The following is a 254,202-nucleotide window of genomic DNA, read 5'->3' as shown; positions in this document are numbered from 1 at the left end:
CTGTAATGTCTTTCAGCTGGATTATAAACTCCATCACCCATGTTAGGATAAGATCACATCCTAATTCCAACAGTATGTTCGGTATCTTCAATTACCATCTGCCCCCATCAATAACAAATATCTTCATAAAAACAAACAAACAAACAAACAAAAAAACCCACCCGAGTGACTTTATAATTATATTCCATATAGTGTCTGTAGAGGTGTCTTTTATCCAAATTATTAATTCCAACCACCGTAATAGGGTAACAACCAGATCTTCTGCGTGCCCAATCCCATAACTCTCTTGCCTTGTAACTCAGCATAAACGTAGTATATTTATCAAAGAATCCAAAAAAAAAAAGATAGTTCCAATCCATTCAGTTTAAGGCCCTTTTCACATCCCAGAAATACAGCACTGCAGAGGTCTGTCACTCTCCTCAGGATAATATAAACCAATACTTTGCCAATTATCTTTTCATATATTCAATCATCTCTTAAATAACTGGCATTACACTGTTGTTTAGTTTAAAAATTTTTGCTTTTGTGAGACCTACTTCTTCTTTTCTTGATTTTTTGGATCTCCATCCTGAATTCCTTTCTGTAAATTGTATATCAACTATTTGGTTTTCATGCTGATCTATAACTTGATCTTGTTGGTTTTGGTTTTGTGGCTTACATCTCCATTCTGGTTCTATAAATTGTATATCAACTGATTAATTTCCATGCTGGTTTGTAACTTGATAAGTCGTTACATTAGAATCCGGAGCCGCCTCTCTTGTATTAAATAATCCAGCTGAGACCTCTGAAAGAGAATCCGAAAGCGGCTCATCTTTAGAGACTTCTGTAACTTGTTGTTCCTTCATTACTTCCACCTCCTTCTGCTTTTCTTGAATTTCTATCTCTTGTTGATTTTGCTTTTTGAGAACCTTGTAGTAAAACTCTTCCGCTTTTTCAACAGTATTTAGCTGATATCTTTCTCCTTGATATCTCAATATTATACCAACTGGAACATCCCACCTGAATGAAATATATTTTTTTTTAGCTCAGTCACCAATAGTCCAAATTTCTTTCTATCTTTTTAACATCTTAGGCGGCAATTCTTTATATATCCAAATCTTTCTTCCATACAATTGTGGAGTAGAATTAAAGGATTTTTGCACAATATCATTTCTTATTTCTTTATCTGTGAAGTAGATCACCACATCTCTAGGCAATTGCCTTTGCTTTGCAATCCAAGAATTTACTCTATAGGCCTTGTCAATCTTACAAGATACCTCCTCAGGGTGAACCTTTAAAATCCCAGCCAGAACTTGAGCAGATATTTTTCTTAGATCATCACTATTATTTTCCTGTAATCCTCTCATTCTGACCGCAAATTCTGTGAGCCTGTATTGCATCATTACAACTTCTTTTTCAATCCCTTGCTTTATATCTTCTGCATTGTAAGTCTCGTGACCAGCTTCCTTTTTAGGTTTTACTTCTAAACTATTATTTTGAATATTTATCAAATCCTTTTCAATTCTTTGTATTTTATTGTCCAAATTATAAATCTTATCATCAACTTCCTCCATTTTAGACTCTAATAATTTGATATTTGTATCCATCTTTATAACAACCTCTGAGAAAGCATTAGTCACTGTTACAATCTTTCGTTGCAGATTATCATACTTTAGTTGTATCATTTCTTTAATTTCTTGCCTTAATTTTTCAAATTTCTGGTTCACAGTCTCATGATATTTTGCCATTTCCTCCTGAAGAAATTCTTTTAAATTAAAACCATTCTGCAAAGTCTGCAGGCTCAAAGCTTGTTCAGATAATTGTGGATGGGGGCGCACCCTCCCCACTGCTTGTTTATCAGGCTTTATTAGCTTCAACGCCATCCTGCCACACAAAAGAGCTCTCTTTTTTCTTTATTAAAGAAAACTTTTCCCCAAACAAGATCAAATACAGATCTCCAAGAAAAGAGAAAATTAAAATGGATATTTTCCTTCTGGTCTAGCTGGCACTATATATTTCGCTACTATGTAGCTTGTTACGGAAGGACTTTCACTTTCGGCTTTCTTCTCATGCCTCAGCAGTCGCCATTTTAAATTTATTTTTTCCATTCAGTTAGAAGCACTTGTAAAGTCATTAAAAATACTTGTGGTTTAGGGTCCCAGGTACAAATCTCGCTCTCTTTAACTAAGCCATCTGTTGTTTTATTAGTTGGACCAGTCCCAGCACCTAGCTCTGCAAAAAGGCAGAGTGCTCCCGAAGCCCGGAGCAGCGGCGAGCGAAAATAGGGAGCCCTACTCTGCTCGTCCCCAAGAGTAAAAAAAAAACTCTGGGGACTTTGCAGAGGCTCTACCTGCCCTCGCCTGCTCTGGCTCACATTTCCGTCAGGAAATGGAGTTTTTCAAGCCGCCTTTCAGGTATAAAGGCGGCTCCTTACAGGCAACGGGGCTGGTGGTCACGGAGGACCGTCTGGTGGCGACGGAAGCCAGACCAGAAGTCCCCTCTACTACCTTTTTGATACATTAGTTTTTCTAATCATAACCCTTATTATAACAGACTATTTAGCATTTGATGTGAATCATTCAAGTTTCAACTAACAACTCAGCATCATTTACATACATTCAACCAATGTATTCAGACATCACTATCAGTATAGTACATTTATCCATAAATAAGTTAAATTAAATGAACATCACATATCCTTTCCTTACTTCCTGCTCAGTGCTGCTGAACCACTGGAAGAATGTCTATGGAGATTCTTAGTCATTCAGGTCATAAATTGTCCTTTTTCAAGAGGTAACTGGGCTTTTTTGTTTTTATTTGAAGAAGTTTTGTTTCTCATTCAAAAAGCTTCTTGAGCTCTTGAAGAAGCTTTTTGGATGAGAAGCGAAAAAGTCCATTGCCTCTTGAAAAAGCACCTTTAGGATACTAAAAGAATGATATTTGTTCTCATAAATGTTTTATTTCCAACATATATTTTCTCCTCGTGCATAACTCCATACTCACTTTATCTGTGCTTTCTTTAAATCCTAGGAGACTCTGGAGGCTGGGTACAGCAAAAAACGCCACTTCCTGTCCCACTGGAAGTTGGGAAATGGGCCCTTTCAGGCCTCTGGAGGGCCTCCGAGGGAGTGGGAAAGGCTGTTTTCACCCTCCACAGATACAGAGAGAGGATCTGGAGCCAGGTAAGAAAGAAAAACGGGACTTCCCCACCCCCACCCCCAGGCCCTCTGGAGGCAAGAAACAGCCTGTTTCTCTACTTCTGGTGGGCCCAGAAGGCCTGAAAATCAGCTGGCCAGCACACGCATGTGCGCCAGAGCTGAGCTAGCATGTCTGCTGATATGGCTATGTATGCCACCTGTGGCACGCATGCCATAGGTTCGCCATCACTGCTCTAGAACAAGAAAAATGGCATAGGGCCCAGGTACCTTCGAGACCGTCTTCTGCCACCAATAGCCTCCCACCGACCAGTTCGCTCCCACAGAGAGGGTCTCCTCCAGGTGCCATCGGCCAAGTTATGTCGGCTGGCGACACCCAGGGGGAGGGCCTTCTCTGTGGGAGCCCCAGCCCTGTGGAACGAACTCCCCCCGGAAATACGTAAGATCTCTGACCTCCGGGTGTTTCGCTGTGCACTGAAGACCCTGTTGTTCCGCCAGGCCGGGCTATCAACATAATAGTTTTAAATTGGGGTATTTAAATTTCTGGGGTTTTAAATTTGAGCCAAATCTATTTAATTATTTTAAATTTTAATCGCTGTTTTGTCTTGTGTTTTTTAAATAGGCTGTACACCGCCCTGAGTCCTTTGGGAGAAGGGCGGTATAGAAATAAAATTATTATTATTATTATTATTATTATTATTATTATTATTATTGTTGTTGTTGTTGTTGTTGTTGTTGTTGTTGTTATTGTTATTATTAAAAAACAGCTCTTGATCTTCTTCTGAGTTATAATTTTTAAATGTATTTACAGAATGCTTTAATAAATACCCTTAATTCTCTCTGTCCTATGAAAAAAAGATTCCTGCATAGAATTTAGTTTTCAATCTCCTGATTATCCATGTTGCCTTTTGTTGTGGTCCGCCAGCAGCCTGTGGAGCTGGTGGCAGAGTCGGACAGTGAGGAGGCTGGGGAGGAACATGGGCCAGTCCTGGAGTCTGGGGAAGGCTCGGACGATGGCTCTACGTCAGAGGCAGAGAAAGGGCCATCTGGGAAGTACGTGCTGCCTCCAGAGCCTCCAGAGTTGAACCTCAGCGAGCAGAGGAATAGGGGGAGCCTGTTCCCAGTGCGTGCATGTGCAGAGCTGCCAGAAGGCAAGAACAGTTAAAACAAAAGTGACAACTCGGGAGTAGAGCTTGGAGATGATTGACCCCTCCTATAGGACTTCAAAGAGGAGCAAAGGCACGTGGGCCTTTGCAGGAAGCAACGTTGTTAATTCTATGCAATTTAAAATCTGAAGTTTTGTTTGATTCTAGACTCCGTATAGATTTGCCAATTAGATCTTTGGCAGCGTGTCAAGGGAGATAAAGGTGGGTGATTATCAGCCTTATCCCGAAGGACTCTTTACAACTATTTGGGACTCATCTGTGAATGAACAGAATTCATAGCTGTTAAAATAAAACAGGTTTTTGGGACTACTCATGTGTTTTACTGACTCAGGAAGCCTTGGTCAGAACACGTCCAATCATTGCAGAATAAAGAACTACTGCTTTCCATAGTTTGAAAACTCTTTTGAAATTGCATTTTCCTTTTTTGCAACCATGTTGAATTGCTGACTCATATTCCCTTTGCAATCAACAACTGTTCTTTCTTATAAATAAAAATTACCACATCACATATCCTCCCACATATTTGATTTCTATTTTCTACTTGAAGAACTTTGCATTTGTTTTTACTAAATTCCACCGTTAACTTCACCTCATGAAATTAACCTCATGAAAAAGATCAAAGGATCCTTTTAAATTTTATTTCTCTTCCAGAATATATGCTTCCTCCAATGTTTGCATCAACTGGTATTTGATAAGTTTTCCTTTATTAGATCCTTAACATATTTTAATACATTGCTGTAAAGTACAGGACACAACACAGCACTGAACCTTGTGACTCCCCACTTAGTGATACACTTTGATTTGATTTGGAATAATTAACACCTTGTGTATGATTTTTTTATCAGCTGTGTGGACTTCAACAACATTCTCATGCCCACACTTAACTACTTTGTAATTAGAATTTTATTTTTAGATCCAGATAGCTCTGTGCTAGTTTTCCTGATACCATGCTGGGTTATTTGTATATTCTGTTCCTTGATGACCTAATCTCCTAATGTTAGATCACCCAGAGCAGCCAGGCTGGGAAATTTAGGGAGTTGAAGTTTATTCATCTTCAAGATGCCAAGGCTGAGAAATGAGGTTCCATAGTGAAAAGCGCACTTAGGATTCTGCCTTCATGTGATGTGGGGAGATATGGATGAGAAGGCAGCTCTTTTCAGTTGGGCCCTATACTGGGGGACGTTCTGCTCTTGGAGAAACATTTGACTCCTGATGATTATGGATGATAAGTTTAGGAAGAAGATGTAAGCTCTGGTTTACAAGTGCAGGCAGTTACATCCAAACCCTAGAGAGAAAAATTCCTTGTTTTCTGAAAGTAAAGCTAATAGATGCTGGGAAAAGCAGTCTCAAAATTATCTGACACAATCTCTGATGGATTATCTGGAGGAAGGATCCAGAATTAGCTAAGGCAGAGGGAAATATGTTTCAGCAACAATTACCTCAAGAAGGATAAGTAAAATTGTCAAGCTAGTTATATTGAATATTGCAAGATAGTTTTTCATTTTTTTCTGTTGACATTAATTCCAATTTTACAAAATGACCACTTCCAATCCTGCTGGCATTTTATGAAGAAGCTCTAGCTGTTTTGATCTAACCCAAAGAATAGATTAATTTATTTGTTTGTTTACACTGAGTTTTTACTTTTCTTTTTGTCTATTGCACTTGACTTTGTTATCCCTATTTAGGGTCCACTTTGAATGACTGAATGATAATGAATGAGTCTTAATTATTGCATGTGAAATTAATTTCTCAGAATTTAGGAAAGAGAAAGTTTGCAAAATATTATAGAGCTGTAATATAGTATTCTTACATTCCTCCTAGATCAGAAAAACAAATAATAACTTTCCCACTGCTTCAAAGATGGTCAATAAGAGGATCAAAGAATTCTTGCCCTAAGAAATTTACTTGTAAATTTTGGGGAACACCCCTCTGTTAAGGGACACAAATCTGTTGACAGTTTTCCAGATTATCTAACCTAATCTCTTTTCTCCTTTCAGTTATTTGGTTAATAAGTCTGTAAGAATCTAGGTTTCTTGGCTGTAAATGACAATGGTTTGATCACCTTGCAGTCCAAGGGACTCACAGGAGTCTTCTCCAGCCCCATAGTTCAAAGGTCTCAATTCTTTGGCGCTCAGCCTTTCTTATGGTCCAACTTTGGACCATATATTGCCATACATTGCAACTGGAAAAACCATACTGTTGACTATACGGACTTTTGTTGGCAGGGTGATGTCTCTGCTTTTTAGTCTCTGCTGTCATAGATTTGCCATAGCTTTCCTCCCCAGGAGCAAGCGTCTTTTAATTTCTTGGCTACAGTCCCCATTTGTGGTGATCTTAGAGCCCAGGAAAATAAAATCTGTCACTACCTCCATTTCTTTCCCATCTATTTGCCAGGAACTGAGAGGGCTGGATGCCACGATCTTAGTTTTCTTAATGTTGAGTTTCAAGCCAACTTTTGCACTCTCTTTTTTCACCCACATCAAGAGGCTCTTTAGTTCCTCTTTGCTTTCTGCCATTAGAGTGGTATCATTTGCATATCTGAGGTTGTTGATATTTCTTCCGGCAATCTTAATTCAAACTTTTGATTCATCTAGCCCCGCCTTTCTCATGATGTGCTCTGCATATAAGTTAAATAGGCAGGGTGACAGTATACAGCCTTGCCGGACTCCTTTCCCAATTTTGAACCAATCAGTGGTTCTGTGTCCAGTTCTCACTGTTGCTTCTTGACCCGCATATAGGTTTCTCAAGAGACAAATAAGATGGTCTGGTACTCCCATCTCTTTAAGAACTTGCCACAATTTGTTATGATCCACACAATCAAAGGCTTTAGCATAGTCAATGAAGCAGAAGTAGATGTTTTTCTGGAACTCCCTAGCTTTCTCCATGATCCAGTGTATGTTGGCAATTTGATCTCTAGTTCCTCTGCGTCTTCGAAATCTTGCCTGTACTTCTGGTAGTTCTCGATCCACATACTGCTGGAGCCTATCTTGTAGGATTTTAAGCATAACCTTACTAGCATGTGAAATGATGGTGCGATAGTTTGAACATTCTTTGGCATTGCCTTTCTTTGGAATTGGAATGTAAGGTGACCTTTTCCAATCCTGTGGCCACTGTTGAGTTTTCCAGATTTGCTGGCAAATTGAGTGTGGCACTTTTACTGCATTGTCTTTTAAGATTTTGAATAGCTCAGCTGGAATACTGTCTCCTCCACTAGCTTTGTTGTTGCTCAGACTTCCTAAGGCCCATTTGACTTCACATTCTAGTATGTCTGGCTCAAGATCAGTGACCATCCCATCGTGGTTATCAGGAATGTTAAGCTCATTGTTGTATAGTTCTTCTGTATAATTTTGCCACCTCTTCTTAATCTCTTCTGCCTCTGTTAGGTCCCTGCCATTTTGGTCCTTTATAATGCCCATTTTTGCATGAAACATTCCCTTCATATCTCCAATTTTCTTGAAGAGATCTCTGGTCCTCCTATTCTATTGTGTTCTTCTATTTCTTTGCACTGTTCATTTAAGAATGCATTCTTATCTCTTCTAGCTATTCTCTGGAATTCTGCATTCAACTGGGTGTATCTTTCTCTTTCTCACTTGCCTTTCGCTTCCCTTCTTTCCTCAGCTATTTGCAAAGCTTCCTCAGACAACCATTTTGATTTTTTGCCTTTCTTTTTTCTTTGGGATGGTTTTAGTTGCTACATCTTGTACAATATTGCGAACCTCTGTCCATAGTTCTTCAGGTACTCTATCTATCAGATCTAATTCCTTAAATTTATTTGTCACCTCTACTGTATATTCATCAGGGATATGATTTAGTTCATACCTGAGTGGCCTACTGCTTTTCCCTACTTTCTTCAATTTAAGTCTAAATTTTTCAACGAGCAGCTCATTAGCTTCTCATGAGCTTCTGATCTTGTTTTTGTACAGTCAGCTCCTGATCTTGTTTTTACTGACTGTATAGAGCTTCTCCATCTTTGGCTGCAGAGCATATAGTCAATCTGATTTCTGTGTTGACCGTCTGGTGATGTCCATGTGTAGAGTCGTCTGTTGGGTTGTTTGAAAAGAGTGTTTGCTATGACTGTCGTATCATCTTGACAGAATTCTATCAGCCTGTGCCCTGCTGCATTTTGTACTCCAATGCCAAACTTGCCTGTTATTCCAGTTATCTTTTGCCTTCCTACATTAGCATGCCAATCCCCCATGATGATAAGGAAATCATTTTTTGGTGTTAATTCTATAAGGTCCTATAGGGCTTCATAGAACTGGTCAACTTCATCCTCTTCAGCACCAGTGGTTGGGACATAGACTTGGATAACTGTGATATTGAATGGTTTACCTTGGATTCGAACTGAGATAATTCTCTCATTTTGGGGATTTATCCCAGTATTGCTTTTCCTACTTTTTTATTGATTATGAAGGCTACTCCATTTCTTCTGAGGGATTCTTGCCTGCAGTAGTATACTTGATGGTCATCTAAATTAAATTCACCCATTCCTGTCCATTTTAGTTCGCTGATTCCTAAAATGTCGATGTTCAGTCTTGTCATCTCTTGTTTGACTACATCCAGCTTGCCTTGATTCATGAATCTTACATTCCAGGTTCCTATGGAGAAAAAATCTTTACAGTATCAGACTTTCCTTTCACCACCAGATGCATCCATAGCTGAGTGTCCTTTCAGCTTTGGTCCAGTCGCTTCACTCTTTCTGGCGCTACTAGTACTAGCCCTCTGCTCTTCCCCAGTAGCATATTGGACACCTTCCGATATGAGGGGCTCATCTTCTGGTGTCATATCTTTTTTTCTTTTGGTACTGTCCATGGTGTTTTCATGACAAAGATACTGGAGTGGGTTGTCATTTCCTTCTCCAGTGGATCATGTTTTGTCAGAACTCTCTGCTATGACCTGTCAGTCGGGTATCCCTGCACAGCATAGCTCATAGCTTCATTGCCTTTGCCATGACAGTAATCCATGAAGGGGAAACATTACTATTATTATTTTTGTAAAAAAAAAAACCATATTATTTTTACATTACTCCTTTTTTCCTTTTCTTAATAATGTTGTTTTTAAATTATACTCTGTGATATTTTTCTGGCTTCCAAAGGAAGGCATGTTTGAAAGTCACAAAGATCAGGATGTCATACAAATTATTTCTCTTTTTCTTATATTTACCAGCAAGGCACACAGGATTTTTGGAGGTCCTATCTTACACACCATGAAAAGGCAGGAGATTTCCATTTAAAGATATTTTTTGGAAAGATAGATGATACTAGCAATAACAACTACACATCTACACTAAGGCAGGAATGTAAACCATGGTGTACAAAAACAAAGAATTCCTAGTAAAAAGAGACTTCCAACTAGTCTAGAGTACTGCACTACAATTATGATCATTTTATTCATACCATTAATTTATAAGTAAATATAATTATATTTTTTTCAAATGCAATAATGTAGAATTCCACCCTGTTCAAGGATGTCTATGGCATATTCTTAATTCATATTCTTTTTTTTTTTGTAAATTTTGTTTTATTTTTTACACAAACACACATACAAACATACAATGTATTTTTGCTGAACAGAGTATTCAGCCGGTTAACAAATTTAAACAATTTTTAGTCTTTTCAACTAAAATTACAATTTCTATACCTCCTTTTTTGCCATAACATTTATTTTCATCTATTTTGTACCAACATTACCCTTCATTTTCATCTCTTAATTCATATTCTTTGATCACAGGCGATACTAGCTGCAAATGATGCAGCTGAGCTAACCAGATAATTCTACTTATAATTTGTTTCTGGCTATATATAAAATGGGAACTATTTCTTTTCAAACAAGATAATCAGTGATGGGTTTTTTCTTTCTATTTACTAGTGTATATGCATGATGTCAGGTGTATTTAATATTAAATAGGTAGCTTTCCATGGGAAATTTATTTAAGACATTATCTGCTATGTTTGCAGCATTGTAAGTTTAATTCCTCTAGTACTGATTGTTGACTATTTAAACCAATAAAAATATATTTAGTTATCATTGTTCTTTTTTAATAAATCAATTTATTAGGTATTTATGAAAGAATGAGCTACCTTTAAAGAGGAGGGAGCTGATTTCGCTAATCACATATCGTACACTATTGGCCTTGGAATATAGAAATTATTTCATTTTAAAAAACTTTTTTGTTTCCCTGATATGTACCTACACTATGGGAAGCCTAGCCACTAGAGCCAATACATTTGTATGTATGTATGTATGTATGTATGTATGTATGTATGTATGTATGTATATATGAATGAATGAATGAATGAATGAATGAATGAATGAATGAAAGAAACAATCTAGCCCACTCATTGGTAAATCATTTTAAAAAATAAGAAGAAAAAAAGGGTTATTGAACCTTTGTAGATTTAGTGAAAATATATAATAATGTGAATAGGCTTGAGTTGTAGAATGTCACGCACCAATGCAGAGTTAAAAGTTGGTTGCTGGATATGATAATATAATATCAGTTATTTTACCCTCTTTTAAAATTGGGTAAATAACTTCACAAATATCTTGCTTAACATAACAAAAATGTTGGGCTCAATTGCAGTCCTGAGTCAATTGTAGGAAGGCCCTCCTCTCCCCAGAATAAAATATTCCACAGAATAACAAAAGAAGCAGAATAGAATATTTTCCCTAAGAAAAATCTCCTTAACAAAGGCAAAAAGGAGCTCCAGCCTTTCCTCCACTAAAACAGCCTGCAGCAAAGCTTAAGGAAACTAAGTTTCATTAATTAAAACAATGTATACACTGTAAAACCAAACTTGGCCAAAGACATCTCCAAATAGATGGCAGAATAGACCAGGAGCTGAAATTTACTATGCAAAAGAGATTAAGTTATGAGGGAAGGGGAAGTAAGATTTAAATTTTTCCTTTGCCCTTAAGGTGAGTCATGACCCCACATGCCACAATAGACAATTAAACTTAATTGCAAGGACAATTAAAGTATTATATCCAGTCTAAAGAACATAACAGAACATAAAAAAAAATATTTTCATACATATATCAACACACCAATAACAAAGAACTCAGAGACATATAAAAACTTATTATACAACCCCAATTTGCTAGCTGCCCCAGAAATGCTTGCTGTTGTCACTGCTGTTACTGGGCCAATAAACTTCCTTTCCAATTGCAGCCTGCCTCCAACTTATTTTTTCCTTTGCCTGCATCTCTATCCTGGCTTGAAATAAGACATGGACCAGATTTAACTTCCAATACAATGATTACCTATATGCAATGTATGCAATATTTTAAATTCATTCAATAATAGCAGTATTATTGTATAATTATTTTACATGTTTTAAAATAAGAAAAAAATGTGCCAGTAGTATAGCTCTCTAGAAATCACATATGATACTATTATTCTGTTTTATGTCGAGTAAGGTAAAGGTAAAGGTTCTTTTGCACATATGTCCTAGTTGTTCCTGACTCTAGGGGGCGGTGCTCATCTCCGTTTCTAAGCCGAAGAGCCAGCGCTGTCCGAAGATGTCTCCATGGCCATGTGGCCGGCATGACTAAATGCCAAAGGCGCACAGAATGCTGTTACCTTCCCACCAAAGGTAGTCCCTATTTTTCTACTTGCATTTTTACGTGCTTTCGAACTGCTAAGTTGGCAGAAGCTGGCACAAGTAATGGGAGCTCACCCCGTTATTTGACACTAGGGATTCAAATCGCTGAACTGCTGACCTTTCGATCGACAAGCTCAGTGTCTTAGCAAATGAGCCACCGCATCCCTATAACTCTCTAGAGATCACATATGATGCTATTATTCTGTCTTATATAGAGTACTCTACAATATTTTCATAAATGACACTAAGCTGGCAGGAGTAACCAACACCCCAGAAGACAAGTTCAGGATCCAAAAGGATCTTGACAGATTTGAACAATGGGCCCTACCCGATAACATGAAATTTAATGTGGAAAAAAGCAAGATTTTACATTTAGGCAAAAAAAAATCAAAGGGACAAATACAGATTAGGTGAAAGAGTAACTGTGAGGAGACCTTGGAGTTCTAGTGGATGATCATTTAAATATGAGGCAGCAGTGTCTTGCTGCAGCCAAAAAAGCTAATACAATCCTTGATTGCATAAACGGAGGCATAGAATCAAAAACACGTGAAGTATTAGTACCGCTTTATATAAAACCTTAGTAAGACCACACCTGGAATACTGCATCCGATTTTGGTCACTTTTGGTAAAAAAAGATGTTGAGTCTTTGGAAAAAGGGCAGAGAAGAGGAACTAAGCTGATTAAAGGCCAAGAGACTAAAACATACGAAGAGGTTGCAGGAATTAGGTATGACTAGTCTAGAGAAAAGAAAGACTAGGGATGACATGATAGCAGTATTCCAGTATTTGAGGGGCTGCCACAAAGAAGACGGGGGATCAACTTATTTTCTAAACCACCAGAAGGCAAGCAAAAAACAGTGGATGGAAACTAATCAAGGAGAGAAGCAACCTAGAATTAAGGAGAAACTTCTTAACAGTGAGGACAATTAACCAGTGGAACAGGTTGTCTTCAGAAGTTGTGAGTGCTTCAACATTGAAAACTTTTAAGAAGAGACTGGACAGCCACTTGTATGAAATGGTATAGGGCCACAGGTGGCATATGTGCCACAGGTGGCATACGGAGCCATACTGGTGGGCACACGAGCGTTGCCCTAGCTCAGCTCCGGCCGGCATGCGCATGCCAGCCAGCTGATTTTCGGGCCTTCCTGGCCCATCGGAGGTCGGGAAACAGGCTGTTTCCAGCCTCTGGAGGGCCTCCAGGGGAGGAAAGACCTGTTTTTTGCTCTCCCCAGGCTCCAGAGGCTTTCTAGGTCCCACCGGAAATCAGCAAACAGACTGTTTCTGGCCTCCAGAGGGCCTCCGGGGGGGGGGAGAGGCCGTTTTCGCCCTCCCTAGGCTCCAAGAAAGCCTCGAGCCTGGGGAGGGCGAAAAATGGGCCTACTGGGCCCACTATGCCATCGCATGCCAAAAGTGGGGAAGCTCGGTGGGGTCATGTGGGCATGCGCAGGGGGACGGGGTGCATTGAATTATGGGTGTGGGCACACGCACATGTGAGCCCCCCCTCCCAACTTTTGGCACACGGCGGCAAAAAGGTTAGCCATCACTGGTATAGGATCTCTTGCTTGAGCAGGGGTTCGGCTAGAAGACCTCCAAGGTCCCTTCTAGCTCTATTCTGGTTAATAATTCTGACTTGATTCTGTAGAGATCTGCAGCTGGGCCAAATAGGGTGGGGGACCTTTCCTGTGTCTCTCAGAAATCTCAGCAGAATTTAGTAGCATCAATCATAATCATAATCATGCTTATTTTGTCAATATATAATACAATATATAATAATATAATATACCAAGACAAATTCCTTGTGTGTCCAATCACACTTGGCCAATAAAAAAAAAAATTCTATATTGTCATATATAAGATAACAGGTAAAAGTATAAACATAATTTGAATACATGAAAAGAGTAAGTAAAAAGGAATATTAGGACAGGGACGGTAGGCTTACTTTAAAATCTTACTTTTCAATTTAAAAAATTAAAAAAGCTTTGAGTTTAAAATCTTACTTTGGTAAGATTTTGGACCACCTGCAAGGGGCCCAGGAACAGGGGATCAAGAGCACCCTTTGATTCTTTCTGTTCCTTTTTGGGTGGGCAATTCTAGTTGGCATTGATGGGGAAGGGGAGATCAAGCCCTTAAGCACTGTGACACGAAGCGCCCTGTAGTTGCTGAGATAGTTTGCTGAGATTGGGAAACACTGTTCCAGAGCATCTGTAAAATTCTCAAATAAAGAAACATCCAAATAAATCTCCGGCTGAGCCTCTTCTGAACTGTTAGTCAAGACTTGTTTAATTTATCTTGGGGCTTCCCCTGCGTCTTCCCTCCCGGGCAACTCAGATCCTGAATGCAGATTAACCAGTGCATGGCTGAAACTGCTGTCCTTTAAGAGACCACGTGTGGCCTTACTTGGGACAGCAGAAACGTTACGTTTTTCTGCCCGTTTTAAAGAGTGGGACACGCTGTTGGCCGAGGGAGCCAAGGAAAACGGCAGAATCGGCGCCACCCGAAAAGGAACTCGGAAGCGCTCAAAAGGTGCTACTCTTTAAAGAGGTGGACAGTCTATAAGGCGTCCCGTGACAGGGAAGGATAGAGCCGCCGAGTGCCCAGGCGGAAGAGCGGCCGGTAGTCGCTTCCGCAAGAGGCGGGGCCGAGTTGAGCGCTCTTCGGAGTCCTACTTCCGTGAAGGATTTGATTGCCATGGCGGAGGATCAGCCTGTTTGTAGCTTCCTCTTCAAAAAGCGTCGCTCCGCGCCCGGAAGGGCTCAACGTAAAAGGCCGAGCAGCGACCAGGATGCCGGTGAGAAGCCACAGCCCGTCGCTGCATTCATTAACCAATTTCGTTGTATATACCAGGGTCTCCAACCCTGGCCACTTTAAGCTTGGCGGACTTCAACTCCCAGAATTCCCGAGCAAAGCAAAGCTGGCTGGGGAATTCTGGGAGTTGAAGTCCGCCAGCCTTAAAGTGACCAGGGTTGGAGACCCCTGGTATATATGATGTACAATGACAATAAAGGCTATACTACTAACAGTCTTCAAATATATTTGCCGCGGGATGGTGACACTGCGGGTGGACCGCTCTCAGCTTGTGCCCTGAAATCTCATACGAAAGCCACGGATCCTGAACAAATGGACTGGGAGTTTATGTCCTCTTTTCCATGACAACCCGGAACGCATGTCTCTTTCATAGAAAAAGAAGCAGCTTCCCCGCTGGATCTTCTTGCCAAGGATGTAGCTCGTCCTACAATGTGCAAAGCAAACATGTAGTTTTCTTTCATCCCTGCCATTGCGCTTTTATTAGTTGGTGCTTCGAGTAAGAGTGGATTCTGTGGCGAATATTGTTAGGATTAGAGATCCCAAGCCTTAGCAGTTACTTTTAAACTACTTTTAAAAGTTAAACTACTTAAACTTTTAAAATTTGAGTAAATTAGTAAAAGATACCATAGCTCCATATGGAGATGTGCATTTTATTGTTCTCATTTGCCTTAAATTTCTCTAAAGAAAGTGAACAATTATTATTTGAAGGAGAGGTAACGTTAGTTGTCTTTCATGAGAACAGAGCAAAAGTACAGTCTCAGGTATTGGAAAAAAATTGTTTGGCTTTGTTTATATGAATTTGAATTTGTTATAACTGAATATAAGGATTTTTTGGCTAAGAGGCAGCTGTATTCCCTGCTCAATGTATTGTTTTCCAATGCTGTATGATTTCCATCTGCTTAAAGGTAGCAGCAGTGATGAAGGCAGCACTGTAGTCAGGAAGGAGAGACGAAAGGAAGTTTCCAACCCCATGATTCAGAAGGTGATGTATACTGCGCATCAATTCTCTCAAGTATATATAGATTGCCTCTTGTATATTTATTGATTTGATAGTCTCATTGACTCTCATCTTCCAGACGAAGAAAAGTATGAAAACAAAGACTTCCTATGGGTCAAGCAGTAGTGATGATGATAACAAACCTGAAGGAATTGGAATTGCATATAAATCAACACGATCTGCGGTATGAATATTCTTAAATCAGTGTCCGCTATAGTATATTAGATGATTTCTGATAGATTGGTAAGGGATTTGTTTCTCAGCAATTAAACAATTACAAGAAAACTTGGGTTAGTGTTAATGGGGTTTCACAAGATCTTTGCCAATATCTGGTAGCCATTTTTAAAATTTTGTAACATAACTTGGATGATACATACTTGTACAAAATGAGATTGCTGTTTGGTTTCATCGCCTGAATCAAAGGCATCTCATTTTTCTCTTAACTGCTATTAGAATTTTATTAAAAAGAGCTAAATTATGAAACCCTGAAATTTAGCCATTCATCTGCTAGAATTTATTTATTTATTATTTATTTATTTATTGAATTTGTATACCGCCCTACTCCCGAAGGACTCAGGGCGGTGAACAGCCAAATAAAATACATATAATACAAATGTTAAAAACATTAAAATACAATTAAATAATTGGCCCGGAAAACGAAATTTAAAACACCCCAAATTCATAAGACAAATTTAAAATTTAAAAATTTTAAAAAACAGAAAAGAGAGGTTAGGCCAGGCCGGCCTGCTGGAAAAGAGATGTTTTGATGGCAGGGCGGAAAGCGCGCAGGTCCAGGATCCTCCGTATCTCCGGGGGGAGTTCGTTCCATATGGCTTTCAGCTTTTTGGTAATAAATGTAATTATGTTAATAAAAACTGAGGTTCATTTTCCTTTCAGCAGTACTAAGTTTTCATATTACAGAAACCTGTGGGTCCAGAGGACATGGGTGCAACAGCTGTATATGAATTGGACACAGAGAAGGACAAAGATGCCCAAGCCATTTTTGAACGCAGCCAGCAAATCCAGAAGGTAGGTATCTAGACAATTGTCTCCATTTTTTTTTTAAGTCTTTATGTAATATTGACAAGAAAGCAAAGGGTAGAAATGTCATACTGGTTATCTATGTTGATGTTTAATATTTCTTCTTCTTCTGCTTCAAAGTCTACTACCAGGATTTTCAAATGATTTGTATCATGTCTAGCATCTCTTTAATCTTATTTGTACTTTTATTTTTGTTTCCATTTCTCACGATGTTTCTGCTGCTGTTCCAATTTTATCTGGTATCTGTTTTCAGTCTCGTGTGGAGGCCTGAAAGAGATTAGTTTCCTTTAATGAGCAGCATAGCAGAGAGATCTCTGGACTTGCAGAAAATAGACTGCTGCTTCTTAAGCATTTTGAAGCATGCACAGTTCATTTATTTATGATTGATTTAATTTGTATGGCCACTCATCTCACCTATAAGATTTTGAGTCGCTCACAACACTTAGTACAGTGATGGCGAACCTTTTTGCTGTCGCGTGCCAAAAGTGGGGGGGCACAAGGGGGTCGGGCATGTGCGTGCCCAGACCCATAATGCAATGCTACCCCGCACACTCCGTCCCTGCACGTGACCTCCGCACACTCCCCTTGCCCCCATGCATGCATGCGTGACCCTACTCCCACCATGCATGCACGCATGACCCACCGTGCATGTGCACCACACTCCCCGCTGCCCGTTTTGGAGGCCTGGCAAGCCTCCCTGAAGCCTCCTGCGACCAAAAATGGGCTGCGGGGATGGTATCACTGGAGCCCGGAAGTATCAATGAAGTCCCCCCTCAGCCCGCCACCAAGAACAAACCAGCGCAGCCCCCCACCCCTTCTACCAAGAGAGCGTGCCCACTTCCGAGCTGGCGTGTCTCTTACCCTGGCACTGGACAAATGTTCCTTCGGCACGGACTCCGCTCCTGTGGCAGGGTGAGAACCGCTGCGTAGCCCCAGGAAAGTAGCAGGCGCATCACTGTTTGTTCTCTGTGGCTGGGAGGGGGGGGCAGTTGTCCTCCAGAATCCTGGGCGAAAGCGGCAGGATGAGAACCGCTGCACTGCCCCAGGAATGTAGCAGGGGCATCACTGCTTGTTCTTGGTAGCTGGCAAGGGGTGTGTGGCGGTTCTCACTCTGCCACTTATGGCCAGGATTCTGGAGAACTGCCGCGCCCACCATGCCTGCCACCAAGAACAAGCAGCGTTGCTGCTGCTGCTCTTCTGGGGCGCCCGAGCTGTCCGGGTGCTCCGTACTGCGGATGCACATCACCGTGGGCTGGAGCCACACAAGAAGCCCGCTTGGCCAGGGAGGGAGGGGAGCCCTGGCCCGTCCTGGCCGACAGCTCTCTCCCCTAGGAAGTGACTGCCAGGATCTCGTCTCCGTGTCTTTGGCATGCGCAAGCCACCAGAAACCAAAAGACCAGGTGGCCAGCGCACATGCGCACACCAGAAACTGGAAGATCATCTTCCCGGCAGGAACAGGTGCACTGGGCGACTGTTCTTTCGGTTTCTGCCACTCCTGGGTACGTGAAGACCTGGTGGCTGGCGTGCCGGAACCCAGTAGAGCAATAGGAGATGGCTTCACGTGCCCGGACAGATGGCACTGTGTGCCACTTGTGGCACACGTGCCATAGGCTCGTCATCACAGACTTAATAGATGATCATATGGGAGCATGAATTGCCTTGCCACTGATTTTTTTTTTCTGTTCAGGAACTTCAAGGAAAGGAAGACGATAAGATTTATCGAGGAATTAATAATTATCAAAAGTACGTAAAACCAAAAGATACATCCATGGGAAATGCTTCTTCAGGCATGGTAAGGTAAGGAGAAAATGCAATGTTCGTTCCAAGAAAAAGTATATGTAGTTAGCTACCTGAGGATGCATTTTATGGTATGGGAAAATTTGTCAGTTTAATTCATTTTTCTACCTAATTATTCTGTTTTCAGTTTAAAATAGACCATGGTATCTTATGAAGTCCTTTATTAACTTGATAGTTTACTTTTAACAGTTTTGTAATATTTGTAAAGAATGACCTTTACATTCTAAGAAGAAACTAGATATTTCCCGTTTTAAACACAAATGAGAATGTAAATCTCATTTGTAAAGATGAAACCAATGATTTCCTGAAAATGTTGCAGAAGGAGCAACCAACGTGACTTTCTAGTATGTTGACTCTGTTGTAAGATAGGAATTCTCATTTTTGTATGTGATGACCCTGCTATTCAAAAGTCAGTGTATCCCTTTGATAGAAAAAGTGAATCTAAGACCAATTATCCATCAAATCATTGTGGTCTTCCTCAAATCTTATTACTTTGGTGGCATTTGTGTATTGCTATAGGTGCAACCTTTTAGCATTTACAGTCATTTAATCTTTTCTTAAGTTTTTGTTGTTTATTTCAGGAAGGGACCAATCCGAGCCCCAGAACATCTCAGGGCCACTGTGAGGTGGGATTACCAGCCTGATATATGTAAAGACTACAAGGAAACTGGATTTTGTGGCTTTGGAGGTGAATGAATTATTTATATACTTTCTGATTGATTTGGAGTAGTTGACAGCAGAACAGAAATCGCTGACACCATTGTTAAGTGTCCTTTTTTCTTCCCTACAGATAGCTGCAAATTTCTGCATGACCGATCAGATTATAAACATGGGTGGCAAATTGAGCGGGAACTGGATGAGGGACGCTATGGACTTAATGGTATGAGCAATCCCCTTTCTTCCAGTATTCAGCAAATGTAACTGGTTGTAATGAAAATAATGTCTTTCAATTTCATATAGGATATGACAAATAGCAGGTGCAAGGTTGGGTGGAGTTGAATTGATCAAATATATATAGGAATGATCACGTTCTTGAAGAAAATTTTTTTTCCTTCTATTGAACACTGGTGTGTGTGTGTGTATGTAATTGTAGAGTTTGGATATGTGTGCAATGAGGACTGAAAGTTATATGTATGCATTCATATTAACACAGATTGAAAATGAAAACATTTGGAAGAATCTATGTAGGAAAGATATACATTTCTCTTGATTTAATAGGAACTTTAATAAAGATTTTAGGTTTTCAAACTAGTAATTAAATATAAATTTTGTAGCACAACTGCATAGCCATATTAGTATTTTCTGGCGTCTTGATGGATTATATGATGTTTTCAGACTATCCATTTTCAGATAATTTCAAGAGCTAGGGCCAGTTGTGAACTGTCTTTTTTTGCACATATGGGCTGCCTTGCCTTAGAACAGTTGGCTTACATGTGTATCTTGATAGCCTGTGATGGCAATAAAAAGTAAGTACATTCTCAGCAGAGGACAAATATGTATGTGCCTTCCTTCTTCATCTGAGAACTGTGGGAGGGAATAGAAGCAACTGTCTTGAGTGATTATTTTAGTAAAATTATTTTTATCCGACTTTTTAATGTTACCCCTTTTGGCAAGAACAACTTCCTACATGGAGTTGGTAGAAGATAAAACATATGTCATTGTTCTTAGCAGCACAATTTAGCAGGTACTTTTTCTTTTACATAGATGATGAAAATTATGAAGTAAGTAGTGATGAAGATGAACTGCCTTTCAAGTGTTTTATTTGCAGAAGCTCCTTCAAGAATCCTGTGGTAACCAAGTAAGATTATCTTTTTGTTAATGTTGACGTTTTTAAAGTGATCTATGATCTTTAATACTGCAGTTTTGAGACTGACAGGTTGTCAAATATCTATACAAACACATGTAAAAAATATCCTAGTATTTATAATTTACTGCTAATTTATAATATTGATGGCCCTAAAGAGATACTGATGCTGTTCTTAAGAAATGTCCATTTGAAGTGACTAAAATGTAAGATTTTATTGAAAATGAAGAAAAAAATAAAAATGCTAATTCTCTACTAGAAATTTGCAGCAATTGTCTTATGTTGTTTTAGGTGTAAACATTACTTTTGTGAAAACTGTGCCCTACAACATTATCGCAAGTCTCAGCGATGTTATGTTTGTGACAAACAGACTAATGGTGTCTTCAATCCAGCCAAAGGTATTTGGCCCATATTTCATTTTTAACTGGAGCCAATGGGGAGTGACTGAACTTGGTTGTATGACCTTTTTTATGTCAATTAAGAGAATGTACAGTCGTTAAGTGAACCTGTCAGAGAATTGCACAGCTAGTGTCCAAATGGAGTCAGACATGCTGAAATGAATCAGCTTTATGTAAATAAATATATTTACAGTAAATAAGAGGCAAACAGGAGCCTCAGGTAAAAATCAACACAGCAAGAACATAATGAGGTAAATCACACAGAGCACACACAGAAGAAAAAGGTGGGAAACAAAGAAATCCTCCCTTTTCATTCACAGCAACCAATCACAGCTCAGATTCCCTCATTCAGTGTCCAGCTGTCTTCAATCACTTAGCCATAACTGTATGTTCTTAGTCATTATCCAATTATTCACTGCTCCAGCGATTAAATTTTAAATATCTCAACAGAACCCATAGTTTTTGCCAAAACCTGGAAGTGGACACTGGTTTCTGTGGGGGGTGGTGGTGGTGTAAATCAGTCATGTGACTGCAGACACTGCAAAGAGCTGTAAATGTGGATGCCAAGCACCCAAAACACAATAACGTAACTGCAGGAGTGGCCAATGCTGGAAATTTGAAACTAGATCATTAGTATCTTTGGGGAGAGAAGTCTGTCATAACTTTGTACAGTGAGTAAGTGACAAGTTGTCAATGAAGAGGAACCTATACAAACAAAATATTCTCTAATGATAGACCTCAGATTGCATATTTTATGTATTTATATTTAACTTTTAAAAATGTATATGTGCTATATGAAAAACGTATTGACAAATATCTTTGGAAAAAACCTTCAGATTTCTCTATTTTTCAAAACATTTGTCCTTAATCATGACTAGAAATAAGTTTAGGAGCAGAAGGTTTGCATGTTGACATTTGCATGAGCACAAGGGATAGATCAGCAGGAGAGACCATCTGCATATTCCTTAAAATACCTCTGGTCACTGACTGTAATAAACGATTTGATATGATTTATCTCAGTCAAGACATGTATTAAAGATAACAGAGATATGCTATTTTCCATACTAGGATACAAGACAGTAAATAGTGGAATTAATTTTGACTCTTAAGTCATGGGTGTCCAGCCTATTGGTTTGCCTGGACAATATTGAGTGAAGAATTCTCTTGGGTTGCATATAAAATATATAGTTAATGCATATAAATCACATAATGTTAAAGGTTTATGATCTTATGAGGCCTTTACTAGCTGCATGCATCCCACAGGACAAACAGGCCTGGTCTAAGTAAAAAGTAGTGTATTTAGATGCGGTTCCAAATAATTGTTAAGTGAGGTAAATCAGCACTTTGGATTGCTATGTAGGGCCATCTCAATTTTCATAATATATTTTTGTTTTATAAGGAATATTTGCTTGAAAAGATCTTTAAAACATTTCCCCTCTTCTAGGGGAAGATTCATGATTAGTAAATGTATTTGAAAAAGGGGATTGGAAAATAGATAAGCTAGTCTTACTTAAATATCACCCATACTATTTTAAATGCACATTGTTCCTGAGCTTAAGAGAACTATAATTCAATATAACTCTAAGAAGATTAGAATTACATCTCCAAACCTATGGAAAGTCTGTCTAACTCATTCAGTCACTTATTTTCTCTGAGTAGGGAATTGTGTCACATACATAGAATTCAGTATGTTCCTCAGAATATAGAGGAAGGGTCTTGAATAATTTGTATGCATCATGTTATGAAGTATTCTTTTTTTGTCTTGGATTTTGTTTTACAGAATTGTTAACAAAACTGGAAAAGCATAAGGCTGAAGAAAGTCCCCTTGAAGATGCTGGAGAGCAAGATTAGCATTTTTTAATCATTTTCATGCCTTACATCGTCCAGAGAAATAATTTGATTGCAGAATAAATAATTTATAGAAAAACACCTTATTTTTCAGACTATAAGATGCTCCGAACTATAAGACGCACCTAGCTTTTGAGGAGGAAAACAAGAAAAAAAATCTGCCTCTGCCTCCCAGCAATTTGCCTCCTTGCAGCAAACAGCCTGGTCAGCTTCAGCACAGCCTGATTTAGCACGAGCAGCTGATTGGTGGTTGGATCTGACTCCTGGAATGCCCCCTATCAGCTGTTCCAGGCTATGGGGATTGCCACTGCCCATCGCTGCCGCCGCCTATCCCCGCCACCTGGAATGGGCCAAAAACGGGGCACACAGGCTGAAAATGGGGTGCATGGAGGTGGAGATAGGCGGCAGTGGTGATGGGCGGTGGCGATCCCCATAGCCTGGAACAACTGATAGGCAGTATTCTGGAAGGCAGAGCCAACCACAAATCAGCTGCTCATGCTAAATCAAGCTGTGCTGAAGCTGACCAGGCTGTTTGCTGCAAGGAGGCAAATTGCTGGGAGGCAGAGCACAGCAGGTGGGGGCTGGCAGGTGGATAGGGCTTCGGCAACATTCGTTGTATATGACACACATTTCCACCCACTTTTTTGGGGGGGAGGGGAGTGCATATTATACATCAAAAAAGATGGTAAATTGATCCATTGTGCTTCAACATACATTCCAAACAACTTTACAGACTAAGACATATTACAGATAGTAAAGAATATTATGAAAACAAAGCAATTCATTATTTTTTATTGCTTTAATGTATTGAAAAAGGGAAAAAACAAAAAATCAACAAGGAAAACAAAAAACTGTACAAAAACAACAGCTCAAAAACTTTATATTTCTGAAAGTTAAAGGAAATAGTTCTTCCTGTGTTCAAACAACTTCTATATTCTAAAAGAAAATAACTAGCAGAAATTAAATCAGCTGAACATCTCATCCAATTGGTCTTTTTAGGCATGGTATAAGAGTTCAAGACATTTCAGACAGTCCAAAGTATTTATCTTGTGATTGTAGTTTTGTTTTAAATCTGTTTTTTACTTGTTGGGCACTGTACTAATTTCAAACCCTGTAATAAATATTTCTACTATGTTACCTTTCAGGTTTCAATAGCAAAGATATTAATTGGGCTTGCTAGCCTGATTTAGAGGCTTTTTTTAATTAGAGGGAGTTCATAAAGGACAGCATTACTGAAGAACATTGTGAAAATGCAGAAATATTTTATTGGCAAGAAATACAGTTTAAGACAGTACTTACAATCTGCAAATGCTACAGCTTGCCAGAAAAGTTTTGGCTCAATGTTTGATTGAACAACAATGATTAAGCATATAGAAGAAGAATGAAAGATTACTACACAAGTTGGGACAATTCACTATAAGAAGGAATTCCAAATTACCTTGTTAGATACAAATTAAAGGTATCTTCATATTCTAACCCTATGTCAATAGGGTTACTTCCTGCTACTAAGCAATTCTAAGTAGATTTTTATTGGGTTTTTTTTTTAAAGTACATGGCACTCAGTTCCTTGGAACCACTGGCAAACCTACAAAAAGATTTTGGTTTCGTTAAAAAGCAATTGAGCATATATATTTTATGTCTTAGAACCAAAGTTCAATACAATATTGTTAATTTTTTCCTCTCAAAGCCCAGGCTTTATTTTAATGCAAATGTCAGGTAGAACAACTTCCCAAGAAAGAAACTGCAGTGTAATGAGCAGATTGCTTTGTAAAAAATATTTCACAATGTTCTTCTAATGGTTACCTAGAATTCCCAATCATCCATCTCAAGCTGCTCCATATTGGAAGCCAATCCAAATATATGGCTAGGATCTTGTGTCTGCATCCCTTCAAAACTTGTAATTGGCATGACAGGATATAGCAGTTCAGGAAGTGCTTCAGATGCCCGATGTTTGATCTGAAAAATGGGGAAGTAAAAAACATACTTAAGTACTAGAATTAAAAAATGTGATTAGATGCAATTTGACTCAGTCCAAGATTATATATAACTCCACCACACAGTGTCACTTTTTATATATAGGTAGTCCTTGACTTGTAAATGTACAATTGAGCCCAGAAACTTGGTTAAGCAAAAAACATTAAGCTGGACATCACATGAGTGCCTACATGATTGCTTTGCTCAACAACTACAATCCTGTCATTCCTGGTTAATGGTCATTAAGCAATCCTACAGCTTGTGAATTGGACGGAGTCCCAGGTACGGAACATGGGATGCCTTGGATGGGTGAGACCCTGAGAAGTGCTAACCAGGAGCTGAAAATCCCCCCCCCCCGAAATCCAAACTTTTCAGCCCCTGAGCAAAGAGCCATTTGTGCATAGTCTGCACTGAGGTTCCCCCACCTGCCCAAGGCACCTTTACCACACCATCTTTCCACTGCTTGTATTTCAGCTGACGTTTATCAGAGCTGGCTACCAAAGGATGCACGGAAGGAAATGTCTAGTGGAATGCAGGAACAGAACTTGGATCCTGAAGATCTGATCTCTCACCAAAGGAGGTCAGTTCCTCTTGGGTGTGGAAGTAAGTCCTTCAGTGTGGTAGAGAAACTTCAGATCATCAGGATTTCAGCTCTATTTCTCAGAAGGCATTCAACTCCTCTTGGCAGACAGCTCTTTCAGCCAACCCCAACAGGTGAGAAGGAATTTTCTTGGCAAGCAGCAACAGTTTGCAATCTTCCCTGCCAGCTGCTTCTCCATTGATTTAAGGTTGTAAGTGCAAACAAACTGACAAGCACCCTCATTGCAATCACATAAACTCTGGAGGGGGGAGAGCTGTGACATTTTATACAAAATATCTTACTTCTTGATAGAGACTACATTCGAATATTATATGCGCCGTGTCCTCCACGACGTTTACCCCACATATGCATATTCTTTTGTCATACGGGATTTTCCGATAACGGCCGAATCTAACATTGGTATCTAGAAGTTCGAATCTAAACTTAACAAATAACTGTCTCTCCACTGATGGCATTTCTAAATGTAAATACTTTTCCAGAGTGAAAGTTGTTTTAACTGCTGTCAGCAGTTCAAGGGAATGATTAGTTGAAAGGGTTGCCATGTCCATTTGCCCATGTATATCTTTAATCCGTTGTTTAACTTGGTTCAGTGTGTCACACAACGGGAACCCTACGCCATATCGGTTCAATATTTCTGACAGCCGGGTTAGCCAGGAATACCTTTGAGGATTTGGAATCTGCTGTTCCTCTAGACATATTTTAGGGAGTCTGCTGGCATCCAGAAGTAAGAAAACAATATCTGTCCCCAATTATAAATAAATTTCCCCACTGGAATATAAGCCAAAAATTAGCATTTCTGTTGAGGGCTGACTCTCCTCCCCTGGTAAGAGCGATCACTCGATACCTTAAAAGAATGACGGCAATACGAGCCAGTTATATCAAAAAAATTTTTATCGATTGTAAGGAAGATGAGCTCAGTTAGAGAGGAGCTATCTTATTTGGGTTATCTAGTCTTGGCAACTTAACTATTGACATTTGATATTGTAAAATTTTAATGTCATCTATCATATATTTTTAGATTGCTATTTTTGTAACTGTTTTATCTTTTTCCCTTTTTCTTTTCTGTTTGTTTGCAAAGGCCTTTGGGCTATTCAATAAACTATACTATATAAAATATCCTTTCCAAGACCATCAAGGATTGTATCTGGGTGTTTTTTGCACATACAGGAATAGGAAATAATTTAGCATCCTAATTATGTTGATAATCATTGAATAAATTACACAGAATTTTATCTCATCCTCTCATAACTACTGAAAAAAATAGAGCAGAGTTCTTGGTTTCATCTTTTCTTGATGAATTCTTTTGGTAGCATACTCTTGCTGAAAATGCTGGATTACATCAGAGGTTCGTACTAAACAACAGGTTGCTGAACCCCAAAGGCACTTTAGCTCTTGTAAATTCTGCAAAACTTTTGTGGATTGTGTACAGTCAGATAGAATGAAACCTTTTTGATTGTTGGGAGCTTGGGTTGAGAAGAAAATCTGCAAAGACTTTGGGAAGGGATGAAAGGATGGCATACTACTTTTTACTCTTCTGTACACCCTGCCATTCTTCCCAGTGCTTTCTTTACCTCCCCTTGTGAAGTCAAGGACTTCACTGGTGGTCGCTAAGGGGAAACACTATTCCTGAAAGAGCAGAGAGAAATGGGCCAATTGGATATGTTACACCTGAAACCAAGGACATGAGTAACAGTAACTATCCAACCAGCCTATCCTCTTGCTTAGACCTTTCCTAACACCTTCTTCCTGTTAGTCTTTCCTCAAAACCATTTCTGAGAGGAAGAGGCATGACTGGTCCTTGTCTCAAGTAGAACATAAATATTTCAATCCAGATACAGGTCATTAGAAACCAGCTTTTCTGTATTGGAATGTAAAATTTTAAAAGACTAAACTTAGCTACTATCTCCATCCCCTACAGAAAGTCAGCAGACAATAAGGACTTGATGATGGAAATTCCAAAATTCTGGATCTCCAAAATATTTGCATTTTTACAAATGTGATTCTGCAAGAACATAATTCTTATTTTAAAATTCTCTTATCTGGATCTTTCTGCCTATTGCCCCAAATCAGCAAAAGCTGACTTCCAACAACAGATATCTGTCCCATAACACACCTGACATCACAACATCATGATTGAATTGCCAAAATCATACTGGAAGCTTTGCCAGAGGTTTAGGTTCAAATACAGCAAAAATTACTGGGAACACCAAACTGACAAAATTCTTGAAAATGAACAGATCGAGATCTTGTAGGAATCCAAACAGACAAGACATTTGACCCACAACATGCCTGACATTACTATTGTGGAAAAGAAAAAAGTCTGGTTCATTGATATTGCAATATCAGGTGATGCACAAATTGAAGAGAAACAACTACTGGTAGAGAAAATAACGAAATACCATAATCTGTAAATTGAAGTTGACCGATTGTGGAGGAAGAAATCAATGGTTGTACCAATAGTAATAGGACCCCTTGGAGCAATACCCAAAAGTCTGCCTAGATACATGGAAATGTTGAATTTATCAGACCTGAATATTCTGGCTGCAAAAAACCCACACCTTACTCAGAATTGCCTATATACTCAGACGTTATCAGCTCTAAGGTTCTTGGTTAGGACTTGAACTGTTAAGTTTTTACCAGTCCCAGACTGTGAATCAAATTGAAGATTAAATCAATAATAACAATAACAATTCCCAGAATGTGAATCAAATTGAAGATTAACCATAATAATGCAAATTAAATTCAAAATTTCAAAACAGCTTCATACTGTTTTGTTTACATATTCACAGAAATGGTTCCAAAGCAGCAGTACATTCTTGTCTCTCTTACTTACTCTCCACCAATACAAGAGTGAGAAAAGGATAAAATATGTCAAGGCAAGTGGTTGAAACTTACCTGTTTGAAAAAAGAATGGTTCAGCAATGCATTTGCACTTGGCCTGTATATGAAAAAAAAAGCAATTGTACATCAGCATATAGGAAAAACATGGCTGAGAAAGAGAACAATATCAGCATCAAAAGCCAGGATATAATTCTGCAATGGAGTTTTCTATGGCAGGTATGCCTACTACTACTACTACTACTACTACTACTACTTTTTTGCATGAATGTATTTGAGCTTTTCCAGGAAGAAAAAAAGTTGTCTCAGGAAGCAGCAGTAAATACTCTGCTCTGACTCTCTGAACAAGCCAGAGAAAAGCAAAATAAGAGACTTCCTTCAGTTTTGGAAAGCCAATGTTATGTTAGCAGTTGTTGCCTGCAGTATGTTATTTGCCCTCAATCGATAGAATCAATAAAAGGGTATTCTCTACGGCAAATGATATCATGAGAGCCCTTCATTCAAGCTCATATGCTGATTGAATAAGCAACTTTTTCCTAAACATAGTGCTTACAAATCATTCTTGTCCAGACCCTGGAGGAAGAGTGAGATTTAGCCTCATCTTCTGCTGATAGCAACCTGACCAAGGTTTACCATTCAGATTAGACATTGGATATTTTGTTAAAATTATCCATGAAGGAAATCAGACTTTATTGGCATAGGGCCTGGATATATGAGAGATAACTATCCTCAAGTGTTTCTCCCAATCTGATGGGAAGCGTCCAGAATAGTGGATGCTTTCCAGGTTCCCTCTAGTAAATATTGTCATCTTGTGGGAACAAGGAAGCTTGTCTTCTCTCTTGTGATCCCTACCCAGAAATTATCCCAGAAATGCAGCCAGTGCAATCCCTTATGGGGTTCTGAAAAGCTCTGAAAACCTATGGTTAATGTGTTTCTGGGGCCCTATTGTGGCTTTTGCCATTGTTATGACTGCTTCAGTCTGGGCTGCCTAAATTGGTGCAGGTTTTCAAGTGATGTTTTTATTCTTGGATTTTGCAAGCTGTCGCATAACTACATAAATGAGGGGAAACCCTATATTCATGCCAATTTGATTGTTTTGGTGTATGCATACACATTGTTAGTGTAGTTATACACTGATGTACTTGTTAATGCTCTTTGTTGCAAAATTGATTTAACGATTTACTGCAATTCTTGATCCTTTAATTGTAAAAGTTATCCTTTTTTTCAATTCATGGTGATGGTTTTTATTACTGTTGGTGCTGTTGAACATTAATGAGTTTTTAAAGATGAGTGCAGCCAGTTCAGACCTTAAAGTTTTTTGGATGGGCCCTTCTGAATTCCAACCAAACAACACATTGTCTTTCTTTTTGCTAATGCAGCAAGATTTTATTTTTTTAAAAAAAAGAAATAGTAATTTTTTTAAAGGAGGAAGTAATTTTAAAAATATTGTTGAAGTAATTTCTATCTGAATGAACTGTTCAGCCCATTTTCTGCCAAGCTGGTTATTATTGTATAGCTTGCCTTAGAGGAGCCGAAAGAAATGTGGGAAATTAACATATTCTTTTAAAAAGAACATAAATTCTAACCCTTTTAAAAATCTTTTCGATAAATATACTCCAAGGGAAATTATACTTTCAAAGTTCTTCAAGGTAACAATAAACTGCATCCATTTTTTCTAAAGGAAATATATTAAAGCTTCAAAAAAATGTCTTTGGTTGATTTTTTTCTAAAAGTTAGTTAGTTGGCAGCAGCATGGACTACAATGTCATGTAGACTTGCCATTGTATGAAAAGAAGGAGCCAAAGGACTTATTTTGCATTTCCACTTTTTTACCATTGCTGAAACAATCATAAAAAAGGTGTTCTCTTTATCTGCATCACTAATCTGAACCTACATCTTTTTCATTTTTCAAATTATCTGACAAATTTATATTTCCATTGATATTTTCATCATTGATTCCAAGAGCAACCAATTCCACAAACATACCGTATTTTTCGGAGTATAAGACACACCGGAGTATAAGATGCAGTTTAGTTTTTGGGAAGGAAAATAGGGGGGGGGAAATCTGCCTACCAGGTATTCATCTGGCTAGCGTCCTTAGTCTGGTCAGCTTCAGCACATTAGTTTGCTGGTTTTTTATCCCCTGCTTGGGAATAAAAAACAGCTTCTAAGGCACAGCTGAGAGGAAGCAGCATGAGAAAAGCAGGCAAAGCATGGGGAGATCGTTTCACTCTGCTAGCACCTAGTTAGGTCTGAAAAAAAGCTTCTAAAAACAGCTGAGAGTCGGAGCAAAGCATGGAGATCGCTTCACTTGCTAGCCTCGTTAAAGCACAGCGGAGAGTCAAGGGAGGAGGCAAAGCTGTGAAGATTGCTTCACTTGCTAGTGCCTCATTAGGGCTGAAAAAAAGCTTTGGAGTATAAGACGCACCCAAATTTCAGCCTCTTTGAGAGGAAAAAGGTGCGTCTTATACTCCGAAAAATACGCTATAACATGTTTAATCATCCCAAACCATTCAAAACTTGCTCATTTGGCATGGAGAAACTGATTCAACAGGGATATAATATTTAGGGACTTCTGGCTGGCGTTGCGGCGACCCAGGCGGTGGAATAGCGGGGCTTTTAGGAGCCCCACGAAAACCCAGTCTGTTATGCTGCTGCCGGCAGGTCTATGGACCTACCCTGTCCTGGAGGGACAGGGGGAAAGAAAGGGACCCCTCGGTCAGCCGAGAGGAACGGGCAGGTTCCTTGGGGCCGGAGGATTACCCTCTGCATCGGCAGTGGCTCAGCAGCAGCCATGGCGGCTGCCTCGAGGCTGTGGCAACTGGGAAAAGTGATGTGCAGGAGGAAGAAGCGAAGAAATAGAGCAAACTGTTTGGAAGCCGGGTAAGTGATTTAACCCAGGCAGGAACAGCACTTAAAAATGGATTTCAAGAAGAGAGCCCCTAGCCTTAAACAGCGGCTACAGACTGTGGGGGCAAGAAGATTTAAAAAGTTATTTGCTGGAGAAGAGACCCATCTATGAATTACCCTTATTATTGAATGCTGTGGAATGGCTGTTAGTTGGAAATTGTAAACTTTGAAACTTTTTGTCATTGAAATGGATTACTTTTGGAGAGATAAAGAGGGAAGAGGTGGTAAGCAGAAATTTTTTGAAGCAACCGGGAAAGCTCAGCAGAGAATTACAGCTAAAATGGAGTCATGCCATGGAGAAGTGAAAGTTTAAACCTGTGGATTGCTTTTGAATTAACTCAGACACAATGTATCTTGTTATCTAAATTGGTTTATTATGAAAACAAGGAGCTCTAACTTTGGGCATTTTTAACTTGTTTACTGGTGATATTAAGGAAAGAAATAAGAAACAAGACGGAACAATTTAAACTATCTAAGAAGACGTGGCAGAGGAAGCTAAAATGGTTGCCTGTTAAGAAGTGAAAGTGAAAATTGTGGACTGCTTGCTATTTAAAGGAGAAACTTTGACTCTTGCTTTCTCAATTGGATTATTCTGAAGGAAAACTAAAAAAGTTTGATTTTAGATGTACTTATTTCGTTTTTAGATTACCTATGGATAGTTGGAAAGAAGGAATTAACTGGTCAATTAAAACTGTTGATTAAAGGCGAGGCAACAAAAGGAAAGGGTGTAGAAACGGAAGAGGACATGACAATATCACATAGGGAACAAAAAAGAACTAAACTCTTTAGTCTTTATAACTTTACTGATATTGGAACTGAAAAGAAGGGGGAAAAAATATGGGTAGCAAGATGGAAAATATTACAGTCTGTTTAAAATGGATATAAATGTTTTTTATGTAATTGATGTTTAAATAATATAAGGAGGAGATGTCCTCTTCCTTCTTTTACTCTTTTTTACTTTTTCTCTTTCTTTTTATTCATTTATTTTATTATTCTTTCATTTTATTCCTCTCTTCCTTTTTTCTGTTCCTTTGTGGAATTCTTTTTTTTTTTATCCTTTTCGCCATACCTTTATCATTTTATTTTATTTTATTTTATTTTATTTTATTTTATTTTATTTTATTTTTTATTATTCCCTTTTCCCTTTCTCTTTCCTTTTTTACTTTTCATTACTGTTATTAAGAGAAGTGATTTTTAAGGTGGGAAAAATCTGATTTTAGAAAAACTATAAGAAACATAAAGAGTATGAATGAATTTTTGATTACTAACAAGAATTATTGACAGATTTAATGATTACAGAAATTTGCTTTTTTAAAGGGTCTAAAATATTGTTTTTTACAGAAAATAAGAAAATGTTAATGAAGCCTTTATTAACAAGAATTGTTTATAGATTTTAATTATTTTCAAAGCGAGAAATGTTATTATAGAAAAACTACAAGAAATTTGAAGACTATGAAAGAACCTTTTAAGTATTAATAAGACCTTTAATGGTTATAGAAAATTGATTTTAAAGTGGATTACAATGTTGTTGTTGGTTTTTTTTTTCTCTTTAAAGTAAATAAGAGAATGGGAACCAATTTTTTGAATATTAATAAGATTTGCTTATAGATTTTACAATTATGGTAAATTGTTATTGATCAGATGATTAAAGTTAAATTGTGAATTAGTTACATATAAGGTTAGGAGGGGCGGAAAGCATCCCTGGAGAATAGATGATTAGGCTGTGAACCAGCCCAAAATAAACTTAGGAGGAGCGGAGGAGATAAATGCTGGAGAGCAGTTAGAGCCAAACTGTGAACCAGTTAAATATAAGGTAAGGAGTGGAGGAAAGCACCACTGGAAAACAGCTAACTAAGCTGTGAACCAGCCAAAAATAAACCTAGGAGGAGTGGAGGAGACAATGCTGGGGACCAGTTAAAATCAACTGTAACCAGTTATAAATATGAGGTAAGGAGTGGAGGAAAGCACCACTGGAAAACAGCTAACTAAGCTGTGAACCAGCCAAAAATAAACCTAGGAGGAGTGGAGGAGACAATGCTGGGGACCAGTTAAAATAAACTGTGAACCAGTTAAATATAAGGTAAGGAGTGGAGGAAAGCACCACTGGAAAACAGCTGAAAAGCCATTATCCAGATAAAAATAAACCTAGGAGGAGTGAAGGAGAAAATGTTGGAAAGCAGTTAAAACAAAACTGTGATCCAGCCAACAAATAAGGTTAGGAGTGGAGGAACACCCCTGGAAACCAGTTAATTAAGCTGCAATCTAGCCAAAATAAAATTAGGAGGAGTGAAAGAGATATCTTTGAAGAATAGTTACTGATTTTGAAATGTTTTTTAAGAGAGGAATAAAATATTATATGTTGATTATTAGATGTGATTTAAAAGAAACTGACTTGATTTGGGTCTTTGAAGTAAGGAGAATATATGAAATACTGATTGTTAAAATGATAAATGAATATTATAAAGAGCTGTTTAGATTGGAAGTTTAAGATTTAGGGTGATTACATAATAGAATGTTAAATGTTAGAATAAGATGTTAGATTGAATGACAAAAGTTGGGTTTAGATATATATATATATATATATATATTTAAAGATGTTAATTGATGAAATTTGGAATTTATACTTATTTTACACTGAACCAAACCTTTGCTCTAAAAAGATGTTGTTTTATGTTTTATGTGAAAAATAAATAATTTTTTTTTCAAAAAACAAAAACAAAAACAGGGATATAATATTTACATCTTTTGCAACACTTATATTATGCTTCCAACTAAATGCTGTTGAATATTTTAGCTCTGATTTTAGCTCCACCACTTCACAGATTACCATATCCCCTGAACTTCACTCTTTTCACTATACCTCAAGTCTGGGTTCCTTTGCAAGCACTGCTCTACAAAGTTGTGAAAATATGATGAGAAAGTACGGTGGTAAGGATGCAGTGCTGCTTCACCATTAGAGGCTCTAGCATTGCTGGCTGCCATGCCTTCTCCAAGACTACTGCTAGCCCCAGAGCGTGATGGCTTCATAGTCAGCTCCTCTGGAGGAATAGTGGTTGTGTCTAGTAGACAAGGAACAGTTCCATTGAGTTTCTCCAAAAGCATCTGAAGCATGAGAACAAAATGTTTGGTGAAAAATATCACATTACTGTAGAGCAGTTAGTGTTATCATAATTCTAGTTGCTTTGCTGTCATATATACAGTCAGGGACTGAAGTGAAAGGGAAACAGAAAAATCTCCTACTTGTGTTGCAGGCATATCTTTGAATGGAACATGGCCATTTGCTAGCTCACAGGCTGTTATTCCTACACTATAGATATCAGATTTTGCATCATAGCCTTGCAGGTTCTAAAATCAGAAAAGCAAAACAGTATTGAATTATAAATGTTATTCAATGAAATTTAAATTGAAAAATACACAAGCTAAGCATATCATAATTACCCCCAAATCAATCCATTCATCAATCAGACATTTTTATTGCAGCATCAATGTCAGACAAAAAGTTTTCTTAAGAATGAATAAAAGATATTGAAACTTCTATAGTCAGAATACCAAGTAATTTTAAAAAGACATTATCTGAAGCTGTTCAGAAATAAATTGTAAAATAGATGGTGAAAATGTATGCCATACACACTTAAAGGTTGAGAAACATAATACCAAGAAAATTAACATACCTGCTGCAAGACCTCTGGACTAAGCCATGGTAGAACTTTGATGCTAAATTTGGGGAAATCATGAACTACTTTGAGACGCTGACCATGGCTGATCATACTAAGGTTACTGCGCAAGCCAGAAAGATATACTTTTCCATCTGCAGATATCAGGATATGACTGGCTTTCACACTCCTGCATGCAAAAAGGACAGAGAGAAAACAGGCACAAACCCCCATCCATCCATCCAAACCAAATCCATTTTATACCGAGAAACAAAACCTCTGGAATTTGAGACAGAAAGTTTTGTTTAGAAGTTCAGCAAATATTTGCGCTGTAGCAATACTAATCTGAACAAAAAGCCAAAGCTGGAAATGATTATTTTACTAATTAACATTTACAATTATCTTTCTTACCTATGAACATAACCCATATGGTGTATATAATCAAGAGCTTTCAATACCCCTTGAAGGATGTAAGCCATAGCTAATTCACTCATACCATCCATAAAATGTGTACGTATTAAATCTTTAGCAGAACCTTTAAAAAGAGAATACAATATTATGATTTGATACAGTCCAGAAAATTTTAATACACATATCTTCTATTATCTATAAAAATCAGAAAGATGAGAAGCCATTAAATGTGAATTTGTAATTCTACTTCACAAAAGACTCTAAGATTTCTCATTCTTTATGAAGGCCATTTTCTACATCAGCATTGGTGAGAATGAGAGAAACCAGAGACTTTCAGAAAGATCAAGAACCAATGGGATATAAAATCTACTGCTGGACTAAGTTTAGGAAGACTTAGGTTCAGATTATTACTTAGTTATGAAGCTAAGCTTTGTGAATTTGGACTCGTCACTATTACACTAACATTGCTGTTCAGAGTAATTTTTCGAATTAAAAGAAGGAAAGAACTATGTAGATTGAAATGAGGTACTTAGAAAACATGTAACATTTATATTTAATCATTTGGTATGATAGTTAGAATATATTTTCCCTGGAAAGTTCATGCGCATAATTCTCCCAAGTATAGATGAAAACGGAGGACCTGCGGTTGTCCTTAATGGATCTTCCTTCTCCATACTGACAACAGAATAACTCTTCTTGTTTCCCTCAATCTAACCTATTCCACTCTCCTACTGACATCATGATTCATAACCAGGACCTTCTTACTTTGGATTACCAAAAAGAGACTTGGTATTTCTGGTAATACAGGGCATTTTGTTTTTGCTTGCACTGCTTTAGAAATATCTGTATTTTAAAATACTTGGTCTTTCAACAAAAAAATAATCTGCTATCAATGTACATTAATTTGAATTTACTTAGTTAATAATTAGTTCAATACAATAAAACACAAATTAACATAAAATCAATATAACTGTCTATGTTTAGGCAATTAATACACAATCTAATATATGGAATAGAAACATAGCTTTATGGGTCCTTAATTTTATGTTAATGCTGCCATTAATTACTATCAATGCCTGTATATGTTTTCATTACATTATAAAAAAAATTATGTGTGAAAGAGCAGGAAGATTCTTTCTATTCTTACTTACCATATGCCATGAATGATGTAACAACCCATAGTTCATTGTCAGCTATGAAGGCTGCTTTATATGGCACTAAATTGGGGTGGCTGAAGAATTTTGAGACATGAAGCTCACCCTGAAATCCAAAGTGTAACAAGATATTATTGGCAAATCAGACCTGAGATATGGAATATGACAATCCAGAGGGAATTAAATAATAATTAGCAATAAAATATAGTATTCTGTTAATAATGTAATTTATTCATTCAGATTTTTAGCTGGCAATCACAGTTCATGGAGACTTTAGTGACTAACAGCAGAGGCAGGAAGAATAAAATATTATTATACTTTTTTCCAGTAATATTAAATTGGCCCCTGTGGGAACAGAATACAGGACCAAATGGGCTTTATTCATAATAATTCTTATGTTGTACTGTACAATTGTCATATATTAAACTGGGTAAGAACTAAGAACACTTCTAAGAGGGACCAATCAAACAAATTTGGCATGATTGCTAGCTTTACCTGCAAAAATGCTACCATCTCATTGGTGCAGGCTTCTAAGTTGACTCTCCGGACAGTGACAAATTCCCCACTTGGTTTATATTGTGCCAGATTCACAGTCATTAATTCCTCAAAACCTTTTCCTGAAAAAAATATGTAGCACCTTTACAATTTCAGTCAAAATGAGACACGTAACATCTCAAACATTTTTTTGCACTTATCCATTTTGAAGGTTTTAGTTATGGTAGAATTCAGGGAAGTCATCTCCTTAATAGAATAAGAGTTGGAAGGGACCATGGAGGTCTTCTAGTCCAACGCCCTGCTTAGGCAGGAAACCCTACACAGGGTTCAGACAAATGGTTATTCAATCTCTTCTGAAAAACTTCCAGCGTTGAAGCATTCACAACCTCTGGAGGCAAGTTGTTCCACTGATTAATTGTTCTGTCAGGAAATTTCTCCTTAGTTCTAAGCTGCTTCTCTCCTTGATTAGTCTTCATCCATTGCTTCTTGTCCTGCCCTTAGGTGCTTTGGAGAATCCCTCTTCTTTGTGGCAGCCCCTGAGATATTGGAACACTGGTGTCATGTCACCCCTAATCCTTCTTTTCATTAGACTGGACATATACAGTTCCAGCAACCATTCTTTATGTTTTAGCCTCCAATTCCCTAATCACCTTTTTTTTTACTCTTCTCTGCACTCTTTCTAGAGTCCCAATATCTTTTTTATATCGTGGCAATACCTGGCCACACTTGGAATACTAGATGCAGTATTCCAAGTGTGGCCTTAACAAGGTATTATGAAGTGGTATTAACACTTTATGTAATCTTGATTCTATCCCTCTGTTTATACAGCCTAGAACTGTGTTGGCTTTTTTGGCAGCTGCTGCACACTGCTGGCTCATATTTAAATGATTGTCCACTAGGACTCCAAGATCCCTCTCAGTTACTACTATTGAGCGAAGTGCCACATATACTGTACCTGTGCATTTTGTTTCTCTTGCCTAAATGTAGAATCTTACTTTTTTCACCATTGAATTTCATTTTGTTAGATAGTGCCCAATGTTCAAGTCTGTCAAGATCCTTCTGTACCTTAAGCCTATCTTCTAGAGCCGTGATGGCGAACCTATGACATGCATGCCACAGGTGGCACACGTAGCCATATTGGTGGGCCCGCGAGCTCAGCTCCGGTGCGCATGCACGTGTGGTCAGTTGATTTTCAGGCCTTCTGGGCCCACCAAAAGTAGGGAAACAAGCTATTTCCTGCCTCCAGAGGGCCTGGGGGTGGAGGTGGGGAAGGCCCATTTTTCTTTCTTACCTGGCTCCAGATCCTCTCTGTGTATCTTGTGGAGGGTGAAAATAGCCTTTCCTTTGGGGGGTGGGTGGGGAAGGCCCATCTTTCTCTCTCCCCAGCCTCCAGAGCCTTTCTAGGAGTCTGGGGAGGGCAAAAATGGCCTTCCCCACCAGCCCCCGGAGGCCAGAAACAGCACGTTTGCCAACTTCTGGTGGGACCATCATGTGCCAGGAGCAGGGGGAGCGTGGGGGAGTCGCGTGCGCAGGGCACATAGAATTATGAGTGTGGGCACACCACTCCTGGCACGCGATGGCAAAAAGGTTAGCCATCATTGTTCTAGAGTATTGGCTATTCCTGCTAGCTTGATATCATCTGCAAATTTGCAAAGTTCCCCATCTATCCCCTTGTCCAAATCATTTATGAAGATGTTGAAGAGTACTGAGCCTAAAACAGAGCTTGGGCACCCCAGTGCATACTTCCATGCAGATGTAGTTCCCTTGAGGACTACACGTTGAGTGCGGTTGGTCAGCCAGTTACAAATCAATATGGTGGTGATAATGTCTAACTCACAGTAGTAGGTTATGGTCTACTTTATCAAATGCCTTACTGAAATCCAAGTAAATTATATCGACAGCATTCCTCTGCACCACTAATTTTGTCACTTTGTCAAAGAATGCAATAAGATTAGTGTGGCATGATCTGTTTTTGACAAACCAATGTTGGCTTTTGGTTATTACTTTGTTTGGTTCGTTGCTTGATTATCTTTTCCAGAATCTTCCCTGGTATTGAGATCAGGCTGATAGGTCTGTAGTTTCCTAGATCCATTTTTTTTCCTTTTTTGAAGATGGGAACTATATCAGCTCTTTTCCAGTCTTCTGGCAGTTCCCCGGTGCTCCACGATCTTTGAAAGACATAGTTCGGTGATTGTGAGATCACGTCTGCCAGTTCGTTTATAACTTTGGGGTGTAATGTTTCTGGTCCTGGCGATTTGAATTCATCTAGGATAGACAGGTGCTCACTTACCATTTTCTTCCCTATTTTAATTTGTGTTCCTACTCTGGTTTTTGTGGTGCTGTTTTTGATAGGTTGGACAGTTTTTTCCCTTTGTGTAAAGACAGATGCAAAAAATGAATTAAATAATACTGCTTTCTACCTATTGCTTGTCACCTTCTTGCCACTTTCTCCCAGCAATGGATCAATTGTTTCCTTGACTTTTTTCTTGTTTTTAACATGTTGGAAGAAACTTTTTTTTATTATTTTTTATTTTTATCACAAGTCTTAGTTCATTGTGAGTCTTAACTTTCCTTACTTCATCTTTGCAGCCTCAGGCTATTTGCTGATATTCTCTTAGTTATGTGCCCCTCTTTCCACTTTTAATACTTGTCATTTTTGTCTTTCTATTTGTCACAGAGTTCTTTATGCAACCATGCTGGTTTCTTTTGAGAGCTGTTATTTTTCTTCTTCATTCATAATGTGCTAGACTGGGCTTTTATAATCTCACTTTCCAAATTTCCCAAGCTTCTTGAATTGTTTCCCCCTTGAGGATTCTCATTCATAGAATCTTTCCCAAGTTCTTTCTAAATTTATTGAAATTAGCTCTCTTCAAATCCAAGGCTCTAGTTTGACTTTGTTCTATTGCTTGTGCTTGCATAATGTTGAATTCCAATACTGCATGATCACTATAGCTTCAACACCTTCTATCATTTAATCTCTGTTAGTGAGAATTAAGTCCAATATTGCTGATTCCCCTTGTTCCCTTCTCTACTTCATGGGAAACAAAGTTGTCTGCTAGGTTTGTCAGGAACCTGTTGGATTTTCCACTTGGTGCAAAATTTCCGTAATGGCAACAATATGATATTTGCCCTCATTTACTTGAATTTCTAATTCACCCTGTTTATTCTTCATTTATTTATTCCTAATTTATATATTAAAACTCATTTCTTCAATCACTTTTTTGCTAATGTTGTCATTCATTTATATATTTTTCATTACTTTAATTTGTTGATTTTAGTTAAGGTAAATCAATAATTGGAGAATAAAAATTCTCAATACTCGCCTAGTTGTCCACATTTCCACCCCTATTCATTTCTTCTTCCAGCTTGGGGTCACTCATTCTTCAGTATTCTTAATTTTCTTTTTTTGGGTAACAATTTAATTTTATTCAAAAGATTGGAATCCAAGATAAAAAAAAATGAATGGAGACAAAAGAAAATCTGGGTTGTCAGCTTTATAGCTGACAAGTTCAGTATTTTTAACCGCTGAGTCATTGTGCTCTCTATGTATTCAAAGTAAGAGATTATTAAAAGATGATGGTGTGGCACTTGGTAGCTCATAATCGCAACACAGTTTTTCTCTCATTTTTTTTCTTTTTCCTTGTCAACTAATGTAGGGATAGGGGGCATTAGAGTACTATCTTGATAGTCTTGATTACAATTACTAAATAATTTCATGTTATTACCATGCATCTTAATTTAGTGGGATTAATTTAAAATATCTGAGGGGAAAATAAGTTACCTAACCTTGTATTTAGATTTATAACAAGTTTGCGATTACAGTGGCCAGCATTACCTATTATGGTCAGTAACTCATAACAACTGATGTCAGGCAGGTAACTGCTCATGGTGTCCCTCTTTGGGGAAGATGTTATTGACTCTGAACTTGCCTCATTGGTCTAGAAGATAAAAAGTAAGTTATGGAAAATATTATAAAATCTGTAAAACAGTATAGCATATATTTGGCACTATTTATATCATTAGAGAGAAATAGAAAACATATCATTTGCTGAAGGTGGTATCATCTCTAAAACATAATTTTTGGAAAATTAGCTGTAAAATTCTATCCAAGTCTTTATACAATATTTGACTGTATTTCTTGCTGAATCTGTCACAAGAAGCATTTGTTCTTCAAAATTATTACTTCTAAATAGACATACACATATTTATTAATGCTCAAAACATGCAATTCAATATTTCTAGGTATATATTTGTAACCCCGGGGTGATATATTATATAGCTTTCAAAAGTACCAGAACAATTTTTCTGCTCAGTTCTGCAGAATATTTCAAGTTCAAACTTTAGCATATCAAGATAAAATTATTCAAAACCAGGATATAGAAGTTTCTCAGTGTAATGTAGGAAGATCACTAACTTCAAAGCTGACCACTCTCAGCTAGATGGATCAACCGATTAGGAGATTCTATCATTACCTCCAAAACGCTATATTCATTATATTGTCTTTGCAATGCAACAGAAAAAATTTAACTGTCTTCTCCTTTTAGTATCTTTCCCTTTTTTGAAAAGCACAACATATTTTGAGTGCACTTAAGAAACATATAATAGCAATACTTTATTTAAAAAAGAAAGGATATAGAAAATTATTCAAAACCAGGATATAGAAGTTTCTCAGTGTAATGTAGGAAGATCACTAACTTCAAAGCTGACCACTCTCAGCTAGATGGATCAACAGATTAGGAGATTCTATCACTACCTCCAAAACGCTATATTCATTATATTGTCTTTGCAATGCAACAGAAAAAATTTAACTGTCTTCTCCTTTTAGTATCTTTCCCTTTTTTGAAAAGCACAACATATTTTGAGTGCACTTAAGAAACATATAATAGCAATACTTTATTTAAAAAAGAAAGGAAAATACTAGAAAGGAAAAGTTGCAAGCAGAACAGGAACTCAGGTTTTGGAGCAGAATAGATATTGTCTAAAAGCTCAATTTAATAAGTTTACTCAAACTTTACTGAGTCCAATAAGGCTTAATCTGGTAAATATATTTATGTTCAATGCCAGCCTAAAACTCTTTTAAAATGTAGTATTCACACTAAATAAATGTAATTCAACTTTTGTGCTGCACAAAATAATAAAAATAGCACATTGTTATTTACAGAGAAATATACTTTCCAGCAAATCTGTTAGCCCTTACAAAACATCATAAACTAATTTCTAAATTGCTACGTGAAAAAAAATAACTGCTTGAAAAATTGTATTCATGCAGAAGAAAACTACTAAGCCGGATGTTTTACAAACATATTAAAAAGTTTGAAATTAAAATTTTACTTGTGATATAACTCCTCCAAATAAATCAAATTATGTTGTTCCCCAAGGATTTCAACACTGGATCATTTTTGGTGTAAAATGGCAAACAATAAGCAAAGGAATTTTTCATTTCAAAAGTGTCAGCTTTTTATAGAATAAATTTGGTTGAATTTGTTTTGATAAAACTTGTTTGGAAAATGTGATGTAGTACAAGCAACTACCAGATCAAAAGCTAGGGAAAAAATGACACATTTGCAATTTTTAGGATTGGCTGAATCTTCAGCATCATCTCTCAATTCTCTCCCCACTTCCCCTTTGTCTTCCTATAGTTATGTTATAATTCCCTCACCTAGATTTTTCTAGCAGCTCCATTATTTCTTACAGCAAGATATTTGTAGTCTTGGCACATTAAAATGCTCTTTGTTCAAACAATTCCACTTATTGTTACTGTATCATGGAAGATTTCTCTTAAAAAATGTCTTTTAGAAACTGAAGTTATCATGATTGAACATGCTTTACCTTGAACACTTTGCATTTTTATTGATGATGCAGCTATTCCTGATGAAGGAATAATAATGGCTGAAAATAAGGCAGCTAATGGCTTTATGATATTATAAACATATCTATTCACATTTACTGTAAATTATACTGAACTGAGTGCAGATTTCTCACATATAGTTCTATATCACTTATTTGGGAAGAAACCTAACTGAAATCAATGAAATTTCTAAGAAGACAAATCTGAAATTGTGCCATAAATTCTTATTCTATGTAATTATTCATAAATACACAAATACTATTCCTAACCATTAACAAAGGAGTTTTTCTGAATCTGACCAGAATTATGAAAAGTTACAGCAATGTTAATTTGTCTGGTCATACCTTACTTGTATTTGTGTTTTTATTATTTTTTAAAGAGCAGATTAACTATTTCCCTTTTATATTTTACTTTTTAAATAATATTTACTTCTTAACTATACCAATTATCAGTATAAATGAGATCTCGTCAGATTAGCCATTTGTGAGTCCAAGATTCTTGACCAAAATAAAATAGATATGCCAATCACCACAACTTTATTTCCAGGGTGAAATCTTGTGTCCACACATATAAAGCTAAAACATTTGATGTTTAAATAAGATAAATTAAAGAAAATAAATTTAAAATGTCTACAAGGAATAGAATAAATTTCCATGCAATAGGCCACAACACTACAGCCTATGAAAGGCACTTACTTTTCTCCGAGAATCACCCGGAGGCTGTTCTGAAGTAAAGAAATTTATAATTCGAGTTTGTTTTTAAAACAGATACTCATTAAAAATAAATCTGAATTCATTGATAAATAAGAAAAAAATAACCTCAAAATATCTGGTTCAAATTAACATCTCTGATCAAAAACAGTAAATTCTTGAAAAATATGTAACTCTTATTTGTATATATATATATATATATCTATATATAGAGACCCGTGTTTTCCTGAAAATAAGACCCTGTCTTATATTTTTTTGAACCCTGAAATAAGCGCTTGGCCTTATTTTCAGGGAGGTCTTATTATTTTGGGGCGCATGGAGCAAGATGGGGCTCCTTTTGCCGTCCTACCTGATTTCCACCTCTGTCTCTCTAACCCTAACCAGAGGAAATGGCGGGGACCAGCTGCGCTTGCGGTTAAATATTTTCGGGGATGACTTATTTTTGGGGGGAGGGGCTTATTTTAGCTCATGTGCTCAAAAGACCGATTGGGCTTATTATCAGGGATGTCTTTTTTTTTTGAAAACACTGTGTGTGGGTGGGTGTGTAGGAAATTTTGGTGTTTGTTTGCCTCCTAATCCAACCTTCTGGAATGCTTAAGTGTCTGTTTACTGTCTTGTATATATCAAAAGCAATAACATCACACCATAGCCTAGGGAAGAAGTTGCAGGTGAGCTACCAAGCAGTCTATCTCTTGAAATCCAGTTGTCTCTGACCTCTTTACATGATTGGAAAGAGGAGAGACTGTCTATAGAAAATACTTGCTTTTTCTTCCCACCTCACCCAATTCACAGAATGTAGTTTAAAGAGAAAGAGATTTCAAGAGAGTAAGCTGTTTGCTCTACTACAGATTGAGAACAATGTGATTGTGCCAGTAGCCGGAAAGAGTCAGGCAAAGACATATTGTCTGCAGAATTTCTTTGCTTCCCCTGACACACCCCTCAATGGCAGAGAGATTGAAGAAAAAGAGATTTCAAAAGAATACTGTCGGCTTGTGCATAGTGCACCCATAGTTCCAACCTCAAATTGCCAGCACGATTACATTACTTTTGATGTGCAGAAGTGCAAAAAACTTACAGTACTTTCTTGAAACCTTTTGTCTCCAATCTCTTTGTTCTGTGGGAGTAAGCATTAAATCAGGCAAAGGAGATATTGCCTAAAGGAGTCACTTGCTTTTGTTCTACATTCACCTCCACCCCAGAGCACTGCATTCAATGTGTTGAAGAGCAAATTGCTTGTTTTCTTACAATCCCTTTCTCTCCAATCTCTCTACTCTGCAAAAGAGAAAAAAGAAGAAAAAACCCATAGATCAGATGCAAAACTACATGTTCAGGCTGTAATGGTGATCACGTCACTGAGGATGCTATCAAGTTCTTGAATAGGCTATAAAATTCTTTTTCCAATACCATCGTAACTTTGAATGATTGCAAACAAATAGTCAGTAAATGATAATACACTCCTCACATTTTATCTCCCCTCCATTAAACACGCACATTTTCAAAGTTGCATTTTTTCTTTGAGAGAGAAAGAAGGTTTCTGTTTGCAGACTTCAAACACCAAAAAGTAATCCTCATCCTCAACTGAGGAAGAAAGAAAGCTGTACAGAGTAAACATGATGAGAATCCCAAGTTTCTGTCACAGACTTATTAGACACAAGCATGTCCTTTATCCACATTTTATGCATATGTGACTTAGGCTAGGTAGTTGAAAGGAAGTTATAAGACGCTCTAAACCTAATAAGGAAAAGTTATTTTGGAAGCTTAGCCCGTTCTTCAAATAATAGTAACATTAGGTAGGTTGAGAAGTCCAAAATTAATTACATGAAACATCTGCTTCATAACAGACTCTATCTTGGTATTAAAAGTTATTAATCTATAAAAAAACAAGGGAAAGAAAAAACAAAAAGCATCAGTTGTTCCCCAGAACTTAAGTTCAGTAGTTACAACTTCCAAACCTGGAGATTCAACACTGCTCTCATAGTAGCCGCTGGTGGATATATACTTCAAAATCTTGATCTCAATTAGAAAATATAAATTAGTGACTTTGTACCAATTTGTGGCACTGAAATCCACAATTAAAATATATACTTGGAAACTGCTTTATGAAAGTTATTTTTGTTTGGTCATCTGATTATTTTAATTGAAGCTATTCAAGCAGAGTTATTTTCAAACTTTTGGATAGAAAATGTTAGAAAGCATGGCCAGTGCTGTTATCATCACTGATAATGAGAAATATCAATTTAGTTCTATTCTCTTCTATAATTTAAACAACATTAATTTATTTAATTGGTTTATAAGGCCACTCATCTCAGTACATGATTCTGTGAGGTTCATAACACTAAAATATATATACAAATACAAAATTAATTAACCCAACTCATTCTCTCTTATCATATTAAAAGTACTCAAAAACTATTGCTGTCAGGTACATTAATATCTCCCAACAATACCCAAAACAAATGCCTATTACCACTTTTAGAATTCTAAAGATTATTGGAAGATACTGATTATCAGGCAGATGTTCTATGATCTACTTGGTAATTTCATTTTTAATTAAGTTTTAGGAACAGCTTTTTAATTTTATTTAAAGACTGTAAAATTTATAGATGTGACCTATTTGACAAAGTTTGATATATGGTGTTAATGTGAATTATAAACTAACACAGATAACAAAAGAGTATAGCAATCCTCAATTTAACAATCATCATTTGTTTAGCAACCATTCAAAGTTATAATATCACTGAAAAATAACTTTTGATTTCACTTATGACCATCATAGCATCACTATGGTCATGTGATCATAATTTGGGTGCTTGGCAATCACCATGTATTTACAATGTGATTGCCATTTGCAACCTTCTGATAAAAGTCAATGGGGGATGCTGGAGTTGCTTAACAACTGCAGTGATTGAACTGCAAAACTGTTACAAAATCAGGTGCGATACCTTTAAAAACCTCCTTTCTTAACAACGGAAATTCTGATCCCAACTGTGGTTGTAAATCAAGGAGTACCTATAAGATACTGCTGTTGATCTAATAGTTGGGGGGAATAATACATAATCCACAGGTGCTGAAATAGGGTAAGATTGGAGTCCAAGGACTGTATGGGTTGATGGACTGGAGATGGAAGGTGAGGCATCTGTTTTCTGGTTTTTAGTTTCATTACAATTGTGAGCTGCCCAGACTTGGGTTTTTTAACAAGTGATATAAATAAAGCTTAAGAAGGGCATAAATAATTTAATATTAGGGTTTTCTGATCTTCAACAGTTTCAAGTACTCATGAACAAATATTTCCCTTTTCCCCATAATGCCCCCTCAGGAAAGACTGTTAGGAGAAATTTCTTTTTTTAATGAATACAGGTAATCCTCGAATTACGAATGTAATAGAGCCTGCCAATTACATTCGTAACCCGAAGATTCGTTTGATTGAATCACATTAAATAAAGGTGATCACTCACTGGCTTCTGAATAAAAAACTTCGGCTAATCTGCCATGTGGGTCAGTCTCTTCTAGAGCTCTTCGAAAAGTAAGTACAGCAAAGCCATGGGAAATCGGTTGGGGAGGAGTAAGTGGAATCCGGGATGCTAGCAAAGCGGGCCCAGTCTGTGGAGACCCGGCAGGATGGGGTGGGGGGAAATAGGCAGGGAACATGTTGCAGCATCTCTATGGTTGGTCGTAAGGGTGAATGACCACTGTGGTGCTGAAACATGTGTAACTTCAGGACTGAGTGGTAAATACTTTTTTGGAGGGAGTCGTAATTTTGAACTGTCACTAACTGAACTGTTATAACTGGAGGAATACCTGTATCTCTCTTTTCTATACTTATGTTGACCTTGTTTGAAGACATGATTTCTTCCTACATATTAGACTACAGGTGAAATTCGAAAAATTAGAATATCATGCAAAAGTTCATTTATTTCAGTAATGCAACTTAAAAGGTGAAACTAATGTGAGATAAGACTCATTACATGCAAAGTGAGATAGTTCAAGCCTTGATTTGTCATACTTTTGATGATTATGGCTTACAGCTCATGAAAACCCCAAATTCACAATCTCAGAAAATTAGAATATTGTGAAAAGGTTCAATATTCTAGGCTCAAAATGTCCCACTCTAATCAGCTAATTAAGCCATAACACCTGCAAAGGGTTCCTGAGCCTTTAAATCAGTGGTTCTCAACCTTCCTAATGCCGCGACCCATTAATACAGTTCCTCATGTTGAGGTGACCCCCAACCAGGGGTGGGTTCTAAATATTTTTACTATCAGTTCTGTGGGCGTGGCTTATTTTGTGGGCGTGGCTTGGAGGTCATGTGACCGGGTGATCATGGCTATGTGTATAGGGACTAGCCAGAGGGCTGAAAAGTCATTTCTGACAGATCCTTGCACTTTTGACTGGTCCTCACACTTATGACCATCCTCACATTTATGCCCGTGCAGCATTCTTAACAACCATGTCACTCATTTCACAACTGTTTCTCTTCACCATGGTGATAAGATAGGGCAAAAAACATAAAATGTGAGGACAGTCGTAAATTCGAGGACTGGTCAAAAGTGCGAGGACCAGTCAAAAATAACTTTTTCAGCCCTCTGAGTAGTCCATATGCATAAAAGCAATAGAGAGGGATGAAGGAAGGGAAGGGAAATTAGAGTAGGAGTGAGGGTAAGAGAGGGAGGAAGAGAGGAGGAGAAGGAGAAAGGAAGAGGAAGTAGGAAGGAGAAGAAGGGGGGGGGGGTAAAGAGAAAGTAAGAAGGAAAGAAAAGAGAGAGGTGGTAGGTTTGAGGAGAAAGATTGCTGTACAATAAAAAAGATGAAAGGGAAGAAAACCAACCCCAAACAAATATAAAGATATTAAGATAAAGAATAAATTGTTAAACTTTAAAGAGTAAAAGAGAACAAATATGAATAAATAGCAATAATTAGAAACACACATACAAACATACAATGTATTTTCTTTGAACAGAGTATTTGGCCGGTTCACAAATTTAACCAGTGTTTAGTCATTTCAATTATTTATTTATTTGTTCCTATTTCTATACCGCCCTTCTCCAAATAGGACTCAGGGCGGTGAACAGCCAAAGTAAAAAACAGAACATATAAAATTTAAAAGCAGTTTAAAATAATTAAATATTTTGGCCGTAAATTAAAACAACCCAATTTAAAATCAATTTAAAATTTAACTCAAGCCAGCCCAGCTAGTTGAAATAAATGGGTTTTCAGGGCCCGACGAAAAATCCGGAGGTCTGTTATTGTACGTATCTCTGGGGGGAGGTTGTTCCAGAGGGTGGGCGCCGCCACAGAGAAGGCTCTCCCCCTGGGAGTCGCCAGCCGACATTGTCTGGCGGACGGCACCCTGAGGAGGCCTACTCTGTGCAAGCGCACTGGCTGGTGGGAGGCTATTGGTGGCAGAAGGCGGTCTCGTAAGTACCCCGGCCCTAAGCCATGGAGCGCTTTAAAGGTGGTCACCAACACCATGAAGCGCACCCGGAAGACCACCGGGAGCCAGTGCAGCTCACGCAGGAGAGGTGTCACATGGGAGCACCTCGTCGCCCACATAATCTCCCGCGCGGCCGCGTTTTGGACCAGCTGGAGCCTCCGGGTGCACCCCAGGGGGAGCCCCATGTAGAGAGCGTTGCAGTAGTCCAGGCGGGAAGTGACGAGTGCCTGAGTGACTGTGCGTAGGGAGTCCCGATCTAGAAATTAAATTTACAATTTCTATATTTTCTTTTTGCCATATTTATTCCTCATCTATTTTTTTAAAAAACCAATATTACCCTTCATCCTCATCTGTAATCTTAATCAAATTCAATTTTTCCCTTCTATTCTATATTATACCCCTTCCCATTGTCATCTTTTTTTTTTTTTTTTTAATTTGATTTCTATGCCGCCCTTCTACGGAGACTCAGGGTGGCTTACAATGCGTTAAGCAATAGCCTTCATACTTTTGTATATTTATACAAAGTCAGCTTATTGCCCCCACAAACTGGGTCCTATTTTTATATCCATCCTCACATTGGTTAATTATGTAATTATGTAATACAGTTGTTTAATACAAATTCAACATTTTAATATAAATCAATTAGTTATATAACTATCTTTTTTGTATATCAATCAATATGAACATAAATATTCCAATTATTTCCATGCAATCCAATTTCTTACAAATCAATTAATTATATTTACCAATAATAATAAACCAAATAATTTCCCCATATTCCTCCAAACCACAACTTAACCATTTCTGCTTTCAACACAATATACAATTAATAGTATCTCAATTATTACAATTCCCTAGTTAAATAGAGCTTTTTTTCTTTTGTGTTTTAAAATCTTGAACCTCCTCTTTTGCCCTAAATTTCCCATTGTTTGCAGTTTTGCACCTACCTTTTTTGGTGGGGAAAAAGAAAAAGAAATCTCTCTCTGCCTCATTTTGTCACGTTGCAACAAAGACCCAGCTTTACTTTCAGTTTCGTTTTTTCAGCATAGCTAGGGGGAAAAAAATCTGCTCCTCTCTTTGCAGCTAGCAACAGAGCCCTCTGCAAAACAGCTGAGAGCAAATCAGCTGAGAGTCCGGAGGCTGATCAAATCAACTTATGGTAATTAACCTATGCTGAAGCTGAAAGGGGTTGTTTTTTTTCTATTTTTGCAGGCACCGGTCTTCTCATTTGTTTTCTTTTAACACTGATCGGCTGTAGGGCGGCCCTTTGAAGCCCTGCGGAAAGAATTTAAATGGTTTGTTTCCCTCTAGCCATCAGCTGGGACTCAGGAGGCAGCAATAGATTGGGAGTGGGCGGGTTAAGCGACCGGCGACCAGTGATCCAACAGAGGCAGAGGGTGAGGATGAGGGAAGGCGTGGGGGGGGCGAGAGAGGGCTTTGGAGACCCCTGTGAAATGGCCATTTGACCCCCAAAGGGGTCGCGACCCCCAGGTTGGGAACCGCTGCTTTAAATGGTCTCTCAGTCTGGTTCAGTAGGAATCACAATCATGGGAAAGATTGCTGACCTGACAGTTGTGCAGAAAACCATCATTGACACCCTCCATAAGGAGGGAAAGCCACAAAAGAAGTTGGATGTTCCCAAAGTGCTGTATCAAAGCACATTAATAGAAAGTTATAAGGAAGGGAAAAGTGTGAAAGAAAAAGGTGCACAAGCAGCAGGGATGACCGCAGCCTGGAGAGGATTGTCAGGAAAAGGTCATTCAAAAGTGCTGGGGACTTTCACAAGGAGTGGCTGGAGTCAGTGCATCAAGAGCCACCACACACAGACGGATCCTGGACATGGCTTCAAATGTCGTATTCTTCGTCAAGCCACTCCTGAACAACAAACAACGTCAGAAGCGTCTTACCTGGGCTAAAGAAAAAAAGAACTGGTCTGTTGCTCAGTGGTCCAAAGTCCTCTTTTCTGATGAGAGCAACTTTTGCATCTCATTTGGAAACCAAAGACCCAGAGTCTGGAGGAAGAATGGAGAGGCACACACTGCAAGATGCTTGAAGTCTAGTGTGAAGTTTCCACAGTCTGTGTTGATTTGGGGAGCCATGTCATCTGCTGGTGTTGGTCCACTGTGCTTCATTAAGTCCAGGGTCAATGCAGCTGTCTACCAGGAGATTTTGGAGCACTTCATGCTTCCTTCCGCAGACAAGCTTTATGGGAATGCTGACTTCATTTTCCAGCAGGACTTGCCACACTGCCAAAAGTACCAAAACCTGGTTCAATGACCATGAGATTACTGTGCTTGATTGGCCAGCAAACTCGCCTGACCTGAACCCCATAGAGAATCTATGGGGCATTGCCAAGAGAAAGATGAGAGACATGAGACAGAACAATGCAGAAGAGCAGAAGGCCATTATTGAAGGATCCTGGTCTTCCATAACACCTCAGCAGTGCCACAGGCTGATAGCATCCATGCCACGCCGCTTTGAGGCAGTAATTGATGCAAAAGGGGCCCAAACCAAGTACTGAGTACATATGCATGCTTATACTTTTCAGAGGTCCAATATTGTTCTATGTACAATCCTTGTTTTATTGATTTCATGTAATATTCTAATTTTCTGAGATTGTGAATTTGGGTTTTTCATGAGCTGTAAGTCATAATCATCAAAATTATGACAAATCAAGGCTTGAACTATTTCGCTTTGCATGTAATGAGTCTATCTCATATATTAGTTTCACCTTTTAAGTTGCATTACTGAAATAAATGAACTTTCGCACGATATTCTAATTTTTCGAGTTTCACCTGTAAATGTATACATTACAACTTGTATAGATACAAAATGTATAGATTAGCATTTTCCCTATGCACCTTTAGATGATCAATCCAAGACTTATACCATCCTGCAAACTTCTAAATTATTTTAGAGAAATTCATTAGAAATCAATGGGTAACTATTAAGGGATTCCCAGTGAATGCTGCAATTCATAAGAGATTAATGTGAGAAACCTTGAATTACATATGCAGATTCTGTAAAACAGATACTCATAGGAGGCCAATCCAATTTTGTAACTTTTACAAAAAGAATTCAGGATGGCAGCTTGTCTGTTGCAAATACCCAATTTATCTTCATTATACTGAAAAATATGAAGCAGGAAAAAAATGAATATCATTTAAGCACTTACCTCCAAAGAGTTCCAATTCCCTTAAGCCCTCAAGAATAAATTTTTCAGACATCCACCGCTGTGAAAGAAAAACCCCCAAAAGATGTGACATAATTATCGTATTTCTAGAAGTAAAAGGAAAAAAAACCCAGTATGATCCCTAAACTTATAATATAACAGCAGACAAATGCTTAGAGATAACATAAGTCATAATTTGTTTGGCTTTTTTTACAAGTCCATTGGATAAATGATCCTTCATGGTATTCATTTACAAGACAAATTTGAAGTACTTTTATAAATTCTACACACTTTTTCTACAATTATATTCCACTAATTTTATACAAATTTATATGCATTCTCTTTTAAATTATAACATATTGTAAATTTCAATCTTTTTAACCAGATATTTTCCCACTATTCCATTGGTATATTATGTCCAACGTTCTTAGCCTACTTTATTATACAGCCTTCTGTTTCAAATTTCAATAAAAATTTATATATTTTAATAATTATATTTCATTCTTTGGCAATAGTTTAAGTTAGAATTCTGTCTTCCGCTACTCAATTCCAAATGTTCATTTATTCATTAAAAGGCCAACTATTTATTTATTTATTAAATAAATTTATACAGCTGCTCAACTCATACATAGTGTCTTTTGGTGGATTACAACATTAAAAAAAATGCATGGAAAAAATCCCATACAATCCCATCTTCTCTCCCTCCCTCCCTCCTTCCCATCCCTGTTGCAACCAATTAAACGATACCAATTATTTATTTTAAAAATGTCATATTATCTACCTTAAACCTCTCTCTTAATTGTGTAGATGGAAAATACTGAAAACTAAATCCTTCTGTAGTCAATTGCTTTCTTGATTTCATCTTACAGCCACCATGTTCCTCTTATAACAACTCTAGATAAATTAACCATTGTTTACATACTGTTTCTTTTCTACAAAATGCTTTTTGTGCTGAGATCTATAAAGGCATTTTCAGGCTTATGGAACAGACTTTATATCTGTTCCATAGTCTCAATGTGGCATTTCTGACTCTTAAGATGACTCTTAAAATGTATATTAAGCTTAACTTTATCATATCACAGAAACCATGCCATTCGAATCTCAGATTGTGCTCTTCTAATTCTAAAATTATCCAGTTTCTCAGATGAACCCTCAGCTGAACTTTTTCATCCAGGCTAGCAGTCTGCAAAATACAATTCCGAATCAGGAAGTCTCAATCCTCCTCATTCATTTATATCTTGCAATGTTTTATATTTAAACTTATATGTGTGTGTGTGTGTGTGTCTGTGTCTGTGTATACACATATACACATATATACATACATACATACATATATATATATACACACACACACACACACATATACATATACACACACAGACACATATACACACACACACACACACACTCACACACATATATATATATATACATATACATATATATATATTTATCAATCAACCGATCAATCGATCTAGGATACTGCCAATCTCCCTCATAGAGCAACTCTGCATGAAATATTTTTATCATAGAAATTCTCCCCAACAATGTCAATTGTAATTTCTCCTATCTTAACATGTCCTTCTTGATTTTATTCCATGTTTTAAGATAATTATTCTGATATAACTACAATTTATGTTAGCCATACTCATATCCAAGCATTTCATTTTCTTCCCAATCTTAAAATTAGTTGCTTCTACCTATTCCATTTGTTTTCCATTTTCATAGTCTTTGTTAACATCGTCTTTGCTATTTTTAAAGCAACACCCCAAAATTCTTAATTTTTCCTTTAATATTTCTATTCCTTCCAGACCACCTTCCAAAATTGATTTTTGATTGCTCAAAATAATACATCTACACAGTATGTTGAGTTAGTAGCTCAATCCTATCATTACCAGAACAGACTGAAATATATCTATAGAAGTATAAATAACAAGAATTACATTATTTGTGATTGTGTGAATCCCCCAAAAAAAGAAAAAAAGAAAAAAAGAGAAGAAGACACTTTCTTCTTATGTGTTCGTTAAATTTTGTTGAAAGTGATTGACACTCACCCTAATTCGTTCTGGTTTACTTACAAGGAAAGACATGGAATCCACACGTGACAATGCTACTCTTCAGGCATGAAATTTTTAAAGTATCCTAACAGAAAGGAAAAAAAGCAAGGGAGGTATCTCAAAAAACTGAAAACAAACATTCTACCAAACTTCTTACTGTTTGCTTCATTTAGCTAAGTTAATTAGCTGTATTAAGTGAATTGGATATTTTTTATTCTAAAAGTTAAAACAAAAATTACCCAAATAGAACCTATTATGGAAAGATACCATTCTCTTGAATTGTACAGTTCATTTAACATATTGCAGGAAAAAACAAAACAAAATAAAACCCAGACATGGCGACTTTCATTACATCAGTATTATTAACATTATTGCCTATAATGGTAGAAGGCAGACATACTTGCATTATTCCTAAATCAACTTATTGAAAGGAAAGATGGAGTTAAAGCACAGTATATTCAAAAACATGACTTATAAATAATGGCTGAAGAGAGTTTAAGACTATGATGGAAGTCTCATTATAGACTGTATAGTTCAAGACATACTGATGCACTATCAGCCATCTGTTTATTAATCACCATTATAGATTCATCACTATCAGAACTGAATTTAACATAAGATTTGAATGGTATTTTTTCTTTTCTCAAATACTGTTCTCATAGGGTTCATACACAGGCTACAGACAAATGGTTATCTAATCTCTTCTTAAAAATTTTGAGTGTTGGAGCATTCACATCTTCTGGAGGCAAGTTGTTCCACTGATTAATTGATCTATCTCTCAGAAAATTTCTTCTTAGTTTTAGGTTGCCTCTCTTCATTATTATTATTATTATTATTATTATTATTATTATTATTATTATTTAATCTTTAGTGAGATTCACAGCCTTTGAGGCTGGTTAATAGCTCAGCAGCTCGAGTCCTAACCAAGGACCTAGGAACAGTTAAGGTATCGTCGGAGGATGTAAGCTGTTCTGAGTGAGGTGGTTTTTTGTAGAGTCAAAATGTTCAAGTCCGGCAAATTTAGAATTTCTAAATAGCAGGGTAGCCCTTTGGGTATTGCTCCAAGGGCTCCAATTACAATCGGGACAACACACGATTTCTTTTTCCACAGTCGCTCAACTTCAATTTGCAAATCCCGGTACTTTGTGATTTTTTCTTGCTGCTTATCTTCAATCCGTGCATCACCAGGTATTGCAATGTCAATGAACCATACTTTTTTCTTTTCAACTATTGTTATGTCAGGTGTGTTGTGGACCAAGTGCTTGTCAGTCTGAATCCTAAAGTCCCACAAGATCTTGAGTTTCTCATTCTTTAAAACTGTCTCAACCTGATGTTCCCAGTGGTTTTTGCTGTTATTATTATTATTATTAATTAAATTTTTATACTGCCCTTCTCCCGAAGGACTCAGGACGGTGAACAGCCAAGATTAAAATACATACAATATGAAAATATGTATGATTAGTTTCCATCCATTGCTTCTTTGTCCTGCCCTCAGGTGCTTTGAATAACTTGACTTCCTCTTCTTTGTGGCAACCTTGAGATACTGAAACACTACTATCATGTCACCACTAGTCCTTCTTTTCATTAAACTAGACATACCCAATTCCAGCAACTGTTCTTTGTCCCCTAATCATCTTTGTTGCTCTTTTCTGCAGTTCTAGAGTCTCAATATTTTTTATATCATGGCGACCAAAACTGGATGCAGTATTCCAAGTGTGGTCTTACCAAGGCATTATAAAGTAGTATTAACACTTTATATGATCTTGATTCTATCCTTCTGTTAAGGCAGCCTAGAACTGTGTTGGCTTTTTGGCAGCTGCAGCACACTGCTGGCTCATATTTAAGTGATTGCTGACTATTGGGGGAGAGATCCTGACCCCCACAGAGAGGGCTCGCAATTTGGGTGTTCTCCTGGATGCACGGCTGTCTTTAGAAGACCATATGACTGCTGTGGCCAGGGGAGCTTTCTATCAGGTTCGCCTGATTTACCAGTTGCGTCCATTTCTGGACTGGGACGCCTTACTCACGGTCACTCACACCCTCGTCCCGTCTGGACTACTGTAATGCTCTCTACATGGGGCTCCCCTTGAAGAACACCCGGAGGCTCCAACTGGTCCAGAATGCGGCCGCGCGGGTAATAATGGGTGCGACACGGCGCACCCATGTAATACCTCTCCTGCGCGAGCTGCACTGGCTCCCGGTGGTTTTCCAGGTGCGATTCAAAGTGCTGGTTACCACCTTTAAAGCGCTCCATGGCTTAGGACCTGGGTAGGTACGAGATCGCCTTCTGCTACCGGTAGCCTCCCACCGGCCAATACGCTCCCACAGGGAGGGACTCCTCAGGGTTCCGTCGGCCAAACAATGCCACTGGTGACACTCAGGGGGAGACCCTTTTCTGTGCGGGCACCTGCCCTCTGGAATGACCTGCCCCTGGAGGTTTGTATGATCCCCGACCTTCGTACCTTTCGCCATTCCCTTAAGACCCTTTTGTTCCAACAGGCTGGGCTGGCTTAGAATATGAATTTTAAATTGGGTTGTTTGTCAAGTTTTAACTTTGTGGGCCAAATTTTATATATTCGTTTTAAATTGTTTTTAAATTTTGTGAGTTTATGTGTGTTTTAACATGGCTGTATACCGCCCTGAGTCCTTTGGGAGAAGGGCGGTATAGAAGTTTAATAAACTAACTAATTAACTAACTAGTACTCCAAGATCCCTCTCTCGAGGTATAGGTGGTACCTCACTACTATTGAGCTATGTACCACCTATACTGTACCTGTGCATTTTGTTTTTCATACCTAAATGTAGAACCTTTTTTCACTACTGAATTTCATTTTGTTAGATAGTGCCCAATGTTCAAGTCTGTCAAGATCCTTCTGTATCTTAAGCCTATCTTCTGGAGTGTTGGCTGTTCCTGCCAGCTTGGTGTCATTTGCAAATTTGATGAATTCCCCATCTATGCCCTCGTCCAAATCATTGATCAAGATGTTGAAGAGTACTGGGTCTAAAACAGAGCCTTGGGGTATCCCACCCTATTCTTCACTCCATGTAGATGCAGTTCCATTGAGAACTAAACGCTGAATGCAGCTGGTCAGCCAGTTACAAATTCATCTGGTGGTGATGCTATCTAAACTACATTTTTCTGTCTTATCAGTAGTAGGTTGTGATCTACTTTATCAAATGCCTTACTGAAGTCCAAGTAAATTATATCCACAGCATTCCTCTGTACCACTAATTTTGTCACTTTGTCAAATAATGCAATAAGATTTGTCTGGCACGATCTGTTTTTGAGAAACCTATGTAGGCTTTTATTTATGACTTTGTTTGCCTCTAGCTATTCGCTGATTCATTGCTTGATTATCTTTCCCAGAATCTTCCCAAGTATTGAGGTCAGATTGATAGGTCTGTAGTTTCCTGGATCCATCCCCCCCCCACTTTTTTTTTTTTTTTTTTTTTTGAAGATGGGAACTACATCAGCTCTTTTCCAGTCCTCTGGTAGTTCCCTGTGCTCCAGGATCTTTGAAAGACAAAGTACAGTGGTTCCGAGATCATGTCTGCAGTTCCTTCAGAACCTTGGGATGTAATCCATCTGGTCCTAGTGATCTGAACTTGTCTAGGATGGACAGGTGCTCTCTTATCATTTTCTTCCCTATTTTAACTTGTGTTCCTAATCTTTTTTTTACGGTGCTATTTTTGATAGGTTGGACTGTTTTTTCCCTTTGTGTAAAAACGAAGATAAAAAATGAGTTAAATAGTTCTGCTTTCTCCTTGTTACTTGTCACCTTCTTGCCACTTTCTCTCACTAATGAACAAATCGTTTCCTTGACTTTTTTCTTATTTTTTAACATGTTGAAAGAAGCTTTTTTTTTTTTTTTGTATTTTTGACTTTTGTCACAAGTCTAAGGTCATTGTGAGTCTTAACTTTCTTCACTTCATCTTTGCAGGCTTGGGCTATTTGCTGATATTCTGATTGAGTTATGTGCCCCTCTTTCCACTTTTAATAGTTCTTTTTGTCTTTCGCTTTATCAGAGAGTTCTTTATGCAGCTATGCTGGTTTCTTTTGAGAGCTGTTATTTTTCTTTTTCATTGGTACTGTGCTAGACTGGGTTTTTATAATCTCACTTTTCAAAATTTCTTTAATTATTTTCCGCTTGAGGATTCTTATCCTTGTAATCCTTCCCAAGCTCTCTCTAAGTTTATTGAAATTAGCTCTCTTAAAATCCAAGTCTAGTTTCTTTGTTCTATTGCTTGATCACTCCCCCCATCCCCAAAGGTTCCTACTGAATGTTGAAACTACATTCAACACCTTCTAACATTTAATCTCTGTTAGTGAGAATTAATTCCAATATGGCTAATCTCCTAGTTTTTGGGAAACAAAGTTGTCTGCTAGATTTGTCAGGAACCTGTTTGATCTTCCACTTGGTACAGAGTTTGTCTCCCAGTTGATGTCAGGGTAGTTACCATTACTATTGTGATATGCTTCCTACATACCTTAGGTAACTAACTAGCAAAAAAGTTTATCTATTTCCTATTTGGTTGGTCGATCTATATCCGTGATGGTGAATATATGGCACGCGTGGCCAAAATGGCACACAAAGCCATATTGCCCGGCACGTGCAGCCTTTCCTTCCCGTTTGTCTTCCAGGTTTCTGGAGCGTATGCACATGTGATGATCAGCTGTTCTTTGCATGTGCGGCAGTGCTGAAAAACAGTGTGCACATGTGAGCCGGCCAGCTGATCATCCGGCACGCATGTGCGTTAAAACCCGGACGTTCAGCTTTTCTGGAGTGTGGCCCTGGCAAATGCGATGTTCCTGTGCGTGCCGAAAAGGTTCGCCATCACTGGTCTATATTATACATCTATGGCAATGTCATCCCCTCCCCCTTTTATATTGACCCAAATGCATTCAAACAGTTTTCATCATTGTTGTACTCCATTTCTGTAGAGATGTAGTTATTTCTTATATATAGTGCAACACCACCTCCTCTTTTATTTGGTCTGTTTCTTTTAAATACTTTAAATCCCTCTAGCTGTATGTTCTATTTGTGGGTTTTATCCCACTAAGTTTCCGTAATGACAGCAATATCATGTCTGCCTTCATTTATTTGAATTTCTAATTCACCCTGTTTATTCCTCATACTCTCTGTGTTGGTGTATAGTTCTTTTTGACTGACCCTATGTTTACTTTCTACATAACCTGTGTTGTGCCTGACTTCCCCTACTTCCTTACCATCTGTTTGATTAGTGCACATGGTATGGCACTCACTATTAAATGCTTGATTTTGTCTGACAGCAAGATTGATATTCTTACAGGGGTGAAATACTCCCAGTTCGGACCGGATCGCCTGATCCGGTAGCAATGGACGGGTGGTTTGGAGAACCGGTAGCAAAAATCCCTGCCCCACCCCTTCTACAACCTCTTTGGCCAAAAAAATGCTTTTAAAAGTAAAAAAAAAAAAAAAGCCCCTGATGATTGTGCGGCTCAGCTGGGATCTTCAAATGCTTTTAAAAGCTTCTGACGATCCAAGCTGAGTTGCCTTTTTTTCTTTTAAATGCCTCTGATGATCCAAGCTGAGTTGCCTGATCGGCACAGGCTTTTTTTCTTTTAAATACCTCTGATGATCCAAGCTGAGTTTCTTTTTTTTAAAGAAAAAAAAGCCTCTGCCGATCAGGCAACTCAGCTGGGATCATCAGAGCCTTTTGAAAGCATTTTTTTTACAACCTCTTCCCCAAAGAGGTTGTAGAAAAAATGGTTTTAAAAGTTAAAAAAAAAAAAATGGCCACGCCCACCCAGTCACATTAACCCCCGCCCCCCACCAAGTCATGCCCACAGAACCGGTAGTAACAAATTTTAGATTTCACCACTGTATTCTTACTTGCACAAACATCTATGTTACACGCACTGATAACTATTAATTTTAGATTGCTGGGGACAGAAATGTTCTATATCAATTAATTCTGTGTCCCTGTTTAAATGTTTCTCCAGAAAATCTGTGAATTTAATGTCAAATAACTCAGTCCCTTTCTTTGATGAATGCAAACCATTTCTTCTGGACAGTTTTTGATTGGATCAGCTGCAGACATTGTGAATCATATAACCAAACCTTCCCTTTTATACCATTGAAATCCGCTATATGCTGGCCTTTCCCTTTTTGTTCCTTATGTACTGATAAAACCTCTAAAAAATTAAGCCTACAGCCCAACATACTAACTTCCTGCCCCAAGCTCTGGAAATCATTCTGCACAGAGTGTACATCTTTTTGGGACACATCATTTTTAACTTGTGTTTGCCGCCCTGAGTCCTTCTGGAGAAGGGCGGCATATAAATATATGAAATAATAATAATAATTTGTGCCAAGATGTACAATAGTGTCAACATCACAGTCTTTACTGGCATTCTTGATTACCTTAAAAATACACCTCTTGTCTCTGCTGGCAGTAACAGCTGGCAGATATCTGACCTATTTAAAAACTTCCATATCCTTTCCTAAATTTACATCCCTTACAATTGAATCATCAACCAGAATGTTGCTTCTCTTTTTGGCTACTGCTCTTCTTGCATGACTGTTGTGTAATACCTCACACTTTCCCCTATCCAAAACAATTTCTTCGTCTCAGACCATGATCTCCTGCTCATTTGAGTTATTGTCATCACCTTGACCTGCCACCTTAGTATCCCTAGTAAGGTCAGGAAGGGTACTGTATCTGTTATGCAGGGACACAGTGAAAGCTTTTTGTTTGTGATTCACAGCTCTCACCCTGCCAGATCATACTGCCCTTCTCCTGCAGCATCTTTGTGGTAGAGAGGGCTTATAGGGGGCAGTTCAATAGAACAGAATGGCTGAGCTGGACACCTAATTTCTGTCTGAAGAGCAAAGACTCTAGGTAAGTGATCTGTCTATGTAGACTCATAATTTATTTACAAATAAGACAGCATCCAAATTTGAAAAGAGTCCTGTGTAAGACAGCTGCAACACAAGTATTGCACTGAATTAAGCCAGACATTCTAAAATAAAATAGAATTGCAATCACAGATGCATTTACCAAGAATGTACTGCTACTGTTTTAGTTTTTTAGCCGCTTCCAGGTGCTTACCTTGCTCCACTGGACTTCTTCTCAGTCCCCCTGAACTCACAACTTCCCAGCAGCCTCTGGGAAATTCAAATGCAACGCAGATGCAACCAGCAGTTCCTTATGTTTTCCTTATGTTACAAATAGAAAAAAGGTATGGTTACAAACTACACCCATTAATAGTGTATGTATGTATGTATGTATGTATGTATGTGTGTGTGTGTGTGTGTATATATATATATATATATACATATATATATGTATATATATACTCTCTCCATATATATATGTACAAGGAGATAATGTGATAAATTTTATATCCAAATATATTTTATTCTTTATAGTGTTTCCATCTTCCCTTAAAATATTAACAGAATCCTCAATGGTCTGAGAAGCCACTAGATAACTGACAGTCAAGCTGAAACTAAGTTAATCAACTAAAATTAGCAAACTTCCTCAAATAAATTACCCGGATCTAATCCACATATCAAAGGATAAGGTCTGCAAACACAAACAGTGTTAATTAAATTAGGTCTCCCTAGCCATGATATATCCCAACGTCTTAGACTGGAACAAGGAGTATTAAAATCTAATCAAGAGTTAAAATCCCAAGGACTAGAAATAGATTGGTGGCCATATTTACAAATTCAAACAAGATATAAAAAAGATTTAGAAAATTACAGCTTTCAAAGAGAACAACAAGAACTGGATTAAATATTATTAAGGACAGAGGAAAAAATGATTTCTAAAACTTACAATTGTCTTTTAAGAGTCAAGGTGGAGGAGGAAACTGTAAAAGAAACAATGATATCCTGGGCCAAAAATTTTGGATATAATATAGATTTGGAATATTGGGAAAAAATATGTGAGAAAAAATATAAATTAATGATGTTGGCATCATATAAAGAGAATATTTATAAAATGTTTTATCGTTGGCATCTACCACCGGCAAGGTTAGCCAAAATGTACCCCAATAGATCGCTAAAGTGTTGGCGATGTAACCACCAAAAAGGTACATACTATCACATGTGGTGGACCTACCCGAAAGCCCAGAAATATTGGATGAAAATTAAAAAATGGTTAGAAGAAATCACAGAACAAAAAATTGAGATGAACCCAGAGTTGTTCTTATTGAGTATTATAAAAGGAAATGGAAAGGGCTTAATATATTATACTTCATATTACAATAGTAACAAGAATCTTATTTGGCCAGAATTGGAAACAAGAAAACATGCCAACAAACGCAATGATAATAAAAAAAAGTCCTCGATTGTGCGGAAATGGATAAATTAACCATGGAGCTTAAAGACAGAGAGGAATCAGAGTATTACACGAGTTGGAATATGTGGTATCAATGGCTTGAAATGAGATGTACAATTGATGCATAAAGATATAGAAAGTATGTTAAATTGAAAATTATATATATTAATAAATACGATAAAGCTTGTTAAAGGATAAAAGGAATATGTAAATACATATAGCTATACAACATATATGAAAAATAGATTAAATTGATGTTAATGAAGAACAAAAATAGAATATAGTAAAAGATACTAAAGATGTACATAATGTATGAAATAATACGCCATTGATTGGAATTATGAAATTTGAATTGTTACCGATAGTTGAAAGCTGTAAAAATGGAAATGTGCTTTTAAAATTAAAAAAGGTTGAATAAAGACTATTAAAAAAATAATTAATTAGGTCTCCCAGAGGAACTGCAGGTTCACAAGAAGAAACATATCTGCACACATACACACCCCTCAAGTGTCACCCTCAAATCAGCACGTGACACCTGGGACAAGCTCCCCTTGTACAAATCTGATGCTGTACCCCAATTCTCTGCAGCCGGCCCCTAAATGCAAACCTTTTTGCTTTGAGGAATCAATATTTCTTCACAGCTGTCTGGATGTCGTTTTTATTTATCCTTGCGCAGCCCCGGCTCGAGCTGGAACTCCAAATTATTCTTCTGACAGAATTCAATCATTACTTTTATTATTTTTTTCAATAAGCCAAATATAATAACAAACAAAAAATTAACGCAGGATTACAGGATTGTTTCTATAATCCTGGAAGGGCTGTTTTGTTCTTAAGGAGAATAACAAAATAACATCTGCGGCGTCCTCGGGTGTTTTTTAAGAACAGAGGGTGATCCACTGACAGCTAACAGCCACAGGGACCAATGGGAGAAGAAACGGCCACCGCCACGCCGGCCGCCAATGCCGCGTCTGGAGGGGGTCGTTGTTGGGATGCGAGATACACTTGCCCCAACCAGGCAAATGGATGAATTCTCGATTCAGCAGCGGCTTCGGAGATGCTTCTAGCATCCATTCCAGGGTGGTTTGCCGGCGCGCTGTTTTATGACTCGGACAAGCATACAAACGCGTGCAAGGACGACTCTATTAGTGTAATATGAGATACCTCACTCGGACGGACGGCCTCCTCTGGAGAGCTCCGGAATCCACAAAAGATCAACTCAGAACACGGACAGAAATACGTTTGAAAAGAAAATCGCGCGAGACTGGGAAAATCGCGAGGCCTCACCTCCCCTCCTCCCCCCACCCCCGTCTCTTTTAACTCAGCCTCCGCAGTGCCCGCGAGGCTCCACTCATTTCGTCTCCGCAAATTCCCGAGGCAAACCTGGAGAGACGTGAGTCACCTGCGCGCGCCATCTCTCTTGGAGAGGAGCAGGTCGCGGTTCTTTGAAGTCAACTCCGCTTCCAGGTTCCGCTTCGTCCCCCTTTTGGCCAATTGTCGCAGCCCAAGGCTTGAAGGCGGGAAGAGAATCGGAAATTCGACAAATCCCGAGGCGGGCTGACGGCGCCAAAGAGAGAGGAAAGTGTAGAGCCAATATCTTACAGCTTGATGTTAAGGACTTTCGGTTCTGAGAAATCTTCGGAAAATAGCAAAATATATTTTGGCCTCTAATGTTGGTTTCTATCAAACGATAGAAATGTAGCAAGAAAAATGAAGTCTTTGTTTCTTAATGGGAACATTTTTAACTCATTATCTTCCAAAATTTGAACAATTGATCTGTCTGAGCTTATCTACTTAGCTTTTGATCAAGCAAGACGTTTGTAAAATACAGCAAAAGTTAAACCACGAACTCAGCGCAATGCCTGTCCAAAATAATATAAGGTTGATTGGAAATAAATAAATAAAATGCGGTGATTAAATGGAAAACTGTGACTGTTGGTACTAGGTATTGCTGCATCATTTTTCTCTATCATCCCCTCCTGCAATATGCTTTCATTCTGTCCAAAACAAAGAAGAAAACTTCCACAGGTCTTTTTGCTGCATCTCAAAAACGAATCCTGCATAGTTGTTGCAGTTATATGAACTGCAGGAGGAACTGCCCTGCAGTAGTGTGTGCTGAAGGGGACTTCTCCACCTTCCCAAACGGTAAACTAATTGCTGCCCTTATCACACTTGCTGGGATGGAAAGAAGTTAAGGCAGTTGAGAAGACTATCGACCTCAGGGAATATTTTTCAGGATTCAATATTCTACTGGATTCACATTAGAAAAAAAAGTTTGGCTCTTCTCCATTAGACAAATGGCACTGGATGGGGAATTCCTGCAAGACTGCTGTACCTCTGCAGGTTGCCAGTCACTTTCCTATTATCCTGCATGTGAACCAACTTGTACAGAAGTCTATTTTATTTTCCATTGGCTGTTACCTTCCCACCAATTTATCTACTGGCATTTACATGCTTTCAAACCACTAGGTGGGCTGCAGCTGGGGCAAAAATGAGAGCTTACACTGCCACGCAGCACTCGGGTATCAAACTCAGACTGTTAACTTTTCAGCTGACAAACACAATGTCTTTAACTGCTGAGCCACCGTGCCCCCTTGGTTTATATCATAGGAATAATATAAACTTCATTCAGATAACTGAACAGCATATGGTCAAACTAGCATCTCCTTGCCACTTCTTGTGAGAATCAGAAGATCTCTTATCTTTTCCATTAACAAAATAGCAACCCATTCTGCTTTTGGTAACCGCGCAATCAGTTTCCCATATTTTGCTGGACAAATGGGAATTATCCTCATTCCCATATGGCTACCCCCTTCCAGCACATCTGATTTTACTGATGTAAGACATATATTCATGTCTTGACTTATTATTCCAGTGCTCCTTCCCAGTAATACTGGTAGAAGGGATCTTGGGACTACAAACATGCTTCTTAAAAAATCCTTAAGTACCCAACTTCAACCATGATACATGATCTCTCCCACCAATGTCTGTCACAGATCATGGGAGAATCTTTCCCACATGAATATATCGGATTTATCAATAAAGCTCTATATAGTGTATTCATTCTGGCAACTGTTACTTATTCTTCAGGATCCTGCTTCAGGCAGCTATAGCCAGTATCAAAGGTATGTCCCAATATAATTTATGTAATAGAGTACTAATTTGTTTTCTGATTACAGGCAGCAAGCAAAAACAGAAGGTTTTCAAAAACATGTCAAAAACGCAATATTTTAGGGACATTTAAGTGCATATTCAGTTTATGTTGTTTCATTTAAGATTTGGTGAATGTAATAAGAGAAGCTGCTACCACAAAGATACTTTTTATACTAGATGATCCAGAAAAATATTTTAAAACTAAATTATATAGACTGTTCAATAAACTCACTTGCCAAAATTAAAGGATGAACATATCATGATATTTATTATTAAATATAATCCCTGAAAATCCAAAGATGCAGGTAATTATTAAATTAGAAAGATTAATTGATGATGCTTTCAGACAGCAAACACTAAAAAAATAAAATATAAAATGCATAGCAGCAAATTTATTCTTTACAGTAAAATCAAGTTAAAGGTTTTTTTGTAAAAACACATCTATTTTAGTGGTTGCTTAAGCTCAAATAAGCCAGTTCCTCCCTTGACGACTTTTCCTACTACCAGGCAAGCAGAAGGAGACAGAAGTTCATCATGGGATCCTAGAAGAAAAGAAAGCAGAATTATATTTTGGGATAAAAAGTTTCTCTCTTTTGCAAAAAGTGTACTTTGAAAGGGATTATATTCAAATTTAGTTCAATAGTATTTTTGGATGTAGACATATATGCACAATTTCACATCAGTGTTATGGAAGGATGAAAAGTTTTCTCTTGCCATTCCTACTGAACAGTTCTTAAAATACAACTTGTTGAAAAATATTTTCAGATGTTTAACTGTCCCTATATATCTTGCTTCCATAATGATCACAACTGCATAAAGCTTTTGACTGTAGAATTTTTTCTTTTCTTTGGTGAAACCTGCTATTTATTAAATTTGTTTGCTGCCCATCTTGCCATAAGGCAACTCTTAGTGGCTTAGAAAGACAAAAACTAGAAAACTATATATATACACACACGTAGACAATAAAATTTAAGTTATGGTGAAAATTATGGTGAAAAGGTGAGGGAGGGATTAGGGTGTACAGGTGGTGAAGTTGGACCTGCTTTTAGTCTATTAACCCCCTTTTCATTATAGAAGATCAGGAGGCTGGGAAATCTCACCCAGGATGGGGTAAAATGTTCCAAATAGCAGGAGCCCGTCTTTAACTAGTATTCAATGCTTGGAACTATTTTTTAAATCCCATCTTTCTTTTTAGTTAATTGAATATAGTCTTTCCTCTCCGGTAATGCTTTCCTCTCTGTTTTTCCTACATGTATAACCCTATGAAGTCAGTTGGACTAAGACTGGACCAAAATTCCCAACTAGCTTTCACATCTAAGAGTGGACTAGAGCTCAAAGTCACCTGGTTTCTATTACAGCACCCTTGGTACTATATCAAGCTGGCTTTCAAATAAATAAATTTATTACTGAGACTTGAATAATACTTTATCATAATGCATGATAAAGTCCAGTATGGGAATTCATGCTGCTGTATGTTATGTCATATAGTGTATGTTATGTGAGCCTTAGCATCAGTGTTAACTAACACAAATGCCCCTGCTTCCAACAAAGAGTTCAATAAAGAGTACTGCCGCAGGTGAAATTTTGGCAATAATTTTAATATGAATAGTGAATCACTACCTATTCTAAAAGTGACAGGCCATTTTGATAGTGGTATGAAGAAGGGTCCACCCTCTGTCATGATTTCTGGATCTGAGAAACATGTGACTTAAAAACATGCAGACTATCTCCCTAAGATTCCATTTTGCATACCAATGTTTTTAGTAAATATGCTTTCTTCAAGAAAATTAATCCTTGGGTAGTGATAGTAATTTGTATTGGGAACTCTGTCACAGTCATAAAAAATGACATTACTGCAATAGTAATTTCAACTGCAGTTGGAACTCCTGTGCAACTGTTAGGAGCAATGCCATATGGTTACTATTTGCAATCTCCTGTCAGCTTCTCCATTGACTGCTTGTTGGAAGCTGACAATGAACGTTGCAAATGGTAATCAGATCAACACGAGATGCTGTAAAGGTGACTCACTTGCCAAAGGCCCAAATCACAAACACGTAACCGCAGGGATGCTGAGACAGACACAACTGTGAGGACCAACTGTAAGTCTCCTCATTCAGTGCCATTGTAACTTTGAACAGTCACTGAATAAATGATCATTAATCAGGAAGTACCTATATGTGAAACTTCCATCACTTTTCTTTTTAAGAACAATGTTCATACATTGTTAATTTATGCAATTGTGGCTGCCTGGAACTGGATGTTTTTAATTTCAGACAAATAAAGCAAAATATGAGTATGGAAAAATAATTTTTCATCAATTAAGAATTCAAAGGTTTATCTTACTATATAAGCTACTATTTTCATAATAATTGGGAGGTATTTACCCAACATAGTTGCTTCTTTCAAAAACTTGTAGCTTGTTTCAAAAGTCATTTGTTGCAAGGGGGATGAATTGGACTGCATTCCATACCGATTCAAAGGTTTGTAAACACCTTCAAAGCACATGTAGTCTGACACCAAGGAGAGATGTCGAGGATCAACCACAATTCCTGTCAATAGAAATATCAATGCTTCTTGAAAGTGGTTTACAAAGAAATGCACAAGGTACTTCAATGAACTTATCTTCCATATCTGGCTTGAAACTTTATTAAATAGTTTATTAAATAACACTGTAAAGTTCATACTGCTGACTCAATGACATAATCTGAAAGGGTTTAATCTTTAAGACAAGTGAATGAAGGCTACATTGATAAGCTCTTATGTCACCTGTTCTATACAACATCCTAAATATCATGCATAATGGAGAACATGGACAATTGAGAGATTTCTAGATCCGATAATGTACTGTCTTTTGATCAATATAAAATACTGTTCTGATAATAGATGGAATTTAATATGCCACTATACTGAACATTAGTGAAATAAATATGGATTGCACATTCATCATCTGTGCTGTAAAAACATTCTCTGAATGGAAAGCTTAATATAGGCCAATAGTTCCCAATTTATGGTCTGTGAAGTTACTACAAAATATTTTTTGAATGGGCATCAAAATGTTGCAATTTTCAAATCTTTTGATAGTGATATAATACCAAAATTAAAGAAATATTTAATAACTTAGTCAAGGCAGAATGAATTGCTTTCAAGCCTGAAATTACAAACAATGCTTTATATATATAGATTCAGCTGATATTATATAAAATGGTGTACCATATGCAGCAAACACATCTTTAATCTCTTTCTCAAGGATTTTCAAAGCAGCTTCAATCCCATAGGTGTTAGCCATTGCATGGATATCATTGCAATAAAGTTTATTCATATCAAAAATCTAAAAGAGACAAAGATGACAAGTGTGGGAAGTCATAGTGAAACAAACTAAATCATCCACCCCAACTATGAATACCTAGGGAAAGACAGAATTGAACATTAGCAAACAAAAATTATAGCTGAAGAAGTACAATATGCAACCAGACACGTTTCTGTAATGAATTCTAGCAAAGATTGCTAAAATTCACACACATATTTTTCTTGTTCTCTTGCTCCTAATTGTAAACACTAATATCCCTCAATTATATAGTGTATTCCCAAAAAAGCTGTGCAAATTATTTGCTTTAATTCACCCTTTTCTTGAATTAAACTTTAATTATGCACAGCAAAAATACATGGAAAGTAATTGTAACAATTAGATAGGAAAAAACCCTCAGAAAATGTGTTTAATGCGTATTGGTTTTTCTTTTGTAAACCGATATTCTCTATTCAATTATCAAAATCTTCCATTTATAAACAGTTTAAAGTTCTGAAATCAAATATCAAAATATATAGACAATTTTATACCAGTTACAGCTCAAAGCCAAAAGCAAACACTTTGTCAAAATTTAAAATATTTAGCATTTATCCATAATTTCTATTATATTAGTAGCAATTTTGATTGATTTCACTGAAAATGTTCTTCAGTTTTTTCTGTGAAATCAATAAAAATACTATCAATATCAGTATAACAAAAATTGTGGACACATGCCAATTATCTTTCAACTTTGCCAAAGTATTTTAAATATGTGAAAAACATTACATGGTTGAGATTTAGATTAGCAATAATGGTCATACATAGTGGATTTCTCTGTTATTTTTCCCACTCTATGACCCTATGGAAATACAGAAAGCTTCCTCATTACATACATCAGAATAGTGGAAGAGCTCAGGAAGATTTATCCCTTCTGTTTGCAAAGTGAGCACCACTTCTCCATTCTTGTTGTTGGTTTCATTTAAGAGACATCGTGTTATTCCCTTTGTTTCCTGGATGACAGCGCTATTTGCCAGAGATGTCACAAGTGATGCAAGATCAAAGTACTCCTTTGTCAGTGAAAGCTTTAGTGAAACCTACAAGACAATACTTTCTGGTTATGAAAAGCTTTCTATCCATTGTGATAAAGCTGTTCAACTCCTAACCATCACAAAATCTCATCTTAAACTGATTTGAAAAATCCAAGTATAAATTTTCTTGTATGAACAAATACAGAAACAATGATCAATTCCTTTAGCTCATAAATCATCTGGAGTTTTCTCCTTTGGATCAAATTTATTAAAATAAAGATCTGTTGATATCCAAGGACATTTCACTATTATTTTGCTCCATAGTTACATAGGTGCTGTATGCCATAATACATAGGTGCTGTATTGCACAAAGCAAGTAAATTTGCAAATCAGTAATATTTGTATTTGGAAACAAGGGTTCAACAGCTTAGACAAAACTGAAATAGTGAAATCTCTGTACTTGAGATATAATCAATGTTTCCCCTAGGGTGTCTATGTGCACACTACTCACCAAACCCCCACACATGGTATAAAGTTGAATGCACCAAAAACTGGAATAATACTAATAGAGTTAGACACCATAAAACTTCAGGATTGTAACTCACAAGAGGTCCTGCACAAACTTGTCACTTCAACTTAACTGCAGTAATAAGGATCATCTCCACTGTGCAGAGTGAACAGGAATTCCAAGGAGAGACATTTTTGGTCAAAATAGCAGACAGGCAGACTTGAAGTTCTAGTCATCAGGCTGTGGATGAGGCCCAGCTAGAGATATGCCACTTATAACCCCAGACTTTCTTGCATCTAAAGGAATGTCTCCTCCCTCCAAAAATGGTTTAACTAATATTTATTGAGTTTCAGGCCATAGAAACTCCATGATCCTTGTTACCTTTATAAAGATTTCAATTTCCAAATTAATGATGATTATAGTTTAAATGTTCAGAATATATCCAGAGAAGAAGAAGGAAAAAAAAAAATGAAGAGAGAAAAAAATGCTCTTTCTTTCTTTTTCCTTTGTAATTATCAGTTATCAATCACCAGCAAATTTATGTTATAATCTAAAAGCATGGATACTAATGTAGATGAAATGTTAATATGTTAGTTGATGTATGATATGCCAAATAAATAAGCATGGATATAAAAATTCAATTTTCTCCTTAGAAACTAGGAGACTGATTTCTAGTCCAGTTTTATATATAAAACCTGATGATTACTTTGGACCAGTCACTCCTTTTCAGACCTAGGAAGAAGGAACTAGCAAAGAACTTCTGCAAAATGCTGCCAAGAAACCTATAGGGGGCAGTTCCCAGAGTAAAAAATGTCTTGAAAGAACAACTTTATAGCATCTGCGGCATATGACATATAAGTGACATATTATTATACTATACTAATTTATATGTATTTACAATTTACATGCATACTTGCATTGTGGCACATAAATTTATATTTTTTTTCTATACATGGCTTGTCAAAAATTGAAAACAGGAATAATAGACAATAGGAATTTTCAGGTGGATTGTGTCCAATTAGGGTAGTGTGCTGGTGTGCTACACTACAAATGAGAGTGTATTGTCCAAAACTGTTTTCATCAGATGAGTATCCCAATTTGCACTTCTGACATGGGAAATACCAAATTGCTAAATAGTGTCATATTAGGATATTTAACAGATTCTACAGACAGCCTAGTCTGGAAAGTCAGCAGACCAAATTTAATGGGTGCCTGATTTTATAGCTGATGTACATGCAATGCAATTGAATAAATACTTACTAAGGAAAAAGAAACAGTTACATGCACATTCAAAAATATTGAACCAAATGTGGAACCCAACACTCTTCTTCTTCCCTGTTTCAATAACTTTACCTCACACCACAGTTCATTATCAATGTCATATGTGTATTTTTCTATAGCATCATGGCCTTCCAGTACAGTGTTAATTCTATGCTGTGCCATTTCATTCCATCCCTTTCTCTTGCTTCGAGCTCTTTGACTAGAGGAAGGAGAATAAAGCTCATCCTGAGTTTCCAGTGCCTCAAGATTTTTTTCATCTGGTGCAGTCATTTCCTGATCTGGAATATCGTCATCATCACCCATTTCATGATCATCCTCACTCTCATAATCAACCTGAAAAGAAACATACTTGAATCACATTCAGTTTCACTAAACAGGAAAAGCAAACAGTATCACTGGTACTTTTAAAACCATTCAGAACTTTTTGACTGTTTTTATTTAAACCTCCCCTCCACCTCCAAAATGCAATAAGACTAATACAAAAAAAAGGGTAATGTCACATATGTATGTATGTATGTATGTATGTATGTGTGTGTGTGTGTGTATGTATGTATGTATGTATGTATGTATGTATGTATGTATGTATATATATATATACTTAGCTGGATATCCGTGCTTCGCTACGAAACTATGTGATGGGGCTTGATAAATTGACACTTTACAGCTTGACAATTAATGAGTAGTTATGATCAGCCTCTCCTCTTCCCTTCTCTCCCTCAGCCTTGCCCCACAGAACCCTATCCTATCCTATCCCCCTTCTGTCCCTCAGCCTTGTCCCACAGAAATGTCTCCTATCCTATCCCCTTCTCTCCTTCAGGCTTGCCGCACAGAGGCCTCTCCTATCCTATCCCTCAGCCTTGCCCCACAGAAGGCTCCCCTATCCTATCCACTTTTATCCCTCAGCCTTGCCCCACAGAACCATATTCTATCCTATCCCCCTTCTCTCCCTTAGCCTTGCCCCATAGAAATGTCTCCTATCCTATCCCCTTCTCTGCCTCAGGCTTGCCCCACAGAAGGCTCCCCTAGCCTATCCCCTTCTCTCTCTCAGGCTTGCCCACAGAAGCCTATCCTATCCTATCCTATCCTATCCTATCCTATCCTATCCTATCCTATCCTATCCTATCCTATCCTATCCTATCCTATCCTATCCTATCCTATCCTATCCTATCCTATCCTATCCATACTGTGAAAGTAAAACTGAAAGTGAAATTCCTCTCCTCTGCTTGTTTTTTCACACACACACACACACACACACAAACAATTTATATTTCTCTGATAAAGAAATAAAGGGAGACTTGTATAGATCTATTTCAATTATATATATGTGTGTGTGTGTGTGTATTTCTCTTTAGCCAGGTTCTACCTACGTAAACCAAGATATTATGCAGCCCTACTTCAGTGAAATCACAATTCACTTGTTTCTGGGCTTTTTTCCTTCTGGCAGCCAGCAGACCCTTTGCTGCCCATTGAGAGACTAAGATAGATCTATTTTGGCCTTATAAGGCCTCATCAGTTAGTCACACCCTCATCTCATGTATCCATGTCTAAAGAGAAATACACATAAAACCTATGAAAAAGAAACACACACACACACACACACACACACACACGTTTTCTGAGGTTTTCACGGGTGTTTGTATGTAGGTCTTTGGTTATTCGGGTTTTCTCCCGCATAAAATTGGAAGCGTCTTGATGACGTTTCGACGAAAGTCTCATTTGTCATCTTCAGGTTGGTGTTTTCGGCTTCGTGCTTCTAGGAGCAACGTGTGATCGCTGCGATCACACATTACTCCTAGAAGCACGAAGCCGAAAACACCAGCCTGAAGATGACAAATGAGACTTCGTCGAAACGTCGCCAAGACACTTCCAATTTTATGCGGGAAAAAACCCGAATAACCAAAGACAGACAGACAGACATACAGACATACATACATACATACATATGATTTTCTTTAAAATATATGTAAAGAAAAAATCCAGGTGTTTTGATTTCACCAATCTTTTGCTTAAAATAAGGGGAAAGAAAATTATGCTAGAGTAACATTACGAGGGAATATAGTTATATTACTGTACAGAAAATAGGACTGAATTAGAAATCATCTAGACAGACTGACAATAAGCAAACTTTGCACTGCCAATGCGCCATTTATAGATATACTAAGTTTTATGGATAGACTATTATGTTCTGGCACAACAATGTTATTAATATAATTATAGATCATGATTTGGGATGTGGCCTCCTATGTTTTCGGAGTTGATGCCTTCAAACAACATTTGCAGAAGCTTGCATACTCTTTTAGTCAATAATTTGTACCACTTTCTTTGGTAGAAATAACAGTTCCAAACATTTCCTATAGCTGCCTACAGTCTTTCTCTGGTTTGCTTTTGGATTGTTTTTCCACCTTCCCTTGCAAAAATTTTCTAGTTCAGAAATAGTTTAAGATTCCCTTGCATACAGCACAAATTGTATGATTTTTCCACAAACCGAATGTTAGTTATGGGAACTATGAAGACCATTTGAAAAGTTTTATCTTTCTTTTCTATAAGTATTTCCATTTATTTACTGTCGGTGGAATGTTAGATTCTAGAACAATGGTGGTGTTCAGTTGAATCTTTCTATGTACGGATTGTTATTGTATTCTAATGTACAAGTATCAAGATCATGTGAAGTGTTAGTACCACTGGATATTACACTGGTAAGATGACACTTGGAATACTGTGTCCAATTCTGGTAATATGATACAAAAATGATGTTAAGATTCTAGAAAAGTGCAGAAAAGAGTAACAAAAATAATTAGTGGGCTGGAAGCTAAATCATATACTGAACAGATTCAGGAGCTGGGTATATTTAAACTAATAAAGAGAAAGACTGGGAGTGGAAAGCTAGCAGTCTTCCAATATTTAAGAGGCTGTCAAAGGGAAGAGGGGGTCAATATATTTTCCAAAGCACCTGAAGGCAAGACAAGAAATTAAGCGTGGAAGCTTAACAAAGAGAGATCCAACCTAGAATTAGGAAGAAATTTCCTGTCAGTGAGAACAATTAATTAGTGGAACAGTTTGCCTCCAGAAATTGTGAGTGCTCCGTCGCTGGAGGTTTTAAGAAGAGACTAGACAGTCATTTGTCTGAAATGGTATAGGGTCTCCTCCTTTAGCAGGTGGTTGGACTAGATTATCTCCAAGATCCCTTCCAGCTCTGTTATTCTGTTATACTGTGGACAACAATGCCAATGTCATTTAAACTTACACAGCCAAATATCTGTAGTAATCTGTGAGTTTTAATGTGCAAATCTGATCAATTTTCAGGTAGTTTTAACGAAGATTTCTAGATCTTGCCTTAACTCCCACAGTTTTATGTAAATGGCTAGCTGTAACTATTTCAAGATTTCTTTATAAAGTTTTTTTTATTTCTAAAGTGAATTACCTTCCTTTTCAAATTCTCAGACAGTTGCCTTAGAAAAACGTGTCATTGAAAGTGGACAAAATAACAATAATAATCTATGAAAACAATCAGAATATTAGTTTTTACCTAGCTACCGGTACACTAGACCTAAAAAGCTAATAATATCTGGAATTTATCAATAACTGTGTATATATTTTAAAATAGCACTGAATCAACTGAAAGGTTGTTCAAACGTCTGCATCTGGCATATTCACAATTTTTCATTTTGAATCTGTAAGCAGTTGCACATAAATTGTTTTCATCCAAATTTGCAGAAATGTGTTCTATGTGTGCCAACTCTATTATGCAGAAGTTGCGTCAAGTTCAGTTAAATTTCATCAAGCGTGCCTAAACTTTTGCATTAATAGAGATATTGGGCTTAGCTTTCTGTAGCTTATTAAATCCATCATAAATCCTCATCTGACTTATAGTATTAAGATCTCCATTACTTTGTACATATCATTATTCTAAAAAAATAATAAGAAATATGAAGTATCTGATTAGGCTACATGCACAGAGAAGACTATTGTTTACTTTGTATATCTTCCTATATCCCCAAGTTCCTTATAATTAAGGTTCAAGTATATGAGATTAACATTTTTTTTAATATGGAGATAATTTCTGACTTTTTTTTTTTTGTTTGAACAGCCTATCTACTCTTTTTCACTTACTCAATTAAATTTATATCCCATATTTTCCCCAGAAGCATATGCACTTTAAATAGCATGACCTCTTCACTTTTCTATAAGAACCCTGAGTGTGAAATAGGTTGGGCTCAGGCAAGTTTTCACAGTTTAGGGTAGATTTGAACATGGAATTTACCAATCCTAGTCAAATAACTTTATCACTACATGTTACTAGCTATCTACTAAAATCAAGTATTGATTGTTTGATATTGTTTGACTCAAATTCAATATACAGTACATTAATTCCAAGTTTCTGTGATGGACAGATTTTCTAATTTTAAAAAAAAAATCTATCATTACCTCATCTTCTTGATTTTCTTTTCTTTTTGTATCTGTAGCATCAGCATCACCTTCAGTCATTCCATTATCAGGAAATCTGTCTTCTTCAGTTTCAGCTTCATTGTCATCCTATGTTGGTAGAAATAGGAATCCTTTTACTACATAATATATTTTCTTTCCTAACAGATTTAAAAGAAACCCTAATTAACTGAAATATCACAGATCATCATTAATTATGGAAGTTTCTCTTAAGACTCCAACTTCCTCAGCAAGCATCAAATTTCTCCTCAACCTATACTAGTGACTACAGAAATGTGATAGGTAATAGGACCCCAACTCTGGCTTGAATTGTTTGATAATTTAATTAGTTGTTTACACAAAATTAATATAGCCATTTGAGCATATGTAACACATTTTCTGGTAGAGTAAATTCTGCCCTTTTAAATCATCAGATTATTTGAAAGGCCTGAATAGACAGAATTTATCCTTTTATTTCCAAAGGCTTTGGGGGGGGGGAATTACCCAAAATTTTACTTTTTGTACAGGAGCATAATTGGTGAAAACTACTGTTTTAATCAGTTAAGTTAAAAGCTAAGAAAGAGAATTTAGTCACTAGGTTATTTTCTGGTTTCCACAATTTCAGAGGAATCTTTTGACTGAATCTGCAACACAATCATATATCTCTAAACAGAGGCTGACTTTAACTTCTCCACGTTTTATAAAATTGAAAAATCAGGAAACAGAAGAAACTCCTGCCTAATCTCCAGCCAAGAATCTTCAGTGAATACTGTTTATATTCTATATTATATGTACACTCAAATAATATGTGATTAGTTTAGTAAAGTTAAGTGTATTCATCTGTTTTGGGAAATGTATTGTAGGAAATTGTTGCCTTATTATCATGTATTCCCTTTTTCCTAATTAATTTGTTTATCATTTACAATCATGTGAAAAAGAAAATACAACCTCTGAGTTCTATGGATTTACATTATCAGGACATAGTAAAAGTCACCTGGTACTTAAAAGTAAGTAAACACAACTTCAGACGAACAACAATACATGACATATTACACCATGACATCATTTACCAAAATGGAGAAGCCAGGTGTGGCTTCTTTACACTCTTCTTTACAACATTATTTCAATTCATAGACATTTGTGAGCATTGTTTATGTATACTCTTTGAGTTCTATTACAACATTTCAACTGGGTTGAGGCTTTGATCAGGCTATTGCAATACCTTCATTTTCTTTTTCAGCCAATCTGTTATAGAGTTATAGAGCTGGTGTGCTTGAGATCAATGTTCTGTTGTTTGACCCAATGTTGACCAAGCTTTAGCTGTTGGACAGATGGCCCACTGTCTCTCAGCTGCCCGTGGCCACAATGGAGCAGAAGACTGTGCAGTGTGTTGGGATCGCCTGCCTTCCCGCCCATGCCTTTGCCTGCTGCCACCATGCATTGGAATTGCCTGCCTCCATTAAATCGGGTGTCAATCCATCCCACCATCTCTTGGCTTGCCCTCGTTGCCCATTCCCCCCGAAAATAAGCCCTAATGTATCTTTTGGCCACCTCCCCAAAATATAAGACTGGGTCTTATTTTTGGGGAAACATAGTAGAGACAAACAAACTTCTAAAACTTCACCTTTTAAAGAGATGGTCACACATACTGATGATCAATTGATCAAGGGCACCTGATTAGTAGCACCTGCCTACTTAGCCTCATTCTACATATTGAAGCAGTAAGGGTGTATTTACTTTTTCATGGCTTCTCCATTTTGGCTTTTTTTTAAAAAAATAAATAATAACATGATGTAATATATCATGTGTTGTTGTTCATCTGAGGTTATTATTTATCTGCTTTTGAGAACTGCCAAGAACAGATGATTTTTATATGTCCTGATATGTAATATCATAGAATCATAGAAAATCACAGAACACAGCTTGCCCGCATTGCCTGTTTTCCCAAAAATAAACCCTAATGCGTCTTTTGGGGCCCCCCAAAATATAAGACTGGGTCTTATTTTGGAGAAAACATGGTATCAAATGTCATATACTGTTGATGTTTTAGCAATGTTTTAGACTTTAAGGCATTTTTATTGTTCTTTCTAGATAATGTTTATCTAGGTAAGACACATTTTCTATATTATTATACAATGGTCTGAAAACTTCCTTCTCTTCCTGTATTTGAGTAAGAATATTGCCATTGAAAGTCCCACCTAGAGGACCAGAAATATGGACTACATATATCAATTTATATGCTTGATTAATATGTAAATATAGTATGTAATGAAACTGTATAGCATGATATGAAACATTTTCCAAAAAAAAGGCAACTGAAAAATGAGCTTGATCTTTAGACAAAGAGCATGTATACTATTTCAAGAGAAACCAGCTAAAGTACTCTTGAAGAATGCACATATGTAAATATTGTTATATATTTACCATAGCCCTATAGAGTACATAGAGTACAAACAACACCGATATATTTTAAACATGCATTTATATCAATGTAATTTTTTCATTCAGCTTACTAAAGTTTTAAAATGCTAGTTCAGCTAAGGGGTCTACATCTTTACCTGATCTTGTGAAGCACCAATTTCTTCCTCAGCTTCTAAATCTTTCTGAATTGCTTTTCGAGTGCTGACAGTGTTATAAGATGCCAACTTTAAACTCTTCCTTTTAATTGTTTCCAGCAACATTTTAAAGAATCTGGGTGGGATGGATAAGAGAAATAGAACACAGCTTCTGGATTCTGGACTATAGAATGTTATAACATACCTTCCATCAGTTCAGACGATAAATATAAAGGGAATTTCAAATCATTTTGCAACAACATTATTCATTATTTATAACACTATTCATTTTTTAAACAAAATTAGATATTTTTCTCCTGATTCTGAAGTCTAAATTTTTTCTGTATCCTAAGAGAAAAGTATTTTAATAATATTGAAAAAAATTATTCCAGTAATAATGATATCGTTTTAAAAAGTTAATGTTATAAGAGCAAAACTGTACTTAAAGTACAGCTATAGCTCCCAATCTTAAATAAATGAGTGAGATAGGAGGTAGAGTGCAGCCTAACTATTCATTTTATCAGGGAATGACAGCATTCATTCTCTCAGAGTGAAGCAAAGACAGAAACAAAACAGATTATAAAGTTGCCACCTAAGCCCACAAACATACTGATGAATTTCAAATTCTTTTTCAGCAACACAATGGAAGGTAACCATCTTGGTGGGGGCAATATGAGGGCCTCTTCTAGTTTTCTGTGGTACCCAAGAATGGCCATCTGAATGAGGTGAAAAAGGGAAAATTGGCAGTGATAAGAAGTAAAAAAAGTCAGAGTAGAAATATTCTTCCTCTGGTCTGGACTTCTGTTTTCTTTGTTCTCTTGGCATCTGAGCAGATTTTGGAAACCCTGTGCATTGCACTTCCATACAAATTTCATTATACAGGCAGTCCTGAATGCATCACGTAAAAAGAATGGCAAAGTCTTGCTATTATTATTAAAATTATTTATGGCAGAGTTTCCCAAAATTTGTGATTCTGTATCTCTGCAAACTAATACATTAATTTGCGTGGAATCTCCTTCCCCAAAATGAATAATGATATTGATGATGAAATAACTGAGAGAGATGCCTAAGAAAGCAGTGGTTACCTAAGATAATGAACTCAGTGCCGTATTTTCTTCCTGGCGCCAAGGAGCTGCTCCTACCCAGGATTGTACTTTTCACTCTCATCAGCCATGCATCATATGCAACTCCTTTCCTGGCGCCCTAGGAGTGAGAGTTCAGCAAACTCCTGTCTTCAATGCTTCTGGGCTCCCAGGAATTTGTGGGGACCCTCATGACCCCCAATTTCCTCCTCACTGGTGATATCTTCCACTGTTTAACAATTGTCAGGAGAAGATACTGACCTTGTCTCCATAAAATGTAAGATGTCCCTTGGCTTCACACATTTTTCTTCTTGATAGCATTCATAAGGCAGAAAACTAAATCTGATGGTGTAGACACGATGCTTGCTCAACGTCCCTTCCAAACACAAAGTTTCTTCAATATTCACTTTGTGTAACACCTGAAACAATTAAAAAAAGTATCTATGAATGCTAACAATTTGTAACATCATGCTTTTTCACTCTCTAAATCAGGGGTATCACGCTCGATTTTATTGAGGGCTGCATCAGGGTTGTGTTTGACCTGGGGAGCATGGCCTGGGTGGGCATGGCCAGCTCGATGTCACTTGTGTTGAGGGCATCTGTGGTGGCCTGAGCGCTCTGCCAGCGAAAACAGGCTTCTGAATTCTGTTTTCAGCTGCAACGGCCTCCTGCAATCCTCTGCCAGCAAAATGGAGCTAGCGAGAGCTGTATGCGGCCATCCCAAGCTCCGTTTTCGCTTGCAGAGGCACTACTGGCCAGTCCTTCACTTCCAGGGTGGCCCCGCAGGCCAGATCTAAGCACCCCGTGGGCTGGATCCGGCCTCTGGGCCTTGAGTTTGACACCCTACTCTAAATCATCTGTCGACATCACAAATTTAAAACTGGAGGAGGAATATGGACTTTTTTTTTTTTTAAAAAAAAAGATAAACGTATTGTCCACAGAAAATTTACAATTTCAAGATGATATAGTGAAAAAGGCACTAAGGCTTTTGCACTCTCCTGCAATCTTCCTACCCATGAGCTAAATATTAAGATTCAATTGAGTAAGGAACCTCAAATTCAAGTGCTTTACAGCATAGCAAAAATGGGATTTATAAGTTTTCCCTTCCCCATTTGCTTCAATTAATTCCTTATTAGTGGAAATTCACTCTTATGTGGTTTAAAAAAAAAAATTAACTAACAAACAGAAATTATTCTAAATAGCATTTTTGTTTAATACCCACTAACTATACTTTCTTTGTACAAGCTTCAATGCTGGGAATTTATAATCAGCCTCTGCAAAATTAGGCAAAACAAAGCTAGAATATTACTATAAAAATGTGCACATGTAATAGGGAAATGAAAACCAGTTAAAGCGCATTAGTCCAAATCCTAGAAAATAAAAGAAAGGCTGACTGGCACATCAAAGTGAATAAAAATAGATGATTAAAAAAAATAAATTAAAAAGTCGGATTTTTTTTATTTAAATTGGATTTTTTTTATTTTTATCAAATTTATTTTAATAATGTTTTTGGAGAAAAACTCTATCTAAAGATAGTTTTCTATTTAAGATACATTAATAATTTAGTTTATTTAGCATCAAATGGAGCTTACATGTAGCATTCTGCAATATTTACATTTTTGGTAAACTCATTCAATGAATCCAAGCTCTGTAAGATGAAATAACATGCACTGCATTGATGCATTCACGCAATTTCACAGTAACCATGAGATAAATCATAAAACAAAGTTCAAGAATATTCCTTTATTCCATTGTTTTCCAAATCTACATACACTACCAACGATATGATTCTTTGAAGAGAAATGCATCTGTACCAGCAGGCTCTAAGTGTGAGGACGAAGGGCAAGCAGTAAAAATGAAAGTGAAACCTTCTAAGCAACTTATAAATATAATATTAAAGAGCACGTGTCATTTCAAATCCATCATGGCAGTGCCTGTTAGCGGGCATCCATTCACCTGCTGCCTGCCACGTCCCTCATCTTGTTGTATCACTGCTGCATCACCAGCCGTCCCATTAAAGTAAAATGGGACTATCGGTGAGTCAACAGCGGGTCAGAGGAAGAGCCGCTGCGAGACCGAAATGACAGTTGCTCTTTAAAAATTATGATTTAAACCGAGTTGATTTAAATCAAGCCTTTTTACTAATTTAAATCATTTAAATCATGTTTTAAATTGTGATTTAAATCAACTTGATTTAAACCAAATCCACTCCTTGGCACATCTTGAGGAAACTGCAACCATTCTGCAGAAAGTAATATGAAAGAGTCCTATTTACTTTAAAAAAAAAAATTCCTTCAGAGCTGATATGATGATTTTTCCACTTATACAGAACTTACCTCACCTAGGCACACTCTGCTAAGCTTCTTCTTGAGCCTTTTCACCCTTTTGTGAGCTTTCTTGATATTAAGGACAGGAATGCTCATCATGGGAGTTTTGATATTAGCACTAGCTACCATCAGAATCTCCCGCAACCTTTAATAAAGAAGTATTGCACATTTAGTCACAAAGACAGTTAATACTCAGCAAGATAAGTGACTAGGTTCTTACCTGGTCAGCTTTATTCTCCGTATAACTAACTAAGATAAACATTCAAAGTCTGACTTTGTCTGCTGCCTTCAGTATTATTAAATAGAGCTAAAAACACTCTCCCTAGAAGGCAGAAACTCATTTATCTAAGCAAGAGAACAATCAAAATCTGAAGTAGCAAAATAATAGCAGCAGAAAGTAAGGCGGTATTCTACTTTTCTACTAAATAAATCAAAGCAACATGCAGTGATAATAAACCTGAATCAAATAAACTTTTTAATAGAGTTCTTCTTCAATGTTCTATGCTAAGAATCAACTGTAATCAAACCAATTTAAGTGACTTAATTTAAATGGGTGTTGGGCACTATCAAGTTTAATAAATTGTTATTGTTATTATTATTGTTGTTCTTGTTATTGAAAGCTTGAGACAAGATATATTTCCCTCAATTACCTCAGGATTGAACAAGATATGTAATTTTGGGTACTGTTAGATAGCAATTACTCACCATTAGTCTTATTGGCTAGGATTCATAAAAGCTATAATTTATCAATATCTAGAGAACTTTATTTTGCACATTCCAACACTAGTCTATCATTAAACAGTAAAACCATTTTGTTATGGTAAATAATGGAGACACTCACTTGTTTGTGGGTTAGCTGTTAAAAAGGAGTGTTTAGAATAAACAGACTCCTGGGTCTCATGTCTTCTACCGTGTTTCTCCAAAAAGACAACCCACCTTGAAAAGAAGCCCTATCACGTTTTTGAGCACTTGCGATCAAATTAAGCCCCACCCACAAAATTAGCCCTAATTAAGACCCCGCCCACCCAAGGGTGCAAGGGGTGGGGCGAGGCACACAGGTAAAAAATAAACTAAGGTGGAGATAGGTGGGGGTGGAGCTGTCCTACTTTCCAGGCCTCACCCCCCCAACACCTACCTCGCCTTCTTCTGCAGCCGCTTGCCACCACTCACATGCATGCCCTGGCCTCCGTTTCGTCTTCAGATGCCTGCTGGAAGGCTGCAGAGAGCTTTCTGGCAGGCATCTGCAGCCGATAACAGAGCTTCAGATAGATCCAGAGCTCTGTTATCGGCTGCAAATGCCTGCCAGCAGGCATCTGAAGGCGAAACAGAGGCCAGGGTGATGCGTGCGAGTGGTGGCAAGCGGCCACAGAAGTAGTGGGCCAGCAGTGGGCTCCTGCTGGGCGGGACTGTCTGTGCCACCGCCGTGACGTGAGTCAATAATTAGAAACCTACAAAAAGAAGGCCTAGCCATTTTTTCGGGAGTCAAAAGAAAATAAGACCTGGCCTTCTTTTTGGAGAAACACGGTACTTTTCTCCCCATGTTATACTAATTGATAATAAAGCATGGGAAGAGAATGGGATGTATGCATTTTAGAACAGTAAAGCCATTAAAAAAAGGTGAGATGCTATCTTACCTTGGGATACCAAGAGTAACATTCATTTCACCCCTTCCAGCAAAGTGAAAGGTATTCAGGGTCATCTGGGTGGAGGGTTCCCCAATACTCTGAGCAGCCAGAAGTCCTACAGCTTCTCCAGGGTCACAGAGTGATTGTTGCCATTTTAAATAGAGCAGCTCCTGTAATCTAAAGACACAGAATTATCATCATCTGTTTGTGTGAAATAAGCCATAACCTGGTGTTGCAATTTTACTTTCTAATATAGAGTCCAAATTGCATCCACCCACAAAGGACAAGATCTTAACACTTTTTCCCTCATTTATACATCAAATCATGCTTTATCTAATTAATTTATTTCTCATTCTTTAACCTAATCCTGACCTAAGAGCAAGCCCACTGAAATTGGTTTGGCTTACATTCAAAAAGATTTGCATTTGTTTGCTTTATTAAAAAAATGGATAAACACACACTTCATCTTTATATTTTCTCTCTCAAAATTTAATACATCATCATCTCTTTTTAATTTCCAACTTAGAAAAGTGATTAACAACAATCTCAGCCTCTTCATTACAACAGTTATTCCTTAAAAAGGCAATTGTATGGAAAGAAAGAAGCAAAGATGAAATTCATTACTTAATTTTTGATTGACAAAATTTTAAGAAAAAAAGTACTTGCTTGTTAAGAAAGCTTATACCCTGAATCTTTTAGATTTGAGCAATCTGTTTAGAGACTAAAATAATTTCTTACCGGATGAAAAAGCTGTCCTAATAATAAATGGATTGATACAAACTGAAAACCTCAACAGGTTTTGTGCTATTATTCTATGATAGAAATCCAATGTTTCTTAGAAGAGAGATAAAACATAGCTGTGACATGCTAGACTCTAAACAAGGTTAACAGATCAACAAACGAAATTACTACCTCTGTGAAGAAAGTTCAGATTTGCTATAGTTAAGCCTATTCCGAGCATCCCACTCTCCAAGGAAAGTCTTAACTTCATTTTCAAATGTTTCAGACACTGATGCAAAATAAATATCTGGCCGCCAGACTGAAAGGCTAGGATCAGGACACCTTGCTGCCCTCTTCTGATACTTTCTGCGAGTTTTTTCATTCAGTTCATACCACATATTTAACAGCTGTAATGGAGGCCAGAATTAAAAAAGGAAGTAAACATTTGAGACAGGTGAATTATTTATTTGAATATTACAATATAACTCAATAAGTAATGAAAGATATATTTATCAATTATGGAATAACCTTAAGAGCTGCAGGATCTCGGCCATATGCAGGTATTCCTTCTGTAGAGATCTCAGCTTTCATATCAGCCAACATTTCTTGGGAAAACAGCAAAAAGCCTCCTTTCCTTCTCAAAGAATGTTGATGCTTTGCTTGCCATCTTTTGACTAATTTAAACTGCTTAGATGCTTGTTGAGGATTCATTTTTGGCATAACTTCATCTAAATGCTTAGATTTCTGTATCACCTATAACAAATGCACAAAATCAAATTTTTTGAAGGTTGAGTATTCTCCCATCTTTCAAAGTATAAATACATTTCCCACCAGTATCAGTTAAAATTGTTCAGCCATAAAGCAATGGTATCACTGTATAAAAGAATGCCTTCAACCTACAGTGATGATACAAAAGTACTCACTAAAAACCTATATAGCCTATACTTTAACCAGACCATCATATCCAGTTGTTCACCACCACAATGGAGCTAATTATTCTTATAGTGACCAGAAAATGATCTGACCATAAAAAATGGAAATCATAATTATGACCTCTACCTTGAGATCACATTCCAACTACCTTGAAGTAAAGAGTAGATTTTATGAACTTGAAATACGCACATGGTATCCCGAAGGCCATGAAATTCCAAGTCAACTCCAACTCCAGATTTCAGAAATCCCAAAGCAGCAAAAGGTGCACAGAATTAACCACAATCCTAGCAGTGAAGTCAGCTGGCTGTGTGGTATACCAGGAGCATCTCCTGGTTAACTATGAAGCTGAACTTCAAAACAGGGCCTCAGATCCAGCCATCTCCAGAGGGTGGTCACAGTCAAGTTCCCCAGAGAATCACTGCCATCTCATGCCTTAGTTTTAAAATTAAGATTGTGGAAGCATTTAAAACCCGTTAGGCACCTTTTGGACCTTCTGACCTTATCCAACCAAGTCTCAATGATGCAAGTCAGATTAAACAATTTCAGCTTGCGGCCAACAACTTGAACAATCCAGTATGTAGGATTGCAGGGTGAAGCTAATGAGCCAAAAGGGAGAACTGGTTTATAAGTACTATTGTGACAGGATTATGCCAGAAATGAAGCTTCTGAAAAAAGTAATACATCTTTCCTTCCTCATTTCTTTCATATCCCATAAAGAAAAATTCTGATTCTTTTAAAATAGTCTTATATTTCTTACTTTCATAACAGCCTAACATAATATACTTTCGTATTATATCCAAACTTACCTTGTGATTATCTGCAATGAAAGGAAATTGCTTGGGTTGCAAGTACTGTGTCTTAGGGATATCCAGTCCATCTTCTCCATACAGAAACTGAACCACACTGCCATCACTATCTCGTACAGACATGTCATAATGAACAATCAGCCCTTCTAAATGTTTTATGATACACCTATTTGAGAATAGCCACACATGAAGGAAGAGCCATTTAGAATTATACAACTGCACACAATCCTATATCTTATTTTTGTTAGTTTTTTTATCCTAAAGCTACTTAAACTAGGCAGAAATTACATAATAATCTAAAGGACTTCAAAAGACATTTTTACCTTTGAAGGTATCCTGATCGGCTGGTTTTAACTGCAGTATCCACCAGACCTTCCCTACCAGCCATACAATGGAAGAAGAATTCCTAAAAAACATAGATTCTCTGTGAGTAAAATACATTTTCCCCTTATGAGCAGATAATAGCATACTAGCCTTTTAAAAAGCAAATGGAACAGGAACTAAAATTATGACTATGAATATTGCATATTTTTTGATAAACAGATTGTATGACAGAAACAAATTTCAGGGAAGCGGAATCAGTATGTATTACTTACTGAAGGCTTGATGCCAGTAAGAAATCTACTAGCTACAAATCCTCCTGATTTGGGGGAAAAGTCGTAAGGCTGGAAACATGGCAATGATTTTCCAGATGCCATCAAAGGAGGCCTTCGACCTTCTAATTCAATCTGGCCCAACAAGCAAGAAATCTTCAAGGCAAGAGAAATAACAAAGACATAAATATTAATGTAAAAACACCACAGCTATAATTAGATAAACCTCTTCTAGACACAATAAATGATTTTCTAATATAACAGCATCAGCCAGTTAGAAATGGACCCAATATACTGTTTTAATGGCTTTATACACTGATAAATAAATATATACCTGCATAGTATTCACAGTAGAGCCTTTGGCTCCTGATTGTACCATCAACTGCAAATTATTATCTGGGAAACTTCGGTGAAGCCCAAGAGGCATGCACACCTAGAGTTTTTAGCAAAAATAAAAGTTAGTTTAAGCCATGATAAATCTATCCAGAGAACATGGAAGAGCAGAGAGAGATGTTCTAATCAGGTATCACAGAAACAAATAGTCACAGAGCAATAATTATCCATATATCTGAACTACAGCCAGAACTATTTCAATTTTTTACAATATAATTTTAATTTATTTAAAGTTTTAAAAAACAATAGTAAAGATTAATACAAATTAAAACAAAGGTAAGAAGAAAAAAGAAAAAGAATAAAAAGAGAACACTAAATTACAAAAAAGAGAAATTATAAGAAAAACGCAAAACAAAAAAGGATATAAAGAACTGACTTTCAATCTTCTTTATGGAAGTTATAAGTACAGTTGTAGATTTACCTTTTTTTCTAAAGTTACATAAGTCTCTTCCTTCTATAATCTATTTTATCTAATCATCAAACCTGTTCAGTTCTTTGTTTTACACAAAAATCTATAAGGGGTTTTCAGTCAGTGATAAATGTAAATTCTGTGTTTTCTCTGATCAAATAGATCAACTTGCTATCTTATCAAGTTCTATCATTGTCATCAAGTACAGTATTTCTCCAGTGTAGGGTCAAATTGTATTGTCAAATCTTTCCATCTTTGTCCATAAAACTTAACTGTGTTTATTTTATATAAAAACAAAGTCCTATGACTTTTTTCCAACTATCATCAGTCCACAGAGAGAAAATTCTGGTTTCAGTTATATATTAATCTTTAAAATCCTCTAAATCAGTGTACGCATCTAAACTTTTTTGCACATTCATAGAGCATAGAGCAGATGTTATGTTACTGTTTGAGTCCCCTACAAGATACATAGCTCACAGAAATATACATATTTTCCACAAAGAAATAAGCACACACACTTTCTATTAAAAATATTTTCAAAATCTAAAATTCATGTTAAAAATAAAATATGAGGTTTCTCAAATTTGTAAAACAAACCTTGTTGATCTCATTGTTGCAACAGTTGACTTCTTCTTTGAACTTTAAATCAATCATGTTAAAATCTCTCTGATCTTTCTGAAGATGGGCATCCTGCCATTTACTTCGAAGTTCTTCACAGGATGAGGTTTGGGATAGATTAAATGCAGCTCTAATGGCCTGAAAAGTTCAATTTTTTTTTAGAGAATATAACACTACTTTCTTGATGAAGACAGATCATTCACCCACCATACTCCAAAGCATGAGCTTACCTTTATACCACAGTTGGTACTTTCCTTAATGATGTTGCACCTCTTCTGATCTGCCTTATATTTGACCAAAATATCCTCAACTCCTAGAATAGAAAGATAAAGAATCCTTTAATTTGAGATTTTAGAAAAGTAATGTATTTTGTTTTTATTATTGTTAATGTTGTAAATAAACCACATGATACAATCTGCATTACATCAGGAGGGATATAAATATTTGCAATAATTGATGCTATGATGATAAGAAAATTCATGTAATAATGCCTCTCAGAGCCAATCTGGAGAGAGCAGCACAAAAACTTAGTAATAAATAAAAATAAATACTAGAACATATTCTCAGACTTTCTTTTATTAATATTGTTTTAAATGTTTTATTGCATAAGCTTTGACAAATTATTTAAACAGAAATGACACATTTTTCCATGTTTTGTTATTTCTCATTATTGTATTATTTTCCAATTTTAAAATATATTTTCTGTTATAATTCCTTTGCTGAATTACATAGAAAGATTTTTTTATGGAAAATATTCTTCCTCTTCCCATAATATTAATATAATTGCTAGAAGTAGCTGCAAGCAAGGTTATGCCACTGGCTTATAGTTCCTCAGTGGGGAAAAATTCCATCAGTCATATCTATCAGAATTGTTTCCCCAGTTGTTGTATAACATGTATAAACTTAGAATCTCCTAGTTCTTTAAGAGAGGATCCTGCAATATTTAGCATCAGGATGCATCTATCTGTTGGCTCTATATTTGTCACAAAAGTTTAGAATCACATATACATACCTTAGACACACAAACAAATGACTGGATAAAATACATACAGAATGTCTGTGGTGACATCAGAGCTCTATTGGTCTGGGATATGAATGTGCATGTACAGGAGGCAATGTCATTACCAAGACAACAGTCACATAAGTGGGGCTTAAGTCCATTCCAATAACTAATTTGAGAAAATGCCTTAGGCAGGACCCTCTGTCATTCACAAACTTAAAGTGAAGGAGAGGGAAGCATATTTAAACTTGTGATGCAATGATAAAGTACCATGTCCCATGACTACATTGCTTAGTGACCGCAATCCTATTGTTGTTGTTAAGTGATGATTATAGGTTGTTAAGTGATGACCTCCACACAATCTCCTGCAGGCTTCCAACAAACACAGTCAGAAAATTGCGAGTTTCAGATGGCTGACAAACAGGCCAACAGGCAGGCAAGTATCATTTACCAGGCAAAGAAGGCTGTGTAGATAGCAGGTGCGATGCAAGAGAATATGGGTGGTTGCCAGGCTTCAGCAGGTGTGCAAGACTGCATCAGTGGCTGGCAGGGTGATGGGGCTGAAACTGGCTGTCAGGTATAGGAGGGTGCAAACATGCCCAGTATGGCGTAGCACAAGGAGGCTGGGAGTGACTGTTACCAGTTGGGTTAGACTTACCTAGCAACTTGTGACCTTCCCATTTGACTTACTTTTGGGAAATTGGCAGAAATGATAACAAATGGCAATCACATGACATGAGACGCTTTAACCGTCCTAAGCACAATGGTTGCTAAGCACCTAGATCACAATCATCTGTGTGCAGAGAACTGATAGTACAGCTTATTCAAGCACAATTCTGAATTGTCACTAAATGAGAGGTTGTTAACTGAGTACAGTCTGTATATGGTTGTTTAGTCTGATCTACCTTGTAAGTCCTAAAGTTATGACAGTAATTGGGACTGGGATTGCTCTCATTAAGCAATGTGGCCATAACATATGACATGATATGACCACATTGCTTAGTGATGACAATCCAGGCAATCGTCTTGTCATCATAATGCCAAAACACAGGGATCATAAAGTGGGAAGTCAAGGTAAGGAATGTGGGATGCCTTAGGGGGATGAAAGAGATCATGGAAGACATGTTGCAGGCCACGTGTAAGTTGGTGGGTGCTGCAATGTGGCCCAAGCTCAGGAATAGCAGGAAAAGAAGGTATGGGATATGTGCATGTATGAGAGAGAAGAGCACATCGTGCATGTGCAGAGAGCTGGGGAAGGAAGGGACTGAGATTGATGGTTTCAAGAACAGGGAGGTTGAGGAAGGAGGTGCAAGTGAGGGAAGTGGTAAGGAGGGTGTGGTGAATACAAGCAAAGAAAGACTGGGTTGGAGGGGAGGCTTACCAGAGCAACTTGGGCCCCTCCCTGCCACCTTCCCCATTGACTCTGTGGGAAGTTAGCAGAGACGGTTCTGCTTCATTTTTTAAAACCTTTTTTTACTTTTTACTCTTTTCTCTTTTGCCTAATGTTGCTTAACCCAGTGTCAAGGACAAGAAGGGTTAGTTTTACTCACCCATTGTAAAACCCCTGTAGAACTGTAGGTAAGCAGTGAAGATTCGAGCCAGAGCAGTTAGCAACTTTCCACTAGTCTCACCCCCATAAGCCTCATGGCAACAGTGGACTAAACCATAGGCAGAGCTCCCATACTGAGCTTTATCCAAGACCCCGCAGAGCAATTCTCCATTTCTAATAAGAACCTGTCAGATGAAAAAGAAATTAACATTAAATCTTGCCTACATCTAGACTGTTCAGATCCATTCGTGCAAATTTGTATACCTATTTCCATTTTGCATAAACAAACAAATAAATGCTCCAGTTTAAAAAAAAGTCTGAAAAACTAAACAAATAACTGCAAAATAAAGATTAATGAAACAATTACATTTTAATCATGGAACAGATTTTTCGCCCAGCTGGCTGGTAAGCAATTAAATTAAAAGGACAATGCCGTCCTCCAAATTCTGTCAAAGTTCCATGTTATGGCAGACAAGATCCAAAGCACCCTCAGGATAGATTTCAGTAGCCATGAAGTCCATTTGGCTAGCGCCAATAGCTTACGTCTTTTCCATAGTTGATTCCTACCTGAGATTCACACATAGAGTCAAGATCCGATCTACGAATTCTACGGGCAGATGCCGTTGTCCAGGCTTTTTCGCTGATCTTAGCTTTCCCAGATAGATTTAGTGGAATGTGATCTTCTGGAATTACGTTTAATAACAAAGTAGAAACAACCTAAAGAATAACACAGGACACAAATATAGCTTAAACATGGAAGACATACTTCTATATTTATATGCATATTTTTCATCTGTGAAGAAACAGCAGAGCAAAACACTTATCAGAGTACATAAATAAATCATACAAGGGCAACAGTGCTTTTTCAACATCGAAAGTCATTACAAAACATCTAATATGAGAATGAAAACTACAAAACAGAAAATGTGAAATCTACTCAAAAAGCCACAATTGGAAGAAAAATAAGGGGAACATTATGAAACAGACATGATGGGGAATAGGAGAAGGAAAAGCAGGAGAATATGTGAATAAGAGGGTGGTAATATCAGTAAAGAATGAAAAAACAGATAATATGAGAGTTATTCAAAAGTTAAAGAAACCAGGTTCAAGATAACAAATAGTAGATTTAATTTTAAAAAGAGAAGCAAACATGAAAAGTAACCAATGAAATGAAATTCCAAATGAAATAAAAAACATATAAAGAAGCAAAATTAGTTTTAGCTATTAAGTTTCCAAGCACAATCAAGAAAGTGTTTAAAAATCTAAAACAAAGCGCCAAGGTTGACTCAGCCTTCCATCCTTTCGAGGTAGGCAAAATGAGGATCCGGTTTGTGGGGGCAATAAGCTGACTTTGTATAAAATAGAACACCGCTCGAGGGGGGGGGGCAAAAAAGCCCTACTAAACAGGTATATACAAAAGTATGAAGGCTATTGCTTCATGCATTGTAAGCCATCCTGAGTCTCCGGAGAAGGGCGGCATATAAATCGAACTAATAAATAAATAAATAAATAAATAAATAAATAAATAAATAAATAAATAAATAAATAAATAAGATAATGGAAGAGAGTAACATTTTGTCTGATTTGATTCATAACTGGAGCAGATTTCACTGTTAGGGAGAAAAAATGATGGAAACTCTCCAGACTGCTATCCGTATATTATTATATTCATAAATATTAAATTATACCAGAAAACATGGGTAATTTGGGTAATCTTTCAAGCTGCCTAGTTCTGTTTTTCAACTAACAACATTGCTGTTACATTTTTTCATAAAATTAAGTCAGAACAATGTAAGAAATATACCCAAGAGTCAAGATTGAGTGTAAACATACCAATACAAAACAAATAAAGAATGAACTCTTTTGAATTTGGAAATAAAGAGTTCACTAAATACTAGACTTTGTTGATTGGGTAAGCAGCATTCCATTTATATTAAAACAAATCAAGATATTTTTAACCTACCTGCTTTCCTGTCCATAAGCATCGTGGCTTTATAACAGCTGGAGGTAGCAGTTTTACTTTTCCTTTTTTGTCCATCAGTCCTTGATACACCAGCTCAACATACTGCTCTCGAGTGAAGAAACAGCCTCGAGTGGTCATGCTAGTACCAGACACCATATGGTCTTGAATCAATCCTGCCAAGGGTTTCCCATCCTGAGGAATCAAGTAAATACATTAGTAGGTTCAGTGGTGGCTCCTAAAAACCAAGAGAATATTGTCTGTGAATGGTTACTCAATATGTTGATTTACTGTTGTATGCTAATAAATCTTGAGTATGTACAAAGTATGGAGCTTATTCAATTTCTTTCTTGGGACAAGCTATGTACTGAGTATTATGGATAACTTCAGATTACTCAAGGGACTGTTATTTATCTAAGTTTTTGATTTCTTTCTAGCACAAAGAAAGTTGCTACTTTTTGCAAGGTAGCTGCTACCCCTCACCTAAAGCCAGCTGCATTCCAGAATGGTCTGATTGTCAAGTACTTATTGAAGGCTACCCAAGGAAGAACTCTGACTTTTTGGCTATCAATACAAATACTCATGACAAAAAGGGTGAAGATAGAAGCTGCTATTACAAATTGTTTGATTGTGGTGTTTTTGTTTTGGTTTGGTTTTTTCTTTGGTTTTGTTAAGCAAATTGGAGAGTGCAAGAATTTTCATACTACCAAATATAGCAACTGCTTTTTCTTTCTCCAACTATATGGACGTTTTTATAATCTACTAGTTTTTATTTTTCAGGACCTTCTATACACGTATTTGCATGCCCCACAAGATTCTGTTTTATGCCCAACTTGTTTTCAAGGACTCTCATAAAAAGTCTGATACATTCAGCCTGTTTTTTACAAAGAAGAAAAAAACTAATGTAGGATTTTAAAGGTTTTAATGATTTTAATTTAATACCCAGGTTTAATGTGGACTTTAAATTTTACTGTGATATTAATTTCATCACAGAAAGGGGAGAGTGTAAATGCAAGACAAGATATGCAGTCCCCATAGAGAAGAATACTCTCCAAATAGAAGAACTACCTGACCAAGGTTATGCAGGAACAGAAGCACTAGCCCAGAGGTTTATATACGGCAACTGTGTAGTTTGTTTGGAGCGCTGTGCAGGAAGAAGACAAAGGCCATGTCTCTCCTGACTATCTAGAGCAGGGATCACCAACCTTTTGGACCTCAGGGACCACTAAATCCATAATTTTAAATCTCACGGACCACTAATGTGATCTGTCTAATGACCAGCTGGGTGGGCGTGGCAAGGTAGTCATGTGACTGGGTAGGCGTGGCAAACTTGATGTCAGTCACGTTGAGGGGCCCCTTGCCAGTCTCTACTTGCTACTCCTCACCTGCCTGCCCGGGCTCCTTAGGACCCCAACAGGAAGCAGTTACTGGAGCTAAGCAGCCACCACGAGAAAGAGTTGGCAAAACAGCTCAGTTCAAATTGGAATCTGGCCGAGAAGGAGGCTCAGCAGAAGCACCTCACTGAGGACTACGAGCATAGGCTTTCCAAGCAAGACCTGCAGGAGTGCAAGGCCAAGTACCGGCTCCTGGAGGCTCAGAGGGCTGAGATGGTCAGCCAGTTCCAGGACATGATGCTGTCCCACTGGAACGAGGCCCTCTGGCTCCTTGCCACCAGTCGTGCTTTCCCTCCAGCCTTCGCCCAAAGCCCCACATCAGGAGGCTGAAGCAGACCCCAAGTCAGAATTTCTTCCCCCCTCCGACCCACACAAAAAGACCCCAAAGGGGGAGACTCTCTGCAGCAACCCAAACGTTCATTGCACATATCCAGCCCAGGGGCTGTAGTTTGAGGACCCCTGATTTAGTGCAATATAAAAAATGCAAATAATTTTTCTGGGGACCACCAAAATTTTCTCATGGACCACCAGTGGTTCACAGACCACCAGTTGACTGGTGATCTAGAGTGTGATACCTTTTCCAGATGATACCAACTGACATTGACCCCATATGTCCCATGGTACTCCTGGTTATCCAAAGCCAGAAACATTTAAAATATGTCTCCTCCAATAAAATTGTATATGGGCAACCAATATTTTTAGGCTTTGAATTTATTTCTATCCCACAAGATGTCTCACTTGCTACATAATCTTTTCAACAGGAGCAGTGCCAAAAAGCTAAGGGCAAATCAGACTACATTGTGACCAGACCAGAATGGGCTACATTAGACTACATCATATAACCAGTTGCAAGCAGGAGATTGAGTGTATTGCAAAGTATATGCATCAGCGAAAAGATTCTGTGCAAAGGCACTGCATGCAAAGCTTGAAGGTCTGACTTAGGTTCACCTAAATCATCTGAGGCGAGTTCTAGCTCCAAAAACCCCAGAAGTTCTACTAAAGCATTTGTTCCAGGTTCCCAGGAAACATGCAGAAGAATAAAGATGAATTCTGACTACAAAATCTGAAGAGTTGCAAAGATAAGTTTTAATGGATTTTGAGGCAATAGTCCTCATAGCAATTTAATTTTCATATTTAGGCTCCTGTACTTATTATTTAGCTCAATTTATTATATTCTTATTCTTTACTTTCTGCCTCACAGCAAAATGATGCTTCTCCTAAAATCTGTGTTCCTGTTAGTAACTGTGGTCTATTTACAATTGCTAAGGTGGAGGATGCAACAGTCACAGAGTTGGCTTTCTATCAATAACTTTTATTTAACTTTAGATTACTTCATAATTCTATCTGGAGAGTCTTTCTCTGCTACAGAGAGAATAAATTGGAGTCTGTGTTTAAAACAAGCTTCATAGGAAGTACTCTATAAACCACCACAATACATAAATCAATCAGAAAGGGCAACTATTCTTGTATATTAAGGCTACACCCACCAAACTTTATACAGGGTGCAAACAAAGGGCAATTTTGCTGGGACACAATTGTGTACGAGTATTTTGTTGTTGTAACAACAATACATGCTTTTTCCTACCATGAAATGAAAATGGTACACAAGTAATAAAGCTCAATGATGTACAAACTCCACTGTACTTACTAAAGGGATGGTATTTGTTGTATGGAAATAACTCCACACGTTCCAGCACATGCCTCACAAGCTCCTGCGCAGTTGCTTGTTTAACCTCATTTCATGAAGTACCAGTTATCCAAAATCACAGTCATCACAAGCCCAAGCGAATACACAGAAGCTGGTACCTCATTGAGGGCTCCTCACTATCACTGTAATTGACACATCAATTGTTGCAGTCGATGCCTACCTTAAGATCAAAAAACCTGTCTTGTATAGTTACAAAATATATAAATAAGACTTCAAGCACTATAGCTCTCCTAAATGAGAAGCAGAAATAGCTAATAACAGCAATCTTGCAAAATAGGCCGGCCACTGATTTTATGCTATTCAAAATGGCCCATGGCTGAGAGGAATTTCTAAATTTGTATTGCTTTAACCTGACAATTCCTTGAAAGTAAAAGTACCGTGAAAGATATAAGGGAACTGCCAAAATAAGCTGCATAACAAGCCTCAGTACTCCATGAAATTGGTTTACCTTGTGATTACCTGGAACAGGCTAGCTGCAAAATCTGGCTCTAGATTGACTAACTCTTCTAGCTGACATTTTATCTTTTCAGAAATTATTTCCAGCTGAGTGTAAGGCTAAATTGTCTTTTCAGACATATATTTTGCCCTCCAAGAGATCAAAAGGAGAGGAAAGCAAGTTCCTGGAGAAGTGGGAGTCTTAGCAAGATAGAAACAGAAGGAATGTGCAGTAATTAAGGCCTTAAAGGTCTCTCTTCTCAGTATCTTATGGAAACTTTTATGGCTACACAACTGATTTTTTAAATTAAGACAATAACTCCTTTTAGAGGATATCAACAGTAGAAGGGCAAGAAAGTAACTTGAGCCTTTCTAATTATGAAATGTTTATTCTTATGTCATCTATTATTTATGTATATGTATGACCATAATTTTTTCTTCCTTTCCTAAAACGTACAAATATAAGTGTGCACTTTTGTCTATAGTGTACACAGAATAAATAATTACTGCAGTGAACCTTGATTATTGGATTTTGGATCCTGCACTTTATTCCACAGTAGGAATATGATTTATTATTATTTATTTATTAGTCCAATTTATATGCCACCCTTCTCCGTAGACCCAGGGTGGCTTACAATGCATTATAGCAATAGCCTGCATACTTTTTTGTATATACCTGCTTATTAGGGCTTTCGGCTCCCCCTAAGCAGTGTTGTTCTATACAAAGTTGGCTTATTGCCCCACAATCCGGGTCCTCAATTTACCTACCTCAAAAGGATGGAAGGCTGAGTCAACCTTGAGCCTGGTGAGATTCGAACTTGCACTAACTGCAGGTAGCTGGCAGCTAAGTGCTAGCACTTAACAGCACTTTAGTCCGCTGCACCACCGAGGCTCATGATGGTGATGATGATGATGATGAGGTTAGAGGCAACAAATTAGTTCTTTGCCAAGATCTAATGCATCCTGACACTGACAAGCTATCAAAACCACCATTAATTAAATTCAAATCACTAAATTAAATTAAATAAATTAAATTCAAATTCAAAATCACTAAGTGGCTGAAAAATAAATATGGAAAATGGCATATATCATAAATGACGATTTATACCATATTTAACAATTTACCTTAGGAACCAGATACTGCTCATCTGTACAGGCCAATACATAGGCTTCGGCTCGGCCCAGCTCATTCTGAGGGAAATGAGCATTCATCTCATCACCATCAAAATCAGCATTATAGGCTTTGCAGTTGGCATAGTGAAGCCTCAGAACTTTCTCTCCAGGCAGGATTCTTGCTCGATGGGCTTGGATAGAGGGTCTATGAAGAGTGGGTTGTCGGTTCAGCAAAAGAATATCACCATTCTTAATATGGCGGCACACCTAACAAAAACAAAGTTCAATTATATAAATATTTCCTTTAAAAAATAATTAGAAATTGCAGTGGACTAAAGGGAAAACCACACCAAGGAAAAAGCAACAAAGACAAACAGATTATTAGACAAACAGTCTCCCAGTTATACTGGTATTACAAATCCCAGAACTCCTAAGCAATGTAAGGAAACATAGAGTTAACACATGGGAGTCATCAGACCGGTGAAGGGCTGAAATGGACAAACCTAACTGTTAAGAGTAATTCAAGGCAGTGTTACTTATCTAGGCATCCTTACTCCAAGATCTTTGAGAAAACTCTTTACGGCCTTATTATTCCAGCATAAAACCAAGATAAAAGCTTGTAATGTAAGTTTTCAATTCATAAGGTAAAATATAAACTCTCTTTTCTACAAACAAATCTAGAGTGCCTGTTCAGTCAACTGATTATGACATTTTTAATGGTGGGATATAAGACAGGACTTCTTCCTCATTCTACTTTTTGAAAGAATAAACTGACTTTCTTGTGGCTGGATCTGATTTCCCCTAATTCTGCTTCAATGCTAAGAAACCTAGAGCAAGCAATAAGCTGAATACAAATTCTTTAGCACGACTTTATTTCAGCTTGTCCTGAAAACAATGACAAGCTTTGCTCATCATGAATTGGAAAGCTTATGAAATTAAATTAAAGCCTGGACAAAAATATCAAAAATCAAAAAAACAAAAATGGAGGAAATACACGGCAAGAATTGCCCAAGTGATATTCTCTGCCTTTCCTCCTACAAAGAATCTCCTTCCTGGTAGACCCTCCCAAAATCAAAAGATTAGTAGTGGCATGTGAAGGGAAAAAAACACATTTGAGGAGGACAGAAAATATGGAAGTGACTACATCCCATTTTCATATCAGCAAGATAATGCTTTAAGTCCTCAGAGTATCTGAGAATTTATTCTGGCCCAATCTTTTCAAAGTAAAAATGTGAATTAGAGAACACACACTATTTTCAATGTTTCTTTTATATGTAACAATGGAAATTTCAATGGAAGAAAATATTAAATTTTCAATGAAAATCACTTACTGATATATAACATTCTATCATATTATTACTCAGATATTGCTAAAACTTGTAATTCATTTCCTAAAAACTACTAAAAATGTAAAATGAAAAATGTATAATTTTTCCATGTTTGATAGCAATATAGTGAAACTTAATAATTATAATAGAATGAAACATTCTAAAAGTTGAATTTTCTTCCTAAATTGCCATTTTCTATTCAATATTACTAATTTTTACATTCCTATAAAGCAGAGGTGAATTCCAGCTGGTTCTATCTGGCTCGGGTAAACCGGTAGCGGCGGATGCAGGAGGCTCCGCCCACCTACGTGGACATCATGATGTCGCTTTTATGCAACATTTTAAACCTCTGCGCATGCACACAAGGCTTTGCGCATGCGCAGATGACGGCATGTGCACACTGGCGAACTGGTAGGGAAGGTAAGTAAATTTCAGCCCTACTGTAAAGTATATTAAACTTGCTTTAATTATAAAATTCTTTATAGTTGTCGCTGAAAGCATTATATCATTGTTTCTTAGTTGTGCTGCACAAATGAAAACTACATCTGATACAGAATTTAACATGGAAACAATTATTTGGGCTTGCAACACAATGAAAATGTGAGTTTTTCTTCCTACAAAGTTTTAATATTTAAATCTTGGATGATCTGATTTAGATAGAATTTGTTGTCACTGTTCTACTTTATGATTCATATTGTGTGATTTCTATTATTTAAATTTAAAGATTAATTGGATTTTACTTTTTATTACTTTTTTGTTTTGTTACTTTTCTGTTTCTTTTTTTTCCAAAAAAAAGTTTAATAATTTTAAAGCAAACCATTTTCAGTGTTTTTTCATAAAGGATTTTTATCGGAAATGTGAAGACCATCAGTTAATTTTTTTGCAGGCATTTTGAGAGCTTTCTCTTTTTAATCTCTATTTAACTATGTCTTTCACCTATATATTATATATTTGATTGGGTTTGAAGATAATGTTATGCCAATAGTTATGCCAACATAACTATACATTATGTTCTTCAGTTGATTCAAATTATGGGCCCAAAGAAGATGGCCAACGTTCTCAACACTTGAGAACTCTACCGCCAAGTCAGCTACAGCATCAAGTTGCTCATGAGATAAAGCAAATATGGAGGCTAGTACAATAGCAACAGTACCAATTGATCCCTAAGGCCCAATTTCGGAAATAGATTCTCAGATCCAGAAATGGGAGAATGGCCTTGGATGAAAATATCAAACTCTACTATACTGATCCAGCATTATGGATAATACTCTACACAAAAAACAGATGGGCACACTTCTGTGAGGTGAGCTCTCACTTCACACTCAAACAAGTTTGGGTTGTGCACATTAGGTTGGCCTTCTTAATAAGATAACAGGCAAGACAAATCTTAAAATATTAAAAAAGATACTTAGCGTATCTTATTGCTGCAAGACAGACTCATGAATCTACCAGTCCGTGAAGCAAACTCTACCATCCAGCCTGCAATGAACCATTAGTTGGGATTTGGGAATTCAAAACCTCTTATGCATAAACATTTTATATGGCTTTACAGTAATGTTGTCCTATCAGAGATAGATATTTTTCGGCGTATAAGACGCAGCTTAGTTTTTGGGGAGGAAAATAGGGGGGGGAAAATCTGCCTACCAGGTATTCATCTGGCTAGCGTCCTCAGTCTGGTCAGCTTCAGCACATTAGTTTGCTGGTTTTTATCCCCTGCTTGGGGATAAAAAATAGTTTCTAAAGCACAACTGATCTTTGGAGAGAGAAGCAATGAGAAAAGCAGGCAAACCACAGAGATCGCTTCACTCGCTAGCGCCTCGTTAGGACTGGAAAAAAAAAACTTCACAGCTGAGAGTGGGAGGGAGCAGGCAAAGGCTTCACTGCCAGCACCTCATTAGGGCTGGGATTGCTTCACTCACTAGCGCCTCGTTATGGCTGAAAAAAAAGCTTTGAAAAATCTACATTCAGAGTATAAGACACATTCAAATTTTCAGCCTCTTTTAGAAGGGAAAAAAGTGTGTCTTATACTCCAAAAAATACGGTAAGCTCGGTGGATCCCCAGATGCCCAAACCTCATAATTAGACAGTCAAGCCTACAGATATGCTAAGCATATCCTATCCGGTACAATTAGCTTTGCTGAAGGTATAGCACAATGAGGGAGAAGCAAGGGAGAACCCAAGAAACGCCAAAATACCTCCCTCCCCTGCTTTTACATCACCAGATGCTATAAAACAGCCTGAACCAGTGACATCTCCAATGATACTAAGATACTAAGTACAATAATCAAAATATCTAAAGCAAACATCTAAGCGAATATGCAGGTAGTCCTCGACTTATGACCACAATTGAGCCCAACATTTTTGTTGCTAAGTGAGACAATTGTTAAGTGAATGTTGCCCTATTTTATGACTTTTCTTGCCATGGTTGTTTAGTGAATCCCTGCAGTTGTTAAGTTAGTAACAGTTGTTAACTGAATCTGGCTTCCCCATTGACTTTGCTTGTAAGGTCACACAAGGTGATTGATTACATGACTCTGGGATACTGCAACTGTCAGAAATGTGAGTCAGGTGCCAGGTGTCTTAATTTGGATCAGGTGACCATGGGGATGCTGCAATGGTCATATGAAGAATGGTCTTAAGCCACTTTTTTCAGTGCCATTATAACTTTGAATGGTCACTATATGAACTGTTGTAAGTTAAGAACTACCTGTAATCTCAATAGTGGATTGGATTGTCAGTATCTCTACCATACACATGCCCTGTATATCTCGATATAAATAATATAGATGACTAGATTTGAACACCACTCACAATTTTTATCCCTGGTTTTGGTGCTCCAGTGGAAGGGGTTAAGAGTTGCTTAGCTATGGCTTCCCTCTGAGTCTGACTAGTTGTACTCAATATTGTGCGAGACCCATCTTCATTGATAATCATGGAAGCCCCAGGGTGCTCATTTGGCCCATTTATGACTGCTTGCCTCAATTCTTGGACATTCCAGGGAGTGACAGGTTGAGGATAGGTCAATTTGGTAGCAAATACCTGCAAGAGAAGAAAAGACGCAAAAAAGAAATGTAAAAAAAAAGTGTTTATTTTCATCACTCTAAGAAAAATACAGTCATCTTTCTCTTGTAGGAATCACTTCCATTGTCTAGATTCCATATTACTAGTGAGGATTATTAACTCTCATAAAACTGATTTTCATGCATAACCAACATAACATCTAATATGGTAACTGCACCCAGCTGTACTCATTTCTGGCTATGGCCATCCACCTTCCCATATTTCCTTCTTTTGCCTGCATTTCTCTCAACATTTTATCATTTTTTAAATATTTCTGGCAAGTTTGCAAATAGGGGAGACAAATTTTTTGGGAGACAAGGAACAGGCAGCCTTAAGATAAAATAATTGTTTTCTTAATAATAAGAATATATCAGAATAGGAAATAATAAAAAAAAATGTTTCCTTACCATAGGAATGCCAATTTCATTTGTCTGAATGTACATGTCAGGGCAAATGACTGACCGGGCAGCATAATCCACTCTCTTTCCCATCATATGTTTACGAAACAGGCCATTCTTTTTTTCAAGAATCTTTCAATATAAATTTAGCAGCAAGGACAGCAAGAAAGATACAAACATAGATAGATTCATATCACTTTGAAGATTCTGAAAAATTATCTTTCTAGTAGAAAGATCCAGAGAAATGCTTTTAACTTTACTTTCAAGTACATGAAACTGCAGGAGATTATCAGATTTGAGGGTAAAATAAAAATTAGTTATCAATGTTATTAACGTGTGCTTTGTGGAAATTCTATAAGAGATAGGACTAATGAAAGCTAACACAATTCGGATTGTCAGAAATTCTGTGGCTATTCAGTGTGCTCTATTTGGAATGTCTTTTCATGAGAAAATTGACATGTCTTTTGGATGCCAAAGATTGGGTTTATTATCAGGGAATGTCTTATTTTCGGGGAAACAAGGTAACAAATGTGACCCTTGGGCCAAAAGGTTCATCCATTCCTTCTCTAGACTCCAATCTTACCACTAGAAATCCTGATGTAAGTTATCTGTCATAGGTTGCTTTATGTGATATTTGGGTGGTGTAATAATAATAGTTGTTTTCAGTTAGAAAAAAGCTTGGTAATAGGAACCTATATTTCAGAACCATTCCAAATCAACTACTGTAACGTACTGCATTTGGAAACATTTTTGAAGAAAGTCTGTAACTCATAATGAATTGAGAATATAGATACTAGTTCATTTTAACCGGGGTTAGATACTAAAACTATATCACTAGGTTTAGATTCAATTTCTAACTTCAAAGCACTTGATAATTAAATTGAATGGCTTGGATTTGGATATCTGAAACAAGACTAGATCCCAAATCAATCTATTCATCTCATCTCAGTACAAAAGGCAATACTTCAGATACTTTTATATGATTATGATTAGAGACTAGTTGATTATGATTACTAAGAGAACATTTTCCAGTGCTACACTACTTACAAAAATTCTGCAGGTTGAACCTTCTGATAATTATTCAATTCCATAATATCTTTGTCATATAAAAGTTCTACGTTAATTTAACTGCTCTTTTTTATTTCCTAACAAAAATATTTCTATATTTGTATATTTCTAAACTTATATGAACAACCTTGGAAGTATTTTTCTAAAGGATAATATACAAATACAAATAATATACTGTATAGATTTGTTTAAAATACTTCATATTCTTCCTTCATCAATAATTTTAAACATCTTCAGAAATCTCACCTGTCTTACACCAGGGTATTTTTCAGATATTAGTTTATCCATGTCACTGTCAAACAAAATATTAACATGGCTTTGAAGACGAATCCAACTGTTATAAAGCTTATCTGCAGTAGTCTGCCCAGGAATTGTTGCCAAGACAGAATGGTCTAGAGGTTCCAAGGGCTGGTCTATCATCTATAGAACAAAACATTAAAATTTTAACAAGAAAAAATCCAGTTTAAAAATACTTTACACAGAGAGGGAGGGGGAAGAGAGAAAGCCTAGTTAAAAAAAGAGGGAGAAAGATTCGTAACCTTGACTTTACAAAAAGAACAATGGCCGAAGAATTTCAGCAAGATCTTTTTGCTTAAAGATGAAAAAGTAAAGACCAAGCTTTGTTGTCAGTGTTTGGAATAAATTATTACTTTTTTAAATACTCAGAAGGCTGGCTAATGTCTAAAGATTTTACAAGATTACTTCAATTAAATAGCTTTATTTTTTTCATTATGAGGCACTAAAGCAATCTTACTGTCTTGAGATCTCCATTTTCTGTCTGTAATGAATGACTTTGTTCTTGAGCAATGAAAGCCAGAAGCTTCCGAATGAGGAGGGCATCCTTCATAACAGCTTGTAAATTCACTGTTTGGCCATTTGCAAACATCTGATCTCCAACACAATTCACAGGACGATATCTATAGATCAGATTGCACTGGTTATCCTTAGAAAATATTCTCATTAAATTGGGCATCATAAATATAACTGTTATAATAAAAATGCAAAATAATAGTATTACCTGGAAGGTGGTACAACAAGTTTATTTAGGAAAAACATTTCAGGATTGAAAGTTGAATCACCAGTGACTGCCATCCCAGAGAAAAGTTTGCAAAGGAAAAACCCTGAAAATGGAAAGAACTGAAATAACCAAAATGTAGCATATCACTGCTGTATTTCTCTAGAAACTTTTTATTTTATTTACACGTCAGAAGCCAAATGTTACTATACATACTTATTTGGGTGTATCTATTTAGATTCTCTTTTCTCTTTTTTATTTCTGTTTTATTTGCTGGCTAAAGTTTGAATACATTTCATAAAATGAAATGGAAGTCAAACATTAGTACAAAACTCAAATATAACATTTCAGGATGCAGAGGTAGTTCTCGGCTTATAAGAGTTCATTTAGTGACCTTTCAAAGTTACAACGGCACTGAAAAGTGTCTTATGATCATTTTTCACACTCATGACCACTGCAGCATCCCCAAGGCCATATCATCAATATTCCAGAGCTTGGCAACTGACTCATATTTCTGACAGTTGCAGAATTCCGGGGTCATATTATCATGTGAAATTCTGACCAGCAAAGTCAAAGAGGAAGCCAGATTTACTTAACAATCGTGTTACTAACTGCAGTGATTCACTTAACAACTGTGGCAAGAAAGGTCATAAAATGGGGCAAAATTCACTTAACAAAGGTTTTGTTTAGTCTCAGAAATTTTGGGCTCAATTGTGGACATAAGTCAAGGACTATCTAGTTTCTTAAATATTCATATGTCACTGCCTGCGAAACTAAGATCATTAATTTCATTAATCTTTTAGTAAGACTTCTAAATATAGTCCAGTTCTGAACCAGAGAGAAATTTGTGTGTTCTTAGGTGATAATGTATAGAATTTTTGCAAGAATTGTACTTAACATGTTTGCACAGCTCTCATTTCAATGATCTCAGCTGAAAAAAAATCCTCTAAATTGTAGTGATAATTAAGAGTTCAGTTTTGTATTTTAAGCATCAATATGTACACTAACATGCATAGATTTGCATAGGCCCAATTACAGAGTTCATAGATGTATTCTACCTGTAGAATAACTCAGTGCTGGTTGTTATTTGTAAAACACTTCATGGTTCAGGATCTAAATATTGCTGGGGTTCCTTTTCTCAGCAGTATCTGTCCATCTATTGGAATAAGGGAAGTTTCCCTCTAGGGTTCTGTCCCTTAAGAAATGTCATTTGCAGAGATTACAGTTCATTATTTCCGAATCACTATCCCATTTTCTAAAATAGCATTCTCCTAATATCAGACATGCTCTGATCCTGTCAGCTTTCTAAGCCATTAAGACCTGATATTTTCAGTGGGCACTTAGGGCTGACTGAGTCATTTCAGATTCTCCTAATGTGGGCGTTGCTATGATTATTCCTAAGGAATGGGATGTTGCTGGTTATAAAGTTATTTTATTGTCATTTTATGTTTATACTGTTATCGTTTTAATTTTATTATTACTTGATGAGATCTATAAGCCACTCAGAATTATGCATACAATAGTTACAGCAGCATGTAAAGTTACTAAAGTAAAATAGATCAGCCACACTATAGCTTTCAGCATTTTTTTATTTTTTTATTTTGAAAATTGAAAAGAGGTATTAATTCTTAAGAGCAGCAAGCAGTTTTATTCACTTACCCTCATTCTTCCACAAAACTTCAATGTGTTGTTTGGCAGTCAAAGGTGTCATGTAGCCTCGTTTTCCCAGCTGAGTTTCATCTAAAGCTAAGAAATTTGAATTATTGTATGTTTTGACATCTATCACAAGGTACTTGAAACAATTTCTGCATTTACTTTTCTCCAGGTATTTTCAATCAGTAGACAATTGCTATCTTATATTACACCACATTTTCAATTTATTGTGATTTATTTATTGTGAATAAACGACAGTTTTGTAGATTTGAGCATCGAGAGTACGGTTCATATACTGTGTCAAATAAAAACTGAAGAATTCATCTTTTGGGTTCACATGATTTGCAAAGACAGTTAAATGTACTTTCCTTATATATGGAAAAGCTTCTAAATTCATGAATAATTGTTGGATGGATTAAGATTTGGCTATTTCAGACATTACGCTGCTTAGGGTGCTTGCTTTGGTCGTGAAATATGACAGCAGCCATTGTGGTTTGTGAAACCACAAGTTAGTACTTATCCTGTTTGGTTGCTATACCAAACTAGACAGTTTCTACCTGTCTGGTTTGGTACAGCAACCGAACAGGTCAGGTACACATTCCAATGGATAATTAAGAGTGCAAAGAACAACTGCAACCAGGCTGCCTTTTATAGAAGATCTTATATTGCACAGGTCAGGGAGGCTGAGAAGATATTTGCAGACCCCTCACATACTGCACATAAACTCTTTCAGTTCCTCCCCTCGGATGCCGCTGTTGTCTATATGTATTTATCATAGAGTATGGCTGTAGTGTTATTATTTATCATTCTTATTATATTCTTTATTTCCCCCTCTGAATAGAATAGAATAAAAAGAATAGAAGAGAAGAGAAGAGAAGAGAAGAGAATATAATAGAATTCTTTATTGGTTGGACACACAAGGAATTTGTCTTGGTGCATACACTCTCAGTGTACATAAAAGAAAAGATACATTCATCAAGAATCATGGTATTATTATTATTTTGATTATCATTATTCTGTTGCCTTGCATGTACACTGAGAGTTTCTGCACCAGAGACAAATTCCTTGTGTCTATAATCACACTTGGCCAAATAAAGAATTCAATTCAATTCAAATATGGCTTATAAGTGAGAAAACCCACACAAGCTAATTTTAATGAAGACTGGAAATCCATGGGATTTGGGACTAGCTTTAATTCCACTGAAGTTAATGTGTCCTCTCACTCTTAAATTTGAGAAAGCCCAGATAAACTGTGTCTTGAAATAATTTATAAATTCACCTTTTATTAAAGTGTTTATACCTTTCAATTAATTTTTAACCTAGACACAGAAAGCAGTCTAAAAGTTGTACCTACATCTACATGGCATATTCTATAACTGTTCTGGTGTGACAAAAATATTTCTCAATAAGAACTTTCGTGATCTATGTGTGTGTAATATACAACAAAATACACATACTTGCTACTTCCTCCACTATTGTCTGTTTGCCTGACTTCTGAGATACGACAGTGGGATAAGTTACAGTGAGCTTGCTGTTATGTTCTTTGCGAACAAGTGATCTTCCTGCTCTTGAAGATGGAGGGGAGGAAAAACAGAAACATTAACCCAACATGAGGACAAATCCTAAGGGTGTTTAAACTTGGGAGGAAGGCAGGAGGAATAAAAATGCCTAGAAAAAGAAAAAAACTTACTTGCAGTTTGGACATTTCTTTGAAGTCATGTGTAATTTCCAAAACTGAGAGATAAGTTTACTTCTACATTCACATACATTTTTTACCTACACCAAGAATGAAAAGCAAAGTTCTAGAAATTATTGTGTAAATGAAACACAAATTTAAATATAGTGGATTGTGAGCATTAACAAGAACAAACTTAATTTAAAATTTCATTCTGTAGTGAGTTAAGAAACCTCCAATATCATCACAAGCATTTGTTATATTTATCCGTGAATACATTAAAGAGAACAGCAGGCCTTCATCACTTACTTTCTATTCAGTGTTGAAGCATTCACAAAGCTTTCCATTTAGTCTCACATAGGCTTTATCTCCTTTAAATTCTTCATAGCCAGGAAAATTCTGGATTAATTCTTCCTATTAACTAGGACTTCTAGCCTAAATATTATCTAGCAAACCAACATATGCCCCTGCATCCATTAACTAGGCAATGACCCTCACAAATGTTAAAGAGATAATAAAGAAACCATTAGAGAGCATGATTGTTTCCTAGTATGATTTGATTGCTTATTTGTACCCTATGACTATCATTAAGTGTTGTACCTTATGATTCTTGATGAATGTATCTTGTCTTTTTATGTACACTGAGAGCCTATGCACCAAAGACAAATTCCTTGTCTGTCCAATCATATTTGGCCAATACATTATTCTATTCTATTCTATTCTATTCTATTCTATTCTATTCTATTCTATTCCATTCCATTCCATTCCATTCCATTCCATTCCATTCCATTCCACTCCACTCCACTCCACTCCACTCCACTCCACTCCACTCCTTTATTCCTATTCCTATTCCTATTCCTATTCTATTCATAGGAAGAATGAATTCAGGATTTCCCTGCCTGAAGACAAAAACCCTGTTTCCTTTTCTGAGCAGCCCGGAATTATACTGCATTACTTTTGCAATAGATGAAATTAGGGAATAACAGTTTGGTCTCAAACTATGAAATAAAAATGTCACACACTAAGGCAAAATAAATGACATTTCCACAAAGAACCACTGATTTACAAATTAATGGGAAATGAGAGAAAGCTGTTCTTTAAAAGCAGTGTAAATAATTGCATTACATATTGATTCTTCTTACTTACATGTGCACTGTAGTCTCTAAGCTGATTACTTTGGAGCATAACCTTTGTGTGGCAACTTAACACTTCTTCAATTTCGTCACCAATTGCATCTGCGCTTTCATCTAAAAACTGAGAGAATTATGACATTACAAATATATGAAATATTGTCAAAATAGATTAAGCAAAATAAAACTTACCCTACTCAGAATTGCTTCAAGTTCATGGACCTCTTGAATTAATCCTATTTCTAGTAGCTTTAGCTGATTTAGTAATAAATGAATTGTAGCTCGTGGACATGTTAGATGGCAACAATTCAAACAGGAACCTCGCATCAGAAGGAATAATTTCTGAAAATAAGAACAGTTGCTTTATTATCCTGCTAATTCACATGTGTTTAATAACGTGCCAATTTATTATAATATTACAACAGAGTGGAAAAGTTATTATTATATATTATTAATTATGAATACTTCTATTTTCAAATTTTGAATGCAATGATTAATTCACTGATACCCACACATGACTTAACTATGGCTTAATATACTTACATCAAAAAAGAGAGGATTATAAACAGTGAGGGGTAGTTCTATGTGACCTAGATGACCAGGACAATTGTTGAAGTCTTGCAGGCAAGTAACACAAACTTCCTTGTTGTCAAGTGGACCCAAAGCCAAATCATATAGTCCATTTGGGGATGGAGTACCCGCATTATCAAGAAAAAGAGGATTGGTTATAGATTTTACACTCAGTTTCCTAAAAGTGAAAGCAAAGGGGGGAGAGCAAAGAAAGTGTCATGGAAATCTTAAAATTAATAATCACATTTCACAATATAAAGAGTTCAACATGTATTAATTTCCTAGAAGTTTTACAGCTTTATTATAAACTCAGAAACTATTCTTCCAAAACAGCAATTGCCTGAGATACAGTAGTTTTTAACTACTGTACTTAAAGAAAAGGAAGTATTATATTATGCAAACTTGTACATTACAGAATGTTTACAGGGGATTTGTTGATTAGAACTGTCCTATAACTGGGTATATGACTATTAACTCAAAGCATATACTAAGAAAAAAATGTTATGTTTTGATACACAGAAAACCAAGTCAAATTCAACAGACTCAAAAGAGCTTAGCTGGATTGCTAGATAGTATACATTTTAATATCCTTTTTACACATTTTAATCAGAATTGCTTGATACTATTTGAAGACACAGAAACCTCTTCCTAACTATGATGCCATATGAGTACTGTAGTATGCACCAGTCTGAAACCAGATTGAAAAGAGTTTAGAATAGATAATCCATATCTTCCAGGACTATAGCCCAATCACCTTGTCAACAACATTCACCAGAAGGGAAAGGTTTGAGATTAGATCCAGAACATTTCGATCTAGTGAAGGTTTCTTGAGGATGCATATATCACTTCTTCAAAGAAATGCCCCAAAGCAGCATATACTACTGCATGGATCAAAAAGCATGTCTCCTTCCAGATGGCCTTTATCATCCAGACAGACATACATCTAAGACAGAGATGACCAAATTCATCAGTGTAATCCAATTTTTACCAAGAAAACTACATGGATAATGGTAAAACAATTCATGAGGTTGTGCTGCATTATGGGCCCCTTGGATCAGCTGGAGCTCAACATGCTATTGAGGAAAATCTGAAAATTTTTTGGAATACCAATGGTATTTATGTTATGGGTAGATTAAAACCTATATGATATCTAGATGCTGATGTTCGACGCAAGAAAATCTAAAGCTGCACAAACAAAATTACAGTAGGAATATAATGTAAGAAGCATGAACATGTGAAAGTTGAACATAGTTTAAAATAAAATGAATCAACTGACATTTTAGTATCAGAAAATGAAATGGACTGGAATTGGGCACTTTCAATCAAAAGATGATAGTTTATTACGGAACTTAGGACATGAAAAAGAAAGAAGCAACAGCGCTGATTTCATAAAAAGGATAAAACAAGGGAAGTATTTGGTGCAGTCAGTCAATGACTGAATATCAATTGAACTTTGCAAATGGCCCTTTAATATTGTAATTGTTCAGGTTTATGTTCCAACCTATATACAGCATATATGTTATATGCTAACTTTGTAAACCGCTTAGAGAGGGCTGTAAAGCACTTTGAAGCGGTATAGAAGTCTAACTAATAAATAATTAATAAAACCACTGATGCAGAAGACTGATACGCTCTATTATGGTCAAACTAAAAACGTCATGAACTGTCCTCTGCAGCAGGAAGCGAGGGTCTCCCCAGCATTTTCTGATGTTTATCTTGCACTTTATCCACAGAATTCCACCTAATGCCTAATAATTTGTATTAGGTACCTAAAACTAATAGGAACTGTAAACCAACATACAGTGAGTGGGGCACCACACTGGAGAAGACTGAAATTCTCTCTTAAGACTGAAATGCGAAAACTTTTAACGTAAAAAAACCTGAGGATAACAGCCGGGTTTGTCAGAAAAGCAACACGCATTTCGACAAATGCCGACAGATATGATGACACGCGGCCACATTAACTCAATTCCCCAATGTGGGCGGATTCCCGGGGAAACTAGCGTCTTGATCGCTGCCTGAAGGGATCTGTCCTTCCTGCCGCCCGCATTTACCGTATCTCTGCATCCGTATACATCCCAAACGACAACCCGGTCAGGCGCCTCCACGGCACCTCCTTTGCAGCCATGGCTGCGACCGTCCGGATCTCGGGCAAAGCCGCCCAGGTGATCGCCAGACAGGCTCCGAGGGATCCCCGTCGCGTGCTCGCAGCGTGCGCTCGGCTGTGTTGCGGGGCTACAGCTTCCGCTTCCGGTCCCTTCCACATTTCGGCGGCATGGCGGGCAGTTCCGTTATGGCGGCGTGGAGGTTGCGGCTGTGTCCGTTTCCCGCCCGAGACTTGTTGCAGAGAAGACTCGTCGTTTCGGGAGCATCTGGCTCTTTTCGGGAAGCGGGCGAGAGGTACGTTGGGTTGGGTCGACGCGAGAGCAGGAGCCCCCTTAAGTGCCTTGGAAAAGTCAGGCGCTGAAAGTATACGAGGTTGCAGCAGTCATATAATGAATCGGATGGCATCCATTTGATGGTCTTGGAATGCCCGTACTCGAGGCTGGATGGCAAATCGTTATAAAGATTTCATCGTAATTATATTTTATGCCTCCCGCTATATTAGTTTAAAAGTAGGCGATCTGAAGCTTTCTAGGCGTTTTGAACTACAACGTCGCATGAACTACAACGTGCCCCAAAGGAAGACAGTCAGAAAGTTCTAGCCTAAGATTTATTTAACTTTGCTCTAAAGTGTTTTTTTTTCCTTCCTGGGCACACTAAAGCTCTTTTTTAAAAATTACGATGCAAAGAACAAAAATGGCATGCAGTAGATGAATTTATAATTAACATTAAGTACAGTTATTACTGCCCATATATTCAATAAATTTCCCCTCTTCGCATTAAAAATTATAACAAAAAGAGCTCTTAAAAATTCTACTCAATGGTTTTTCGGTGTGCATAAATCCTTATGACCTTTTATTTATTCAGTTTCTATATCCGGTTATGGAATTCCACTGCCCGTTGTAAATACTTATGCCTGAATGTTAGAAAGTGCTTCCCCACAATAAGAATGACTTAATCAGAGAAGTGATGAGTCCCACAGGTCAATCTATTCAAGCTTAGATAAACAACTTTATATTTGAGATGCTTTAATCTTGATTATTGTACTTAACAAAAAATTAAATAATTTTACTTAATACACACTTTCTAATATTGGTGGGTAACTGAGAATAGCTGAGAGTATGCCACCTGAGAGAGATCTTTCTATGTTTCCTGATTTTCTAATAATCAATGATTGTCTAATCAATGATTGGAGGATATTAGATGAAGTCATTACTTGCTGGAAGTGTTTGGATAAATTATAAAGACCTGCTTCAAAAAAGCCAAAATTTTGCTTGCTTTCCATTTGACATAGTTTTTCAGAAATAGATTTGATTCATATTTCACAGCCATAAGATGCTTTTATTTTAATTTAAGATGTTTTACAGACTTAGTCTCTGTATTTCAAGAATTATGCTTTATAATATAATGTATTGTTTAGCCAGTAAACCATGGCAAATGAACCATGGCTAAACATTGTAATAAGATTGCTTTAAAATGTATTTGTGAATATTGAAACTTGAAAAAGAAGCAATCTTACCATATTATATTTGATTTTCCAATGAATATGCCAATTTGGGATATTGGTTACGTTGTTGGATTACAAACCAAGAAGTCCAGTTCTTGTCCTCTTTAGGCAAGCAAGTCAGCTGGGAGACTGGGCCAATCATTCTCTCCCAGCTCAATCTACCTCACAACTTTATTGGTGTAGGAAAAAATGGAAAGTATAATGAATATATAGTATCCCAGAATACTGTATATTCAAGAGGGTTCAGTTAGAAATATATATAAAAACACATGTATGTATATATTCATTTATCCATATATATATATATTTTCTTAGGTACTATTCAGAAAATGCAACCCTTCCGGAAAAATCCCCCATCCTGAAAGGTATAATATTTTGTTGTGTTCATGCATGTACCATTAAAACGCATATTTGCAAATGATAAATTTATCATTTCAATTAATATATGTCATATAGTCTATATTTGAAAATAAACTTGAAGACCCTAGACTTGTTTCTGAATAAACTGATCTTAGATAGCTTCTTTATCTGGCAAAATCTGCTTCTGATACAGACAACACTTATTTAAAATTGTTGTTTTAAAATAGTCCAGTTTAATGATGGTAATTCCATTCAGAATTAAAATTTTAATAGTTAGACATTTTCCAAATGTATACAGTTTAATAAGTTAGTTATAATTATTTTTGTTTTTCATAATTGCAGAAGAAACTATTTTCCTTCCAAGAAAAAAAACCTGGTAAGTTAAATTCTTTTTTGTTGCAGGAACTATATTACTATCCTCCTATGGCAACTTATAATAAGTTTAAAAAGCCATAAGCCATAAACATAACTAATAGTATACAGCTTTACAGAACCTTTGTGAAATGATTGTGAAATTTTCCCATAAGCCACCAGGAATCTATTGCATATGTTGTAACAGCTGAAGTTCATAAACATTTTTGTTACATAATTTCTTGCTTTAGGATATCTGTTTACTATAGGAAAAACTTTCCTAGATGCTATCCCAAATGCTTAACATGTGCAGTTGTAAACTATATGTGAATATTTGGTTTTGGGCTTATCATGTTCTAAAATAACATGATATCTTCTTGCAGTTTTCTCCCTTTTTAAAGTAGTACCAGTTCAAAATAAAATATGAGTTGTGCCTAACTATAAGTCATGCTTTCCTGTTCAAATGTGGTTGTGCATGTTACCATAGCCAGGCCTTGTCAAACGTATCTACTATAAATGCAGCTATCATTCCTCTGGCATAGTATGTCTAGTACAACTATGGCCTAAGTATATAAGCTTAGCTTCTAAAATAAAATATCTGCACTACACAAGATATTCTTAATTAATTAAGAAACTACTACTTATTTGCACAAAGGGGTTCCACACTAGAGGTGGCTGCTGGATTGATGGCATACTCCACCTCCCAACTTTGTTCTCTGCTGTTGATCCATCCATCATTTTGATGTATTGATTATCATATTATTGTATTCTTGTGTTCCTTTTTCATTGTTTATTTTATGGATTCTATTTTACATCTAATTTGTCTTCCTTTCTTATCCTCCTATTTTATTTCTGTTTATCCTCCTTTCATTTTCTTCTTTTTTATTACTGCAAACTGCCTAAAGTAGCCCCATGTAGGTGGCAAATAAATTTAACAATTAATTAAATAAATCAATTTAAATAAAAGCTTATTCATTCAAGCTTGTTTATTGACAATTGAATATGTGGGGTTCTGAAACATTGGTTTAGATCTCTGTAACCTTGAATTTTTGTTCAGTAAATTACATAATAGTTTCTGTTGAAATCAATTTACAAATTAAAAATAATACTGCAAATTTAAACTTTAACACATTTTGCTTAAAATTAGGGATAAATCAGCAGTTCTTCAGGCACTTGCATTAACTGTAAGCAGGGTAAGTACTACAAAGCTTCATTGTGTTACTAGTCCTTTTTTGATATGAAATACCCTAGAGATTGCAAAATAGATTTTTATCTGTATCATGTTGTCTTTAATATTTCACATTACATGTATTGTTTTATATGAATGGAGGAAACTATGATATTTTCAGCTGAATAAGTTTCAAATGTAATACTGTGTTCAGTGTTAAAAAAACTAATTTTTTCTTCTGTGATAAACAGTAGCACAAAGATGTTGTTTACAGACTATTAATTTTTGATAGCTGCAGTTTCCTTCTGAGAAAAATCTGTCTGAATGTTTTACAGAAGGTTAATTCATATTGCTGATTATCGTAAAACACTCTTCTCTCTTATCAAGGCTTCTTTTACAAATATACAGTAGTAGTAAGGAGTACAGTCATGAGTTTTTCTTAATAAAAGAGCTTTCCAATATAAAATTATTTGACAGATTTAATATCAGTACAGCAGAAAGATGAATTTACTGTTCATTTGAGCAGAATCTATACATTAAATTCTTTTTCTTCCTCCTTACAGGATATTACAGCTGTTCCCTATACATTTCAAGATGATCCTTATCTTATCCCCAGAAATTCTTCAGAGCATGTAAGTGATTCTTCTGAAACTTTATTTGCCAGAAGAAAATAAAACAATGCTTTACTTCCCAATCATTACTATTTGTATATATGGAAGAGTGTACACTTCCATTATTTCTAGTATACTTTTGGCATTCTAAATTCCCTTATTTTACACACTAATAATCTAATAATTGAAGCTCAGTTGGAAGAGGAAAAACTACATCTATCTCTCCCATTGTGTCGTATGCAGAGCTGCTTACTAAATTTCACATATTATAAACCAAGAAAAAAATTAATTAAAAATTAGATATTTAGTAGACAGCCTTACTTAAAGTTAATAAGAAAAATGTATTTGCTTATAGGGGTTATATGTAGTCCTCTCCTTGGGACTACGATGGAGCCTGGGATTTGGTTGTAAATTGTTACAGTTGTCAGTTAAGGTATCATGTGATCAGACTGAATTTTATGACCACTTTTATGACAATTGTAAAGTAAGTTACCATGGTCATTAAGCAACTCACTTTGAAGCATGTGGTTGTTAAGCAAACCAAGGTTATTTAATAGACATATTTTTGCTTTTTAAAGTTCATTGCAAACTGATCATAAGGCAAGTTCTTATTTACTTCCTTAATTGAAAGGACTCCTGCCAATAAACAACATTGGTAAAATGGGATTTATGCTTGCACTTATGACTGTTGTAGCATCCTCATGGCCATGTGATCATGGATGCTTGGCAACTGGCATATATTTATTGTGGTTGTAGCATTCCAGGGTTACATGGTCACTGTTTGCTATTTTCCTAGCCATTTCAACAAGCAATGTGGGATGCTGGATTCCGTTAAAACACTGCATGATTAACTTAACTGCAGTGATTTTCTTAATTGTGGCAAAAAAGATAGCAATAGCAGGTGTGTCTCACATAGCAAATGCAGCCAAACAAAAATTCTGGTTTCAGTGTGCTTGTAAGTCAACGACTACTTGTATGAGTAATAGGATGCATTATATATTATTTTTTTCCAAAGTAATACAGGTATATTCTTTTCACAGCATTTCTTTTCCATGTCAAAAGCATCAGGACAAAATGCAGCCAAATTTGTTATTAACACACATCCTGAACTTTTTGAAAAAGATTATGCTGAACCTCACATTCAGGTAATCTTTGCACTCTTTATGTAATACATAATTCATATTTATTAATACAATAATAGATTTCATATGCAATGAACAACATTACTTCTTCAATTAATCCACTGCTTGAATACTATACACTTAAAATAATTTAATTTGAATTAGATTCATAATTTCTCTGCTTTGGCACAGTCCTTTGTTCTGTACTATGATAAAGATACTTAAGCCCATCCTTGTATTCTACCTTTTCTTTCTTTGCTACATATACATTATTGCTTGACTTACTATAATTTTATGTTGTGCTGCCTATACACATTGACGTTTAAGAATGGATAATCTGGTATTATTGTGAGAACTTCACTCAGGGCAGAGCAATAAGTCTCTCCCTAGAAATTCAGAAAGTATTAAAGAATCACTAGTGGAAGAATCAAGGATAAGGTTTGAAGAGCAAGGTCACTTTTACCATAAACATAAGAAAACTTAATAATGAACAATATCTGCTGTAAAATCTAACAAATCAGCACATTATGTATAGAAACCACAGGGTTTAAATCTTCAGTCTTTTTCTTCTGTGCTTAAATAGTTACAAACTTGCTGGGTCTACCTGCCACAATTAGCAATTTGCATATTTTAATTCTTCAGGACAGGGTGGAGGATATCTGCAATGATACTGGTTCTGATTGGGGTTAGGGTGAAATTTGACCCAGCAAGATCAGAAGCAAACAGCAAACACAGTTACAATAATTGTGTCCAGATGAAATGAAATCCAGGTGCTTCTTTTGCCCCAGAGCATGATATTCTTACTCTGTTGTGCCATGCAAGCAGGAGAAAGAGTCGTAAGATTGAATCAGTGCATCTAATATGTATAAGATAGCAGAGAGCTAATCCTGCTTCACTGTTCTTACTGTCAGAGTAAAGGTCTGAATGTGGATTTCTACCTGAGTTTGGTCATGCACAGAATTCTGTCATTGCCGCTCAAGGTATCATTTGATTTACTGGAATTCCTTGGTGGAGCACATTAGGATTCAGGTAACTGAGAGGGAGCCACTTAAGAACAAAGTGGTTTAATATCAAATTTAGTAAATTTGTTTTTTAATGTATTCTTATTATGTTTGAAATGGCAACATTCAATTTAATTTTCAGTATGACTACACATTGGGGCATGACATTCCACTGGGAAGGGTCATGGTAAAATTAAAATCACTATAGTACATAGATATGTTTGTGACTAAGACCTTTAGAAAACTGAGACTTCTGCTTATATAACCTACTATTTTAAAATATCCTAATTGTTTAAGGCAGAGAACCTAAGTCCCAGGCCCAGTGAGGAGGAGGTTTGTTCCTACAATTGTTGCTATTTTCAAGACATGCATCCATCAAAATTAAGGAAATACAAATTTCATGCTACTACTCCTAATCTGAATCCCATCCTCTTGCTTTTCAGTGAAAAAAGTTAATAAATTTTAGAATGATAAAATACTTAGACATACCAGCCTCCTTGCAGCTTGCTAAATTCACTTTGTAGAACATTTGATCCTAATTGTATTGTGTTGTTCCTTTTAGAGTTTTATGCCCAAAAGGTTGGAGTTGCAACTTGAAGAAGTGAGTGAGGTTGCATTAAAAAATCTAATTCAGCTAAGAAAAGTAAAAGCATCTGTGAATATGTATGATCAGCTTCTACAAGCAGGTACTAGCCTAAACCAACAGTTTCAATAAAGAGATTTGGGTGGGTATAAACTGTTTTAAATTTGCCAAGATTTAAATTACAAGATTTAACTCACTAGTAAATGCTTATGAAATAATGATAAGTACCCTGTTTCCCCCAAAATAAGACCTCCCCGGATAATAAGCCCAATCAGACTTTTGAGTGCATGCGCTAAAAATAAGCCCTCCCCGAAAATATTTAAACACATGCGCAGCTGGTCCCCACCATTTCCTCTGGTTAGGGTTAGGGAGGCAGCTGGAAATTAGGTAAGACGGCAAGAGGAGCCCCGTCTTGCTTCACGCCCCCCCAAATAATAAGACCTCTCCGAAAATAAGGCCAAGTGCTTATTTCGGGGTTCAGAAAAATATAAGACGGTCTTATTTTCAGGGGGAAATGGGTATTATATAGTCAAAGCTATTTTGAAATCTTTATTAAATTTTAATAGAAACAAATTCATTTTTTTTTTTTTTTTTAGATTTATACTAAAATACTTAAAGACCAGCAGGGTTATTGCAGTATGTGCAGATATTAGCCATCATTATGTTTGTGGAAGGTGCAAAATATTTATGCTGACAGAATAGTCAAGGCAAGGCAACCCAGCTGGCAAACATACATAATTTGATTTAATAAAAAACTTATCAGTTAATTAAATAAAAAATAATTTGAATTATTTTGTGTACATTTACTATATATGTCATGTTTTTAAAATTCAGGCTGCTTATAACAAAATCAAAACTTAAAACCTTAGAATATTTACTTCTTAAATACAAAATCAATAATAAAACAGGAGAAACTACAATTTATATCAACCGGGTCATTAGGTATATCATAAAATAATGTTTATTGCATTATCTTTGGTACACTAGTTTCAGGCCTGTTTGGTTTGGCCTTTATTTGCATCTATAATGTCCATTTTCACAACAGAATGATCAGTCTTTCTAAGATAATTGTGTTATGGTGTTAATAGATGGCTAGAATGTAAGACAGAACATGGGCCTATGCCCAGTCCACTGGCTCATTGTGTTATTATTCACAAAACCTGTGACAAACACTTGAGACCTAGTTGTTGAATTTCATTTTATTTTAGAAGTGTTTCAGCTAGCCTGTAGTTTATTTTTTTCCTTGCACCTTCAGTTTATTTTTATTTTATTTTTATTTTTTTTGTTCGTTGCAATGGATAGCAAGCCTTTTTTCTCCACAACAGCATAACACAGCAGTTTTTTTACATATAAACTATTGGTACACTGGGTGTATCTGAAATTAAGCCTTTGCTAATATACTGTGAAGCATTTAAAACTGTTTAAAGTAGCAGTCTTGGCAATGTTACTAGTTTGATAGTTACTACATGGCAGTGCAACCACAAAATCATACTTTTTTCATGAAGTAAAGATGGTTGACAGACTACAATCAAGAATACACTATTCACACACACACACTATATGTGTATGTATGTCTAAACGTAATAACTCACCATTGATTTAGCTTTAAGATGACGGTTTGAAATATTATAGACTTGCTTGGGGTTTTTTTTGGTTTTTTTTTATTTTTATTGTATAGGTAGTCCTCAACATCAGTTCATTTAGTGACCATTACAACAACAGTGAAAAAAGTGAAACAACCATTTTTCACACTCATATTTATGACAGTTGCAGTGTCTCGGGTCCTGTGGTCACCTTTTGCAACCTTCTGATGAGCAATGGGAAGTCACATTAACTTAACAACTGTTTTACTAATTTAACAATTGCAGTGATTCACTTAATAATAAGAAAGTTTTTTTGTTGCAAAAGTTGCAAAATTCATTTAACAACTATCTCACTTAGCAACAGAAATGTTGGGCTCAATTGTGTTCGTAAGTCAAGAACTATATATTTTGGTCTGTATTTTATTTATCTTGTGATAGGGACAGCATACAAAAATGGTTAAATAAAGTCCTTCAAGCATGTCCTTAATTTGCTTGCTAGGCTTTTTTTAAGTTAATCTTTGGGAAAAAATTATATCTGCATACTATGAAGGATGGTTACATGAATATTCTTCAGATTAAAAATTTGCATAGTTTTCTTATTCCATAAAGCTTTTCTTGTTGCAGGTAGTCCTTCACTTACAACCACAAGTAGGCCCAGAATTTCAGTTATTGAACAAAGCAGTCATTAAGTGAGATGTGACAGGACTCTCCACTTCAACAACCACAATCCCACCTCTCCCCTTTGGAGGGGAAAACAGTAGTAAATGTCAGCATTCCAAAGCCATGGTACCGTAATTCTGATTGGTCATTAAACAACCGATTGTAAGTTGAGGATTACCTGTTCTTTCTTATGACATTTCAAGTTTAATAATTTATTAATATGTTTATACATCAGCTAATTCCACTGCTATGATTTATAGTTCATGTTTTTTGCATTTGCAGGGACAAGTATACCTCTGGAGACCTCGAACAGTCTTCTAGATCTTCTATGTTTTTATGGAGATACAGAACCGGATCAGGAGAATGATAGCAGTTTAGAAAAACAAGTAAATAAGGATGGATGGTTTTTCAAATAAGGCTATAACTGCTATCTATAAAACACAAAGAGTACTTCGGATATTTCTAATTGCTGTGAAAGGGAGCTAGGAGCCAGCCTTGTAGTCCTAATTTTTCATAATAAGTTTAAATAGAGAACTAGAAATAGCTAGTTTTTTGGTGGGACCCTGAACTTTGTATAAAGATATTTTAAATACCTAGTTTAAGAGAGAATTGTGTTAGGCACAGATATGCATGTGGTAGAAGGCTAACACTTGAAATTCTTATGCAGGAAGAAACTCCGCCAAGAAGGCAGTTTGCAAGGAACTCTTCTAAATCCCAACAAATTACATGGAGGTATGAAATATACTAGCAGCAATGCCTTGGGGTACATTTGCATGTATTTTAATTGGAAAGCCAGGATTATTCTTATATATTAAGTAGCCTATTCAAAAAAATACATTAAACAAATGCTATATAAAAAATAACATTTGCATATTGATTTGTATTTTAAGACTTGCAAGATTTGGTTAATGTAGCTTTACAATAAAGTAGAAATAGTTTGCCTGATTGTGTTTCCAGTCTGATCTATCTCGCTGATATCAGTCTTGCAAATATGAAAGTATATTTCCTACCATCCCCTTTATAGCCCAAGAAACTAGGGAGAGTTCCTTCTGAACTACTTGCTCCACTCACTATCCAGTTACAGGACATGCCCTCTGATATCTGATTGTTCCCTAGGCAGCATCTCTGTACCCTCTCTTTCAAGGTCTTTCCCATATCCCATATAGCCGTCCCAACCTTTCCACCTTGGCAGCCCAGCCTGGAGTGTATGCATGTGGGTGGCAGGCACATGGAGCTTCATGTGTAACTGAAGGGCGCTTGCGCTCATGTGTGAAGTTCCATTAGCTTGAGCAGAGGGCGCTCGTGCCTGCATGCGAGTGAAGATTCATGCACATTTGCCCATCACTCGCATGGCTCGGTCCGGTAGTGAGCCGTGGCCTGGAGGTTGGGGACCCTTGCCATATATCATTACAGTTTGTGAGCATCTGCAAATCTTTGGACAAGTTATGTAAAATGGGTCCCCAATCGGCGGACCGCTACCCAGGCCACTGCCCATTGGGAACCAGGCTGCTGAAGCAGCAGGCAAATGGGTAAAGCTTCATGTGTGCATGCATGAATTTAGGTTGCATGTGCAAAACCATTCCCCACCCCCTTGCAGAACCAAAAAAAGTTGGAGAGCCCTGATCTAAAAGATTTAATTATGTTTATTAGATTTTTATCTTGCCTTTGTTACTTTATAAATAACTCAAGGCAATGAACATATCTAATATTCCTTATTCCTCCTATATTCCTCACAATCCTGTGAAGTGGAGTGGGCTGTCAGAGAGTGACCAGCCTAAAGTCATCCAGCCAGTTTTCATGCCCAAAATGGGATTAGAAGTCACAGGGTCCTGGTTTCTAGACCAGCATCTTAACCACTACACCAAATTGGCTTTATGTTAAATCCCAGAACAAAAGTGAGATACAAATATAGTAACAAAAATAATCTTACATGCTCTTGTGTATGAAAAAATACAGCTACCAAATTAGATATTGTATTTGTTACCTATGCAGTTCGTCAGAAATATGATGTATAATGCAGTGCATGTTCATTCACAAAGATTTTATATTTTGGGGGAAAAAAACTATGTGCCATGCATAAATATATAGTGAGTATGTAATAGGCAGATAGGCATGAACACATCATAGTAGATTTTGTAACCACACATTAGAGAACATCTGTTATTGTCAGTATGTTATCTTTTCTAAATTCTAGGGAAAACAACAATGCTGAGAGAATATTTCACCTAATGCCAGAAAAAAATGCACATTCCTATTGTACAATGGTCAGGGGAATGGTGAAGGTACAATTGTAATCTTTTAACAAATTTGCTTCTCTTTTCCTTCAAGTCAATATATTGATATTTTATACATTTTTGTCATTACAGCATGGAGAGTGCGAAAAAGCTTTTAACATGTACGCTGATTTGGTGAATAAAAATTTTAAAGGTAAGCTTTGGATACTATTTCATTAAAAATGTGCCAATAAGAAAAGCTAGAAATAAGCTGTGCATACAGAATTGGTCCTTCTACAGTATAATTACTACACTCTTTGCGAGTAGTTTTGTAGCTTTGGTTTATATGAAAATGATAGATGCTATATTAAATGATAACAAAGAGAGTTTGATAGTACAGATAGTCCTCACTTAATGATAATTCAAACAATTCTTTGAAGTTACGATAGTGCTGAGCAATGGTACTTGGGCTCAGTCCCCAAAGTTACGGAATACAGGGTGCACTTCAACACCACCCATCCTATTTCCCCCTTTCTCTGCCCTTTTGACCCCCCAGCACTCCTGGCTCCCACCCTCCTGTGCTCCGCCTCTCTTTTCCTCAAGATCTTGGGAAGAAGGCCTCAGTTAGTCAGTAGCTGCCTTGCACAGAGCCAGGCTAGCCATGTCTTGTCAGCAGTGGTAACAAGACACTGGCAACTAATGAACCTGAGAGAGAGAGAATTCTGGTTTGTTCCTGAGGGTTTACTGCATGTCTTAGTTGCTGTTTGGAGTGAGAGGATGGATGTGTATCCTATCCAATCTCTCCCTCCTGGGGATCCCATTGCTGTCTGATTTACAAAGGAGCTGAGGAAAGTGAATAAGAGACGAAACATCTAGAGATCCACAAAGAATGAACTTCACCAACATCGCTCAATCTGCTGTTTAGGTCTGACTTGTGGCAAAAAGCAGCAAAGCAATAGTATTTCTCTGCCCTATTTCATCTTCAAATTGCCATTCAGCAGCCTTGTTTCAGATGACTCAAGATCTTCCAGGCAACTGTAACCTGTAAATGTTTATCTTCAAGGCTAACTAGAAGAATTTTCAGAGAATCTTAAACAAAATCAACTTTATTCCCAGTTAGATGCCAACTTTGGTGCAGGTCTGGTGGAGATTTCTGTGGAACAACCGGTTAACTGAAAGTAGTTTGAACCTGTTGGGCCTGAAGAAGCAGACAGGGTCCTTATGACTATGATTTTGGCCACCTGATATAGACCCTGAATGAAGCAGATTATCTGGTCTCTTTGAGTGAGGATTCAGACCTGGAAATGGGAAGAGACAGCATTGGTTTGGTTGATTTGAATAATCTCTGGGGAGAATTAGGGTAGGAGTAGCACATCCATCCTGGCTATTCTTGACCTCTCAATAGCTTTCATTAACATTGATCATGGTATCTTTCTGAATCAGCTTTGGGGATTGAGAGTGGGCAGAAAGGTGAGCCTCTGGAACAACAAACCGCCTGAGGTGATGTCAGCCCCCAACACTCATGGCCTTTCAGAAAGCCCTTAAAACGTTGTTGTTTTTTCAACAAACAACCTGGTAATGTGTTGGCTGTGTTATGTGTAAAATTCTCCCACTTCTGGTCTTTTTAACTGTGTTCATTGTTTTAATTGGTTGGTTTTAATAGGGGGCTTTATTGCCACTATGTGAGAAGGTCGCACATTTATAGATGATTTATAGATGATTATCTACAAATATGACAAATAAGTGGCCATGTTTTTAGTGAGAAGAGAGGGGAGAAGAGAGATATAATTGATTACATGGCAATGCTGCTTGTGATCTTAAGATATGTCTTCCCTCTCTAGATATAGTACAGGATTTCTGACCATTGGAGATTTCTTTGCAGCAATGATGAATGGCGCAGGGGTACGGACCTCAGCTGAATCATGGGGGCTGAGTGTGAGTTATCTGTGTCTCACCATTGCTGGCAAGTGGCTGGCTTTCTGGGACCTGGCTCACATGAGAATTTCGCCTTAAACTGAGCTGCTCTAGATATACTGACAGCTTCAATCATAATACAAATAATTTATATGCTGTTTCTTATGGTATAACTGGCTTTCTGTTTATTTCAGCTGATGTGAGCACCTTCAATACACTTATTTTAGCAGCTGTAGATGTTAAGGAAAAATACATTGAGAAATGGGCATGTATTGAAGTAAGCTGTTAATTTTAACTTTTCCATAGTAAATATTTAGCTGAAGTTAAATGCTATTCTTTTATGTATTATAATTTATTATTAATGCACTTTTATAGTATGTATCATCCACATTTGCTCATTTTTTAATATTCTATGGTTATATACATAAATTCTGTAATCAATTCAAATGTTTTAATAATATCAGGGAGATAGAGTAACTTCTTTTATATAATCAGTACAAATGTAATTACAGAAATTCCAGTATGTGGCATATGCATTCAATGCATGTGAAAAGGAGAGGAGCTCCGGTTGTGTATTCATGACTTTTTTTTTAACCTCCCCATGACATACTTATCTCTTACAATTACTTGTATAAACAAAGGAGCTACTCAAAACTCCTTGAAAAAAAGGCTCATTTAAAGCAAAATCCATTGGTTTAATGAAATTTGATTTCCAAGTAGCTTCCAAATGACATAAGGGGACTGGTTACAAAAGGGGTTTTTCCTATTTCTGGGGAGCAGCTTCCTTGGGTTTACCTAGTGTCTACATTATTTTCCCTTCAACTGTGGGCAAACATCTTTCTTGTGGGGTAGTATTTTTAACACTTATTTAACTGATTAATATTGATATTGTTTCCGGATTGCTTATTATTTACCCTATGACCAGTGGTGAGGTTCTGTGGGCGTGGCTTAGTTGGGGGTGTGGCTTGGTGGTCATGTGACCGGATGGGAGTGGCTAGCTGGTCATGTGACTGGGTGGGCATGGCTATGTGCATAGGGACTACTCAGAGGGCTGAAAAAAGTCATTTCTGACTGGTCCTTGCACTTATGACCATCCTCACATTTATGCCCGTGCAGCATTCTTAACAACCGTGTCAGTCATTTCACCACTATTTCTCTTCACCACAGTGACAAGATAGGGCGCAAAACGTAAAATGTGAGGACAGTCGTAAGTTCAAGGACTGGTCAAAAGTGCGAGGACCAGTCAAAAATAACTTTTTCAGCCCTCTGAGTAGTCCATATGCACAAAAGGACTGCCCAGAGGGCTGAAAAAAGTGATTTCTGACAGGTCTTCGCACTTTTGACCAGTCCTCACCCTTATGACTGGTCATCATTTATGCCCATTGTAGCATTCTTAACAATCATGTCACTCATTTCACAACTGCTTCTCTTCACCATGGTGACAAGATAGGGCGAAAAACGTAAAATGTGAGGACAGTCGTAAGTTCAAGGAGCGGTCAAAACTGCGAAGACCAGTCAAAAATAACTTTTTCAGCCTTCTGAGTAATCCATATGCATAAAAGGATACAGCAATAGAGAGGGAGGAAGGAAGGAGAAGGGAGATGGAAGAAAGAAGGAGAGGGAGGGAAGGGAGGAAGGGAAGGTAAATTAGAGTAGGAGTGAGAATAAGAGGGAGGAAGAGAGGAGGAGAAGGACAAAGGAAGAGGAAGTAGGGAGGAGAAGAAGCGCGGGGGGAAAGAAAGTAAGAAGGAAAGAAAAGAGAGAGGTGGTAGGTGTGAGGAGAAAGATTGCTGTACAGTAAAAAAGATGAAATGGAAGAAAGGCAACCCCAAACAAATGTAAAGATATTAAGATAAAGAATGAATTGTTAAACTTTAAAGAATAAAAGAGAACAAATATGAATAAAAAGCAATAATTAAAAACACACATACAAACATACAATTTATTTTCTTTGAACAGAGTATTTGGCCGGTTTACAAATTTAAACAGTGTTTAGTCATTTCAATTAAATTTACAATTTCTATATTTCCTTTTTGCCATATTAATTCCTTATCTATTTTTTTAAAAAAAACTATTACCCTTCATCCTCATCTCTAATCTTAATCAAATTCAATTTTTCCCTTCTATTCTATATTATACCCCTTCCCATTGTCATCTATTTTTATATCCATCCTCACATTGGTTAATTAAGTAATATTACAGTTGTTTAATATAAATTCAACATTTTAATATAAATCAATTAGTTATATAACTATCTTTTTTGTATATCAATCAATATGAACATGAATATTCCAATTATTTCCATGCAATCCAATTTCTTACAAATCAATTAATTATATTTACCAATAATAATAAACCAAATAATTTCCCCCATATATTCCTCCAAACCGCAACTTAACCATTTCTGCTTTCAACACAATATACAATTAATAGTATCTCAATTATTACAATTCCCTAGTTAAATAGAGCTTTTTTCCTTTTGTGTTTTAAAATCTTGAACTCTCCTCTTTTTCCCTAAATTTCCCATTGTTTGCACCTACCTTTTTTGGTGAGGAAAAAGAAAAGAAATCTGCCTGCCTAATTTTCCAACGTTGCAGCAAACAGCAAAGCCAACAGCCTGCTTTACTTTCAGTTTCGTTTTTCAGCATAGCTAGGGGGGGAAAATCTGCTCCAGCACTCTTTGCAAGTAAGCAGCAGAGCCTGGAGCAAAACAGCTGAGAGCAAATCAGCTGAGAGTCGGGAGGCCGATCTAATCAACGGGCTAATTAGCCTATGCTGAAGCTCCGCTGGCCAATAAAATTACAAAAAAACACCGAACCATTTGTTAAATTGCTGGCTCACCTGTCCCCCGCCCACCACTATTTATTGGCAATAAATAGTGGTGTGGAGGGGTGGGGCAAGGGGCGGGGCCAGCCAGCAATTTAACAAACGGTTCAGCCGAACCGCCTAGAACCGGCAGAATCCCACCACTGCCTATGACTATCATTACGTGTTGTACCTTATGATTCTTGATGAACGTATCTTTTCTTTTATGTACACTGAGAGCATATGCACCAAGACAAATTCCTTTTGTGTCCAATCACACTTGGCCAATAAAAAAATCTAATTCTTAATTTTGTGCTATATTTACTATTGGGGTTGTTTCTGCCTATTTTATCAGTTTTACTTTCTATGCCAGATTTATCTTTTATCTTTATAATAATTCATTTTAAATGATCAGTGTAATTATAGAAGGATGTGGTCGACAGTATTCTAGAATGACATTAAATAAAAGTGTGTGCAAATGCTAAAGAATTGTGTAGGGGAAAAGATGTAAATACAGAGTTGTTTTTACATAAATGTTAAATCAAAATATTGATATTTTGGATAATAGGACTTGCTGAGGCAGATGGCTGAACAGGATATACAACCAAATCTGCTAACTTTTAATTCTATCCTGAAAGCATTGAAGCAGTGTGGTAAGGTATCCCGGGCTAAGGCTAGACTGATCTTGAATGAGATGAAAGCACTAAATATAGGTAAGAATTTTCTGTAATCTGTAAGATTAATTCAATATACATTTTCTGTATTAAACCTTAGTAGTAATATTTCTTTAAAGAGATAATCTTGTGACTAGAATCATATTTTGAATTATTCACCCATTTTGATCTGTAAAGTTATTATTTAATTAATAATAATAAACTTCAGTAAAATTCCTTAAAAAAGTCATACAAAAAATGTTGAGACTCTAGAAAGAGTGCAGAGAAGAGCAACAAAAATAATTAGGGAACTGGAGGCTAAAACATATAAAGAATGGTTGCTGGAACTGGATATGTCTAGGGATGAAAAGAAGGACTAGGGATGACATAACAGCCGTGTTCCAATATCTCAGAGGTTGCCACAAAGAAGAGGGAGTCAAGCTATTCTCCAAAGCACCTAAAGGTAGGACAAGAAGCAATGGGTGGAAACTAATCAAGGAGAGAAACAACCTAGAACTAAGAAGAAATTTCCTGACAATTAGAACAATTTGCCTAAAGATGTTGTGAATGCTCCAACACTGGAAGTTTTGAAGAAGAGATTGGACAATCATTTTTCTGAAATGGTATTGGGTTTCCTGCCTGAGCAGGGGGTTGGATTAGAAGACCTTCAAGGTCCCTTCCAACTCTGTTATTTGATTATATTATTCTGTTAAAGAAATAGTACCTTAAAAGGAGAGTGTGGACAGAAAATAGAGCAGCATAAATTTAACCAAATATAAACCATGACCTCATAACGAGAGACCATATTCCCCATCTCCCCACTAGTCTTCAGTATAGTCCCTCAGGAATTCAAAGGTTGCTTCCATTATATCTTGAAGGGAGAAAGAGAAAATTACTATGTGGAAAATAATCATTTTTACCTTTAAATTATATCAAGCTATTAACTCAAATGTTACCCCTGATATGAAATAAGCTTCATGCATCCAGTATAGTGTAATACATTTTTGTATGTCAACCATGAACAATTTTGATTTATTATATTTTATTTCAGAACCTAGCTTTGCAACATATTACCATTTGCTGTGCATGTCACATAACATTGGTATGTAGCAACTTCTTTTATACTATTATGAATTTGTGTAAAATTCTGTTGTAATAATATCTCTACTGGCTTTTGCTGTATAGAACCTGCTTCAGATTTTCTCTAAATGTGTGTATCTTTTTGTTTCACCTGAGTGTGGATCTTATTTTATACCAAACTCTAAAATAAAATGTTGGTAATATTGACACTCTTTTTAATTATATTAATATTGAGCAGAAATTTATGATGCATGGTTCTGAAAGTCCTTGAGAGATTCAGAGACAATCAGGATAATTAACCTGTCCATTTGTACTTCGGTGTCTGATTTTAATGTACTAGTTTGTTGTTTTAAAGCCTCATTACCTTGGGTCATAATAACTAGACAGAATTTGCGGTGATAGTAAATCTCTTCAATTATGAGCAGCAATCATAAGGAAAATTACTATTTATGACAATCTGTTTATAATTTGCCACTTAATTTATCTGTTGCACCTGACGTCATAATCCAATCTCATTTTCACAGAAACATATTTTACCTGCCTTTTAATTATAACATAGTTCAATGAAAATTTAACTCTTAACTCTGCTTTTTGTTGTACAGCTGGATTTGCTGAATCCCAGTCCCATGTGCTATATGCTATAGTAAATGAAATCGAAAGAAAAACTTTCTGTCCTCAGGATCCAGATGATCGTATGTACTTTTTTAAAAATTTCATGGCAGTTTTGCATAGGGCATGACTATTGTATAACAAAGGTAATTTTTGAAACTATATGAAAGTTAGCTAATAAACAGCAATGTTCCTTGGCATTTGTTTCTATTCTAAGTAATTAATACATACAGTACATCAATTGTGTGATTAATGTACAACAATATTTGTTGTCTACCTCCTAGAAGATTTTGAAAAAGAGGCTAGGATGTTAAACAATGAATCCTCCATTTGTTAGAAAGAGGTATCAGATAATGAACTAGTTCTTGTTATGGATCATATAATCTAGTCATTTTGTACCTTGTGGCATAACATCACTTTTTTATGCTTGCAGTTGTGATAAAGCCCTGTGATCCAACTCTTGTCCTTAAATTTCATTCTGAAATGCATTTTTCTCACTCATATTTTTAAAAAATAAATAATTCTTCCCTCTGTTTTGAATAAAAAGGCCAATTCAGATTGTACCTATGGTTCAGCATACATACTGGGCTTATTAATATAGTGAAGATACTGAAGTATCTCCAAAATCCACATGCATGAGTTTCAGAAAATTCTAGAGAAAACATACCTTCACCTGTAAAAAAAACAATGGAATACTTCAGCTAAAGTATATTTTCTTCCTTATATTTGTATTTTTAACCATTATCATTTCCCCCAGATATTAGATTTGGTTCTGCACATGATTTGTCTATTCCTATAGAGGAGAAAGTAAATTTAGAAACCAGAATTAACTCATTGTTTAAGGGTCCTGTGTAGTTCCAATTCTTTTAAAAGCTTTTGTGGCTCTCTTATTTTAAGCAGTAAAATAAACTTTACAAGTTTATCATTTTTTTAAACTTCGCATAGCAAAACAAATCACAAATATGTCCAAAGCACCCAAAAACAGACATTCTCTCAAAAATCCCAGGCTTCATCTCCTCAGTGTCATCACAGATTCAACCATTCAGATTCAGCTCCCAGATGGAAAATGATTTATCCTTTCTCTAGTCAGATTGTGTAGATAGTTCTTTTCGGAACCATAAATGTGCTGACATTTTCTTCTCCATGTTCCAACTTGTGCTCGCTCTCTTTTGTTCTTTCTTATGGGCTTCATGGTTCAGCCCTAGATTGCTATTTGGTCTAACAGCACATCATTCCTGGCTTTCTGGGCAATAGGAGGATAACTCCTGTTGCTGGGTGCCTCAGCATATCTCACATACCTTCAGAGTAAGGCTGTGTTTATGTGCTTAACCATACTGTACTTGTTTGATTTAAGTTTAGTCTGTTTGGGGAATTTGGATGTGATGTTTTATGATTATAGCTTACTTTAATCAGACATAACATACTCAAACCAGTCACTTGTAGTTAATACAATAAAGTTCGGTTTAGTCAAACATGAAGTAATGTAATATGTTAGCATAGTTTTAGTATTCAGTATTCTCTTCTCAACAGCTCATCAGGGTATAGGTGTTGTTGTTTTTTTATTTATTTATTTATATGCCGCCCTTCTCCAGAGACTCAGGGCGGCTTACAATGCGCTAAGCAATAGCCTTCATTCTTTTGTATATTTATACAAAGTCAGCTTATTGCCCCCACAACTGGGTCCTCAATTTACCTACCTTAAAAAGGATGGAAGGCTGAGTCAACCTTGAGCCTTGGCGAGATTCGAACCTGCAGTAATTGCAGGCCGCTGTTCTTAATAACAGGGTGCTTTAGACCACTGTACTACCAAGGCTCTTGGATAGTTACTTGAATTCTGTGCTCAAAGCTTTAAATATTTAAATGCTATGTCATTATGGCTTTAGGTGGTATCTTGGTTTGAGAAGCAATGTCCTAGAGTTCTTTGACTTGATACATATGTTCTATTGTTACTAAGCCCTTTGAATTTGTTTCAGTAATCCTAAGAAACCCTCTTTTGGATTGCTAGAGAACGTCCAAAATTAACAATCACTACTTCTTCTTTTCCAGTCTACTTCTTTTCAAATGCGATGAAAACAGTAAGTGGACTTGATTTCTGTATATTGAGGTAGATAAACATTCTCACCAGTTTAAATGTAAATATATATTTCAGTAACTTTCTGGCTATTTATGTATTAGCTAGATTTAAAAACAAATTTTAAAATGGTATATTCTCTCTAGTAAAATGTTAGAAAAAGTGTTTGGAATAATCTTGCAATCTAGTGTGAGACCACTAAAACTTTGCTGTTCTGCTGATCCAGAAAATAAGATGTCAAAAAGGATCGGCCCTGCTTTGCACTTCATCTAAATCTTTTAACCTTACCGGTCACCTATCCATCATCTTAAAGATATTTTATTACCTTGTACCCCTTTATAAAATATGAATTAGGATTTTGTTGTTCTTGCTAAAATTGAAAAAAAAATGTATGATGTTCTGTGTAGCAGAATAACTGCTATTTGTTGGACTCAAGGATTCATATTTTGTGCCTTTATTGCAGTGTCTGGAACTGAAGGATGTTCAACTTGCTTATCGGCTACATAGAGTGGTGGAGAAAGCAGACAACAGGATAATGTTGGGAAATATGACACAGAAGAACTTTTATTAGTAATTGTTATTTAGCATTCATAATTACAGAATTGAATTATCAATAGCTTCAACTAGGCTAGAAGATTAGAAGTGAAATAGATTTATTCTTAACTCCTGAATGTTATTGAATTTATTTGTTAATTACATTTACTATATATTTCACTGTTAAGGACCCTCAGCAGTTTATTGATAGACATAAACAAAATTTCCAGAGTAATAAATATTTTAAAATAAAACAATAGAATAACAACAATGAAATAACAATGAACAGCATCAATCCCAAACTGCTCTGTGAAAGAGCACTGTTTGCCAAAGACGGGGAACATATTGAATTGCAGCCGGGTCCATTCCAAAAAGCCAGCATGGCCACCAAGAAGTAGCATCTCTGGCATTGCCCCCCACCTCCCTTTTCCCAAAGGGAGGAATCACAGGATGCTTTTCTTGTGTAGGGCAGGCAGATTCTGGGTGGAAATAAGGTTCTGAAAGTAACCTGTATCAAGCCATAGAGAGCCTTGTAGGTTAAAATGAAACTTTAAATTACATCCAGAAGTTTATTAGTAACCAGTGCAGGGCCATAGGAAGGTATAATGTGCTCCCAATATTAATAAGCACAAAAGCCATCTGCTGGACCATCTGCTGATTTTAAGTGCTTTATAAAGGCAGATTAAAAGACGGTATGTTACAGTAGTTCAAAGAAGTGATGAGGACAGCCTTAACTGTAGAAGGTCTTCCTACTCCAGGTAATGCCCACAACCCAAATGGAGCCATGAGTCCGGGAGGACCCTAAAGTTGCAGATCTTGCTTCTCCATTAGGAAATAATTGGAGTAGCCCTGATAATGTCAAATCTACAAGGTAGAGCTTTTATTAGAATGGCTACCGTAACATAACCTAGAAAGAAATAAACAGTAATCCAATTCCAAATTTATAAGTGAAGTTTTACCATCAGGTGATTTTAATTTTGTTAGATAAGGCTAGGTAATTTATACTATCTGCTGCATTTTCTTCGAGGTTCAAAACATTAAGTTTTTATTTTAAGTTACAGCTGTTTGAGAAGTGAGAACAGAAGTTTAGGAACATTACATGATAACCTTTTCCATTTTGAAGTTGATCACGTATTAATAACTGATTATTTCTTTCTTTGACATAGTATGTCATTTTTTGAATTGTTGGCTATGATGGAACACCTTGATGTTTTGTTGAAGTGGTATAAAGAACTGGTTCCATCAGTAAGTATTATTTGTTAATTTATTTTTTGTCACTTTAAAAGTTTAAACATCAGTGACTCAAAACTGTGATTATTCAAAATTTTGCATTTCTTCTTCAGGCATTTTATCCAAATATTAGAACAATAATGCTGCTTCTTCAGGCATTGGACTCTGGCGATTGCTTGGAATTGATTCCCCAGATATGGAAAGGTTAACTATACTTTGTTTTCCTCTTTCCAATGTGATAAGCAAGTCATCTTCCCAATTTAGTTAGAAGAACCAATATTAAGCAGATTTGCCTCTTTGAGCATCAGTAAAATTTAAATATACCTTTAGATCAGATCAAAATTTAAATATGCCTTTATTATTCAAATTACAAACTTGCTCTGCAGTTTGTAAAATTTCTAAACATTGTTGGTTAGCAATCCCCAGTGACAGATCCCATTGCAGGAAAGAAGATCTAGTCAGAATGGATATTTACCGTAATAATGCCACTGCTCATCAAAACAAAGTATCTGTCACTCTCCCATTAGTTTAACTTTCATATAGTCTGTACATTTTCCTGCCTTTGTGTTTTACAACATATCTGTAGACATACAATAATAGTTAATTAGGCTCAGTTGAATTTAAGGATTAAACATCCATATATCTATTTTAGTAAAGTCGTTAATTTCATTGATCAAGAACTATTTGCAGTTATTTCTGATAACTTTTCTTTCCTGTTCAGATATCAAGCAATTTGGATTTAGTCTCAGAGACATTATTGTACAAGAAGTTCTGGCTCTTATGGCAAGAGACATACAGTCTCCAGAGGTGAGTCTTGATGGAAAATGGGATATGGAAAACGTTAACTCTTATAAAAATTGCAGAGGTCAATGGCATGAATTAACTAGTGCTAAAATGAATCCAGGAGGCCTGCCCTTACTATTTCTTATTGAAACAAAATATAAAAAATGTTGCAGGATTAATTTTCAGTTGATGGAATAGCAATACTATCCATGTTTGCAGTAAAACAATACACATTAGGGAAGTTCCTCTATTTTCTCAGCAAAGCAAGCCGCTGGAAGAAATCTTATTCTTTTCCTTTGCTTCTTCTCTTGGCATCATCTTTGTGCATCTCAGATTCCTAACACATAGCTACCTATTAATAGAAAAAGTAATCTCCCAAGATGGTTTATGATTCATCGTATAATAATCATTTCAAAGCTAAAGTAACAGAAAATCCCAGTGCATGCCAAAAAGATATGGAAAATATATTTATTTATAAAACATCAGCTCCCAACCTTTTGGGAGCTAGGGACCAGTTCCATGGAGGTTTTTCTGAGAACTAGAGGTGCCATGTTATCAGATGCTGCCTGCATCCCACGCATGTGTAGATGAGACTCCACTCATTTGCATGGCCCGGTGTCTGGTGCACCATGGAGCACTGCTGGTCCATGGCCCAGGGCTGGGAACCCTGTAATATGTAACTACCATACAATATTATAAAAGGAAACCAATATCTAATATCTTTAGAAGAGCATTTGACGGCTGTGGCCGGGAGGGCATTTTATCAGGTTCGCCTGATTCGCCAGTTGTATCCCTTTCTGGATCGGGACTCGTTAAATACGGTCACTCATGCCCTTGTCACTTCCCGCCTGGACTACTGCAATGCTCTCTACATGGGGCTCCCCTTGAGGAGCACCCGGAGGCTCCAGCTGGTCCAGAATGTGGCCGCTCGGGTGGTTATGGGAGCGATGAGGTGCTCCCATATGACCCCCCCCTCCTGCGCAAGCTGCACTGGCTCCCGGTGGTCTTCCGGGTGCGCTTCAAGGTTTTGGTTACCACCTTTAGAATGCTCCATGGCCTAGGACCGGGGTATCTACGAGACTGCCTTCTGCCACCAGTAGCCTCTCACCGACCAGTACGCTCCCATAGACAGCGGCTTCTTAGGGTGCCGTCAGTCAAACAGTGTCAACTGGCGGCCCCCAGGGGGAGAGCCTTCTCTGTGGGAGCACCTGCCATCTGGAACGAGCTCCCCCCGGAGATACGGAGGATCACAGATCTGCACGGTTTCTGCCGTGCCCTCAAAACATTCCTATTCCAGCAGGCCGGCCTAGCCTAACCTCTTTTTTAAACTGTTTTTAAAATTTTAAAATTTTAAAATTTTAAATTTGTCTTAGGGCCAAATTATTTAATTTGTATTTTAATATTTTTTAACATTTGTATTATATGTATTTTATTTTTTGGCTGTTCACCGCCCTGAGTCCTTTGGGAGTAGGGTGGTATACAAATTTAATAAATAAATAAATAAATAGGTATAGCATGTTTATATAATATTAAAATTCTCATTCCAGTATCCTTTTACTGTGTGAAACTGTGCATCATAGGGCAACAGTTTGTAAACCAACATACCTTAAATGGGCTAGTTTGCAGATTGTCCAAAATCTAGGACCCATAATTTCCAAGGGAATGAAATTTGAAAAAATTGTGTCTGCTTCAGTGCTATTTGGCTGATGCTGTGATGACATAATTTTCATTTTCAAAGTACTGTGACAGTTTCCTAGTTAGACCTGCAATTCCCTTGCTTCCTCTCCCACCCAACAGCAACCATTTCCTTGTCTGCTGGAAAGGAAAGGAAGGAAGGAAGGAAGGAAGAGAGATTTCCAATGCTGTCTCCAGTTCCCATAAGAAACTCAATGGGGAAACTGGCAACTACTCAGAAGTTTCTCCTGTCCCCACTCATTTTTGTCTACCCCTGGTTATTCTATTTCTCTATTTAAACAAGGAAATACCTCCAGAACAATGACTATGGGAGCACAGGTTGTCTAGTATAGTTATAAAATTACTCTAAAATATATAGAAAATAAATTAATTTAAAAAGTTAAAGAAAGTTAAAATGAACTCTGCCATTTAAGAATAGCAAATACATAACCATTTTTGGCATATAGCTTACTATTGTCTGTAACAGTGATGGCTAATCTTATTTTATGGCGTGCCGATAGTGTGCACACATGTCGGCACCCATAATGCAGTGTGCATCCCCCCGTGCATGCGCACACGCTCCCATGTATGCCACACCTCACATGCATTTGTCCACCACTTATGCGCACGGTGCATACGTGTGTCCACCCCCATGCCCCTTTTTGCACCTGGAAAGCCACCTGCACGAATCTTTGCCAGCGCAAACAGCCTGCAAAGCCATTCCAGACATGCTGGACGTTCCCCGGAATGGAAGACTAGCAGGAGGAGGAAGAGCCACAGAGGCGGCAGGCCATTCGCTTCTCTTTCGCTTTCTCCAGCTGAAAGCAGCAGTGCAACAGCCTCCGCCAGCAGGTGCGAGGGGCAGCGATGGCGAGGACAGGCAGGCCAGGGCTTCCTTCCCTCCCTGCCCTACTGCCCCATGCACCCAAGCCAGCCAATTGCTCCTGCCCTTCCTCCTGTCTTCTGGGTCCTTGCTGCCTCCCCCCCCCCCCACTTCCACGAACCACTTCAGACTTGCAACCCTGGGGCAGCTCGCCTCCCTGCTGTGACAGCTGGTGGGGGAGAGCGGGTAGTGATGGCGAGATGGCCAGGCCGCTGGGGCTTCCCTCCCTGCCCTGCTGCCCCATGCACCCAAGCCAGCCAGTCGCTCCTGCCCTTCTCCCTGCAGCTGCTACTGCTGCTGCTCTTTGGGCCTCGCTTCCTCCCTCCCCAAACCACTTCAGCCTTGCACCAAATTAGGCAGAGGGAGGGGGATGGTAAAGAAGAGGCGGCGGCTGGGCACACAAAGATTCCCAACCCTTCTCTTAAATGGGGCCAGCCGATGGGCCATGCTGAAAACCAACGTTGTGAAGGACAGAACAGCCAGCAGTGAAAGGGGAGAGCCGCCGTCGTCGCTACCTCGTACTTCTTTTTCTCCCTCTGGCATTGAACCCGGCCGACTTGCTTGCCCCCAACCATACTTGCTTACCCTGTTTGTTTTCATTTAGCTGCCGCTTGAACTCGTAGAAGTCCAGCATGGCTAGGGGAAGGGGCAGCTGGCTGCCCAGCTAGCAAATGCTGCCCCGCTGCCCCATGCGCCCGGGCTGGCCAATCGTTCTTTCCCTTCCCCCTGAAGCTGCTGCTGCTCTTCTAGGGTGGTGGGGCTGCACAGGAGGAATGCTGGAGACAGCGCACTGGCCGGGAAGCAGTCATGCTTCCTTCGCAGAAGTGGGAGGGGGGCTGCGCGGGGGCCGGCTGGCCAGCTCTTCCGGGGTGCTCAAGCTGGCCAGGTACTCCAGACCGCATGGGGCCGTGCAAGAAGCCCGCTCAGGTGGGGAGGGAGGGAAGCCTCAGACCGCCCGTCCTGGCCGATAACTCTGCTTCCCTACAAAGCAACTGCCAGGATCCCTTCTCCACATCTTTTGGCACGTGCGCCTATTGCTCTTGCTATTGCTTGTCTTCGTGTGCACATGTGCGCCAGAAACCAGAAGACCAAGTGGCCAACGCGCATATGCGTGCTGGAAACAGAAGATCATCTTCCCGGAGTGCACATGTGCAATGGGCCGCTGCTCTTCTGGTTTCTGGCGCACCTGTGCCCATGAAAACCTGCTGGCTGTTGCGCTGGAACCCGGAAGAGCAACAAGCGATGCTCCATGTGCCAGGAGAGATAGCTCTGTGTGCCACTTCTGGCACATGTGCCATAGGTTCACCATCATGGGTTTATAAAGTCCATAAGATTTTGAAGTTGTAACATCAGAAAAGCTATCCTTTAGTAGAAAATGTGCAAAGTAGTCCTTGCGTAATGACCCTAAAAGGACTGAAATTTCTGTTGCTGAGTTGTTATATGACCACACCACTTAGCAACAGCAGTTTCGATAGTCCCAATTGCAGCTTTCAATTCTGAAGTCCTTAGGCTAAAACCTCACACTTCTACTGCCTTACTGCACTTGTCTGCACTTTAAATCCCCCCCCCCATTTATTCTCCTCCATCTCTGCTTTTTTGGCCACCCTGCATTCCACCGCCTCACCACCCTGTATTCTGTTGCCCTTGTCCTCACCACCCGAACTGACTGCCGTCATCTTCCTCTTACTACTGACAAGATATGCCTCACATGGTCCTTCATGAGACAGCTGTTTAGGAAGGTTTTGCATAGTCAGCAGTTGCCTTTGTGAGGCAAAGGGCCAGGCCGGGTGCACTTCATCAGTGAGCAACAAGAGGGCAAAGATAAGCTGAAGGCTATGGGGGTGGGTGGGTATTGGGCAGTAGAGTAGAGGAAGGCAAAGTGTCAAAAAGGCAGAGATGAGGGACAAGATAAGCAGCAGGAGGAGTTAAATTTTAGTCTGGTTGTAGATGCAGATGGGCTGCCAAGCACATAAATTTTCAGCAAATGACCATGGGGGTCACTGAAACAGGACTGGTTATAGCTACCATTCATTTAGTGCAGTTGCTCAAGGCAGGGTCATTAAGTGAGAACTAGCTGTACATCAGTTGTGCAGTTGCATTGGCCTGAAAGAGTTTAGTTGTCACAGGGACAAATTTACCTCCTTCCAGCCTATAAACCCTTAAAATGGTCTTGGTGTTCTTCGTGCTTTTGAGAATACAGCTGGGTTGAATAGTAATTTTCCTATTATTTTGAAAAAGAACCCTGAGATTTTTATATTGGTTAACTTCAGTGGTGGAATTCAAATTTTTTTTACTACCAGTTCTGTGGGTATGGCTTGGTGGGCGTGGCAAAGGAAGGATACTACAAAATCTCCATTTCCACCCTACTCCAGGGGAAGGTTACTGCAAAATCCCTATTTCCTCCCGATCAGCTGGGACTCGGGAGGCAGATAATAGATGGGAGCAGGGCCAGTCAGAGGTGGTATTTGCCGGTTCTCTGAACTACTCAAAATTTCTGCTATTGGTTCTCCAGAACCTGTCAGCTAGTTAAGATTCTTCTATCTGTTACATCAGGGGCATGATTTGCCCCTAAACATTTGATTTAAGTCTTTTAACTAAAGAATTTATGTGAATACTTAGAGACAGCTCTATTTCATACCTCGATATTTTAATATAATCAAAAAGCTCTGCCTGCTGACTGCATCTGACATTTAGGTCTATCTTCTCATGTAGCATATAGATCAGTAGCAGATGTTTGTGGCCAAAGAGGAATTAATTATGATTTTGGTTCATAATTTACATTACCTCTAGAAGTATATGACAAAGAGATACAGAGTTTAAATATCAATACAGTGTTTAAGCAAGATGTGGGAGAACAATTTGCAATTTTATTTCCCTGTTCATTAATTCTGTTTGTCAGAAGCCAATTGTGAAGGATGTGGATGGCGATCACAGGATTGCAGGATCCTGCAATAGTTGTAAATGTGAGGATTGGTTGCAAAGTTGGGTTTTTTACTCTATTGTAAACTGAACAGTCATTAAATGAGGCAGCAATTGAGGATTACCTGAACAGAAAATTGCATTGGTTGAAAATTAACAAATTACTAAAAGGTTTTTGATCCTGGTTATTTACTCACATTTTATTTATTTATATTAACAACAGTTAAATACACAAATGCCCTTAGAAACAATAAAGGTAGATAAAGATATTTAATCTTAAAAGTTTTACTTGGGGGTATATTTATAATTGTGCTTTATTTTGGTCTTACACCTGTTTTTTGTATATGTCTATATATGTGTGTAGGGGAGCATTATATGAAAATTATTTTCTATAGATATTTTGGAGAGGCCATAGGTATACCACAGTTGGTGGCATCTCGTTCTGTAAATAAGGTGCTGTCTAGTACAGCAGGTAGACCTAGAACTGCCAAAGCACTACTTTAGCTTCATATCTGAAGTAATATTCATTGCTAGATTGCTATTGTTGACTGAAGATGCTAAGTATCTTATTGTTTTGCAGACTCAAGTTGCATTTGCTGACTGTGCTGAAAATATAAAATCTCTGCATGACTTAAAGAGCAAGAACATGCAACTCCTGTGGAAAGACACTTCTCTTAATAATACCACAATACTTTTCGCCAGGGCTGGCAGAATGCAGGAAACTTGGTAAGAAAAAAAAAAAAAAAGAGTCCCTGTCAATAATTTGTATTTCATTCTGGAGATAAATCTTGAAATAAAACAACTTATCCCAGGTTCCTGAACCATAGAAAGTCAAGTCTCTAGCTAACTCAATTACAGTTACCATCTTTTGACTTTGACTCATTTATTCAGTGTAGAAGTGGAGTACAACTTTTTCTCTAAAGAGCCTTAATTGACAACTTAAGCCCTAGAGTACATTTGGGGGGGGGGGCAGAGAGAGGAAAGAGAGAGAATATAATGATATTTAGACCTTTAGTTATTGTTGTGTTTGCTTTTTCCTACAAGCAATACCTGGAGGAGAAATATACTGTAGCTAAAGGCATGATGCCTGATATTAAAGTTTAAAGTTGCACCAGAAAGTCCAGTAGTACTTTAATGCTACTGACTGGCCGTTTCACTTCTTTTGCTTCACTTTTAGACAAGAGGTAGGTATATGTAATATCTGGGCAGAAAAAAGCCTTTCTAACTGGCAGGGTTTTTTTACCATTATAGAGATATTGTGGGCTGTATGAGATAAAGGCTTTTTTCCCCCTGTTGCTGGAAAATGTCAACTTGTTCAAGGGAGAGGTGTGAGTGAAGCTGCTACCACACTTACAAGCCAGTTTCATCTTTATAGTTATAGAACAGGGGTGTCAAACTCAAGGCCTGCAGACCAGATCCAGCCCACGGGTTGCTTAGATCTGGCCCACGGGTCCGGTCTGGAAATAGCAAAGGACCAGCCCACAATGCCTGTGCCAGCAAAAATGGGGCGGGGCGCAGGCACGCCTCTCGCAACTGCTTTTAGCCTCCGGAGTGGTCCAGGAGGCCTTCCGGGCCCAAAACGAGACATCTGGAGTCATCCAGGAGGTCGTCCAGGCCCAAAATGGGGCCTCCGGAGTGGTCCAGAAGGCCTTCCAGGTCCAAAACGGGGCCTCTGGATTACTGCAGGAGGTTATAAAAGGGAGGAAAAGCAAAATAGTTTACCTTTCAGTCTTGCAGGATTCTGCTACTAGCCTATGTCAATAATTTATAGTTCTAGTCTTCCTATGGAGTCAGTTTCTTGATCTGGTCTCTCATAAGGTGATCAAGTAAGTACTAAAAAAAAAACAAAATCACAGAAATGTTGCCTATTTTTTATAAGTTTATAAAACCATGTCTGTGGAGATGCGGTTCCGTGTTATGCCCACCATGGCCACGCCAACCCCACCCCCCAACTTGGCCCTCCAAGGTTAAACCCAATCCTGATATGGTCCTCAGTGAAATTGATTTGACACCCCTACTATAGATGTTTCCAAAGGCATTCACCAATCTTTATCTATAACCCAATGAGAAACTAGTTTTTATAGTGCTTTTTGTTCCATTATATGTGAACTGTTGTTAAAATTACTTAATTTCCATATTCTGTGAACATTTCTTTTCCTAAGTAGAATTCTATTTGATTCAATAGGTTTTTTTTTTCATTTTGGGTTATTAGCATAGAAAAAATCATTTTCTAATAGGATTTTGGATTTCCTTGGAGAATTAGTTGTAGTTCTATTTTTTTGTTGTTGACTACATAGCCTATATTATTGAAAGACAAGATTTGGGATTATATATACAGGTAGTTCTTGATTTACAACCATTCATTTAGCGACTGAAATAAACTGCTTTGCAAAATGTGATGTACAACAGGTCCTTGCACAATGACTCACAGCATTCCCAAAGTCACATGATCAAAATTTGGATTCTTGGCATGTATTTACAATAATTGCGGTATCCCCTGGTCATGTGATCATTTGCAATTTTTTCCTGCTGGCTTAAGACAAGCAAAGTCATTGGGGAAGCCGCATTCGCTTAATGACTGCATGATTCATGTAACAACTGTGGGGATTCATTTAAGAACTGTGGTTTAAAAAGGTTGTAAAATTGGGTGCAACTCACTTGACAACCACTATGTTTAACAACAGAAATTTTGCTCCCAGTTGTGATTATAAACTGAGGACTACCTGTAAGTCAAACCTGTTGACAGACTTCAGTTCATATTTTTTTCATCTCTGCATTCAAATGGTAATTTTTATTTCTTTCATCTCCAAATAGGAACATGCTACAGCTTTTTAAAAAATACTCTCAAGTTCCCAGGTAAGCTTGCCTTTTAAAGTTTGTCCCTTGGAAGTCCTGATAATAAATGTCAATCTTTACATTCCCTTTGATATGTTCATTGGCATTCAGACTCATTTGACCCTCATTTTCTCCAGTGTTAGAATGCTGCTTTCTGCCATGCATTGTCCTGTGCTGGCCCAGTTCCATCACCAAATGTCAGCTTGTCATTTTCTCAGAATGACTGGTGGTTTTGTTAGCAGAGCAAGCAGAGCTATCGAGGAAACTGCTACAGTTGTAGGCGCAATAAAATCTGAATGGTTTACGGAAAATTACATCCACTGCTTGAATATTGAGACTTTAATTAACCTTAGAAGCTTTTAATTCACCTTCAAAGACTTCTGTATTTTGGTTATTGCAGAGAAGTATCATTTGGACAGGGAATGTATATTTGTTTAGCTGCTAATTGTTAGCATTTGAGAAAAATAACCATTTCTTGGCCTACTCTTCAATACAGAAAAGAACATTGTGATAGTATCTTGAAGAGAAAACTGAGCTGCATTACATTGATAATTTGACTGCAACCTACAATCCTTTTCTTTCAAAACTTTTGTTACAGCATTATTAATTTCTGAGCTGTGCTGTCACCTTCTTGGATCAGCAGTTTGAAGCCCTGAATTTCTGGTGATATAGCGTAGATAAAGCAGTGACCTTTATCATCAGGGCTTCAAGAGTCAGAAGCACAAGTCTATTTTAGCAGTTTTTTAGAACAGAAAAATAGGATGATTCAAGTTAAACTTTCCTGGCAGTAGATGTGTCATTTTGTCAAATTAAGATTCTTTACTTAGACTTTTTAGGAAAACTGCTTTGGTTGGATAGATGCATCCCTGCTTGCTCATGGAACTCATCTAATTTCTTGGGTTATGAAGAAGAGGTGCCTTTCGTGTTATTTACAATAAATATTGGGTTATTAGGTTCAGAAATTTCTTACCTCACAGTAGTTTATTTACTTATTCAACTTGTTCTCTCAATCTCTCCTAAAGGCGACTTACCATCTCTAGGTAGCTACCATCATAATTTGGCAGATAAAATATTTTCCCATCAAACTATGTTACAGATGCCACTACAATATCCATATCCCTTTTTCCCTTATGCAGTGATTTGACAGTGAAAGAGATGTTCAATTGTATTAAACAAAGTAACCAAGCGGATAAAGCACTTGAACTAGTAAAGCTGACTGCTGAATATGGTATACAATCAATGTCGATGCTCGCCAAGACAACTCTAGAAGAATTTGACCTCTCTGAAAAGCAAAGGTAAGTTTCAGCAAGTACGTAGCTGTGATGGCTACTGCTCAGAGCACCTGGGATATATCACTGAAATTCACTGATGTAGTAATATTCTTAGCTATTTTGTTTCATTTATTTGAATTCATACCTGATTTTCTGCAGGAATTTGAGGCAGAGTACATCATCTTTCCTCCTTTGCCTAGCAGCACTTTAATTGGCAGCAACCCTCTAGAGCTAGAGCTAGAGATTCAGAGACTAGCCCAAGCTGTTAAGTGGGTTTCATGCCTTAGTTCAGTTTCCCTGTCCTAGCTGAGATATTTTGATCAATATATCATATTCTTTCTTAAGCAGGCGTTCCTTATCCCTTTTGAAGCAGACATTTTTTGCCAATAATAAAATTGTAGTTGTGCTAGCAGTTTGACAAATCTGTAATTGTATTCATGTGGGGTTTTTTTCTTTTCTTTTTCCAGGCAGACTCTGGTTGATATAATAGAAGGAAACTGTGGTTATAAATAGGTGTCAGAAGAGAAACCACTTTTCTGAAAGAAAAAGCAACTTACCTGATTTCAATACAGCTGTCAGGGAGTGGCCCTGAAAATCTCTGTGAGCCTTGTACATAACTGTATTATATTGGTGGTATTATCATGTGGATTCTCATCTGATGGCGATTGGTAGAAAGTTCTGGTTTCACCAGTTTTGGAGTGTTTGTTCTCGTTCTCCACAACCTCAGTTTTGAAAACCCAAATTGTCTGCCAGAATCCTAGAATTATTTTCTTATTACATTACATTTACATTTTCCTTAGACATGCTAACAGAAATAAAGAGTAATCCACCTGCCTCTTCTTTTTCTTTTTCTTTCTTTCTTTCTTTCTTTCTTTCTTTCTTTCTTTCTTTCTTTTTCTTTTCTTTTTTTTTTTTTTTTTGTAATTTTTATTTTTTTATTTTTTCCAACATAAACAGAAAACAGAAAATTTTTCCAGGACAAAGTCTTGGTCCGGTCACAAATGGGTACACTAATTTAACAAATGTAAAACAAACAATTTTAACATAAATTTCAACATCTTAATTAATCTTTCTATTATCTCATCATACATCCTAATTTTCTACTAAAATAAATCTCCTTTTTATATTCAATTATAGGTTCAATTATAAATCGAAATTCAAAACCGCTTTATCTAAATTTTTTATCCCTTGCTCCTTTTAGCGTCAACATTAAACACAAAAACAATCTATTCTATTAATCTATATAGTTACCTTACAATTTTATCACCAAAAATCTTAATTTCAAAATATATACAATTCAATTTTTATTTCAATTTATTAATCAAGATTTCTTTCTATTTTTCTCGTTTTCTAAACCCAATCTATCCTGTTATATTCTTAAACTTTTACACAGAAATCTCAAAATTTACCATTTCATTTTAATTATCCCCCAACATTTTCTTTTTCACTCCTTATTAATAATTATTCTTCAATACGTTCTCCTCATTCTCCTCCTTTACTCCACCTATTATTTGGCTGATTTCCAGCATAGCATATTTTGGCTGAGTTTTCAGCATATTATCCTCCTTAACTCCCCCTTTTATTTGGCTGATTAACAGCATTTTTTGTTTGGCTGATTAACAGCATTTTCCTCCTTAACTCCACCTATTATTTGGCTGATTTCCAGCATTTCATTATTTGGCTGATTTCTCAGTATATTCTCCTCCATTAACTCCTACTTCTATTCTACTAGCTAGCCTATTAAAAATTTATTTTTCCACATGTTATCTTTTAATCCACTATCTCAACTATACTCTTCCAGGATGTATCCCCATTTATTTCTTAATATTAATCATTCCCAATATATATTAAATATAATCACAATTATAATTCCCATCTGTGTACCTTAATACATCATCTAAAATAATTAACAATTAATCATAATTATCATCCACCACTTTGTTAACAAATTAAAACTAGAGCATGTTACAACAAATTATGCTTTTATGAACATATCACTTTTAGTCACCTTGATTTCCCATTTCTATTTTTATAATATTTCTATATTTACCATGAACACTTATTTTTATTTAAAGCTCATTTAAATTTTGAACCATTTAAACAATTAAACATCCAAACATTGCTATCCAATTTATCTATTTTGCTTCTTCTTTTCCTTATCTGTCCATGTGCATTTCAATTCAAAGTCAATACTTCCACGCTTAAAACTCTGCATATCCTTTTAATTCCATTAATGAGTCTGCTTCCAGTAAAACATCAGCTTCTCGACTTCTGTTGCTGCACCAAAACTTCTGTTGCTGCGCTAGTTAGTTAAAAGTTTATTAAACATTGTATCTCTTCTTTCTTTGTAAAACCATTAAACGACAGAATAAGAATCTCCAAAGTTCAAAAAACCATAGTTCTTTCAAAGTAAGCCACAATATGTAGCAAGTCAAATAGGTTCTTTTCAGGGAAAGCAAATTTCCACAATGAGCACTTTCACTTAGTCAACAGTTTCAATCACCATTTTGAAACATGCCTCTTTTCAACAGGTGTTTTTTTTTTTTTAATTTAAACTAAATCTATGTGAACCAACTAAAGAGCTTTAGAATGTTACAAACTTCTCAGGATGTCTTTTTTTTTCTTTTATGTATATAAAAACTCAAAACAGATAGCCCAGAATTGAAATATCACCATTGTTAGAATAGCACGTATTGTATCAATGTCACAATGTAGTTTTCCAGATTTAATAATTTTTAAAGCAATATGGTGTAGAAAGTATTAGAGGATGAGGAGGGGAAACTTGAGTTCGTCAGACAGTATTACGAGACATTATACAGTGAGGAGGAAACTTCAATCGATAATAGTAATCAATACCTTGCTAAAGAGAAACTCCCACAGATAAAGGAGGAGGAAAGGGAAATGTTAAATAGAGAAATTACAATAGAGGAACTGAAGGGGGTAATATCCAAATTAAAGAGTAACAAAACGCCTGGTCCTGACGGCCTCCCAGGAGAACTATACAAAAATCAGAGTCTGGCAGAAATACTTGTACCAAAACTTCTGATAATATGTAATGAGGCCCTGAGAGGCTCTAAGATCCCAGAATCGTGGAAGGAGGCGTTCATCACATTGGTAGGAAAAGAAGGTACCGATCCCAAGCAAATAAGGAACTACAGGCCGATCTCCTTACTCAACACGGATTATAAAATATTTATGGGAATATTAGCGGGTAGTTTGAAGACAATACTAAATAATTGGATCCATCCCGACCAAAACGGGTTCCTCCCCGGTAGACAGATTAGGTCTAATATGAGAGTGGTGATGGATGTGCTGGAGTATTACGAAATACACTCCGAGAAACAGCTGGCCATGGCCTTCCTCGATGCTCAGAAGGCTTTCGACAACTTAAATTGGGGATTTTTGACCCAGCAAATCCAAAGAATGAATTTCGGGGAGTGTTTTGAGAATGCGATAAAAGCAATTTACGATAAACAGAGTGCAAATATCTTATTGAATGGGGATGTAACTAAATCCTTCCGGATTGGTAAAGGGGTGAGACAAGGCTGTCCACTTTCTCCACTCTTATTTATATTAGCCCTGGAGGTATTGCTAAGAAAAATTAGGCAAAATAAAGAGAGACAGGGATTGGAAATTAGGAATGAAACCTTTAAGATTCAAGCTTTTGCCGACGATGTTGTGTTGATAATGGAGGATCCATTAATAACAGGACCAAAAGTATTGAAAGAATTAGATGAATACGGGAAATTATCAGGATTTAAATTAAATATGACAAAAACCAAAATGTTAACAAAAAATATTCCAATAAGAGAACAGGAAATACTAGTAAATAATTTGGATATCCAAATAGTTAAGAAGATCAAATATCTAGGGATCTGGATTACTGCCAGATGCTCAACCTTAAAGGAGGATAACTATACACCCTTACTGACAAAGATAAAGCAAGATTTGGATAGGTGGGGGAAGTTGCAAATATCGTTCCTCGGTAGGATAGCCACTGTTAAAATGAGCATTCTCCCCAAATTACTATACTTATTCCAAACTATTCCTGTTAGTATTGACAGAAAATACTTTTCGGACTTAAATGGGATAGTAAGGAAGTTTATCTGGGGTGGGAAGAAACCGAGAATTGCATTACAGTCCTTGCAGGAAAAAAGGAACGGGGCGGATTCAGACTCCCAGCTTGGGAACTATATCATAAAGCGGCCAACTTAGTATGGCTACGAGAGTGGCCCTTATTAAGAGGCAAGAGAATTTTGCAACTGGAAGGGCACGACCTATTGAGAGGCTGGCATGCCTACCTCTGGGATAAAGGAAAAGGGACAGGGATATGTTTCCACCAACATAAAATTAGAGATACATTAATGAAGACATGGAAAGAAATTAGGCATAAACATTACTTAAAATACCCAAAATGGATATCTACAATGGAGGCACTGACCCATCCAAATACGTTAGGTAGGGAGAAAATGGTCACCTATCAAGATATTTTAGATAATTGTGGTAACCTTATACCCAATGAGATATTAAAAAGAGCAAGGGATCCATATTGATTGGTGGCCTTATTTACAAATTAAATCCCGATATAGTAAAGATAAACAAGACAAGGGAATAAAGATGGGGACAAATGGTTTGGATAAGGTATGGCTAGGTAGTGAGAACAAACTATTAGCCAAATTATACTCCTACCTGCTCGAATACGACAGAGAAGGAGAAATACTAAAAGACCAAATGATCGCTTGGGGGAAAAACATCGAATCAAAGATAAATCTTGATGACTGGGAAGAAATATGGAATAGCAATCTTAAATTGACGAGAGCAACAACCTATAAGGAGAATCAGTATAAGATGCTATATAGATGGTACTTAGCACCATCTAGAATTGCTAAGATCTATCCAAATGCAAGCCCCAAGTATTGGAAATGCAGCCACCACCAAGGTACCTTCTATCACATGTAGTGGACGTGTCCGGAAGTGAGGAAGTTTTGGAAAAAAATACAAAAATGGATCCAAGAAATATTACATGATATTAATTTTCTGCCGGAAATCTATCTCCTGGGAGTGCTAAAACGAACATTTGGTAAGGACAAGAAATATTTGATTATTCATATTGTCACAGCCGCTAGACTCTCCTATGCTAGATATTGGAAAGAGAAAAGAGGACCAACTGAGGAACAGATAGTCAATAAGATACTTGACTGCGCAGAAATGTGCAGATTAACGTATGTATTAAATGGAAAGGAGGATTCAGAATTTTACACAATCTGGGATTTGTGGTATAGGTGGTTGGAAATTAAATGCAAAAGTTAATACTCATGAGGAACAATGCACAACTATTAGTTAATCCTATATATTATTATATCTTAATTAAACAGTAATTAATTTCATATATAAGAATTTCTGTATAAACTGTATAATTAGACACCGCACTTGTAAATATACAATATGACTACACGTTGCCGAACCGTATAGTTTGAATTGTAATATATTCTTAATTCAATAAAATTTCATTTACAAAAAAAAAAAGAAAGTATTTTTCCCCTTAATTAAGTACACATTTGATTTGGTGGTGGATTTACATATTTATTTTGGCTTGTTTTGAAAAACAGGCTTGATTTTGAAAATAGAAGATTTGTGAATACTCTTCCTGTAGCAAGGAATCCTAGAGCGGTCTTCATTTCTCCCAGTAGAATTCCAGCTGTGATCTTGATTCTTCTGGAATTTATAGCCATTACTGACTTATGACTCAACATAGCTTGCTAAAAATGTAATAACAAAATATCTCTTACTTGAAATTCCTCATATCCCAAGTAGGTTCGATCATTCTACACTTGTCCAATTAATAGTGTTCCTTTACAAATGCTCCCTTGGATTTTGGACAGAATAAAAGCAGGTGTGACTCTGAATTCCTGAAGAACAAGAAGTTAATTTTGGTACAAAAATACGATCAATATGGAGAATTATGAAAATGTTCATCATGATAGCCTTTTTTTGGTAAAGAAAAAAATACCTTTTTCCTGAAAGCAGTGGTCACCTCCCAAGAAGGGAGATGTATTCAAAACCAAATCAGATCACATAGATGTCACAAGTGGCAACTTGTGTACTGTACTATAAAGAAACACTTCGCAGAAGTTGTGGGATTCCCAACATGTCTGGAATAGTGCAAAGAGTAAAACCTTACCTGTTAAGAATATTGGGTCATCTGTCCAATCATAGCCCCTTTTCAAGACCAAACTAAGAAGATATTTATGCCCAAGACAAAAAAGATTCTTACGAAGAAAACTCTGCTGTTATACCAACAACATAAGAGCAAGATGACTGATAAACATATTTTGTGGACTCACAGAAAAATGAAAAAATAGTGGCATTCTAACTAAGGTCACATAATTGCAAGACAGCCAGGTATTGTAATTATGCAGTCCTTGGTTCTCTCTGAGCTTGATTGTTTGTTTGCCAATGTTTTATTGCCCAACTAGGTAACATCATCAATGTGAGTGAGTGGGGCACTCCTTCATTGGGTGCCTATCTTTTGTTGAGAGCACAGAAAATAACATCACTTAGGTTCCCATTTGTTTGGCTTACATGCCTAACTGTTCAATCTCTTGGTTTTTTTAAATATTTTGAATTCTTCCGAGAGACCTGGACTGGATCTCTCTCATTTGATATCTAATGTATTTTTGTAGTTATGGAATTGATAAAGCTATATTGGTAATAAATGGGATGAAAATATAAGTAGAAAGTACTCCATCTTTTCAAGAAACCAATATTCTGTTTTCTTGGTGGTTCATCTGCTCTAAGCTACCCTGCCTTTTAGTTCATTTCCTTCTCCCCCAAAACTGGCATTTTTAGGGAAGTTGGGAACCACCAGGATAAGAAGCCTGTCAGGTTCCGTGAAGACTGGAAAAATAAACCTCAGCATGCAAAAGCAGTAACCAAGTTTGTTTATCCTGATATCGGTACTAACTGATCACCTTAAAGTGTTACAGAAAGGAATCTTTGTTGGAGCTGATGCTCCGTGCTCCCCATCACCTTTAAAGCAGCATACAGCTCCACCCCAGTGCAATCACTCAATTATCCAATTAACCCGTATCCTTCCTCTCCCTCCCCAATCCATCACAAGTCGCTTCAGTTGTTCCTCGCTGCTCTGTCTTTCCTTAAAGTGATAGATGGTGATAAACTGCTTCAGTGCATGACCCTGACGTCATCTAGCATGCGGCTGGAAAGTCGAAGTGAGAGGCATGCCTCAGGGCTGACAATCCAGGAGAGCAGGCACAGGAAGGGTTGTTGGCGAAAGTATACCAGCGGAATGGTGATCCCCACACAAATGACAGCCCCAAGTACCGTCGCAGGGCTAGGGCTGGGGCTGACAGAGCCCTGGTGGCGCAGTGGTTAGAATGCAGTATTCCAGGCTAACTGCCTACAGCCTGGAGTTTGATCCTGACAAGGCTCAAGGTTGACTCAGGTTTCCATCCTGCTGAGATTAGTAAAATGAGGACTTTGACTGTTGGGGGCAATATGTTTTTATAAACTGCTCAGAAAGTCCTGTAAAGCATTATGATGTGGTGCAATGTTTTGTCCCGGTGTCTATAGAGCTGGAGCGGGTTGGAAAGGGAATAAAAGATTCAGGCTCAATTTTACCAAGATCAAGTTGCTGTGGATATTTTGGTTTTATCCAATCCTAGGTAATTTCTATAATTAGTCATGGAAGGACCATTTTCCATTAGGACAAATGTACAAATGGAATTTTCTTGACTAACAGCTTCTGGTTGAAGAGCATGTGGCAACTATAGCTTGGAAGGTCTTTGCAGAGGTTCTGTATAAGTTACAACTGGTACTATGACTAGGAGACCCTCTATATATGCTGGCCACCTAATGTAAGGATTAGTAACGGGCTGTGAGAATAATCTTGGAAGACAGCCACATCATAGATAATGGTCTGATAAACAAAATCTGAATCCAAATGAGGAATAGGGTTGAAGGAAGCAGAAGGGATCCTCCCTAGTTAAATAAAGGCTGGGGAGCAGAGAGATGCTTTTTAAATTGGGAAGATTCTATTGTTACAACAAAGGTAATATTGATAAACATGGCTTTTATTCCTGGATTACTTGGAAGGGCTGACATGATTATTGCGATGTGCTCTGCAGGAGCTGCCCTTAAACCACTTGGATGTTTGTCTGTGGAGATTCTCAGTCATCCAGGTCATACTGTAGTTGTCTGAAAAGTGTTTTTTTTATCCCCTCCCCCCCACATTCTATCAGAACCCATCCTTTCATTCCCCCGCAATCCAGTCTCAACTGTCAATGCCTCTTCTTCGTACACACACCTGCCATCAGAACCGATGAAGCTTCTTGGATAAGAAGCAAAATGTTTTCTTCTTCAAGGAAAAAAAGTCCAGTTGCCTTTTGAAGAAAAAGCACCTTTGAGACACTTTAAGAAGCTTTAGTCCAGTATACAGCAACATGAGCATTAATAGGTATACCATAGCATGCCACATTAACATCTAATGTTACCACATATAAATCCTTTCCTGGCATAGGCCTGGCTCTTTGAGGGATCATTTATTTTCAATAATTTTCCTGTCCAGAGTTGACCCCATATCCCATTGATCAAACATTGTCATGTGATCAAACCTAGGAAGGGGGCCATGTCTGTCAGCCCACTTTCCCTCTGGAATATTTCTCCAGAGACACATACGGCTTAGTTTACTGTCATTTAAAAAATGTTTTAAAAATGGCTCTTCTTCCAGGCCTTGATTAGGGTGCTGAGCATGTCCTAAAATTGAATTGGGTTTTTTTCAACATTTTTGTCTTTTCTGCTTTATAATTTTGCATTTTTTATTGCTGTAAGCCATCCATCTGTGTTCCAATATTTCATGCCACAAAGTCAACTTATTTTTCAAAGCACCATAAGGCAAGACAAGAAGCAATAGATCAAAGAGAGAAGCAACCTAGAACTAAGGAGAAATTTCCTGACAGTGAGAACAATCAACTAGTGGAACAACTTGCCTTCAGAAGTTATGGGTGCTCCATCACTTGAGGCTTTTTAAGGAGAGACTGGATAGCCATTTGTCTGAAATGGTATTGGGTTTCCTGCTTTGAGCAGGGGGTTGGACTAGAAGACCTCCAAGGTCCCTTCCAACTCTGATGTTCTATGTACTATATTCTATCATGTAGTCAGGTGGCATTATAAACCTTGTGCAACTGGACAGTATTACTATTGTAGATTTATACGTTGTTTTTTGTGTGTGTGCCTTTGAGTGAATCTTCACTTCTGGTGAGTGCCTGGACAAATGTCTGCAGTTTTCTTGGCATGTTTTTCCCCCCCAAAGTGGTTTGGTCATTGCCTTCTTCCTAAGGCTAAGAGTGTATGATTGGCCCAAGGTCACCTGACTGGCTTTGTGCCTAAGGCAGCACTAAAACTCAGGTCTCCCAGTTTCTAGCCTGATGCCTTAACCGCTAATTTAGTCAAGAGAAATACTGGTGGTTTTGAGAAGGCTTGGGTGATGTTATATTAATGTAAATTGTTAATCTGAGGAGAATTGAAGTGTTTCACAACTAGTCCAAAAATTTCCAGAAGTGCGGATGAAAGTATGGCTGAACACTGAAAAATAGAGGCACTGCAAGAACTTTCTGCCCTTTGCAAATATTTCAGGAGCTAAAGATAGATGGAAAAGATCTGGCTGTGTAAAGTAGAAATCAGACACCCTATTCTTTCAAACATCTCCTTACATATTTTGAAATATGCACAGCCCTTTTTCTTACTATCAGATATTGGAAGCCACACCACACCACACATGCAAACAGAAATAGCAACATTTCTTCAAAGCCAAGGGATTCTCATAGATGTGGTCTCAACTTATTTCAAGACAATGCAGTCTACCTTGTAGAGTAGACTCACTCAGCTGATGACAGTGTTTGGTCTCAATAGGAGGATATTATATTTTTTTCAACATAGGAATAAATGGAAAAACTTAATCAATTTATACTGGAAAAAAAAAGTGGTGTTGCCTTGAATGCACAGGTAGCTTTCAGGGCTTATGCAGAATTTGCATCAAAGTTTCCATAAAGAAAAGGGGATAAATGTACCATTGCTAAAAGCACACACTATGAAAATTGAAAATCTGTCAATACCAAATAGGAAATATTTATATTTCCACTTTGGAAACAGATAAAGGGAAACTTGACAGATTGTTTCCACATAATTTTATGCATTTTTCATCTCCTGACACAATTTGTCGTTTTTTTTAAAATCTACTTTATCCAAGCAGCAGTGAAAAAAATCGTTTAAATATCATTTATTTAATTGAGCCAAATGGCAAATCAGTAAGGTTATAAACATTATTTTGGTGGGTTCACAAGCTCAATCAGTAATACCTGGAAACTGTGTTATGCAGATTAAAACAAAAACAAAAACACATTCCAGACATGATAAAGGAAAAAAAATGCAAATGCAACAGGTGCTAAGATTTATAAGAGTACTAGGAGATGGAACTTTTTTTTCCTAATGACACTTGAGTTGCTTACATGGTTTGGAACCAATTTCAATTTCTCCCACCAATTCCCAGTACTGTTGCAAATCTTGTATGTTGGTTGACTAGTGTTAAAGATATAGAAGTCCTGCGTAGCTGGCTTATATTAGTCCACCTGAGTTGTTCCCAAGCCCACAGCACTAGCATAAGTAGTCAGGATATCCACCACTTGTTTTGTCTCCAAGGTCATCCGAGCTTCATTCAGCCAGTCCTGTGCCACCCTTCTGGGTTCTCCTTTCAGTTGATTGATGAATTTAGCTGCCAATTCTAAGTCTCCGTGTTCAATGCAGTAGGATGCATAAGAGAACAACTTATATGTGTCAAGGTCTTCAGGGCCAAGCTCAGTCGGTGGCTTCAGCTGCTGAGGATAAAACAAGAGAAGGGACTGCAGATAAGACAGAAAATATTGATACAAGCTGTTTCTTGTTTCATCTATCAATGCCACTCTTTTAGCCAGCTTCTGGACTGTGTGAAAGCGTGCCCTTAGTGCCTCTTGCGTATATACCCCACGACTGAGTGATTCTTGAGGAAGGGCAGCTGTTAAGGCCTGGGTGAATTCATCATCAGGACAGCTGAGTTGGATGGACTGTACTGCATCCTCCAAGGGTTCTGTGGGACTATCCCCAGCAGCAGTTTCCATGCTTTGCTTTAAAGCTTCAACTGAAAGCCACAACTGATGGGCTTTCCTGGCTTCTTCTGCAGCAACTACTTGGCCTGTAATATAAAATGCCATACATTTAATGGAAGGAAAATCTAGAATATATAAACATGTTCATTTATAGCTTGAACACATTCTAAATTAATAGATACAACCAAATTTATAATGCAGCTGATAGCACCTTACAATAAAGCTAAGCCACTGACACGAAGAATGACAAATAATTTATTTACTTTCACTATTGTAAAATAGTGTTTTTGAGAGATCAGGCTACCTGAAAATTGCCTAGCGAGTGGGCTGATGCTACTCTGCCCCTTTAAGACCGCTCTCTAATCAGACCAGCTGTCCAGCAAGGAGGAGCAGCAGGAATGCAAGTGGTGGGAGTGAGAGTTGTTATAGGAGTGAGAAAGGAGGTGGTTTCTTTTACTTGGTGAAAATGCAGCTGCTAGAGGCAACCTAAGGCTAAGAAACAGAAAAAATCATCTTTAGCAGTAGGCCTTATCAACTTGTAAAATGTTTTTTAAAGTTAAAATAAAAATCCGGGTGGCTTGACAATTGGTATGTTATTTGTTTCATTTTTATTTTATTTATATTCTGTGTTCATTTTTTTATAAACAACTCAAGTTGGCAAACATAATATTGCTTCCTTCTATTTTCCCAACAACAGCCCTGTGAAGGAAATTGGGCTGAGAGAGTGACTGGTAGAAGATCACCTACTTGGCTTTCATGATTAAAGCGGGACTAGAACTTCCAAGTGCTCTGCTTTATAACCATATGTATTAACATTAGATGAGATGTTAAGTGACATCTGGCCTGATAGCAACAAGTATATTGGTAGGAGTTTCCTGCAGTCATGTGATTGCCGTTTATGACTTTCAGCCAACTTCTGACAAGCAAAGTTAAGAGGGGAAGCTGTATTTGTTTAACAACTATGTGATTCACTTAATGTCAATGCAAAAGGAAAATCAGGTGTGACTCACTTAATGACCACCTCGCTTAGCAACAGATATTACCAAATTGTAATTGAACGTCACAGATTACCTGTACTGATTTAGCATATAATTTAATTCCTCCAGAGTCTGAAAGTTTCCCATTAGAAATGAAAGAGCAATACAGAAATCCAGCCTGTTTATAAATACTGGATTATTTTACCTATTCTAACTCAGGATAAACTTTCTGATACAGAACTGGATTCCTAGAATGGAATTACCATCTACAAAACAAGCAGAAAAATAAATAAGCCACCCAGATTTTACTAAAGATAGCACATTTCTGTTACTACTTTACATGCCACACTCACTTTCAACTGCCTGTTCGATCCCCCTCAGCCTTGCATAGGCTGTATTGATATCCAGAGTGAAGTTGTCAATCTGTTCCTGATGAAGACGTTTATGTTGAAGTTCTTGTTCAGTGAGTTTTTCAGATAAATTCTGAAAGAAAAACATGTGAAAATGTGTTCACATTATGAAGGGTGAAGTTGGTGGTCTCTGAGCTTGGTTATTTTCTAGCAGACATTTCATTACCCAAACTTGGTAACAGCATCAATGCTAGTAAGGAGTAGAGTTACTCTCATTTTATATTCCAGTGGTTTGCCCTGTCAAGGACCCCTCATAAGTTACAAGCATTTCCTTTATTGATGTTCTTATTGTATTATGTCCACGTTTGCAAAACATCCTTGTATCCTTAATCTTCAAGCACTGAGTAGACAATCTTAAGGGAGAATCTTCTGACATTCAGCAGGATACATTTTCTATTCTCCATATATCCAAGAGCACTAGGAAGCTTAATGGCATGTAGAGTCAACTTAAATTTCTATAAATACAAGCCAGTAGGGACTTGCCATGTGGAGTAGAAGAGCAAATTAAGATAACAGACTGAAAATTTCATTTGAAAGTTGTCCACTTAGACCAATATTTCAAAGTTCTGAGGCTGCAAAAGCAAGGTTACTACACCAAGATTGCAGAGATGATTTCCCCAAATTCCTAATTGTAAATAGTATTTTATAGCAATATTCATCTCAAATAACTATTCCCCAAAGGAAAAAATGTTAAATTTATTATTAAATATTTCTGGGACTGTTTAAAAACAATTATGAAATATCATATTCTACCAAAAGATTTTTAAAAAGTTTACTCCATAGATTATCTGCCACTTTCATTTTTTTTCCTCATTTACCATCCAGGAAAATACAGGAACCCTGGATATTTAGAATTTCATCATGAACTTGATAAAGGAAATTCCAAGAAATCCACAGATGAATATACATCTGAATAGAGGCATACATGAATCAGCAAATGTACATGAGTGGCAGGGGAAACCTTTTCCTTTTATGTCTCTCTCCACTTCCTTTGCATGGCAGTAGGCCATACTACCCACTGATTTTCCCAATGCTTTCCTTTCCTTTTAGTATCCTCTTAGCTGCTATGCTTGAATTCAAGCCCAGCGAGCCCAGCTTATCTGTTTCTCTCCACTTCTTCCCAGCAGCTTGTTTTTCTTATCACCTTTTAGACACTGCCACTGTAGTATTCAAATCCACTAGAACAAGTTTTCTAATAGTCTTCCTAGCCTCCTCCTTTCCCTTGTGCTCATTTTTCTGCTGCTATTGTGTCTTTCTTCAGCCCTCAAAACACCTCTACCCAGATGTAGGTACTTAAGATCAATGCCCAGACCAAGCATGCTTCTTGTCCATGACAAGGCAAAGCAAGTTTCTTTCATTATGGATACACACCACTCAAAACTTGTTCCACACAACTTGCTATGCACAAAATGCACAGAACATTTTGCAATTCCTCAATTCTAAAGAATATTTGCACACAGGTGAGTTCAAAGGAGATTGTTAATGTTTACTTGGATTATGCAAAGCATTAAGAAGTGGTACTTTACAATGGATTAGAAAGTATCTGAGAATCCTGGAAAAAGTGCTTTCACATTTTTCTTCTGAAAAAAAATATGGGAGAAAACATGTAGCTGCATCTTTCAAAGACTCAGCAGGGGTTTTCAAGATGTTCTTACAAACTGGTATTATAGGATTTCTCCCTGAATTGCCTACCAAACCAAAGCAGAGAAAGACTAAGGAAGCCATCCTTTCTTACAAAGTACTCCTTCAAATGATTTCTGCAGCCCTAGTATTTTCTTATTGCATAATAAGAAAAATTTCTGAGAATGAGAGAAGCACTGCACTTAAAAGGACCTTTCATTATAATAAACCAAACTCCCACCTGGTCAAATTGTTGCTGCAGTTCTTGTTCTTGAATTCTGATAACATCTCTTAGGTGATCAGCATGTGCAGCAGCTTGTCGGCGTAACTGAGTTCGCATTTCACTTTCCATAACTGCTTGAGCTTCTTCAACCTGTTAGAGAAATCACTGGTATTTGCATCTTTAAAAATTATCTGTGAATCTGTAAACTATATCTTTAGTTTAATCATATTTTTATTAGATAAATCAAAAGGGCACAAAACAATTCTCTATTTTCCAGAATTCATCAAGTAAAATTTACAAAAATAACACCACCGAACCTAACAAGCAAAAACCCTTTAAAAACTAGATATGGTATTTCAGCCACAAGGTCTGAAATCATAATGTAAAACTTAAGTCTCAGTGTTGAGAATGGAATACATAGTCCAAACATACACATTTTTCACTGAGGCAAGTGCCACAATAGAAATTGAACAATAGAGTGGGGTACACTATAAATGGTCATTGTTAAACCTATTGAGAGACAAATCTACTTCCATTCACACATCTGAAAACACATTAGTTTTCTATTTGGATGAAGCCAAAGTATAAAAATAGTTCTTATCTTTCTTATTTGGAGGTATTTTTCAGAGTAACTCTGGACTCATGTTTATTTTTTAAACAAACTAGTACATAGAACATCAGTTGGAAGGGACCTTGGAGGTCTTCTAGTCCAACCCCCTGCTCAAACAGGAAACCCAATACCATTTCAGACAAATGGCTGTCCAGTCTCTTCTTAAAAAGCCTCAAATGATGGAGCACCCATAACTTCTGAAGGCAAGTTGTTCCACTAGTTGATTGTTCTCACTGTCAGGAAATTTCTCCTTAGTTCTAGGTTGTTTCTCTCTTTAGTGCGGCTGCCGGGGCCTTGGACCGTGTCGTGCCTTTGCGGCCTCTGACCCGGCACCGAACTCACCTAGCTCCTTGGTTCTCCGAGGAGCTTAGGGAGATGAAGCGCCGGAAAAGACGCCTGGAGAGTAGTTGGAGGACCAGCCGCTCCGAATCCGACCAAACACTGGTGAGGTCTCATATTAAGACCTACCTAGTGGCGATAAAAGCGGCAAAATCTAGCTATTTTGCCGCTCTTATCGCGTCATCAGATAATCGCCCGGCCGCCCTGTTTAGGGTGACCCGCTCCCTCCTCCATCTGGAAGTGCAGGATGACCCCTTGCAGGGCCAAGCTGAGGACTTTGTGCAGTATCTGTATGACAAAATCGCTCAGATTCAGGAAGGGCTGGCCTCTGACTGGGTATGTCCGGACGGGATGACTGAGGCAGGTCTTGAGAGTGTTATCTGGGGGGAGTTTGATCCTGTGGCTCCCGAGGACATGGACAGGGTCCTGGGACGGCTGAATGCGACCACATGTTTATTGGACCCGTGCCCCTCCTGGTTGGTACTGGCTTCCCGGGAGGTGACACGAGGCTGGCTCCAGAAGATTGTTAACGCTTCTTTGAGTGAGGGGGTCCTGCCGGCCGCTTTGAAAGAAGCGGTTGTGAGGCCCCTCCTCAAGAAGCCCTCTCTGGATCCAGCTGTTTTGGCTAACTATCGTCCAGTCTCCAACCTTCGCTTTGTTGCGAAGGTTGTTGAGAGTGTGGTAGCGCAACAGCTTCCCTGGTACCTGGATGAAGCTGTCTATCTGGACCCGCTCCAGTCCGGCTTCCGGCCTGGGCACAGCACGGAAACGGCATTAGTCGCGTTGGTGGATGATCTCTGGAGGGTTCGGGATAGGGGTTGCTCCTCTATCCTGGTCCTGTTAGACCTCTCAGCGGCTTTTGATACCATCGTGTTGGTGACCACCTTTAAAGCGCTCCATGGCTTAGGGCCGGGGTACTTACAAGACCGCCTTCTGCCACCAATAGCCTCCCACCGGCCAGTACGCTCGCACAGAGTGGGCCTCCTCAGGGTGCCGTCCGCCAGACAATGTCGGCTGGCGACTCCCAGGGGGAGAGCCTTCTCTGTGGCGGCGCCCACCCCTGGAACAACGTCCCCCCAGAGATACGTACAATAACAGACCTCCGGATTTTTCGTCGGGTCCTGAAAACCCATTTATTTCAACTAGCTGGGCTGGCTTGAGTTAAATTTTAAATTGATTTTAAATTGGGTTGTTTTAATTTACGGCCAAAATATTTAATTATTTTAAACTGTTTTTAAATTTTGTATGTTCTGTTTTTACTTTGGCTGTTCACCGCCCTGAGTCCTATTTGGAGAAGGGGGGTATAGAAATAGGAACAAATAAATAAAATAAATAAATAAATAAATAATTAGTTTCCATCTTATTTTTGGTGGCCACAGCACACTGCTGGCTCATATTTAAGTGATTGTTCACTAGAAATCCAAGATCCCTCTTGTAGTTACTGCTATTAAGCCAATTTCACATAATCTATACCTATCTTTAAGATGTTGGTGTAGCTGGTGTTGTATGCAAATTTGATGAGTTCCCTTCTATTCTCTCATCTAGATTATTTATGAAGATATTGAAGAATACTGGGTCTAAAACAGAATCTTGGGGTATCCCACTGCTTATTTCTCTCCATGTAGATGTAGTTCCAATAAAGCAGGAGTGTCAAACTCAAGGCCAGTGGGATGCTTAAATCCAGCCCGCGGAGCTGGCCTGGAAATATCAAAGGACCAGCCCGAGGTGCCTCTGCCTGCCAAAATGGGGCATGGGGGACAGATGGGCATGTGCAGTTCCTTCGCCCTGTTTTGGCCAGCAGAGAGCTGCAGGAGGTCAACCAGGCCAAAAATGGGATGCAGGAAACCACGTGCAGCCTCCATGCGCCCCATTTTGGCCAGCAGGTTGCTGCAGGAGGCCTTCTGTCCTGTCTCCTCCTCCCGGCCGGTCTGTGGAGAAATACAATACTGATCCGACCCTCGAAGAAATCCAGTTTGACACCCCTGCACTAAGGACTACATGTTGTGTGTGATTTGTCAACCAGTTACAAATCCATCTGGTGGTCATGCTGTCTATCCCACATTTTTCTAGTTTACTAAGAAGCAGGTTGTGGTCTATTTTATCAAATGCCTTTCTGAAATCCAAGCATAATATGTCCACAGCATTTTGTTGGTCCACTAATTTGGTCACTTTGTCAAAGAATGAAATAAGATTTGTTTGGCATGATCTATTTTGATATGTTGGCTTCTGGTTATAACGTTGCTTGCTTCTATGTGTTTGCAGATCTCATCATCATCATCATCAACAACATCTGGAAAATGTCAGGCTGATTGGTCTGTATTTTCCTGGATCTGTTTTTTTCCCCTCCCCTTTTTTGAAAATGGGAACCACATCAACTCTTTTCCAGTATACTACTAGTTCCCCCATTGCTCCAGGATCTTTGAAAGATACTTTATGTTTTCAATGGTTCCAAGATCATGTCTGCCAGCTCCTTCAGAACTTTGGGATGTAAACCATCAAGTCCTGGTTAGCTGAACTCATCTAGAGTGAACAGGTGTTCTCTTACCTTTTTTTTTTTTGTTGTTGTTTATTTTAATTTGTATTCCTAGTCTGTCTTTTACAGTTCTGTTTTTGGTAGGTTGGACTAATTTTTCTTTTTCCATGAAGACTGATGCAAAGAATAAGCTAAGCTGCTTTTTCTCTCTGCTGCCCATCATTTTCTTGCCACCATCTCCCATTAGTAATATTATATACATAAAAATATGAAAACTCATTTGCCAGTTCTTTAGCTGATATTGGCTTCATATGCAATGAGTTCTTCCCAAGAATCTACGACGTAATGTGTTGATGTGCTATATGTGCAGATTCAAGCACTGTGGCCTTTTGTAATTAATAGATGGAAAGTTTTGTCATTCTTATTATTCTCTCCATGAAAATGTGAGATCATTTTAAAAATGATCTATGTAAGAAGCTAAGGTTTATGAAAACAAAATGATTATTTGAAATATAAAGCAAGGTTTTAACGAGATATATAATCAAACTCTTCACAAATGTTTAGGAGGACAAGCCACTGTATTAAGAGCATAAAAGCTTTTAAGAGGAAATTAACTATCCTGATTCTGTCAGTCTTTATTTTAGGGGTTAATTCGTACAAGATCTCCCAATTCTAGAAGGCCAAACATCATGCAAAGGAAACTTCTATGGCTGCTGTCCACCTGCTTTTGAATGTGTTTGATAAATTGTGAAACTTACTTTTTTATTCTTGAGAAATCATCCAACTCTTTTCTTTCAAAAAACTGCCTCATGGAAATGGGGTGCACTTTTTTTTCCGAATGATCTGTAACACTGTACTTATTCTATCTCAGGTCTGTCAGACATTACTCCAGTTAATTCCACTAATGCACTGATTTGGCAATACATACTAGAAGCTAGACTTTGTGGTAAAAGTACATTCCAAATAATGCAAACATTGTAGTCTACTTGAAAATTTATACTCAAATCTATCATAACTCATATCTATCATATTATACTCAAATCACCATTGTCTAGAAGTCTACTTTAACGCAGTCTTAATAAGCAAATAAGCACTAAATAAGAATCCTTGTGCCAATTGCTGGGCAATACTGCACGGACAATTTAAAAGTGTGGTATGTTAGAAAATTAAACACTCATTAGTTACCTTCTTCTCCTGTTCAATTTGGATTTCACTCTTATGACGTTCCAATGCCTTTGCTACTGCTGACTCAAAAGCTTTTTTCTCTTCCAGTTTTTGTTTTTCCAGAGCTGTCTTAATATGTTGTTGCTCTCGGACTTTCATATCTACCAGTTCCTTATTCAGCTGGTCTATACGGCGGTGAGCATGAGCAATAAGAGAATTCAAGTCATCTGTTGTCAGCCGGTCAGCTGGAGAAGACAGATGTTTAAACAGATAAAAATTGTTAAATCTTCACATATTACTTAACTGCATAAACAAAGTGAGATTATTTCAACTTTTCTCAACCTAATGCCTCCAAATAATTTAAACTTCAGTTCCCAATCCTCTATAGCCAACATGGCCAATATGTAACTGAGACCTGAAATCCAACATTACTAGGAAGAATCAAGAAAAGTCTGATTCAAAATCCTCTATATTTCTTTCATTTATCAAAACCAAATATTTTGGAATTTTGGAATTTTTTTTGTAGCAAGAAGCAGTATAGAAATACAGAACAAAACAAAATAATTGCTGTATGTTCTCATGTATTCTGGAAACAAAAGCATTAGTGAAATCTATTCATTCAAAAAGACTTTGGGTACAAAGAACAAGAGAAGTACAGTGATTTTGCACCAGTAAATACAGTATTCATTAAATAAAGCTTTTCTCATCTGAGTGCCCCAGTTAGAGGTAGGAAAAAGAATTGATTTATGCCATTTCTTAAACATTCAGAATCCTGAGAGATTATACACAAAATAAAAGAAAACACACTCACTAGACTCAAATTCTCAAAATCTCTACAGTAGGGATAACCTAACAAATGCAGCACTATTAAAAAAATAACACACTAAAATAAAAACATTAATATTTTAAAATATACTTAATTATATCATTGAATAAGTTTATTGATTTAATTAACCACCAAGAAAAAACTTTATAGAGTTTTTAAAAGTAATTATCTATATTCAGTAAATTTTGTGGAATTCTATCTTTAGATCAATTCAGTGTCTCTGTTCAGCTCAATAAAGGAATCTGTTATTTTTAAATTTCAATGCAATTTACTATCAAGAATTATGTTTTTAAATGTTATTGTCAAAAATAATTTGATGACTTGTTTTTCAAAAATGCATTTTACATTTTAGACTTTAATATTTGGTTTTAATGTATATGTATATTCTTAACATTCTTAACATAAACAATGTACAAAACAATATTTAAACGTAAAGAAAAAAATGAACAGGAACAAAAACAAAACGATTGCTTTCTTACAAATCCATACAAATTATTTATATGTACATAAACATACACACCTAAACTTTATAAAATAATAATTTATAAGCAGCTCAAGAAAATGACTATTCATTTTCTTACAAATACATGTAACTTGGTTTATGCTCACAACTATGATTTGTAATATTGAACATTAGCACATTTTTTAAAAAAATGATTATGTAAGTTTTAAGAAAGATAAATTTTTAAATGTAAATCAAATGTGTATGTATGTATGTATGTATGTATGTATGTATGTATGCCATTTTATTCTCATGTTAAAATAAACAAGAGAAGTTTATACAAAGCACAATTGTGTTAAGAACTCACCTACATCAGTTATTTCTGCAAGAGAAAATGAAGGTATGAAGAAGTTAAACCAGATTCACAGTAACAGATCAATGAGTTGTTACAAGAATTCAGAAGCAAAGAATATAGATACAAGTGCAAGGTTTGAAAATTAAAAAAGAAGATTGTTAAAAATTCAAGGCTGATGCTAGTATGTATTTATAGCTGGGCTTCACCCTCTCAAATACGTGTATATACGAAGGAATTCTCTGCCATACCAGAATGCTAGATTCAATCACTGTTTATCAATTCATTCTTCCTACTCAGATTAACTTTTGCACTTTCTTTTAAAAATCTTTCTGCTTCTCCCTTCAGTTCTAATTTTTGGATACTGCAGCATGATAAAGGGAAAGCATGCATAATCTCCTTGGCATTTTGATTGCTCAATCATGCCTTTTTCTTTCTATGGACTATATATTTATGTTTATTTGTCTAATATTTTACTTGATTCATTTACTTAAGAATGGAGGAAAACAGTACACATTGGAGTAGAGAATTTATTATAATTGCTTTCTTAGAACATTAATCTGATGTTAGAACTAATCTTATTTGATTATGTATTCTCAATATCTGTCTGTATTTCCCAGTTAGATCACTTAGAAGGCAGTTTTTCATTTCGTATGTAGCTGCTTGGTCTTAGTTGTGATTGAGCATACAAGCTAAAATGTGCTGAAAATCACCAATGTTATGTGCTTATTGTAAACAGGTAATGCTACATATCTCATAGGTATTACCAAGGCTGGTAACTGAATGCACTCTACTCTGTTTTATTGAAAATCTCAATGGACAAAATCAATGAAAAAAATTATGGGCACTTCTGGGGATGCATTTTGTCTATGGAAACTTGCAATTTGGAATATAAGGGGAGTAAATGATAAAGGAGAGCTAGCTTGGTGTAGTGGTTAAGTCATCAAGCTAGAAACCAAGAGATCCCGATTCCTAATCCCACCTTAGACACAGAACACAGAAAATTTCTTAAGTCTGAGAAGCAAAATATTATTTAGAAGAGACACAGGCACACTCATCCATTATTTACTGAGTATAAGAGAAAGGGGAAGTAAAGGCCAATCAGGGTTAGATTGCAAAATTGTGTTATGCTGACCTATCTCAATAAAGTATATAGTTCTAATTTTGCTGCTCTGGTCTATGCTGAAATGCTGACAGTGGCTAATAGCTGGAATATAATTCTCTTATACAAAAGGAAAAATAACATTTAAGTGGATAAACCTGTGAAATATGACTAGGGAAGTATCTGGCAGAAATCTTGAAAGTGTATGAGAAATACAATGAAAAAGATTTGAGAACTGCAGTGTGGCTTTATGCTGGCAGGGAAAGTGCAGATAAGATTTTTGCTCTTTTGCAAATTTGTGAGAAATTCTTGATTTAGAGAAGGATACTATAAAGTGAAGTTGAATTATGGAACATTTTGTGTGAATATGGAGTTGAAGGCTGGTTGCCAAATGCAATAATAATGGCATATGAAGAAAATAAACTATGCACAAGATGAGTAAAATTCTCGATATAATCTGATAAATATCTGATAATCTGATACCAAACAAGGAGTTAACAAAATCTTTAAAAAAAGAGAGGCTAGAAATTTAAAGAATAAAAAGTATTACATTAATCATTATATGGACATGATGGAAGAATATATTTGTGTAAACTAGATGTTCTTGTATTTCCTTTTCTTTTATCTCTGATCTTTCATTATTTTTACTTACTGCTTTCTCTGGGTTTGCATAACGTTTACCTAAAAGACAATGTTATAGATATGCATGGATGTACTGTACATCAGCCATTTGGTACTGGAGGATTTGGTACTGGGAAACTTACAGCTAATTGCTGTTTTAGTGAACTACTTTGTATTATTTATTTAATTTATATACTTCGTCATCCAAAGGGAACAGCAACAAGTATATCTTTATTGATTTGAACTTTAATTTACTTATGGCTGAACTATTTACTTTACTGCTAATATTTGAGCATCATATCTTCTTTTAAAAATGTAATTTAATATATGGTGAATAATATCTTCAACAATATCTTGTTATTAGGAATTTTTATTGCTTAAAATAGGCCTGCCAATGGCTGATTTAAAAGACAGAAGAGTTAAACAGCAGAATAGTAGAAAATACAATATAGATCAGAGGTGTCAAACTCCCATCCCCACAGGTCAGATGTGTCAAGCACTGGCCACACCCGGTTTAGCAAAGGAGGGAAAAGTCACGATACGTCATGTGACGCCGCTGTGACGATGTGAATTTGACACTCCTATTATAGATGGTGTCAGGTTCAATCCCTGACATTCCTAGCTTTAAAAGATATTAGGTAGTAAGTGGGATTATCTATGTTTAACTTTAGAACTGCTGTCTAGCATAGATGAAGGTCTAACTTTGTATAAATATCATTCTTAAAAAAACCATGTGCAAGCAGGTAGTTTCAATTTAATTGAGGAGCTTGCACATTGTGTGGTTCTATATTTTAGTTCTCCAAATAAATTTTGGACAAGTATGAGTTTGTTTGTTTGTTTATTAAGAGCAAATGTACACCTCAAATTTAAGGTACATTGTATTTAGCTATGGCAGACTATTTTATTGCTGATGGAAAGGAAAATATACCCATATCAAGCCCAAAATAAAGTATCCATGATTTAAGAGTCCACAAAATTAAGTAGGCCTCAATTTAAGATGTTAACAAGGGGAAAGTGTTAATAAAGCTAAATCAGTCCCAAAAATCAAGCATTCAAATGGAGATGTTGGTCATGACGTCAGCTATTTATATATTTTATGATCTTACTTACTTAGTCCCTTCCAACCAGTCTGAATGTCAGGAGTAACACTATCCAGCTCTCTCTGAAATTCTTCTCTTGCTTTGGTTACAAGATCATGGTACTGTGTTACTATTTTAGCCTCTGACTGTGCTGCTTGTACCTACAGAATAAAAAGAAAAAGGCTTAAAATCTCAAGTAGGTGTTCGGTCAGTAATTTTATAAACAATGCCTAGAGTAGAAACAGACAGGAATAGAAATATCAGTAACAAAACAGTTAAGCAATTATTCAATGGGCAATATTTAGCCATTACTTCAACCCTTTGTGATTATATTCAGACTTTTTTCTGCATTATTAGTCCAGCTGAATATTAAAGTTGAGGTTGAATCATAAAAAAATATGCCTCTTGAAAGCATATCAATAAACATAAAGGCAGGGAAATTATTCTGCAAAACACCTTGAACTTGTTTTTATGATTTATGAGATTAATAACATGAATTTATTTGAATATATTCATTTCAAAACAGAAATAGAACACTTAGTATTGTCTGACATGAACAAGACAGCAAGACAGCAGTATTACTATTAGAGGAAGCAGATGATGAAATACTAAAATGAAATAAAAGCAGAAGAGTCATATTGGGGGCTACATGGGGCTCCCCTTGGGGTGCACCCGGAGGCTACAGTTAGTCCAGAATGCGGCCGCGCGGGGGATTATGGGAGCGACGGGGCGCTCACATATGACACCTCTCCTGTGCGAGCTGCACTGGCTTCCTGTGGTCTTCCGGGTGCGCTTCAAGGTGTTGGTGACCACCTTTAAAGCGCTCCATGGCTTAGGACCGGGTTATCTGCAAGACCGCCTTCTGCCGCCAATAGCCTCCCACCGACCGGTTCGCTCGCACAGAGAGGGCCTCCTCAGGGTGCCGTCGGCCAGACAGTGTCGGCTGGCGACCCCCAGGGGAGAGCCTTCTCTGTGGCAGCACCCGCCCTCTGGAATGACCTACCCCCTGAGATACGCACGATATCAGACCTCCGGACTTTTCGTCGGGCCCTGAAAACACACCTATTCCATCTAGCTGGGCTGGCTTGATCCCATCCTCTCAGTTTTAATTGAATTTGGTTTTAATTGGGTTGTTTTTAATATTTTGGGCCGAAATTATTTAATTGTTTTTTAAATTGTTTTTAAATTTTATATGCAATGTTTTATCTTGGCTGTACACCACCCTGAGTCCCGCAGGAGAAGGGCAGTATAGAAATAAAATAATAATAATAATAATAATAATAATAATAATAATAATAATAATAATAATATTGTAACACAAAACCTGTATTTGGACAGAAAATACTCATTCCTTTTAAAAAAAAGCACTCTATCAGGTATATAAGCATCTAAGGTGATAGTAAAAATTTAATTACAAAACCCAGAAATTTAGAGAGGGAGGGAGAGAGGGAAGATAGATTAAGTAGGTAGATTGCTAGATGGAGATAGAATAAATGGATGGATGGATGGATGGATGGACGGACAAATGGACAGACGGATAGATGGATACCAGCTGTGTTACCACTGACCTCAACTTCTCAGACCTTGTCTGGTCCCTACCATACTATTACAGGTTCTACAAACCAGGGATGGGTTCTAAATTTTTTTACTACCGTTCTGTGGGCATGGCTTATTTTGTGGGCATGGCTTGGTGGGGGGATGTAATGTGATGGTGGGCGTGGCCAACTTTTTTTAAAAAAAAAATTTAAAAGCATCTTTTCTACAATCTTAAGAGGTTGCAGAAAAAAATGCTTCTAGGAGTATCTGACGATCAGGCAACTCAGCTGGGATCGCCAGAGGCTTTTAAAGGCATTTTTTTTTTCTACAATCTCTTCGGCTGAAGAGGTTGCAGAAAAAAGGCTTTCAGAAGCCTCTGATGATCCCAGTTGAGCCGCACAATCATCAGAGGCTTTCTTTTTTTTAACTTTTAAAAGCATTTTTTTGGCCAAAGAGGTTGTAGAAAAAATGCTTTTAAAAGTTAAAAAAAAAGCCTTTGATGAGGTGGATGGGGTAAGCGACCAGCCGGGGACCGGTTCGAGGGTGTGGCCAGCCAATGTTATTACTGGTTCTCCGAACTACTGCAAATTTTTAGTACCGGTTCTTGTGAACCGGTGCCAACCAGAAGCAACTCACCACTGCTACCAACTACAGCGGTCAAAATCAAGCCTCTTCATCACTTTGATTTTCTCATCTCACATATAACAGCCAATTTTCAGAAAAACGACATATGGGCAAATTGTCCATTTCTGAAGGTGAGCTACAGGATTCATTGAGAATAATGAAAATGGTTCATTCTCAAATGATTTCTCATATTCCTATTGTCTGAATAGGATCTCTGCGCCTACCCAAGGCATGGTAATCTAGTTGTCCATTCCAGGACTACCGAGAATATGAAGAAAAAAGGCAGACTGACTATTTGTATCTATGGTTCTCAGAAGGGTAATGAATGCTTTTCCCCCCACTGCTGATATATCTTAGCTTCCAATTGATGGTATTGAATGGAAGTTCCATAGAACAAATATGAAAGATTCAATCCTCCCCAGGGAAGACTTTAACATCTATTTTCTGTAGTTATGTGAACTTCTGAGGAGTTGTGTGTGCATAGAAACTACTATGTACCTACACAGGCAATCATTCAAATAGCACCAGTTCTAGTTAAGGAATTCAACTTTTTTACTTTTGAAGAAACAGCAAACTTTCACATGTTCCCATCTCTTGTCCTAGGTTCTCACTCTCTAACCTCTGACTATTTTAAAAGGATAATGTTAAAACCCCTTAGTTAGAAATATACAAAATAGAGATGAGATACTAATAGCATAGAAAAATGCAAAGGCAACAGTAATTATCCAATAATTCATAAAACTGAAAGAAAATATTTCAAAAAAGAAAACTGAAATAAGTTTCTATTTCATGTTCTTCTCAGCAAAATATTTATTTATTAAATGTACTATGGTTTATTATGGGAAAATATATTAACATTTCTAAGATATTAAAATATTAATTGATTTTCAGTATTGAAGTTCACTGAAATATCCCTAACATCAGTGAAAATCTATAAAATCCAATTTTGTATGAGTTACCTTTTTGACCACATTGTCCAAGTCAGTGATCATACGATGAAGGTTCTCTTCTATGCCTTGTATGTGTGGTTTGACTCCAGGTATACGAGATTTCTTGGCATTATCAATCACACCTTTCATTTTTTCAATTTCTTCTCTAAATGAAACCAGAATCCATCAAATATACCAGCATTCATTGTTTATTCAAGCAAAAAAAAAGATGCAAATCAAATCCGTCTATGTGCATTATCTATAAAGCAGGAGTTATTACTTTTTTAGGCAGCAGACATGTTCACACAATATCGTAAGTGCTCAGATGTAAAAATGTTTAATAAAATGAACATTACAACATTTACATATTTATATGCATCAGTTCCCTTGAAGTGACGTAAGCCTCATCTCTAACCACCTCTGGAAAGACTTTAAAAATGTTTTTCGAGCTATCTTAGGGATCCCAAAAAGACAGCCTGTGAGATAGTTGTAATCTTTAGAATATTGCCAATTTTCCTGAAATCTTGGTTTTTATTTCCAATTGTTCTTTTATAGTTATTTACATTTGTTTTTAATTGATTTTGCTGTATACTGCTCAGAATCATGAGGGTGTGATGAGAAGCCATATAAATTTACTTCAATTAATAAATAAATGTTTTTAGGCTGAATAAAATCTCTATAAATAAAATCTCCTATGGGAACAAAGATCTTGCCAAATAAGGTAGTATGAACTTTTAAAAAATTAAATAATTCCTTTTTAATGAAGTCATTGAGCATTATTGACATGTAGTTCTCAGACACTTGTTCAGTGATCATTCGATGTTATGGTGATTCTGAATGCATAAGATGTACTTACAACTGGTCTTTAAAGGCCTAGTTGTCCATATACCTGCGGTCACATGATTATGATCTGGGTGCTTGCACAGTGAAAGCTGCAGCATTCCATAGTTATGTGATCGCCATTTGTGACCCCTCCACCCCCCTTGGTGGCTTCCTATAAGTAAAGTCAAGGGGGAAACCAACAAGAAAGGTAGTAAGTCACTTCAGTAAATCTCCCCAACCCAGCAGCAATCACACATAGCCTAGCCAATGCTTGTGTCATATCTCACCAGTCATTGTGCACCCTTCCCAGCCCAGCAGCAGTGATTCCCGGCCTGGCTGTGCACTTGCAGCACATTGCCAGTCACTGGTCACAGTTGATCCAAGAGCAGCCATTTACCTACCCATCAACCTATTTGCATTGCTTCAGATTTGCAACTTCCTGATAGTTTCCCCATGGAATGTACTTTTTGGAAACCAGAAGGAAGTTGCAAGGAGGTCCTTGCCTAGCAACCTACAATCCTCACTTAAGGACGGTAACAAACTTCTAACATTGCTGTCACTAAGAAATGCAATCAAGTGACATATATAATTTAAATGGAAAAAAATTAAACTATTGATTCCAGTCACTGAATCATCTGAATTACCTGTATCATCAGCCCAGAGTTTGCTTAACTGTATTTTTTGTGGAAGCAAAAACTGTCTCGAGTTAGCCTTTAAGCTATAAATAGTTCAGAAACCAAAACAGCTGGGAAAGTAACACGCTAACTCCAATCCAAATAAACTATAGTACAGTTTGTTGTATAAACTAAATTACTGACTACTGAAACTAAAATCTAACACAAAAACTCTACAATTGTTATTTTTATAGTACAAATATTTTTAAAATCTTTTGTAATATACAGTCAGGTCCAGAAATATTGGGACATCGACACAATTCTAACATCTTTGGCTCTATACACTACCACAATGGAGTTGGAATGAAACAAACACAATGTGCGTTAACTGCAGACTGTCAGCTTTAATTTGAGGGTATGTACATCCAACTCAGGTGAACGATGTAGGACTTACAGCAGTTTGTATATGTGCCTCCCACTTGTTAAGGGACCAAAAGTAATGGGACAATTGGCTTCTCAGCTGTTCTATGGCCAGGTGTGTGATATTCCCTCATTACCCCAATTACAATGTGCAGATAAAAGGCCCAGAGTTCATTTCAAGTGTGCTATTTGCATTTGGAATCTGTTGCTGTCAACTCTCAAGATGAGATCCAAAGAGCTGTCATTATCAGTGAAGCAAGCCATCATTAGGCTGAAGAAACAAAACAAACCCATCAGAGAGATAGCAAGAACATTAGGCATGGCCAAAACAACTGTTTGAAACATTCTCAAAAAGAAGGAATGCACCGGTGAGCTCAGCAACACCAAAAGACCTGGGAGACCATGGAAAACAAGTGTGGTGGATGACCGAAGAATTCTTTCCCTGGTGAAGAAAACACCCTTCACAACAGTTGGCTAGATCAAGAACACTCTCCAGGAGGTAGGTGTATGTGTGTCAAAGTCAACAGTCAAGAGAAGACTTCACCAGAGTGAATACAGAGGGTTCACCACAAGATGTAAACCATTGGTGAGCTTCAAAAACAGGAAGGCCAGATTAAACAACATCTAACAAAGCCTTCACAGTTCTGGAACAAGATCCTATGGACAGATGAGACCAAGATCAACTTGTACCAGAGTGATGGGAAGAGAAAAGTATGGAGAAGGAAAGGAATTGCTCATGATCCTAAGCATACCACCTCGTCAGTGAAGCATGGCGTGGGCATGTATGGCTGCCAATGGAACTGGTTCTCTTGTATTTATTGATGATGTGACTGCTGACAAAAGCAGCAGGATGAATTCTGAAGTGTTTTGGGCAATATTATCTGCTCACATTCAGCCAAATGCTGCAGAACTCATTGGACGGCGCTTCACAGTGCAGATGGACAATGACCCAAAGCATACTGCAAAAGCAACCAAAGAGTTTTTGAAGGGATAGAAGTGGAATGTTATGCAATGGCCAAGTCAATCACCTGACCTGAATCCCATTGAGCATGCATTTCACTTGCTGAAGACAAAACTGAAGGGAAAATGCCCCAAGAACAAGCAGGAACTGAAGACAGTTGCAGTAGAGGCCTGGCAGAGCATCACCAGGGATGAAACCCAGCATCTGGTGATGTTTATGCATTCCAGACTTCAGGCTGTGATTGACTGCAAAGGATTTGCAACCAAGTATTAAGAAGGGAAAGTTTGATTTATGATTATTATTCTGTCCCATTACTTTTGGTCCCTTAACAAGTGGGAGGCACATATGCAAACTGCTGTAAGTCCTACACCGGTCACCTGAGTTGGATGTACATACCCTCAAATTAAAGCTGACAGTCTGCAGTTAATGCACATTGTGTTTGTTTCATTCCAACTCCATTGTGGTGGTGTATAGAGCCAAAGATGTTAGAATTGTGTCGATGTCCCAATATTTCTGGACCTGACTGTAAGAACTAGAAAACTCACTTGGCCTTTAATAGAATATCTGCAGCTTCATCCACAGCTTTTCTACGATCTTTCAATGCTTCCTCCAAAGTTCGCCACTGAACTGCCTTTTTCTCACTTGGAACCTAGCAAGACATTCAAGATATCCAATCATTTTCATTATTCATTATTATTATCATTTACATTATCATTTTTATTATTCATTATTGAACAAATTCCTTGTGTGTCCAGTCATACTTGGCCAATAAACTATTCTGTTCTGTTCTATTCTATTGTTCTGTTCTCCTAACTCTACTCTACTCTACCATATCAGTGGCATAGATTATACACACCTTTGTAGATGTTCTTCCTACCTTTTAGTAGGAGTATAAATGCGCTAACTTTGAAAAAGTGGCTTTCATTCAGAAATTATACACACACACACATACATACACCATATTTTTCAGACTATAAGACACACTTCACCCCCCCACCTCAAAATGGATGGAAATACAGTGAATGTTGCCAAAGCCCCACCCACCCTTTGGCCTCTGCTTCCCAGCAATTTGCCTCCTTGTAGCAAACAGCCTGGTCAGGTTCAGCACAGACTGATTTAGCATGAGCAGCTGTTTCGTGGTTGGATCTGCCACCCAGAATATCTCCGATCAGCTGTTCCAGGCTGTGGGGATTGCCGCCGTCCATTGGCACTGTCGGCATCCATCACCACCACCACCTATTGCCTTCCCCGTGCATCCTGTTTTCTGCCTCTGTGTGCCCCATTTTCTGCCTCCATACGCCCCGTTTTCTGCCTCCATGCGTCCCGCTTTTGGCCCGTTCCAGGCGGTGGGAATTCCCACCATCTGGAACAGCTGATTGGAGGTATTCTGGGAGGCAGATCCAAGCTGGGTCATTCCATGTCAAGTGGACTGATTTCAAAAAAGTGCCCTGCTTGACCATCATGGATTTCGATGAAATTTTGTGTGAACATGCACACATGTCCCCAATTAACATTGGTAAAGTGTTACATGTGCCGATGCAATACTTGCGGAGATATAGTCATTTGTGTGACCCCATACCATAGCCTTCTACAGTATGAACATTATACTTTCAATTAAATATATACAAAATCAAATATTACAAGGAATGGAACTTTCTAGAGAATCCTAGAGCATGCTGATCTGATTCTTACGGGTGTAGTCCAAGTTATTTTTTTCAATCAGAAGTTCGTGAAGTTTTACACAAAAGATTCCTTTTTTCTTATTTAGTTACACACTTTGCATTGTTGTGAGCAATTATTGCACTATAACTGAATAGATTTTATTCATATGCCTTTTCCTTTTTTTACAATGTTCCCCTAGTAATGTCATATGTTCCAACAAAAAGCTATAACATCATCTCAAGTTTCATAAGTGAATAATATTACAGGTAATCTTCATTTAATGTCCAGGCATTCAGTCATCATTCCAAAGTTACAATGGCGCTGAACGAAGGATACTTAAGAAGGTCACATCATTCCCATATCTGTGATCACAATTTGGGTGCCTGGCAATCGGCTCACAATTATAATGGTTGCAAAGTCCAATGATCGATCCTGTGATCACTATTGTGATTTTCACTGCCAGCTTCCAACCAATCAATGGCAAAGCCAGCAGGAAGTCAAGTGATATTGTGTCTTACGACTGCATTGTTAGCAGTGGAGTTTCTGGTCCCAATTATTGTTAGTAAGTGAGGACTACTGTACTGTTGAATATCTTACATCCCACCTTTGTATTGGTTTTGATCTCTAAAGATACATGACATATTTAGCAACTTTTCCTTAGTGATTAAAAAGATCGAACAAAACGTACAAAACTGTAACATATAATAAATATAAAACATGTGCACCTCAGAGTTATCCATAGCTTCTTTCAGTTTTTGAGCATGAAGATTGACCGCCTGAACAGCAGCTTCCTGGAGAGTAACTGCTTGCAAAGTGATACGAGCAGTATTATTCAAAGCGCTTTCCAAGGATGCTGCAAGGGCTAGAAAGGAAAAGGCGAAAAACTGTAATTCATTGTATTGATCATTAACCTTACATAGTTAACTTAATCTTCCAGTTTAATTTTTAATGTATTTTTTCATGATTCTCTTACAATTAAAAAGAAAACCAAAGATCTGGCATTTGACTAATTTTTCATGAAATGCAAAACCAGCAGTATAGTTAAATGTTTGCAGACAAGTCAAGACCAGAAACCAGATTTAAGTATTTAAAGTTGGCTGTCTATCCATTCTGACTTACGTTAAAGCACTAAAGTTCCAGATTCACTCATCATGGCTTTGTATTCATGGAGTACTTCTACATACTAGTCCATGGTTCCAGACTATATTTTGGAACACAACTTTGCCACTTCATAAGAAGCAATACAACTTAAACCAAATAAAATGTATATTAAAATAGCCCATTAATCTATTTTTAATCAGAATATCTTTAAATGTTGTAAAATGAATATGAACCACATAAATTACTTATCTTTTCAGGGGTAAAGCCAACAATTCCATTAAGGTTTATTTTAGAGCTACTGAAATTAAAATCATATTTTTGAAATTGTATAAAAGTAGCCATAATATCTACCTACATACCCTTAATTCTCGCTTGTTCTTCTTTCTCTTGTTGTGCTAGACGAGCTGCAACCTCTTCAGGCGGCCTTTCTTTTACAATAGCATCACCATGACGATGTTCTTTACCTAGGTATAGATATTTTTAAGCACAATACTGAAAGGAAAACCAATACTAAGCACACCTTATTTTTAAGAAAGTGACTTCTTTGTTAGATTTCTATAATGGCCTGTGTGCTTAAAAAGGATTTTGCAGGTATATTAAATGTCCTCCTAATACCTTGTCTTAAACCAATTAGGAATGACTGTTTGATGATTGAATTATGCCTTCAGTCATTCTAATGGCATTAAGACAAACATTAGACATAATCTTGAAATTACAGCATGAACAACTAAGATCCACATTTCTGCTCACAGTCGAAATAGTATGAAGACACATTGCAGCTTTTAACACTACTCTGCATCTGGGAAGCCAGAGTAAAATCTATGCACTGACATTGAGCTGTGGAGAATTCAGTACAAGTATGGAAAATTTCCCATTTCTTGTAACACCTGACTAAAGAAAGAAACAGGAGTTGCTCTTTTGATGTTGCTCTTCTAGTTCTAAAATAAAATTTAGGCCTGTGTTTTCATAGTGGGAATTTAAGTATCTTGATCAGTTGATCAGTGCCAAAATGAAACTCTGTTTGTACCTTCAACTCCAAAATAGAGAACACAGACGCACAATTTGAAAGTGGAGATTATGGCTGCCTGAGGGGAAAGCCTTACAAAATGTAAAATTTATCTAAGAAAACATACTAAAAACAGATAACAAAAAAAAAAAAAAAAAGCAAAATCCTGATATCCACAAATTTTAGCTTACTATGAAAGATAGTAGCAGCAGACCACAAAAACCTTTATGAATACTACTATAATCTGTAAATGCATTCCTTTTTCAAACCTTGGACTAAACATTTGTTAAGGTCAGAGGAAATCAATGGAATAACTTCTGATAACTGATTTTCTTATTAGCGTCTTTCAAAGAGGATGTTCGCTAAGTTAAGAAAGTATACATCCAAGATGTAGGGGCAGAAATATACAAAAGTACATCTTAAATCTATTTCATTATGACATCTAAATACTATGACAGATATCTTGAATTTTTACAAAATTACATAGAAGAATTTCTTTCTCAATAAGATTTCACTAAAAAGGGATTTAAAAATAGTTACAAAAGTAGTAAATAAAATTGTGCGTGTGTGTGTGTGTGTGTATTTCAAGTCATATTCATGTTAAGTTATTCTAAAGGAGAAAATAAAAAGGATGAGGCAAACATCCTCATGTTTGGTTATTGGGGGCGAGTTATTGGCCCCCACGGATAGGGCTCGCAACTTGGGCGTCCTCCTGGATGCACGGCTGTCTTTAGAAGAGCATATGACGGCCGTGGCCAGGGGGGCTTTTTATCAGGTCCGCCTGATTCGCCAGTTGCGTCCCTTTCTGGATCGGGATTCCTTACACACAGTCACTCAGGCGCTCGTCACTTCCTGCCTGGACTATTGCAATGCTCTCTACATGGGGCTCCCCTTGAGGAGTACCCGGAGGCTCCAACTGGTGCAGAATGCGGCCGCGCGGGGGATTATGGGAGCGAGGGTCGCTCCCATATGACACCTCTCCTGCGTGAGCTGCTTTGGCTTCCAGTGGCCTTCTGGGTGCGCTTCAAGGTGTTGGTTACCACCTTTAAAGTGCTCCATGGCATAGGACCTGGGTATTTGCGGGACCGCCTTCTGCCGCCGATAGCCTCCCACCGACCAGTACACTCCCACAGAGAGGGACTCCTCAGGGTGCCGTCAGCCAGGCAATGTCGGCTGGCGACCCCCAGGGGGAGCGCCTTCTCTGTGGCAGCTCCTGCCCTCTGGAACGATTTGCCCCCGGAGATAAGAAGGATATCGGATCTCCGGGTCTTTTGCCGTGCCCTGAAAACTTTTCTTTTCCATCAAGCAGGGCTGGCGTGAACACCCCCCTTTTTTAGTTTTTTAGTTGTTTAGCTTTTAATCTGTCAATGGGTTTTAATTCGAATTGTTTTAAAATTGGGCCAAAGTATATAATTCTTTTAATAATTTTAAATTTTGTATTGTCATGTGTTTTAGTTTTGGCTGTGCACCGCCCTGAGTCCACTAGGAGAAGGGCAGTATACAAATTGAATAAAATAAATAAATAAATAAAAATAAACATTATTAAGACAAGTAGTCTATCAGAAATAAAAAGAAAAAAAAAGAACAATATTTATATTTTTTATTTTCTCAACTTCATATTTTATTGCTAAAGTTTTCCCCAAAAAAATCTAGGATATTTTATTGAGATTTTTTTAACACTTCAAGTTTCAATTGAACAATAAACCCAATAATGAGGCTCCTCTCCAAAATGGCTGCTGACCAGTAGACTGCAGTTCCCTGTAGTAGTAGCAGCTAGAAGGTTAATCTTTCAATCATCTTTTCTTCTGAGTTCTTGTAAGCAAGCCTGGGTTTTAACTTTAACTTTTGTATTTTGCTTTGGTTTTTATCTTTAAAACTGGCTGGTTGAATGCTGATTTATTTCAACCCCATGCTAGATTTTATCTGTTCTTTTTGCTTTTTTCCCTTGATTTATTTGGCTGTTTTCATTAATTTCTGATTTTTTGTAGAAAAATCACAGGATGTTCCTGGATAGTGAAAGTTTTTACTTGATTTACATTTTTATTGGACATTCACTGCAGGGATTTTCTATTTTACTAATTTGCATAACATTTGGAACTTATCTTTCTCAATCTTTGTTTTAATTTCAGATCAAAATATCCAGAAAATATCTTCTCTGCTCCTCTCTCTATTTCCTTATGAAGAACTCTCTTATCTACTATATAGAGCAACAACATATCATATTACAAACAAGGGAGAGACATTGATGCTCGAAAAAAGACAGTTTGGTAACACGCAATTCCCAGCTGAAAGCTTTTTAAAAATGTTTGATGAATTGATAACGGTTGTGGAAAACATTCAGAGGCAAGTAAATGTAGATACATTAAACCCACCAAAGGAATGTGATTTGAAAGCAGTATATTTGCTGGGACGAAATATGGACTCTACAACTTAAAACTAACTGAGTCAATTCCCTATGTCTCCCTAAAGTTCAAATCTGCATTCTTATACAATAGCACAAAACTGAGTGGATAAGTGATAAATTGTTCTTTTTTTAAGGGGACTGAAGAAGATTGGGGAATGGATTTATCACACTTAACTGGGAAACAATTTTGGAGAAGATATGCTGGCTTTGGAGATTGGACTAATTATATTTAATCAGACAACAATTAATAAGAGATGGTTTTAAGAAACAAACATATTTGATCCAGGATGGACCAGTGTTAATTTTTGGGATCATTTGGGATCATTAAGTAGCCATGGTAAATTTTCTACGAGTTCATTACAAGACAGTTTGTTAACAGAAGGTTTTGAAATTTAGATCTTGCCTTCTTTATTACTGTTGTTCCTCTTCTTAACTATTCTGTCATTAATACCCTGTTTCCTCCAAAATAAGACATCCCCTGATAAGCCCAATCGAGCTTTTGAGTGCGTAGCAAAAAGGCCAAGTGCTTATTTCAGGGTTCAAAAATATATAAGGCAGGTTAATAGAATTACTAGTTTAATAATTTAAAATATTTTGGGGTCTGTTTTGCAAGGGGTGGGAAGCTAATATTGGTGTCATATATTAATCAGTATTCAACTGGTGTTTTGTATTTTAACTTACTTTGAATAATATAAAAATAGATTAAAACCCAATAATGTATGAAGAATAAAAGATAATGCATGCCCATTTTTTCATTAATAGGTCCCAAAATCAAATATTACTGTAGAAATATGTAAAAATGCCAAGAAAGGAATATAGCAATAATAGAACTATAAAAATTCAGACGGATGTTAGTTTTTGTTAACAAATAAATCATATCATTAATTGTTTCAGTCTTTGAAATAAACTTCATTTGAACTAAAGAGAGAAGTTAACCTCATAACCAAAATAAGTAAGTTTTATCACTTTCTATACAAAATAAATACTTTTATGACTTTTTTGCCACATTGTAGTTGTGTGCGTGTGTGTATACACACACACGCACATACACTGCTTTGGTTACTAAAAGCAGTAATTAGGCAGATGACAATGTGAAATTTTAAATTACAGTCATAAAAATTAATCATTTTAAACCAACTGCTATCTTAAAGGACAAAATTATTAATCTTCACATCACTAAGGATCTCAAGAAACTAAGCACAATCAGTAACAAAATATTAAAAGTGGTTATACAAAACCTGCAGAATATTAAACAAGTCATATATTAATCAATTGAGGAATTCTTGCTCAAAGAGATGGCAAGAATCTTGATAGTTAACATTCACATATAATGGATCTAACTCTGAATTTCCATAATTATATTTGTTTCAGAATTTTGCAGATAAACAAAAGATACCTAAGTCAGGAGGTTTTTGCTGAACGTGACTTTTGTGGCATTCGTCCTCCTGCTGCATTCCTGGAGCTGGTACTGACAATGCTTCCCCTGTTGCTGAGATTATGTGAGCGACTTCTGAGCCTGCTGTAAATATTGATGATACATAAAGGATTGGATGCTGAATGACTGAACTATGTTCTCGGGGATGTGATCCAATAGTTAATAGCCAGATCACTATGTTTACAAAGCTTTCTTTTAAATAGTACTGATTTTTATCTTTTCTTTTCTTCTTTCTCTCTCTCTCTTTCTTGCCATCCATCCATCCATCTCATTTCATAAGTAACTCAATGAGGTGAGCATACATAACACCCCTGCCTCTTCCTACAAAAATCCTATGAGGTAGGTTGGGTTGAAACTAACCCTGACTTAACCACTACACCAAATGGGCTCTCAAATGTAATTCTTTTATATACTTTTTGGGGTTGTTTTTTTTTCTTTTTCTTCTTTTTCTAATTTCATTTCTTTTGTATTCTATATCATGTTGTTATGACCTATGATCACAGTGAACTAAGTGAATGATTGGCACTGTAAAATGTACATAAACTCCATTCATGCATTATTCCATGCCACTGCTATTGCCCCTCCTCTCCTTCTTTGCTTCAAGGAGGACTTTGGAAGCTCTTCCAAAATCTTATTTGAGGCAGAAAAGAAGCTAACTTCTGTCAATATGGAAAGCTTGAAACTAATTATTGAAATGCAAAGGCAGTTTTTTTCTTAATATTCCAATTGCCATCTAAATAGTATATAAACAGAATAAACCAAATGCTTTAAAGACCAATGTATGGCATTTCAGTCTTTTTCCACATAGAAGTAAAAAATAGGTAAATCTTTACTTTGCGCATAAAGGATTTAAAAGTAATAATCAGGTAGATATAGGTAGTACTTTTTTTCCAGCAGCAATCAAATTTTATAGAGCTATGGTAATCTAATTGTACTCCATTTTGTGTTTATAAAAATATGATGTCCCATGCTTATCAATTCATTTTTAATGTTTTATTTTAACTTAAACTAGAGATTCTTCTAATAACTGTTTTGTATGTGAGGCCACCACCTGAGATACTGACTGCAACTAGATTTTGGAAGCAAATCTCCAGTCCTACTTGTTCTTAAAGAAAAATTCAACCCTTTCTCTAAAAAGCCATAGGAAATTATCTTTCCAATTATGGCCTACCAATCTAATCACCAATGACAACTAGTTTGGAGAAAGCTATTTCTAAAATAAAGCAACATGTTTTAGATCTTGATTAACAAACTGGCTGATCTAATGTTCCAAATTATCTTAAAGAATTTTATCTCAATTCTTTTGTTATCCCTAATTATTTTACGAAGTTTTCTCTGTCATGCTGAAAAGTATTCAGATTAGCAAGATTTAATGACCTGCTAACAAACATGCGGAATGCCAGTATAAAAATATTTTCCAATGAAATCATAACTGCATATCCTCAGAAAGTTAAATCAGTAACTCATGTTCTCTTGTACTTCCCCTTATTTCAATATTGGAAACTGATTCTAATATAGTCTCCCTTTCTTGGTAAGTATAAGGATTATTTCTAATTTGAGTGCCAAACTATACACTTTATATCAGCAAGTATCTCTATTGATATTTCTAAAATTTTATTTATAGCTGCTGTAAGAATTGCTTAGATATTTGAGAATCCATAAAGATTCCTAATGCTATTTACTTTCTTACTCTTTGTATATACATATAAAATATTTTATCTTATTTAATTAAATCTATTCAATCTATTACATATATTCCTTCTCTTAATTTATTTAATTAGTCTCAACAATTTCTGGTATTTTTCCTTTTAATTTGTTCTTTGACTATACATTCATCAATAATTTTCTGAACATTTGTGGTTCTTCTATTTGTTACAAAATGCTGTTAACATTTTAATAATTTTATACATAAAATATTTTAAAGAGTATTTCAACAACAGATGTTAACAACAAGCACTTAATATAAAAGGACACGCAGGTATTAATACTCTCAAAAGAAAAATAGATTAGAGCTAGTTTAAAATAACAGCTAGTTTCAAACATTGAATCTTTCATAAATAGGACACTGTTGCTTAGTGGGATTTTAGGGCAATAGTCTGTTTTTACCTTCTTTTTCTTCAGTAGTAGCTGAAGTAGTATCCGTTTTGCTCTTTGGAGATCTCACAACTGCTTGTTTAGATTCTTTCTTTACTTCTGCTACAGAAGATATATTTAGTGGAGCTGACTGTATCTGTGGGAAAAAATATTTAGTTCCATTAGTTAGGAGGTTTTCTTGCTATAATTTTAATTTTTTTATTTGTGCTTCATTCCCACTGAGAGAAAAAGAAAATTCCTTTTGCTTTCTCAGTACTTAGTAACATGATATAACTTCATCATGAATTTCATCTTAGCTATGAAATAAATAAAGTTCACAAGGAAAGAATTTCATTTTCAAGGATAAAAACATAGCCCTAAAGTTTAAACAAGCTAAAAGTTAATAAACTAAGAACAGTATCAGAACTTCAACCAGAAGGTCTTTAAAGGGGATTCTCAAAATCAAATAATCTTTTTGAGGTAACCTTTATACATTCTAGAAAAGAAATTATATCCTGAAGAAGCTTCTTGAATTACATATATATAATATATTCCAAAACCTAAATGCAATTTAAAATTAGGGAAACAAAGCATATATCACTTCAGGAAAAAAAAACTTACTGGTTTCTTTGGTGTTGAAATATTAGAAGGAAGAGGACCCAAAACTATTTCAAACAAATCGCTGGAATAAGGGATTGTCTTCTCTACATTTTCTCGGAAGCGTGGATCATAATTTGCATATAAAATAGTTCCACCTATTCCTCCACCAACAAACAAAACACTGGCACCAATTATTTTTCCTGCAGAAACACTGTTAAAAAAAAAAAAGCCTTTTAGATATGTATTTTTTTAAAAAACAGAAAGAAGAGTATCAGATATATATTAGGAAGCCTTACTCTCTTCCTAGGTTAACTTCTTGTTAACAATCAAAAAGCCTTAACTATCTGTATGTAAGTATCAGCATCATATATCTTTGGATGCAAATGAGAGAAATTTCAAACTTCTGTAAATCATTATCATTACATAAATGCTATTCCCAATAATATATAAAATATAATCCAATGTATTATAACTAAGGCTGGATTTGAAGATAAAAAACTGCTTGGGAACATCTGTCAGAAACTTCTCAAAGCAGCTTCTTCTTCAGGACAGCACAACTGCTCTTTGCAACATTAATATAATTCAAGGTAAAGTGGGATTTTTCCTTTTCTCAACTTTAAACACTTAAGGCAAGCTGTGAACAGAGTTTTCCCAAACATAATTTATGAGTACAACTGGCCCTTGATTTATGATGGGTCGGTTAGCAACAATTCAAAGTTATGACAGACCCCCCCCCCCCCAAAAAAATGTAATTAAAACCCAATTTCAAGGTTACAATTGCACCATTATCCTGTGGTCATGAGATTGTATTTTGGGTTCTGGCAACAAGCTGCCCTTGATGGCTGTTTGCAGCATTCTTTGGTTATATGACCATACTTTTCGATATTTTTTGCTGGTTTTCAATGTTTATTTCTAGTTTACAAGAAAAAGTGCCCAATGGATATATTGGATTCACTTAATGATCACAATGTTTGCTTAATAACCACTGCAAAAATATCATAAAATTGGGCCTGGTCACATAGTGACCCACTTAAAGACCACAATGATTTACGGCTATAATTCTGGGCTCAATTATGGTTGTTAGTTGAGAACTACCTGTATTCATAGGAAATGATTGGCTGTTTAATAAAACCAGTATGAAAATTCACTGGTACACCTAACAGCGCTTTTGTGTTTCATTGGTTCTTCTAAAATAAGTTCTTGTAACTTTTCTATCAGAAATTCTTTTGCATTAAAATATTCAAAGAGCATCAGTATGACACTAAATATAAATTGCCTTGTATTGGAACACTCACTAGCACCCACTTCCTTTAAGTGAAAATAATCAGTAAATGGAAAAATAAGTATATGGCAGAAAACATGTTATTACAAAAAACATTCATTAGTTTCTTATTTTATTTCTTCTAAATTATATTTCACAAAGTTATCTGAAGGTAAGCAGATCTTTATGAAAACAGTAAGGTAGGAATAAGAACAGTGTTATGCTATGTATTAAAATGAAGCATCCATTATCTCGCCATTGTAACTTCACATGGTTATAAAATGACCAGTTCTTAAGCAAGGACTATGTGTACATGAGATGTGAAGATTGGCTTTTCCTGAAGATATATAATAATGTTGGAAGCGTGATAATATTTACTTTTAGTTAGTTTGGCATATCATTTGTTTTGTAACGGTTTTTATTTCTTGCATTCAATAAAGGAAGATACAAAAAAATATGTATCCAAAGCATTGCTCTATCAAGAAAAATACCTTAGATCTCCCAGCTAGCATAACAATTGTACAGTATATTTAGAGGAAGGCTCCTTATATCACCTCTATTGAGAATTAATTTAAAAAACCGTTTTATAAATCTACATACCCAGGTTCTCTAGATGAGGCATATCCACGAGACAGTCGTGAAGAACGGAGTGAACTTTTACTACAAAGACAATTCTAAAAAAAATACAATATGTTATGAATAATGATTCAATTCAAATTCATTTAATTTATCTCATGTTTTACTAATCTTTAATATTGTTATTACAGCAGCCTTGCAAATAACTGTCTATTTATTGGCTTCTGCCCACCTTAGTTTAACTTCTGTGATATTTTGATAGCATAAAACCACAAATAATACAGATTCCCCGCCCCCGCCCCCCAATGACCTGGAAAATGTTGCTAGGATAGCTATGAGCCGTGGTGGCACAGTGGTTATAATGCAATACTGCAGGCTATTTCTGCTGACTGTCAGCTGCCTGCAATTTGGCAGTTCGAATCTTAACTCAACCTTCCATCCTTCCGAGGTTGGTAAAATGAGGATCCAGATTATTGGAGGCAGTATGCTGATTCTGTAAACTGCTTAGAGAGAGCTGTAAAGCACTGTGAAGTGGTATATAAGTCTAAGTGCTATGCTATGAGACCAAGAAGTTAATCTGATTAAGACATCAGATCAAGAACTGTAATTTCCATCCCAGATTCAGAAATCTCTTAGCAACCGGTTGTTATTAATTTATAATCTTTTTAATGCCTTGCTTACATTCAATTAAAGTACTACAACACAATCTATGTTAGGATACTCTAGTTTTCCCAAGCTTTTCCCAATGGTTCAAAATACAGCAATTAGGCTACTCTCAACATCACTTTAAAGCAGAGTAATATAATTTAAATAACTGGGACCATTTTTTTAATTTTCAAATTTAAGCACCTATCTTTTAAAAAATGAAAAAAGTTCATTCATTCTTTTGTTGCTTTGCATAACAAAGCAAATTTATGTTAGGAAATTCTAGTCCAAGGGTATCAAACTGACGGCCTGCAGGGCAGATGCATCACACACAGGCCACGTCCATCCCAGCTACGCAAAGGGGGAAACTGTCGTGATACGTCATGTGATGGCAATGTGACACTGCGAGTTTGACACCCATGCTCTAGTAGTATGATTAAATGTTCAGTCAACATTATTTTTTATTCTTGAAGAAAATTAAATGCTAGGAAAGACTCCCACATGTATACACTGACAATGGCATTAGAAATCTGATAAATGTGAATATTCATTTCTAGAGTTCGAAGAAAAATCTACTGAGAGTGCTTACAATGCTTTTAAGGTGGAGAATGTTCAATTAATGAATCTCTTTCTAAAGCACTGAATTGTAACATTTCTTAATTGTAGCACCAACAAGGAATTGGTTCTTAGCCAGATTTTACTGGTAGCAATTGGAAAGAAAATAAAGAAAATATTCATTTAGGTTTTCAGTTGGATCAAAAGTTATTCTTTGATTGCTGCAGAAATTGCATCAGAGATAGAAACTATATATTTTTTGTAACTATGGTAAAGAAAAAAATTTGAACTTTTTGCTAACACCAAGTTTTTAATTCTTGATTTAACTTTTTATGAACTTAATTTTAGCATTGTTACAGATAGTCCTCAACTTACAATCATTTGTTTAGTGGTTACTTCAAGGTTACAACAGCACTGAAAATAGTGACTTATGACCATTTTTGACATCAACAACCATTGCAGCATCCCCATAGTCACATTATCAAAATTTGAACATTTAGCAACTGCTATGTATTTATGACAGTTCCAGTGTCCTAGGGTCCTGTGATCAACTTCCTCACAAGCAAAGTCAATGAGGAAGCCAGTTTCACTTAATAACCATGTTACTAACTTAACATCTGCAATGATTCACTTAATAACTTTGGCAATAAATATAAAATAGAGCAAAACTCACTTAACAATTTAGCAACAAAAATTTTGGACTTAATGCGGTCATAAATTGAGGACTGCCTTACATTCAGATTTATCTCACTTAAAAGAAAAAAATTGTGTTGCTTAAGTAAGTTATTATTGTTAACTAGTCAAATGTTGTATTGGTATAAGTGACTCATGGATGAAAGGCTGGAGGTTTCACATTTTGAATAATATAATGCACTATAACAGTATATAACAGGATAATATAATAATAGTATAATCACTGATAAGTTTACAATTTCTGACAATTACTCACTAGAAATGATTTTGATTGGACCTGTAGGAAGCCTCCCCTCCCCAGATTAAATATTCTTTTATTCTTAACATTAAGAGAGACAGAATATTATGTTTCCCCAAAAGAAAAATGGAGAAACATGTTCTTAAAAGCAGAAAGCAGCTCCAGTCTTTCTTAATAGCCCCAGCAGATGCCTGAAGCCTTTAGAGATGGACATTTTGTGCCGATCTATTAATAAGCAAAACACACAAAAGGTTGGAACTGATTAAAATTTACATCCCCCATCCACATTCTAAGAACAGGACATGGCCTTTAGAACATAATACGATTTACCAACCACCATTAGAATATCAGAAGACACAGGGCTCAATTGCACAACCCTCTAGAGCAGGGGTGTCAAAGTGGATTTCTTTGAGCGCCAGATCAGCATTGTATTCTCCTCCACGATCTGACCAGGGGAGAAACAGGACGAACGCCTCCTGCAGCACCTTGCCAGCCAACATAGGGTGTGGGAGGCCCCTTGTGTCCACCCTGCGTCCCATTTTTGTTGGCAGAGTGCAGGCCATCCAGGCTGAAAACGGGGGCTGCACGCAGCCCCCCTGCACCTTGTTTTTGCTAGCCGAGGCACTGTGGGGCGGTCCTTTGCTATTTCCAGATCAGCTCCCCGGGCCAGATTTAAGCACCCCGCGGGCCAGATCCTGCCTGAGGGCCTTGAGTTTGACACCCCTGCTCTAGAGCATCTCAGAACCCTATAAAAAAACCATCCATTCCTAAGCCAAGGAGTAAGCTGTCCCAGAACTACATGCTGTTGTTGGTTCTGCTCATAAAGAAACTTCTTTCTTTGTAGCCAGTCAGCCTCCATTTTATTTCCAACGCTTTTCTCCCGGCTTGGAATCAAGACTGGATTTTTCTTCTAACAGACCCTTCATAGTCCTATCTAACAAACGCATCAAACGTGTCTGCTGAATCAGAACTTTCATCTACTTGAAATGAAAAAGATTATACTATTCTGCAAAGGGTGTCTAGAATTGTATTTAATCTCTCTGGCACTCTTAGCCTTATCTTCAGTTCTCATCTAATTGAACTGTTGGATAAAAACATTGTCCAATTTGATTATTTTCTTCCATAAAAGTAGAATGTAATAATGTTCAATGCAGAAAATAATCTGCATCACAAGTTGTCAGACTGGAACTTCAGATTTATAACATTAACACACTTTTCTCTGAAGAACACAGATAAATTTTTAATTTTTTTAAGAATATGAGGGACCAATATGGATATTCTGGATATCTGCATACCAAGTAGCATCTCAGTTATGATGGTTACGTGCACTCATTGGATAGATGAGTGCTACTGAGATGCTACTTGGTATGCAGATATCATTCTGATCCGCTATAGCTTCTCATACAAGACCCATTTATGTGTTCCATTAGTCCAAGTGCGAGATGATCAAGGCCTGAGTGACTGAACACAAAAATAAGTAGCACACCTATTGTACAAGATATTCCCAGAATATGCTACTCCATGGAATTTAAGAGCTACTGTCCTACAGTTAACTACTGTAATTACTGAAATTAACTGAAAGTCTAATGGCTGTATCATAAAATTAAAAATTGGGAAGCACTTAAAGAAATGCCTATGTTCTGTATATAATTGTTAACAAAAAGCCATGAAAATGTTTTTCTAAACAGAATACTGATACAATGAGGTGTCTGTCAATAAGGCACATGCAGAATTTTAGATGCAACTTCTGTTAGTCCAACTATTTTCACAGAACAGGGGTACAAAAATTGAAACTGGGAATAATACCTCTTAAATTCCTTGAGAATGCCATACAGTAATATGAATAATAAACCAATATTAAATTTTAAAGAGTAGAGGGCTAAGGACAATAATGAACAGGAATTAGAGGAAAAATGGATATGGCTACATTGATTATGGTTTTAAAACTGTTAACCTATTTTAACTCTAGTTCTTTTATATTGTTCGCTTAAGAGATAGAAACCATGCTGCCAAATTTCAGCAGCAATTAGATAAGGTTTCCGAGATTTAAAAAAAAGGAAAAGAAAATCAGAAGCAACAGATCTGCCTGCAGTCTAAGGAATAATTCTTTATATTTTGGATTGAGGATGTTGGCCTTTTTACTGACATTCAAGATTTATTAAATTTGAAAGACGTTTAAATTATGTAAATATGGAAGTACAATATGTATCAAAAAGATCCTATGCCAACTATAATGTATGGAATCCATTTTAATTTTAGGTAAATTTTAAAATAATAGAACCACCCTATTCAAATCCACAAGCATTAAAATTGACATATAATAGATGTGCTAAAATATTGTAAATATTATGATTATAATTAGTATAATTATAAATAGTAAGCATCATTATGTTTAAAAAAATAACTATAGTACAAATAAATCTAGATGTAAACAAGGATTTTTTCAGTAATAATATCCAAAGCCTTTTATTTGACCATGCTGCTGCTTACTTTTGAGGTGGAAGCTCAGGCTTCATTTCAAATAACTTTCTTTCATGTTGTTTCTTAAATGCTAAATGCAACCTGTTAACTGCTATTTTCTTTTAAAATGTACTATTTGATACTTTTAACAAATTACTGTAAACCAGCATTAATCACAGCATCTGTAATAAGCCATGTTAAAATGGCCACACATGCAATGATTATGTAATGACATGTCACATAGTTTGTGCATCATGACATTTTTCATTTACCCCCTCATAAATTAAAAAACAGAATATACTCTGTTTCCCCCAAAACAAGACATCCCCTGATAATAAGACCAACTGGGCTTTTGAGCACATTGCAATAAGGCCAAGCGCTTATTTCAATGTTCAAAAAAAATATAAGACAGGGTCTTATTTTTGGGGAAACACAGTAATTGTTAACAATTGAACTCCAAAGGAAAATCAAGATTATGGTTCATCCTAGATGTCTGGACTGGATCTGGCATTTTTATCCACCTATCCAATTCTTCCCTTGGTAGGCTATGTGGATGATTGTAAACTGTTCTGAATTAAGGCTGCTTTTGCAATTGATTGAGGGTGAATTTGTCAATGCCGATGGTATTCAAGTGGTGCTCCAGTTGTTTTAGGATTGCACTCAAGATGACTATTACTATTGGGGCTATCTCTGCTTACTTCTGTCACAGTCATTCTATTTCTATTTACCGCTTTGGTATTTTGTTATCTTCTCCAGTTGACTGGACCACTATCCAGTCTTTTTTTCTTACTGACAATTGTTAAGTCTGGGGTGTCATGTGGCAGGTGCCTGTCTGTTTGGATCCTAAAGTCCTAGAGCAATTTAGCTTCTTCATTTTCTATGACCTTCTCTATTTTATGATCCCATCAGTTCTTGCTTCCAGGCAAATATTTCTTGCAGATTTTAAAATACCATTGTTGCTGCTTTGTCATGTTGTTGCTTGTAGTCAGTCAGTGTGATCTTCTTGCAACAGCTGTTTCTTCAGCTTCTTTGCAGAAGTGGCACTGCTACTTGTTGTTGTCTTCTCAAATCTGGCTTTGTATGCATTTGTCCTTAAAGCTTGATTTTGTGCAGCCAGAATCAGCCCATTTCTTTTTCTTCAACTTTCTTGCTCTTGGGCATTGCCAGGTATTATTATCTACTTTCTCTCCAATTTTTTATATACTGGCCATGTAATGCTTTGTCTTCCCATGCCTCCTTTCTGTCCTTCATGTGGCCCTTCCTGTAAGGCATTTTGATCTCTTGAATATTCAGTAAGCCTTCCTGGTGTACTAGCTTCAGTGAATCATCTTCACTATCCTTCAGATATTCTTCCAATGCCCTTTTTTCTTTTCTTCAACTACCTGATGGAGTTCCAACATTGAATGCCTACCCATTTTCCTTGGTAAGTAAAGTCTATCAACATCATTACATAGATCACTTGATTCATTGCCTTTATTTTTCTGGTCTTCATATCCAGGACCCTTAGTTCTGCTTGAGTCTAGTCCACTATTCCAGAGGTGTATTTAATGACTGGAATTACTCAGGTGTTGATTGCCTTGATAGTGTTTCCACTAAGCCCCTTGAGTTTTGACTTCAAGATCTTCTTCACTCTCCTGATATATTCACTTCTAATCTTTTTCTTGACTTCAATGTGCTTGATGCCATCAACTTTTAAGGACACTCAGGTATTTATTTACAAGACTGTCTTTATTCAGACTCTTAGTGATATTTCCATAGTGCATCTTGATTCCTTTAGTTTTCACTATGTTTCCTCATTTGATGATAAGCATGGCACATTAGTCCAGTTTAAACTCCATTGCAGTATCTTAGCTATGTATATGGACAGAATAGTGCTTCTATTTCAGATGGTGTCTTTCCATAATAGCTTTAAATCATCTATGTAAATAGCCTGGCAGATGTTTTTGTTTGCTAGCTATGGCTCAGTATTGTTTACAGAGGAATCAGTGCAATGACAAACAAAAATGAGTCTCCTTGTAAAATTCCTCTCTTGATATTAACCTCTCCCATTCTATCACCACTGACCAGCAACCATATCTTCCATTGTGTCATTGATCTTTGCACAAAACTTCTGATGTTTCTACTGACTCCTGTTATTTCTCCAATCATGTGGCAAGGAGTCAAATGCCCTGTTTTCCATCTCTTGCACTATGGGGCTATTCTAGGGGGCTAAAGTGTGTTCCATGTTTCCACGGTCCAAAGATACAATTGATTAGAATCCTAAGATATTCTAAATTTTAAAAAAAGAATGGAAAAGTTATTCTATAAAGGTTTATTTTGCAACTAAACTTAAAGGAATATTAGAATAAACGAAACGTATGCATTGGATGTTTTTAGTACTAGGAAGAAAGTTGTGGAATATGCTAAATCGAATTGTTTTTTTTCAAAAGTATGGGTTGAATGCACCAAAACCACCTCTACCTGTTTCACACCTTTTCACGAAGGAACAGATCTTCCAGATTACACATTCTTTCTCTTCCTAAAAAAGGAAATACTGAGAGCAATAAGTAATTTTAAGAAATTGCTTTTCAAGCAAGGTCATAGTCTTCCTATGTTGTCACAAAGACCGTGGCCACAAAGACTGTGACTAGCATGGATGGCTGGATGTTGTTCAGCTGCCTCTCACGACAACACAGTGGAGGAAGTCCTTGAAATACCAAGAGCTTCCAGGAGTTACAGGCCGTGCTCCGAATTAGAGGTGACCCAAGGAGCCTGCCAACCCCAGAGGCCCTTGCCCACCACCCAGCAGTCAACGAGGGTGACCATGCCCGGTCGGCACTTGAGGCTCTCGTCTTTCTTATTAAGCCTGTCGCAGAAGGAGGAGTAACCGCCAGCCGAGGCATCAAGAAATTTCAGAGCCGCCTCCCCTGGAAAAAGGGGCGCCAGCCCGCACTGCCTGATGGGAAGCGTAGGCTTAATTTAAGCGCACGCCACGCGAACCAGCCGCATCCCACCGTATTTCCCTGCTCGCCCGGTCTCCTGCAACGGGGAGGCGACGGAGTAGTTCCCACATACTGCTTTTCCCTCACGGCTGCGGTTAAGCCGCGCTGGAATCAAGAGGCCTCCTCTTCCGTTTCTCCTGCCAATTCGTTACGAGAAGCGGGCGCCCGTGACAAAAAGGCTGCAACTGACATTGGAGCGGCGCCGGAGGCACCAGCTCTCTCGCGTTGCTCACCTGAGCCGCTGTGGTGGCCACGCGCTGACAGACCCGCAACATGGTGATGCCGAGGACCGACCGACGAAGCTCCAAAAAAAAAAAAAAAAAAAAGCGTCTCGAGCCACCGCCTGTCTGCCCCCGCAGTGACAAGCGCCCAGGGCACGTTAACGAGGGAGGAGCTTGGGTTTACCAATCAAAATAGACTAAACGGCGAATATGCAAATATGCCTCCCTCTATCATACAGAGACTGTCATGGCGGTCAATTGGAATACAAAACGTCATCAGCCACGCGTACTAAGAAGCGATGAATGAGTCGCTCTTAGGCCTTGAGCTCGGAGAATGGTTTTGGCGTCATGTCTGTTGTTTGCTTGTTTGTTTTTTATTCTGGAGAAAGGTTTCGTGTGCTACGTTGTTTCAAATTAAAAAAAGAATTATATAAATAAATCAGTTTTAATTTTTCACGTTTAAATTGTTCTGATCAAAGTATGGGCTGTCGGTGCCAATAGCCTTGCAAAGCGTGCTATTGGTAAAGGAGGGAAGCAAAAAATAAAACGTGGAACAATGTTATATTCGAATGTTTATTCTAAACATGCACTACCACAGCATTTTCATGGAAGTTATAAAAAAGAATAATTAAATTGAATTATGTTCATGTTCAGGGTTAACATCATAAAATACTAAAGCAGCATAATATCAACCTCTTAATACTGTTAAAGATATAAAAGGTATACCACTCTGCAATTTCAGACATGTTTTGTTTAATTTATGTTGTCTGAACCTCATAAAATGCTATTGCTTTTCCCTTCCCCTATTCATTTCATGTATTTTATGTATATTTTTTGAAAAGCAGTATCAGGTGGCACTGGGATAACAATCTTCCTCTTGAACTCCAGTCATTTACTCATATTCCATATTTGTTGACACAGCACTGTTAGAGTTTCAACTATCCTGTGATTTTTAATTCTTCATAGAAAGCAGGATATAAATTAAATAAGAGTAGGTTTGTTTGTTTTTTTTCATTTGATTTATATGCCGCCCTTCACCGGAGACTCAGGGCGGCTTACAATGCGCTAAGCAATAGTCTTCATCCTTTTGTATATTTATACAAAGTCATCTTATTGCCCCCACAACTGGGTCCTCAATTTACCTACCTTAGAAAGGATGGAAGGCTGAGTCAACCTTGAGCCTGGCGAGATTCGAACCTGCAGTAATTGCAGGTAGCTGATCTTAATAACAGGGTGCTTTAGACCACTGTACTACCAAGGCTCTTGCTATTTGTTATCTGAAGTTTGTTATTTTCCTGTTTGTTTGTTTGATTGATGTATGTTGTCTCTTGGATTTAAGTTTTCCAGCATAGCTGATTCCTGGCTTTAATGCTTCTGTCATTCAATAATCCCAATAATTTGTTAGGATAGAAAAGCATGGGGAAGTACAGTAAATGACTTGGTGTAAACTATATTTATGGATTGTTCACTCTTTTTCTTATAATTCCTTTGCATTCCTATTCCTTATTCTTTTCTGCATTCTGCATAAATTTGCTTATTTGAAAAAGGAGTATGAGAGGGATATGAATATATATACTGAATGCTGATATTTCAGGTTCAAATAATATAATAAACCTGACCTGGATTAAGAATTGTGTGTTGTAGAGTAGATGCCAGGGCATAAGAACTCACTAAATCAGAGACAGTTTGGTCTAGTAAGGTAAGGCATCAGACTATAAAGAGGGAGACTGTGAGTTCAAGTCCAGTCTTAGCCATGAAAGCCAGTTGGGTAACCTTGTGCCAATCATTGTCCCTCAGCCCAATCCTCCACACATGGCTGTTGTGAGCAAAATGTGTTTGGAAACATTCACTGCCTTGTTCACTATTTGTAAAAATAATAAAAGCAGGATACAAAAATAATAGAGACTATGACATAGCACACCATGTTAATCAATTGAACGATTTAATGATATTTTTTTAAAAAAATGCCTGGGATTTCATTTCATATTGTGAAAACAGCATATTAATTGTGCTTCAGATCTGGATATGCAATAATTTTGAATGGAAGACTGTAGAAATAGTCCAACATGGTAAATAATTGCTTATACTATTGTTGGAAGAAAAGTCCATCTGGGTTCAATTCCAAGTGGGAAGAAAGACACTGGAAACACGGAGACTGCTTGGAAAGATGGACAGGAACACATGGTTTAAGGTCCTGGGCAAAAAGAGCACATGGGTGAGAGAGGGAGAGAGATTTATACCCTCTCTCGGGCCGCACCTTGAGCTTCCTGTTCCTATGTAAGAAATGTATTCTGATTGGTTGTCAAGACTCCCATGTAGGTTATCTGCTTGGTTGAATCTTGCTGAGTGATGCAATCTCCCCAGGTGCTATGTGGTGCATTCTGTTGGTAGATGGGTAGAGGGCTAATCCTATCATATCCTGAGGGCCATGTCTTAATCCCATCACCTTGGAGCTGAAGGTGGGGGGGGGGGGCGCGCAGGGAGCTGCAGAGAGCTGCTTTATCTTTAAAACATGTTTCTTTTTCTTCTCATCCAGGGAAATATCATATTCTGCCTTTTTAATATTTCCTAAAATATTCCTCTAGGAGAGGGGTGGGTGCTAACTTTCTACAATATGTATTAAATGTACATGTTTTGCTTAATTGAGATCTAGTGAATAAGCCAGAGTTAGCATTTATACAATCATTTATACAACAACTCAGCCAAAATAAAAAAGTATTAGAGACTAGCATGGTATCTGTGGCCCAATAAATCAGAAAATTATAAAGAGTAATATTCTTGGATTAATTTCCAAAAGAAATTTCCTGACACTTTTGTAGGAAAAACCCAAATCTTATGACATCTTTGGGATTAACAAATTTATTTTCAGATAGTTTTTTTGTAGATCATGTCAAATAGTTCTGTATGAGATTTTATATTTAATAAAATTATAGGAGAATTTTAAGAGTTGCTGTCAGAATTGGCAGACAAAGTAAGCAGTGATTATATATACACGCTAAAGAAAACCTTGTGTTACCTCAAAAGGCAGCAAGTCTACAATCATATGAGTTTTTAGTCTTCAGTAGATTACACATTATACACGTTATTACATTTGTCATTATTTTATCATACAATGTGACAAAAAACACCCTCCTGATTTTTACAAGCAACGGATGAAAAGCGGCAGAATGCTGCGTAAATTCACTTTCGCTTTTGCTTAGTATTGACTCCCTACAGTTGCCGTAGCGAGGCAGAACGGAGAGCAGGGAAGGAAGATGGCTGCATTTGCTGCGGTGCGGCGGCTTTCAGGTCAGTGAACGGGACGAGAATCCAAACGGGAAATTCTTGGGTCTGATGCTTCAGGACGAGTAGAGTTACCAAAAAAGATAGCTTACTGCTGCGAAATCTTTGGGCTCATTATAGATGCCGCTAAATCTCTGTAACTGTATATTTGTATGCAGGGACGGAGAACTATGACTCCTTTATGACCCGTGGACTTCAACTCCCAGAATTCCTGAGGCAGCCATGCTGGCTCAGGAATTCTGGGAGTTGAAGTCCACAGGTCACAAAGGAGTCATAGTACCCTACCTCTGCTGCAGAGCTCAATTGTTAGAGCTCTGCAGCAGAGCTTCGGGTTAATTGAGCTTAGTAGCAAAATGAAGATTTCAAGTGTATTTTTAAGCAAAGAGTACTCTTTTCGCTTTTATAGCTGGACATGCTGGTCAAAATAGTTGAGATGAAATGATGTTGAAGGCGAAAGAAGATATCAATGAGAGATTGTAGTTGGGTGGTGATGCAGCTTCTGACTAGCATTGCTGTCCAAATTGTGCAAGTTGTTTCCCATTCCAGTTACTCTATTTTGTGCAAAAGAAAAGCTAGGTGAAGATGCTCCTCATAAGTTGATATATGGTAGAAGTTTGGTGTTGTAATGGAGGAGCAGAAATTTGCTGGTTTGCACACTTCCTGGTAAGTACTGTTTTATTAGTCCATATTCATTTCGGGGGTATTTTATATTGTTATGAAATAACAGTATTGATTCATCTTATGAGCACTGTTGCTCTACACATCTTAATGTTTTGACACAATCTTGAAACAGAATACATTGCTTATTAGATTTATTACTTAGGAGTAAAATATGCAAGGGAAATACAGAGAAATGAAATTGAAAATGGAGGGAGAGGAGAGAGAGAGAGAGGAAATCCAAGTCTTCGTATCTAATCTACTCCCAACAATTAATATGCCAAAGCAGGTGAGGAACAAAGTATGTATAAAGAAGCAATTTTATCAAAATGAAGTATAAACTCACAAGTGGCTTTACACAGTGTTCTAGGATATAATTTGATCTCTTTGGTTTCATTTATGGCAGATGAACCCAGTCAAAATTAAGAAAATCATTGCTTAATACAATGTGAAAACATAAACAGATTATAGCTATAGAAAACTATCAAATAAAATATTGCTGTTAAATAGCCCAGAGTTTGGCTTAATGTTAGGTAGTTCCAAATGGTATGTATTCTGATAAAATCAAAATTATATTTTGAATTATAATGTGAACCAGCTTGATAATACTGTAGGTTTTTTTCTTCCATGCATGGCCTTGCTAGCCATGAATACTGAAATGGCTAATTGCTTAATTTGTTTGTTTTGTTTTGTTTTGTTTTGTTTATTAAATTTATATACTGCCCTACTCCCGAAGGACTCAGGGCAATGAACAGGCACAAAATAAAATACATAGATACAAAAGTTAGAAACATAATTAAAACCAGATTAAATAATTTAGCCTGAGACAATTAAAAATCCCAATAATTTAAAACAGATTAAAATTTTGATTTAAAAGAATTTGGCTGTTTAAACAGGAAATAACCATTTCCCCTATCAATCTTGTTTTTTTTAAATAAAAAAACAAAAAATCCTGTCCTGAAGACTGAATGTGCATTATCATTACTATATTATTATTGTTGTTATTTATTTAATTTTTATACCGCCCTTCTCCAGAAGGACTCAGGGCGGTGAACAGTCAGAATAACATACATATAATGTGAAATAAAAACAATTTTAAATAATTAAACCAATTTGGCTCATCAGTTAAGATCCTATATCTAATATATATCTAATTGCTGCCTCTTGACAATTCACTCTTTCTTCAAATCTGCTTCACTGTCATTAAAAAATCCTGCTTCTGAATCCCATTCCTATTCTTAATCAAGATAGAATAATTTCTTCATGTCACCTCATAATTCCTAAATGGACAATAGTTGTGAATGATAATCAGGAAGAAGTTTCTGCATCTTGTGCTGAGTTCTTTTACCATGTTGCTCATGTTCTGTTTTGCTTTTTTTTTTTTTTTGTAGGAGTTTTACGATCTTTTTGCTCTTTGGTCCCTTCAGTCTACAGTGGCTCATGTACTGTAACTCCAATTTATCGACTGTCTTCATTTCATATTTCTCAGAGGCAAATATCCAGAGATTCTATCAAAAAACCTTTTTTATCTTTATGTAGTACTTCATCTGGACTTTCCTTCTCTATAACAAACAAGTAAGTGTTGTTTAACAGAGTTGAAATTTCTTAAATATGGATTTAGTTTCTTTCTTTATGATTATTTCTTTATTTTAAAAGTGTATAAGGTTTCCCATCTTGTGAAACACAACTCTGGACACCTAACAGCAATAATAAAAACATAGTGATAAAACAGTCTAACAAACAAAAAGAAATGTAGCACCTAATCTAGCAACGTCCATCCAACTGTACAGTCCCCTAGGCTTTAACATTGCTATCCCAGAGCCAGATTTCTGGAAAGCTAAGAGGGTGGAGATCTGCCGATCTTAAGGGAGACAGTGTTTTGTAATATCAGAGTTTGCAATACTACATATTCTACCATCTTTTTTCTTTTCACTATTTTCACAATCTGGTTTGTAAGACATTTTTACCAGAAGATAATGATTTATCTATGGTTTAGCCACAAAATGTCTCTTTTCAAATGAACAGATTTATAATATTGCCTATTCATAATGTCTTTTGTTTGGTTTTAGTTTGTATGTTAAGCAAATCCAGCCAATTGTGGCTTATTCCATAAACCACAATTGCATAAAATATGGCTAGTACAATGTTTGAATCAATACACTCTTTGTCTAATATAGAGTTCTTGATCAAAAAAAAAAAAACCCACACCCCAATATTCTATTCTCCCCAGCTCCCAGGCCACCAACTAGTTCTTGGCCTGTTAGGAAGTAGACTGCATAGCTGGAGGTGAGCTGGAGGCAAGCGAGAAAAACCAAAATCCCACACACCCCACACTCCGGTCGGTGGAAAAATTGTCTTCCATGAAACCAGTCCCTATTAGGCACTGTTCTATTAGATACTTCATTATTGATATGCTTCATACTGTATTTAAGGATTGAAAATAGTTGTCCTTTGCAAAAATCAAGAACTCTACTTAGATGGTTAAAGTAAATATCCCTATAGAGCAGTGATGGCTAACCTTTTCCAGACCCAGTGCCCAAAGCGCGCAAATGTGTGTGTGTGTGTGTGTGTGCCCGAACCCCCAAATGCAATGTGCGCGCAGTCCCCGTACATGCGCCCTGCACATGCACACACAGGCCCCTGCATGCACACCCCCGTGCATGCACGCATGGCCCCCTGCATGCGCCCCGTACATGCGCCCCGTGCTTGTGTGGCAGAGACCGCCCATTATAGTGATGGAAGGCCTACATGAAAGTTCTATTACAAAGAAGTATTTACTCCATTTGTCAGGATGTATTGCAGAAAGAATTTGAGGTATGGAGTCTGGTTCGATCATAAAAATGATTCCATTATAAAGAATTACTGTAAGAATCAGTAAAAGCAAACATAATTCTGAGATGCAAATGTGCAGGGATTGCTTTTTTCTGGAATTCAATTGATAGGTTTTATATTTTCTTGATTTGATATAAATATTAGAGTGGCACCTTTGCTTCAGAATATCCTTCATCAGCAAGTAAGGACAGTCATCAGTTTCAGTTTGCGAAAAGGAAAAAGAAAAACTGTGAAACCAGTGATTAAGAGATTTCTCCGATTGCACTGTGGCCTCTGGCTAAGAAGAAGGGTAAGAATGTTTTCTTCATTAAAAACGGGATTTTCTTATGTGCATGAGTCACCTTTTCCCTGTTGATAAAGAAATATAAAACGATCAAAATGAAGAATATGCCTCCCTTTATAGAGAACAATTTGTGTTTTTACATACAGGCATCTGTTTTTTGAGATTTAATACTTTTGTTCTTTGTTTGATAGGCTGGCTACAAGAAAAAAGTGTGGAAAAAAAAGACTAACCGGATGAAGCGCTTGCGGGAACATGTATTCTGCAACAAAACACAAAGTAAGATGCTTGATAAAATGACTACTTCTTTCTGGAAAAGAAGAACATGGTATGCCAATGATCCCTATCAGAAATATCATGATCGTACAAACTTTCACTTGTGAATTGTCAACCGTAATTAATCATTTTATCCTATTTTTTTAGCAACCATGTAGGAAGCTTCTATTAAATTACTTATGCACAATAACAGATTGGCGTGTTTTATTTGCACAAACTGATTGATATACGGTAGTTTATATGATTTACCATGGTCTCAAGCATCACAATCCAAATATTGTGCATCTGAATGGTTTAGTATTAATTTAATTTAGTCCTTAAATCCTGCTTTTAAATAAGAATTGCAACTTTGCTCAGACATTTTTTTTTATTTCGATAGTGATTTATGTGATTGCCCAGCTCAAATTAGTAATTTTAGGCCATTTTCCTGCTTCTGACAGCATGTGCAATTTAAAGAAGTGCTCTTGGAGATTTATGCCTTCACTGTTATTTTTTTTTTAATTATTAAAGAAAACATACACATTTTTCAAGGTTAATATTGGGGTAAATTTAACTTACTATTCTCTTATCTGAAAAAAATAGGATATGCTAATCTCTATTTTCTCAATTATTAATTATTTGGAGCTCAGAAGGATATACTTCGATAATTATCTTCAAAAATGGGTTAGTTTTGAGTGAGAAAATAATTGACAGAAGATCACCAACTGAAGTTCAAACTGATGAGAAACTTGAATTTAACTTTCTATGGTCCTGGTTTGAAACTAATCAGAATGCCACTCTGATTCTCCAAGTAATTATTTAGTATTTCTGAAAGCTTTTAAGAAGCCTTTCAATGACAACACAGAAAGTATTGAGAAGATAGAACATTTACAAGAAATAGAGCACTACAAAAACCATACAATGAAGCATAATATTGAACAGAACAGCCATTTCTTTCAGAAAAGAAAAGTTTAAGACTTTATTTTCAGTGTTTATCGAGCATAACAAAACATTGACTTTTGGAATACTGTTGGAGTGTCTGATCACACAGTGCATTCTTTAGTGCTCTATGCAATTTGCTATAACTCAAAAGGGGAAAAACACCTTAGTTATCCAGATTAATCTGAGATGTTAGACATTAATGTAACTTTCCAAATACAGATAGTGTGCCAGATATAAAATATGTTATTGCAAAAAAGAAAAAAAAATACTTATGAAACATTTAGCACAAGTACACTTTTGTACATTTAATACATTTATCTTGCAGAGCACAGCTTGAAAGTAGTAGACCATGTACACTTGGCTAGGGACCATCCAATATTGTATTAAGGATTTTTCTTTTTCTAAATAATATCTTATTTAATAAGAATTTTATTTCCTCTTTCCACATATATTCTGTTTAATTTTTTGCTTGCAGGTTTTGTCTTGAATATGGAGCATTTTTCTGCTTAACATTTATAATTATATTCCACCTTTATTATTTTTATAAGTAACTCAAGGTGGCTAACCTACCTAATACTCCTTCCTTCTATTTTCCCCATAACAACATTCTTGCGAGGTGGATTAGGCTGAGAAAAGAGTGACTGATCTAGTCACGTAGCTGGCTTTCCTATCTAAATGGGATTAGAAGTCACAGTCTCTCGGTTTCTAGCATGATGCCTTAACCACTAATTGCATAAGAAGTTGCCTTTGAGCAAGTAAAAACTATTTCTTCATTTGCCCTCTTTTAAGTTTTCTAATTGGTAGCAGCAATTCAAGTTCTTTGGTAGCTTTTCGAGCATCTGAATCGTCTAATTGGAGATGACAGTGTATCAGTGATATTAATGCTTTCGGAAGGCAAAAAAACATGCTCTTACTGAACATTGCTTCCTGGGTCTCAAGAGTGAAGTTCAAAGACTAAGGCAAATATACCAACTTTAGGACCTAAACAACAGATACTGGTCTGATTATTATCAAAAAACCAAAACTTAATGATCTATTCAAAGAGATCTGCTAAATATAAATATTCATGGCAAATTAATGGGAATGTTATAGAACAGGTTCAGTCTTTTCAATATTTCAGAACAGTTATTGACAGGCACTTCAAGGCCCGAATTCAATTTTTAAGAGAGAAGGTAAAAAGGAGTGCAGCAGCTATCTTAAGGCTTTTCTTTATGAAAAGAGGTAATCATATACTAGGCTGACTAAAAGTGTTTGTGATCAAAGCAATAATACAGCTAATTTACAGCTTTCAAATATGTGCCTAGAATATAGCGCTATTCAGCTATTCTAAGAGATACAGTTTGAGTTTCATGATGCACTCCAGGCATAGGCCAAGAATGAAATGGGTCAAGCATGTAGTTATTGGCTTAAGTTAATTCTCAACCCAAGAGATTTGGCAATTCTTTTAAAAAAATAAATACTAGTCTTCTTGATGGAAATCATTTAAATTGTACCCCAAGGTACCGTGAACTTTCCCCTAATGCATTGATCTTAATAATTTTTAAAAGGCCAATTAATTATTTAAGCAACATGCCAAAAAAAATTCCAGAATGATTTCATCCAGATCCACCTTATTTCGTACCGATCAATCCCTAAAAAGTATTGCACCTGCCTACTATTTGTTTAATATTATCTTTTGTTATTAAAATGCCAAAAGAGGTTTTAAACTGGTCTCTGAAATATCCTTCAATCTGCCTTTTGAAGGGAGATTTTGTAACTTGATGATATATATAGTCATATATAGATGAAAGATGAAAGATGATATATCATCAAGTTACAAAGATTCCCTTCAAAAGGTGGGTCGAAGGGTGTGTGTGTGTGTATAATTTCCCAATTAGGACAATATTTAGCTAAGATTGAAGATGATTATGTCAACCTCCTATTAATCAGGACGCAAAGAATCTAGCATAGCCAGATTCAATATATGGCTATGACAGAAATAAACAACTGCTTCAAAAAGGGTAAATCCAAATATATATCATATTTAATTGATATTGAGGTACTTATTTTTATGGTCTATGATCATAAATCCGTGGTTTTGGGGTGAGGTTCCATCAATACATTGATGACACTCAGCTGTACATCTCCACCCCAGACCACCCCAATGATGCCCTTGACATGATGTCCCAGTGCCTGGAGGCCGTGCGGATCTGGATGGGGATGAACAGGCTAAGACTCAACCCCTCCAAGACCGAGTAGCTGTGGCTTCCGGTGTCCCGATATAGCCAGCTGACGCCATCGCTGACTATTGGGGGTGAGTCTTTGGCCCCCACGGAGAGGGTCTGCAACTTGGGTGTCCTGAATGCACAGCTGTCCTTGGAAGAACATCTGACGGCTGTGGCCAGGGGGACCTTTTATCAGATTCGCCTGATCTGCCAGTTGCGCCACTTTCTGGATCGGGACTCCTTGTGCACAGTCACTCACGCCCTCGTCACTTCCCGCCTGGACTACTGTAACACTCTCTACATGGGGCTCCCCTTGAAGAGCACCCAGAGGCTCCAACTGGTCCAGAATGCGGCCGCGCGGGTGATTGTGGAGGTGACGTGGCGCTCCCATGTAACACCTATCCTGGGTGAGCTGCACTGGCTTCCGGTGGTCTTCCGGGTGCGATTCAAGGTGTTGGTTAACATCTTTAGAGCACTCCATGGCTTAGGACCTGGATACCTACGAGACCGCCTTCTGCTACCAATAACCTCCCATCAGCCAGTACGCTCTCACAGAGAGGGTCTCCTCTGGGTGCCATCGGTCAGGCAATGTCAACTGGCGACCCCCGGGGGAGAGCCTTCTCTGTGGGGGCACCTGCCCTCTGGAACGAGTTGCCCCCAGAGATTCGGAGGATCCCGGATCTACGCACCTTCCGCCCTGCCCTCAAGACTCTGTTGTTCCAAGAAGCCGGGCTGGCCTAATTCCAATTCTTTTCAACCTTTAATCTTTAATTTTAATTTTTAACTCTTGAGGTATAAAAATGGGTTTTTAATTAGTTACGGGCCATTTTCTTTAATATATATTTTAAATTGTTATTAATTTTTCTATTTGTGTGTTCTTATTCTGGCTGTACACTGCCCTGAGTCCTTCGGGAGAAGGGCGGTATATAAATTCAAATAAATAAATAAATAAATGAATGAATGAATGAATGAATGAATGAATGAATGAATGAATGAATGAATGAATGAATGAATGAATAAATAAATAAATAAATAAATAAATAATAAACTAATTACAGATTATGGACCTAACCCATGGGCTTATTTCCTCATGAAAAAGAATCTGGATTGGATATTTGGTAAATGTGAGGTATTGTAATGCTGTGCTAGGTTTGCATTTACAAAGGGTTGCAGGAGGTAGCAAGCTTAGCTATTATGCAGCTAAAAAACCTAGTTAGTACTTGGATGGGGATTACTGTGCAATTCTAGGATGGTGGCTAGATTGAAAACTGGAAATAGAATTTGGCATGAAGGCAAAGGCATTCCACTTTCACTAATATTTAAAAAGCAGTAGGGCCATGCCACGTAGGTCCCTAGACATAGGGCAAAGGAACCTTTTTCCTTTATATATTGGAATCTTCTCTATAGTCTCAGTTCATTTTATAATACTAAAACTGCTGTAGCAGGAACACTGGTGATGGAACACATCAGATATTCCTGATACAATCCATTGATGCCCCCACATCTGCAGTTCGATTCAGGCATTTCAGACTCAGTAATGTGGAAATTGTGTTGTCTTGGATGCACATTTCACTTCTGATATTGATCCAAAAAATACTGGAAAATTGAAACAACTATTCATTAAATGTGTACAGTAAAACACATCATTATATAGAAATGTGGAAATATAATAGTCCCAATATTTTGGTAGAAATTATGCGCCTTGAGTTTTCAAATCCCCAAAACTAATGGGTTTTGCTACATATATCTTAACAATTTATTATAGCATCCAGGACCAATTTGTTTCCAACAATATTGCAGATTAAAAACTCACCAGAATGTATTATTATGGAGCCATTCATGATTCTCACTGAGCTATATAGAGGCATATAATTCAGCTGCAATTAGTACATTTGCTAGATACAAATAATTTTACAATGAATTCATATAAGAGATAAGGCAATTTCAACAATTTCACTTCAGTATTTACAAAACAAGTCCAGAACAGTCATATTTTTAGTAAACAGCTGATCAAAAAGACATTGATTAGCTTTAATTAAAATAAAGTGTCATAGAATTTGAGAAGAAACATATCTTTTTGGCATAAATGAATATAAATTTATCAACTTTTTTTAAAAAAATTCAATTACATATAACACAATGGCAAAACTCTTATGTCTGCTATTGTTTCATACAATAATGAAGTAGGTATATATATATATGAGCGAGACAGACAAAATATGCCTATAGAATCTTAATAAATATGCAAACTGATACATCAAAAGATTTTTTGAGATACCTGTCCTATGACAATATTTTCTAGCTGCCATTTAAATTCTTGATTTACTGATTGACATGGCAACGAGTCCAAATTTGGTTTAAATTGGAGACAATTGTTTTATTATTTTTTCGTATACTGCTATTGATGTGTTGCTGTTACAACAATGGGATTTTTTATTTTTATTTTTTGCATTTTAAAAGGGTTAGGAAGTTCCAACCTAATACCAAAGCATGCTAGGAAAAATCCTATCATCTATCTATCTATCTATCTATCTATCTATCTATCTATCTATCTATCTATCCAGTAAGGTTGACCATGGATACTGAAATACAGTCATTTCAAAATCTCGCCTGAAGGAGATTAGATTAGTGGTGTTGTACACAATCTATTTATCCTCAATGTCAACATGTTTATGTTCTACAGTACTTTTGTTTTTAATGAGATAGCTACAAAGGCAAACACAAATGTTTATACGTAGTATAATTTTCAAGATTTCATGCTTTACACATATAGGAGACATCAATCCAAAGCTAAAATACATCAATCCTAGTATGTTTTCCTTGTTTCAAACTTTTCTATAATTACAAATGTACCATCTAACTACAGACTGTTGTAATCTATACCAGAAGCTATATTACTGCTGAAATCTGTGAACTTCTCTAAATTAAATGATAATGTCTGAGCTGGGAGAATGACAGGATTAAAATCATATGGGCAGCAGATTGATTTGCACCCAAACCTAATTATGACTTGCATCAACCGTAAACATGCCTCACACATGTCACACAATTGCCCATTAAAATGGTCAACATGTTAGATCATACTGTACCAATGAATTTTTATACAGTGAATTTCTTAATAGCACAATTCTAGCTCTATTAGCACAAATGCAATGTCTACCTGATTTCATAGTTAGTAACGACATCAGACTTAAGAAAGTTATGGCATCAAACCGAAGATTCATCAGTGGTATAGTCCTATAAATATGTTTCTCATCTCTACATTTCTAAGACTCCAGTGGGTCCATTTTTTATATAGATTTAAAAACAGAATATACAATAACTAACCCCATAAATGAACGCACAGAAGAAATAGTAACATATTTAGATTTGTTTTTACATTTTCACTACTTGTACAGTTGAAACAATCTTAATACATCATTCACAGTCTGAAAAAATCTGTGGCCCCTATCGGTCCACATTATACTTACTATTAAGCCCCAAAATAAATATGATTTTGAAGCAAATATTCATTTTCTAACTTCAATAACAGATCATGTAATGATCTGATCAAAAATCATGTAACTTAATGGTTAAAAATACTGAACCCAATCACTGTAACTAGGGCCAAAAAACCACTAATCTGCAAAGAAATCAAAGGGGGAGCAAGAAACATTGCTTCTGCCAGTGAAAACTATAATGCAACACAAGTGGCAGCATAAGAAAAAGAAAGCAAGAAAGTTCATTTCTAAAATGCTACAATATCACAAACACATCCCTCTCACTACTGTTCCCCTCCCCCCCCACATACAATAATGTAGATCTTTTAAGGCAGAAGAGAGGCATTCTGTGGATCTTGGTGCTGGATGGTTCATCACACGTTCGTGGTTTCAGTGGTAGAAGATGAGGTACTTTTTTTCCTGAAACGAGGTCTAAGGTGCCTAGGCGGTGCCTGCCAAAAGCATAACACAAAAAATGATTATTCCATGCATACAATTTAAACAAAGCAACTTAATGTAAGTATTTAGCAAGTACGAATAATCAACTAAAAAGCTATCTTGATTTTTAGGAAAATAGACTAAGTAAATGTTACTCTTGGTACAAACATAATCCACTGCTTTGATACAATGCAAAGCACCCAATAGGAATATAAGACCTATAAATCATTTTAGCTAACTTATTATTCTAACCAATATGGGCATTGGAAATTGCAATCCTGCATGGTTGGCAAAAGCTAATTAAAGATACTATGTTCAACATAATGTTGCATTGTTTTAATTTACCATGTATTTGTTGGTATGCATTTTTATCCTGCGTTTTCTCCAGGAGTTCTCTAGAACAACAACCCTTTATCCCCACAGAGCATACTCAGAAAGTTTGAGTTGAGGGTAGGTGACTGGCCCAAATTTACTCCATTAGTTCTCATGGCTGATTTGAACCTGTGTCTCCCCAGGATTATGTTAGTTGATCCTTATCCACTATTCCACAATATTCCCATTGCAGTGCCTATTTAGATTTTCAGAGATATCTTGAAATAGTTTGGGATGAAACACACAATTCAAACTTAATAGGCTGGCAGCTACACAATGAAACATTTCAGTGGAAATAATGCAGCATGCTTTAGTACCAAACTGGATTTTGCCTCTGCCCAAATGTTCTTTACAATCTGAATCAACATTCTTACATCTGCTTCGCTAGAGGACACAGTCAATTGTAAGTCACATAATGAATATGCCTATTGCTATGGTTCTGGTACAGTCAAAGCTGTGGAACATATCTTTTTAGATCTCCACAACTCCACTACAGAATCTTCTCTCTCCATAACTACATTCTTCTGGGACTATTATGTTTCACTCAATATGTCATCAAAGAGGAAAAAAAATTAGCCATCACTTCTTTCTAATGTTTAACATTATATTTTATTCTAACACTGTAGTCTACAGTTTAAGATGTTGAAAAAGATTTGGTTGTCAGAATTAAAAATATGGTATATAAGAAAAGCTGACAAGTGCAGGACTGTTATAATGTCTGAATAGTATTGCTCATTTTAATTTTAAACAGTATTAATAATTCACATTATTTAATGGGCTAGATTAAATATTAAATTAAAACAACTTTCTGGTTTATAATGTTGGTTTTCTAATCATACAGGTTTCATAAAAAATACATACATAAATACACGTATTTTCTAATCCTTTCTCTTCCCTATTTAACTATGTGGACATGTTACCAAAGACAGATATTCTATCTGTGGAGAGAATTGTCTGCCACTATCCAAAACTAAGAAACAAAGCATAGAAGTCCTACATAAAGAACATGTTATTACAAGTAAGTGTGGCTTTAAAGCCTCTTTCCAATATGGAAGTACCTCAATGATTGAGTCCTTTGGGGGGGGACTTTTAGGCTTGGATTTGCTATCCAATGAACCATTCTCTTCATCATCTGACAACACAATGTCAGTTGGTTTAGAGTTTGCTTCAAGTGGCTTTTCATTCTTTGCCTCACCATCTAGTTGAACCACTTATAGCATCCATTTAACATCTAAGTAATGAAGAGAAACAGGACATGGTAGATCACAGAAGGTGGTCAGCAAACTGACTTTCAGCAGCCATTGTCCAGGCCATGCTTTCTCCAGAGATAACATTGAGTCAAATTACATAATGTGATTTATCAATCATTTAAATTGTCTGCTGTTTAGTGGTTAGTTGGTTTAGTTGTTAAAAGGATTTAACTTTCCTAAATTTTGTGTTTAACTCCAACTCACATAATCTCCAGGAAAAATTGTTTACTCATTGAATGGCCGGAGTCCCCAATTTTTTTGCCACTTGTTGCCACAAATGTTGGCACACTTGAAAATCAAATATGAGTATAACTGCCATCATAAGCATGGTCAACAACAAAATATCAATTTAATAGAAAGCAACTTGATGAGAATTTTCCATCCTATCCTCTCTAGCCCTCCAGGCTATCTTTTTTTTTTCCTGGAGAAGTGTTCACGTTTAAAAACAAAAAGTGGGCTGCAGCACTGAATCATTTCCAGACAATCTGTAGCAGCATCTTCCTTCCTTCCTTCCTTCCTTCCTTCCTTCCTTCCTTCCTTCCTTCCTTCCTTCCTTCCTCCCTCCCTCCCTCCCTCCCTCCCTCCCTCCCTCCCTCCCTCCCTGAGCCCCTTCCACTCTGCCTCAACTACATTTGCTGAAGGCTAGAGGCTGGAGAAAGCCTGCAAGCCAGAGGGGTCATCACTCTTCTCTCACTATTTGTATACTTCCCCAGGAACATGCCAGAACACATAATGTCCTCTCTACTGATTAAATTTTGTTTTCCTTGCAACATAAATATATGATAAACATGATAAAGCAAAGTTATAAAGAATTATGAACAACTTACAAAGCATTATAAAGAACATTGCTGTCTTTATAAGCTATGCAAAGCAAGCCCAATAAAAAATCTCATACATTTTGTTATTTAATTAAGTTACAATGCATCTAGACGGATTTGGCACATATCAATTAGTCAATAGTACATATTAGATTTTGTCAATGTTTTAATTCATGCCTTATAGAAACAGCATTGTAGACATCCTGATTGGAAGAAAAACTAAAGATGTGTATCTATAGTCATTCTACTGCTAATCAAACAAGACAAAGATTATTTATACCACACGCAATAATTGCATATATGTATGCATACTATATATTAGGAGTTAAGAATAAGCATTTCTTAGTTATATAATGCATTTTTATGCATTCCTGCTTGGAAGTTACTCGTGCAATCAGTAGCACTTACATCAGAGTCCCAAAATAGGTATATAGGAAAGGAAAGAAAAACAATAAAAAGAATGAACAAGAAAGCATTTGCTAGCATATGTAGTCATATTCCTTGGCTCAAAAGTTTATGAGCATAACATTAATGTTTCAATAATATTAAAATATTTAAACATTATTCAGTTTATTAATTTAGATATAGAAAATACATAGTGTGATAATTATCCTAAATAACTATTTAATTTTAAATAATATAAAATACCAAAGATTTATGAAGCAAATATTCAATGCAAGAATCATAGGAGCACAAAAAATGTCACTTAAAAATAATTCTAAATTGTAAAACCACCCTAACTATTCTGTTGATATTAAATACAAATACAGACAAGTAGTTGGATTTGTTCTTATCAGACAACACAAGCAGATGCTGAAATGTTAAAGCAAAAAAAGCCTTAAGATATCAATAGATTCATGTTTGCTTTCCTACATACAATGTTGTAAAATAAAGTTCCCAAATATAAAGGTATAAAATACAGATGCAGTACAAATATAAAAGGGAATACATTTGTTCCAAATTAACACTCTCTTCCCTTTTCAGTTGATTACAGAGCACAAGTTATCTTTAAAATAGGGATGAGGAATCTGTGGTTCTCCAAATGTTACTGGAAATATCCAAGAACCTAAAGTAGAATTAATGATTTGTGGTGAGAGATACTTGGAACTATAATTCAACAACGTTTTGAAGGCCGAAAACCCCAAATTTCTACCTCTAACACCCCACAGCTCATTTTTGGCCCTCAATCTCCCTATATGATAGGACTTGTTGCTTGCATAGGGAATTAAGGATAAAAGTCTCACTAAGTCTTACAATTCACTGCACTCCTTACAAAACCTGACCACCCCAAATCAAGCTGAATTTCTCCCAGGGGAGGTTAAAGAGCAAATAGAAAGCTTCTCGCATTCTGATCATTAAAGTCCCTTCCCCAATTGCATGTCCCTTATTATACTGAAGTAAAATGATACATCCTGCCTATTTTACTGATAACAAATACTGATAACAAATAAAAGCACAAGATTTTTATTCCAAAGAAAAATAAATCCATGGCACAAACTTGAAGCAAAGTCATTCAAAGAAGCAAACCAAACAGAACAACAAGAGATATAAGCAACTGAAATTTGAACCCCATGCAAAGCAGAACTCCATGAAAAGACCTAGCAAAACCATTTTATAATAGGCATCATTTCCATTGAATTATACAACGAATTATATTTATTATAAAAATAGAATAAGTGTATTACTTTGCAATTTTATATGTGTTATGTGTTACATATATACCAGTGTGTGTGTGTGTGCTCGCGCGTGCACGCACACACACACACACACAGAAGCAAAGTTTCATTTGTTAGAATTGGTACAGCTCCCCACACCACAAGTTGGCATTGACCTCTGGCTGGTGTTTTTCTCCAATGCATGTGGAGAAGGGACCAAATGGAAGTATATGATGGTATAAATATCAATACCAATATTTTATGACCAGAGAGGTTTCATCTTTTTCCTCACTGAGTAATTCTTCTAATCTTGAATGTCAGCTAAAAAAAAACCACCTGCTGCCTAACAATAACTTTGGACATTCAGTTTTGCCCAGCGATTAGAAGGGGATACCCTTCATCAGAGTTTTCAGGAACCAATGGCATCCAGATCTGTTTATCTCATTTCCATCATACTCAGTTTGGGGCTGACATCATTCCTCCTATTATTTTCAACTGGAAAAAGTAAAAAAGGAGTCAACTGATTAAAGTGGTAGCTCCCTGGAAATAAAAAAAGAGGCTTTGAGAAATGGATTCATATAATCTTATTTTGGTTCCACTGGCTGTCCTAATTTAACCCATTAGTTAGTCAAAAATTCCCCATTCCTGTCCAAAATCATATTTCCTTAATATGAGTTCTTCAATATGCTGTTTCAGCAATGGCAGCAGCTGGCTAAGATTGTCTGAGCCGATAAACTAAGTGGCGTCACTTATTTCTTGCTTTTGGCAATATTTCACTCATAGCAAACAATGAGTTCAAATTTATGCCTGCCACATTCATTTAACGACTACCACAAAAAATGTAAAACTGGATTGATCATGTAATGAACCCATTTTACGAGCATTGCAAGTTGCAACTGTAATAGCCAGGTTCCCTTATGCTCATAACTTGAGGACTAACAGTATCAAGAGACAGCCTAGTAAATCAGCTTGATTTCTTTGAAAAACATGCTATCGGAGATTACATTTCTTATTCAGTGAGAATCACATCGAAGCAAATCCTAAATTTCAATTTTAATGTCTAAAGAACCTAGCAGTGTTATTCAAAACTTGTGTGCAAAAAGAGCATTTCTCAGCCAGAATTGCAGACTGGTAGTGTAGCTCACAGGTACCTATCTAAATCACACCAACAACATTTAAGACTGAATTGTTAATATTAGGATAAAATATTACAAATATTATAATTCAGATATAAATATAAACTGCAAGAATTAATGCTTATAAAGGATATACAGACTGCATAAAAATAATCCATACTCACCTTGCACAATTTGACAAACTGAACAACATGTATATTCTGAAAAAAAGAGCCATATATTTAAAAATGTTTTTTTTTTTAATTTGTGGAGTCCTTGGTTCTTTCTGAGCTTTATTGTTTACTTGCAAACATTTCATTCTCCAATGGTTATACCATCAGTGCAAGTGAGTATGGGGTTTTCTCCCTATTTATATACAGTAATTTGCCCTGCTAATTTTGGTGGAACTATAGTTTTTGATTAGGGTATTGTTTTCTGCTTGATGTTTGTCTGATGTTGATTCCTACTTATCCACATATTGGCTACTGCAGAAGATGTATTCTGGTCTTTTTTTTTCCTTTTTAGCTTTTTATTGTCTCTTTTGATTTGTAAATATATGTAATGATATGTGGAAATAACCTTGAGAGACAGGGCAATGAGATACCGCCAAGAAAACAGTTACTGTAGTTAACAGGCAATTTAGTGTGCAGCAAAAATGTAGATGGGCAAGAGGTTCAGAAGAGACTCTCTAGTTTTGAGACTGTAAAGGGGATAGAAGGAGAGTACTTTCAGACTCGCAAGATTTTGGTAATGTAACTTTATGTTTCCTACTACATCTCCCTAGTAAGGCTGACATCAATCTTGTAAGTCTCATAATGTTTTTTAAAGGCTGGATTTTTTGGAATGGCTTCTGATCCCCAGGGGATTTTATCATCCACCAAGCACCTTGCAGCAGCATTGTTGCAACAGCAGCAGCAGGTAGATGCATGGGTGACAAATTTTCAAAATGTCATTATATAATTAACTCAATGGCTGGGGTAGTATTTACTTCAAGCTGCAACAGCACATACAGAATGGTGAACTTTCCCACTGAATGCACCTAAATAAATTTGCTAATGGAACCAGTGGCCAAATGAGCAATACAATTCATTGTGAGGATAGTTCTAGTAATGGACACGTCATTGCTAGAGAAATCCAAAAGCTGAAGTAGGGAGACAGAAGAGTAGAGTAGAGTAGAGTAGAACAGAACAGAACAGAACAGAACAGAACAGAACAGAACAGAACAGAACAGAACATAACATCAGAGTTGGAAGGGACCTTGGAAGTCTTCTAGTCCAATCCCATTTAGGCAGGAAACCCTATACCATTTCAGAAAAAGGATTGTCCAATCTTATCTTGAAAACTCCCAGTATTGGAGCATTCACAACTTCTAGAGGCAAGTTGTTTCTGTCAGGAAATTTCTTCTTAGTTCTAGATTGCTTCTCTCCTTCATTAGTCTCCATCAATTGTTTCTTGTCCTGCCCTCAGGTGCTTTGGAGAATAGTCTTACTCCTGCTTCTTTGTGGCAACTCCTGAGTTATTGAAACATTGCCATCATATCACCCTTAGTCCTTCTTTTCATTAAACTAGACAATTCCAGCAACTGTTCTTTTATGTTTTAGTCTTTAGTCCCCTAATCATCTTTGTTGCTCTTCTCTGCACTCTTTCCAGAGCCTCCACATCTTTTTTGCATTGTAGCGACCAAAACTAGATGCAGTATTCCAGGTGTGGTTTTACCAAGGCATTATAAAGTGGTATTAACACTTCATGTGATCTTGATTCTATCCCTTAATGCAGCCTAGAACTGCGTTGGGTTTTTTTTGGGTAGCTGCAGCACACTGCTGGCTCATATTTAAGTGATTGTCCACTAAGACTCCAGGATCCCTTTTACAGTTACTACTGGCTCAATAACATCTATATTGTACCTGTGCATTTGGTTTTTCTTGCCTAAAGGTAGAACCTTACTTTTTTCACACTGAATTCCATTTTGTTAGACAAGCCCAATGTTCAAGTCTGTCAAGATCCTTCTGTATCTTAAGCCTATCTTGGCTATTCCTGTCAGCTTGGTGTCATGTGCAAATTTGATGAGTTTCCCATCTATCCCTTCATCCAAATCATTGATGAAGATGTTGAAGAGTACTGAGCTTAAAACAGAGCCTTAGGTACCCCACTGAATACTTCCTTCCATGTAGATGCAGTTCCATTGAGGACTACATGTTGAGTGCAGTTGGCCAGCCAGTTATGAATCCATCTGGTGGTGATGCTGTCTAACTCACATTTTTCTTTTTTTTTAAAAATTTTTTTATTGTTTAAAAAAGAAAAACAACAATAAAATACAAACAAACATAAATACAGTAAAACAATACGAAAAACAAACCAACACCAAAAAGAAACTAAATTTGTTGTATTAGTGGGTTATTTTCCTGTTCCACATGTTTTTCTCTTTATATATCTATTTTACGTATTCATTTATTTACATAGTTATACACAAATCAATTGTAATCAACCCTAACCCACATTTTTCTGTCTTATCAAGTTGTAGGTTGTGGTCTACTTTATCAAATGCCTTACTGAAGTTCAAGTAAATTATATCCACAGCATTCCTCTGTACCACTAATTTTGTCACTTTGTTAAAGAATGCAATAAGATTTGTCTAGCATGATCTATTTTTGACAAAACCGTGTTGGCTTTTGATTATGACTTTATTTGCTTCTAGGTGTTCACTAGGTGTTCATTGCTTGATTTTCTTTTCCAGAATCTTCCCAGGTATTGAGGTCAGGCTGATAGGTCTGTAGTTTCCTGGATCTATTTTTTCCCCTTTTTTGAAGATGGAAACTACATCAGCTCTTTTCCAGTCCTGCTCTTTTCCAATCCTGGTGCTCCAGGATCTTTGAAAGATATAGTTCAGTGATTCTGAGATCATGTCTGCCAGTTCCTTCAGAACCTTGAGATATAATCCATCTGGTCCTGGTGATCTGAACTTGTCTAGGATGGACATGTGCTGACTTACCATTTTCTTGCCTATTTTAACGTGTGATCCTAATCTGTTTTTTGTGGTACTGTTTTTGATAGATTGGACTGTTTTTTCCTTTTGTGTAAAGACGGATGCAAAAAAACGAGTTAAGTAGTTCAGCTTTCTCCCTGTTGCTTGTCACTTTCTTGCCACTTTTCCCCACTAATGAATCAATCCTTTCTTTGCCTTTTTTCATATTTTTTACATGTTGGAAGAAGCTTTTTTTGTTATTTTTGACTTTTGTTGCAATCCTTAGTTCATTATGAGTCTTAGCTTTCCTCACTTCATCTTTGTAGGCTTGGGCTATTTGCTGATATTCTGCCTTAGTTATGTGCCCCCTTTTCTACTTTTTCTACTTTTATATAATAGAAGTCTTTTTTTCAGACTTTTTTTCTAGTGCAGAATAACTTGGTACTGACTGACCAGTTCAGAAAAGGGTTGCTGAAGAGCTGAGATGATGAGGGAAGGCAGCCTAAATAACCTGAAAGAACTGTAATAGTTGGGTAATAACCATGAATGAAATATTTTCAGATGATTTAGACAAATACATTGTGGTATATTTAGGTGACACTTTGGTTTATTCTGAAGATCCTTCCTTGCATGTCAATCATGTCAGAAATATATTGCAAAAACTGTAAGAAAAATATTTGCCAAGTTAAAAAAATGTTCATTTGACCTACCACAACAACACTATTTACATAATTTTAAGTAAAGGGATACAGATGGATGCGGCAAAAGCATAGAAACACCCATAATGTGAAAAATGTACAACATTTTTGGTCTTTGTAACTTCTACCAAAATTTCATCCCTAATTTTGTTGATCACATAGAATTGCTGTTTCAGTTGTTAAGAAAGAATCAGCATTCTCCTGGTCAACTCAAGAACGAATAGCATTTTAAGAATAAAAAGTAGTGGTAGCTTTTCAGACCCTTCTCTGCCATCCCAACCCCTCTGTGGTACAGATGCTACAGAAGTGGCATTAGAAGCAGTCCTGCTCTAAGTGGGAAAAGAAGGAGTGGCAGATCTATTGCCATGTAACTTTTAATCAAAGTGCCTCTATCAGCAGAAAATAACTATGATACTTTTTAATAAGGATGTGCTGGTGGTAAAAATTCCCTTTCAGCAATGCAGACACTTGCTGGGAGGAATTGCTTACACAAATTCCCACAGGCATTGGTCGCATTGATGGATGATCTCTGGAGGGCTCGGGATAGGGGTTGCTTCTCTATCCTGGTCCTGTTAGATCTCTCAGCGGCTTTTGATACCATCGACCATGGTATCCTGCTGCGCCGGTTGGAGGGGTTGGGAGTGGGGGGCACCGTCTTGCGGTGGTTCTCCTCCTATCTCTCCGACCGGTCGCAGTCGGTGTTGGCAGGGGGGCAGAGGTCGACCCCGAGGTGCCTTGTTTGTGGGGTGCCTCAGGGATCGGTCCTCTCGCCACTTCTGTTCAACATTTATGTGAAGCCGCTGGTGAGATCATCTGTGGCTTTGGGGTGGAGTTCCATCAGTACGCTGATGACACTCAGCTGTACATCTCCACCCCAGGCCATCCCAACGATGCCCTTGAAGTGATGTCCCGGTGCCTGGAGGCCGTGCGGATCTGGATGGGGAGTAACAGGCTTCCAAGACCGAGAAGACCGGCTTCCAAGACCGAGTGGCTGTGGCTTCCGGTGTCCCGATAGAGCCAGCTGGTGCCATCGCTGGCTATGGCGGGCGAGTTATTGGCCCCCACTGATAGGGCTCACAACATGGGCGTCCTTCTGGATGCACGGCTGTCTTTAGAAGAGCATATGACGGCCGTGGCCATGGGGGCTTTTTATCAGGTCCGCCTGATTCGCCAGTTGCGTCCCTTTCTGGATTGGGACTCCTTACGCACAGTCACTCAGGCACTCGTCATTTCTTGCCTGGACTACTGCAATGTTCTCTACATGGGGCTTCCCTTGAGGAGCACCCGGAGGCTCCAACTGGTGCAGAATGTGGCCGCGCGGGGGATTATGGGAGTGAGGGGGCACTCCCATGTGACACCTCTCCTGCGTGAGCTGCATTGGCTTCCAGTTGTCTTCTGGGTGCGCTTCAAGGTGTTGGTTACCACCTTTAAAGTGCTCCATGGCATAGGACCTGGGTATTTGCAGGACCGCCTTCTGCAGCCGATAGCCTCCCACTGACCAGTACGCACCCACAGAGAGGGACTCCTCAGGGTGCCGTCAGCCAGGCAATGTCGGCTGGCGACCCCCAGGGGGAGGGCCTTCTCTATGGCAGCTCCTGCCCTCTGGAACGATTTGCCCCCGGAGATACGAAGGATATCGGATCTCCGGGTCTTTCGCCATGCCCTGAAAACTTTTCTTTTCTATCAAGCAGGGCTGGCGTGAACCCCCTCCCCCTTTTTTAGTCTTTTTAGCTTTTTAGTTTTAAATTGTCATGGGGTTTTAATTGAATTGTTTTAAATTGGGCCAGTTATGTAATTCTTTTAACAATTTTAAATTTTGTATTGGCATGTGTTTTAGTTCTTGCTGTTGACTGCCCTGAGTCCACTAGGAGAAGGGCAGTATACAAATTGAAATAAATAAATAAATAAATAAAATATGAATTTGATCAAATCTTGGCAAATCAGTCACATTTTTTCTTCCATTTGATTTTTACATCTTCTACATTACAGGCTCCCAAAACAAATGTCTAAACACCCTCTCAAATAAGCTGGAACATAATGTGCCACAGTCACCTTCCCCACCAACAATGCCCCAGCCATGCAACTTTTAGTCAAACAATAAATCAGGCCAACCTGAAAAGGTGAATCAGGAAGGGAGATAGTTGATTTATTAGGGATTGGGATTAGTGCAGAGCAATATTGAATGCTTATGCCAGGGCCCTAATGGATGATCTCCAGGAACCAAAAATTGTGTGCCTTTCATAGTAATAGGAGGGCAGCTGTTGCACAATGAAGACCACCAGAACTCACTGAGATCTCTATGTTGGGTTTAAAACACACACATCCTGCAGTGTCCTCTTGTTTTGTTGTTATGGCACAGCTGTAATACTATTCTCCCTAGGGGAAGAGGAATATATAGCAATAGCACTTAAGACTTATATACCGCTTCACAGTGCTTTACAGCAGTAGTGGGTTCCTCTTAACTCTGCTACCGGTTCGGAACTGGAAGTGCTCGCATGCTGACCTTTTGCGCATGCACACAAAATGCAGAGCATCCATGATGACATCTGGGTGGGTGGGCGGAGCCTCCTGCTGCCGCCACTACTGGTTCGCCCAAACTGGGGCGAACCGATAGAAACCTACCACTGCTTTACAGCCCTCTCTAAGTGGTTTACAGGGTCAGCATATTGCCCCCAATTAGGTATATGAAGCGGTATATAAGTCTAAGTGGTATTGCTATATATTCCTCTTCCCCTAAGGGGAGTAGTATTACAGCTGCGCCATAATGAGCCGAGGTGGCGCAGTGGTTAGAGTGCAGTACTGCAGCTACTTCAGCTGACTGCTAGTTCAGCAGATCAGCAGATCAAATCTCACCGGCTCAAGGTTGACTCAGCCTTCCATCCTTCCGAGGTGGGTAAAATGAGGACCCAGATTGTTGGGGGCAATATGCTATTTAGTATACTGTCTTTGGTCTAAGCCACCCAGAGTCCTCGAAGAGTGGGCGGCATAGAAATATGAAAAATAAATAAATAAATAAATAAATAAATAAATAAATAAATAAATAACAACAAAACAACAGGACACTGCGTGGGTGGTGGTGTTTAAAACCCAACATAGAGATCTCAGTGAGTTCTGGTGGTCTTGCCCCTGTGCAGACTTAATTAAGGATTTTTTTATTTATTTTTTTTAAATTTGATTTATATGCCGCCCTTCTCCGGAGACTCAGGGCGGCTTACAATGCGTTAAGCAATAGCCTTCATTGTACTTCCTCTTGTCATATCTGTCTTTCAGTAAATCAATTCTTGGTAAATGGGTTGGATTATTGCAGCAACTAGTGACTCTGTCACAGCCCTGGGACTATTTCTCCTAGATTTTATCACAAATCTTCCCCCAATGCAAAGATATATAAGCATACTGGTAGTAGTGGATTTATTTACCAAAGTAGGTCTCCTAATGTCCCAGGAAATAGCTCGGCTTCTTTTAGACCACATATTTGAAATTACACGATTGAAGTTTGGTCAATCATGTAATTTCAGACAAAGGAAGTCCACATTTCCAAATTTTGGAAGGCCCTATTGTACTTATTAATTTTTTTTTTAATGATGGTGCTCTCTGAGCTTGATTGTTTTCTTTTAGACATTTCACTACTCAAACTAGGTAACATCATCAGTGCTACTTCATTTCTTTTCCTTGTATCATCTGGCCACTAACAGAGAATCTGGGACAGTTAATCAGCTGTGACAATATTTAAGATGTAATATTTCATATCGACAAGGCAACTGAACTGATCTTATAGCTCTTCCTTACAACAATGCTGCACACAGCACTACTAGTATGTCTTTGTTCCAAGCAACTTTCAGATTCCATTCTCAGGTCTTGCCAACAATCAGGCACAAAAGCGCCATCCCTTATATTTCACATTTTCTGCACAAGAGGCAAGCTGCCTAAAGCCTCTTAAAGAACAACTTGAACTAGTAAAGGGCACGTACAAAAAAGCAGCAGATGCATATACTGTAGACAAGAGAGGGCTAGAATTGCAGAAGAGGATTTGTTGTGCCTTTCAACTTTTTTTTATTATTATTCCAAAAGGCCTTCCAAGAAATTGTATTAAATTTTTTTTGGCTCCTTCCCAGTGATTAAACAAATAAACCCATTTATACTCAAGTTGCAATTGCCAGCATCAATGAAAATTCACCCTGTACCATCACTCTTTATTGGTGAAAGAGGCTTCCCCCTGAATTCTGTGCTCACAGGTAGCACTCCCCTCTTATACTGGTAAATGGGGAGAAAAAAATATAAATTGGAAGCAATTCTAGACACAGAGGAAAGTGGATGGAATACTCCTGGACTCAGAACTGCTGCAGATGGTAGCCAAGACTAGAAGGGCTTTTGCCCAAATACATAATATGTTCCAATTGCATTTGTGTATAAAGTACATAGATGCATTTTACATGGGGTTGTCCTTGAAGAGAATTTGGAAGTTTCAGCTTGTCAAGAATGCAGTGGCACTTGTAGTAATGGATGCTTTGTGATATATTTACACAATACCTCTGCTCACAGATGCAATTCAAATGTTAGTTATTCTGTTTAAAACCTATATGACATGTGGCCAAATCTCATATAAGCAGAACAGATCTGCTCCAGGCCCCATTGGTAAAGCGGTGTCAAGTGCTGGACTTAGGCAGCATCAGTTCTTTCTCATGGTGCCTGTCTTGTGGAACAGCTTCCACCAGAGGTCGGTTTCAGCAGGTTCTGACCAGTTCTGGAGAACCGGTAGCAGAAATTTTGAGTAGTTTGGAGAACCAGTAAATACCACCTCTGACTGGCCATGCCCCCATCTATTCTCTGCCTCCCGAGTCCCAGCTGATTGGGAGAAAATGGGGATTTTGCAGTATCCTTCCCCTGCCATGCCCACCAAGCCATGCCATGCCCACCAAGCCACGCCCACAGAACTGGTAGTAAAAAATTTTGAGTCCCACCACTGGCTTCCACCCTGCGATACAGACAAGCCCCTACCGTGCTGCCCTCCTAAAAGACTGTGGAGATCTGATTAGCAATAGCACTTAGACTTATATACTGCTTTACAGTGCTTTTTAGCCCTCTCTAAGCGGTTTACAGAGTCAGCATATTGCCCCCAATTTGGGTCCTCATTTTATACACCTCAGAAGGATGGAAGAATGAGTCAGCCTTGAGCCTGGTGAGATTTGAACTGCCAAATTGTAGGCAGCCAGCAGGCAGCAGACGTAGCTTGCAGTACTGCACTCTAATCACTGCGACACCGAGGCTCATTGCTAGTTTATATCTCTGTTTGCCACCTAGAGATTCTTTAATAGAAGGACAGCTCTATAAATTTGTTTAATAACTCAATAAAATAATATACATAACAATCTTTTTTTATTTTGTTCAATAATTTATGCTTTTTAGATTTTACACTCCATCTTTAAATTTGAAACCATAGTAGCTTTTGCTGGATCATAATTACCTTTATATAGTATATGGAAAAAGTGTTCTTGTTTAGCACTTTCATGAAAGAAAATAAAAATTAGCTTTATTTAAGAAATAATAAGTTACTTGAGTCTATCTATGGCTTAGAGACTGTGGAGTGATCTCTTCTAGCCTGAACTATCAGAAAGAAAAGAGAACTAAATTGAGAGAGAAACTGACAGCCTCAAGAATATCCAACAGATGACATGTTACACAGAAATATATGAAGTATATTTTGTCTTTTACACAAGGAAGAGAGAAAAAAGTGCAGAAATTCCCTGTGCTAAATATTCTGGAACTATTTCCTTAACAATCAATAGGTTCAAGGGTGAAGACACCTAGCCCATACAAAGTTGAATTCCAGCAACATTAACATATAATGTAACATTTTCATGCAGTTTTGTTTAATGTAAGTAATATTTCTTTTTTTCCAAAGAAAGAATTAATCTTATTACCATATCATCCTGGGAGGGTGTAATGGAGTTAGGCAAAAGATGCTGCACAAGTCAGGAAAGGCATGTGTTATGGTGCTTTACAGGTCAGGAAGGATGCTTGCAGGTGTGCAAGAGCTGCCCACAGATCAGAAAGGAGTAAGGAGTTGTAACAAATTGGAGGTTAAATACAGTGAGCAGACATGTGCAGTTCATTGGCATGATGTAAATGCAGAGGGCCTGGAGAGATAGCATGAATGGGGGAGACTTAACTGAGGAACTTGCAACCTTCCCTACTAATTTCCCTCTTGCTGATGCCCCCTGCAAACCTGGAGCGTGGGCAATCATTATCAAGTTTGTGCTTCCTGCCTGCTTCCTTATTGATTTGTGGGAAGCTATCAGGGTGCATTGGAAATGACAATCGGATCACATCACCCTGGCTGACCACAGCAGCATGATAGTGCTGAATCTGCAGCAGCGTAGCAGTGGCTCTAAAGTGGCCACAAATTTCCCAAATTTCATTTGCAGGAGCAATGGGTCCCGGCATTGTGTAAGTTAATCTGTTTGAGGTACTTTGGTTCAAAAATTGCTGCCTTGTGACTCACAATTTTGCCCAACTGGAGGTTACAAAATCATTCTAAAAATGTCCTTTTAAAGTATGTCTGAAATTGGAACGATATGGGCTTTGGGGGAATACAAAATTCAATGTTATCTTGTGTCATCTTGTGTTCATTTTTAATAATTGATGATAGGAGGAAATGTTAGCAATTAAGTCTGCAGGCAAGTCCTACTAACCTGAACGTCCAATACTGTCTGATGCAATTTTGGAAGTTTTCGGCTGACTCTGCTTGCTACTTGCCCGTGCAGAAACTGATGGGGCATGAGAAAGTGGAATTGCAGTGCTGCTGGTCTCTCCTCTAATTGTGGTAAGGTCTTGCATGCTAAAACTCCGGAGCCTCTCTGACAGCGCTCCTTGACTCTGTAAAAATCAATAGAGATACATAATAACTTTTTGATTCAGAATAATAGATACTTGTGGGGAGAAAAAATAAGCATGCAAGCACATATTGAAAATCCATTATTTTGAGTGACAAATTGGACATACTTCATCTCTCCTTCAATAAAATGGTTTATTTTTTTAATTGTTATGTTTTTATGCATTATTAGTCAGTAATGGGTTCCACTTACCTTCGCTACCGCTTCGCTCGTCTGCGGCGCTTCTGCATGATGACGGCCTTCTGCCGCCGCCACTACCAGTTCGCCTGAACTGGGGCGAACTGGTAGAAACCCACCGATGGACATTTTATTCATCTTCATATTCACATAAAATTCTTTCTAAAATCCCTTCTGAGAGGCAACTTGTATTGTAAAATTCTGAGAAATTTATAAATGTGAAAGAATACTCCCAGAAGAACTATTTTCTTGAGAGAGAAAAAGCATTCTAGATAATTTATGGTGTTTCAGAGACTAATTCTTGAATTAAATTTTATTTTAAAAGATGAGGGGGCGAGGTAAACATGCAAAAATTCTTTTTTAGCAAAAGTGTTAAAAATACAGAGCTATTCAAGACATTGGCAGAATTTGAAAACAACCTAAAATAAAACAACAAATATAAAAGAAAATTTACAGGGTTTTGTTTTTTTTTGCCCAAAATAGAAAAAAATGAACTTTGGATTTATGGATTTAATGATAAGATATGGTAGAAGATGGAAAGAAAGGACCAATAATGTATCCTTAGAGAGAAGATAAAATATAAAAACCATAAAATATCATTGCTATAAAGATCAGAAACCACTCTTAGATATTTTTTCTTTTCCCTTTTTTCTCTCTCATTTTATTTCTCTTATTTACTTAACTCTTTTCTTTTCTTTTTCATTTAAATTTGTAGTGTTTTACTTTGCAAAGAACTTATTTAATTTTTTTTTTAAAAAATATACAAGATAATACTCTCAAGCAGATAGCAATAGCACTTAGATTTATATACCACTTCATAGCGCTTTACAGCCTTCTCTACGTGGTTTACAGAGTCAGCATATTGCCCCCAACAATTGGGTCCTCATTTTACCCACCACCGAAGGATGGAAGGCTGAGTCAATCTTGAACCACTCAGAACTCCTGAAGTGAGTGATGAGTTATCCTGCAATACTGTATTCTAACCACTGAGCCACCACGGGTCATCACAACATGCTATTGATCTGGTAGTAATAAAGAAGTAACTGATGTAAACAGGTGCCAATTTAAAAAACACACACACAATGACTGAGCTTCAATAAAGACAATAATAATCAAAGACAATACATTTCATTTAAATATAACATACTTCTAGCTAACTGATTTTTTTTCCCAAGGTTTTTTTTTTCCTGAAATAAGTTTCTTTTTGACTCAGTTATCCCTTGGCTTCAGTCCTTGAGGATTCCAGTCAGTTAAACTCAGGGGCTGCTTGGGACATTGCAGATATGCTGGTTTTCTTCTTAGCCTCCATTCCCAATCTCTGCTTTAGTTTTCAAAACAACAAACCATTTTTCTCTAGCAGAAAGGGAGGAGTTTAAGTAATCTGATTTTGCAGGTAGGCCAAAGCATGCTACTATCTCTTTTACAAATCTAGATTCATTGCCTGTGATGAATTAATGTGGATCGAAACAAATGTGTTTTCTGTCAGTGGAGCTGACTGACTCATTCACCACATATATCTCTTTTAAAAGATTACGGGGTTAGCTAAATACTGCTCGGTCTATAGGATGCCCATGCTAAGAACTGATCCTTAACACAACATACAGGGAGTCCTTTGACTTATGAGCCTAATGGAACCTGCCCATTACAGTTGTAAGTCATTACGGTTATAAAGCGGGTCACCAATATGACAAATCCAATGGTTGTTAAGGCACTGTGCTGTCATAAAGCAATCATTGTTCACTATAGGGCATTTTTGCTGAAAACTGGAAGACACTGCAAACAGCCATGAATGCAGCCAGCTGTTGAACATTTGACATGTGGTCACGTGATTAGAAGGCATTGGAACTTCAGAACCAGATCATAAGTACCTTTGGGGAGAGTCCATCATAACTTCAAATGGTTGCTAAGCAACCAGTATAAATCACCTGAATGTAGTTAGTTCAGCAATTAGTTTAGCATATATGGATATGTCTGTATGAAATATCTATTCATCAATGGTAATTTCTATGCTACCGTAGTCCAAAATAGTTCTGTTGGCAATATCCTTATTTCTTTAGATTCATTTTTTGCATTGCTCTATAATCATTGATCCTTCGAAATAATTATCTGAACAACATATGTCATTCTATTTTAAAGCCATATTTCTGCAGGATAAAATTCCAGAACACTTAATTTATTGTGGTGGGCTTCTCAGAGCTATTCAGTCAGTTTTGTGTTCAAATCAACATTTCTACAGAGAACAATGTAATTTCTCATAGATGCATACAACAGCAGAGCCTGCTTTCTCTGAGGGAGAGGAATGGGATTCTTTCATCAACAGTTTCTTAGGAACACCATTGGACGAAGAGTTTGGTGTTAACAATGCTTCAATGCCCCTCTCTGAAGATCTGTGATTAATATGAAGAGCTTTTTAAAGTCTAGAGCTTTGTAAGCTAGAGCTAGAGTAATATAATACTACAAATAAGAGCTGCTTTCAGCTGCTAAAACTCACCCTGACAATTCTCAGTTCACACCTGCACATACCGGTATGTTTCTTTCTTCACTAAATCTGACAAAATAAGCTACATTTTGGCTGTACTTGGAACAACTTCAGGAAAAAACTGGTGCGAAGAACAACTGCACATATTTTTTATTAGTTAAAAATTAAGCCTTGATGATATATTCTCATTGCCCATCAAGTATCCGAAGTAGGCTAAATTATTCAAGCCAATTGAATAGGGATTCCAGCCTTCCTAATGCATTGAAACATCACCTCAAATATTACAGATGCTGCTCCCAGGTGGTCCCATTTTTTCTTTAGCCTACCTGACAGGGAATTCCCCTCCAGTGATTCCTGTTCCCAATAACCACAGCTCCTCATTTCTTCTCCTTATGTAATGTTTTTTATGATAGCATGTAGCTTCCATATCAACCCACCCAGTTAATTCTCTTTTTCAAAACTAACTTTTAAACTTTAAAACTTTTTGTCTAGTGGGTGCAAAAATCCAAATAACCACTTGGTGTCAAGCAAATATAGAAAAGCCCTAATTAAGTGACTGTTATGTTGAATAGTCAATCAGTGGATCCATTGTTTCATGATTAAAAAAAAAAATCAATAGCTAATGGTAAGGACAAGAGAAAAGATTTAAAAAAATCTTTTGGAGTAAAAAAGCAGTGTGTTTGTTAATTAAAAGAGAATTTTATTTTCTTATTTATTTAACTGATCCCAAGACACATGCATAACATGACATAGACTGCTAATATGGTGAATGATACTGAAAGTGAGTAGAGTTTCAGTTAAGTGAACCACAATCACAGCCCTTAGAATGATGCACTTAAAACTATACAAATAACAATATATACCTATTTTTACATAATACAGAGTAAGGCATGTGGAGGAGGCAGCAAGTTTTAGAACAGCATAATTTTTTGCCAGTTCCAAAACAGGAAGGGAAAATGGCAGCTCCATGGGTGTGGCCAAGGATAATGACCAATAATGTTGATTAAAAATGTAAGCAGTGAGCAACTAGCTTTGGTGAAAAGTCTTACAAATGACTTATTTTGCACTACAGGTAGTCCTTGATTTATGACCACAATTGAGTTCTGAATTTTGGTCATAGGTCACTGCAGTCATAAATTGAAACAGCATGTGATTAGACTCCATTTTGTAGTTGTTTTTACATCAATTGTTAAGCAAATCATGTGACCAAATCCAGCTAATCCAATGGGCATTTCTTGCCAGAAAATGGCAAAGAAGTCACAAAACACAATTCTGGAATGCTGCAACTGGTCATAAATGTGAGGCAGTTACTAAGCACCTGAAATGCATTCAAATGATTATGTGATAGTGGTGTAGCAGTTATAAATTTGAGGATGGACCCTAAGCCACTTTTTTGGTGTCTGTTGTATCTTTAATCATTAGACAACTATTCCTACATTGAGAATTACCTATAGCTGAAATGTTTGAACTGTCTCCCATCATAACAGTTGCTGATATAATGCACTCCAGCCACTGAAGAGTTACCAATAGAAGGATAACCATGGCCTACTAAATATTTCAGTCTCAAAATTATCCTTTGCTCTTGTTTATTTTACATCTTGAAACAAAGATGTATGTATTTTTTGCATCCTGTGTTTCTTATTCACTATAAAATCTGTATCAATTAACTATGGAACAAAATACATTCAAATACACAAAAACATGGACAGAATTAGTAAATGCTATCATCACTGTTATTTTTAACAAGAAAGCTAAATGATGTCAGATATTACATGAAATTCTTAGGAGCCGATGTTTATCTTGATATCATCATGGTTGAATGCACTAGGACTTGGATTTCAGTAAACATGCATAGGATTGTCATTTAAGTTGTTAAATATTACTTGGAAAAATATTACTTAAATGATAAATATTTTCATTTAAACTAAACACCAAACTGTTAGTATTATATTAGAAATAACTTGCAAGAAAATGCATTTTTCTTTGGTATATATAACCAAAAGTACATATTACATGAAATAAACTTAGTCTTTTTCTACAAGTATTTCATTAAATAAACACTTGAAGTATCTCAAAATGTATTTATATTATCATTCTGTATAAATCTCTTGATATATTTTGGGTGTATTTTGTCTTCATTTTTATAAATTTTTCATTAATGCCTCCTTTTTAGATGGCTATATCAAAAGGTTTTTAAAACCTCTTTAAAGTGAACATATTTTAGAAGCTGTATTTTTAGATTTTTGTTTAAAATAGTAATATGAAGGCTACTTATAAATAATTGGTTACCACGATGTAAAAAAGATTTTGAAACTCTGGAAAGAATGCAGAGAAGAGCAACGAAGATAATTAGGGGACTCAAGGATAAAACATTTAAAAAACAGTTGCTGGAATTGGATATGTCTAGTCTTATGAAAAGAAGAACTAGGATGACATGATAGCAGTGTTCTGATATCTCGGGGGTACTATAAAGAAGAGGGAGTCAAACTATTCTCCAAAGCACCTGAGGATAGAACAAGAAGCAATGGGTGGAAACTAATCAAGGAGAGAAGCAACTTAGAACTAAGGAGAAATTTACTGATAGTTAGAACAATTAATCAGTGGAACAACTTGCCTTCAGAGGTTGTGAATGCTCCAACACTAGAAGTTTTAAAGAAGAAACAATCATTTGTCTGTAGGGTTTCCTGCCTAAGCAGGGGGTTGTACTAGAAGACCTCCAAGACTTCCAACTCTGTTATTCTGTTTTGTTCTAAAAATGCCAACAATATTTAAAATCTAGAAGCTTAATAACGGAATTCACAGATTAAGCTTTATTGTTTGATCTTACTGTTATTTGAATTCAACAATTGTATTCAGATAACACTAAAATCAAACAATAAAGCTTAATCAAAATCTTAAAGCTTAATCTGTGAATTCAGTTATTTACAGATTATAGTACCTGGTTTATAGGCTACTGAAAATTCACAGCATAGATATGGTCCCCCAAAACCTCTTTGAATGCTTAGAGCTGAATAGTAAGTAATTTTTGGTGATGTGATTTTCCCCCCTATTTAGAAATAATATAGAAATAAATGCTTTTAACTTGTATACCTAATGGATATATTTTGCTTTGAGCACTTCCCCAAAACAATTGTATTCAGATAACACTAAAATCAAACAATAAAGCTTAATCAAAATCTTAAAGCTTAATCTGTGAATTCAGTTATTTACAGATTATAGTACCTGGTTTATAGGCTACTGAAAATTCACAGCATAGATATGGTCCCCCAAAACCTCTTTGAATGCTTAGAGCTGAATAGTAAGTAATTTTTGGTGATGTGATTTTCCCCCCTATTTAGAAATAATATAGAAATAAATGCTTTTAACTTGTATACCTAATGGATATATTTTGCTTTGAGCACTTCCCCAAAACATTAAAACAGTCCCCAAGTGTGTTGAGGAACGTAAATCTGTTTGTTGCCTTGGGTGATGTCATCATATCATGACACTGATTGAGATTCTCAAAAACTATGGCTCTGATCACAAAAAGGCCGCCCACATTGGTTTAATGCATTGTTCAAGTCTAAACAGTTGTTATTTCTTCAAAAACTATGGTTAAATAAATTATAGTTTAGTGCAATGTGAAAATGACGTCAAGAATAAATGATCTAGCTTAAGTCTGTACGTTTTTTATCACAGTCTTTACATAGAAGAGTTTTTAGAGATGTAGCTAAAATATTGTTTCAGGTGATTTTTTCCCCAGTAGGAATTGATCACTGTGGGCTGTGTAGCCCAAGGAAAAAACATGTTTTAGAGTGAATGGAGGCACATATATAACAACTTTCTATAACCTCATAAACCAGATGTAAATTTTCTTGGGAGTTGCACAGCAGCTGCAGAGGGGACATGATCCTGGAGAAAAAAATATAGCTGCTTTAAAGAATTGCAGATATGCTGTATTTGCACCTGCATGTGCTTCAAAGCATCTTAGCTGAAGCTCTGCAGAAACCCTGTGTGTTAAAATCTACAGAAGTGAAATCATGTAGCCACTGAATAACTAAATAATCCCGTCATAACTAAGGTGAAACTGACATAAAAGTAGTAAACTACTCCTATGTTAAATGGCAGCCCTGCAATTTTTGTTATTACTGATAAAGTCATAGTTAATGGATCAAAGAAAGCAGAATAACAATGTTCCACATTTTACTCTTGATAGTGCTTGTTTTAGTAAAAAAAGACAATGGCAAGCATGCTGGTCTTGCTTGATGATATGTAGATTAGTTTAGAAGTTAATAGAAACCTTCACAAGGTTACCTGCCCGTCTTTCAGATCCAAATGTAAGAGAAAATGAAGGAGCTGGGTGATCTATCAAATAAAAAAAATCCCACTGTGGCAACATATAAAACAAACGTTAAGATTGTTCTACAAGTATGAAGTCACAGGTGAACCTTGTTGCTGAAAAACTGTATATACCATATACTGTGCCACCTATTCAAGGCCTTGCAGTTGTCATTGCAGAGTGCTGTGTGTACATGTTGAGTATTGATCTCCACTTTAGGATTTTCGTAGAATAATTAACAGCCAATTTCTCTATATTGTGGGTGTCAAACTCGCTGTATCATGTTGCCGTCACATGATGTTTTTCCCATTCACGGAGCATACGGCCCACAGGCCACTAGTTTGACACCCCTGCTCTGTATGAAGTGAAACTATATAATAAAATGTATTGTAGATTACACCACTTCTAAAGACCACTCAAACACTAAATAGTATACAGTTTAGAAGTGAAATAGTCTTATCTTCATAATAATAGGAAAACAAAAAGAACTTAAACAACTCCTAAAGGGTAACTTAGTTTTATATTTCATATCAATCTTATTAATCCTCTAATTCCAATGAATACTTTTCTTATAACTATACAATTAACTTAATTAAGCAATTAAACCTCCTCTCCCTTTGAAAGCATAGTCTAGCAAACATATTCCTTTTGTCCAATGTTTAATTATAGGATCATCCGACATTTAATTGTTACAAATTATTAAATCAATCCAATAAATCAACTGAAATAAACAAATAATATTGCTTTATTTGATTTCCTGATTTGTCTTTGTTTTACGACCATTCATTCAGCAACTGACTGAGTGGCTTTGAGTGCATGGAGCCTCTAGGATCCGAGATTTTGTCATCCTTAGTTCAGAAGTTGTACTACCCTATTCAAACCCATTTCACATCTTAGGAGTTCTCCTGGATTCATGTCTGAGCATCGCTAGGACAATTTTAGCACAGCTCGTTTGTGCTTCAGTGGTGACATTTCCTGGATCATGACTCCCTGTGCTTAGTCACTCAAGCCATAGTCATCTCTCATCTGGACTACTGCAGTGCATTATACATGGGGATACCCTTGAAATCCATTTGGAAGCTTCAGCTGTTGCAAAGTGTGGCAGTGAGAGCAGTTTTTGAGGCCCCTAGGATGGCCCATATTATATCTCTGCTCTGCAAACTTCACTGGCTACTACCCACTGCAGTTCAAGGCAGTGGTGGAATTCAAATTTTTTTACTACTGGTTCTGTGGGCGTGGCTTGGTGGGCGTGGCAGGGAAAGGATACTGCAAAATCCCCATTCCCTCCCCACTCTTGGGGCCAGCCAGAGATGGTATTTACCAGTTCTCCGAACTACTCGAAATTTCCACTACCGGTTCTCCAGAACCTGTCAGAACCTGCTGAATAGCACCCCTGGTTCAAGGTGTTGGTTATATGATGTCATAGGTCCAGGCTACCTGATGAACTGTCTTGTTGTCCTATTAGCACAGACCCATCCTACTCATGCTGGCAGAAAGGACCTACTGTGGATCCTGTTGTCAAAGAACTCCAACTATTGGGATTCAGAAGAAGAGACTTCTCTCCTGCAGCACCCACCCTTTGTAACATCTTGCCCTCCAGGGTAAGATCTGCTCCCAACCTCCTATCCTTCTGCAAGAGCCTGAAGACCTGGCTCTGCTGATTGGGCTGGGTTCCACACTGGAGGTGGCTGCTGGATTGATGGCTGACTCCACCTCCCACCCCTTTCTGATTTCCACCCATCCACTTCTTTGGTTGTCATATTGGTGTATTCTGATTTTTTTCTTTTTCATTGTCTATTTCATTGTTCTATTTTACTTCAGTTTTGTTTACATTCTTATAATTTGTTCCTTTTTATTGTTGTAAGACGCCTAGAGTAGTCCTATGGTGAGATAGGTGGCAAATAATGTAACAACAATCTGGCTGATTGTGCAACAAACTGGAATTATTCAAAATTACAACAGCACTAAACAAAAGGACATACAACTCCTTCCTGAAGTTCCAACTGTCACAGTCCTTCTGCTGTCATGTGGCAAAACTTGGGGTGCTTGGCAATGTGCCTGCCCTCATGAACACAGAAGCACTGCAATTTCCCCCCATGAGCTGGGAGGCCTTGACTTGCTAGGTCCACTAGCACATCAGCCTTCCCCCTGCCCCACCACTCCCCAAGGCCTAAATATTTTCTCTCTCCAGTTGCTCAGCTCCACTATCTTTGCTTTTTGTACAATTGTTGACAAGAGCACCCTGCCAATACAAAGTATAGTGACTGCAGAAAGCTAGCCAACACAATGTTTTCAGAAATAGAGGCTCAGAATATTGCAAGGACTGGTGTTGGCTAGCTTTCTGCAGTACATGCGCATCTCATTGGCTGGGCATGTTTGTCAGCAGCTACCTGAAAAGGTAAGGGAACTGCCCAACTGGATGTTGAGAAGTCCCAAGCCTTTCAAGAAAGTGGTGTGGTGGGGGAAAGGCCCAAAACTTCTGGGAAAGATGGGGTGGGTGGATGCCCCATGTGCTGGTTAGATTGCTAACCATGGGCTCCTAACCCACAGTAAACTTCCATGTACCGGAAGGCATAGCCGGTCAAGACCTCCTGGCCTGTGGCAGGTTTCTGTTGGTGGATCTAGCTGGCTGAGGCCTTCTGGTCTGCAGCAGGTTTCTGCACATGACATGGAGGGTACTGGCCTCCCAGAGCCTTTCTCACCTCAAGGCACTCTGTGCAGTTGTTTAACAACTGCAATAGGGAAAGCTGGGGATGTGATTGTTGAATGAGATGGTCACATGAGCACCTTGTTTAACAATTGCAATGTCTTATGACCCAAATTGTGGGCACAATTGTTCTTGTAAGTCTATCTATATCAGTTCATTCTTGATTATCATACAGAGATTGTAAATGTATATACAATTATTCTTACCTCTTTAAACAACCTCATTTTTAGCACAAAATGTTCTGTTCAGTTTTTCATATTATTTGGGATTTTGTATAAAATCAGTTTAGAGTTTCCTTACTTTAATTCAATAAAAAAGAAATAGATTAAGTGAAGATTATACTTTTTTGAAATAGAAATCCCTGAAAAAGAAAATGTAATGATTCAAAAAACTCTTAGGTTTATACCGCAAACCACTACATTTGTGGGTACATTTTGTTATTTGTTATTTGTGGAAAGTTTTCCTAAGTATAACACTAAATTTTGCTGTCAATCATCTTGCAAAGAATGTAATTCTTAGGACCTTGTGTCTATGTGTACTGAAACATTTATGGCCTTCCACTATTAATGGAAAATGGCTTTTGAGCTTCTGATACTAAGCATTGCTCATAAGCCATTGTTTGAATGTTCTCACAGCCAAAGAAAACTGTAATATTAAAGTAATTCTCATATCCTGAATTGTCCTACTGGTTACCTTGGAAGCTGCCATTACAGCAGCTGTGGCTGCAACATTTAGCCCCCGTTTCCCAAAATGCACCAGGGCATCATAGCTGCGATCTTTTGCTTGGACTAAGCAATCATCTATTTCCTGTCAAAAAGAAAAAAAAATCCACAATCAAACTCAAAAGAGTTCAAATAAATTTGTCTTTTTCTTACTTATCAAAAGGAAGATGTTTCCATGCCTGCCCTGTATATACGTAGATCAAAACAGTTTAAACAGGGTATGATTTACGTAATCATCTACCTTTCTCACTGATATAACAATTATATGAGAGGAGTTTGTGATAATTTTATAATAAAGAAATATGCAAATTTGGGAAACTGAAGTTTCTTCCACTCCACTTTCAGGATGATCCCTAAGTCATAATTTGTTAGCTTTGGGCTTAATATGTTACACAAACCAAACCACTGTAATTTGGTGACCGTACTTTATTACTTAATATAATATATCGATCTACTTGGAGAAATAAAATGAATAAGTATTCAGCTCTCCCTATTCACGTGATCTTTTTAACAGAAAAATAGGGATATAAACTTACAATGTAGATCCTAATTAGAGGTCCTAATTAAAAACTCCAAAACTATTTTAGATCCTTAGGGAACATGTGACTCCAATATAGATACTCAGGAGGTTGCTTAACACTCATTCTGAGGAAGAATAATCCACAAATTATATCCCAGAGACAAGCACTATATAAAAGTGCTGCTAGGTAAATTACTTTCCAAAAGGGTGGTTATATAAATCATGGCAAGTCACCACTTCTTTAATCATTGTCTGATAACTAAATCTAATTAGCTGAATTCACACAATACACTAAGCCAAAACAAAACCAGCAATTTATTTACCATCAACTTGCTAACTTTTGCAACCTCTATTTGCTGGTGACAAATGTGGGAAGACTATCATTGCTCTGTCAATGTGCAGATTGCTGAATTAAAAGGAATGAAGGATAATGAAGTGGTACATGAGCTCTTGGTAGTCTTTTCTATTTTGGTGTCATAGTGTATTGGATTGTAACTCCCATATTTCCCATCTGGATAGGAATTAAAGAAGCTGTAGCTCAATGTAATATACTTGAAAAATACCAGGTTGGAAAAATTTAAAAATTAAAAATCTATTTCTCATGTCAGCTGTTCTTCAAGATTTCTAACTCACTGCTCCAATTGCCTTTGAAACACTTGTAATTTTTTTTTCTATAGAGCCAATAGCTTAAATCATTTATTACACTGACAGTCATCCCAGTGGGGAACTGCATTTTTTTAGTTCTTATCTGTAAAAACAGTCAATCAAGAAAAAAAGAGTAACACCTACTGAAATGAAACTCTTCTTCCTGAAAGGAATGCAAAAAGTGTAAGTAATATTATACAATCAGTAGTGCTATCCTACAACTGATTCAATAGTTGTTACTCAGTTTGAAGATTAATGGTTAATGGTGTCACAGGCTAAGGATATTCTAATTCATAATCTTATCTTCCTTTATGAGAAATAATGCCACTGACCTTTTCTTTTGAAGATAAAGTTGGGTGTACAAATTTCCTATATAGAAGACTGGAGCCCTTTGTGTATGGAGACAACAGCCAAGCTACAAAGGCTATTTTGAGTTCATAATAAAATGGGAACCTACAGAAAAAAATATATATTTTGGTGTTCTTTTCAAATCAAATTCCCTGAGAATTTACTAAGAAAGTAAATTTATAAAAGTTTGAATGTGTGCATTGATGTTGGCATCCAAAAATATTTCCCCTTGCATTTTGGCTTTTGCTAATGTCTTTAAGTGCATCTTCATGAATAACAAAGTCAGGAGTCCCACTCACAAACCCATGTCCAATCCCTTCACCAATACAATGAAGAAGACCATAACAGGTATCTATCCTCTCTTCTATTTGAGAATGCCATGTGAAGTTTCACTGCTCATTCATTCCTAAGTACAGTAGAATTATTTCCTATCAATGGTTGTTTCCATCCTATTTTATCCCTTGACAACTTGCACAAATATTCAGTCCAGATTAATACACTCAGCCTGTTTCATGGTAGCAATATTCAGTTCCACATTTCTTACAGGAAAAAAGTTCTAGAAGAGCAAAAGCGAACAGAGTCTCATATATCCTGATGTTCAGTTAAGCAAAGGCAATTGTGCAAGATTACAATGATCTGAATACTTGACCCTCAAATGACACCTGAGTACTGATAACAAATGAGCAGGAAATTATAGGTTTGGTTTATTTGGTATACAGCTAGATGATACACCTTTCCCACAATTCCACCAATAAATGTACTGTTGTAGTTCTCATAAAGTTAGTTTGTTTGTATATAAAATTTATTGGCCATCCATCTTACCACAGGGTAACTCTGTGGCTTAAATATGCAGATTAAAAAATGACATGCAAATTATTCATGCGTGAGAATTTATTTTGCTTTTTTCTCTAATATTCCTGTCCTTATCTTTCTTCCTATAACCCCACTCTCGTCTTCATATTCTTCCTGTATTTTCTTTTATGCATCTATTTAGGACTTTCCCTGGCCCAATTTTAATATAGGAAGTGAGCAACCATTCTAAATTCCTGGGAATTTAGAAACATTCTCTGTGCTCTAGTTATGTTTTAGTGTATCTGCATTCAAAGATATACGTCTATGTTGTGTTTATCAGCAGGAAAATTCAGGATTGAGCCATTTTGCAAACCCTGACATGCTTAATTTGAACAATGAGCCCACATCTACCATTTTCTTCCTTTGGGTCCTTCTCAACCTCTTTCATCTACCTGCCCTTTTAAATTGTGGAAGGATTTTTACTATCATATGCTTTTTACTATTGCATATGCTTTCATCCTTGAGAAGATGTTTCTTCTTTCTTTGCTTTCCTATTGTAACACAAATAACATAGTTGTCCAACCCCAAAAGATTTTATTGATATCTTCCCCATATACATGCCAGAACTGCATCTTCATAACGTACGTCCTCCCAAGATTTGTAATTTTTCCCAATAAATAGGCAGTAGTTCTATATAAACCACAAGTTTCTCAAGGATGCTAATGATTGTTATGTTTACAATATTCCCCTTCAAAGTGGGATTCTAGAGAACAACAATCAATAACACCAACAATCACACTTGGCATTCCTGAAAAAAAGTGCCAAGCTTCCAGGACAGGTATTCTACCCACCTAATATCATTGGGTGCCTAATACTAGTGTATGCCTGTGTGTTGCCATGCTCTGTTCTACTTTTCTTCTGAAGAAAAACATATTTCAAAGGATACCAACCAGCAAAGAAAAATGTCTGTGAATGTCTCTGCTGTCGTGAAGAGTGCAAATATGATCCAGTACATCATCCATTTCACCTGAAAAGAAAGCATAATTAAAAATTTATCTCATATTTCCAAATAATACAGGTGCTATTTTCTTCCTTCCTAGTACTAAGGCCAGACTTACTAATAGCCATGGTGAGATAGTACTACTTCAAATAACAGATTCATATACTCAATAGTAAAAGCAGAACCAAATTTATTTATTTATTAATTTTTCAACCAATGTTTGTGTGGAAGATAAAAATGACTTGGCAATTTTCTATTCAGGAAACAAATGGTTTATTTAAGGATCATGTAGCAGAAGTAATTCTGATACAGTATAAAAGCAGTTATAAAAGTTATTCCGAATCTATTTTCTAGCAGTTCTCACTGTTTAAAATTACATTTTCCATTACAAGCTATCTTCTTATTTCATAAAAAATTACAGGTGTTATCAGGTTTGGTAAATCCCAAGTTACTTTAGGCTGTTTCTTTGGCTTCATGATGAAAACAAATCTGGGATATTATTACAAAATAGTAATCACTACAATTATGGATGGAGATCTGTACAATTTCAAATAAAATGGGGCCCCATGCTGTGCTCCAGGTATAGTTGTATCTGCTGTATGTGCTTCAATGGCCCAGTATTGTGTCCTTAAATTAATCAGTAAAGAATGCATACTTTTAATTAGCCAGAATGTTTATTTTAGAAACAGGAAATATCAACCCACATACCAATCTTGTTTCTCCTGGTGTTGCGGCTAAACTGTAAGATAAGGTTAAATCATCTGCACATTAGCTAAAAAATTAAATTACCAATGAAAATGGAGGAGGGAGCATAGTAATGATTTGGCATACTGTAAGTACACTGGAAAAAAAATCACATCGGAAGCATGGAAGTTTTTTCTTCCTTCTAAAGAGCGGAGTAACAATTGTTAAAAGGGATACAGGATACTCCCAGAAATCCTACTTACATATTCTTTAATATCCTTTGATTTTACAGCTTTGTAAGAGTAATAGGCAGGATAAAGAGTGCCAAATATTAGCCTGAAAGAAAAATGAAAAAAAAAAAAGTCACAGGAAATACTATGGGCTGGAGCCAGAGTATGATGATTAGATTTGATTCTATAAAATTGGTAGCATTTATGATTTAAAAAACCCTTGTTCTCTTGATTTTAATAGGATCTAATTCAAATAACTTTGAGTGATTTCTTCATTATTTGTTTAATATTTTTTTTTCTGAATGAAATTTTTCAGTTGTTCACCCAAGAAAAATATAAATTTAAATAACACTTTTATTAATATTATTTATAATATTAATATTATTATTAATAAATATTATTTAAATAATATTTAAAATCTGCCTTCCCAGTTAAAATACAGATTTACAACAAGATCTGCCTGAACCAATAGTACATTTATTTCTTTTTTTCTCATTTTTTTAAATTTTAAATTTTTTTAAATTTTATTTTTACGATTTAAATTTTATTTTTTAACATTTACCAAAAATTTACAAAAAATGCAAAATAGAAAAACAGGAAAAGAAATATATGAACAACAATAAAAATACAGCTACTCAATTTAGCAATAACAACAAAAGAACAACAGATATGGTTGGACACCCAGAATGACTTCTCACAACTGAAAAGATAAGTTAAGAGCCTCAATACTCAATGAATTGAAATCTGATGTTGTACCCAACCTATGAATGAGTTGCTTATAGATATAGATTATATATTGATGATTATAATAAAATATTGTAGAAAACTTTCTAATCCAACCCCCTGCTTAAGTAGGAAACCTACACCATTTCGGAAAAGTGGCTATCCAGTCTCTTCTTAAAAACCTCCAGTTTTTACATTTCTCCTTAGTTCTAGGTTGCTTCTCTCCTTGATTAGTTTCCATCCATTCCTTCTTGTCCTACCTTCTGATGCTTTGGAGAATAGGTTGACTCTCCCCCCACCCTCTTCTTTGTGGTAGTCCCTCAAATATTGGAACATTGCTATCTTGTCACCCCTGGTCCTTCTTTTCATTAAAACAGACATACCCAATTCCTGCAACTGTACTTCATATGTTTTAGCATCCAGTTCCCAAGCAATAATCCTATACATACAAACCTTTATATGCATATAATACAGTGGTGGGATTCAACCAGTTTGCACCACTTTGGCTAAACCGGTTGTTAAATTGCTGGCTGGCCCTGCCCCTCACTCCTTATCTCATCCCGCCCACCTTGACTGATGCCTACAGTCACGCTTGCGGCATAGATGCTGCTGCTCTCTGGTTACCCCACTTGCCTCAACCGCAGCCCCCCGCAGCCCAGCTGATCTCTGCCTGCTGAGTCTTCCTCCCTTAGCTGCCTCTCACACAGAGGTGGGTGTGGGCTCCAGCCAGTTTGGACCTTGTTAACTTTTTTGCCTAGTTCAGCGAACCAGTTGATACCACCACTGGCTGTCCCAGCCCCCACCCCACCTGGCCCCTCCCAACCACTCTTTATTTTGCCTTGGCCTCTCGCCTAAAGTGATGCCTGCAGCTCAGCTGCTCTCTGCTTCCTTGCCCAGGCCCAGACTTAGAACTGCAGCACCATCTTGGTCCCGTCCCTAGGCATGCGCACAAGAGGTGGAGAGCGTTCAGGGCCTGGAGATTGGTGTCCCTGGGGACTACTTGCTGAGTGCTGCCCCTCATGTGCTTAGAGCCCAGAGGGCGGGGCCGAAACACAAGCCCAGGGGGCGGGGCCAAAGCGGCAGCATGGATCTAAGGCTGGCCGTGGGTGGCACTGGCACCTCCTGTCCCCTCTTGCTGGCCTTTCCCTGGGTTCGCCCCACCCCCGCATGGGAAAGCCATATCCCTACCTGTGCATGGAGGAAGCAAGAGGTGGAAAGGAGAGGGCATGGGACCCAGAGCAGGGGCTTATGCCTGCCTTCTGCAGAGGATTGGTGAGGGGCCATTTGAACAAATGACAGTTTTTGATACCTATGTGTGTGATTTACACAAAAGCATGGACCTTTATGCTGGCTGTGGTTGAACTGAGACACATGAGAGGTATTGGAACAATGTTTCTAGTTGAGCAATGTTGTTCACGATACGTCTTAATGTTTTATACTATTGTGGTATTTAATCTGATTTTATATTTTTGTTGTTGTTAGTTGAGAAGTTGTGTCCGATCCATTGTGACCCCATGGACAACGTTCCTCCAGGCCTTCCTGTCCACTACCATCCTCTGGAGTCCATTTAAGTTCATGCCTACTGCTTCAGTGATTCCATTCAGCCACCTCATTCTCTGTCGTCCGCTTCTTCTTTTGCCCTCAATCATTCCCAGCATTAGGCTCTTCTCCAGTGAGTCCTTCCTTCTCATTAGGTAGCCAAAGTATTTGAGTTTCATCTTCAGGATCTGGCCTTCTAAAGAGCAGTCAGGGTTGATCTCCTCTAGGACTGACCGGTTTGACCGCCTTGCAGTCCAGGAGTCTTCTCCAGCACCATAGTTCAAAGTCAATTCTTTGGCGCTCAGCCTTTCTTATGGTCCAACTTTCACAGCCATACATTGCAACTGGAAAAACCATAGCCTTGGCTATACACACTTAAGGGCCACCATTTTAATGTGTTTGTTGTATTGCTGTCTGTAGTTGTGGTTTAATTTAATTTTATTTTAAGGACTATTTTAATGTGCACACTGTATTACAGTCTAAATGTTTATTGCATTGGTGCTTGTTGCTATTATCTGTAGTTGTTGCTGGATTTTATTTTAAGGACCACTATTTTAATGTGCTTGCTGTGTCACTGTCTATATGTTATTGTTTATATGTTTATTGCACTGGTGCTTGTTTTTACCTGTAATTGCTGTTTAATTTGATTTTGTCTTAACAGCCATTATTTTAATTAAAGTCCTTAACTGCCTCTGAGTTGTGTTGGAGAGCCTAGGCCAGGCAGGCCGGTCATCTGGGGAAAGGGATAGAGGGGCTCAATTGCTAATAGCCCCTTCAGGGAAGCCTTACATTTGTTATCATATTTTCAAACTACCCCTATTTTACAATTAATGATGTACAAGTATGGAAAACAGATGGCAGCATATTATGCTAAGTATTGAGAAGACAGATATTAATAAATATAAAACAAAGGATATTTTTTTCTTAAAATATTGATTTGTCCAAAATGATACAGAAGATTTATGGTATGGTAGTAAACTATTAAATCCCAACCAAACAGAAAAATCCATTTAAAACATTTGTTTAAAATAACGGACTTTTGTGTCGATCAGAATAGATTTGGAAGGGACCTTGGAGGTCTTCTAGTCCAATCTCCTACTCAAGCAGGAGACCTTATACCAATGATGGCTTTTTGTCCTTGTGTGCCTAAAGTGCATGTGCGTGTGCCCACACCCATAATACAATGCACCCCCCCTGCATATGTGCATGCCACCCCATGCACGCGCGGCCCCCACCCCCGCACATGCATGCGTGACCCCTCCGCACTCTGTTTTGAGCCTAGCAGGCCCCCCTATACATGCCTACGCTGTCACAGGTGTTATGTCAGCCTTGTATGCATCTTTATTCCTCTCTAGCATTCATCTCCATTGTTCAGTGATGCATTTCCTGCCTCTCTAGGATTTACCTCTATCTGCTCCTGTGAGGCACTTCCTGTTCCTGTTGGATGTAGTTATATTCTCAATGGCTTGTATAGTGTTTTAACTGCATTTTGATTAAACAACAGTGCTGTAGAGACCCGAAAATTAGGTGGCCGGCGGGAGGCACATGTAGAGCTCAGCTGGGGCAAGGGCTTGTGTGCCGGCAGAGAGGCGGCACACGTGCCATAGGTTCACCATCACAGCCTTATATCATTCCAGGCAAGTGACTGTCCAGTCTCTTCTTAAAAACTTCCAGTGATGAAGCACCCACAACTTCTGAAGGCAAGCTGTTCCACTGATTAATTATTCTCACTGTTAGGAAGTTTCTTCTTAATTCCAGGTTGGTTCTCTCCTTGATTAGTTTCCATCCATTGTTTCTTGTCCTGCCGTCTGGTGCTTTGGAAAATAAGTTGGTGCCCTCTTCTTTGTGGCAGCCACTCAAATACTGGAATATTGCTATCATGTCCTTCTTTTCTCTAGACTAGCCATTCCCAATTCCTGCAACCGTTCTTCATATGTTTTTGTCTCCAGGCCTTTAATTATCTTAGTTACTTTTTCCAAAACCTTAACATCTTTTTTGTAATGTGGTGACTAAAACTGGATGCAATATTCCAGGTGTGGTCTTAGTAAGGATTTATAAAGCAGTATTAATACTTCATGTGATTTTGATTCTATACCTCTGTTTATACAACCAAGGATTATATTAGCTTCTTTGGCTGCTGCCACACACTGCTCGCTCATATTTAAGTGATCGTCCACTAGGACTCCAAGGTCTCTCTCACAGTTACTGTTTTTGAGCCAGGTTTTGCCTAATCTGTACTTGTACCTTTGGTTTTTCCTGCCTTGGTGTAAAAACTTGCTTTTCCATATTAAATTTCATTTTGTTGAATAGGACCCATTGTTCAAGTCTGTCAAGATCTTTTTGGATCTTGAACTTGTCTTCTAGGGTTTTGGCTATTCCGGCTAGCTTAGTGTCATCTGCAAATTTGATGAATTGACCTTCTATTCCCTCAACTAAGTCATTTATGGAGATATTGAAGATTACTGGGCCTAAGATGGAGCCTTGCGGTATCCTACTGCTTACTTTCCTCCATGTATTCATTGAGTACCATTTGTCAGCCAAATCCATCTGATGGTGGTGCTATCTATCCCACATTTTCTAGCTTACCAAGAAATAGGTTGTGGTCTACTTTGTTGAATGCCTTACTGAAATCTAAATCTAAATCTAAATCTCCAAAGCATTTCGCTGGGTCTACTAATTTAGTCTAATAGTCAAAGTGGTCTTTAGCAAATTGATTCCTTTTCTACCAAACAGAAAGAGTTTTTAAAATTTCTTACTCCCCTACCCCCCAATTTATTTATAATTTGGCATTCTTTGGCTTATTTTTCTCCTTTATGAACTTGGCTTCTTGCTTTTTTATCCTTATTTCCTGAAAAATAGACTCCAATATGGGACTGTTTTTTTTCATTTATCCCAACAGCAAAAACTAGTTTAGCTTTAGAGGACAATTGAATTTACAGGATGATTATTTATAAAATTTACTTATTTATTTAGAAAATTTATATTGCCACCTACTCACACATGGCGACTCAAGGCGGCTTATATAAATATAAAAGCATCATATAAAAATTATAAAATTATAAAATTATAGCCCGCCCACCCACTCCCATCCCAGTGACAATACATATTCATACTGTACAAGCCATTTAATGGGCTCCATCCCACTCTGAGTTCCCCAGGCCCACTGGTAGAACCATGTCTTCAGTGCCTTCTGAAAGAGTGTTAGAGTGGGGGGCCAATCTAATCTCTGGGGGCATGATGTTCCAGAGAGAAGGAGCCACCACGGAAAAGGCCCTTCTTCTGGGTGCTGACAAATGCTATCTCCCTAAGGCCGTGTTGGTGAACCTATGGCACACGTGCTGGAAGTGGCACGCAGAGCCATTTTTCCGAAAATGCGGAGCCGTTGCCAGGGAACAGGCCGGTACCTAGTTGTCCTCCAGTAAGAGGAACGCCAGCCCTCTTGGAAAAAGTGGGGGGGCGCATGTTCGGGGATGCACATGCGCTGGAGGAGTGGGTGTGTGTGCACACATGCACAAATGGGGGTGCACACTGCATTATGAGTGCCGGTGGGAGCGCAACAGCGCTCACGCACTCAGACTTTTGGCACACAATGCCAAAAAGGTTCACCATCACTGCCCTAGGGGAGGGAGCCCGCAACATTCCTTGCCTTCCCACTCTAGTGGATTAGATAGATGCAACCAGCAAGAGATAGTCCCTCAGATAACTTGGTCCCAAGCCATGAAAGCTTTAAAGGTGACAACCAGCACCTTGAATTGCATCTGAAAGTAAATTGGCAATGACTGCGGTTCCTACAGGAGAGATGAAACATGCGCATATAGAAGTCTGCACAAAATGAAGCTTCTGGATGCTCTTGAGGGTCAACCCCATGTAGAGCGCATTGCAATAGTCAAGATGGGAGGTGACTAGGGCATGAGTGACCATGAGAAGGGATTGTTGGTCCAGGAAGGGCGAAACTGGCACACAAACCATAGTTGCAAAAAGGCCCTCCTGGTCACTGCTCTTTAAGGAGGAGTCGCGAGTCCAGGAGAACCCCCAGATTATGCAAAGGGTCAGTTTGGGGCAGTGTCACCCCATTCAAAGGTGGCAATTCCCCACAGGCCAAAGAACCCCAAATCCAGAGTCACTCCGTCTTGCCAGGGTTCAGTTTCAATCCCTAACAGCCTCCAGGCACTGTGAGAGGGAGATCAGAGCATCATTTAACTCACCACAGATTGAGATATATAGCTTTGTATTATCAGTATATTGGCCATAAATGGTTAAATATGGCAATACCTTGGATTGTTTCACACTGGAGAAGCAGGAAGAATGTTTTCAATGTGTGCGTCTGACCACCAGGGCAAGTGTCTTGCATACATAGATGATTCTTGTATGGGAGAAATGCCCCAAGTCTATTTTGTATCATCAAAAAAATATAAAACCAGACAAACTGCTATAGCATCTCACAGAAGGGAATGCTGTTTTTAAAGATGTGCAGATAAGATAAATTTGGCCTAAATGCAGTTGAGATGCCCAATATTTTTTTTTATTTCTGTCATCTGTGATCATTACAGCAAAGGAGAACCTCAGACCAGGGATGAAATCCAGCAGGTTCTGACAGGTTCTGGAGAACTGGTAGCAGAAATTTTGAGTAGTTTGGAGAACCAGCAAATACCACCTCTGGCTGGTCTCAGAGTGGGGTGGGAATGGAGATTTTGCAGTATCCTTCTCCTGCCATGCCCACCAAGCCATGCCCACCAAGCCCACCAAGCCACGCCCACAGAACCAGTAGTAAAAAAAATTGAATTTCACCACTGCCTCAGACATACTTTGGTGTATAATAGTATCAAGTATGATCGGAGAATGAGCATTTTTATGAATATAAATATTATTAATTCAAACTGCATGTTATAATACAAGTAAACAAGACATAAAAGCGTCAGATGATTTTAAGATTTTGTGAGGTTATTTTCTCAGTTTTGTTTGGAACTATCCTGAGAATAAAGTTCTAGTGACCAATTTTAGCCAGCAATCTTTCTTAGAATATTATAAATGAAAATGAAATTTATTTAACTACTAATGCTGACCCTTGGAGGGACTGGAAAAAAGAAAATCAAATAAGTAGTTTAGCTTAATTTTCCCAGTCTAAAGCATTCTACATGTAACCGATTGAACCACCTATCACTATCAGCCCACATAGTCAGTGCTTGAAGATCCTCCAGGCCAAAGACATGCAAAGATAACCTGAGTGAGAAATTCTGTCCTATTTAAGGGAAAAGAGCAGATCATACACAGAAACAGAATACATAACCAGTCCAAACAGGAAACAGGGACCAGAAAACAAAGGGAATCACAGAAAAATAATTCAGGACCATGGACAGATCACAATAAGACAAATGGAATGAAACCTATATCTATTTGATCTAACTTCACAATATATTCTCTGTAAAAAAAAAATGTTCAGGTTTTTCTCTCTTTCTTATTGAGGAATGGAACATCTTAAGGATATATAGTAATCTAATGACTTGTAGTTTATATGCACATAAATATAACTTCTTTCACTCCTCTGAAACACGCACACAGAATTTCAGCAGTATCCAACATTATTTTTCACTGAAGCTTAATAAAAAGAAAGAAAGGCTATTGTAATGCTGACAAAAGAATGAAAGATGGCTTACAGTAGATAGTTGGAAACTTCAAATACTGTGCCATAAGAGGTCCGTGTTTTTAATTTAGGCCTACACAACTATAGTAATTAAAATATAAATTGATTTATTCATTTGAAGTTTAACTTCACATAATGTTTATCCCAAACCATCTGAGTTTAAGTCCTGTGATTACTGCAAGTTAGGGTTAAAGTTAATTATTTTGTGCTTCGGTGAGTATTTGTACATCTGAGAAGTGCAAAATCATAGCACTAATAATATTATTAAGAATCTCATACTGGGGGAAAAAGTTAAGGACATTACAGCAGAATCATTATGAACCATGATTAGAAGTTCTTTTATTAAACAATTGGAAATACTGCTAGAGTTTTACCATTTTAGTTTAGGTTATCCCACTATATTTCCTATTATTATTACCATATTATTGTGCATTTTCTCTTTCTTTGTATTATTTGTATTATTAAAAATACAGCTTGCATTGTGTCACCAAGCAACAATAGCTTATCAAACCCTTATCCAACTCAATCATTTTTATGGTTCTAAATGGGAATTAAAAAGAGCCTTTTTCCTCCACATGCATAATGTTCCTTGCTGCTGCTAAATCAAAGCCATTTTCCTACCTCTCTTTAGTGACTAGTTTGCCATCTGCAGCTATTCTGTTATATATACTGTAGTAGTATCATTTTGTTATTGGCTGCATTGTAAAAATGATTCAATCTTAACCTGTTTATAGTTTTCAAGGTAGTATCAACTAAAAATCACCTGAAAAAAGATAAGAACAGTGGAAAAAGCACATGAGAAGCAAGATGCCATTTCAATGCAAATTAACTGATATCTCAAAGCAAATTCTGTGCACGATATTTCTTTTTTTAATGTATACATTTATTATGTTATATCAATAGGAATAAAATACAAAACAGAAAAACAAAACAGAAAAAGCATACATTCAACAGTAAGAACAACAATAAAAAGAAAAAATGTGTACATAAAAGAAAAAAAAAGAAAAAAATGACCCAAACATCCAATATTAAATATATATTAAAAAGTCCACTCTGCCTGGATACTGAAAAAAAAAGTCTGATAAATTCTCCTGTAAGGGTCTGCAAATAGTTATAAACTTTCTCATCCTTATTTAACAAGAAAAATATATTATATAAACAAATATTTCAGATGAGGTCACTATCTAATAATTGAATTGTCCCAACATCTAATATTAAAAAAATAAAAATAACAGTCAACAGGTTAGCCCAAATATTACCCTAGTCTTCAAATCCCTTTGTTATCTGCTGTTGTATTTAACACATAGAAAGTCCAGAAATGGCTTCTAGTCTCTTATAAAGCTGTCTAGTCCATTATCTCTAATCAAGGCAGTTAATTTTGCCATCTCTGCTAATTCAGTCAATTTTAAAATTCATTCTTCAACAGTCACATTTCCTTTCCTTTCCAGTGCTTAGCAAGTACAATCCTTGCAAAAAATAGTGTCTCAAATTGTTTTACAATTGATTTATCCATAATACCTAAAAGAAAAGCTTCAGGTTTTATTAATATTTGTATTTTAAGTATTTTCTGCATCATCATTATAATGTTTATTCAGAAAGTTTTCATTACTTGCAAAACTACCACATATGATAAAATGGATTTTGATTACATTTCAAACACTTGTTAGAAGTCCCTCTATACATTTTTGCTAATCTATTGATATTTAGGTCAAGTACCAATGATACATCATTTTATTAAAAAATTCTTTCAAACTATAATCCAAAGTAAATTTTAGTCCATTAGTCCATACATTCTCCCATTTATCTAGCATTCTACACTCAAAAAAAGTGCCCATTTTACCCTGCAGTCTTTTACATATCCATCTTCCAAGTTCATCTTGAATAATATTTTATATACTTAACAATCAAATGGTCATCTCCAGAACATAAACTGATATCCAATTCAGTTTTAACTTCTGTGAAAACAAAACTTTTTTTATCAAGTCTAAGTCTTTCAACAATGCTATAATTAAATTAGTTCCAAATAAAACTTTCACTTAATAATTGTTCCCTTGTCTTTTTCATAAGGAGCCTTGGTACTACAGTGGTTTAAAGCACCCTGTTATTAACACAGCTGCCTGCAATTTACTGCTGGTTCGAATCTCTCCAAGGCTCAAGGTTGACTCAGCCTTCCATCCTTTCTAAAGGTAGGTTAAATGAGGACCCAGTTTGTGGGGGCAATAAGCTGACTTTGTATAAATATACAAAAGTATGAAGGCTATTGCTTAACGCACTGTAAGCCACCCTGAGTCTCCGGAGAAGGGCGGCATATAAATCAAATTAAAAAAATATATATATATATACAAAAGGATGAAGGCTATTGCTTAGCACATTGTAAGCCGCCCTGAGTCTCCAGAGAAGGGCGGCATATAAATCGAATTTTTTAAAAAAATCCTTCTTTTTCAAATGTCATAATTCCTGAAATATCATCTATTTACCTTCCAATAGGATCTCTGTCCTATGTAGTGCTTCATGAGATGATAATCAAAATGGCACTTTTTCAGCCAGTTTTATATTTCCACCAAACATGCCCAATTGATTGCCTAACAATGATTCTTAAATCTAGGGTTAATATTTACTTTATCCTACCATAAATGGGCATCCCACCCAAATCTCAAATATTCTGTAGGTTTTGATAATGCTACAAATTGTTCAAGAAATTGCCTTTCCACTGGCACCACAAAGTGCTGTGATCTGAACATGTTAAACGAACCTTCCGGACAGTGCAAACCAAAACAGTTCAAACAGAAGTCTGTTTCTAATTTAAGCAGACCTGACCCAATTAAGTCAAGGTCAAGAAGATACCAGACCTTGTAGAAAATGGAGAACAGGTGAAAGGATTGGCCATTGGGAGGTGATAGATGGTGAAGAGACCTTAGATAACCCTGCCTTCTTGGTAAATTTGAGAACTAGAGACTCATTTTAACATTTATCCAGTTTCTTCTTTCTATAATGACCACAGAATTGAATTACACTTAGTAAAATTCAACCTAATTAAAATTGAGCTGATGAAGATTTTTTGTCATTTTATGACCCAGGTCCTCAGCACTGTGTACAAAAATAACCAATATGTTTAAAGACTGTACAAAGATAAGTTAAATACTTGAGAAACTTACTGTCAAAGCAATATGTGCAGACTTTCCTTTTTGCTTTTCAAAATGCAGAATGTTTTTGAGAATTGAATAAATTGTATAGACTAGAATTATATTCATCCATGTATCCTAATGAGAAATTTGGAATAATTATTACTAACATGACATAGTTCATACTGGACTCACATTCATCCTGCGTGCTGGGTGTACTCTGTAATTTACCTTATGATGTTCCTGCTGTGTTGATTTATCTGATGATGCTCCTGTTTGCCTGACTATTTAGTTTGCTGTATATATAGTTGTAAAAATATATTTATTTAAATATAGTACATGTCAGCATCTCTGACTCCATTTGGACACAAGCTGAGCAATTTTACTCTCAACCATGGCAGACTTTTAAAGGACACAAAATTCACAAACCTCACATCCTAACCACTTTCAGAGCCTATTAACTATTCTAATGCTATTAGAAACCTCTAATGACAGGTTTGAAAAGTATTGCGTGAATTCAGTCTTCAACTGAACAAAAGAAAAATTAACTACAAGCTTAAGAGCTTAAAAATTTTGTAATAAACAGCAAAAAGGTGTTTATTAAATACATTTTACAATATACATTATTAAATAAGTTTTAGCCTAAAAAAGTTATACATGCATAAGGGTCCAAGTAAGTTTGAAATATTAATTTTTACCATAAGATTTTGAGATTAAACAACTTCTCCTGGGAAACAGGCTTATTTTGGTTAAAATGGCAATTGCAATTCATAACAAAAAACAAGTGATGATTGTATAAACTGAACTCTAGAGGGGAATAAAAATTATAAGCATAACAAAAGAAATACAAGTCTGATGTCAATTAATAAAGAAACAAAGTGATACAAAATTTAGAAATATTAGAGGAAATATTTGAGGAATGGAGCCTGAAGATACCAACAACACTGTCAGTAAGTATTTACTTCTATGGATAAACGGTATCTAAAAGATATTAATGAAGGAATGACAGATGTCACAAATTTTATCTGATAACTAAGAAGGTTTTTCTTTTCTTTTTCCTGCACTTTTTATTCTTTCTCTCCTTCTATTTCTCTAAGTTTAGTTCATATTAATTTTAAATATTGTAATTAAAATTCTTAATAAAAATTCCATTTTAAAAAGATGAGAACATCTGGCAATATTGTTCCTCTGCATAAAAACACGGGCATATGAATTTTAACTACTTCAAATCGATAAAATTTCATATATGTTCTTATCTTAAAGCACATATATTTATTTGAACTGCTTTCTTTCAATTTTCCTAATAGCATAGGGGATTTCCCCTTTCCTTTTTCAATACTGCTTATGGTATCTCAAAGTTGGGAGAAATTCAGCAAAACTTATTGTGGAATACTGTCCTCATCCATGTCTACTTAGAATCACCAAGAATAGAACCTGGGAGCTACATACAAAGCTGGGGCTCTTTTAATAAAGCTAAATGTCTGTGGACATTCTAAGTCATCCAGATCATAGTTGTCTCAAAGGTGCTTTTTTCTACAAAAGGCAACTGGATTGTTATTTCCTTGAGGAAGAAGAAGAAAATGTTTTGCTTCTCATCCAAGAAATTTCATAAGTTCTGATGGCGGGAGAATGGAACTGAGAAATGAAACGTTTTCTTTTTCTTCCTCAAGGAAAAAAAAGTCTGGTTGCCTTTTGTAAAAAAAGCATCTTTGATATATTAATTAAGCAATTGTCTTTTTCCCAAATATAAAGTTTCTTTCAGAAAGAAGGTAATTGTCTGGATTGACATATTATCTTTATTTTCCCCCCATAGCTCTGTTAAATAGGAGGTACACTGCACATTTAAATGCTTCAGTCAGATAGTAAATGTGAAATGGGCCTGCCCAATTCTGATGTTGTGAAGGCAACTATTTCAAAACAAATATTACCCCCTTTCCATCTCTCTCCCCCAAATTTAGAGCTATTGGTTGAGAGAAAAATATTCCTACTAGATTTTGAATGCAAAAGAAAGCTTCAACTCACTTCTTTCTCTTCCCACTATTTTAACCTCCCATCTATCAATGAATGCTGCTGCAGGCAACTATGACACTAAAATGCATGGCCTGAACAGATGCATATCAAGAGAAGAACATTTTAACACAGAGAGAGAACATCTTTTAAATGTGAAAATATTAGCTAAATAGAGAATATTCTCTAAATAAAAATATTTTCTAAAGAGAGAGCCAGTTTGATCTAGTGGTTTTAGCACCAGCCTAAAAAGCAGGACTGTGAGTTCAAGTCTCGTCTTTAGCCAACCAGGTGGGTGACTAAGGGCTATTCACTCTTTCTCGGCCAACCATCTCACAGGATTGTTGCTTTGGGAAAAATAGGAGGAGGAAGATATGTCAGCTACATTTACTGCCTTGAAATATTTGTAAAAATAATAAAAGCAGATTACAAATAAGGTAAAAAAATAAGTTAATGGATCCATAAACAATATATATACTCACTTCCAAGACTATTAGATGTTTCAATAACATTTGATTGATTAAGTTTGTATTTTTATATAAGTATATTTTGGCAGCAATAGATTAATAATCTATTCTAACAATGAAAGTGATATTGCTTCCAAATTCTCCGTAATTTTTGTACATTATGAGATACTGAAAATTTTTATGCAAAGAAAATGCAGCAGGGTTCATCTGACATAAATCTATAAAGTGTCAAGGGACTTTTTATATGCCATCTGGCAATGCCAAATAGAATATTCCAGTCCTCAAAGAAGAAGATGGCTTCACTTTAGTCTCAAAATGCTCCAAGCAGTACAGCCATTACATTTTGGGAGTTGATGTCCACATAATCTGTAAGATGCTCAGGAGGAGAAAGTAAATTTATGCAGTCGCACATTTGAGCAAATGCTATATGCTCCTTCCTATTTGCAGGAACCTGATGGAAGACCTTTGAAGTAAAAAAGGACTGATCTAGATTCTCCTGCATTGTTCTTATACATTCAAGCTATTTTGCATAATCAAGAGAATGCCTCACATTTTTATTCTTCTAAATCCTGATGTAACATCTCAAAACAAGGATGCATTTTCTTTCAATTGTATCTAATAAAGAATGATAATGCACATATAATGCTCCTTCCTCCCTACATATAGAATTTGCAGAAAAGATCTCATGATAACAATATTTCCAACAATATTGGTTTGCCTTTGTTTCTCAAAACTCCATTATCAACTCACATGTTTTCAAACAACCTTTTTGTAAAGGGAAAAACAGCCCCACTAGTGTACATCTTCCAGATGTTGTAAAGTGAGCCTGAGTTTTTTTTTAAAAAAATCAAACCGGAAAGTATATTAAACTATGAAAAAGATGCAGGAATAGATTTGTAATGTTAAGCAGCAGTACTATGTAAAATTTGGGAGAAAGGGGAAACAGGGAAAAAACAGCTTTGTAGCAACAACTGAAATGTCATCACCTTGTTTAAATCAAAGATCAGCAAAACACTCCTATTGTTTAAAAACAGCTATATTTTTTAATATAGTTCACTCTAATAAAATGCACATTCAACCACAGAAAGTAGCAGCTGCAGATATATCAGTAGAACTTGCCAGCTTCTTTCCTGCAGCCTTTGGAATGCTTTGTCACTAAAATGTATGATCTGTCATTGAAAGGTTCTTGTCTTTTTCAGAGAGGAAGTAAAAAATCAATCTCACCATCCTATTGCCTTTGAAACTGCTGGTCAGTGACTGGGTCTATTGAAGAGAGCTAATTCCACTAATCTTCCCCAGACCCTTTGGGCGAATTGGACTCCAACTCCCATCACCCTAGCTAGCTTTTATGGCCCAGAGACATTGGAAGGATATCAGGTTGAGGGAACTTCTCAATCAATCTAGTCCAAACAAACAAACAAAGGCATCGGACCTCCAACATCAAAGAGTTCTCAGAATTTCAGGAAGCCCTCAGGAAGCCTTCCATTCAAAAAGAAACATCTACAAGGAAAACTGGCTCTCCATGGGTGGGGTTATTTTTGTTTTGTTTTTTATGTTTTAGGAGCACAAATTCTTTTCCTTTGTGGTGGGTCATTTTTCCCGCTTGCTGCCTGTCTCTCCTAAGAAAGCCTTAGTTTAGATGGTTCTATGGAAATGGTTTCTATTGTTTGTTTCCCAGACAGAATGCCCAAAATTCCTGTACCAGCATGTCTCCCACCTTCCCTGAAATAGCAGCCCACCTCCCCAAACCAAAAGTCGACGCCCTTCAATTTCTCCTCCTAGACTTAGGCGTCCATGAGATCGGTTCTTTAAGAGAGAAAAACCTTATGCATTTTGTAAAGTGAGCACTAATTTACAAGAGAAAAATTCAGACTTTTCCCCCACTCCCATCGCTCAAGGACCGTTCCAGAGAGCGCCCTCTGGCAGGTGAGACAGCAATAGTTAATGCTAATAACAAAGCGGCGATTTTCCCTGCCCTTTTTCAAGAGTCGCTTTTTCCTTCTTTCCCCTCTCCCTAGACCAGGTTGCATTCGCCAAAGGGAATACCGAAAAGCCGCATTCTTCTGTTGCAGCTTCAAACGGGCCCCTCTACCTCTTTCTGCGCATATGGCTAAATCTAAGGTCAAGAACAGCCAGTCGCTATTTCAAACCATTATAGTACACATTTCGCTCGAATAAAAAAAATCTACTTTAAGTCGTACGTTGGTCTCGGCTACTGCTCAACATAAGAAAACCAGAGACGGGCGACAGCGCACGAACTGCTAAATTTAGATAGCTGGTGTGCCTGAGCAGATATTATTAGCCGTCGCATTCGATGAAAGCTACATGCGCACACAAATGGGCAGACCCCAACGGCACCACCAAAGCTGTTTTCACTGTGCAAAGACCGCTCTTCGGGGAAACCCGCAGGGCGAAGCCCACCTAAACTGATACTCACACCACTAGCCTAGAGATGATCCAGGAAACCATGACGCTGCAGGACTCCGGTGACAGAAAGACAGGGAAAGGATTTTCCCCGGGCTCGAATCGGTCCGCCCGCAGTCGCTAGAATGAGCAGAGCAGGCGTTTTAGCCATTCGGCATCCAGCGCGCAGCCTCACTAGGGAGCGGCCGGAAACAGTAGCAGGCACTAGCTGAGATGTGGGATCCTAACCTCGCCTACAAGGCTGGGAGAGCTTTAGCACCTGTTCTCGGGATCTCTGTCTGTCCCTCTGCTATGCCTCTTCCTTTGAGAAAAGGCGCGTCGCTCAAGTGGTCAGTCCTCAGATTACCACCCTTTGCCCGAATTGGAGATGGGCAACGAAAACAAGCAGCCCCTTTGCTTTCATGAATGCAGCACGTGGCCATTCCGAAGCAATTGATATACTGGAGACAACCATCAACATTATACAAAGCTATAAATTGTTTTAAGCTTGGTTTGTTGAACGAACTTTGCCGCTTACCACCTACCCATTTTTCAGCTATACATGGAAGTTGCTTATTACATGCTTCTTAGAGATAATTCCAGTACTACAATCTCTAAGGGCACATGTTGGATTTTTATGCTAGGTCATAGTTTACCAAGCCATTGTAAAGTATGAAGGGCAAATAACATGGGTTTTGTTATTTGTTAACTTGTATTTTAATTTGATTTATTTTCTCTGTTTTAAAACGATGTTCAGATTTATTAGCTTTTAACATTCCTAAATCGATAAACAAGCTGGAGACTATCTCCTTTAAGAAAAGTTACAACAAACAAACGTTTGTTACAACTTGG

The 254,202-nt window shown here is 37.1% G+C and overlaps 7 protein-coding genes and 1 non-coding gene across 29 annotated transcripts; 4 read left to right on the top strand and 4 right to left on the bottom strand.

The window, feature by feature from the left end:
- The first annotated feature begins 14,446 nt into the window (after positions 1-14,446).
- Positions 14,447-22,674, top strand: RNF113A (ring finger protein 113A). Its single transcript, XM_034416152.3, has 10 exons — positions 14,447-14,691; positions 15,614-15,690; positions 15,785-15,889; positions 16,627-16,734; positions 18,434-18,543; positions 19,125-19,231; positions 19,334-19,423; positions 20,248-20,341; positions 20,639-20,745; positions 22,526-22,674. The coding sequence occupies exons 1-10, from the start codon at positions 14,592-14,594 to the stop codon at positions 22,594-22,596; spliced, it is 969 nt and encodes a 322-aa protein (XP_034272043.1). The 5' UTR covers positions 14,447-14,591; the 3' UTR covers positions 22,597-22,674.
- A 1,161-nt stretch (positions 22,675-23,835) lies between these two features.
- On the bottom strand, positions 23,836-63,714 carry STRADA (STE20 related adaptor alpha). Of its 17 annotated transcripts, none has more exons than XM_087892267.1 (14): positions 63,575-63,691; positions 60,940-61,046; positions 53,845-53,932; positions 51,794-51,851; positions 43,173-43,201; positions 40,465-40,567; positions 36,630-36,751; positions 36,132-36,240; positions 34,981-35,104; positions 34,588-34,759; positions 34,157-34,261; positions 33,777-34,018; positions 28,064-28,106; positions 23,836-24,549 (listed from the first exon to the last, which is right to left on the bottom strand). In XM_087892267.1, the coding sequence occupies exons 3-14, from the start codon at positions 53,878-53,880 to the stop codon at positions 24,397-24,399; spliced, it is 1,296 nt and encodes a 431-aa protein (XP_087748393.1). In that variant the 5' UTR covers positions 53,881-53,932; positions 60,940-61,046; positions 63,575-63,691; the 3' UTR covers positions 23,836-24,396. The 17 variants fall into 17 exon arrangements, with proteins under 17 accessions (XP_087748393.1, XP_087748392.1, XP_034272042.1 ...); XM_087892266.1 differs by having other exon boundaries at positions 63,556-63,680; XM_034416151.3 differs by having other exon boundaries at positions 63,337-63,619.
- A 1,852-nt stretch (positions 63,715-65,566) lies between these two features.
- Positions 65,567-111,205, bottom strand: POLR1A (RNA polymerase I subunit A). The gene is made up of 34 exons (XM_034416149.3): positions 111,019-111,205; positions 108,938-109,142; positions 108,587-108,736; positions 108,411-108,518; positions 107,280-107,365; positions 107,047-107,156; positions 105,596-105,682; positions 103,940-104,042; positions 103,676-103,838; positions 103,168-103,341; positions 101,863-101,985; positions 101,207-101,434; positions 97,080-97,334; positions 92,421-92,612; positions 91,025-91,174; positions 90,459-90,642; positions 88,139-88,221; positions 87,888-88,046; positions 86,823-86,921; positions 86,492-86,644; positions 86,219-86,301; positions 85,896-86,061; positions 84,685-84,909; positions 84,349-84,563; positions 83,446-83,613; positions 81,821-81,956; positions 79,746-79,903; positions 78,406-78,538; positions 75,851-75,958; positions 71,498-71,758; positions 69,502-69,702; positions 68,536-68,653; positions 67,710-67,874; positions 65,567-65,867 (listed from the first exon to the last, which is right to left on the bottom strand). Exons 1-34 carry the CDS (start codon positions 111,090-111,092, stop codon positions 65,767-65,769), a joined length of 5,124 nt encoding a protein of 1,707 aa, XP_034272040.3. The 5' UTR covers positions 111,093-111,205; the 3' UTR covers positions 65,567-65,766.
- A 9-nt stretch (positions 111,206-111,214) lies between these two features.
- On the top strand, positions 111,215-144,322 carry PTCD3 (pentatricopeptide repeat domain 3). The gene is made up of 24 exons (XM_034416150.3): positions 111,215-111,364; positions 112,890-112,939; positions 113,277-113,310; positions 114,433-114,478; positions 115,017-115,085; positions 116,105-116,209; positions 117,749-117,872; positions 120,295-120,398; positions 120,680-120,744; positions 122,207-122,294; positions 122,379-122,439; positions 124,334-124,416; positions 127,513-127,657; positions 128,649-128,699; positions 129,280-129,369; positions 131,333-131,361; positions 131,821-131,927; positions 133,058-133,136; positions 133,235-133,325; positions 133,843-133,928; positions 139,961-140,106; positions 142,195-142,236; positions 143,352-143,510; positions 143,954-144,322. Exons 1-24 carry the CDS (start codon positions 111,240-111,242, stop codon positions 143,997-143,999), a joined length of 2,025 nt encoding a protein of 674 aa, XP_034272041.1. The 5' UTR covers positions 111,215-111,239; the 3' UTR covers positions 144,000-144,322.
- On the top strand, positions 124,104-124,248 carry LOC117665070 (small nucleolar RNA SNORD94). The gene has a single exon (XR_004591247.1). It is a non-coding gene; the product is annotated as a small nucleolar RNA SNORD94 (small nucleolar RNA).
- Positions 144,323-153,765: 9,443 nt separating the features above from the next.
- IMMT (inner membrane mitochondrial protein) lies at positions 153,766-192,964 on the bottom strand. 4 transcript variants are annotated; one of them, XM_034416146.3, is made up of 14 exons: positions 192,710-192,957; positions 184,929-185,002; positions 183,089-183,278; positions 182,501-182,624; positions 180,356-180,478; positions 175,909-176,013; positions 175,174-175,310; positions 173,332-173,435; positions 170,000-170,135; positions 166,912-167,041; positions 162,480-162,703; positions 157,891-158,022; positions 155,973-156,102; positions 153,766-154,728 (listed from the first exon to the last, which is right to left on the bottom strand). In XM_034416146.3, exons 1-14 carry the CDS (start codon positions 192,749-192,751, stop codon positions 154,121-154,123), a joined length of 2,259 nt encoding a protein of 752 aa, XP_034272037.1. In that variant the 5' UTR covers positions 192,752-192,957; the 3' UTR covers positions 153,766-154,120. The 4 variants fall into 4 exon arrangements, with proteins under 4 accessions (XP_034272037.1, XP_087748389.1, XP_034272039.1 ...); XM_087892263.1 differs by having other exon boundaries at positions 191,956-192,721; XM_034416148.3 differs by lacking the exon at positions 180,356-180,478 and having other exon boundaries at positions 192,710-192,964.
- A 2,195-nt stretch (positions 192,965-195,159) lies between these two features.
- Positions 195,160-200,214, top strand: MRPL35 (mitochondrial ribosomal protein L35). The gene is made up of 4 exons (XM_034416143.3): positions 195,160-195,985; positions 198,028-198,211; positions 199,613-199,757; positions 199,943-200,214. The coding sequence occupies exons 1-4, from the start codon at positions 195,952-195,954 to the stop codon at positions 200,129-200,131; spliced, it is 552 nt and encodes a 183-aa protein (XP_034272034.1). The 5' UTR covers positions 195,160-195,951; the 3' UTR covers positions 200,132-200,214.
- Positions 200,215-200,969: 755 nt separating this feature from the next.
- Positions 200,970-253,687, bottom strand: LOC117664806 (receptor expression-enhancing protein 1). Of its 3 annotated transcripts, XM_087892261.1 has the most exons (10): positions 253,385-253,687; positions 237,482-237,554; positions 236,485-236,561; positions 234,727-234,847; positions 233,201-233,314; positions 229,776-229,826; positions 222,626-222,809; positions 212,462-212,497; positions 208,497-208,648; positions 200,970-207,080 (listed from the first exon to the last, which is right to left on the bottom strand). In XM_087892261.1, exons 1-10 carry the CDS (start codon positions 253,414-253,416, stop codon positions 207,003-207,005), a joined length of 918 nt encoding a protein of 305 aa, XP_087748387.1. In that variant the 5' UTR covers positions 253,417-253,687; the 3' UTR covers positions 200,970-207,002. The 3 variants fall into 3 exon arrangements, with proteins under 3 accessions (XP_087748387.1, XP_087748388.1, XP_034272031.1); XM_087892262.1 differs by lacking the exon at positions 237,482-237,554 and having other exon boundaries at positions 253,385-253,686; XM_034416140.3 differs by lacking the exon at positions 229,776-229,826 and having other exon boundaries at positions 253,385-253,683.
- Between the last annotated feature and the right edge of the window lie 515 nt (positions 253,688-254,202).

Source organism: Pantherophis guttatus, chromosome 4 (assembly GCF_059756535.1).
Source record: "Pantherophis guttatus breed Tessera chromosome 4, ASM5975653v1, whole genome shotgun sequence".
NCBI lineage: Eukaryota > Metazoa > Chordata > Lepidosauria > Squamata > Colubridae > Pantherophis > Pantherophis guttatus.
The sequence above is the reverse complement of the archived record's forward strand: the minus strand, read 5'-3'. Positions and strand labels throughout refer to the sequence as shown.

What these genes read in the sequence shown, in the direction of transcription:
- RNF113A (XM_034416152.3), top strand. Translation starts at nt 14,592, where the DNA reads ATGGCGGAGGATCAGCCTGTTTGTAGCTTCCTCTTCAAAAAGCGTCGC. An exon ending in TGGATTTTGTGGCTTTGGAG is followed by an intron (nt 19,232 to 19,333) that starts GTGAATGAATTA and finishes TCTTCCCTACAG; the next exon opens with ATAGCTGCAAATTTCTGCAT. An exon ending in GGGACGCTATGGACTTAATG is followed by an intron (nt 19,424 to 20,247) that starts GTATGAGCAATC and finishes TCTTTTACATAG; the next exon opens with ATGATGAAAATTATGAAGTA.
- STRADA (XM_087892267.1), bottom strand. Translation starts at nt 53,880, where the DNA reads ATGTCTTTCCTTGTAAGTAAACCAGAACGAATTAGG. An exon ending in CGGGTGATTCTCGGAGAAAA is followed by an intron (nt 40,568 to 43,172) that starts GTAAGTGCCTTT and finishes TTTATCTTCTAG; the next exon opens with ACCAATGAGGCAAGTTCAGA. An exon ending in AGATGGTAGCATTTTTGCAG is followed by an intron (nt 36,241 to 36,629) that starts GTAAAGCTAGCA and finishes TTTGGATTTCAG; the next exon opens with GGTGAGCTTCATGTCTCAAA.
- POLR1A (XM_034416149.3), bottom strand. Translation starts at nt 111,092, where the DNA reads ATGGCTGCAAAGGAGGTGCCGTGGAGGCGCCTGACCGGGTTGTCGTTT. An exon ending in TTGAAGCAATTCTGAGTAGG is followed by an intron (nt 108,519 to 108,586) that starts GTAAGTTTTATT and finishes TAATTCTCTCAG; the next exon opens with TTTTTAGATGAAAGCGCAGA. An exon ending in TTACTGGCATCAAGCCTTCA is followed by an intron (nt 86,302 to 86,491) that starts GTAAGTAATACA and finishes TATGTTTTTTAG; the next exon opens with GAATTCTTCTTCCATTGTAT.
- PTCD3 (XM_034416150.3), top strand. Translation starts at nt 111,240, where the DNA reads ATGGCGGGCAGTTCCGTTATGGCGGCGTGGAGGTTGCGGCTGTGTCCG. An exon ending in TCCTCAGGATCCAGATGATC is followed by an intron (nt 129,370 to 131,332) that starts GTATGTACTTTT and finishes CTTCTTTTCCAG; the next exon opens with TCTACTTCTTTTCAAATGCG. An exon ending in TTTCAAATGCGATGAAAACA is followed by an intron (nt 131,362 to 131,820) that starts GTAAGTGGACTT and finishes CCTTTATTGCAG; the next exon opens with TGTCTGGAACTGAAGGATGT.
- IMMT (XM_034416146.3), bottom strand. Translation starts at nt 192,751, where the DNA reads ATGTTGCGGGTCTGTCAGCGCGTGGCCACCACAGCGGCTCAG. An exon ending in TACTACTGAAGAAAAAGAAG is followed by an intron (nt 180,479 to 182,500) that starts GTAAAAACAGAC and finishes CAATATTTACAG; the next exon opens with CAGGCTCAGAAGTCGCTCAC. An exon ending in TGCAGCAACAATTTGACCAG is followed by an intron (nt 156,103 to 157,890) that starts GTGGGAGTTTGG and finishes TTTTTCTTTCAG; the next exon opens with AATTTATCTGAAAAACTCAC.
- MRPL35 (XM_034416143.3), top strand. Translation starts at nt 195,952, where the DNA reads ATGGCTGCATTTGCTGCGGTGCGGCGGCTTTCAG. An exon ending in TGCGGTGCGGCGGCTTTCAG is followed by an intron (nt 195,986 to 198,027) that starts GTCAGTGAACGG and finishes TTTTTTTTGTAG; the next exon opens with GAGTTTTACGATCTTTTTGC. An exon ending in GCCTCTGGCTAAGAAGAAGG is followed by an intron (nt 199,758 to 199,942) that starts GTAAGAATGTTT and finishes TTTGTTTGATAG; the next exon opens with GCTGGCTACAAGAAAAAAGT.
- LOC117664806 (XM_087892261.1), bottom strand. Translation starts at nt 253,416, where the DNA reads ATGGTTTCCTGGATCATCTCTAGGCTAGTGGT. An exon ending in ACAGACATTTTTCTTTGCTG is followed by an intron (nt 234,848 to 236,484) that starts GTTGGTATCCTT and finishes TTTTTTCTGTAG; the next exon opens with GTTCCCATTTTATTATGAAC. An exon ending in CTGTAATGGCAGCTTCCAAG is followed by an intron (nt 229,827 to 233,200) that starts GTAACCAGTAGG and finishes TTTATTTGATAG; the next exon opens with ATCACCCAGCTCCTTCATTT.